This window comes from Bombyx mandarina, chromosome 26, assembly GCF_030267445.1.
Source record: "Bombyx mandarina strain Sakado chromosome 26, ASM3026744v2".
Taxonomy (NCBI): domain Eukaryota; kingdom Metazoa; phylum Arthropoda; class Insecta; order Lepidoptera; family Bombycidae; genus Bombyx; species Bombyx mandarina.
Genome location: NC_143232.1, coordinates 4,684,812 through 4,973,169, shown reverse-complemented (window position 1 = coordinate 4,973,169; position 288,358 = coordinate 4,684,812). Strand labels below are relative to the sequence as shown.

The 288,358-nt window shown below is 38.5% G+C and overlaps 5 protein-coding genes and 1 non-coding gene across 9 annotated transcripts; 4 read left to right on the top strand and 2 right to left on the bottom strand.

Annotated features, from left to right (window-relative positions):
• Positions 1-16,104: 16,104 nt before the first annotated feature.
• On the bottom strand, positions 16,105-28,260 carry LOC149499785 (uncharacterized). The gene is made up of 2 exons (XM_089738739.1): positions 24,707-28,260; positions 16,105-16,185 (listed from the first exon to the last, which is right to left on the bottom strand). Exons 1-2 carry the CDS (start codon positions 27,116-27,118, stop codon positions 16,105-16,107), a joined length of 2,493 nt encoding a protein of 830 aa, XP_089594865.1. The 5' UTR covers positions 27,119-28,260.
• A 56,196-nt stretch (positions 28,261-84,456) lies between these two features.
• On the top strand, positions 84,457-214,686 carry Oamb (Octopamine receptor in mushroom bodies). Of its 4 annotated transcripts, none has more exons than XM_028181217.2 (11): positions 84,457-84,800; positions 125,674-125,755; positions 182,494-182,703; positions 195,075-195,217; positions 205,186-205,422; positions 206,353-206,563; positions 208,127-208,280; positions 209,140-209,416; positions 209,875-210,092; positions 211,414-211,575; positions 212,478-214,686. In XM_028181217.2, the coding sequence occupies exons 3-11, from the start codon at positions 182,586-182,588 to the stop codon at positions 212,479-212,481; spliced, it is 1,524 nt and encodes a 507-aa protein (XP_028037018.2). In that variant the 5' UTR covers positions 84,457-84,800; positions 125,674-125,755; positions 182,494-182,585; the 3' UTR covers positions 212,482-214,686. The 4 variants fall into 4 exon arrangements, with proteins under 4 accessions (XP_028037018.2, XP_028037016.2, XP_028037017.2 ...); XM_028181215.2 differs by having other exon boundaries at positions 208,115-208,280; XM_028181216.2 differs by lacking the exon at positions 125,674-125,755 and having other exon boundaries at positions 208,115-208,280.
• A 620-nt stretch (positions 214,687-215,306) lies between these two features.
• LOC149499784 (N-acetyl-D-glucosamine kinase-like) lies at positions 215,307-224,297 on the top strand. Its single transcript, XM_089738753.1, has 3 exons — positions 215,307-215,329; positions 222,038-222,221; positions 224,127-224,297. The coding sequence occupies exons 1-3, from the start codon at positions 215,307-215,309 to the stop codon at positions 224,295-224,297; spliced, it is 378 nt and encodes a 125-aa protein (XP_089594879.1).
• Positions 224,298-230,514: 6,217 nt separating this feature from the next.
• On the top strand, positions 230,515-252,316 carry HtrA2 (HTRA2-related serine protease). Its single transcript, XM_089738874.1, is given in 12 exon segments — positions 230,515-230,620; positions 230,886-231,062; positions 231,961-232,172; positions 232,806-233,019; positions 244,715-245,016; positions 245,723-245,854; positions 246,913-247,009; positions 247,690-247,740; positions 247,743-247,856; positions 249,626-249,726; positions 250,793-250,857; positions 252,011-252,316. Coding segments are annotated over 12 exon segments (1,737 nt in total). The 3' UTR covers positions 252,177-252,316.
• On the top strand, positions 235,956-238,122 carry LOC114244297 (uncharacterized). Its single transcript, XM_089738873.1, has 4 exons — positions 235,956-236,106; positions 236,221-236,478; positions 236,566-236,893; positions 237,801-238,122. The coding sequence occupies exons 1-4, from the start codon at positions 236,092-236,094 to the stop codon at positions 238,034-238,036; spliced, it is 837 nt and encodes a 278-aa protein (XP_089594999.1). The 5' UTR covers positions 235,956-236,091; the 3' UTR covers positions 238,037-238,122.
• Positions 252,317-255,364: 3,048 nt separating the features above from the next.
• Positions 255,365-255,437, bottom strand: TRNAV-CAC (transfer RNA valine (anticodon CAC)). Its single transcript has one exon. It is a non-coding gene; the product is annotated as a tRNA-Val (tRNA).
• Positions 255,438-288,358: the final 32,921 nt, after the last annotated feature.

Sequence of the window (288,358 nt, the reverse complement as noted above, 5' to 3'; positions counted from 1 at the left end):
ATCGATATTTTTTTTCGAATTTTTTGAGTAGGCACTATTTTATACTGAACTTAATACTGGATTTCAGTCCTATTGATAGTCAGTGTGCTTAGTGCGAGACTTTTAACGTTTTCGATAGAGTAAAAGTTAACTTAAATTTGTATGGAGTTGGAACTTTTGTCTACGTTTGCCGCTAGGGGCGCTGTTCCAACTGCATACAAATTTGAGCGAACTTTTACGGTATCGAGAGCGTAAAAAAACTCACACTAAGCACACTGACCCTAGTAGAGGTTAGTTTAGTTGGATGCTAAATAATGCTGCTTATAACGCAGATAGAAAGTTAAACACTATGTATGTATATTCCAGGCACGGGTCATGGAGGTTAGGAGGTTTTGTTCAAATTCAATATATTTATGCATTGGAGATTAGCATGGAGCATGGATTAGCATGGAGGTTAGAAGGTTTTGTTCAAATTCAATATATTGATGCATTATCTTGTCAGCTACGTCGTGATAGGTGTTCACACCGTTCACTGATTTAATGCGCATCTACACTCTGTAAAGTTAAAAAAACGTTAAAACTTCGCACGCCCAAGTTCCCGCAAATAAATCCCCCTAAAGTTTGTCATGAACTCTCGGAATAGAGAACGAAAAATACTCGTGTGGCGTTGCAATTCCCACCGGGATCCAGACATCGGCCTCGGCTCGTGTTTTAAAATGATTCTGCTTATTACATACTCCGTATTTTCTCGCTGTTGTTTTTCAAGAAAAGTCAATATATTAATTGAAGCAGTTTCTTATTAACCGCCTACAAAAAAATGAGGAGGTTATCAGTTCAACTGTATTTTTTATCTATATTATTTCAGAACTTCTTACTGGTGCTAGGACCTCTTGTGAGTCCGCGCGGGTAGGTACCACCACCCTGCCTATTTCTGCCGTGAAGCAGTAATGCGTTTCGGTTTGAAGGGTAGGGCAGCCGTTGGCATACTTGAGACCTTAGAACTTATATCTCAAGGTGGGTGGCGCATTTACTTTGTAGATGTCTATGGGTTCCAGTAACCACTTAACATCAGGTGGGCTGTGAGCTCGTCCACACACCTAGGCAATAAAAAAACAAAAAAAAAAAAACGAAAAGTCATGATACCAGGAAACAACAAAAATAATGTCACATTCATTCGTTACGCACGCACAACTAAGATTCAAACTAAGTTCCTAATTAAGCTTTGTATGAAAGCACTTATCAACAAAGTTTCGACAATGTACCCTTCATTAAATCACTACACTGTGTGAGCTTGCGAACATCGTGTTAAAGGTAAACCTTATCCATATTTAACTGGGATCCTGATTTGAATAGATAGATCGGAATAAAATAGATTACAGAAAGTAGTACACGTAGAATTGTGAGGATTGCTTTTAACGAATCAATAGAGTTTTTCATTGACAGAAGCTAAGTGTCATTCCGGATCCTCCCGATCCACTAACGGTGCTTTTAGGTACAAGCACCGGTCATCGATCTCACCGAACCCGTCGCTTGCGATGAAGGGTTCGGCGAGTAAATTAACCCTTTGTCTATGGGTCTCATAACCTACAGACAAAGCTCACCTCTCGCCGGATCTTCTCAGTGGGTCGCAGTAAAGCACTGCTCTTGCTAGGGCTATTGTTAGCAACGTCCACAGGTTAGAGCCCCGGGAGCTCATCTACTCGCTTCGTGAATCTAGTATGACCCCTCGAGGTCACTAGGAGAATAGGCAGGAAAAAAGAAAAATAAAGTTTTCATACTTAATTTTTGTGATGCTTATTAGCTCCGGAACGAATTCATCTTCTCTGTATTTATTCGACGTTGAGACAAACTTCATTACCATTCATTCATAAAATACATTTGAAACCACTAGCCTATATATTTCTCATGAAAATATATATTTACCAACCTACCTGCTGTATCGAGGGGTACTTATGCTCGAATTTTTGCGAAATATATAAAATCGCCTAGCGAAAGTCTCTTAAAATTTATTGTAAAGAAAGATATTTAATAACGCAGGAGTTGAGGAATTCAATCTAGAGCTTAATGGGGGTGGATGCTTAAAGGCTGGAACGGTGTGAAAATTATCTTTTGAAACACATCATTAGTTGTCTAGGTGTACAAGATGAAAAAACATTGTTCGAAAGAAAGTATGTTCATTTTCACATTTTTATTTATATAAGTTTTTCATTATTTATAAATCAAATTAAAAGTTCAAGCTGGGGTTATCGAAAATTAATAATAACATGATACAATAAAAAGTTCTCTTTAGGTTCGTTAATGCGAACAGAGATACTAGATTGAATTGAAAGAAATATATAAATAAAAGTGACACCTGTGACAGAGAAGCTGAGAAGTGCGCGTTGGGATGGTATGGACATGTGATGAGACGAGATGAAAATGAGGTTGGTAAGAAAATGTTAACTATGACCGTGGAAGGATGTAGAGGAAGAGGTAGACCTAAGAAGAAATGGATGGATTGCGTGAAAGACTATATGGGTAAGAGGGGAGTGAGCGAAGAAATGGTACATGATAGAAGAGTATGGAAGGAGAAAACATGTTGTGCCGACCCCAGGTAACTGGGAGAAGGGCAGGATAATAATGATGAATGATGATATATTAAAATTAAAATTTAATTAAAAACTTAAATTTTATTAAATTTTTTGATGCGCGATAATACAGATAGTCCTTAATAAACGCACCGCACAGTACACGGTCGGGTTACGATTATTAATCAAAGTTATACAAAAGTTTGACAACTCAACGAAACTAACGCTCATAATAATAATTATTATTCGTTTGGTCAATTAATTAGAAATTTAATTGAATATGCAATTTAGAAAAGGGCACATGTCGCATATTTTGTCAAATACGTTTTTTCATAATAATATATATGTAGTTTTGAGGCTTACCTACACCTATTTTATAATAATTCCAGTAATTTTTAATTGCTAATTAACACTAAAATATATCTCAAAAGTTAATATTTTAAATTTTACACTGCTTTAGAAAATAATAAGTTTTTTTCATTTCCTGAACATTTTACATTTTCAGAGATGTGCCCTTTTTGAAATTGCATATTCAACTAGTACATTATTTTATTAGCAAACTAATGATCATAACGAAAATATCACTTAAGAAACACTTATCAGTCTAATAATATTGCAGTTCATTGGACTTTCAAAATCTAATTTGGTCTATAGTAATTTTATTGAAAATGTAATTTAGAATTGGCTGTTTTTTTTTAATGATCATAATAATATGATAATAGAAATTATCATCAAGCAAATTATTACTTGGGTGAATTTAAAAGTGAAACGATTGAGTTTTATTAATTTGATCCGAAGAAAATTTTAATGTGTTTGAGTTAGTTCTTTAAGTGCTTTCGTTATAAACAATTTTTATTTGGATTTTCAAAAACTAGACTTAGATTTTTTACTGAAAACTGACTTATTAAGAAGCAAAATAAAACAAACTACATATTATGATTGTGATCGTGAATTTTAACCTGAATATATTCCGGAAAGCTTCACAAAGTGTGTTTTGTGACATGCTCACACACAATAATATTGTGTAATAATAGAAGAATAACTTAATAATAATAATAAAAATAAATGAATTGCAAAACATTAACACAGATATGTAATTTAACAGATATGTATAATACATAATAAATAAAAAATAGTGTAAGAAAAAATGATTTTATTGTAAAAAAGCATGTTGTAAAATTTATTAAAACTTATTTTCTATTTTTTAGTTGGATTTTCTATAAAGCTCATTTTGTTAGTTTTTTTAAACTATTATTTATTTTTCATCTTTTAGTCGAATTTTAATATTTAAAAAAAATATTGAATTGTTATCAGTCCTTAATAAGATACCAAATTTCGAGTTAATCCGACGTTTTGAAGGGAGTCAAAATCATGTTCAAAGATTCCGTTACATACTAACAACATACATACGTCTGAAGCTAATAAAAGCGTATTAAAAACGCTCCCAATCAAGATAAAACTCTTTTAATAAGCAATGTTTTGATCTGTCTTGTCATTTTATAATCGCACGGCATGAGCCCCCGCTTATAATATCATATATCATAGCCGCACCTAATCACTTAACTTCCTTCCCTCGGGCGCTATTTCAAGTGTACCCTTCAATGAAACAGCTAAACAAACTTGTTAATTGAATCATCAATATAGGTGGCGCTAGATTAAGAAGTTTCTTGAATAATTAACGCCAGATCGTGTTCTACTGATAACGACATATTCTGAATTTTAGTTTCCTGAAGTTTAGTTAGTTTAGTTATAATTGTTGTCAAAATTCTGCCGGATTACAACTTACAACTGTATTAAGCACTTAGAACACTTAAACTCTCAATTCGCTTCTTTCGCTTCGCTTCAGGTGATCCGTTAGCTGTTTCGCTTCGAATAGTTCCGAGTACTAACTGACTGCGATGACTGCCATCTCTGCAACGCTTTTATAGCCGATACCACATCCCTAGAATTATCGAGAATATTCCACACATCTCTAGTATTGTGTTTCCGTTATTTGACAATAGATGGCGTTGTATTTCTCGAGCGTTCTAGGGACGATGAATGGCGTTAACATAATGATGGGAAAAATTAAAATTTTAAAAGAATTTAATTTTGTAAGACAGAAAAATGTGATACAATTTTCTGTCTTATTTAAAAGTTGAAATACGAAAGCTATATTGTCATGCTACTTTTGAACCTGAAACAGGGTTAATTGTAAAGAAAAATCCTTGAAACGCAATTTTTTTTTTCTTGCTTAGGTGGTTGTACGAGCTCACAGTACATCTGGTGTTAAGTGGTTACTGGAGCCCATAGACATCTACAGCGTAAATGCGCCAACCACCTTGAGATATAAGTTCTAAGGTCTTAAGTATAGTTACAACGGCTGTCCTACCCTTCAAACCGAAGCGCATTACTGCTTCACGGCAGAAATAGGCAGGGTAGTGGTACCCACCCGCGCGGATTCACAAGAGGTCCTACCACCAGTAAGTAATACTTAAGTAATACTAAATTATAAATAATTAAAGTAAAATTATTAAAATATTTAAAATAAATTAAAGTAATACTCTGACGGAGCGACACGGCGAAACGTTATCCATATCATCATAGATCATGAATCAAACTAAAATGTAAAATCGAAATCGCAATCCCTTTAAAAGCCTTTCGATTCAACTCATCGTTTTTTGTTCTATACAATCGAACGTGCACGAATAACTGATGTAATTGTATTGAAATAATACGATCCTTCATTTTTCGTGACAAAAGGTTCAATATCTTTCCCAACAATGGACAAAAGCTTATTACTTTTCATCAGTGTCCGAGCTCATCTATAGTCTATAAGGATTCTGCCATGTTATAATCCTATCATAATGAAATCACATCATTTCGATTACCATCAGTTTCTTTGTGTAAATAATGATGTATTATTTAGAGCTTTGACATGACTAAAACTGCAGACTCTTTCCCTTTTTATTCCTTCGCCCGTTTTAGGCCTTCAGCTTATTTCAAGATCAGGTACTTTTCATTAGCAACACTTAAATACGTATACGTGTGTAAAATCGAAAACTCGACTTTATGAAACGGTGTATAATAAGCCAGCCGAGGCATGCACAGTCATCTTGACCATTTCTGCCGCGAAGCAGTTTAAATGCTGGAACTAAAATGAACGGATACTTGTATGAAACGAGACACTTAAACTTTATGAAACGTCGTATAATAAGGCAGCCGCATGGACGAGATAGCGAGAGCCTCGGTAGCGTATTGCTAAGGTCATGCCAACGGAAAGGACTCCCCACAGGATACTCCAGGCAAATCTGCAAAGGCAGAAATTGGCAACTACCGAGCTGATGTTGGAGGCTACTAAACGGCAAGCAATCGCTGCTCTTCTGCAAGAGCCGTATGTGGGTGGCAATAAAAGTATGAGTGGTGTCCGGGGCGTAAGGGTCTTCCAGAATACCAGGATCGAGGAGGGCACTGTAAAAGCGGCAATAGCCGTCTTTGACGCTAATATTAGCGTTATACAGTACCCAGAACTCACCACCAATAACATCGTGGTGGTGGGGATTCGTACTGGTACCTGGGAAATCACGCTGGCATCGCTCTACGTCGAGCCGGACAAGCCTATAGAACCCTTTCTCGACCACCTAAGGAAGGTAGGAAAAGCCACCAACATCATCATCGGTGGCGATGTCAATGCCAGGAGTGTCTGGTGGGGAGGACCATCGACCAACAGCAGGGGCGAAGCGTTGCTGGGGGCCCTCGACGAGCTCGGTCTCCATGTCCTCAACCAAGGCGAAATTCCCACATTCGACGTAATCCGAGGGGAGCGACACCTGACGAGCTATGTCGATATCACGGCATGCTCATCGGATGTACTCGGCCTGGTGGACGATTGGCGAGTGCTGGAAGACCTGACGAGTTCCGACCATAATGGTATAGAGTTCAAAATTAATTTACACAAGTCCAAAGGACATACAGTACACAGAACCACACGCATATACAACACGAAAAAGGCAAATTGGGCCCAGTTTCGTGTGAAACTGGGCGAATTACTGCTGAGCACTACACTGAACAGGGACGCAATAAATAATATTAACACTATACAGGAAATTGAACAAATCACAGTAACATACACTAACACTATTACAAACGCCTGTACACACACAATACCACAAAAGAAAAATTTGGAGAAATTTTCTGTGCCATGGTGGTCGGAGGAGCTCGCCGGGTTGAAACGGCGTGTTGTCACCAGAAAGAGGAGGATCCGATGTGCCGCACTGGTCCGGAGGCCGAGGGTGGTGCAAGAGTACCTGGAGGAACGGGCAAAATACCGGGCTGCGATAAAAGAGGCCCAGATCGCAAGCTGGAAGGGGTTCTGCGAGAGGCAGGACCGCGAAGGCATGTGGGAGGGGATTTATCGGGTGATAGGCAGGGTTTCGAGACGGGAGCAAGACATACCCATGGAGCGGGAAGGGATAGTGCTGGACGCGGATAGTTCAGCCACGTACTTGGCTGAAACGTTTTATCCGGAGGACCTTACCGATTTGGACGATCCCGGGCATGGCGAGACGAGGAGGCGAGCCGCTGAACTAGATAGCGACAGTGGCGGCGCTCGAGACCCCCCGTTCACCATGCACGAGCTCGACAGATCGGTGAGGTCCTTCAACCCCAAGAAGGCTCCAGGCGCCGATGGATTGACCGCCGACATTTGTAAGGAAGCGGTCAACAGTGATCCCGAGCTGTTCCTGGCGCTCGTAAACAAGTGCCTCGAGCTCCGTTACTTCCCGAAGGTGTGGAAGGCGGCCACGGTCATCATACTCAGAAAACCTGGCAAGAACAACTACGCCACCCCCAAAGCGCACAGACCGATTGGCCTTTTGCCTGTGCTGGGGAAGGTATATGAGAAGATGATAGTGGCACGTCTAAAGTACCATATTTTGCCGAGCATGAGCGCTCACCAATATGGCTTTATGCCACAGAGGAGCACCGAAGACGCCCTATATACCCTGTTGGAACGCATTAGAGAAAAGCTTCTTGACAAGAAACTGATCCTAATGGTCTCGCTGGATATAGAGGGGGCCTTCGACAGCGCCTGGTGGCCGGCCATAAAGGTGAGGCTCGTCGAGGAGTCGTGCCCGGTTGGTATACGGGGAGTAATGAATAGTTATATGAGCGACAGGACGGTTGGAGTCCGCTACATGGGCGCCGAGCATCTGAGAGCCACGGGAAAAGGATGCGTCCAGGGCTCCATAGGAGGCCCTATCCTGTGGAACCTCTTGCTCGATCCTCTGCTTAAGGGACTCAGTACCAGAGGGGACTACGTCCAGGCGTTTGCTGACGACGTTGTCCTCCTCTTCGACGGGGATACAGCGATGGACGTTCAGAGACGTGCCAATGCCGCCCTCGAGTATGTTCGGGCGTGGGGTGTCATGAACAAGCTGAAATTCGCTCCGCACAAAACCTGTGCGATGGTAATCACGCGGAAGCTGAAGCATGACACCCCGCGCCTGAGCATGGGCGGGGTAGACATTGGCATGTCTAAGGAGGTACTGTTGTTAGGGCTCACCATCGACCATAAACTTACATTTAACACCCATGTTGCCAATGTTTGCGCTAAAGCCGCAAACCTATACAAAAGGCTAACCAGGGCAGCCAAAGTTGGCTGGGGTCTGCACCCCGAAGTTATCAAGACCATATACATCGCAGTGGTTGAACCCGTGATCCTGTATGCCTCGAGCGCGTGGGCGCCGGCCGCAAACAAACTGGGAGTGCGGAAGCGCCTCAACGCGGTCCAGCGTAGCTTCGCACAGAAGCTCTGTCGAGCCTACCGAACGGTATCCCTGAACTCAGCACTGGTGCTGGCAGGGGTGCTCCCCCTTGACCTACGCGTACGCGAGATGGCCTCGCTATACGTGGCCAAGAGGGGGGCGCATCTGCCGGTGCTGGGAGACAGGGATATCGAGCGGGTGGCATCGGCACTGGAGAGGCCTCATCCAGCGGAACAAGTTGGGATGGAGCTACGAAGCCTGGTAGACGAGGAGCAATACCTCGAACATCGAGGATATGAGGTGCGTATATTTACGGACGGGAGCAAGATTGAGGGCAAGGTCGGGGCCGCGCTATCCATCTGGACTGGCGAGGCCGAAGCCAAAACCCTCAAACTTGCTCTCTCGCCCCACTGTACCGTCTACCAGGCAGAGCTCTTGGCCCTTTGTGAAGCTGCAAATGAGATCAGCCGGCGAAAAGAGAACGTTTTCGCCATCTTCAGCGACTCCATGGCGGCCCTTCAGACAGTGGCTGACCCGGATTCCCTTCACATCCTTGCGGTCCGGATGAGGGGCGCTCTTAGTCACTGCAAAACGCAGGGCAAGAGCGTCTCCTTGTTTTGGATTAAGGCTCACGCGGGACTTGAGGGGAATGAGAGGGCCGATGCCCTGGCTAAAGCGGCCGCCCTGAGGTTGAAGAAGAAACCCAACTATGACCGGTGTCCGGTCTCATTCGCGAAGCGTGTAATCCGCATGGACACGCTCGCCGAATGGGATCGGAGGTACAGCGCCGAACAAACGGCCTCAGTCACCAAGCTGTACTTCCCAATCGCGTCCGAGGCATACAGGATAATCAGAAAGATCGAAATGACCAAGGAGGTAGCACAGGCCTTCACAGGGCATGGTGGGTTCTCCGAGTACTTGGCCAGGTTCAAGTGCAAGGAGAGCCCAGCATGCATCTGTGACCCTTACGTCGACGAGTCAGTGGCCCACGTGCTTCTGGAGTGTCCAGTCTTTGGCTCAGCACGATTCGACTTGGAGGTCGAACTGGGCCAAAGACTCCATGCGCGAGAACTCCCCAATTTAATGAATAAAACCTGTGCGAGGAACTTGTTCCTAAAATATGCTATAAAAATTATAAAGGAGGTTAATAAAAGAAATAGAACATAAGAAATTTTTATAACATATAATATTTAACATATTATTACTGTTGTAAATAACCTAGTTTAAGTAAATAGGATTAAGTGTACATGTACTAGGTTGAAGGTAGAATAAGGAAATGTAAATAATTATAGAAATAAAGAGTCCCAACAGCCCTACTCCCCTCCCCTCCTTTTAGTAACCGCAGCTAGGAATGCAAAGTATGAATGGAATGAATGAAAGTACGAGAGGAATAAATGCGAGAACTGGTATGATAAAGAGGCTCGGAATGAATGCGTGACCTAGTTTTTAAGCCCCTTATGGGCAGGAGTATAAACTATAATTAAAATTAAAACAAAACAAAAAATGTAAACATGAATCTCTGGCTTTGTTGTTTGCTAGAGGTACGGAAAAAAAAAAAAAAAAAAAAAAAAAAAAAAAAAAAAAAAAAAAAAAAAAAAAAAAAAAAAAAAAAAAAAAATAAGGCAGCCGAGGCATGTACCGTAATCTTGACCATTTTTGCCGCGAAGTAGTTTGAAGGCTGGATCTAGAATGAACAGATACTTGTATGAAACGAGACACTTAAACTTTATGAAACGTCCTATAATAAGGCAGCCGAGGCATGTACAGTAATCTTGACCATTTTTGCCGCGAAGTAGTTTGAAGGCTGGATCTAGAATGAACAGATACTTGTATGAAACGAGACACTTAAACTTTATGAAACGTCGTATAATAAGGCAGCCGAGGCATGTACAGTAATCTTGACCATTTTTGCCGCGAAGTAGTTTGAAGGCTGGATCTAGAATGAACAGATACTTGTATGAAACGAGACACTTAAACTTTATGAAACAGCGTATAATAAGCCAGCCGAGGCATGCACAGTAATCTTGACCATTTCTGCCGCAAAGCAGTTTAAATATTGGGACAGATAGCGGCGTTCATTGTATCATATTTTGCGCTATAAAAAAAAAATTAAGAGATTATCAAGTTTGCTTCAGTTGAGACTTTGTACAGTTTGTTCGTATTCAGGAATGGTTGTCGTCATAGCACAGATTAAAGACGAACAATAGGTACGCGCATGTGATTAGCTTCCGTGATAGGGGAAATATGTAACCGTATATAGTGGTACTGCCAAGCGCAGTGTAGGACGGCCACCTACCAGATGGATCGATGACCTAGTCGCGATAATCACGAGGTCACGTTAGATGGAGGTGGCAACGGACCGGCCGTACTGGAGATCGATTGGACAGACCTATGTTCAGCAGTGGACAGATATAACTTGAGATGAAGATATTTATGGTGATGATAGACGTGGTCGCTCACAATGGGCCTTAGAATGGGCCTTGAGAAGGCTCAAGGTCACCCAAAGAGCAATGGAGAGGGCTATTCTCTTAATTTCCCTGCGAGATCAAATCAGAAATGAGGAGATTCGCAGGAAAACCATGGTAACCGACATAGCCCAAAGGATTGCGACGTTGATGTGGCAGTGAGCAGGACACATTGCTCGTAGAACGGATGGCCGTTGGGGCCAGAAAGTTATTGAGTGGCTACCGCGTACCGGAAGACGTAGCATGGGTAGGCCTCCCACAAGATGGACCGACGATCTATTGAGGTTCGCAGGGATCCGCTGAATGCAGACAGCGCAGGACCGGTCTTTGTGGCGAGGCTTGGCTTGGGGGAGGCCTATGTCTAGCAGTGGACGTTTGTGGGCTGATAAGAAGCAGAAGATGATAATGATGATATTGATGATTCGCGTAGATAGCTTGTGCCGGATATGTGTGTGACCAACCTCCCTATTCCTGCCCAGATGCGATTAAGAATGCGATCGTGATTGATTGTCCGACAGTTGATTCACAAGGCAATCGGAACTTCGATCTCATATCTCAAGTTGGCAGCATTAAAGCATTTATGAGCATGTCTATTGGCCGGCTATTGCTAAGTTTCAGACAGGCCAGAACCACTTTGTGAGATATAAAGTAAGCTTCCGCCATAAGGAATCGGTCGGCAAGTAATAGAATCAGTGTTGGCCTTATTTTTTTCCTCCTACCTATTTGCTGGTAGCCTAAGGGGCTATTTCAGCTTTCCGCGGACGGGTACGTGAGTTCACGGGATCAATCTAAGGAAATTTGCTGATACTAGCACTATCAAGAGCAGTGCTTTGCAGAGTCTACCACTTGATCGGAATCGCGACCCACTGAGAAACACGATATGCCATGTCTGTGGGTGGTCTTGTTAGTAACGACAGTCAAGGACAATAAGGAAGGTAGCAGTATGAAAAAATTGTAAGAAATAAACATGCAAGTTTGTGGCAGTCACAGAACACAAGATATTTGACAGATGCCTGGATCTCGCTTACGAAATTTACAAGATTAGCTTGCATATATACAAGTTCCGAACTACAACATTTGAACCGTCGATCTATCGAGCAATATCACCTGTTCGGTGGAAGATCTTCCTTTCGTCTTAAACCCACAAGTTCTATGGTTCGTGTTAATAGCAATCAATTTCCTTTACAAATTGAAAGCACCAGCCATGTACTATGAGGCGTGATATGACGTAAGTGTTTCTTTCAGTGAAATCTCTATCGTTATGTTCTCTTTCAGGCTCATTTATCCGGGAACCATGACTCACTTGGTGACGCAGTAATTAGTGTCCTCGATTGTTGGGCCAAGAGTAGTGGGTTCGGTTTCGCACACCAAGAGAACGCATTCCTGTGATGAGCAGTTTGTTTTATTCTTCCTCTCAGTGTTTAATATTTATTTATGTATGTGTTTGAACGTATATAAGCAGGTCTTTGGTTCCCATGGTACAAAAAAAATACAGGGAATCCCCGGCTATTTTCATTAAAAATACGAAAGTAACTTAATAATAGCTTAGCCTATATCTCTTTGTTTAATCGATGTGGAGCCAACAAAAACGATTAATCTGAGGGTTTGGTGTCGCAGAAGCGTTTTTGTAATGTAATTTAAATATTTAAAAAGGCACTTGGCGTATCATTTGAACATCCGTTTTCCTCGAATAATCTGCAATAGTCCAATTATCGTCATGCATCAGAATAAACTACAATAGACCGTTTTTTCTTCAGACGAGATTTCAAGAAAGTTCTCAAAAGCTTGGATGCGACATTGGAAAGTCGTCACAATTTAAAGTCGTCGTGAACTTAAACGATAAAACGTCCGGTGTATTTTCATCAAGCGATGCGATTGTAAATAAAATAAAAATATCAATTATTCTAGTAAAATACGCACATGACACGAATTTCTTCCACGATGAAGGACTTCCATCACGTAATAAAATGCAAACCCGCAAAAAAATTAATTTGCGTAATTCCGAGTAGGGCACCGGTGACCTACACGGCAGTCAAAGAGTTAAGTTTTATTTTTGTGCAATTAAAAATTTCTATTTTTATTTGTCCTGAACGTTGAAATAAATAATTGTGAACTGAAAACACTTTAATTCGAACAATAAAGTACTTGTGAACTTTAAAGAAATAAAAAAATATATATATTACATTAATCGCTGCTATGAAGCCTCAAGTTCAGTTCATGCCAACACGGAAGCGCAGATAACAAAGGCGTATACGCTGCACTAGGGCCGATAGTAATGCAAAACGGACGTCCATTGTGAGACAAACTCGAGATGTTACTGATTTGTATGCTAATGCACTTGAATAGGCTGGTATTCTAGATGCTAAAATCAATTTTGGAGGGTAGTCATTTAGTGTAATAACGGAGATCGATGTGTGTATATATCAAAGGGTGAAAGGTTAATTGGTTTAAGTAACATTTCGCTTAATAAGTGACATTTGTCTTTGTAATTAAAGGTTGGGGGTTGGTGCTTCCCGCTTCCTTAGGTTTAACCCGCGATTCCCTACAAGTGACCCCTGGGTGGTGCTAAACGGGAGTCGAAAACATAACCGGTGGTAGGACCTAGTCCGACTGGCTGGCGACCACCCTCCAACTAGAGTTCGCCGCCAAATAGCCTAGCTGTGTTCCGGCGTGTGGGTTGGAGAGCCAGGTCTATTCCTTCCCTTTCCCCTTCCTTGCTGGGGGTGAGTCTTGGTGGCGCCTGGAACATGCGGAGCAGATGTGAGCTCACGGGGCGTGATTGTTTGACGGGGGTATAGGGAGACCCAGTGAAACGGTATCCGCTGCCGCCCGTCGGTCAGAAGGGGCCCTGAACCCAGTGTCTCTACTAAACTCCGCCCCGGGAAGCTGTCCCGCCAACCGGTAAAATATGCTTTCATGGCATATCTGTTATACCGATGATTTTTTTAAAGACCATAGACCAAAATCACCATATAAATATTTATGTAAAAATCTATGTGCTGTGTTTTAAAAAAATATCCTTGAAACGCATTTTTATTTTTTTATTGCTTAGGTGGTTGTACGAGCTCACAGTACATCTGGTGTTAAGTGGTTACTGGAGCCCATAGACATCTACAGCGTAAATGCGCCAACCACCTTGAGATATAAGTTCTAAGGTCTCAAGTATATTTACAACGGCTGCCCCACCCTTCAAACCGAAACGCATTACTGCTTCACGGCAGAAATAGGCAGGGTGGTGATACCTACCCGTACGGACTCACAAGAGGTTCTACCACCACTAAATAGATCGAAAATCGAATTATAAATATGATACCATAACAATAGAAGTTCGGTTTTTTCTTTTCCAAACATCATCGGAAACGTGGCGAGACAAGCGTGAAGAAAGGCAGTATCTTGAGTGCGTTTCAGGGTTTGTTCGGCTTCATAAATCGTGGGACGCGTTAAATGTTCCGGAAGGATCGGAACTTGCCGGTGTAGGCGGGAAGTAGCGATCTATAGCGTTGCAGACGAACGATTAACTTTTACTAAAACATGTATGAACACGAGAAATGATGACAATTATTTTTTTCCTGCCTATGCTGATAGCCTTGAGAGGCTATTTCAGCTTCGCCCTAACATGTGTAGGTGAGTTCACGGGGCTCAAAATGGAGTGCTGCTAACACTGACCCTAGCAAGAGCAGTGCTTCGCAGAATCTACCACCGGATCGGAAACGCAACCCACTGAGAAGATATGATGAAAAAAGTGACTTATCACCTATTTCTATAAGCTACTAGCTGCACCCGTCCACTTCGCTGGGCATTTAAAATTAACATTATTATTTCTCACTCCCACAAAGAGACTTATCATTAACGCCTCTGCAACTGGTGTACGGAGTCCAACACTCATATTAATATTAGCCTATCCATTAAGTACATGTACTTTCTACATGGATACCAAGTTTCAAGTCAATCGGATGCATGGTTCAGTAGTTATAACGGAACCTCCGTAAAAAAACACTGTAGTCTTATATATTAGTATTATTTAGTACTACCGACCCGCCCTCGCTTCGCTTCGGAAACATTAAATTTTATTATTGATATTTGAGTCCCGCGATGCTACCCGCAGTTATTGTCGTACCGCGAGAGACGCCGCAGGGCGAAGTTAATCTAAAAAAAAAGTAAGGACCTATCAGTGAAAGTCTCGTCAAAATCAGTCCAGCCGTTCCAGAGATTAGCCGGAACAAACAGACAGATAGACAGACTGGCAAAAATTGTAAAAAATGTTATTTTGATGTATGTACCGTATATAATAATATATTCATATGCATGTAGTAAAAAGCGGTTATTTCAATATTACAAACAGACACTCAAATTTTATTTATATGCATAGATGTATAGATAGATTGTTTCCTAGAGATTTGTTTCAAACGTGGCACGTTTGTTCTTAACACAATTTTCTGTGAAAGTGGTTTGTGTACCGAAACTTGAGGTAGTCGAAATCCTAAACCTATAAAAGTTTTCGTCGATTTCAAATCGCTAGTTTGCCCGTTCACACTTATGTACTTAAGATATAAAAGGTTTCTACAAATCATGCTACGCTAAGTGAGCGCCGAAGGGCGTTGAAGGAACAGGAATCAGCTACGGAAACGAATGTATGAGCGACGTTACACTCCGATGTAGCTTGCCAATCAACTTGTTTAAGAGAGGAATGACTGATCACTGAAGTTAAACAAACAGATTTTGTTTTTGGTTCAACGAATCGATATGCAGTTACATTTTGATAATTCTCACTTCAATTTACAAGTTAATCGTTCGCATTTGCAGTGTATAGTGTAGTTAAAATAATTAAATTTGGGAGGGTAGTTATGTCTTTTAAATCATATTTTTTCCTAACGCATTACTGCTTCACGGCAGAAATAGGTAGGGTGGTGGTACCTACCCATGCGGACTCACGCTAGGTCCTACCACCAGTAATTACGCAAATTATAATTTTGCAGGTTTGATTTTTATTACACGATGTTATTCCTTCACCGTGGAAATCAATCGTGAACATTTGTTGAGTACGTATTTCATTAGAACAATTGATACTCGCCTGCGGGGAGTTGCTTTTGTTATTAATATGTTTTTTTTTTCCATTCAAACCAGTAACAACTTAGAAACCTTATTTTTTATTACTGGTGGCCCGGAGGCGATTCCAAATTCGTCAGGACAGGTGGGCGAGCAGAGACTCAGCCAGGAGGGGTGGAAACATTCTAATGAGGATATCAGATGCGCCCCGTCGCTTCATTTGCTATTAAATTTGAATTTTGTGAGAATAACGCACACTGTATTTATTATCATATGCAGACACATAGCAAATGGGTTTTACTATTACTCGATGTTTAGATCACTTAGTAGATAAACCCAAAACAACACATCGTTGAATTTATTGTACAGGCGTGCCCAGCGTTGCTGGAATTATGTTATTTACCAAGCCAATAGTATTTTATATAGTAATAAGTATATAATGATCTCTATTGTAAAATTGTATCAAATTTTTGCGTCCTTGAGTAAGAAGCATTTTATTTATTTAATATGTTTGTACACACAGCTGTTAGAAGAAACACGGCAATAAGGATACAGAGTACAAGGGCACTCACTACTTATTTCATGTTGAAATCTCTTCCAGTAGGCCCGCAATAGGTAAGAAGAATTAGGAACACAAACCTATACTGCATACAGTAAGCATTACATATATTATAATAATATATACATATTACAAGATACAAAACAATATATATATATATATATACATACATATTATTATATACATATATAGGTATATACACATACAATATACTTACTTTATATTATAATACATTATACAAATATATATACTTTATTTAATATGGTAAGGATAAATAGTGTTCTTTAACAGATTTCTTGAGCGCTGCTATGGTTTTGCACGCTCGTATGCACGTATGTATTTTAATTGATTAACTTTCACGTTTGTATGGATGAATATTAAATCATTATAAATTAATATTTTCATTTTAGCCGTCAGTTTAAATCATGTCTCATATTAATTAAGTGTAACAGTTGAACAATGTTCTCTTATTCACTCTTGACTCTTGGAAATTGAGTTTAATAATTGATGGAACAATTTCTTGTTTAAATGTCACTGAATTCCAGACTTGGTTCTTTTTGGAACTTTTATTCCCCTACTTAACCGCTGGTAGTCTAACGGGCTATTCCAACTATGTTCGGACGGGTATTAGAGCTCAACCTGAGTGAGTTTGCTAACACTAGCCCTAGTAAGAGGAGGAGAGGAATGCTTTGCAGAATCTACCACCGGATTGCCAAAAAATTTGGGAACTAAATTTTTGATATGTTTATATTTGTATGTTATCCTATAACCATTTTTAATATCGCTAATACGATGCGAATAAACAGCGTAATATAAAACAAACAAAGCAATATAAACACGGACGCGCTAATTACTCAAACAGTGCACAATGCAGCAATCTGTCGGTGACGACGTGTTGTCTCGACGCAAATACGGGACAGACTCTGATGAATACGTACGACGAATACTCACTGAGAAATTAATATTTCAAACCGAAGCGTATTGCTTAACGACAATTATCCCGTTATTACGGATAATCCCAATCCATTAAGGGTGCATTTAGGTACCACAAGGACCGGTCACCGTCCTTGTCGAACCCATCGCTTGCGACGAAAGGCTCGACGAGTGAGTTAACCCATAGATACAGCCCACTGAGTTTCTAGCCGGATCTTCTCAGTGGGTCGCGTTTTGATCCGGTGGTAGATTCTGGGAAGCACTGCTCTTGCTAGGGCCAGTGTTAGCAACACTCCCGGTTTGAGCCCCGCGAGCTCACCTATACGTTAGGGCGAAGCTGAAATAGCCTCCTCAAGGCTATCAGCATAGGTAGGAAAACCGGGAAAAAAACAACAACATTTGGACCGTCGGTCTACCGAGCAATTACACCCAACCGCTCGACCGAAGATTTTACTTTTGTCGTTACCCCCAAAACGACTATTACTTTTTATTTCATTTTCCTTTATCTATTAAATTTATTGTATGTATATATTTTCTACTAGCGGCCCGATCCGGCTCCGCTCGGGTCTTTAACAAAAATTTCAAAGACGTTGTTTTATTTAAAAAAATAAAAGAACATTTATTGCGGCATAACTATAATAGTTAGACATATGCTGTCGCGATACTTTTAATTTAAATAATAGTGTGTTCTATCTACAAAGTCGTAGTACATTATTTTATTCTATCATCAATAGTTTTCGTAGGGCACGCAATGTAAATAATATTTTAGGTAATTTTTTTACATCTTGGGCTACATTATTAGAGCTATAGTAAGGATCCCAAATTTTTTTCAAAAAAGATTATAGCCTATGTCACTCGGGAATAGTGTAGCTTCCAAACATTGAAAGAATTTTTCAAATCGGTTCAGTAGTTTCGGAGCCTATTCAATACAAACTAACAAACAAATCTTTCCTCTTTATGATATTGGTATAGAAGTATAGATAGCAATGTATTGCTAATAGTATGTATACCGCAACATACCTGCTATATTTTTATTTTTTCCAGGATTTCTGTAAATTAAACGGTTGTCTGGAAGAGATCGCTTTTAACGATAAAACCGCCTATTGGACAAATGTATCTGATTGTTGGCTGTTTTTGAATGTAAATTGTGCGTTGGTGTGCAATAAAGTGTATTCTCTCTCTCTCTCTCTCTCTCTCTCTCCCCCCCTCTCTCTCTCTCTCTCTAAATTTATTCGAATGTACAATTTGAGAATGAAACTAGAACAAACTCGTCAAAACGACAAACATGTTGGATCGGATGTGAAGGTTACTCTTCGGTGACAAATGTTCGTTGTTGCCAATCATTTGAATCTCATATAGATACAGGAAAACGGGGAGAAAATCCTTTTTTGTATCGCACATTGAATGGGCGCGCACTGTAAATTCAAATGAGGTCACGTCTTTTGCCCTATAGGCTAAGATCAGGAATGATAAGGGCGTTCAATTATATCACAACTCTACAAAAAAAAAATCGTTTTTTTTTTTTTTCCTACCTTTGCTGATAGCCTTGAGAGACTATTTCAGCTTCACCCTAACGTTTGTAGGTGAGCTCGCGGGGCTCAACCGGAGAGTTGCTAACACTGACCCTAGCAAGAGCAGTGCTTCGCAGAATCTACCACCGGATCGGAAACGCGACCCACTGAGAAGATCCGGCGAGAAACTCAGTGGGCTGTGTCTATGGGTTAGTTCGCTCGTCGAGCCCTTCGTCGCAAGCGACGGGTTCGACGAGGACGGTGACCGGTGCTTGTGGTGCCTAAAAGCACCGTTAATGGATCAGGAGGATCCGTAATGACGTGCTTTGGGCGACGTCGACGGTTTACCATTCGGTCTACTGGGTCGGGTATGTAATTTCCAGCGGCTACGATGAGAGGGTTCTCATGTCGTGCCGCCTTCTCAAAATGGCGCAAAAAATTCGTTCTTTGTCCTGACGTTTATATTAGGTTTTTCTGGTTAATTATTCAAAAAAAAAAAACGAAAATAAAATACCTTTTTTTGTATAAAGTTTGCTTTTGTGATAGTTTTAGTAATAATACTCATTTTTCAATATTTTTTAAAATTTTAATTAATTTTTATATTTTCAAAAAAACCGCTCTATGAGAATGGAGTGTTTACGTTTACACAGAGACCACTACCACTAGATGGCACTCGAGTCATAAACAACGATCAGGCGTTTTGTACAAGCCCAGAAAAACTTTAAAAGTCACGAAAGTGTAAATACGATGCTGATGCATTTTGTTTCATATGTGGTCAATTTATTAACGTTCAAAAGCCATGCCATGTATTTTTTTTCGTCTAATTACGATCTAAAATATAACGAATAAAATAAAAAATTTATGCTTTGCAATCAAAGTAAAATTTGGTGTTGACCCGTGCTATGTTTGCGAATCTAATTCATACCAGGGGAAAATACTAACGAATTTTTTTTCTTATTCTTACTTAATGACCAAATTCAATTTTATTCGGCAGCGGCTTGGAGTTAAGGCACTAGCAATAAGTAGTAAGAACCCATTAATCGTTAACCCTGTTGAATGATAATGTAGGATGTCTTAAACAACTCGTAAAATTTACAATAGTGAATTCAATAACATCGTTTATTAAAATGTAAATAAAAGATGTGTGGTGATAAAAATATTAATTTTAAGTTCTATTCGAGGAGTTATAAAGGAAATAATTATTCGGGTATACATTTTTTATTATGATTGTTTTATTGATATAAAAAAATCTACTTTACAAAGTTATCAACTTTATTTTATTCACAATGATTTATGAAAAATATATAATAATGCACAAATAAAACATCGATTTATATGAATAATAATAATTAAGCCTAATTATGTTCTATCATAGAAAGCCGTAATCACGTAGACTATACATTAGACACTGTATAGCCATCATACTAAGACTATACATAAATAATAAAAATCTTACGTTACGGACATTTTTTCCCCGTCAGGGTAACCCTCTGCATCGTCCCATAAGAAATCTATAGATAATTGCACCGTTCTTTTCGTTTGTAAATTAATTATTTGGATATTTTTTTCTAGAAACAATTTACTTCCATAATTACAGCTCCTAAACTACAACGTTATTTCGAACTGTTTGATGTGATCCGTGACAGAGGTGCTGCTCAAGTAAAAGAGGCTTTATGTCTACGTAGAGTAAAGCGAATTTCCCAGAAACGTACGCTATTTACTTTAGAAGTTAAATTATCTCGAGGCTGTAATTCACAATCTTTTTCCGTCTTGTACTGAGGGATAACTTTGAATTTTTGCCAATAAAAAGTTGCGCCACTAAGTTCGCAATGTAGAGATTTATATTTTTACTTTCCGAATAAAAATGTTTGTTTACTTTGATGGTGGAAAAATATGTTTTATTTTTAACAAACAACCTGTTGATGTGCCCTGAGATAATTACAATATTTTTGTATGAGCGTGTTGATATGTTGTGCTATTTATATTGATATTATTAATATATTATATACCACCGAAATAGGTGTAGCAGTAAATTCGGTGTTGCAGGTAAAATTACCATAGTTACTTGAAGTCACAAATTTGTTCATAATAGACCGGACTTTGATTGACTCGAGGAAAGTCATAGTAAAATTACTTTCACGACTAAATCTCACATTTATTTATTGTTAATAAATTATTTCTCAAGATACGAAATACAGTTTCCGACCACTATGAAAGGCATTTTTAATTATGCTTAGAGCTTGAAATCGACCAAAATAGTATATATATTTTTTTAATTTTTTTCTCCTACCTATGCTGATAGCCTTGAGAGGCTATTTCAGCTTCAGCGTAACGTGTAGGTGAGCTCACAGGGCTCAAGCCGGAGTGTTGCTAACACTGGCCCTAGCAAGAACAGTGCTTCGCAGAATCTACCACCGGATCGGAAACGCGACCCACTGACAAGATCCGGCGAGAAACTCAGTGGGCTGTGTCTATGGGTTAACCAAAGTACTATAGATGATTCATATTCGGTATAGCGAGGGGTACGTAGAAACATTTTGCGTATTGTCTAGCCACAATTAGAATAGATTATTAATAGGTAGGTTAATGTAATTGTTCAATGTATTATATTGTGAATATATATATATTTTTTCCTTACATTATTCGTTAGATTAGTTTTTGTTATTGTGTTGTTTTGTCATAATTGTAAGGAACGTTGTTATACAAATTCAGCACTGTATGTCTTGTTTTGTCGTGCGCACATAACCTATGTTGCAAGCCAGATTTTGTTTCTTTTTTTTTTGTGTTTTTTATGTATCTTTAGCATGTGATGTGTATTGTGAGCCTAATAAAATAAATTGTCTCGTATGGACATTTGGAATTTAATTTATGTAAAATTAAACTCTGGATTTGTGATTGATTGTTTTATTTTTATGCGACGTGCTTGCGTGCCTGAGTGCAATGGCGAAGTGGTTCTATAATCTATGAAATTTTTGAAATACGGATGACACAAACGTCGGCGCGAACATCCTCCCCCTCGTTGAAAGGTCAGCTTTCAACCTTGAAGATCTTGCGCTGAAGGCAGGGGACAAATACGTATTAGGGGCCGCCGAACGCAGCCTCGTGTTGTTGATATGTCTGCCACTCGAGAAATTCCGTCTGGGCCCGGGAATAGGCGTAGAACTCTTCCGAGACGCCAAGCCATAGGCGGCACGTGATCTTCTTGAAGAAGGACAAGATCACCCACATCTAGCTGGACAGCGTTGGTGCGCCATTTCGTTCGTTGCTGAAGTTCGCTGATATATTCCTTTTGCCAGCGTTGCCAGAAGTGCTGGCGAAGCTGCTCAACTCGAGCGTAACGTTGTAGCGTGTTTTGATTGTGATCTTGCAGAGCAGGCGATGGCAGGGCAGTCAGTGGTCTTCCGATAAGAAAGTGCCCTGGGGAAAGGGAGAGCAGGTCGTCAGGGGAACATGATAGCGGACACAGGGGACGACTATTGAGTATAGCTTCCACCTGCGCAAACAAAGTAGAAATCTCTTCAAATGTTAAATGCGCGTTGCCTATAACGCGCTTAATATGGTGTTTAGCAGATTTTACTCCGGCCTCCCAGATGCCGCCGAAGTGAGGAGCATAAGTAGGGGAAAAAATGAATTTAATGGTTTCTTGTGTTGCAAAATCAAATAGAGGTTGCTTGTTATTTTGTAAAAAAGTACTTAGCTCTCTTGCTGCTGCTACAAAATTACGTCCATTATCGCAGTATATTTCTATTGGTTTACCTCGACGTGAGATAAACCTTCTCAAGGTCATTATAAATGCGTCCTTGGATAGATCGCTGACCGCTTCCAGATGCAGGCATTTATAACGTAAGCAGACGAACACACACAAATAACATTTAATTAATTTAGCACCGCGCCCTTTGCGATTGAGTATGAGAAACGGGCCGGCAAAGTCTAGACCCACAGACAGAAACGGAAAGTCAGGGTTTATACGCGGAGCTGGAAGATCGCCCATTTTCGGGATTAATGTCTTACCCTGAATTCGCCTGCACCGAACACACCTATAGACTGTGTGTCGAGCCAGACGCCTACCATTAAGGGGCCATACGTATTCTCTTACCGTGGCAAGCAGTAGTTGGGGACCGGCATGCATGTTACGTATGTGTTCGTGCTCAAATATGAGCTTGGTTAAATGATGCGATGAGTCAAGGAGTATTGGATGTTTCTTGTCGTAAGAATAATTCGATGCATTGATCCTACCACCGACCCGTATTAAATTATTTTTGTCTATGAATGGGGACAGAGGTAAAATTTTTGATTTTGGATTTAATATTTTATTTGTGCGTAGTGAATTGTATTCTGCAGTGAATGATTGTTTTTGCGCTATTTTGCAAAGGTGAGTAAATGAATTGTTTATTTCTTCAATTGATAAACAGCCGGTTAATTTGTTTTTGGGATTTTTTGAATTGTAAATGAACCTATTTATGTATCCCAACGTACCCTTTAATTTATTTATTTTAGAGTAATTTTCGATTTTTATTACAGGCTCTAGGATGGCAGCCGGACCAGCGTATATGTTTGGTAAGTGTTTGGTTTTAATATTTTGTTTTATTTCAGGTAGCTCTTCGTGAAGTTTAGTGGGATTCAAGACTGGCCAATGCGTTTCGTCATGACCAAGGTAAGCAGCACCTGACCACCATAAACTCATGTTTTGAAGTTTATTTGCGTTAACACCGCGGGATATTAAATCAGCAGGGTTCATATCGGTAGGTACGTATCTCCAGGATGATGATTTTGATGTTTCTAGTATTTCAACTACTCTGTTGGCGACGAATGTCTTGAGCTTAGCGGGATTGCTATTCAGCCACCCTAGCACTACGCTTGAGTCGCACCAGAATATAGAACGAGATGGTACGTATCGTATAGAATCGAGTACACTCTTGCATAACTTAGCCGCTAATAAAGCTGCGCATAGCTCTAGCCTTGGAATGGTCACAGGTTTTAGTGGAGCTACTTTAGATTTCGAGCATAATAAGTTTACGGTAGCTACATTATTGCAATCTATAGATTTCATATAAATACATGCCCCGTAGGCCCTTTGTGATGCGTCACTGAACGAATGCACTTCGATTGCGATAGGTGAGTCACAAAGCACCCTCCTTGGGATTTGTATTTCTGATATAAATTTTAAATTATTAATAAAATCGTACCATTCAGTTTTAACATCATGGGGAACAGGTTGATCCCAATCGAGCTTGAGGATCCACAGTTCTTGTAAAATCATTTTAGGCTTAATAATGCATGGACTTAAAATACCTAAAGGATCAAATATTTTGAATGCGTCAGACATGATCGTTCTCTTTGTTACGGTGTTTGTATTGTGTGGAAATTTTATTGGAAAATGTATGCAGTCACTAGAAGGACTCCACCCGATTCCAAGAGTGCTCGAAGACTCACTCAACGCAAGATTTTCTTGAACGGCAATAAATTAATTGTCAAAAATAAAAGGTAAGTTCGATTTGTATTTACGAAGTTTGAAGCACGCTGAATTAAGAGCTTGTGATATTGCGGTTTGAATATAACGTAGTGTGAGCTCATCATCTGAACCAGTTATGAGATCGTCGACAAAAAAGTCTCTTTGTATAATTGTCTTAATAGTTTCGTCAGTACATTCCTCACCCACCTGCCACAGACAGCGCGTACTTAGATAACTAGCACTTGCGGTTCCGTAAGTGAGAGTATTCAGGCGCAGAGTCTCGATAGGCATAGACTCATCTTCTCTCCATAGTATTAGTTGGAGATCACGATCGTCTTCGTGAACTAATACCTGGCGATACATTTTCTCTATATCGCCGGTCAATAGATATCTGTATTGTCGTGCTCTTATCAATATGGAGAAAAGAGAATCCTGAATACTTGGACCTACCTGAAGTATGTCGTTAACGGAAAATCCGGATGCGGTGACAGCTGACCCATCAAAAACAACACGAATTTTTGAGCTTTCGCTACTGTCCTTGAATACGGCGTGATGACATAAAAAGTATGATAGTGGCGGTATTAGAGTATTAGATTTAGATAGGTGACCTAAGCCGGCATATTCACGGAGGAACTCTGTATATTGTGACTTTAACTTACAATTTCTACGGAACCTTTTCTCTAGATTAAGAAAACGTTTTTTTGCTGTGTTGTATGAGTCACCCAGACAGTCCGGGGACTCAAGCATAGGTAATCTGACACAAAATCGACCTGATTCTAATCTGGTGGTGTTTTCTACAAAATGATCTTCTGCAGCCTTATCCTCTATGCTTATTTTTTTGTTTTGGGGCAGATCTTCTATCTCCCAAAATTTAGATAACATTTCATGAATGTTTGTTGTATTAGATGGGTTATATACTGCAGCATGATTGCAATGTATAATAGAATGATGTGTGGTTAAATGATGTTTGGATGGATGATGTTTGGACGAATTATGTTTGAATGAATGATGAATAAATGTATTGTTGTTTTGTGATATGTTGTTTATGTTGCCACCGACCAACCAACCAAATTTAGAATTAATTAACTTAACATTACTAGGGCCTATGGAACGTTTTTCGTTACCCAAAATATCCCAAAATATATCTGATCCAATCAACAGGTCGATTGGACCAGGTTGGTGGAAAGAAGGATCGGCTAGTTTAATATTATTAGGTATATTTAAATGTTTGATGTTGATAGGAGTGTTAGGTAATATACCCGTTAACTGGTCGAGGACAAATAGAGAAAGTGTCACACTAAATTGATTTCGTAGTGACGATATTTGCGCAGTACAACTTTCTTTAATTGTATCCGCTGATTTATTGCTGATTCCGATTACATTTAGTATATCAATGGATCTAGATTTAAGTGATAACCTTTGCATTAAAGATTTAGTGATAAACGAATATTGACTTCCACAGTCTAAAAAGGCACGTACAGTAGAATTTTCTTTAGTGTTTGGATTGGATACTTCGATTAATGCTGTGGATAGTAGCACATCATTAGAGTCGTAGCCGCACACAGCGGAGCTACTTACGACCGCAGTATTAGACTGGTGGAGAAGTGTATTGTGTCGCTTATTACATTCGCGACAGCTGCTTAATCGACAGTCAGTCACTGAATGGCCAGCTCTCAAACAATTAACACATAATTTTAAATTCTCAACCTCAGACCATCTTTCCTTTATGTTTTTTGATATAAATATGGGACAATTATAGATTCGATGGTTCTCTTTACAAATAATGCAAGAAGATGAATAATTTTGAGTGGTGCTGGTAAACGATTTCACATGGATTGGTTTATTATTATTAGTAGGGGCTGGGTGACGCGAGGTATTTAGTAATGTCTTGGTAGGGTTATCAAATTTGTTTCTATTTAAAGCCTCGAGAACGTCAGCACGATCGACCAAAAACTTAAAGAATTGTTGTAAAGTAGGTACATCGTCGATGTTATTACGCGTCTCCTCCCACTTCGTTAGCGTCGTATTATCTAGCTTGGAAGACAGCATGAAGATAATAAGCATATCCCAATGATCAGTCGGCTGTTCCAAGCTAGATAGCGCCCGCAAATTTTTGGTTACATGATCCACCAAGAAACGTAGTGACCTTTCCGATTCGCGAGTAATGGACTGAATATTGAATAGTGATTTAAGGTGTTGGTTAATAAGTAATCGTTTATTATTGTATCGCGCACAAAGTAGTTCCCAGGCCTCTGCATAGTTCGCCGAGGACACTTCGAGATTAGAAATTATGCGCGCTGCGTCGCCCTCCAAATATGAAATTAAATAATGGAACTTGTGTATGTTCGTTATATGTTCGTTTTTATGCACTAGGTTTACAAAAGTATCATGAAATTCCAACCAGTGAAAATAGGACCCATTGAATTTAGAAATTTGGATTTGCGGTAATTTTACACCAACATTGTAATGATCGAGACTACACTGAGCTTCCTGGAAGATAGATTTGCGTCTGTCTTCATCTTTAATCGAATTTTGTTGATCGATAATATTTTTTGCTGTGACAATGTTTGTTATAATCTCCTGCTCAATGTTGTCTCTTTCATCGATTTCGAAGTCAAGATTATTAGAATTTAAGACCTCGATTTCACTTTGCAACGCATCAAACCTTGTTGAAAGTCCCTCAAATCTGCCAAGTTTAAGTGATAATTCAGTTAGCTCAACATTTGATAATGTTGACTGCAAAGTCAGCTTGTCGAGATAGTTTTTAAACTTGGTTATTTGACCCTTAATTGAGCTACGTTTAGTCGTGAGCTCTTTTAACGATCCGCGGATGGAACCATGCTTTTCCCCGTCTGAAGGCATTTTGAATTATAAAACAATGTAAACTAGTTAATATTTACAAATCTTAGAGAAATTCAACAAGTCTAACGCATAAATTTGAATATTGCAAAATATAGGTAAGAAACCAATAGAATGTAAATAAATAAGTTATATTATCTCACGCTCCTCACTGCGTCGGCATACCAGTTGGCGTGCGAACAGCTGACGGCACTGATAACGCGCGATATGGCTCGTCAGTCGTACCGATGCTGCGACGTGACGAGGCTACGCGCTGTAGGCACGGCGCAACGCAAACTCCTGGAAACGTTCGGCAGTACGACTTATGCAAGGAACAAATAGGATCACAAATATACGGGAACCTGATTTAGAGCGTGTAGATGAAATGAATCGTATTATTATGTAGGCAATGAATATTCAGTTAAATACTTATTTAATATTTAGATGATTGCGCAACGAAAAACAACGACAAGACGTATTTAAATATTCGTAACTATTGACTCGTTAAATGATTAATAGGTTATTTAATTGATATACGAGTGGTAGGTGCGAATAATATAACATTAACCAAAAACAGCAAACTCAAAAATAATAGGTAAAGATGATTTAGGTAATTAAATGTTTAGTTTACGCAGGTGGAAAGCTATGACGAAGTGTTCGAACTGTATTTATGATTTGAATTAGGAATATAAAATTAGGAATATAAAATTTACGATATTGGATGTGTGGGTAGGTCAAGGAAGGGCACTTAACTCTCGAGACGCTGAGCGCTGAGCTGCGGTGTCGCTTGAATGCTTGAATGTTTGATTGATGCTTCACGAACCGGGGCCGGCTAGGTCCAGGCTGATGCTGCCAATCTTGACTCCCAAAATGTTCTTCGCGAAGAACTTGTGGATTGGTACGCGTCGTCTCGTTTTTGAAGAAGATGCGCGTTTTTTGGTTTGGTTTTTTGAATTGCAAGAAGTTGTCCTGTCACGGTCGCCAAATTATGTCTCGTATGGACATTTGGAATTTAATTTATGTAAAATTAAACTCTGGATTTGTGATTGATTGTTTTATTTTTATGCGACGTGCTTGCGTGCCTGAGTGCAATGGCGAAGTGGTTCTATAATCTATGAAATTTTTGAAATACGGATGACACAAACGTCGGCGCGAACATAAATAAATAAAAGAACTTTAATTTGAAACCCGGATTGTTCCAGCTTCCACTGTAACTTGTTTCTCGCGAGAATTGATCTGCGAAAACCGACTTTGTAGACTGGATAATAAATCAGAAGTTAACGTTTGCCCTTTTAGAAATTTGCTTTGTTTTTTTTAAGCTATTGCATAGCTTTTATTGCGGGGTTTGAGCGCGGCGACCGAATCAAGAAATTCCGTAACGAAAATAAAACCTAACACCTCCACTCCGCCTACTACGTAGCTCGGTTTTAACACATTCACACGTTGCGCTTGTATAGTGTTTGTGAATAAGCTCGCGGCGTGACGTCACACTGCATGCGCATGATGAAAAATCTGCCCATCTCTCTCTCGCGCGGTCTAGCTTATGAGTGTGAAGGGGACAGTTAAGGTTTTGCTTTTATTAATGTTTACAAATATAGCGTGGTCTTATTTTATTATTGTTTTAATATAAAATTATTATTATCTAATTAAATTGCATAAGTTCATAAAATATTGCATAGCATTGCATAGCAGCTTTACCGTGGCAGTCACCGAGTGCCATTTGCTTTTTTCTTTCTAAAATTTCAATAAGTGCTGACGTCACGCGGACTTAAAAGGCAAGGTTTAACTTGCAACAATAAAACGGAAGTCTATGCATGAAGATTTGTTGTCGTCTGTTTATCGACCTACGGTCATTATTTATATAATGCTTATTACATAGAATACTCTCAGATGATTGACAATGTAAGGAACTATCGATCGCAAATTGTTCGTGAATCGCTTCCTTATTACTAATACGGGTGGCTTCAGTATTACGAGTATACAGTCACACGTCTATTGCTTGTTTACTGTTAGCAGCGCGTTCTGTGGCGTTGCCCGTTTTATTGCACAAGTGACACGCCGGTCGTAAACACGTTGTGAATTTATTGTTTTACTTGTCTCCTGTGAAGCGGAATTGGCTTTTCATTTGGTTCAAACGTGTTAAACGACAGGATGTTATCGATTTATGCGAACTAACAATTGGATTTGGAGATGTGCATGTTTGTTGGTGCACGCGTGTGGATCGTATTTTGATGAATAAATTAAAGCTAGGAATATATTAATATAATGTTATGGAATGTTCTAAAAATGGTTGAACAATAAAAGAAATACTTAATTGGGTTTTCTGTACTATATTAAGGAAACAACATTGAAAGCCTTTATTTTCCGTTTTAAGTAATTATTTTACACAGCATTATTGAATTAAATAAAACTAAACTTCTCTTTTTTTGTCATTAACAGAAAGTTTATTTATTTATTTATTTATTTATTAAGTTGCACCAACAAAGTGATCATCAATACAAAACATTGACAAATTGACAAAAGTTCATGGCTGATGTCACCTCAATTATAGGTGCAATCGACAGTGCATTAACATCAAAAATAAAAAAAATATACAGCTAAGATTTGAATACATTTCATTCATTGCTTATGATTAATTTAATTGGGAGATGATCCGCGACAGATTTTTCCTGTAAGTAGTGAGACAATCAGAAAAAACATCTATTTCACTTAAAATAAGTTCAGCGCAATCGGACGACTCCGAAGGAACATTGACGGAGACCGCGCTACCGTGGACATTATTGTAGTCCCAAAGGATTCTGTTTAAGGGAGAGTAAGCACCTAAATTCGAACGAGCGGGCTTTCTTATAAACGGTTTATATTTCTTCGTTCTTGGTAGGTACTTAGGGGCTGATATTTTTATCTGGGTTAATAGATTAGGCGTGTCGGTTATTCCATGAATTAATTTGTACAGAAATATACCCCCCATTAGTTTTCTCCGGTTTAGAAGAGAGTCTAAATTAAAGTGGCAAAGTCTATCTTCATAGCTGGGTAACTTCCTACCCAGATTGTAGTTGTAAGACAAGTACCATAGAAACCGTTTCTGGACACTTTCCAATCGTTTCTTGTATATTTCATAGTAAGGATTCCACACAATGCAGCAATATTCCAAGGTACTGCGTACGAGAGCATTATAAATTGTGATCTTAGTGTGTGGTTTTTTGAAATCTTTGCAATTGCGAAATATAAATCCCAATGTTTTAAAGCTCTTTCTGGTAATATTCTGAATATGTGTGCTGAATTGCAGCTTACTATCAATGGTCACACCCAGATCCCTAATAGAGTCTACCTCAGATAGTGGTGCACCATTAATATGATACGTTCGGGAAAATGAGCGTCTTTTTCTAGTAAAACGAATTACATAGCATTTACTGATATTCAGACTCATGCCATTCGCACTGCACCAGCCAAACAAACTGTCCAAATCCCTCTGCAATAATTCAGAGTCAAGAGATGAGTTTACTTTCCTGAAGAATTTTAAGTCGTCGGCGAACATATAGAACTTTGTGCTACGAAAACACGAGCCAATGTCGTTGATGAATGCATTAAAAAGTAGAGGACCCAAATGAGAGCCTTGGGGAACCCCAGACAAAACTGGGAAGGACATCGACGAGTGACCCCCCGCAACAACCGTGGACGATCTGTTCGTTAAATATGATTGAAGCCAATGCAAAAGTGTACCAGCAATCCCGTACGATGACAGCTTCGACAGCAGTAAATTGTGGTTAACTCTGTCGAAGGCCTTACTAAAGTCTGTGTATATAGTGTCTAATGAATCTCCATGGTCAACACCTTGAGTCAAGTCCTCGACAAAAGACAACAAGTTCGTAGTTGTGGATCTTGCCTTAATGAACCCATGCTGCTCCGTAGCAAAAATCTGTCTAAAATGCCAAGACAAAACGGGATACAACACCATTTCGAAAACTTTAGCAAAAACCGTTAGAATGGAGATAGGCCTATAGTTCTTCACCATGCCGGTGTCACCACTCTTAAATAGCGGCAAAATCAGTGATTGTTTCCAAGCCAAAGGGAATACACCAGAGCTCAGAGATTTATTAAAAATAATTGAAAGTGGTGAGCTTAATGCGTAAGCACACCTGGAAACAAATATAGACGGTAAACCATCTGAGCCCGCTCCCTTGTTTACATCAAGTCTTTTTAAAACCCTGTAAATCTGAGACTTGGTGACAGAAATGCATGTCAAGAAATTCATATTTGAAGACTCAACAGACTCATTAAAGCTGTGTATGCTGGTCGTATTATAGACTGAGGAGAAATGGGCAGCAAAAAGATTACAGATACTAGATCCATTCGTTGCTGTAGTGTCGTCAAGAGACATTTCGCCGGGCAGTGTAATTTTTCCACTTCTTTTATACTTTACAAAGGACCAAATTAACTTAGGGTTAGATGCTAAAGACGACTCCAGATTCTCCAAGTATCTGGTATAATTTAGATGTAATAACTTAGAACAGCGTTTCCTGAGCAACACAAAGGTTAATTCGTCGCGGGGATTACCGAATTTCCGAAATCTCAACCTATACTTAAAATTTTCTTTAAGCGTTCTAATTAGTATGCTTGAAAACCAGATGGGGCTATGATTGTTGCGTGGTACAAATTTAGGAACGTGCCGCTTTACTAACACTCTTAGGTAGGAATAAAATACTGCGACCATATCATCAACCGTAGCACAGGCCGTCAATTCATCCTCCCATGGGATAGCACTTAAGTCGCTAACAATTTTGTTATAGTCTGCTTTGTAAAAGTGTAATTTAGAAGAGCATATTGGCAGTAAGGACTCAGAGCACTCAAGAGTAACACAGAACTGTAGTGGAGGATGAAGAGGATCAATAACCGAGAGTGGATCTGGGCACGCTTCAAGCTCTGAAATAGTTATGGTACTTAGTATAAGATCCAATATTTTACCTCGAGAATTCAAGCAGGAATTGTACTGACCCAAGTTGTTGAGTGACATGAAATCAATGAGCTCATTGTACAGTAAACTATTTGTAGTTTCACATGAAAGGCTAGACGTATGCATTTTTATCCAATTTATGCCGCTCATATTAAAGTCCCCCACTATAAGGGTCTCGCCGCTGTGATCATCCAATGTACGATTGGAGTTATTAATGAAACATTCTAGTATATGAAATTGAGCAGGTGGAGGTAGGTAAACAGCGCAGATGTATAAGTATTTCAATCTGTTCTTAGTATCACGCAACTCAAGCTTGACCCAGAGATCCTCACAATCCGATTCGCGATCGAACAAGCGAAACGATCTGAAACGCGTAGACACTGCAATTAACGTGCCCCCTCCCTCCTTGGTGCTGTGGAACCCCCGACTTTCTCGATCTCTCCTGTACAGTATATAGCGATCGTCAAAGAGTTCGTTATCCATAATACCACTGTTCAGCCAGGTCTCCGTCAATATTACCACATCGAAACCACAACAGACCACATTCCCAAAAAACTCAACTGTCTTTGTTCTTAAGCCTCTAACGTTTTGGTAATACACGTTAAGATTATGAAGAGCGCCCTATAGTAATGGTATGGCAAGTGTAGCAAGCTTATGACAAATTATTCAACAAATCGATATTCTTAACGTGGAGATATTTACTTTCGTCATTTTTGCGCATGTAGATGCGTCCATCTCGCACCCACACGTACCTGTAGTTCAGTTCTTTTGCCTTGGTGCGGGCTGCGGCATGAAGTGCCTTATTTTCAGGACTTAGGTGCTCAGCAACGTAGATTGCAGTTTTCTTATTTCCACCGATACCTAGGTGACTAGTATTCAGTTTGTCATTCTGGTTGCTTTTGTTGAAGTTCAGTCAATCTAGATTAGAAAAATCTTTTTTTTTAACTAAAAAGTTTCAAAGGCTTCTTTACTTAATATTATATTACGTCATCGTGATGAATTACATACAGATTGTTTTTATTCAGTATTCTTTACGAGTCGTCAATATAATTAAAACTACTATTTTATAATATTTCGGAAGTTTTGAATGCCAGGGAGAGGACGTCGGGTGTAAGAGTGCAGGGGAGTCGTTTAGTGGGTGGGCCCTAAACACCTTGGGCCCGCGGTCTGCTCACAACACCATGCAGATCGTAGAGTCTTACGTACCCCGCGCGCCCCTTTTGCGCGGGGACCTCGTAGGAGGTTCGGCGCTCTACCAGAAAAAAAAAGGGACAAGACAGCTGTACCAAAAAAAAATTGAAAATCACACGGGACAGGCAATTAAATCCAAAATGTATGCCACCGATAAATGCTCGCTATCGTAACACTAAGCATTAAAATATAAATATTTCGTAATATCGACAAAACAGCGTTTCCCGACCCTATGTTTCTTTATGTTCAACTATAACTCTGAAATAGTGCAAAATGTGGCTTTTTACTTTGTCCATTTTAGTGTACAAGCCATTGTCGTTAACAGGTTGTAAAGAAGTGCACCGGAAGTAACACAGAAGCTGTCACATATTTACGTGCTGAGTGTTTGCGCAGTGACTTGATGAATAGTGACATCATTATGTGAAAAGTCAAGGCTTGTAATAAACAAAGTCAAAAGCATATCACGTCAGTTTGTATAAGCATTTCTTTTATATATTTTATTTAGTCTGATGATGATTGTGTTTTTTGAGTTCTATTTTTTTTTGGAACGAAGTTCCTTATGGGATGATGCGGAGGGGTACCCTAACCGGGAAAAACGTCCGTAACGTAAGATTTTTATTATTTATGTATAGTCTTAGTATGATGGCTATACAATGTCTAATGTATAGTCTAGGTGATGACGGTTATTATTATTATTCCTATAAATAGCTGTTTCTTTGTATATTATTATTATATATTTTTTATAAATTATTGTGAATAAAATAAAGTTGATAACTTTGTAAAGTAGTTTTTATTTTATTTTTATCAATAAGAAAATCATAATAAAAAATGTATACCCGAATAATTATTTTCTTTATACCTCGAATAGAACTTAAAATTAGTATTTTTATAATAAGGAATTTCGTTTACCAGTGAATTGTAGCAGCATTCTTCTAAGCACTAGATCAGGCTACTGGCATCGCCATTTAACATTTACCGGTACATGGGGGCCACCTGGCACAAATCAATGCTCTCTTTACGTTTTTTGTGTCAAAAATGTCAGCCCTTCCTGAAGCCTTTGGCAAACAAAACGGAATTCTGTTCTAAAGAAGTTACGCAAAATTTTGCGCGTGCCCGGGAAGCCTAATTGCGAAATTAAATTTTCAATTCATTACAACGAAAAGCGTGTGCTTGTAATTCCATTTTCTTCAGCCAATTGACTTCCATTCAGTCGTGACACATTAGGATCATAATTGATCTGATAATATCCTCTTTCTTTTTCGTTTCTTTCCAAAGTATTTCCCTCGTAAGTAAGATTATCTTTTGAGCCCAGATAAACCGTTGTCATAAATAAAACTTTGAGAATCTGGTCACTACTTTTGAAAGTATTTTGCTTGTTTTTTTTTCTACTTTTCAGCAGTTTAAATATCTTATAGATTTTCTTTATGTGGTTCTATTAAAAGCTTTTAACATGTTTTCGGTTTCCTACCAACGAAGTAATACAAATCTTACGGAAAATTTAAGTAATTATGTTTGATTTGCGTGAGTCATAAGAAATGTTTAAGACTACATTTAGGGTTTGGATTTCAAGTTTATTATTTTTGACGTTTCTAATAATTTACCGTGTCCGTGGTCATGACATTTAAGACAGATGCGTAATAAAATTAAAATTATAAATGTGGTTTCAATTTTTTTTGTTTAATAAATTTATTATGAATGTGTTTTATGCATCTAAATACCCTAGTAAAAATCCCGTAGTAAAATATCATTTTTTTATTATTGTTTTTTTTTTCTTGATAAAAGCACGTTATTAGTAGGTGTTCAGGGATGAATTAAATGATGAATGAGCCACGGAGTAGAATAAAAATGGAAGCTACAAAAATGCCTTTCAGTTCGAAGATATGCAAATATTTTATAACATATAGTTGATTCTTTGATTTTATTTTCTAAAGCAGGTGATGGAATTTTCCTTGCACTCTCTCACCCGATGTCCCATTTCCGACCGGGGTCAGAGCCCGGCTGAAGTAGGGGGGTTCCCGTGGCCAATATTACAACTAAACTCGTGGCGTTATCCCGAGGACAGTAGGGGTAGGGTCCTAAAAAAATCCTTGGGACCTAGGTCTGTTCTCAACATCTGAAAACCTTCAAGTTTAACATTGCCTGGGTGTCCCCTAAGCGCGGACACCTCGTAAGAGGTTAGGCCCCTGCCCGAAAAAAAAGGTGATGAAATTCGCATTATGACATTATTGGGTTCCAGTAACCATGAGTAGCACAAGGTTGCCAATGAGTCATTTTACGCTATTAAAAAACGGACCGTATGCATATAGATATATTATTATTATGTTTCCAATAATTCTTTTACAAAGCCTCGTTCGAATTCAGGTCATATGAGGTGTGTAACAATTTATGAATTTTTCAGATCCAGACCAAAAACTAAATAATGCAAAGCGTATCGTGATTTGGAGATGATTCAACCTTTGCACCTGGTATTAGCATATAGAGGTCAAGGATTTGATAATAAAATCTTGTAAAGATCCCAATTTTATGCATACCCTCGACAAGACCTATGGTTTAGTTTCTTACCGATTCCCGGAAAATTATATTTTTATTTCCTTCAAAAATGGTTATTATTTGAACCAACTCAGTTTCTTGCTTGATCTACTCAGTGGTTCGAAATTCCGGCCCAGCTATAGATTCCACGAAGCACTGTTCTTGCTAGGGCTAGTGTTAGCAAATTCTCTCAGTTTGAGCATATGAGCTCACCTACCCGTCCGCGCAAAGCTGGAATAGCCCCTTAGGCTTTCTTTGGCCTTATAGGTAGGGAAAAAAGTTATGTACATTTTAAAGACCTCGTAGGTTAAAAGACTGCTCCACATTGATGTATGTTCGGCTTTAACCCTTAAGATTTTACGAGATAATAATATAATCCGCGTTTTTTCCAATTTAACAACCATTTCTGGTAAAGTAGACTAAAAGTAGACTTAGAGTTTTGGACTAACCGACTACAATGCTTATTGGCTAAATGATGTCAACACATATTATCATCGAATAACGCGAAGAAATCACATTCGGTAGCGACTCAGCTTCATGTCGCCCACTATAGCAGAAATGTGACGCCTCTATCGTGAAATGACATTTAGCTTGTTTTTACGACTTCCGGAGATAAATCATAGGCATGTTCTTTCTCAGATATACGTTCGTATATTTAGATGATTTACTTATCTACTAGTTTTTATTGTTTACTTATTTATTGTTTTAGCGTTTCAATTCGCAGTTTTCTGGCTTGTTCGCATGTTATATTATTTCATTCTTATACTGAGGCTTTTTAGTTTGTCCCATTTTTTAAATTTTATATTTAAAGTTTATAATTTTAATACCAAGTCTTCTTCTTCTTCTTGTTTTTATCCAACATTATGTGCCGTCGGCGCAGCATGTCTTCTTAACAAGTTTTCATTGAGATTTGGCATGAGCTTTGCGACTGGTTTCCTCTGCCTGATGTTACTCTTCTTGCCTTATATCTTCAGTGTACTCAATTGCAACATGCTATAAGAAGTGAGTCTTTTTTGTGTTTATTTTACTTCATCCGTTTTTGGATAGATACAAATTATTACATTTTATTCCACTACTTAATTTTATAATTAATGATATTAATACTATGATTGTAATTGTAATGAAATTCAAAGCTGAATTTCCTGCTCATTTATCAGTATCAGTACTAGACGTACGAGGCCTCTAGGTAGATCTAATAAGATCAATGTTAACGAAAACATAAGTTAAGGGGCTTTTCAGTAGCAGAAAATTAAAAAAAAAATTATGTCTTCAGAATGTTCGAAGGACGGAAAGTTTTTTTTTAAAAGAGAACGTTGGACTCAAAGCACGTTTGTGTGAGACCATTATGTACTACGTCTGCTTAGCGTCTACGGGTTGGTCTAGTTACATTAATGACAGTATATTCAGCCATATTTTGAGCAACAAAATAAATAAACGGATTTTTCTGCTTTTTTATAAAAGTTCATTCAGTTTGGCTTTTTTTTCCTGAGCGAATGCCAACCGATCCACATACCGGAGTCCAACGTAACCGCTTCGATATAGGACTTTTTAATGAAGTCGTCGTGGCCTAAAGAATAAGATGTCCGGTGCATTTATATCAGGAGAGGCAACTGTGCCAGTGTACAAATCCCGTAGGAAGGTAACAATTTTCTAGTGAAATATGTATTTAACAATATTCACAATTGACTTCTACGGTGAAGTAATAGCATCGTGTAATAAAAATCAAACTTGCAAAAATTATAATTTGCGTAATTACTGATGGTGGGACGTCTTGTGAGTCCGCATGGGTAGTTACCACAACATCACCTATTTCTGTCGTGAAGCAGTAATGCGTTTCGGTTTAAATGTCTATGGGCTCCAGTTACCACTTAACACCAGGTGGGCTGTGAGCTCTCCATCCATCTAACCAATAAATAAAAAATATATTAACTAATTTTACCTTATACGGATGCTCCTTAACGTATTAACTATCAGTCGTTCTTAGGTAGGTACACATTTTAAATCAATTGACATAGCCTATAAAAAAAGATACCAGAAACGCATGCATTAACGCGAATACCATAAGAACTTAGAGAGAGATGCGCTTCACCGCACCATCTACATGAATCTTTCCGTTTTCTACATCACTACACACATCCTTTAAATAGAAAGCACTTTGCATTGAAAAAAATAGATCTAACATTAACATTCTGATGAGAAAGAAATAATGAAAGCTATGATTACAATGTGAATTTTTATATTGATGAACAGATATTAGGAGACAACAGGTATCACTTTCTTTTCATGATATTCCTGTTTCTCTCTCTCCTTCTCATGTTTCCGGGTGCAATGCGGCGAGAGCTCCCTTGGACGGCCACAAAACACATGTTTTCTTTTTTCTTTTGCTTGGACGCACAAGACGTCATACCACCAGTAAAAAGTATATAAAAAGTATAAGGCAACTGAATCACCAAAGTTTTTGCTTCATTTCTGGTGTTTGAGCCTATCATGAACCTATATGGTTAAGACTTCCATTGTGCGTTTCCGTCTATGTCTATACCTATATACAGGGTGTCCCAGAAAGAATGGATAATCCTGAAACACCTCATAGTAGAGCTATTGGGGATTCAAAATAAATAAATAAAAATAGAAAATTCTCAGGTAGTACCCAAAATACGTATTTTTAAAAAAAGTTGATATTTTCCAAGTATGAAAAATATCAACGCAAGCAGCTTAACTTAAGCAGTAGCTGTGCGTTTCTGGAATATACAACAGCTACAAAGAAATGAAATCCATAGGCTTTTCGGTGTTGACGGACGCTGGTATACGAGCATATGAACCACCTGGTGGTGAGTGGTTACCTTCGCCCATGGACATCAGCAACGCCAGGGGTAAGGCCAAGCCCCTGCCAACCATTAAGTACTCTCCACAAGTTCGCGTTTCATTTTCGTGTTAAGTGGTTTAGAGTCCATAGACAGCACGAATGCCTCAATCCGTCGTCTGTGTGATGTGAGGTCTAATTTTCACATCAGCCAACTACAGAAAAACGAAACTAAGATAGATAAGATACATAGTTAAAGCCAATGAATAAATCAAGATCATCTTTATGGTTCTCGAGAAAATAAACATAGTACATAAAAGATTACGGATTCGAAATAAGCAGATTAAATATCACAACGCTTCGCTTTCTCAAATCAAATTTCGTTCGAACAAAAGGCTTTTAACTCGAAAAATGTGCGGAGATTTTCTCCTAAAAAAATATATAATATGTATATATATCGAAGAAGCCATTTCTGTCGGCCCAGTCCCCGGCGGCCATCTCTCAGACAGTAAAATCATTATTGAAAACTTTTTCCAACGTGACGTCACATCATTGAGATTTCGCCATTCAACTTATCTCCATTTGGAGGCATTTTACTTTATCGCCACTGATCGTGAACGAGCCGAGCAGATATTTGATAAATGCTTTCGGTTTGAAGGGTAGGGTAGCCGTTGTAACTATAGTGAGACCTTAGAACTTATATCTCAAGGTGGGTGGCGCATTTACGTTGTAGATGTCTATAGGTTCCAGTAACCACTTAACACCAGGTGGGCTGTGAGCTAGTTCATCCATCAAAGCAATCAAAAAATTAAAATGGAATCGTAAATGCTGCATGCGAAGCTTAATTTAGTTGGTCATTAGGGTTCGTTGTGTGGTTGTCATTAAGCGGTTACCGGAATCCATTTGCGTCACAACATAAATGGCCCCAGTCACCTAAATGTCAAATTCGATTCGTTCCAAAACCAGTCTCCAAACTAGAATACTCCACGACTTAGACGACCAGTCTCCAAGCTAGGATACCTTATTTTTTTTATGATTTATTTCAATTCCATCAAAAAGCGCGTTACGGGCGTACCTACATCAAAACAACGCAAGCGGCTTACGGGATATGGGGAAATAATGTTTCCCTTCAAAGAAAAACTTCCTCCTTTATCGGTTTGCATTGAATCTAGTGAAGGTTGTTTCACTAAATATACAGGCTGTTGTTGATGCGTTACATGATTGCACTAGATTAACACTAAAACAAATTATAATGCTAAATATTTTAAATCCATAATAATAGGTGATATTATGTTGCATAAGTGATGGCACTAAATACAATAATAAGTGATAATATGTGATACGTGATGGCACTAAATATAAATTCAATTAAAACATATAGATTAAAACTAAACCAAAAAGTATGGTTTGATAGAAAACCGAATTAAACATTTGTTAAATATGTTTAATACATAATATTCTTTTAACCCGCTTATTCTAGTTAGGAAATAAAATGAAAATAGTAATGTCTTGGAAATATTTCTTTAAATATATATACATACATATATAGATACCGGTCAAGCTAAAAGAAGCGTGTTAAGATCAGAAGCAATTATTGATACCAAGTCACAAAAGTCCTTTGTCAAAAACAAGTCAATGGACCTGTTTGTGATAAAACAATAGATTGCTGTTTGATATCGACGAAGCAGGACCTTAAAAACAATGTTTTTTGAGGTTCGATTTTAATGGATCGCGAGAACACGAGGTCGTTGTACCCTTTTAGCTAAAGGTTTGTAATAAAATGAAGACTTCTGATACCCTTTTGCGAGAACGTAATCAAGATCTGTTTTACCTGAAATGAAGAACCCTATACAGTGTGCCTATTGCTGCTACAAAGAGCACAAGAAAAACGTATTTTTCTGAAAACGAAATTTTGTACTGAAATGTTTGTGAAATGTACTGAATTATTTTGTATTTCTTTTTTTTTTTTTGTTTAGTTGGGTGGACGAGCTCACAACCCACCTGGTGTTAAGTGGTTACTGGAGCCCATAGATATCTACAACGTAAATGCGCCATCCACCTTGAGATATAAGTTCTAAGGTCTCAGGTACAGTTACAACGGCTGCCCCAGCCTTCAAACCGAAACGCATTACTGCTTCACGGCAGAAATTCTTCATTCATTTAAATTCTTCATCCTGCAGGCAGATACTAATTTCTAAAACGCACATTCTTTTACGCGTTTTTCGTTAAGGTCCTTAACTGAATAATGAAGGAAAAGCAACGTGTAATAAAAATTAGGCTCACTGTTTATGATTTATAACAGTTGATAGGGCGGTTAGGTATCGACGTCTAGCCTATTTCTGCCGCAAAAAAAATCGTTCCAATTTTAAGTTTGGAACAGTCCTTATACATACATTACATTTAAGGCTTCAGAGTCATGTCTCAAGCTGGATAACGGTTTTCATATTTTCTTGTCTATGGTATCCGGTAGCCATTTAATACCAAGTGGGCCATAAACTTAAATTATATTCCAATATCTTAATACCAATAACCTTTAACACTGCTACTTAAGGAGTTCACAGCTCTAACTAATCGTCAACTGTTTGAATCTACAAAAAAAATTCATTACATATTTATATAAATGAATACTCAATATTACTGGTGGTAGGACCTCTTATTTATTTATTTATGTACACACAGAAAAGAAGACATAGTACAGAGTAATAGGAAAATTATGTACAAAGGCACTGCTTATTTCTTTAAGAAGTCTCTTCCAGCAGACCTGTGAGAGGATTATGAGAATAATAATTAAAAGTGATGAGTGTGTGTAGTACAGCTAAAATAACAAATACAACATGACAATTATAGTAATGCACATACACATAGCAAATATTGTTGAGTGAGTCTCTTGTGAGTCTGTGGTAAATAGATTAATCGGATCTTATGACTTTTTGGCGGGAACGCGAGGAGTGAAGTTGTGTGATTTGTTTTATTTTGTCTATTTAGTGTTTCTTCAGGTTTAAATGTGTAATAATGGTGGTTTATTAACTGTTTAATATCTGTGAAAGTGCACAAATGTGGGAAAATGAAACAAAGCTGCTGGACGTAACTTCTCGGGTTCCTCCAAAAAGTCCACTGAAAAAATCTCAGTAAATGACCACCATTTTACTGCGATTATATTTCATCCCATATCATCTCATTTCATTAAATTTCATCCCAGTTGATTAATGTCTCAAATTAATCATCTTCATTTCATTTCACTCCATATTATCATTTTTCATAAAATTAAGAAAATAAAGTAAAATAAGACATGACTTAAAGGTCTTAGTTACCAGGTCATAAAATCTCTTAAAAAAATAAATAATCGGATCTTATGAATAGACGAAACAAACGCTGCGATCGCAACACACACTTTAATCTTTGTTAAAATTTCCTTTTTCTTTTTCATCTCCTTTAATTTTTCTTTTTTGGTTTTTTCTTCTTTTTCGAAAACCTCAGCTCATTTGTCAAAAATTGAAAGAACGAAATCGAATCAAGACCAATAACAGTCCGTCTTGTAATCATCCGATCGAAGCGTATATCCATCTTGAAAACGAAATACGAAAAATGATGGAGGCAGTCCCGTCTACCGATTCGGTCGTTGCCTTGAAAAGGTATGAAGCACCTAAGGCACCCCGCTCACGTCCGAATGAGGGCCCAATCAAATTACATAGAACTGACTCGATTTGGCTTCAATTTTGGTGTAATGTGGAAGTAAAAGCGATAAGTTATAACCTACGTTAATAGCATTTGTGACACCCGATCAGTGTCCGCTGGCAGATTGGACGTGTCTAAGGTTAAACATTGCTATAGTGTTGGAGTAAATAAAAATGTTATTATATTTATGGATTTGACCACTGGTGGTAGGACCTCTTGTGAGTCCGCGCGGGTACATACCACCGTCCTGCCTATTTCTGCCGTGAAGCAGTAATGCGTTTTGGTTTGAAGGGTAGGGCAGCCGTTGTAACTATACTGATACCTTAGAACTTATATCTCAATGTGGATGGCGCATTTTACGTTGTAGATGTCTATGGGCTCCAGTAACCACTTAACACCAAGTGGGCTGTGAGCTCGCCCACCCATCTAAGCAAAAAAAAAAAGATTGGTCTTCCAGTAGATATAGTAGGGTGATAGTCTAGAAAAGAAAAGAAACCAACATTTCTTTTTAAGCGTACCTAGTTCAAAAGACATTGGATTGTCAACAAACATAGCTATGTTATTATTTAAAGTGAAACTCAATTGATCTAGCAGTCACCCCGAGATGCGGCTTTGGAAACGCTTTTTTCTTCTTCCCAATCGTGTCACTCTTGATAAAGTGATGGTGATCGTCATGTAGTGTTGGAGAGGGTAGACTTGACGCATCTCACGATGTCCCGTCAGCCCGGGGCGAAATTTGAAAAAATATTAAGAAATTTGAGAGGATTTCTCCGATTATCTCGGTTTGCAAACACGAAATGATTTAAATTGCTTAATTTTGTGTTAAGTAAAATTACTTGAATTACCGAAGGCACATTAAAAGTTGACACGAAAGGTTTTTTGCTGCTAAATGGGAAATCAGTGTTATATAGCCCCTTACCATTTTTATATTAATTGAGGACCTTCCACAAACAAGGTTCGAGGAGAATCCTCAAGAAAACTGGTGGTTTTCTGCACCCCTGTCATATGTGATGTTCACGAGCAACATTGACTAATTACCTTCAGACCGAGTGTTCGTCTGCCTATAAAGAGAATAAAAAGAGTGATAAAAAATGCTCGTTATTATTTCTTTATAAATTAATATTCTAGGAACGTTAGCTAAGCTTTATCATAATGAATTAGATGTGGTTTATTTACTACTCTTAGTATTTGCCGCAATTATTCGGTTTCTATTCTTATTCATTACTTTGTCTGGAAAGTTCTTCAGAATTCTAGAATGACTGTAAATTACAAAACTAATTGAAAGAAGTATTCATTTTTAAAAAACGAAATTGAAATAAACCGGCGTATTTTTTTTTTTTTTTTATTGCTTAGATGGGTGGACGAGCTCACAGCCCACCTGATATTAAATGGTTACTGGAGCCCATAGACATCTACGACGTAAATGCGCCACCCACCTTGAGATATAAGTTCTAAGGTCTCAGTATAGTTACAACGGCTGCCCCACCCTTCAAACAGAAACACATTACTGCTTCACGGCAGAAATAGGCGGGGTGGTGGTACCTACCCGTGCGGACTCACAAGAGGTCCTACCACCAGTAAATATATTACTTTACTGTGTATATGTTTTGGGCTCTACACTACATTTACTTAAGTAAAATTAGTTAAAGTTAACTGGTTCCTTAAAGTTGAAATTGTTGATTAACTATTATAGCTCCAACGCATGTAAACAATTTTTTAAGACGATATTCAAAGAACATTCATGAATAAATAAACTACCCACACTTTTCTGCTATAAATACGAGTGGCCATAATACAATGATAATACTCGTAATGAAGGGAAGCGTAGTTGACGTCATCACTTTAAAAAACAATATGGCGCCAGTCGCCCCGTCATATACTTTTATGGCAAAGACTATATTTGACGTACACTTTACCAAACGACTCTCAAGATTCATCAATCATTTTTGGCAAATACTGAAATTGAAATTATCTCTTAAAACTTAAACCAACCGTTAATGTTTTAACGATAACTGGCAGACAAACCAACGTGCCTAAGTTAAATAAACCAGCGTGTTACGTAACAACGAAAGGTTTCTCGAGTAATTTTTTTTTTTTCGTAAAAAGATCAAGACAGCGTTATTCTCTGTAATTTCTTTGATAGTTCTTTTTTTTGTTTGTTACGACTTTATCATTTAATTTTGGTTTGTCGGTTAAGTTTGGTTTTTACGGCACACGATTCGGATAATTTCGTTGGCATCTATCGAATCTCTAAGCGAAAAGAAGATAGAATCTCTAATACCTAGGCGGCACTGAAAATTTCGGGAATTAACGAAGTGACACAACATTACTATTTAAAAATGTATTTATTGCTTTTCGAAGTATTCTCCGCGAAATTTGACACATTTTTCCATACGATGGAACCAATCATTGAAGCAACCATTCCATTCGGAAGTTGGGGTCTCCAAAATGGCTGTTTTGTAGGCGTCCACAGCTTCTTCAGGTGATGAAAATCTCTGTCCACGCAATTTATTCTTTATTTTAGGGAAAGTATAGAAATCATTAGGGCTTAGGTCGGGGCTGTACGGCGGATGGTCTAATAATTCTATGTTTTCTTGCTCTAAAAACTCCTTTGTTCTGTGCGCGGTGTGAGAAATCGCATTGTCGTGATGGAGGATGATGCGGCGGTTGCAGTTCTCTTTACGGAGTTCAGAAACGACCTGTGGCAAACAAATGCTAGCATACCATTCTGCATTAACCGTTCTTTGTCCCTCAAGAGGAATAGTCGTAACATGGCCGGTTTTGGAGACAAACGTGGCCACTATTTTTTTGCAACACTCCGTGAACGAACAATTTTTGTTGGCTTTAACTCATTTTCGAACACCCAAACTCGTGACTGGTTTTTTGTTTCGGGTTCGTACGCGTATATCCAGGATTCGTCACCTGATACAATGTTGTATACAGCATTTGAGGATCCTGCGTGGAATCTTTCGAGAGTTCTGACGCACCAAGTAACGCGAGCCGCTTTTTGCTCTTCAGAGAGCGAATGCGGTATCCATCGGGAAAACAACTTTTTTACACCTAATTGTTCATTGTTATTGTTCATGCAAGATTATTTGCACGGACGACCTTGACGGGGATCATCACTGAGCTTGACACGTCCACGTTGAAACTCAGCAAACCAGCGATAAATTGTGGTTTTGGATGGGGCTTCATCACCAAATGCAGAAATCATCCGGTCAACACACTGTTTTTGTGTTAAACCACTTCGAAAGTCATAATAAATCATCGCTCTTGAATTTTCTCGAGTCAATTCCATTTTCTCAACCACTAAACAAGTTTGATAAAACCTCGTGACAAGACCGAGAATCTTTTTTTGAATAAATAAATGGTATTCGATTTTTAAAACCAAAGAGTTTTCAATTAAAAAGATTTTAATATGACAGGAACAGTGGAAATATTCCATTCCCGATACTTTTAGTGCAGCCCTCGTATACTTATTTTCCTATCAGACACAACAATCTCAACTGCCTGTTAGTGGTTGTGAGTTGCGAGGCAACAATATAGGGTCTTGTCTATTTTTGTCTCGATACAAACATCAATACAGAATTAAAAACCGAGAAGCTTTTCTTCCAAAGCATCTTCAGTTTTTAGTACCATGCCTAAGACTAGGTAGATGTATCAAAATCTTGTATTAATTTTTATTTATTTGTAACTATCCCCGTATTAGGTTACAAAAAATTACAATACATTAATTGGAATCTTGTAAGTGAGTTAGGGATATTATAGGCGGTTACTGGCAATATAAATAATAATTAAAACAAGATAAAAATAATGATACCTCAAACTAAAACACGCTATTTATTATGGTATACCGAAACCACGGTATCCATAGGGCCTTGGTTGCAACTTACTACTAGGCGAGCTGTGAGCTTGTCCGTCAACGTTATATTTATAATGATTTTTCTAAAACAATAATATCATAAACACAGAGATGTATGGATACCTACAGAACGTGTTTATAAAAAGCAGCGCTAAAATAAGGCAACCGGGTTTCTTTGGGCAGTTAAAACAGTCCCATAACAATGTTCGCCGCCAACATACATACTCATGGTACAGTCTGTGCGAAAAATGTTCAGTTAAAACTTAGTTTTATAGGCGAAAAATCAAACATTTGAAAATTAGTAAAATAATTTTTAACTTGGCTTTTATTCCAAAGATGACTGTTTAAGAGATGAATAGTGTGTCTATGTCGTTCCTTCGTGTAGAGATACGTGTAGATAGATACAACCCTGCGTCATGATAATTGCCTTATCGTTGCCGCCGCTGACTACTCCTCGAATTCTAATCACGCAGGAGCCAGTCACCGTCGACGCTCTAAACATGTCCTTACAGATCCATCAGTTCCAATAACCTTTGCATTAGACGCCTTCAGCTCTAACACTAGGAGCAGGCTTAGGGACCCCGGTAACCGTGCAACCTAACCCATACATAATATGATAAGCCCGCTGAGTTTCTAGCGGGATCTTCGGGAGGTAGATTCTGCGAAACACTGCTCTTGGTTGGATTTGTGAGTTCACTTACCCGTCCGCGTGTAGCTAGTATAGCCCTTAGGCCATCAGCGAATGGGTAGGGAATAAAAGAGAGTGTTCGGGGTTTGATCCCGACAAAAAAGTTGCGACTCAGTGGGGGTGAGTATTAGAAGCCCAGTCTATATTGCCTTCGCTAATTCTTAAGGTACATGCGGGGCAGACATCAATATTTATACACATGATCAAAAGAATCACTAAATTTTATACGTTAAAGTTTTCGTTATATAATCCAAAACTGGATTCGGGATTAACGGCTGATATTTGCGGTTACAAATTCCGTGCCTGTTCATTTTAATGTTTCATCCGATTTAAATAAACATTTCAGTTCACTAAAAATACGCTGAAATCATTTTGAATATCGTGGCTACTACTGCATTGAAATTTTATATTTTGTATTTGTTGAGGTTTATGGTACTAAATATTTGACAATATTTACTAAAAGGAGTTACCGTCCTATTCTGCCAAAGTACGATTGTTATTCGTTTGAGAGAAATCAACGCGCGAACACATCAGTCAATTAAAAAAAACGGATACTCAGAATTGAGAATTTGCTTGTTCTTGTTCTTGTTTTTTTTTATTGCTTAGATGGGTTGAAGAGCTCACAGTCCACCTGGTGTTAAGTGGTTACTGGAGCCCATAGATATCCCGACGTAAATGCACCACCGACCTTGAGATATAAGTTCTAAGGTCTTCAAGTATAGTTACAACGGTTGCCCCACCCTTCAAACCGAAACGAATTACTGCTTCACGGCAGAAATAGGCAGGGTGGTGGTACCCACCCGCGCGGACTCACAAGAGGTCCTACCACCAGTAATTACGCAAATTATAATTTTGCGGGTTATTTCACGACGTTATTCCTTCACCGTGGAAGTCAATCGTGAACATTTGTTGAGTACGTATTTCATTAGAAAAATTGGTACCCGCCTTAGATTCGAACACCGGCGCATCGCTCAACTTACTCATCGCTTACTTCCTATTTATCAGGAAGGATACAAACAGTAGATGTGAAAGGTAATAGATCTTCAGGCACCTTGTTGAAAATGGGTGTACCTCAGGGTTCCATTTTGGGTCCTTTTTTATTTCTAATATATATAAACGATTTACCTAGTTTTATTGAGTCCCGACACGAGGTCGTATTATTCGCAGATGATACATCTTTATTATTTAAAATTAAACGACAATTACAAGTCTATGACGAAGTGAATGATGCGATTTCGTGTATGGTTCATTGGTTCCGTATCAATAATCTATTATTGAATAGTAAGAAAACTAAATGTATTAAATTTACTTTAAAATGTATTAAACCATCTTTAAATGTGAGACAAGTGGATAGTGATGTAATTGTTTCTGAGGAATCATTGGAGCTTGTTGAGTCAACCGTATTTCTTGGTATAACAGTGGACTCCAAACTGCAATGGGGACCTCATATTCATAAATTGGCGAGTAAGCTCAGCTCTGCAGCATACGCAGTAAAAAAAATTCGAATGTTAACAAACGCGGACACGGCTCGTTTAGTTTACTTTAGTTACTTCCACAGTGTCATGTCCTATGGCATTTTGCTATGGGGCAATGCGGCCGATGTAGAAATGATATTTATTCTGCAGAAAAGAGCTATACGTGCTATTTATAACATGCACTCAAGGGAATCCCTGAGGGAGAAATTTAAAGAAATTAAAGTTCTCACTATGCCATCCCAGTACATTTTTGAAAATTTGATGTATGTTCGTAAACATATTGAGGAGTTTCCTAAACAGTCGGACATACATAATAGAAATACTAGGAACAAACACAAGCTTGTTGTGCCGATGAGTAGGTTACATAAGATACGAAATTCATTCGGGTGTTTGTCTGTGCCCCTGTACAACAAAATCCCACAAGATGTTCAGAACCTACATATACATAGGTTTAAGAAAACTATTAAAGAACATCTGTGCAATAAAGCTTACTATAAAGTCAATGATTATCTAGAAGATTGCACAAAGTGGGAATGAGTTGCTCGCTCCGGGCATTTCAATATCGTAGTAATTGTTACGTTATAATACTCATTGTAAAAAATTCATATTTAAAAAAATAATAATCTAATATTAAAAAATAAATAAATAATAATTTCATATTAAAAAAAAAAAAAAAAAGACATGCCCGCTGAGTTTCTTGCCAATTCTTCTCAGAACGGAGGCTAGTTCTTGTGAATTGGCGGTAGTTCTTTTGACGTTCAACAAGTATGTACTTTCATTTATGTTGAATAAAATTTTTTTGATTTGATTTGATAACACGAATGCACCGGACGTCTTATCCTTTAGGCCACGACGACTTAATTTCATGCTCATTTAAATAAGGCTCATAAAATCAAAGGATGGATTCGTGCTTTATTAAGTTTATTGTAATATTACATTAAATCTAAATATAACTATTGTTTGTACTAAAATACTCATGTTGTCTGAAAATAAAGGCAATAACCTAATATTATACAAAATATACATCCGTTATTGCTATTTTTTTGTGAAGATTCAAATGATTTCTGAGCAGAATAAGGATTTGGGTTGTGTGTTTAGGTTGACTCTGATGGATTATTGTATCGGAGAGTTCCTCAAAGGTTTCGGTTGAAGATTTTTGTAACTTTTCCAGGTATTCGGTGTGATTTTACACGTGGAATCCTTAGGAAGTTCTCAACAGGGTATAAATGTCAATCACCTTTTCCGGATAATAATTGTATCTACTGAATTACTGTGCTTTTAATTTAATATATTTTAATATTCTCACGGATCGTTTGGAACCTCTGGGTCTGCGGAGGGACTTTGGTTCCCTCTGTATTTTGTATCGTATGTTCCATGGGGAGTGCTCTGAGGAATTGTTCGAGATGATACCGTCATCTCGTTTTTACCATCGCACCGCCTGCCACCGGAGTAGAGTTCATCCATACTGCCTGGAGCCAATGCGGTCATCCACAGTGCGTTTCCAGAGGTCTTTTTGGCCACGTACCATCCGGCTATGGAATGAGCTCCCCTGCACGGTGTTTCTCGAGCGCTATGACATGTCCTTCTTCAAACGAGGCTTGTGGAGAGTATTAAGCGGTAGGCAGCGGCTTGGCTCTGCCTCTGGCATTGCTGAAGTCCATGGGCGACGGTAGCCACTCACCACCAGGCGGGCCGTGCGCTCGTCTGCCTACAAAGGCAATAAAAAAAATCAATGTATACAGTATCTTAAACACTGTACACAGTATCACCCTTCAGGCAGTAAAGGGTGCCCTTTACTGACTGTAGGGTGAACTGTGAGCTCGCACCCACAGGTGCCTATTTAGAGCGCGAAATAGTCATATTTACTAATATTGTTGTGTTGTTAAGGTCGAAATTTGAATGAATTAATGTGTATGCAAAAATAATAAAATAAAAATACTTTTAGGAAAAATAATGTGAAGCTTTTCGTTTCGCCTGTACTTGGGCTTGTGAGCGACACAAAGTCGTCGGTCGTACATTCACAAGCTAAATCTAGCTCACGGCGCATCACTACACATTTAACTCGTCATATTCATGCAGACCTAGTTGTTTTCATTTTGATTTTTTAAATAAATGAAGCCGAGAAACTCACTAAATATTTCATGATGTTTTTTTATATACATTTTTTCTCGAAACAGAACCTTAATGTAACCTTACTGGTGCTAGGACCTCCTTGTGAGTCCGCGCGGGTAGGTACCACCACCACCAGTAGGTAATGTATGAGAGAATTGTTCCCCTTTAAAGGATCTAAAAAAAAGTCCGCGACAGCATATGTCTATATGTTAAGGTTGGCTCACTATAACGTTTTTTATGCTACCAAATTTGTTCTAAAATAAAGCATTATTTGTGAACTATTCCACGCAGACGAAGTCGCGGGCAAAAGCTAGTATTAAATATTGTTAAAATCACATTTTAGCTATTCGAGTCCTGAATTCTTTGACGGTCATGTAGGTCACCGGTACCTTTTTTTTTTTATTGCGTAGATGTGTGGACGCGCTCACAGCCCACCTGGTGTTAAGTGGTTACTGGAGCCCATAGACATCTACAACGTAGACGCGCCACCCACCTTGAGATACAAGTTCTAAAGTCTCAGTATAGTTACAACGGCTGCCCCACCCTTCAAACCGAAACGCATTACTGCTTCACGGTAGAAATAGGCAGGTCGGTGGTACTTATCCGCGCGGACTCATAAGTGGTCCTGCCACCAGTAATTACGCAAATTATAATTTTGCGGGTTTGATTTTTATTACACGATGTTATTCCTTCACCGTGGAAGTCAATCGTGTAAATTTGTCGAGTACGTATTTCATTAGAAAAATTGGTACCCCCCTGCGGGATTCGAACACCATTGCATCGCTTCAACACGAATGCATCGGACGTCTTATCATTTAGGCCACGACGACTACCTTACGTGGCGCACTGAAGTAATTATATCTGTCGGTGCAACGTCACCATTTCGTTAACTAAGATCAGTTAAAGTTAACTGTTTTCATAATATTACGCATGTAAACAGCTACCTAAGACGGTATTCAAGAGAATTCATAACCAAGATACCCCCACTATTCTACTACCTATACTAGTGACTATTGTCGCACAAAACATTCCGACTCGAACAGCCGAAGGGTGTGGAGCTCTCTGTTGTTATTGTTGGTCGTACACCTAAAATTCAATACAAGGAATTGTTTGGTAAAGTAAGTTTTAATTACTGTCACTATCGAAAGCAATGGCAATGATGAAGATAATAACGTCCAGTTTTTCAAAACACCATGGAACAGGCCAATCCATCACATCGATTTCTGTTACTAAGCGTCTGGTTTTCCTGATCTTGCCTTACCATAGGCACCTTGAAATTTGAGAGCTACTACTCGTTTACTTAAATATTTTACTTTAAATTCCTACGCTGTTATTCCGTTTCGATCCACACGAAAGGTGCAATTTCTGTAACGATCTATCGCAGCGACGAATGCAAATATTCGACGGATATTGGGCGCGCTTCGGGATTGAGCTGCGCGACTACTAACTCACTTTGACAACGGATTGGCTTCAAAACATTTTCTTTGTTACATTCTGTGAGATTTTCGATATTTTTTACTTTCTAACATACACGTGTACGTATGTAGATATATATAGTACGAATGTTAGATTGACTATAACGAAGGAGTGTTGGCGAAAATATAGATTAATGTCTTAATGTATGAAAAAAAAACCATTCATAGAAACACATTGTTAAAAATAATCACATTTCATTATTCTTTGGAAATCGTGAGTTATATGTTTAGCTACTTAGTTTGAAAAAGTATGTCGACTGTGTCACATGTGTCTGTTATTTGTCAAAAAAATAAGAATGAAAAAATCGAATTAAAACAAATTAATGTGCGATAATTGGCTGATGTTAAGCGATCTACGGAAACTATAGAAATTTTAGTATGAATACCTCAGCATATGTTGGGAAATTAGATCGAAGTCTCAATTGCATTGGAGTAATAGTTTTCATTTCTCACATGAACAGAAAAAGCTATGGAGATTGTGCGGATTCATAAATCTGGTTCTAATCCGGCTTGAAGGACCAAAAATTATATCGATTTTCCTTACTCACTGTGACCTGTTTCACGATAGATTGATTACACTGGTAAGTTGATAATTAATACAAATATTGATAACTATTATAGAGGATTAATTGTCATACCTGACAGATTTCCTGTAATGGAATATTCGCGCTTAATTTTGTTAATACATTTGAGTGTTGCAATTATCTCGTATAATGAGATAATTGTAATCCATGATACGCCTCACTACCAGTTATTACAATGTTCGTATTGAGTATAGCGAGAAGGCTGATGTTGCATACTCATACTTCGGGTTATAGCCGTACAGACTATTTTACAGCAGCATAAGGCATTTTAGCATTGGCTCTTTATTTGCATTTGAAAATCCCTCAATCCCACAAACAAGAGACATTTATTCATTCAAACCGTTGTTTATTACAAAATTGAATAATAAAAGCGAAATATATCGCAAAGGCGTACGTTTCATTATGAACATGCTTTTGACAGGTGACAAATAAAAGGAAATTTATCGGCCAGTTGTCATTCTCAAACACGGTGTGGTTTATTCGTTTTTTTTTTTTTTTTCATTTTGATTTAATTATATAATGTTTTGAAATATACAGATGAGTTAGTGAAAAATACTGTTACTGGTGGTAGAACCTCTTGTGAGTCTGCATGTGATAAAAAAGAGATCCTCTGGTCTGCAGTTTATTTCGATTCAATCATATGTATTTTTGCTGGAAACACTGGCCTTGAAATAGGGAACTAGAACGTAGGAAACATTAAGAACAATTTCGAGGATACATTAAATGTATCCAAACGATTCTGTAGATATAGGTTTTTGAACGACCCCCGCGTCATGAATTATTGATGTCCATTCAATACTCCATCCGACAATTGAATTAAATAGCTTCTGAAGTCTGCTGAGAGTAAAAATAAAGCTAAATTACTTTCTATCACTGAGTATTCGTGGCCATGAATAGAGAAAAGACAGGAGAGGAGATAAAGGGGTTTTCTGTTGTGATGACAAAAAACGTATAAGATATCTTCATTGAGTTATTCTTCGGTGGCCATTGATTTAATTTTCTAGTGCGGTTATAAAAAGAATATTTTTTTTATTGCTTAGATGGGTGGACGAGCTCACAGCCCACCTGATGTTAAGTGGTTACTGGAGCCCATAGACATCTACAACGTAAATGCGCCACCCACATCGAGATATAAGTTCTAAGGTCTCAGCATAGTTACAACGGCTGCCCCACCCTTCAAACCGAAACGCATTGCCGCTTCACGGCGGAAATAGGCGGGGGTGGTGGTACCTACCCGTGCGGACTCCCAAGAGGTCCTACCACCAGTGATTACGCAAATTATAATTTTGCGGGTTTGATTTTTATTACACGATGTTATTCCTTCACCGTGGAAGTCAATCGTGAACATTTGTTGAGTACGTATTTCATTAGAAAAATTGGTATCCGCCTGCGGGATTCGAACACCGGTGCATTGCTTCATACGAATGCATCGGACGTCTTATCCTTTAGGCCACGACGACTTCAATTATACACACATATTCTCTTATTCGAAAAATGATATGTAGGATAATAAGCTGCACTTGATTTATTAATTACTAGACTGTAATGAATCGGAACGAAATTAAATGAAACGAAATGACACGTCATAAAGCCTTAGTAAAATAATGATAATTTACTGAGATTTCAGTGGGCTCTTTGGTAAATAAAACCCTAGAAATCACGTCCAGTTTTATTTCCCACAATTTTACACATTCACATATGCTAAGCTTTTATTAAACCATCATTATTACAATTAAACAATTCACACATCTTCACTCTTCGCGTTTTCGAGAAAAAGCCCCCAAATAGATTGATTTGTGTAATATCTTCACAAGCCACCGTCTGCCTTTCTTTAATATTTTTTGTTAAGGTCTTAATGCCTTGGATTGACAAGCAAGGGTAAGAATTAGTGGTTAGGTTGTATTAGAAAATAAATGATTAAAAAATAATAATAAATATTTACTAACAATCACGCCACGTTAACTGGTCCCGTGATAAGTTCGTTAAGAACTTGTGTTACAGGTACCAGATAACGGATATAAATGTAAGATTTTTATTATACACATACATATATTTAATACACATCCATAACCCTGGAAAAGACGTTTATATTTATCATACAAATATCTTCCCTTGGCTGGATTCGAACCCGCGACCCCTTGTGTAGTGACCATGTCACTTACCACTACACCAGACGGCCGTTAAGACCATAAGATAATAAGACCATACTTACCTCTCTTGAATTTCCTTATCCTTCCCCAATTATTCCTACTTCAAATTATTAAAGAGTAGTAGATTTATTTACGATTAAAAATTATACGAAGCCCTTCAAACAGACAATGATCGAAAAGGCTCGAAAGACATAACAAAAAATAAAATCCTGTCTAGGCGACCACGGACATGACCCTCAGCAGTGGGGAAACCACGCGAGGAGGGATATGTATTTCTAGTTACTAAGGTCCTAGCTGTTTATGCGGCGAAGTATTCATGTTTCGGCTTGAAAGGTGAGACAGCTTTAATCCAGCAGGCGGGTACCAATTTTTCTAATGAAATACGTACTCAACAAATGTTCACAATTGACTTCCACGGTGAAGGAATAACATCGTGTAATAAAAGTGAAACCCGCAAAATTATAATTTGCGTAATTACTGGTGGTAGGACCTCTTGTGAGTCCGCGCGGGTGGGTACCACCACCCTGCCTATTTCTGCCGTGAAGCAGTAATGCGTTTCGGTTTGAAGGGTGGGGCAGCCGTTATAACTATACTTGAGACCTTAGAACTTGTATTTCAAGGTGGGTGGCGCATTTACGTTGCAGATGTCTATTGGCTCCAGTAACTATTTAACACCAGGTGGGCTGTGAGCTCGTCCACCCATCTAAGCAATAAAAAAAAATAAAAAATAAAAAATCCTGAGAATTACGCTTCAATTCTCAATATTAGTGGAGGCATACACTTTATGATATCCATATTATTTTTGGTAACGATCCTACCATATGCACCTTCTTTATTCTTTATTGTACACACAGTTAATATTACAGTAATTGCGATAAGATATAAAAAATGGCGAGCTTAACTCAACAATTGAGTTTTCTACCAGCTAACCGTTCTTAACGAAGGAAAGCTTTAAATGAGTGGGTAGAAGAATACAATCTAATCAATTTATAATTAACAATCTAAACAAGAACAATAATAAAAATAAAATAAAAATAAATCACTAATACATAATAATAATATATTAGACTACATATATACATACACACATAAATTAGCGTAAACATATACATACACGTACATATATAATGAAATACATAAAATGCTTATGCTTATAAGCTTGTCTCGTGACAAACAACGCTATAAAAAATTACAAATGTATGTCAGATGCGAAACGAGAGAGACTTACAATAGTTTGTTGGACCCCATCCCTATTAGAAAACTCGTAATCAACAAAAAAACAAAAAAAAAAAACTTTACCAACGATTAGGCAGAAACACGGCTCAACTTATTTTATAACTCGTAATGACATGAACCCTTAAAGCGATATCTGAATCGACAAAAACTCCGTTCAAGTTGCCTTGTTACTGGTAGTTCTGTAGGGAAGTTACCCCATTTCCTGGTTTTATGGCCCTTTGTTATTCCTCTACACTGTTAATGTACCTGTCTACAATGTTTTGTGCTGCGTTTGTAGAATGAAATTCTTCATCCAAGCTTACAGTACAGATAGAATATTTTTAAGTCATCGTGGCCTAACGGATAAGACGCATTCGTGTTAAGCGATGCACCGATGTTCGAATCTCAGGCGGGTACCAATTTTTCTAATGTAATACGTACTCAACAAATGTTCACGATTGATTTCCACGGTGAAGGAATAACATCGTGTAATAAAAATGAAACCCGCAAAATTATAATTTGCGTAATTACTGGTGGTAGGACCTCTTATGAGTCCGCGCGTGTTGGGTACCACCACCCTGCCTATTTCTGCCGTGAAGCAGTAATGTGTTTCGGCTTGAAGAGTGGGGCAGCCGTTGTAACTATACTGAGACCTTAGAACTTATATCTCAAGGTGGGTGGCGCATTTGTGTTGTAAATGTCTATAGGCTCCAATAACCACTTAACACCAGGTGGGCTGGGAGCTCGTCAACCCATCTAAGTAAAAAAAAAAAACTCTCGCGAAGCAGTTGTATGGTGGGGCAGCCGTTGTACTGTACTTAACAACTGAGACTTTAGCACTCACGACTGAAAGAGGGAAGAATGTTATTGGTGTTTATCACCACCACTTAAAATGAGATGAGTTGAACGTGAGGATAGTACACATAAAACAATCGTCCTAAAAAAAAAACTAGAGGCCTTTTATTTACAAAGTTACTCCACTTTGTATATTTTACTATACGAACATGAGATTTATTATGTAATTTTACGAACAAGATCGGTCAGATTACACACGTTTTTGCTTCATCGAATCGCGCTTCCACTCGTCGCCAATGAGAACAATATTGGACATGCCACAGGCAAACCCACACGGGAGATTGCTTCAGGTTTCAGAATTGTAGTTAAAAAATATTGTACATAGGTCCTTTTAGATACAAGCGACGCAATCGACAAATTTGGAGTGCACATTTATTTGGCCTTAATAAAGAAACAAGTGTGATAATATTCAACTGATTTGATTGATTCGGTGTTGCAGTACTTAACGGTTCTGACTGTTGTGCCAAGGGCCGGGTTTGATTCTTACATCGGCCAAAAATAGTTTTATGAACAGGTTTGTCTGCTCTTTGTCTAGGTATTTATTATCTATATTTAAACTTATATAAGTAGGTTAAGCGGTCTGTGGTACCCATAACAGAGGAAGTCTTAAATTGGGGCCGAATGGCGGTACGCGATTTGTGCCCATTTATTTACACTCTAATAAATAAAAATGAAGGGTAAATGGCCGTAATCAAAAATCTAATAACACATAATATCCTTCGTGTGACATGTTGTTAATTAGGGCGCATTATCGTTATGTAGATTTTTGATTTTGATACAAGTTTCGAGTCTATTAAGTTGCATTCATTAAAAAACAATGCAAACACAGCACAGTGGTATTGCATGTTTTTATTGTGTTCCTCAGGGAAATATACAGTTTAATATATTTTTCCCTTTTCCTTTTGGAATGTTACCGTATCCCAAAAGTTTCCTTTCTGCTGGGACTTAAATAAATATTTTGAGCCTCATCGTAATGGACAAAACGTAGTTTCTGAGATCGAAAAAAGAAATCGGCAGTTGAGCCGCTTTCAGACTACGCTATAATATTGTTAAACCGGTAAGAGTAACGCCATCTATCGCGGAATAGCCGAACGAATATCGAAGGATCTAGTAGCATCTAGAAAGCTCGAGAAGTACAACGCCATCTATTGTCAGACAGCGGAAACACACATTACTCGACTTAAGTGGAATATTCTCGATAATTCTAGGGATGTGGTATCGACTATTAAAGCGTTGCAGAGATGGCACGCAGTCAGTAATCGGAAACACTCGAAGCGAAACAGCGAACGGATCACTTGAAGCGAAGCGGAAGAAGCGAATTGAGAATTTTAAAGTGTTTGTGAAGAAGTGTTAGTGCTAATACAGCTTTAATTTGTACTTCAGATTTTTTTTTGCTTATCCCGAACCCCCATCGCATTACAATATAATAGCATATAGTATATAGCTCATAGCACAACAGCATCGCACACCATACATTGTTATGGACACGTTCGCACTGAACTGTACTATATATGAGTCGTCTATTATCAAAGGTGGCAATCTGTGCATTTGGACAAAAAAAAATTATTGATATGTCAATACAGATTGATTTGAATATAATCGTCTCCTTCAAAGAATACGGTTCAAAACCTGCATTAAATAAAGGTTAATAGTTAACCTGTTATTTATCTAAGATGTCGTTCCGAAGAGTTTTGTGACTACCAATGGAATACAAAGTCAATAATTCGTTTTTCTGATTTACCAATCATTGTCCAAAAGTCAGATTGCCGGCTTTGATAATAGTCGACTCATATTATTGGCTAAGTATAGGCTGCTATACTATATAGCACTATAGTATACGGTAGTCCGAAAGCAGCTACATAAGGACCGCTGATAGAAGTGAAAACTTGTAACTTATAGAATTTTAGTATAAAAAAATTAAAATTGACACACTTTATATTTGATATTTGGTATTGCTTAATATTTGATATTGATTTGGAAGTACGCTAAACCTAAATTCGTTCCAAATAATATAATTCAATTTTTTACATTTCTACATTCTTGATGGGTAACTATATAAGTATATTATGTTCTTTTAATTTTAATTCGTAATTTCTTTATACATTCTGTTCTTTGTAATGACTCGAGCGCGCTTCAGACGTATATTTCACATAGAAAAAGATTTGACAAAATTATGTGTTATCAATTTTTTTTTTTATTTTAAAGTTTTGAATACACTTATATATATATATATAACGTCTGGCGTAATGTTGGCCGTAGCTTATATGAACCGCAGTCAGTTTTCGCTCACCTCACAGCCGGGCGAGTGCCAATATCGGGCCAACATGTGATTGGTTCTCACTTCAATACATAGCAGTATTTTGTCCACAAATCAAAGGTTTGCTCGTCACGGCAATCCTGTTCTATAGTCTCTCGTCTTATTACGTTGAGTTCGAGTTTTACCAACACAAATACGTCTCATGCCAATTAGATCGTGTCTAAGCTCCCGTCTGCCTTTATTCAAGCAAAATGTAGATAGCGTGTCTTAAGAGTTCCATTAGTGTTAGGCACATACACTCACTCTTGTACCAGCATACATAATAATATTAAACAGGATTGATTCTCTTTTCTGGAAATATTTTATAATTTTAAATTCTTTGTAACTGAAAATTAATATCGTTATGAAAACCAATTCCTAGAATTAAGATGTTTATTATTCATTCCAGAGGGAGACCAAAATGCGAATGAAAACAAGTTTCTCAATACATTGAGCATACATCATCGTTTGGAACCTCTGGGTCTGCGGAGGGACTTCGGTTCCCTCTGTATTTTGTACCGTATGTTCCATGGGGAGTGCTCTGAGGAATTGTTCGAGATGATACCAACGTCTCGTTTTTACCATCGCACCGCCCGCCACCGGAGTAGAGTTCATCCATACTACCTGGAGCCACTGCGGTCATCCACAGTGCATTTCCAGAGATCTTTTTTGCCACGTACCATCCGGCTATGGAATGAGCTCCCCTCCACGGTGTTTCCCGAGCGCTATGACATGTCCTTCTTCAAACGAGGCTTGTGGAGAGTATTAAGCGGTAGGCAGCGGCTTGGCTCTGCCCCTGGCATTGCTGAAGTCCATGGGCAACGGTAACCACTCACCATCAGGTGGGCCGTATGCTCGTCTGCCAAAAAGGAAAAAAAAAAAAAAAAAACATACATTGCAGTAAATTTTAATATTCTTTGCTCTTACTAAACTAAGTACGGTATAAATCGAATTTCATGTCAATTTTTATTGTTTATGACATAGAATTGGAGGGAAATCAAATCGTAAAATGCCGTAGGAGGCCATATCAACATAAATTGTCTTTTTATTAGCAACCCCTTTTATTACGTAAATACCCTAAAATTTTCTTAGTAAATCGCGTACCAAATTATAGGCACTTCAGACTTTTATTTAAATACACATTTGTATTAAGGACATATTTCTGTTGTGTATTTAAGTCATGTTTGTTTTAGGTAAAATCGCAACTTGTATTCAATTTTTTTTTAATTGTTATTTTACGCATTGTTACGCATTGTGTTTTTCTCATTGTAAAAATTAATATTTAAAAAAAAAAATTAATATAAAAAAATAATCTAATATTTAAAAAAAAAAGACATGCCCGCTGAGTTTCTTGCCAATTCTTCTCAGGACGGAGGCTAGTTTTTGTGAATTGGCGGTAGTTCTTTTGACGTTCAACAAGTATGTATAAAAAAAAAATTGGTTTTGATTTTAATTTTGATTTGATACGGATTGGCCATTTTAGTCATGGGTGACGATGTCGCCCCATGATTCTACTTGCAGTATCACAAGCTTACCCATTACAAGCCAGCTGATCGGGCCTGTCTCGAGGTCAGGTCAGTTGTGTGGTGTGGTGCTCCGATTTTCGGCCGAGCGCGGTATTCTACAGGGGTCAATTCTTGGCTCTCTCTTGTTGAAGATTGGCTTGGACGTCCTACGAAGCGTCATTTCCTCCCACTCCCACGCGTTGTGTGCTATGCGGACGACACTTTACCTGTAGCCCGGGAGCAGAGCTGGCGCGAGTCTGTCTGTCTGTTCACGCAGGCTTAGCGTTCGTTGCCGGTAAGATACGAAGGGCCTCGAGATACCAGGTCCTACCGTTTCACCGGGTCGGACGGTTTGAAACAGTGATACGCTACTACTACGTGGGAATGGTGCGGGACCCTTGTATGGTTTAGCGGCATGACATGCAATAATGTCTCTTCGGGCGTTTCATCTTCCGATTGAAACACGTGCTCTTGGCTCACGGCTGCTTCGATCGTTAACTGTGCCTCGTCGAAGGAACCGAAATGGTTAACTGACCATGGTGGTTGTGGCGATGATACAATCGAGCACATCTGAGCCTTTGCTCGATCACCTGTCCTGGTGAAACTGGAAAGGCCTCCGGGCCAATAGTAATCATTTAATCCTAAAAATCGATATCGAAATTCAACAACAATAACATTCGGATTGTCGGTCTACTGAGCAATTTCACACGCTCGAAGGAAGATCTTCCGTTTGCCGATTCTTCAAAATCACCCGGCGATTTGTCCTTTGAAAAATGCATTTTACTTTTATATAATATGTCATATACATACGTAAAACTATTTTATTTATACACTGGCACGTGCCGAACCGGAAGTTTCGTGTTTGCGAAGCGTGTTCGATATTGGTTTTAATGGTAACCACTCTTTATTTCCTTGTGCAGATATTTGGGTTGGATATAGATGTATCGAACGAATGTCTACTTTATTTAGTTAATAACAAACACAGATAACAGTGGTGGTAGAACCTCTTATGTATCAGCACGGGTAGGTACCACCACCCCACCTATTTCTGCCGTGAAGCAGTAATGCGTTTCGGTTTGAAGGGTGGGGCAGCCGCTGTAACTATACTGAGACCTTAGAACTGATATCTCAAGGTAGGTGGGGCATTTACGTTGTAGATGTCTATGGGCTCCAGTAACCACTTAGCAACAGGTGGGCTGTGAGCTCGTCCACCCATCTAAGCAATAAATAAATACCAGGGGCAGAGCCAAGCCGCTGCCTACCGTTTAATACTCTCCACAAGCCTCGTTTGGAAAAAGACATGTCATAGCACTCAGGAAACACCGTGGAGGGGAGCTCATTCCAAAGCCAAGTGGTGCGTGGCAAAAAAAAACTCTAGAAACGCACTGTGGATGAACGCAGTGGCTCCAAGTCGTATGGATGAACTCTACTCCGATGGCGGGCGGTGCGATGATAAAAACGAGATCATGGTATCATCTCAAACAGTTCCTCAGTTCACACTTCCACTTAGGATGACAATATTACAATATGTCTTTCTTTGATTTTTTTTCCACAGGAGAAAATCGCCGGAGCCCCACCCGCGCGGCAGGTGGGGTATGTGGGAGTTGAACCTCACTAAAAACTCCTGCTGCTTACAGCCGGCGCCCTACCCCGGACCGGGCCGGAGCCCAGTCGGGGCTATTGAGACGGCGGGAAAGGGTTGACGCAGAGCACATTACATCCATCCCGCCGTCCCATCATTTTTATTTTACTTCACATTTCCTTTGCAAGGTCTCCTAAGCCAAGCCGCATCTCTAAATAAAGTTTCCTATATCACTCAATATGCTACAAATTATTACGCCCTAAGTCTAATCTGCTAAGCCGTTCGGAACACGAACGAAACACTCAAGTTAATCAGAGTTGTTTGTCATGAGGTGAGCAAACAGTGGTTTGCGAAGACGCACACATATAAGGGATGAAATGTAGTTTCCTTGAGAATTCCCTCAATGTTTGGGGAATGTACAGTGAATTATTACAATGTCGGAACTGACGATTGATAAATCGTGACGCTGAAGAAGCTTTTGTTGTTTTGGCGGAGATACCTGCTTTGATATGATAGTCCTTACAATTGCTGTTGTAAGTCACACTTTCGTTGATTGTATAACTGTGATTAGGTTGAGTTTGTAGACACCAGGAAATCCCCTTTAAGATTAAAGGACGGAGTCTAAATTGCATTTTATAGTGGTATTCAAACTTGATCCATAACTGGACCTAATGGAGTACATTTTCATAACAAGCCTATCGCAAACATAATACTAAACCGACGTCATTACAAGTCAGATGATTTTATAGGATAGCAGTTGCTTAAAATGTTATGTGCTTTGACTTTTTGACAGTGACAACAGATCAAGCAGTGACAGTTGACAGCTGACAGCTGATGCTGTAGCCGAAATTCTGACACAACTCCGGGCGCTAGTGTGCATTACGTGTGAGGCTTTCAGCGTAATCAGACGGAATCGTGCCTTTTCATTGCGTGATCGGTAAAAGGTTGCAGAGAGAAAATACTAATTGAACCGGGTTAATTATAATTACTACTTTATTTCGAACAGTTGATGGTCCCATAGTGTTATTATGTGGGGAAAAAAAAAACTCTTTTTTCCATCGATTCACATAAAATTATAAAAATAAATATTGGTTAATTACCCCAGCAGATGATGATTAAAATAATAATATAACAGTGCTTTGATTACGCAATGCTGCCGAAGTTGCCGAAATTTCTCTCAAGATAATGTCTGAGATTGGAAACTATTTCTGTACACTGTTTGTTAGAATAAATTATCATAAATCAGAAATATTAATCATTTTTTGAGAATCAATTTAAATTTCGTTAACAGAAGCGGAAATGAAAAAAATGAATATTCTCTTCAATGAACATCGGTCAGACTCTGTAAATTATTTTCCATAACGTTCCGTTCATGTATATTTACATCATAATAATATATAATAATATCATTAATAGTGCCCTATGATCTGCAAGCGAAGTAAGTTGTCCCTTCGTAACAAGGTGACCCTCTACAAAATTTGTCGACACGTTAAGTCGCGACTTATGCAAGTGTAGTGTTCATTCACGCGGCCCGCATGCATATAAACTCTCTCCAGGTTATCCGATCCCGTTTCTGCAGAGTAGCCGTCGGAGCACCGTGGTACGTGAGGAGTGTTGATCTTCACGACGATCTAATTTCAGAACCGATACATAAGTATTTGAAGGCAGCATCAGAACGCTACTTTGGTAAAGGGGCGCGACACTAAAATCCTCTTGTTGTGGCCGCCGCTAAATACGACCTTGGCGATGGGGCATAGCAAAGCCGCCGTCACCTCAAACATGTCTTGCTGGATCCACCGATCCGCTCTCGGTGCTTTTAAGCTCCGCAAGCCCGGTCACCGTCCTCGTTGAACTCGTCGCTTACCACGAGGAGTTCGACGAGCGAAACAACCCACACATATACAGCACACTGATTTTATCGCCGGATCTTCTTAGTTAGTCGCGATTCCTCCACGATCCGGTGATACATTCAGCAATTTTTTTTTTTTTTATTGTTTAGTTGGGTGGACGAGCTCACAGCTCATCTGGTGTTAAGTGGTCACTGGAGCCCATAGACATCTACAACATAAATGCGCCACCCACCTTGAGATATAAGTTCTTAGGTCTCAAGTATAGTTACAACGGCTGCCTCACCCTTCAAACCGAAACGCATTACTGCTTCACGGCAGAAATAGGCAGGGTGATGGTACCTACCGTGCGGACTCCAAGCACTGCTCTTGGTAGGGCTAGTGTTAGAAAATTGTCTTAGGTTAATTCACTATCTATCAAGGCTATCCTCGACTTCCGTGAGTGCACAATCTAGCACAAGGAGGCGGCGGGGTGACTGAGGCAAAGCTCCCCTCACTACGCAGAAATACGCCACCGCCGAGCAGGAGGTCGGAACCGGCGCTCCATCTGTAACCCGGCCCCCAAAGAGCTACCTACGGCTTCACCCGCTTTGGGCGAGGAGGGGCCCAGGCGTAGGTTGGCGTGCTCGGTACGCTAGCCAGTTATAGGAAGGGCCAGGCCAGCCAGGTTGAGCGCCGCGTTCCCCCGACCGCTCCGGGGAAAGGTGCAGCGCGGCGCCATCAAGGTGGGATCCCGGACCACTTATCGAGGGAATCGATGGTCGTGTCGCCGGCAGCCGCCGATCCGGCATCTGGGGGACGGCGGGATGGATGTAATATGCTCTGGGTTAACACCGTTCCGCCATCTCAAAACAAAAAGCTTTTTGTCCGCAGCTTTTCTGCGCGGAATACACTAATATCACGTACTGAAAAGCACAATAAAATATAACCTTTCTTTTTACCAGGTATCAGGCTTTTTCCACGGCGAAATTCGGTAAATTAAATATGTTTAGTGGTTTGGGCATGAAAATATTGCGTACAGACAAGGTTGTTTTCGTGTTAATATTTAATTTGCTAAGAGTTTCTTTGTCATGTTAATTTTTCATAATTTTTTTTGCTAGACAAGTGAACAATCTTGGTGTTAAGTGGCTACCAGAGCCCATGGTCATCAACAATGTAAACACCACCACCCACCTCAGCCAAGTTTTCTATCTCTCAATTCTATACTAAAACGGAAACCCCTTCAAATTACAGCGCATTACTGCTTCGCGGCAGAAATAGGCAGGGTCACGGTAGGTTCTCGTTGAAGCTCATAAGACGACAAAAATAAATAAAAAACAAAAAGTAATTAGGCAAAGTAATAATTATTTTTCAAAAAGTAATTAGGCACAATTTTCATTACAATGTCATTCGGGTGAACTTTTCTTAAGGACGTAATTCATCAGAAAAATTGATACCTTGGAACCCCACACGGCATTGGTCGATATAAGTACCTTGGAACCCCACACGGCATTAGTCAATATGAGTACATTACCTTGAAACCCCACACGGCATCAGTCGATATGAGTATATCGACATAGACATATTCTTGGGCTTGCGGTCTGCTCCCAGTACCCAGGATCTGCTGATCGTCAAGTCCCACATACCACGCGCACCCCCTAGCCACGGGGACCTCGTAGGAGTTCAGCCCCCGGCAAGAAAAATTAATAAGTAACAGTATAGAAGTAAATACATGCAAGTATTTACTTTAGATCCTCTTCTTACCCTTAGAATACATTTTTCCAAACAGGACGTATCCACAATAGACGTCACCATATTCTATCTTTAAAATCACAAATCATCTCAGAATATTGTTGAATATATCAAACAAAGTTGTGACATAGTTAGTCACTCTAGCTCAATTTTGAGTTGCAAATTATGTTATACAAACCACCGAATCGCAGACTGTGTTCGTATTTGTGCTTGTTATCTCTTGAACCGCTGATGCCCATGTAAGTCGTTCTAATTACCCGCAGACTAGCGTTTGTGTCACGTGATTCTAGCTATATTATAGTTAGTAATATTATTACTATTACTATTATATTATAGTAATATTATTTTAAGTTACTTATATTATATTAAGTTGAAGTCAAGTTCGGTTTGAAGGGTGGGGCAGCCGTTGTAACTATAGTGAGACCTTAGAACTTATGTCTCAAGGTGGGTGGCGCACTTACGTTGTAAATGTCTATGGGCTCTAGTTACCGCTTAACACCAGGTGGGCTGTGAGCTCGTCCACCCGTCTAAGCAATAAAAAAAAAAGTCTTACTTATTTTATGTTGAATTCGTCGTGCCCTAAAGGATAAGACGTCCGGTGCATACGTGTTAAGCGATGCACCGGTGTTCGAATCCCAGGCGGGTACCAATTTTTCTAATGAAATACGTACTCAACGAATGTTCACGATTGACTTCCACGGTGAAGGAATAACATCGTGTAATAAAAATCAAATCCTCAAAATTATAATTTGCGTAATATCTGGTGGTAGGACCTCTTGTGAGTCTGCGCGGGTAGGTACCTCCTCCTTGCGTCGTATTCCTCATTGCTGAGGGTCGTGACCACCCTTTTGTATCACCTTCACCACCACCCTGCCTATTTCTGCCGTGAAGCAGTAATGCGTTTCGGTTTGAAGAATGGGGCAGCCGTTGTAAAACTATACTTGAGACCTTAGAACTTATATCTCAAGGTGGGTGGCGCATTTACGTTGTAGATGTCTATGGGCTCCAGTAACCACTTAACACCAGGTGGGCTGTGAGCTCGTCCACCCTTCCATGCAATAAAAAAAAAAGTTACCAAGAAATTTGGTTATTTGAATAGTGAATAAATCCTTTTCGAATCAAACAAATGAAAATTATAAAATCGTAAAAGAAAAATAGAATTCATTTTTTAAGTGCGAATACTTTTCGGTTTATTGAGAGCGCAATGTATATTTACAATAAGCAATTAAACATGTTACATTGCGTGCCAATGATTTTCAAAATTGGAACGTTTCTGATTGTAATTCTTTATATTCGGTGTATTTCTTTCACTGTTTTCTCAGCTAAGTTTAAGAGAGATGGTCTTTTTATTGGCTGAATGCATAAACCATCTTAGTATTATATATGTGGTATTACAAAATCTCAGAGATACTACAGTATGAACGTGGGGGTGGTGAGATGGGCGGGTAGTCACGAGGTTTCATGAATAGTGTTTTAATATTGAACGGTTGTCCCACTCTTCAAACGGAACGCCCAGTGGGTTTGAGCTAAAAATAGGCAGGATGGCTCACAACTCCCCTTATCCGTGATCCGTTTGGTGGTCGTCGTGGCCTAACGGATAAGACGTCCGGTGCATTCATGTTGAAGCGATGCACCGGTGTTCTAATCCCGCAGGCGGGTACCAATTTTTCTAATGAAATACGTACTCAACAAATGTTCACGATTGACTTCCACGGTGAAGGAATAACATCGTGTAATAAAAATGAAACCCGCAAAATTATAATTTGCGTAATTACTGGTGGTAGGACCTCTTGTGAGTCCGCACGGGTAGGTACCACCGCCCCGCCTATTTCTGCCGTGAAGCAGTAATGCGTTTCGGTTTGAAGGGTGGGGCAGCCGTTGTGACTATACTGAGACCTTAGAACTATATCTCAAGGTGTGTGGCGCATTTACGTTGTAGATGTCTATGGGCTCCAGTAACTACTTAACATCAGGTGGGCTGTGAGCTCATCCACACAGCTATGCAATAAAATAAAAAAAAAAAGATCACAGAACCAAGGTAGGCAAACTGGTCTACAGCCTCGTATTCTGCCAGAAGGTGGATGAGAAGCGATCTACGACTAGCAGCTTGGTCTTGCTTTTGTTAATTGCTAGTCCCATGTGGAACTTCAAAGAATGGAACATGGGATATTTAAAGAATGTCGCTACCCATTCAAAGAACGTTGCTTCTTAAGTACCTTCTACAACTTCTAAATCAGGAGAAGGAATGGTATTTTTCTAGCTTGTTAGCTGATTACCACTTAATATAGAAGTTTTACTTCAAAATTTAGAAACGTTCAATTTCAGCTAAATAAATCCGCAGAATGATTTGATCACAGGAGTAAAAGTTACAACACATAAACTTGCTTCGCAGTTATTGAGTGCAATATAATGTTACTGAACAAGAAATTTTGCGGCTATTAATAAGCAACTAATAGATGTTTGAAGTTTCAAAACTTTCATGAATTTCAACGGAATCTAATTGAAAATTTACACAGCTTAAGTGGTACAGTTTAGTTTGTCGATTGGCTAGCCTTGTACTTTTAAGATTAATGGTGGAAGAGAATACAGAATCTGTTACACGTCCTTACGGATCCATCAGATCTAATAACTCCTGCATTAGATACCTTCAGCTCTAACACTAGGAGCAGGCTTAGGGATCCCGGTAACCGTACTCATCGAACTCGGCAAAGAGTTCAACGTGCAACCTAACCCATGCATCAGCTCGCTGAGTTTCTCGCCGGATCTTCTCAGCGGGTCGCGATTCCGATTCGGTAGTAGATTCATTCGCGAAGCAGCCACTCTTGAGCTGTTAGGTCTTCTTCGGAGGCGCTTGGGCAGCTGTTAGCAAATCCTGGCTGAGCCTAGCTCGCCCTCCTGTCTTAGTAAAACTGGAAAGGTTTCCGGGCCACCAGTAATAATTCAATCATTAAAAAAAAAGGATCTGCTATGTACATACATATGTCAATTTTAGTTTTTACATTACGTTACTTGTAAACGATTTGATTCCATCGTCTATGATGCTTGCCGAGCAGCCGAAGATCGGGTGAGATGGCATAGCATATCATGCGGACGAAAGTAGTTGATGGAAGTGGTCATGATCCTCAGACGCGTGAAGCACTATTGGAACAAGATAAGTTATTCCACTATTAGACAAGAAACAAACATGAAAATATTGAAGACGCTTGCAAAGGAATGTCTTAGAATATATATTTAAGCTGTCGACGCCGCGACGGCTAGACTAAATGAAAAATAGCTCTATTTTTGTGAGCATACTCTAGTCAGCGTGGCTGTGTCTCTATATATTTGATTCGTCTATCTACTCTGCTGATGTTAGTTATTTACGCAGTAAGCTCCTGAATTCATTATGGTTTTCATGAGAATGATCATAAATGCAATGAATGACCACAACCCTGCCGTTCATGTTAAAAAATCGAAATACTAACTAAAGAATTCGTATCTAAAGAAGTCGAAATCGATCTCGAAGAAGTCTATGTTTGATGTGTGTGGTTAATGAAGAAAAACCTAACTCCAATAGGGAATATTCGGGCTACCACCTACCACCAAAATAGATAAATAAAACTGTCAGTTCTCGAGATACAATTTTTACTGGTGTTAGGACCTCTTGTGAGTCCGCGCGGGTAGGTACCACCACCCTGCCTATTTCTGCCGGGAAGCAGTAATGCGTTTCGGTTTGAAGGGTGGGGCGGCCGTTGTAAAGTTAAAACTGAGACTTAGAACTTGTATTTCAAGGTGGGTGTCGCATTTACGTTGTAGGTGTCTATGGACTCCAGTAACCACTTAACACCAGGTGGGCTATGAGCTCGTCCACCCATGTAAGCAACAAATAAAAAAATTAAAAGACAAAAAAATAAGATATTTATATACACTGTATATTTCATTGCTGTTTTATTTCACATGAACATGACAGAAGCTTGCTGTATACACGCCCAACGAAGGATTCCGAGATTTTGTTTTTTAAAATCTACACTGTGGAATCCACAATTGGTCAGTCGTACTAACGCTAAAACTCGAAAGGCTATTTATAAAACATGTGTCATGTACATTGAGGTATCAATTTTTTTATTGCGTAAATAGGTGGTCTTCTCTCTCGGCATGCTGTAGTCATTACCGAGCATCAGATTTCACAACGTGAATGCAACCACCCAGGTTGAGGCTTGAGGTCGAAGCTACCGTTATGTAACCGTTGTCCTATATTTCAAATGAGAGGATTATTTAAAAAAAATATCTGACGTAAAATAAGTTGAATGACATAATTATCTAAAAAAATATCTGACGAAAAATAAGCTATTATGAAAAATTATAGTATTGAATATAATGGAATTATTGTTTATACTAAATAAAGCAGTCTTCTATTCCTACCTAGAGAAGTGGTTTGGTCATTTTCGCATGTTTTCAAAATTACTATTGGGACTCGTACGGGTTGGAGGATCATTTTGCCTATTTCGGTCACGTAGGATTCGTACTGACGAACGAATGGTTATATAGTCATATATTAAGTAATTGAGACCTCAATCTGGTACCTCAAGGCTGACTTTATTGTGTACGGGCTCCAGTAACCTCGCAATTACTGAAACACAAAAGTCGTAACGCGTTATTACTATTCTTAGAATACAAAACGTTTGCTAGTAAGGAAGTGTGTTGAAATGCGTCTGAACCACGTCATTTCGGATCCTCCTGATCCACTAACGGTGCTTTTAGGTACCCCAACCACCGGTTATCGTTCTCGTCGAACCCGTCGCTTACGACGAAGGGCTCGGCAGTAAATTAACCCACAGACACAGCCCACTGAGTTTCTTGCCGGATCTTCTCAGTGGGTCGCGTTTCCGATCCGGTGGTAGATTCTGCGAAGCACGGCTCTTGCTAGGATTTGTGTTAGCAACACCGTCAGGTTTGAGCCCCCTGTGCTCATCTACTAGCCCGGCGACGCTGACATGGTCTACCTAGACCATCAGCTTAGGTAAGAAAAAAAAGCGTCTGAACAAAATAAATTATTGTTACCTAGCTAATCTCTCATACAAGCCATTCAGGTATAACTAGCAATGTATTCGAAACAAATCGTCATTCTAAAAGTCTCTAGTTCTGTCGGTAATATTGAAAAACATGTTTTAAATGTACACAGTTTTTTGCTTTTCAACGTTCCATTAATTATTGTGATAACTTCATATTATGTTCATCAACAAGTGAATTTTCATTCGTTAGATTATATGAGTGGGAAAATCTGATATGCCGAAATTAATTCGGAGTGATGTTCAAAATTGTTTTGTTTTGAGTCTTGAAAGTTTTTTGTTCTGAACACGTAAACAACTTTACAACCCACCTGTAGACGAAGTGAAAGTACCATCATCTTACTCACTTTGGACTACATACCTTGCTGCTCCATCAGAAATATACCAGATGATGCTGGTGGCTATAATAGCTCGTGCAGGTCTACAGTATGCCGTACCACAACTAATCTTAAAGGTTTGAAAGAGGTAATGACTGTCAGTGTCAATGTTTTGGCACATCTGGCGTTAGGCGTTGCCTATGGATTAAAGTACTCTCTACTCAAGAGAACTCAAGGGATACCATGGAGATGAATTCCAGAGCTATGAAAAAAATGATTTCTGAAAATGTATTGTAGTAAGAGTAGTACGTATGACTGGTTAAATGACATGACATGAGTGTGGCGGTAGCCATCGTACAATGCAAGATATCTGACAGATGCCTGAATCTCGCTTACGACATTTTCAAGATAAGCTTGCATATATACAAGTTCCGAACAACAACATTCGGGCCGTCGGTCTACCGAGCAATATCACCCGCTCGGTGGAAGATATTTTCTTTCGTCGTAAACATCCTCAAAATGAGGCATGATCTCGAATAGTTTCTCACAAGAACTCTCTGAAAAACACAAACTAAAACTAACTTTGTTAAATTCATTTATTTCAAAGTTAATATGCTTTAATTGTTTTTATCTTAACTAAAGACATAAATAGATAGTTGAGGCCCTAGTACATTTAAACGACTTTCAAAGCTAGTGAGTTCTTTCATCTTGAAATGAATTGAAAATTATAACATTCATACAGCTTCGTCTGGGTTCATACAAAAACGAAAGGGAATTGAAATCAAAGATCCCTATAAAACATTAACAGCAAATCATTCACTGAAGCGTTTGAGACGTAAAGAACAATTCCCACTCAGATTTTCCCGTATCGCGAGATTAAAAAGTAATAAAGAAATTCTTACTTAAGAACAAAAACGTTTAGGAATTGATGTCGCAATTTCCACTACATTAAGATTTCGGGGGTAGTTAATGGCAAAACGTTGTTACGCACTGGACGTCGAAATTTCTAGAGGAACGTTCCCGAACAAATATTGTTTTTAATACGCTTTTATTAGCTTCAGACATATGTATGTTTGTAACGGAATCTTTGAACATGATTTTGACTCCCTTCAAAACGTCGGATTAACTCGAAATTTTGTATACTTATTAAGGACCGATGACAATTCAATATTAAAATATAAATAAAAAATAAATTGAACAAATTCAAATTCAGCTAAAAAATGAAAAATAAATAATAGTTTAAAAAAACTAACAAAATACGTTTTTATAGAAAATCCAACTAAAAAATAAAAAATTAAAATTAATAAATTTGAATTAAAAATAGTGTAAGAAAAAGTGATTTTATTGTAAAAAAGCGTGGGATGCTTTTCAGAATATTAACAAAATGACCCTTCTACCGATATCTGTTCATGAAATATTTATAACTACTGATACCATGCACCCCATCTTTTTTTTACAATAAAATCACTTTTTCTTACACTATTTTTAATTCAAAATTATTAAAATTTATTTTTTATTTTTTAGTTTGATTTTCTGTAAAAGCGTCTTCTGTTAGTTTTTTTTAAACTATTATTTGTTTTTATTGGTGACGTTTTGAATTGGATACGTTTCCTGATAAAAAAAGCGTTCAAGTCAGCTCGCGGTTTTTTTTGTTGCATATTGGAACAATAGCGTTACGCCGGTAAGAGTAACGCCATCTATCGCAGAATAGTCGAACAAATATCGAAGGACCTAAAAGCACCTAGAGCGCTCGAGAAGTCAAACGCCATCTATTGTCAGATAGCGGAAACTACTACTAGAGATGTGTGGAATATTCTCGATAATACTAGGGATGAGGTATCGGCTATAAAGGCGTTGTAGAGATGGCACGCAGTCAATCAGTAATCGGAACTATTCGAAGCGAAACAGCGAACGGATCACCTGAAGCGAAGCGGAATAAGCGAATTGAGAGTTTTAAAGTGTTTGTTGAATGTTTTTAGTGTTCTAAGTGTTGAATACAGTTTTTAGTTGTACTTTGCTGAAATTTTATTTATCCCGAATCCTCAGCGCGTAACAATAGCAATGTGGGGTGTGTACCGGCAGACCAGTGGCAATAGTAGGACTGGTTTTATATTTTAAAAAATCGATATGGACTATGCCGTTTCATAAGTGGTCAAAGCCCTTGGAAGCTTTTGTCACAATAGCCCATGGAATCCGGGTCGCAAGGTAAATACAAAAATTTGCTTATAAACATATCTTTATAACGATTGGTAAATAAAAAAAAAATCACACGATATAAAGAAAGCTTTGATTTGATACTTGTCTGTTTGTTTAATTTACAAGAACGGTATAGAATAGATATTGAAGATAATAATCTTGTGAAAAATATAGGGTACTTAGGGTATATGCGTTAGTGGAATTGGAAATACAGAGTGAAAGTCAGGGCTATTCCTACGTTTCACTGGCTGAATGGAACTCTAGTGCGGGCAGGACGATATAAAAGGAGATTAGGGCAGTATTTCAGCAAGTCTGGTGAAAAATGTAGGGTTATGAGTTCGACCTTATCGCCATGTCCAACAGTTAGGGTCACACCACAAAACTAGTGCGGTTTCGTAATTTATGAACAGACAAGACATGCCGCGCGGATTCTGCCACAATAATTTTTGTCATTTAAATATAAAGGAACACGTTGGATTTTCCTGTGGTATATAAACTAACATTCCAATTATATAGGTAGATTAGTTGGTAGCATATGAGTTCGGTTTTGCCTGGGTGATGCTACTAATTATAGTAAAAAAGGTATCTTATTTGACAACTGGTAATACAATCCGAAAAGTTGAAGCTTATGAGTGATCGGCTAGCGATGTATTGCGTTTTAGGATGGTGCCACCTGGGCGATCAGAAAAGACCGGACTTTGTCCGTTTTAAGCCCTATATTTTCGCGCACCCTCTTGACTAGGGCATCTCGCAGGATATTCAGACTTAGGCCAAAACAAAAAGTATCTTAGGCTGCATTGTTAAAGCTACTGTGCTAGTTGTACGCTGTCGAACATTCCTACCATTCTTACATTCCATCTTACCATCTTAGATTCTTAGCCATACACGTTTCACGTTCAATAGATTCACATTGAATTCTAAACCAAACTATTTGTATAAATTATTTTTCTGGTGGTAGGACCTCTTGTGAGTCCGCACGGGTAGGTACCACCGCCCCGCCTAATTCTGCCGTGAAGCAGTAATGCGTTTCGGTTTGAAGGGTAGGGCAGCCGTTGTAACTATACTGAGACCTTAGAACTTATAATTCAAGGTGGGTGGCGCATTTACGTTGTAGATGTCTATGGGCTCCAGCCACCACTTAACAACCAGGTGGGCTGTGAGCTCGTCCACCCATCTAAGCAATAAAAAAAAGAATCAGACATACTAAAAATCCTTTAAAGTTAGCAGAAAGAATTCAACAGGACCATCTCAAGTAATTTTGGAGAAGAAAAATTTTTCAACTCACCAAAAAAAAAAACATAGTATTTTTCTGATAAACGTCTTATTTTTTCCCGCAGAATATCATTCATTATGTTAGCGTTGAAGCGTACATCCCTATCAGTTAGAGCGGTATCTGACAGTGACATGGTTTTTGTCGGACTATGTTTGAGCGAGTATCCCTGAATAAAGTGATACGATATATCAGTCTTACCGTCCATCTAGCCTTGTGTATAATATTACTTGTAAAAATATCTGCCCAACTTATACTAAAATAGTACAGAAAAATATTTTCGTAATTAAAATGATGGTTTAACCATGGGTTTTTATTGTGAATTGCGAATACTGTGCAGACCCCGAAAACTATAAAATATTCGGAACCAAAGAAATAATAAAATAAAAATAAAAGCCGAAATTAAACCGTAAAACCGTTTTGATTGTGTCTACCACTGGCGAAAATCGAAGATAATAATAAAACTATTTACGATTCGAGAAATTACCGACTAAATAATAATAATAATTAAAAATATTGAGAATATTGAGGATTTTTGGATGATATGTCCGGATGGTGGGAATATTATATTTCAAAAAACACTTACATGTATTGACTCTTTTTCACCATGACAAGTTGGCGAGCACTGGGTCAGTTAGGAGGGATGGGATTAGCTGACGACTGTTCAAACACCCCTAGATTTAACAGCTCAAGAGCAGCCCCTACGCGAATGCATCTATATCGGATCGAAACTGCAACCTTTTGAGAAGATCCGACAAGAAACACATCCAGCTGATTTGGGCTTAGCTTCAAGTAGATCTTTCAGGATACTCGCTCCTAGTGTTAGAGCTGAAGCTTTCTAGTAAAAGTGTCTTCTAATGGGCGTCTTTCATTTATTTATTGTATAGCTGGGTGGACAAGCTCACAGCCCACCCGGTGTTAAGTGGTTACCGGAGCCCATAGACATCTACAACGTAAATGCCGCCACCCACCTTGAGATATGAGTTCTAAGGTCTCAGTATAGTTACAACGGCTGCCCCACCCTTCAAACCGAAACGAATTACGGCAGGAACAGGCAAGGTGGTGGTACCTACCCGTGCGGACTCACAAGAGGTCCTACCACCAGGCCCATTTGATCCAATAAACAAATATATATCTTCTAATGATAGTCCAAAATATGCTTAAATTAAATCCTTCCAGTAAAAAATAGCCAATGGAGAGAGCCTCTATCTATTTTCCATTTAAATGAAACTCGGTAAATATGTAAATTTCATTTATAGATCGTAAAAAGCATGAATAAAAATCAGCCTCCAAGTAACGTTCCTAATCTACGGAGTGCTTCGATTTCCAAAGAAAAAGAAGCGTTGACGAACAAAATAAATTGGTAAAGGTGTCTCGTTGGGACGCTGTCTATATTTTGACTGGCTAATGCTTTTTGTAATTGCGTCTTAAGATCCCGTGGGAGATAAGCACGAAAAAAAAAAAGATTTCAATCGGTTATTTTTATTAGACTTTCAACATAATGCACAAAAAAAATGTAGCTTATAAATTGGGACCCCCAGTGTTCATATCTCCGATATCTTCTACTTACACTTAACCTCGTAAAGTAAGCTCATCAGTCAAAAATGTAACTGCTTCTGCTGCATAGATTTCATATGAGTTTTACGACCGGCTATCATCAATAATTCTTCTTAGGTTATATTTCCATTCATCCATTGTACCTTACCATAAGGAAGAACTTTCTCTGTTTCTTCTTTTGGTGTTTTTTTACTACGGCTATTATTGGTTATATAATTTGCACTTTATTGTCATCAAAATCTTTCGGTATTTTTATAGTGCAGCTAAAAATGCAATTGCAATTTACCAAAACTAGTCTCAAGCCTACGATTTACGCATAGCTGTTTGCTTTGAATGAATTTGAATTTTTAACCTCATCCTTCAATATTCATATTCGTTCAGATTACATTAATGTTATAAGACCTTTAATAAAACTGGGCTTTTTACCTACCATACGTAAGGGCTCGGCTTAATTTGCCTTAAGAGGCGGCTGTAACGGGATTTACAGGTTTTTAAGGCGCCTTTAAAGCCCTTTGTACAGGTTTACGGCTGATCGTTTTATGTTCGTCGCGGGACCTGTAGCTGTTCTTCCGGTCTTAAGTGCAATTTTAAGACCTGCTCTCGGTTTTCCATGTTTCTCGGTGACGATGATCTAGTTGTGATTTTATCGATATCGATATAAATAGTAAAATGTAAATGGTAGGTTGGATAACTCACAGCCAGCGTAAGTTCTAAGTACATTTAAACATTTAACGTACATTAAACTGCCGTCTGGTGTAGTGGTAAGTGACATGGTCACTACACAAGGGGGTTGCGGGTTCGAATCCCGCCAAGTGAAGATATTTGTATGATAAATATAAATGTCTTTTCCAGGGTTATCGATGTATATTAAATATTAAATATATGTACGTGTATAATAAAAATCTTACATTTATTTCCGTTATCTGGTAGCTGTAACACAAGTTCTTTACGAACTTAGTACGGGACCAGTTAACGTGGCGTGATTGTTAATAAATATTTATTTATTTATTATTTATTTAAAGTATATAACTGGTATTTTTTTATTGCCCTTGTAGGGATAGAGGTCCCAAACGATGGTCGGACCATATAGCGGAGGAACTGGGGGTACCTGTCAGCGACGCGCTCCACCAAGCTACAAAACGGGATCGATGGAGACAAGTGGTTGACGGAATCGGACGGAGTCACAATCCTCAGCAGTGAGGGACCGATCGAAGAGAGAGAGAGAGAGAGAGAGAGAGAGAGAGAGAGAGAGAGAGAGAGAGAGTAGGCAGACAAGCATATTTGCACGAAACGAGCATCTGATGGTGAGTGGTTACCGTCGCTTATGGGCTTCAGCAATGCCAGGGGCAAGACCAAGCCGCTGCCTACCGTTTTGAATCCGTTTTAGGTACGTTGTGCGCACGGAGTGGTGAAAGATTTGCATAAAGATGACTGGTTCATTCGAAGTTCATAATTCAAAATCTATGTAAGATGGAATACTTACGTAGTCAATTTAAATTTATATCAGTGTTAAGCCTAACTGGATTTTTCGCTTTCAAATAATTCTTTTTTTTTGTCTTAATCTACTACGTGGGGTCGGCGCAACATGTGCTCTTATTCTATTCATGCCTATCATACATCATCTCTGCATTCATACCCTTCTGTCGCGTATCTTGCCTGTCTGTTTGTCGTCGTCGTGGCCTACAGGATAAGACGTCCGGAGCATTCGTATCTAGCGATGCACCAGTGTTCGAATCTCGCAGGCGGGTACCAATTTTTCTAATGAAATACGTACTTAACAAATGTTCACGATTGACTTCCACGGTGAAGGAATAACACCGTCAAACCCGCAAAATTATAATTTTGCATAAATACTGGTGATAGGACCTCTTGTCAGTCCACACGAGTAGGTACCACCAGCCTGCCTATTTCTGGCGTGAAACATTAATGCATTTCAGTTGTAGAGGTCTATGGGCTCCAGTAATCACTTAACACCTGGGCAGGTGGGCTGTGAGCTCGTCCACCCATCTAAGCAATTAAAAAAATAATCCCACTTTCTTTTCTGGTCTTTTTGGTTATATAAGATCATCAAACAAGAGCGATTCTGATAAAAATCCATTACCTCTTTGAGTTGCCTTGCAATACTGTTTCGCTCAAGCCCAAACCAAATTAATGTGCTTAATGAATCGCGACTTTCGAAAACCTTCATACAAAGATGCTTCAATTTCGAAACACACATTACCGGAGCGATGATTTTATTCCCTACACGCAAAATTAATTCGCGGCGTAATTTGTAACGCTTTATAGGAAATTTCCATCAAAGAAACGCCCGAAAAGGAAATTATAAAATAAAGTGAAAGCTCCGTTCGAAAAAGCTTCCGATGCGAACAGAGCTTCAACGCCTACGGAGTCCTTTGTAAGGACCCGATGTAAATACAGTATAGAAATTGTTCTCGATTGATTTTCAATGTCGTTAATCAATCGATAGGGACACAGTTGTTTGAACGAAGTCAGTATTTTATTTTAACGATACAGTATTCTGAATGTGGTCGATATTAAATGTATTGTTTTTTTATCATCGTCAGCTACTGCTACTTTTATTTTACTAAATAACTACTTTTTACTAAATAAACTATGCAGGGGTAACAGGGAAATTATTGTAAAACAAAAACTAAATTTATGGTTTAATCTTAAGTTGCAATATAAGTTGCAGCAATAATAAAAAAAATTTGCATACCTCTGAGAAATAAATTTTTTTTAAAGGTATATAACCTCAAGTCCATAAAAAAAGATAATAGATTTATCGTAATTATGTGTATTTCATGATACTTCCCTCTATTTATTATAAAAAATACAGCTAAGATAAATACTCTGCCTCTATTATAACTCTCTCAAAATTACATTCAAAATTTCACTACGCGCATTTTTGCCTCTCCTGTAAAATTTTACTTTAGGCTCTTAATGTTGTATGCCTCTGATGTACAGAAATGTTTGATCCTACCATATTCAATTGTCGACGATTAATACTGTTACGCGCTGGGGTTCTGAATAAATAAAACTTCCACCGAAGTACATATTAAAACTCTATTTAAAACTTAGAGCACTTACGAGTGCTAGCGGCTGGTGCTAACGTCTGTTGCTAGTTCCTGGTCCTAGCTGCTGTGCTAGCAGCTGGTGCTAGCTGCTGGTGCTAGCGGCTGGAGCTAGTTCCTGGTGCTAGCGGCTGGTGCAAGTTGCTGGTGCTAGCGGCTGGAGCTAGCCGCTGGTGCTACAAGCCAGTGCTAGCAGCTGGTGCTAGCTGCTGGTGCTAGCGGCTGGTGATAGTTCCTGGTGCTAGCGGCTGGATCTAGGGTTGGTGTTAGTTCCTGGTGCTATCGGCTGGAGCTAGCGGCTGGTGCTAGTTGCTGGAGCTAGCAGCTGGTCCTAGCTGCTAGTGCTAACGGCTGGTGCTAGTTCCTGGAGCTAGTGGCTGGTGCTAGCGGCTGGTGATAACGGCTGGTGCTAGTTCCTGGTCCTAGCTGCTGGCGCTAGCGGCTGGTGCTAACGGCTGGTGTTAGTTTCTGGTGCTAGCGGCTGGAGCTAGCGGCTGGAGTTAGCGGCTGGTGCCAGAAGCTGTGCTAGCAGCTGGTGCCAGCGGCTGGTGTTAGTTGCTGGAGCTAGCAGCTGGTCCTAGCTGCTGGTGCTAGCGGCTGGTGTTAGTTCCTGGTGCTAGCGGCTAGAGCTAGCGGCTGGTGCCAGAAGCTGGTGCTAGCTGCTGGTGCTAGCGGCTGGTGCTAACGGCTGGTGTTAGTTCCTGGTGCTAGCGGCTAGAGCTAGCGGCTGGTGCCAGAAGCTGGTGCTAGTTGCTGGTGCTAGCAGCTGGTCCTAGCGGCTGGAGCTAGCCGCTAGTGCCAGCAGATGGTGCTAGCTGCTGGTGCTAGCGGCTGGATCTAGCGGCTGGTGTTAGTTCCTGGTGCTAGCGGCTGGAGCTAGCGGCTGGTGCCAGAAGCTGGTGCTATGTACGATGTGCTGGTGCTGGGGTTATGTATAGTCATGTTGGCATTTACTGGCGTAGTATCGTCAACGTCATTTTCGGCACATAAGCCTGTGCTTAAGAGAAAGAGAGATAGAGAAAAGTGACAGAGAGAGAGAGAAAGAGAGAGAGGGAAAGAGAGAGAGAGAGAGGAAAAGAGAGAGAGGTAAAAAGAGAGAATACAAAGTGTATTGCGCGATAATTTCAGCGAAGCACGGTAAGGTTTCTGTGTTTGTATCTATACTAAAATATATCGTTGTCGACATAATATCGAAACACTCTTAATACAGATACACTAAGATAAATAATTGCTAAGCTCCGGAAAGGAATCTCTGAGAACACTCAATTAAATTAACTGGACCCGTATATTGTATTGGTACCGTCGCGTTTCTATTACTTAGCAATCGAAAGCTATTTTAAATGGAAAATCAACGACTTTAGAATTTAAATCATCCAGAAAGGGCTTTTAGGATCATTGTAATTTGAAATAATGGTACGTGTTTGTTTGATGTTAGAAGTAATAGCACTTTGGTGTCATTGACCGAATCACGCTACGCAAAATTATGACAGGGAAGTTTTATTTTACGTTAATAAGAAAGCGGTTTACAATTAAGTCTTTCAGCTTAGCAATTAATTTGCTTTTAACGTGTTTTTTATTCGCTATATTGTATTTACGTTCTGATGCGGTAACTTTTTCTTATTCTCTCTAAGGTATGTGCTACCAGTTTTCGTTAGTTCACGGTGCACAATGTTTCCCCAAAAATACCTCCGTGAAGCACGTGCTATGATTGCCAAAAAACTTGTGAAGTCGTCGTGGCCTAAAGGATAAGACGTCCGGTGCATACGTGTTGAGCGATGCCCCGGTGTTCAAATCTCAGGCGGGTACCAATTTTTCTAATGAAATACGTACTCAACAAATGTTCACGATTGACTTCCACGGTGAAGGAATAACATTGTGTAATAAAAATCAAACCCGAAAAATTATAATTTGCGTAATTACTGGTAGTAGGACCTCTTGTGAGTCCGCGCGTGTAGGTAGGTACCACCACCCTGCCTATTTCTGCCGTGAAGCAGTAATGCGTTTCGGTTTGAAGGGTGGGGCAGCCGTTGTAACTTTACTTGAGACTTTAGAAATTATATCTCAAGTTGGGTGGCGCATTTACGTTGTAGATGTCTATGGACTCCAGTAACCACTTAACACCAGGTGGGCTGTTAGCTCGTCCGCCCGTCTGAGCAATAAAAAAAAACATTCTTATAATTTTTAAATTTGATGGACAAGTCAAACAATCAGTACAACGGCTATAAATAAGAATACAGACCGGATCCGGATATTCTTTGTTGATCAACAAATCGAAACGTCATCGGCGTATCCTATCGAGATACAGTTCATTAAGCAATATAAACAAATTGATTTTCGTTAACAATAACATCGTTGGGCGGATTAATCTGCGATGAAAACGTTGTTTGCGGAGTTCGATTTCACGTTGTCATGGAAACGGTAAGGTAAAATTACGCCTTTGGTAATTTTGTTCAGCAAAGCTCAATTTTGCAGGCAGACTGATTTATAGAGCGAAGCAAGAGGCTGATCTCATGTTGAAAATACTATGTCTGAGAAAGCATTGTGGACGAACATAGCTGTTCCAAATACTAAAAATATAGTGAGCCGGTGGCGAGTTATGCGATAGTGGAAATGAAATCACGACATCATCTCAAACAGTGCCTCGGCTCATATGGAGGGTAGGGTAAAGACATAGCGTTTTAATTTATTTTTATTGCTGAGATGGTTTGACTAACTCACAGCCCACCTGGTGTTGAGTGGTTACTGGAACCCATAGACATCTACAACGTAATTGCGCCATCCACCTTGAGATATAAGTTCTAAAGTCTCAGTATTGTTACAACAGTTGCCCCACTCTTCAAACTGAAACGCATTACTGCTTCACGGCAGAAATAGGCAGGGCGGTAGTACCTACACGTGCGGATTCACAAGAGGTCCTACCACCAGTAAGGGTCGTGTGGTCAGGATTCTTGACAAAGCAAACAGAACTTATACAGAATCAAATGGACATCGGTACTTAGCAGAAGTACTTCCGATATGGCATAAGCTTATACTTTTGAGGGTATTCTAAGTTAATTTGATATCGAACATCACTTGAAATATTAATGCCAATAGTTGCAGTGACACTCTTTAGAAATTATTGGGATGAAACAACAATATCCTTTTCCAGTGGAAGCGTTCATTGTGCCAAATGAAACTCAAATTAAGAGACAAGTTCCAGAGAGTTCTTCGCTTCAGACACATCTTCTGATTACTTCTGCTGAACAATACTCAGTGAGTGTTAATTACGTATTCTCCATTACAACTCCATTAGAATGTACTTGTGTGGAATCATGTTTTTCAAAATGACATACAAAATCATGGGGTAAAATCAGATCCCGGAGTATCAGCCATTAACGACGACTATAACCCTCCCCCAAAAACAAACACGTAAATTAATTTTGAAATTTATCGGTAAAAATCAATTTGATCCAGATAACAAATTATGAAAACATAAACATAAAAAGTTGATATACAGGCAACCCTGCTAAGGTTCTAGTGCTTTACGTATGAAAGAACATTTATAGCTTAACTATCATATCCGATCCAGGACAGAGCAATGCAAAGCCGCCGTTGCCCAAAGCATGACTTATCGGATATCCCTAGATACTTTGTAGTTTTAGTCATTTACGTTTTTATTATTTCACTTTTTCGTTATTCATAGTTGCATAAAAACAGATTTAATTACGTCAATGACTCGTGAAAGCCGTAGTAAGTGCTATAATATTCACTTTTTAATTTTAATTTACTTAATTACATAACGTATTTTCAGACAAGGTTAATTTTAAACTTAAATTTAAAGAAAAGAAAAATAAAATCATTACATGAACCAAACTTGCTTGTTTACAAAAAATGTTGTCTCGAATTTATGTTAACATCCAAAAAAATAAGATTTTTTAACAAGATTAGTTCCGTGACAATCTAACCAGATTGCGCCAGTATTTAATTTTCCTTTAAAATATTCATGAGACATGGGATTGTTTTTGCTTTATCTTTCCATCATCAAGTCAATATGCCATAAACAGGTTTTTTTTTAAAAGTTACCGGATCCAATCTTGACGGATCGCCAATCGTGATGGTCGACGGTTCCATTAATCAGACCCTTGGATTAAGTCCTGCTTTATATATCATCAAGGCTATATTCTAATACAAATACAACAGGATATTCGGTGTTTTTTTACCTTTTTTATGGACCAGATGTCTGACAAACATCTGCTTATTTCGCGAAAATCCAACGAGTTATATGTATTATTGCTGAATTACAAATTCGCTCGGCCAAAATCGCGAGATAACTCTAATATAATACTGAAATCCTAATTATTTCTTAAAGTTTCACGGCGTGTTTCTTTTCATGAATCGCAAAGGGTTTATTGAAATTGAGTACTTATTTATCAGATATCATAATATGATAAATTTAATCGGTGAAAAAACTAAAGAAATCCGGGCTTGGAAAAAGTTGGCGTCATTAAAAGGTCAAGACAATCGCAGCCAAAAAGCTGTGAAGTTCTGTTAGAAAAGAAAGTTTCACTTATCCAAATAAAGAAACTATCACAAGCAGCTTAGCAAATGTCCTTATATTGTAAAAGCTCTTTATTCGCGGGGTATACGTTCCGTAAATATGCCGCTAATGCGGAAACTATGAATATGAAAAAGCGCCTTTACAAAGGATATTCCGTTGGATACCTTCATATTGGAATGATTTTTAACAATGTGCATGTCCTGATGTATCGATTAGATCCGCGAATAAAGAAATGTTTAGGAATTGGGTCGTCTTTTTTAATACGCGAATAAAGAAAACACGCATGAAGGAAGTGCGAATAAGGAGATTTTACTGTTTAGTATACTTTTTATTTTATTCATTTTCTTACGTAAATGCCGCCGCTTATGTTTAGCGCGAGTGCTAAGTCTTAGTTCTATAGTACAACGGCTAATCCGCCCTTAAAACCGAAACACATAACATCACACAACCAAATCTATACTAATTTATAAATCTACAGTAGTTTTTTCGGATGTTCCGTTATAACTACTGAACTAAGCATCCGATTGACTTGAAACTTGGCATCCATATAGAAAATACATGTACTTAATGGATAGCCTAATATTTATATAAGTGTTGGACTCCCTAATAATAATGACAATAAATAATAATGTTAATTTTAAATGCTCAGCGAAGCGGCCGAGTACGGCTAGTCAGCTATAATTTAAATTCTAAGGAACACAAGAAAAACCGTGCAGCTCTCGCGTACGAGTGATTGATGTGCCCGAATTGAAAATGCAGGTGAAACAGCGAAGACTAAAAATAAGTGTTCGAATGTATATCTTCGCGCATGCGTGCAATATGTTACAAGTTTAGTGGCGGCAAGTCTGTTGAGCGAATGACTTGTGTCGCTCCAAAGGGCTACTACACACGCGACCGAAACTTTTAAATTTACGAAATCATAAATTCAGTTTTATTAATACTTGTAATAGTTCTGATAATTTTCATTTTAACAAAAAAAGTTTTAAGATCTGCTGCAATTTGAATTAAGAAGCTGCTTAGGAAGTGAAAATATCAAATTGGATTTGTTTAGTTGAAAATTAGAAAAATCAATAACAAAAGTGATTGTTTAGATAGTTTCGATAATTGGTTATTGATTAACTTACCGTGTTAGTAAGTGATTGACGATTTTTAGCTATTTCCTGTCGCGAGAAGGAAGACTCTTTAAGGTATGTAATTCCTGCCATCTTTGTGTTGTGTCTTAACCATTTATATTCCTATTTAACTTTACTCATATTTGAAGTTAGCTTATTTTTCTCGTTTCCGAAAAAATAGTTCCAACTCTAGCGCATTAATATTAAATGGGCATAAAATTTTGGGAATCTACATATTTGGGAAATATTTCTTGGGTACCTTAGAAAATAATTTTAAAGTTATAAAAGTGTGAGAAGAGTTTATTACACTCTTCCAATTAAAATTATATGGAACATGTTTTATTATTTATGACTCCATTGAATTATTCTTTAAAAGAAGAGGCACTTCTGGTATTGTAAACCCAGTAAAATCTTAAGCAAAGACATAATTGACATAATTGGTTCACTTGCGGACTAAATAATAATAATAATAATGGCTGGTTTGAAGTAAGTATCAGTTGAATGGAAAATTTTGAAATGTATTCAACTGATAATTATTTTTAATAGATGTATCATTTTTAATTGATTGGTTTTGTTAATTTTAAGTATGTTTCAATGATACTATGTACACATATGGACTTGTTCTCCTCTGAAATAAAATGAATCATTCATTCATTCATTCATAACTGACACGAAGTTTGATATCAATAAACTAAATAAATACTATATATACTCTATGTATTTCCGATGTCTATGGGGAGTTTTAAACCAGTTTTCGATGGGACGACCGGAAAATCAGTTGCCTCTGTGGATTAAAAAAAAACCTTAAAATCGAAACTGACTTGCATTAAAAAAATTTTCTACGCTTCTAACAAATAATGTACTCGCTTTGTTTTATATAAAACTGTAACGTGCTACATTTGAAATTAAGTTTCATTTCCATTATTTCATTGACTATCTCTAAAGTAGCTAAATTATATAGGATGTTCATGATGTATTGCAATTAAAATTTAAGCGTGAAAAGGCCATTCTTGCGGATAGCTTGGAGGTCATCCTGGGTCATCGTGATAATAAAACAGCTCTGCCTACTACTACTTCAAGCTTTTTGTGTTATCACATAACAAGCAAAACACATTTTTTTATGACCTCGTGATATCACATATGTTAATAAGTACAGAAAGAAAAAAACTTATAATAAAAGTTCCCGATTAGAGTCTACAAAAATATTATATTTTCTAAGATAGCTATTACAACACGAGAGAGGTTATTATACAAAAACAGTCGGAGTTTTTGAAAAAAGGACTCTGAGAAAAATACTGAATATGTAAATTGTAAAGTATTATAGGATCCTAATTTTACAATATTTAATGACAGTATTTTACAAATTAGATTTTTTTTTTACTGCTTAGATGGGTGGGTGGGTAGATGGGAGCCCATAGACATCTACAACGTAAATGTGCCACCCACTTTGAGATATAAGTTCTAAGGTCTCAGTATAGTTACAACGGCTGTCCCGCCCTTCAACAGCGGAACGCAATGCTGCTTCACGGCAGAAATAGGCAGGGTGGTACCTACCCGTGCGGACTCAAAGAGGTCCTACCACCAGTAACTACCTAACTAATGTTTTAAGATTTATATAGTATATATACATATTTATATTGGTTTGCATGTAAAGCCACTATTGAAAACCTTCTTTTAATCGGGGTTAAAGTATGAAATTGCCGTTTTATTGTAATAGGTACTTCGAATTGACATATAACTTTAATGGTTTGATATTTTTGAGTGAAACTTTTTCAAATGGTACCTATTTTTTTTTTATTGCTTAAATGGATGGACGAGCTCACAGCCCACCTCATGTTAAGTGGTTACTGGAGCCCATAGACATCTACAACGTAAAAGCGCCACCTACCTCGAGATATAAGTTCTAAGGTCTCAGTATAGTTAAGACGGCTACCCCACCCTTCGAACCGATACGCATTACTGCTTCACGGCGGAAATAGGCGGGGTGGTGGTACCTACCCGTGCGGACTCACAAGAGGTCCTACCACCAGTGATTACGCAAATTATAATTTTGCGGGTTTCATTTTTATTACACGATGTTATTCCTTCACCGTGGAAGTCAATCGTGAACATTTGTGGTGAGGTTCTACTTTTAAAAAAATGTGCAACATTCGATTATGAATTCGGGCTTCCAGGTGGCTCGTTCTTCAAATCAAAATTTCCATCACGAAAGCGTTTAAACCAAAATCGCACGGCGCGTTCATTAGCATTCCCCTGTCCAAACGCAACATTGATATCGCGAGCTGTTTCTGCAGCGTTGGTTCCGCGTACACATCGGGTATTATGAGCTGCAATATTAAACATTAAGGAAGCGTTTCTAAAATAAATATAAGACTTTATGTAATAGTAGTCGATAGTAAGCTTTGATTACCCGATGGTAAGTGATAACTACTCTTTATAGACACTACTTTTTTTTTCTTTTTTTTTTGTTGCCCTTGTAGGCAGACGAGCATACGTCCCACCTGATGGTGAGTGGTTACCGTCGCCCATGGACTTCAGCAATGCCAGGGGCAGAGCCAAGCCGCTGCCTACCGCTTAATACTCTCCACAAGCCTCGTTTGAAGAAGGACGTGTCATAGCGCTCGGGAAACACCGTGCAGGGGAGCTCATTCCATAGCCGGATGGTACGTGGCAGAAAAGACCTCTGGAAAAGCACTGTGGATGACCGCAATGGCTCCAGGTAGTATGGATGAACTCTACTCCGGCGACGGGCGGTGCGATGGTAAAAACGAGATGCCGGTATCATCTCGAATAATTCCTCAGAGCATGTGAGCAACATATGTGATAATATCACGAAACTTATCTAATACTCGCCCTTCGCCACGGATAGTGCCCAAATTCGATTTTAAAATGTAACCATCTTTTCATTCTTAAATAATTAACATAGCAATAGCCTTGCTTTACGATTCCACTAATAAATTATTCAGTTTAATTACAGCATCGAGGCTTGTTACAGAGAATTGAACGGTTTTTTTTTCTTTCACATATTAATAAAGGTAATCTGACTCCAAACCAGGACTAGGATTGTTACTGGTGGTAGGACCTCTTGTGAGTCCGCACGGGTAGGTACCACCGCCCCGCTTATTTCTGCCGTGAAGCAGTAATGCGTTTCGGTTTGAAGGGTGGGGCAGAACTTATACCTCAAGGTGTGTGGCGCATTTACGTTGTAGATATCTATGGGTTCCAGTAACCACTTAACACCAGGTGGGCTGTGAGCTCGTCCACACATCTAGGCAATAAAAAAAAAAACTCGGAAACTGCCGCGGTAAAGCTATTGCATAGCATTTTTTATATACAATATTTTTTAATTTAATTTACAAATTTGAATATTTACATATAACAAACACGGATGAAAAGAGCAAATGACTCTTCATTACTCGAATATTGCTTGATGTAGTAAACTGATGACTCTCGGACCAGTGTGCTTAGTGCGAGTTTTTTAACGGTCTCGATAGCGTAAAAGTTAGCTCATGTTTGTATGGAACGGGATCGTTTGTCTACGTTTGCCGCTAGGGGCGCTGTTCCGACTGCATACAAAATCGGGTTAACTTTTACGCTATCGAGAACGTTAAAAAAAACTCGCACTAAGCACACAGAAGTCAGGAGCGTTAACTAGTGCACCACCGAATCAGTTTACCAACACGGTAAATAGCACTAAATCACGTAATTATTAAATAATTTGACATGTATCATGACTATATTTTAACTGCTTTCTTTCTTAGTTGTTCAATGACCAGTCTTAAGCCAGCTGGTGGATTTTTTTTCATACCTATTCGCTGGTAGCTTAAGAGGCTATTTTCCAACTACGATCGGACTGGTAGGTGAGCTCACGGGCTCAATCTGTAAGAATTTGAAGTCGTCGTGGCCTAAAGGATAAGATCTCCGGTGCATTCGTATCTAGCGATGCAACGGTGTTTGAATTCCGCGGGCGGGTACCAATTTTTCTAATGAAATACGTACTCAAAAAATATTCACGATTGACTTCCACGGTGAAGGAATAACATCGTGTAATAAAAATCAAACCCGCAAAATTATAATTTGCGTAATTACGGGTGGTAGGACCTCCTGTGAGTCCGTACGGGTAGGTACCACCGCGCCGCCTATTTCCGCCGTGAAGCAGTAATGGGTTTTGGTTCGAAGGGTGGGGTAGCCGTTGTAACTATACTGAGACCTCAGAACTTATATCTCAAGGTGGGTGGCGCGTTTACGTTGTAGATGTCTATGGGCTCCAGTAACCACTTAACATCAGGTGGGCTGTGAGCTCGTCCATCCATCTAAGCAATAAAAAAAATAGAAAAAGAATTGTCGTAATTAAGAAAAAATTGTGTTAATGTCCATGGCTGTTGATTGGAACATAAGTACTTAATGTATTTGAGTTGGATGTTTTGTATTTCAAGATACTACTTGCGTTTGTATACAAATAAATTAGATAAGAAATTAACGTAATTCTCAGAACGTAATGTTTATTTAGCGTATGTTGGGGCTTCGCACGGGTTGGGATTTTTGCGTAGCGAACCAGTCTTGCATTTAGGCTTGAAGCGTATGACATTCGTTAAGAAGTACATACATTATAATACAATTGAAGTTCGATCTTATCGTTCAGAGCGCAAGGCGGAAACCACATTGTGTTTTTATAGATTTTAACGTAACCACTTAAAACCAGCTAGGACTCTCGTTTGACCAGCTAGTAGAAGAAAAACAACAAAAAAAGAACAAAATGTGTGCAATTCACACGTGGTAGAAGTGAAACCTTCCAAAATTAAAATACAATTATCCTAAACGTCTTAAGTATATGTAAAATTTTGTCATTAGTAAATAATTGTAAGGTAGCGCCCTCTGTGAATTGATATTTTAATTTCACGTATAATCCTAAATTAAAATTCACTACAAGAGCTTTCATACACACGTTAGTATTAAAAAATTTCACAGATGGCGCTGTATTAAATAGTATGTATATTTCTGTCTCATTCTTTGCTGGCTTCATCCTACACATTTTTGTATTTGTGTCTCTTACCTGTCGTTTTTTCCGTTGCATCCGCTTTGAAATCACAACGATTCTAAAGAAGTTTTCACTTCAAAAATCGCAGATATTTCTTGAGGTATTACCGATCTGAAACCTTAATTAATTAACTAATTAAATTCTATAGTATAAATACGAAGTATGTACTTGAAAGTTTCGCTCTGTGAACACAAACGTTAGTAGTACTTTTACTAATTCATTGTAAATCCGTAGTGATTCTGAAAAAAGGTTTACATGTTATACGTGAATAATTCATAGACCTGAATAGCTGTGTTGAACGGAAAGGGCCTTTCTTGTAAACTTGCCCTGTTTAATATAGTTTTATTTTATTAAAAAGCGGACACCTCGTACTTTACTGGTGGTAGGACCTCTTGTGAGTCCGCACGGGTAGGTACCACCACCCTACCTATTTCTGCCGTGAAGCTGTAGTGCGTTTCGGTTTGAAGGGTAGGGCAGCCGTTCTATACTTGAGACCTTAGAACTTATATCTCAGAATGGGTGGCGCATTTACGTTGTAGATGTCTATGGGCTCCAGTAACCACTTAACACCAGGTGGGCTGTGAGCTTGTCCACCCATCTAAGCAATAAAAAAAACCCTTCTCTCTGACTGTTGAACGCACGTCTGTCGGATGTTGATGGTACTATGATAGAAACTTTCCCCAAAGTTGCTACAACAGCTCTTACCATGTGTCATCACAATCGTAACGCGTGACTGGAGTCGACCGTAAATTAGTTATTTATTCTTCTTCTTGCTTCGGTTTTCTCAATACTGAAGGTCGTGACCACCTCCTCGCAACAAGAGTTTATTGCGGACCATTCCACGCCATTTGCCTCTATCTGCCGCCGAGTGTAGAGCATCGTGAACTATGGTGTCGAGGGTAGTGCGGTTCTGGGTGTCGGGCCTCTACCTCGTGGTCTTCTTCCGTTAACCTTGCCAGTCACAATAAGATTCTCTAAGCTGCCGTGATCCTTTCTTGCAATGTGACCAAAGTATTCCATAACTCGACGTAGGCAGATGGTAGAAAGCCTCGTCTTTATCTGGAGTTCTTGGAAAGTAGAAAAAAATAATGTAATGATGTTAAAATAATGTAATAATGAATTTCGTCATTTTGTTTATCCTGTGGACCCTGTTCAGGATATTAGAGCGAAGTTATAAAATTAGTGTATCGTCCGGGACTCGTGTGTAAATTTTCAATTTAATAATGTCTTGAGGCGCTAAGGAACTTCTTCCTAATATTACGAAGTGTTGAATGTCGAATAGTTGTTGAATCGAATGTTGAATAGTTGAAGTCGTCGTGCCCTAAAGGATAAGACGTTCGGTGCATTCGTATCTACCTATGCACCGGTGTTCGAATCCCGCGAGCGGGTACCAATTTTTCTAATGAAATACGTACTTAACAAATGTTCACGATTGACTTCCACGGCGATGGAATAACATCGTGTAATAAAAACCAAACCCGCAAAATTATAATTTACGTAATTACGGGTGGTAGGACCTCCTGTGAGTCCGTACGGGTTAGTGCCACCTCCCTGCCTATTTCTGCCGTGAAGCAGTACTTAATGCGTTTCGGTTTGAAGGGTGGGGTAGCCGTTGTAACCAGGTTAACAATTACTCTTGTACCTTCGGTCGTATGTTCATCGATTTTTTTGTTATAGCTTAGTTGGGTGGACGAGTTCACAGCCCACCTGGTGTTAAGTGATTACCGGAGCCCATAGAGATCAAAAACGTAAATGCTATTAAAGTTATAGTGTATGTATACCCTAAAGTACTATTATAGTGTATCTATGACTTTTCTTGTCTAGCTTTCTCTGGTCTGCTCTGCTAATAAAGATGGTCCTCAATTTATAATGCTACTTATAAATTTAAATATAATGTTATAATGGTTATATTATATACTAGCTGACCCTGCAGTCATCGTAGTGCCTCAATTGATAAATAAAAGACACCTCAAGGGAACAGACACATCAAAGGAAAAACAAAATTGTTTGTTTTTATATAATTCCGAGTTTTTTTTATATTTTCTCACCTTTTAAACCTTCCCTGGACTTCCACGAATAATTCAAGACCATAATTAGCCAAATCGGTCTAGCCGTTCTCGAGTTTTAGCGAGACTAACGAACAGCAATTCATTTTTATATATAGAGATAGATAAGATAGATTATTATAATATAATATTATAATGTGATGTTATATAATGTTAAAGTTAAATATAATGTTACATTTTAAATCCTCAAAAAATGTCGCCACCCACCTTGAGAGATGAGTTCTAAAATATCAGTTTTTACAGTACAACGGCTGCCCCACCCTTCAAATCGAAACACAGCATACATTCATTCCACTTATTGCAAAATGTATTGTCTTTTACAACGTAACAATTACATTTTTACGTATATCGTGCATGCAACATGAAAAAGGAATTCAATTTGTTCGTTTTCTTGTCTTAAGTAATTTACTTCACAAATTAAAACCCAATACCGCTCTAAAAGTAAAAGTGACTAATTTAATTCTACGAATCGCGGCCATAACAGAAACCTCATCAAAAACAAAAGATTAACATATTTGAAAATGCATACCTTATAATTGTAAGCGCTCTTATCACATTAGTGTTAGGTCGTTTATCGAATGAACATTGTTTAGATAAAGCGCGGGGCAAGTGAAATGTGGTCAGTAAATGTTTTGTTTTAGGGTTGCTTTATGCCGTAGCTGGGTGTTACCGGTTTAATAGTCGTTTAAGGGAAATATAATCTAATAGGTACATTTTTTTTTAAATCGTCTTACAAATGGGTCGTGATTACATCATTGGCCAATAAATCGTATGATTTGACTAACATTAATGTAATTTTAGCTTGCAATATATTTTTGGCTGTTCACGTCGCTATCAAGACCGTCAGTGTCACAATGTGATTATTATTAATATGTGTATTGAACACTGCCTCGCCTAAGAAGACGGCAGGACACACTCCGTCGCGGTGGGCAACAATCGGCCGGAGCGTTAGGGACTATTGGGTGAGAAACCAGTGCACTATACGGGCATTGTCCAGCAAGGCTGCTTTTTGCATTTGGGCCACCACCGACTTTTTCTTGAGACCAAGCCTCTCAAGATGTTTTGAGAGGCCTTTAGGGACCAAACCATTCACCGATACAACTACCGGGATTATTTCTGTAGATACCACCCTCCACATGTCGGTCACCTCGCGCGCCAGGTCCAGATATTTGGTCTTTTTATCTGACTCGGCGCGCACAAGGTTATTATTATTATTATTCAACGAATTTAGATAAGCAGTTGAAGTAAAGACTTGATCAAGTTATCGACCATTGTTCTTTGAAATTGAATGTCATATTATGAGAAAATGTAAATCTTATTATTACCCTACTCCGTTCTTTTTTAATTGTTAATTAATACCTCTACGGAATCAAATTAAAGTGGCTGATGACATACAGTTCACCCTTCATTGGTTTGCCACCGGCTATTAACAATGTCAACAATTTACGAACAGTCTAGGAATTCCGATGAAAATCATGCTAACAAAACAGATATATATCAATAAAAATTTTACAGCTAAATTTTTGGAGAACAATAAAATGATAATAGAATTATTATGTGTGAGTGAGCCGTCAAAATAATGGTATTCTATCAGGAATTGTTTAACATAATGTAAGCATAATATGCCTTCGAATGGCCTTTATGATTGACTAGTTCAATATCTGCGGAATTGATTTCTTATACAGTAATGTCGGGATGGCGTGTTATTTGTTTTGCTTGGCTCCGATTTTCCAATACCTCGTCGTTCTCAAACGAATAGCGTAGCATAGAAATGAAAACGGAGCTCTTTTTATTGTCGATAGTTCTTTCGTATACATTTTTTTCATTATTATTAAAATGCAAGACCTCGATTTGTAAACGTCGATGATATATTTGTGGGAATGTGCTGCTTTATTCTTACTAAGTTTTTTTCATTTTTGATTATTTGCTGGTAAACTTTTTCTTTCTTTATCGTAACACTCTTGTCAGAGCGGTCGTGGTCGTCATTCAGGTTCTTCTCTCGGTTTGTGGTGAGCCTAGTACACTCATGCAAACAACCGCCAACTGCCTACTTTACTTGATCGGTCCATCGCATGGGCAACTTTCCACGTAGTCTGGTGCCCTATATTTGGTCCTAAACTACATGATCTCTATGGAGTTTAGCCCACTGACTTTCTAGCCGGATCTTCTCAGTGGGTCTCGTTTCCGAACCGGTGGTAGATTCTGCGAAGCACTGCTCTTGGTAGGGCCAGTGTTAGCAACACTCCAGTTTGGGCCCCGTGAGCTCAGCTACACGTTAAGGTGAAGCTGAAATAGCCTCTCAAGGCTATCAGCATAGGCAGGAAAAAAATGGAGTGATTTCCTCGCTTAAGCTAAACTTCTTCTTCTTCTCAGTCGTGTCACTCTTGACAGAGTGGTCGTGATCGTCATATAGTGTTGGAAGGGGCAGACTTGATGCGTCTCACGATGTCGCGCCATCTCTCCTAGCTAAGCTAAACTAAGCCAATCTAATTAAGATAGTGGAAATTACTGTTTAAAATTTCAATGAATCGAAAACAATTCGCCAGTGTTGATGATTCTCTGTTGATAGCGAGGAGGAATACTACAGCTGCATATAAAGTATGATACAATTATTAGTGTAATTAAAATAGTACCACCATTCGTGTTTGTTCATTAAATACTTTATTGTATACATTATTTACTTTACTATATATACATTACGTATGCCTTATATGATTGCGACCTCATGTATAACGCATGATAGCGTGACTAACGGTGCATTTTATAAATGCACAAATAACGTTTCTCGTATAGCTCACCGCAAAGGTTCTCTAAGAAAAGAAAAAGCGTTCCATAAGAAGTGAAAAGGTCGCCTCAAAATTTTTTTTTTTTTTTATTGCTTATTAGTGTGGACGAGCTCCTAGCCCACCTGGTTTTTAGTGGTTACTGGAGCCCATAGACATCTACAACGTAAATGCGCCACACACCTTGAGATATAGTTCTAAGTTCTCAGTATAGTCAGAGTCCGCGGTCGAATCTTTTTAGGAATGAGGTCATTTAGTAACGGGGCGTGGACAACGACTGATTTGCGCCACTAAGCCTAGATTACGTGATTCTCTAATTAGCGGTATCTGCTTCGTCAGGCCAGTCGAGTAATATTGAAGGCGGCTTTTTGTCGACCGGTTTGTTTATTAAATTCGTTATGGAAATCTTTTTCGGGATTTTAATGAAAATTTGTATTTATATCCTTAATTCCATTAATATTATAAATGCGAAAGTAGCTCTGTCCATCTGTATTTCTGTTTGGCGCTTTTTTTTCCTACCTAAGCTGATGTTCTAGAGATACCATTTCAGCGTAACCTTAACTAGTAGGTGTGCTCACAGGGCTCAAACTTGACGATGTTGCTAGCACGAACCCTAGCAAGAGCCGTGCTTCGTAGAATCTACGAACGGATCGGAAACGCGACCCACTGAGAGGATCCGGTGAGAAACTCAGTGGGCTGTGTCTATGGGTTAATTTACTCGCCGAGCCCTTCGTCGCAAGCGACGGATTCGACGAGAACGATGACTGGAGTCTATCGCGCTTTCACGACAAAGCTACTTAATCGATTTGAATGAAATTTGGTACACAGATTGTCTAGAGTCTGACAAAGGATATTTATTTATTTATTACACTTCATATAAAATTTACATTGGCGGACTTAATGCCTAAGGCATTCTCTACCAGTCAACCAAAGGTAGTGCAGAGTAAATACTGGTATGGTGATATAGGCTATGTAATGCGATAGGTTCAAGTAAGAACGAAAAAAATCTGCCATCTGCGAGCTATTTTTACGTGCGCCGCAAAAACCATTAGAGGTACACGTATAGAATGTAAAATGGAAATGTTTATCTCAAATAGACGTACGAAGAAGCACGTGACAGCATATATCTATTTTTTATTTGTAAGCCATTATCGCCAAAATAGTGAACCATTAATGTATAAGTAGAAGAGGAAAGATTAGATTTTTTGTTTGGTCGGTGACAATCTCGAAAGACTTCTCATCACCGGCAAAGTGGAAGGAAAGAGGCCTAGGGGGCGTAGTCCCATGCGCTGGTCCGATCAGATTAAAACGACTTTGGAATCCAGCATCAATGTCGCTATCCACTGCGCGGAGGACAGAAGTGAATGGAGGAACATCCTAACAAAAGTGCTCAGTAAAGGTCACGACCCTCAGAGCTGAGGAATACGACGTACGGAGAAGGAGGAGGAGGTTTTTTATTGTATTTTTTACTGCGAGAAACACATTTGTATAAAATAATATTCAATACGATAAATAAATTACAATTCCCAAAGCGAAGCGAGGGCAGCTCGTTAGTATATATTTTATAAGGGCGCACGTTGTAATCGATCTGCGTATTTCAGAAGCAAATATAATATATAGATGTATAATTTTTTTTGGCTTCTACAACTTAAAGAGCTCACGGTCCGTCCGGTGTTAAGTTAGCAGAGCTCATAGATATCGATAACCTAAATGCCACGACCTACTGTGTTACATGAGTTTTAAGTCTCAGTTTTAGAGTATAGCGGTGGGCCTGGCTATCAATTCGGAACTCATTACTGCTGTGCAGAAATAGGCAGGATTGTAATGCCTACCCGTGTGTGTTCACAACATCCACATTAAGCCCATATCAATTCGTTTGAAAATTATTAAGCTTATACCTTATATAATTGAGCTTAGCAGCGGGCACTTGGAAGGAAAAAATTGAAATGAATATTAATAAACTTAGTATGTGTTAGGCTTTTAATTTAATAACCTAGATTATAAGTAATTCTTACTAACAAAACGTTATGATTTTTTTTTTGTTTTTAATCTGAAATAATATTAATAATTTTTTTTTTTTTCTACTTTAACACCTGCGATCAGTCACCAAGACTATAATCAGGTGAGTTGTGATTTAACAATTGGTTTGGAGTGGCAGAGCCAATGCTCCGTCTCGCCTTAGTAGGGTAGCACGTCGGCTCTCTTGAGTCTTCTAATCGGATTTGGCTGCAATAGTAAGCTGGACAACGGGTTTGGGTGAACTTTCAAGCGGTTCTTATAGTTGGCTGAGTATCGTTTAACTTCATCCAAGACGGTTGGTAATAAATAAATAATACCAAGATTTTTACTAACAAAAAAAAAACCGTAATTCAATCGCCAAATCATAATCACGCCACGTTCATCTTATCTAAGCTAAAACGGAATGATAACATTTAATTGCACAGCGTAAATAACATTTTCCACATATTATAGTCATAATTAATTTGTGTTATTGCACATCTTATCAACTGAGGTTAGGGTTGTCGACCTAAATGTCATCTGCATTGCAATCGAACAGGATTATTTACCGACGCATCATTTCTAGGTTTCTTTTCGCTTTGCCGTCGTCAGTTCCCGGATCGGTTTGCCGATTTCTCTCTTAATATTTCCTTTTACGTATATATTTCTACAGGAAATGAATTTAGAGTAGAGCTGAGTATAAGCTTTATTATTGAATAAAATAAACAAAAAGTACGATAGACGGTCTTATCGCTAAGAGCGATCTCTTCCAGACGACTATCAGGTCGGACAATAATCATTTCAGAAAAGAAATTAATCGCAGCGTAGATTTAAATTATAAAAAAGAATAACATATGAATATCAATACCAATAATACAATGATAATAATACTACTTTACACATAAAAAATTCAGTGACAGAAATATGTATATACACATATTATGTAAGAAGCATCCTTATTTATTGAAAAATTATACGTCGGCGCAGTACTGCTGTTAGCTTGACTAAGAGTAGTTAAAGTTGATTGTTTTTGTAGTGTTAAAACGATGGGTTAATTGTTAAGCTGGGTACTCACCTGGCTGTGAAGCACGTAACGTAACAGATACTGTATCAACCTGCAAGTGGGTACGGCTGGTCCACGGTCTACAGCGTATCTAGCTACGAGTTGCCACGAGCACACTGCGAGCCGCCTTTGTGTTCGCAGTGATACCGCCACTCAGCGGGTCACTGCGAACTTGCTGCGCTCCTTCCGCGAGCGGCTCGCAGCGGGCTCGTGCCTACGTACTCACTGGATACTGTATCTGTTACGTTACGTGCTACACGGCTAGGTGAGTACCCAGCTTTATAAGTCTAACGCATGTAAACAATCATTTAAGACGGTACTCAAGAGAATTCATGAACAAAATCGCACTGTTCTACTATAAATACGAGTGGCTATTGTTGCACCACACATTTTAATAATCCTTTTCTATCTTATCTTATCTTATACTGCATATCCTAGGTTATCATTTGCGATATTAAATAGTGTTTTTAAAACAGACCATTGTTTCATAAGCTAAATGAATAAACCTTCCACAAAGCCCGCGCGTATAAGTGCAAAATTTTTATGAAACACACACCCGAATCTATACATATAAATAAAATTAGAGTGTCTGTTTGTAGTATTGAAATAACCGCTTTTTACTACATGCATATGAATACATATTATACGGTACATACACCAAAATAACATTTTTTACAATTTTTGTCTGTCTGTCTGTCTGTCTGTCTGTTCCGGCTAATCTCTGGAACGGCTGGACCGATTTTGATGAGACTTTCACTAATAGGTAGCTGATGATATAATGAGTAACTTAGGCTACTTTTTTTAGACTAGCTTCGCCCTGCGGCGTCACCCGCAGTTATTGTCGTACCGCGCGCAGCATGGCGGGCTTCGCCTATCAATAATAAAATTTAATGTTTCCGAAGCGAAGCGAGGGCGGGTCGCTAACCGAAAATATTATTCCTTCATTTTTCGAGGAAGCTGAGAATTATAAATGAACCTTCAAGAAACTCATTCGCGAAACGTAGTTTGGCTCAAATTAATGAAAGTAATCAGACGTCAAACCTCGATCTAATTTACATGTTGATAGAGCTACGAAAACTCCTACTTAGCAGATTGTGATCCGTGTCAACGCACCGTCAAATTGAGTTTTGTATCTAAACTTTACTGGAACGTAAATTATAATAAATTGCGCTATATGATAGAAGCGATGGAGTGATATCAGTATATTATATTACTATTACTTATTGTTGGTAGGACGTATTGAGTCCGCACGGATAGGTACCACTAGCCTGCTTATTTCTGCCGTGAAGCAGTAATGCGTTTCGGTTTGAAGGGCGGGGCAGCCGTTGTAACTATACTGAGACCTTTGAAGTTATATCTCAAGGTGGGTGGCGCATTTACGTTGTAGATTTTCATGGGATACAGTAACCACTGAGGACTAGGTAGCCTGTAAGCTAGATGGGTGGACTCACCCATCTAAGCAATAACAAAATAAAAAATAAAAAAATTGTCCATCACCATGAAAACTGTAAAGTGTATGTAAGATTAATAATAATAATATAATGACCGTAAATACCGTAAAAGTAGTTTTATTAATACTACTATGCCGCGCTTTATTACCACTACTACTATTACCACTACTACCACTACTACTACTGCCGCGCTCCATTTATAAAAGAATTTTACCAAAAACTCTTGCATCTCGCTCATGATTGATTTGTCAGCGAGAAAAGTGAAAGCAAATGAAAAAAAAAACATATCTTAGCTTAGCATCTCATATATCAAATGGAGTAGATATTCCACAATTTCGTTATGAAACTTAAATCAGCGTGAAGTTACGATTTATGTTATCAAATAACTTGATAACCAAGTTAGGATCGAGGCTCTCAAACATTTCAGGCATAACGACTTCGGTGAAGATTTCTCTAGATAAAACTATATCGATAGGTGCATTCTGGGATGTGAAAATTCCAATATAGACTGAAATTTTCATATCTTCGTTTTAATTTTGAATGATGACTAGATATAATCAGGGTTTCTTCGCTTCAAGGCTTATGACATGTAATGCTTTAAATGAGGTTAGAAAAAACGTCTAAGTGATGTCCTGTCATTGATGATGTCCATGAGTACCCGTAATAAGCAGATTGATAAAAAAAAATGTAACCAATCAAAACACGGACTATTTGACGGGAACGCGAGGTATTGAAGTTGTGTGTTTTGTTTTATTTTGTCTATTTAGTGTTTCTGCAGGTTTAAATGTCTAATAATGGTGGCTTATTAACTGTTTAATATCTGTGAGAGTGCACAAATGTGGGAAAATGAAACAAAGCCACTGGACGTAACTTCTCTGGATTCTCCAAAAAGTCCACTGAAAAAATCTCAGTAAATGACCACCATTTTACTGATATTATTTTTCATCCCATATCATCTCATCTCATTTCATATGATTTCATTTCATAATATCATATTTCATATAAAAAAAAAAAAAAAATGTTAGGCTGTATAGTATGTACCTTTGCCTTTCCAATTGGTTAAATAAAACTACTACTACTAATCAAAACCCAAGAATTTGTAATAGTTTGGTATTTTTTAAGATTGTATTGCTAATATGTGTGGACGAGCTGACGACTTATTTGATGTTAAGTGATCACCGTAGCCCGTAGACATCATGTACGAGCTCTTAGTCTCAGTTTCTATAGTATAACGGCTGCCCTATCATTCAGAAATGGGCAGAGCTATGGTATCTACCCGTGCGGGCTCAAAATACGCCTTATCACCAGTTATGATTATTTTAGAGTTCTCCTATTCTTTTTTTAAAATGTTATCGTATTAGAGAATTATTCTTATTCATAGTTCACTTGTGGCCTTTTTGTTTTCTAAGCACAGGTTGACTAAAAACTAAAGAAACATATCAAAATATTGCTATCACGGATATCCAAAAGAAATTCTTTAATATTAAAAAAAAATGATATTTTCCATAATTTCCACGGGTAATGAGAGTAATTAATAGTAGATGTTATTTTTAAATTATCAATACTTAATATCATCGTCTTCTAATATAATTATTTGTCTGTATATCTTAATACGAAGAGAAATATTCAACTTGGTACGTTCAAATCATATACACTGACACACACATAAGTTTTATTTATATGACGGAAACAGGAAGTATTTGGATGCGAGTGAGCTGATGAACGCGTAATGATTAAATTTAAAAAGAGGATATGATCAGATTCTGTTCAGAGAAATTTGTATTTCTCTGAATTTGTTTTGTTTATTTCTATGCGTGACGCGCCGTGCCTGATCTATAAGACAAAAACGGAAAAAGAATAAATTTTTCCGCGTAATTTCTGCTGTGCCGTCACGTGTTCTGATTTGGAGGGTGGGGCCACCCATTACCGCAGTACAAAGGAGACTTCGTCCTAAACACGTCATTATGGATCCTCCCCATCCATTAACGGTGCTTTTAGGTACCACAAGCACCGTTCGCCACCCTCGTCGAACCCGTCGCCTGCGACAAAGGGCTCGGCTACTGAATTAACCCACAGACACAGCCCACTGAGTTTCTCGCCGGATTTTCTCAGTGGGTCGCGTTTCCGTGGTAGATTCTGCGAAGCACTGCTCTTACTAGGGTTTGTGTTAGCAACGTCGTCAGGTTTGAGCCCCGTGAGCTTACCTGCTTGTTAGGTTACGCTGACACAGCCTCTCAAGCCTATCAGCTTAGGTAGGAAAAAAAAGTCGTCAATACTTCTTGGCACACTTGACGCGTTATACGATGTCCTGCCATTATTCCGACGTCGTCCGTAGTCGTCAATACAATGCTAACAGTAAACGCGAGACCAAAACGTAAAACTAATTTAAATTAAAATTAATTTCATTACAAATAATGATCATTAAACCTTATTTTTTCATTTAAAATCGATTTTCTGTTATCAGCTGGCCAGCATGTAACACGAATTGCTTTTTTCAAGTCAAAGAAACAAAAGTAAGGTTAATGCCCATTAAATTTCCTTAAACAAGCATTGCTCTTACTAGGGCCAGTGTTAGCAACACACCCGGTTTGAGCCCCGTGAGCTATCCTACACGTTAAGGACAAGCTGATATATCCTCACAAGGATTAGGAGACACTATTAGCATAGGTAGGTAAAAAAAACCTCAACCTCACCTCTGAAAGGAGTGCGCTCGAATTATAAGTAGGACGTAAAAATGGGCGACCGATAAAAAAAGGTGACGTCACTAATGCCACACCTAGTCCAAAGAGTATCTCAATACTATATTCGAAATAGAATTTGCCCCGAAAAAATTTAATGCATGTTTTGCTTGAACGATTTTTTATCGCCTTACAAAATGGTTCTCTTCATAAAATTTATTAAAATAGATCGAGTGCTGCTGTACGATGAACAAAGGGACATGACTACATTCCTTAGTCTTAGAAGGGTTTGTAAGAGTTTTCTAAATATTGAAGAATTACAAACAAAAATAACGTGAAAAAAAGTACCATATTCTTGATTGTTTTCTTTTTTGGAACGAAGTTCCTTATGGGACGATGCGGAGAGGTACCTTAACCGAGAAAAAACGTCCGTAACGTAAGATTTTTATTAGTAATGCACACAGTGTACGACTTAACTTTGTAATAACGTACAAAAAATAACAATTTTTTTATCATTCATTGGCTACGATCTCAGAGCGTTCGTTTGCGCAATACACTAACTCTTACGCAAACAACCGTGAATGAAGTGTATCACAATAAGTTCGCACGTTACCGAATGACCGTGGGTTGTTGCGAAACCTCCAGTTTTATTTTCTTTATACCTCGAATAGAACTTAAAATGAATATTTTTATAATAAGGAACTTCGTTCTTATCCGGTGTCCCACGACACCACACATCTTTTTATACCAAAAACTTACTAAGGGTACATAGTCGAATCGAGAATCTCTTTTTATTTTGAAGTCGGTTAATAGACAATAAAATCAGAACTTTAAAAAAGGTAGTTCGAGCGACCGAATGTAAAATTGAATGTAAACACAGCTTGGATTATCTTGTATTTATTTTGTTTCGCAATCTCGTCCGACGATCCCTGGCACGTGCTACTCATGTTTGTTACAACACGAAATTATTAATATTTTTATTTCTTTTGGAACGAAGTTCCTTATCGCGCGTTGTGAAAGGGGGCTAGACGGAAAAAATTCTTACGAAAAGTTGTCACGACACTTTTTAGATCCGTCATTCTGACCAATCAACGTGTAGGCACTTATCGCGTGACATTGCTCGTATCCGATTGGTCCGCGTAATGAGTACAGTTTCTCGAGATAGCGTTTCAACAATAGTAATTTAGTTCATAGTATTGTTTTTTTCTTCTTCATAATGCCGTAATTTATTATTATAACTTAAAAAAAAAATTACAATTCCTTCACTAATTAATCGAAAGGAACTTCGTTCCATCCGGGTGTCCCTTGACACCTCTGAAGTTTTTTTTAATAGTAATCGAAATCAGGACAAATACATTGACAGCTCATGTCATAAATCAATAATCTATATTAAGTTTTGTCTTTGGAAATGTCTTGAAATTAAAAGGAAGATCGGTTGTCACACAGAAGAAATCAGTATCTATATATTAATAGGTGAAGCAAAAACTTTGAACCCCGTTTTTACGAAAATTGCGCGGCCGGAGAAGTATAATATTTCCCACACTTATAGAGAATATAGAGAAGGAGTGCACAATGCTTATATTTTTTTACAGTTGACCATAAAAAATATATTAAATCAATAAATAAAACATTACACACAGCGACACACATTGAGACACACACGCATATACCTATACTCTTTTGTTTATTGCCTATAGTCTGCGGTAAATTAAGAATAGATAGATAGTATTGTTTTCCTTTAATATTATTTTTCTATAGTGTAGTATTGGCGAAATCGGTGATTATAAGAATATTAATTAGTCTCTGACAATAGAAACATAATAATGTTCAAACTTATAATTTCAATTAATTATAGTCGAATTTCGACTACTGCGGCTCCACTATTATTATTAAAATGACGTGTCCAGCAGTTTTAAATCGCTCAAGACATATAATTCAAAAGGATTAGAACATGTTGCATTTAACCAGGATGAAGAGTTACTTGTGTCACTCTCTGGTCTCTAAATGACAAGTCGATTTGTAGACCGACGGTAATTAATTTGCTAAGTAAAGTCGACCAGATTGTCGTATTTATTACAGCGGATATAACCGGCGTTGCCCGGGTCATGTCATTTACTAAGATCGACACATACACAGAGCTTATAGCCTGAATTAAGAAAATTTCATGTTTGTTAATCTTTATTATCTTTGCGCGAAATATTACTGAAATTCATACGAAAATTATTGCGTGATTGCGTAACATACAAACATTCATATTTATCATATTATTACTAATACGCTCGTGGTCCGGTTTTGCTTTGGTCAGAAGAATACATCGTTTATCTTATATTAAGTGGTCAACGGATCTACAGAGATATCACAGTGCCACCACCGGTAAATGCCACCACCTACTTTGAGGAAGGATCTCAAAATCCTGTTGGTTGTCGACGATCGCTTCGACGACCCGTCGGTCGGGCGTCCTTGTGGTGCCGCCGCGAGTCTGGTTGTAGTGCTGACCGAGAGAACCCCCCTAATTTGATCGGGTTTTGACCTCGGGCGGAGATCGAACGCCGCGTGAGAGAGTGCAGGCGAGTTGTTTGGTGCGGTAGTGCCCTAAAAATCTCCTCGGGCCCGCGGTTTGCTTCCAACATCCACAGACCGTCTAATCCCACATACCTCGTGTGCCCCTTAAGCACGGATACCCCGAAGGAGGTTCCGCGCCCTGGCTGAAAAAAAAAAGATCCCAAAGTCCCAATTGAAGCACTTAATTGATTCGCAGCATACAACAATTCCTGATCCGGCCCACACAGGAGCCACTCACTGTGGGCGTCATGTCCTAGACACGCCCTTACGGATACATCAGATCCGCTCACATTATTCATAGACACTAGTAGCCCTAATGCTGGTATCACACAGGTCAACGTACTTGTCAAACTCATCGAAGAACTCAACGTGAAATCTAACACATAACATCAGCCCGCTGAGTTTCTCGTCGGATTTTCTCAGCGGGTCGGGATTCTGAGGTGTAATTGCTCTGAAATATTATTGTTCGGAACTTGTTTATACATAATAATAATATACCTATGTATGTAAGCTTATCTTAAAAAGATCGTTAGCGAGATTCAGGCATCAATCTAATATCTTGTGTTCCGTGATAGAAACCGTCACAGATGCATTCGTAAAATTCTCAATTAATCTAAATAATAATTTAAAAATAATATTATAAATAACAAATAGGTATTAGCTTGCAAGAATGTATTCGTAAAACGACTTTTTTTCAGAATTTTCTGTCCCTTGCAAACCGTCCGCGGCCTAAAATCACTTAACATGCATTACTGTGTATGCATGTGCTGCATATGCGCATATATTTACATGGTAAATCATGAGGCCGCTGCCTTTTTGCACAGACGTGTATTAAGTAATCACAAGTTTGACCCCCAAGTTTTTGTTATTGCGAAAGCATGTGTAGCATCTCTCCCAGTGTTCAGATATTACATCTATTCATCGCTGTATATAATATTTTAGCCGCTACTGGCTGATAGGGTTTATTCTTAAAAATAGTCTGGAGGAGAATATTGTGTCATTTTCATGTATTTCGAAGCGTTACTGGTGATAGGGCGTGTTGTGAGTCCGCACGGGTAGGTACCACCACTCTGCATATTTCTGCCGTGAAGCAGTAATGACTGACTAAGAGTGACTAAGTAAAAATCGTGATTTAGAACTCATGTCTCACGTTCTAAGGGCTCCGGGGACCACCTCGTCCACCTATAATAGTAAATAAAAAGTTATTGTAGTTTTGCATATTATTATGTTGTGTCACATGCCACACAAGCCACAACTTATCTGTTTCTACCGTTTTCCCTATCTCTATATTAAATACTAGCGGCCAGCTTCGGCTCCGCTCGGGTCTTTAACAAAAATTTCAACGATATTTGACGTTGTTTTATTTTTTTAAATGAAAAAACACTTATTGCGGCACAACTATAATAGTTAGACATATGCTGTCCCGACATTTTTTGTAAATTATAATGAGGTCTACAAAGTCTTGGTACATTATTTTATTCTATCATCAATAGTTTTCGCAGGGCACGCGATGTAAAGACTATTTTAGGTAATTTTTTTACACCTTGGGTTACATTATTGGGGTTTTAGTAAGGATCCCTATTTTTTTTCAAAAAAGATAATTGTCTACTATGTCACTCGGGAATAGTGTAGCTTCCAAACAGTGAAATAATTTTTGAAATCGGTTCAGTAATTTCGGAGCCTATTCAATACAAACAAACAAACAAATCTTTCCTCTTTATTATATTAGTATAGATATCTAAATTGTAATATATTTGACATACGTAGAATATTGGATAATGATACAATGATAGCAAGTTACACTTAAGTAATGCTTTCTGAATTATTTTACCTCGATACCTCTCTGGTCGAAGATATCTTTGGTTAAACATACTAAACGTCTTGCGAAAACCATTCCAGACATTTTTATGTAGCTATTGTAGTGTTTTATATAAAACACTCTTTTACATTTGTACCGTGTTAAGCTTTTGTTCATACTCGTAGTGCGTAAAAAAATAAAATATTGTGTTTCAGAAGATTACAAATTCGATTTGAAGCTGTCCATTGGCTCACTGAAATTATACTTTCCGAACACGTGGGAACAAAAATTCTGGAGAAGCTTAGCAGTGTTCATGAATAATAAATTATACAATTGGTATTTTGTGGGTTAATTAATGACGAAAATAAAATAAAATCACATTTCAAAAGAAACTTAAGTACCTATTCACTCATTGTTAATAGGTAGTTTGTTAAGACAAATAAATCTTTTTTTTTATTGCTTAGATGGGTGAACGAGCTCACAGCCCACCTGGTGTTAAGTGGTTACCGGAGCCCATAGACATCTACAACGTAAATGCGCCACCCACCTTGAGATATAAGTTCTAGATCTCAGTATAGTTACAACGGCTGCCTTACCCTTCAGACCGAAACGCATTACTGCTTCACGGCAGAAATAGGCAGGGCGGTGTTACCTACCAGCGCGGATTCACAAGAGGTTCTACCACCAGTAATTACGCAAATTATAATTTTGCGGGTTTGATTTCTATTACACGATGTTATTCCTTCGCCGTGGAAGCCAATCGTAAGCATTTGTTGAGTACGTATTTCATTAGAAAAATGGGTACCCGCCTGAGATTCGAACACCGATGCATCGCTCAACACGTATGCACCGGACGTCTTATCCTTTAAGCCACGACGACTTGAAATATAAACCTTATCGATCTTATTCAAAATAAAACACGTAACAGCGGTATAAGCCATTGTTAGTTTTTACGTCTTTTAATCCGATCAAACGTGTCATAAACTTCTTAACGATTGCTCGTATTAATGTAATAGTAGCCATTTAAAGACTTTAAGACTCGAAGACTTTCTAGGTTAATTATTAGAAAATGTCGTTAATACTATATTTACTATATTTCTATACTCTAAATAGAAATTTACACATTTATCAACTTTGATAATGTAAAAATTAGCAATGGCTGATAGTTACGCTCAAAAATTACTTAACGTTCATTGATGGCGTCGTCGTAGTCTAAAGGATAAAACGTCCGGTGCATTCGTGTTGAACGAGTGAGTTCGGTTACCAATTTTTCTAATGAAATACGCACTCAACAAAGTGCTCACGATTGACTTCCACGGTGAAGGAATAAAAATCAAACTCGCAAAATTATAATTTGCGTAATTACTAATGGTAGGACCTCTTGTGAGTCCGCACGGGTAGGTACCACCACCCCGCCTATTTCTGCCGTGAAGCAGTAATGCGTTTCGGCTTGAAGGGTGGGGCAGCCGTTGTATCTATTCTGAGACTTTAGAACTTATATCTCAAGGTGGGTAGCGCATTTACGTTGTAGATGTCTATGGGCTCCACTAGCCACTGAACAGCAGGTGGGCTGTGAGCTCGTCCACCCATCTAAGCAATAAAAACAGATATAGTGGTGTCTACGGTGTGGCTACGCGTCGCCATGTATAAACGAGTGATTTTTAATATTTATATTTTATTTTTCAATATGCCACATGAATTTCCTGTAGTAAATTATCCTTTTACGCATCTATGCCGTTACATATCCGGCGGCCTTGCCGTGATGGTTAATCTTTTTTGATGTTCGTTTTATGTACTACATGCTTTTTTCTGAATCCGTCTCTGCTTTGACGGGTGGCAATACACTTCTATATACCCCTGAATCAACCACCGGATTTGACTTATTATCTGGCCACTAACTCCCCTGTTACGACCGTGTGATTAATTTTTGCGGCATCTCACTTAAGGGAGTTTCCATGTCTTTGATCACGTTTTTACTGATGCAGCCGGTGTGTAAAAGTCATTAGAGCTCGCATGACTTCAGCCTTATTTGTGTCAAGGTGAGGGGCATCCATGTTTTAATCTAATCTCTTTGGTCTCCACTAATCATTTCACGACAGGTTTCTGAAAGCACGTTCATAATTTTTTAAAGGAAGACAATTTGTCGGAAAATTTCTGATCAGACGAAGTGTCTTTCGCTTTTGGTTCTGTAAGTTTTTAGTCTATTGCTACACTGAAATCCGAACTGTTGAAATTTTAAATGTTTCGGCATAATCAAATAATCGATAACTATAAATAAATCGGGCATATTTCAGTTGGAATATTCTTTCGCATCGTCTTTATAAAGTATTATATGACAAGTTTTTGTAAATATTACAAAAGGCATTTCCTTTTAACAAATTCGGAAGTATCGATGAAATATTCAGATTATTCAAATAATTTGATGGCTTTATTCTAAATTTACTGCTGTTTTTAGAGCTTGTCTTGATTTTGATCGACGTAATCGATCGTGTCGTGATTTCTATGAGGCTATTCCAGATACGCCCAGATCGGTAGGTGAGGTCATGGGTTAAGCCTGAGAGAATTTGCTAACACTAGCCATAGCAAGATATATGGTACGCAGTATCCACCACCAGATCGAAATCGCGACCCACTGAGAATATTCGGCAAGAAACTCTCTATGGATTAGTTCACTTGTCGAACTCTTCGTTTCATGAAATGTAAAAGTTAAAATGCGGTCACTTTCTACTCGTAATAGTAAATATTTTGATAATTGATGATGCATTTGTAAGCTTGAGGGTAGACATTATTTTGTTAAACACCAAGTAAAAGGAGGTCACTTTTTGATTCCTGATTTAATCAACAATATGATAACTTAATTCACCTTCACTTATCCAATCTTTAACCAGTACGTACAACAGTCACTGAATCACACAACGTAACAACGTAGTAAGTGCACCGGGCAAACGCAGTCGAACGAATGTTCATTTCAAGGCACGTTCAGCCTTTTTATACTAGCCGGCGCAGCTGGCTTATGAGTCACTTCTGTTGCAGCTGTTGTTTACGAGTGGAACGACACGGCCGGCGCACCTTGCTTGTGTGAGTCACTCCTATTGCACGTGCTATATCACATAAATATCGTTAACGCCGTCACGGCCATACTGACGTGCGCTCGTCCTCGTGCGCGCATTCTTATGGTATCTCTGTGAACAACAAACGTGTTCGTTCATCCTGACATTAACGGATGCAACTTAAAACGTGGTCTATGATATTAACAATCTAGTAGGGTTCGGTTCGCATAATTCTTCAGAAAATCCTATACTGGCTATAAATAACCTTCAGACTGCTTACATACCTGGGCCAGTTCATTTAAAACTCTTCAGGTATGTAAGTATGCCCCTTTCAACTTAGACCGGAATTGTTATCCCTTCAGTTTTTCGAACTGGACCGGATAATGCTAGACCGAATCGCAATCCCTGTAGCTAATTGTTGTGGCTAATCTGGATGAAAATCCCTATAGCCAAGCCATTGGACCGGACAGACCCTTCAATGACTTCACACTTTCTTTTTTTTTTTTTTTTTTTCTTTTTTTTTTTTGCTAGTCCGGATTAACATCTCTCTAGCCACATACAATTCTCTTTTTTTTTCTTCTTTTTTTTTTAATCTGCGTGTACGGTAGCGTTTGTTAAAACATTTCTTAAACCAGAACATTTATACGGAATTTCTTCAGAAATAGTGCGAGACCGACCATCGTTTTCTACATTTCCAACACCTGCACCTGAGGTGCCTGAGCTTACAGACATTGTATCACTACCCACAGACTATGTTTGCTGTATCGCTATTTGCGGACAAAATGTCGCTTCTATTGTCAGTGATAGAGTCGTCATCATTAAGATCAGTTTCATGAACAAGATTAATTAACCCATCTGTGTACGCCGTCACGTCATCGTCACTATAATTTTCAGAAATTTCTAGTAGGCCTGACGGGCCTCGAGGTATTTCACGTAAGTTTTCATGGGGAAATTTGTACACGCTATTAGAACTATTTACATGTCTCAATTTATACCTATCGTTTTCCATAACTGCAGTAATGTTGAAGGGACCTTTACATTTTCGGTCAACTTACGAAAACAAAATCCCCAGCGGAAAAAAGTTTGACTTTAGCTTTGCCTCGACTAAACCAAGGGATTATCACTCTGTTGAAACTTTAGATATTTCAAGTGAACTACCCTGAACGGTAAACATCTATTCTATTGGAGTAAACCCTGTTACTTGACAACGTGTACTATTAAGGGCGAGTTGAATATCCCCTAACTGCTCTTGCCATGATTGGTCCGAGTTACTTTCAGATCAAAGAGTGACTTGTTCATGAAACCTCTTACCATTGAATAAATTACTATGGCTTTGTTTTATAAGACTACATTCTGACCCTCAATGGAACATAAAGGGGAAGCCAAAACCACTTATCTGTAACACACTGAAGCTCTGGAACACACGTTGACGTCTCTGGTTGCACCTGGAGCAGTGTCGTTTTTCTTCTTGTAGCGCATGGAACACCCAGAAGCTACATGACTCGCATCACCGCACACGTAACAGCTGACTTGCAGGCGAGAGCCGGGCGCCCACGGATGAGGAGGTTGTTCAGGTTTTGCTCACAGTCTCCTACGAGGCGGCGCGCCCTAGCGCAAGTGCAGCCGGAGCACGGGGGCTCCAATATCGGCAGTCCGTGCTGGAGGCGTGGTCTCGTCGTTTGGCAGACCCGTCGGCCGGCCTCCGTACCGTCGAGGCGATCTGCCCGGTTCTCGCGGACTGGGTGGGCCGCGACCGCGGAAGTCTCACCTCCGGCTACACGATGTTACTCCCACACTGAGGAAGCCAACCGCGAACACTTGTCAAGCACGCACAAGCACGCACTTCACCGGAAAAACCTGCATCCGCCAGCGGAACCCGAACACCGCCGCATCGCCAGACACGAACGCACCGGACGTCTTATCTTACAGGTCACGACGACTTCAGATGTGTCAATTTTTCTTCCCCACGGAAACTTGCTTGCTTTCTTGTTTGCTTGCTTGCTTGCTGGAGCCCGAAGTCATCGAACGTGTAGTGTTATTGGTATTGAATCGAGTAGATTCTAAAATTTCAGCGACAATTCACAGTCTCATGTCCTGGTTTACTGTACTAGTGCCATGTAACTCTAGCAGTAGTCGTTGGCTTAAAAACGATTCGTGTCGGAACTACCCACTCGTCATGACAGATCCATTATTGCGATCGAAGTTTCACTTGAGATTTGCACTTGCCTTAATTTCTTGCTTGTTACGTGTTGTATTTCCGTTAGTAAATGCCATGTGATAAAGTCGACAGTCAAACTGGGCAACATGAGCCAGAACGTAAGATGTGACGATTTCTTCGTGGCTCAGATCTTCCATCGAGGTAACAGAGACGTTATTACACGACTTACGTATGCTGCATTCACGCTCTTGTGGCGTACCACTACTAGTACTGCATCATGTTTTTTTTTTGCTGTACTTCGAACATGTTCAAACACGTCACGCCAGTGAGAGTAGAGTCCTGATCCCACTTCTGATGTAAGCTTGAGGGTAGACATTATTTTGTTAAACACCAAGTAAAAGGAGGTCACTTTTTGATTCCTGATTTAATCAACAATATGATAACTTAATTCACTTTCACTTATCCAATCTTTAACCAGTACGTACAACAGTCACTGAATCACACAACGTAACAACGTAGTAAGTGCACCGGGCAAACGCAGTCGAACGAATGTTCATTTCAAGGCACGTTCCGCCTTTTTATACTAGCCGGCGCAGCTGGCTTATGAGTCACTTCTGTTGCAGCTGTTGTTTACGAGTGGAACGACACGGCCGGCGCACCTTGCTTGTGTGAGTCACTCCTATTGCACGTGCTATATCACATAAATATCGTTAACGCCGTCACATTCATAAACCGTTATGAATGCATCATCAATGAGTGACGTGAGTTCTTCGGACTAAGTTTCATATTGAGACAAGACAGCACAAAATGCTAATAAAGTACATCGACTTTCTACCCTTTAAAATGGAATACATGATTTCTTAGTTCCAGAAATAGATAAGAGCTTAAGGAATCAATCCCTACAAGACCACAACAGATTCTACTGGCGTAACTCAAGATAGGGATTAAGTAAAACTTCAGTATGTAGGATTCGTAGAACTCAAGGCCGCAAACGTGTATCTTAAGATAATATCTGAGCAATTTAAATTATCAAGACTCAATAACCCTAAATGTTGAGGAAATTATAAAGATGTCCTATCAGTGCAAAGGAATTTTGATTCAGATTAAAGATAATATTTTTTTATGGATGGTGAGGGTTTTGTTGAATTGTTTGGGATGAATTGGCGTCGCTTTATTAATCTACCATTCGCCACCAAACCTCATACCTACCTGGAACTGCATTACTCATTTCTTTTCGCAATTGTTTTTTAGGGATTGTTTTTACCAAGCGTCGTTCTTTAAATGAGATTGTAATAGAACCTTCGGATATGGACAGCATTGTGAGTGTGCCCTCGTGTGCTTTCGTCCATGAACAAAAAAACGAAACGCTAATTGCCAATTGGGGACACACACCATTTTAGAAAGCTGCTGAATTCCATATTCGGTTTTGGTATCATTAGTTTAAGGATTTATAGATCGTAAACTAAACAATGGACAATTAGGGTCATGCAATTTGTATATTCAGTTTACTGTCCTTACAATGTACTCTGATTGGCTTTATATGATCTTTTAGTATCGCCGAGGAATGTGAACATGGAGGCGGAATTAAGTGTATTACTCGGTTATGACACAACTGGGAAGCTTATTAAAAAGCTTTAGTAATTAAAATTTCTATTGCCAGTAGTCACGGAAATATGGTGTTGTTGGAAACTTTGGACAAATGTAGTAAATTTACGAGATTACTATTAGGCACGGCGTGTTAGGAGTCAGCGAAGTATGATCCAGCTTAAAGACATCTGTGGCAATTACTCTAATGCTCCACATGCGGCCTCATGTTTGAGAACGGGTGACTTTCAGGTGTGTTTCAAAAGGACTCTTGGCCGTTGAACATTAACCCGACAAATGAAAGCCTCTGGGTCTGCGGAGGGACTTCGGTTCCCTCTGTATTTTATACCGTATGTTCCATGGGGAGTGCTGTGAGGAATTGTTCGAGATGATACCAGCATCTCGTTTTTACCATCGCACCGCCCGCCACCGGAGTAGAGTTCATCCATACTACCTGGAGCCACTGCGGTCATCCACAGTGCGTTTCCAAAGATCTTTTTTGCCACGTACCATCCGGCTATGGAATGAGCTCCCCTCCACTGTGTTTCCCGAGCGCTATGACATGTCCTTCTTCAAACGAGGCTTGTGGAGAGTATTAAGCCGTAGGCAGCGGCTTGGCTCTGCCCCTGCATTGCTGAAGTCCATGGGCGACGGTAACCACTCACCATGAGGTGGGCCGTATGCCTACAAAGGGAATAAAAAAAAAAAAGTGACTCATGTATGTTCACGATAACTCATCTTTGGTCAACCGAAAGCAAGGAGCTAATATGATCAATAGTATGGTAGTAAGAGACCGTATTGGACTTTAGAATTTTGTTAAGGATACTAAAATTGCTTGTGTATTTTCTATGTTAGTAAGTCGAATAGGTACTAAAATTGTATTTATCTTCTATCTCACATAGCCAAAACGAAACAAAAGTATTGTAATTTCGACTAAACGACCACGCCATATTTTAATCATCAAAATAGCACTCAAATTTTCCACGGACGGCTATCGGACAAGAATATCTTGTATGGCAGCAATAAAAACATTTAATGGTAGGGGTTTTTTTGCCGAAATTAACCTGGTAACTTATCACAGGGATCATTAAGCCGTCAGCTAAGAAATTATGAACGCCTGAATCCACACCATGGATGAAAGGAAAGGTTTTGTTGAGATTCATTTTCCTCTTTGATAACGGTGCTATTCAAATGGCATTTTGGGCCTAGGAGATAATTTAAATCGTTTTATGAATTTCGTTCGAGGAATAATTGAGTTGCTTATTTGTTTGTAATGATATTTTGGGGTGAATGTCTTCCAGTCAGCGGCCAGTATTACTCGGCAAACCGACTGCTTAAATGTTCGGAACTTATAAATAACAATAGTGGTCGCCCGGTAGTCGAAATTCGACTATAATTAATTGAAATTACAAGTTTGTACACTATTATGATTCTATTGTCAAAGACTATTATACTTCTATAATCACAGATATCGCCAAGACTACACTTTAGACAAACATTAATAAAGACAAACAATATTTAATCTATTCTCAATTTGACCACAGAATTTATGCAATAAGAAAAGTTTGACAATAAACAATATGCATGCATATAATATTGCTAAGCAATATGCAAAATGATATGCATGGGTGTGTGTGTCAATACATACATGTGTAATGTTTTTTTTTTAAATGATTTCATATATTTTTTAATGTATAATTAAAAAAAAAACATTCTGCACTCCTTCTCTATATTCTCTATAAGTGTGAGAAATTTCATACTCCTCCGTCCGCGCAATTTTCGTAAAGAGGGGTACAAAGTTTTTGCTTCACGTATTAATATATTTTATGTTGAACCTTCGAACATCTCTCATTGATTTATTCAGAGGGCTTTAGAAGTCTAGCTTCAAACGAACGAAAATCAGAAAAGATTACAAAAATTTATAAACAATTAAATTAAAATTAAAATTGTAATTAAAACTAAAAAAAATTTTAAACTTTAAAAACATAAACAAAAATTACAAAAAAAAATTTATATTTACGTTTCACGAATCTGCACAGCTCACGAAGGCTTGAGTTCTTATCAGTTAATTTTCCAATATACCCGATTCCTGTCAAATACATAACAAGCACAGCGAACAAAGGTAAGCGCTTTGAACTCGACGATAATGTAGATTTATCCTACGTAGTATTAGAAAACGTTGAATTAATTAACTAATGGATTTTGGTATTTGCGGTATCCGTGAAAAACCTCAATTCTTTGATGTCTTAGTGTTTATCGTTAAAATACAATTGTTTACAATTCATATTATAACATTTTAATCAAATACACATCTTGCAAACGACATGTCACATCTCATTTATTCGCTTTTCTGAACTTTTTGATGTTATTTATTTATTCCATATTGGAAGAGTTTTTTTAACCACAGTTTGACTACCCCTGATACTAATTAATAATCTAGGACTCTAGGCTATTAATTTTAATTGGCTATGGTAGATGAAAAGCTATCTATTGCCCGTTGCTCAAATCTTCAATCCTTGTTTAAGGTATGACTTGTCAACGTAGTATCACGTATTCTCTACGTTAAAGCAGTCGATGACAATAGTTAAGCTATCAAATGTTTCTTTACGACATTTTTACGTAAACACATAGGGGAAAAGGTTCGTTTCAAAGACTTTTCGTAGTATAAATCGTTATTAAATGCATTAAAAATTTCATATACACAATTTCATATACTCATGTCTATAATATAATAATACAGTCACATTATCGAGCTTGTAGACATCGAACACCTCAAGACTAGACACTACCGGTAAAAATGCGACTGTGCATCGAATCTGGGAGTTAACAATTTTTATATTATGGAAATACGTACATTTACAAATGAGTTCCAAATTCAATAAAACATTTTTTTTATTTTTTTTTTTTTATTGCCTTTGTAGGCAGACGGGCATACGGCCCACCTGATGGTGAGTGGTTACCGTCGCCCATGGACTTCAGCAATGCAAGGGGCAGAGCCAAGCCGCTGCCTACCGCTTAATACTCTCCACAAGCCTCGTTTGAAGAAGGACATGTCATAGCGCTCGGGAAACACCGTGGAGGGGAGCTCATTCCATAGCCGGATGGTATAGCCGGATGGTACGTGGCAATGGTACGTGTAGTATGATAAAAAAAAAAACGTTTAGCTTACTTGCAAAATCATTACACTTAGCGTTTTACGAGTCCACACACATCAGAATTCTACAGATTGGTCGCGGCATCTATGTTGTGATGATGCACTCTAAATGATACGATAGTCGAACAGTTTAGGTTATAGCGGGACTCGTCCAGCGGATATTCGTTTTAGACACGAAAATACATACCGAAGAACTAAAGAAAGAAAGAAAGAAATCATTTATTCACTAAGCATAGGTAGTGAAAATGAGTCATTTTTTGACATGCGAATTTTAGTGCAGTGCAAGATATTATGATATTAATATATAATTTACCATTAATTCATCCATAATTCAACTAATAATTAAAAAATCCATTTATTTTCAATGTCGTCCCTAAGAAAATCATTTATGTGATAATAATTCTCACTAATAAGATTAAAGCACACTTAAACCTTGAATATCAAAATTTTTAACCAAAGATAGTAGAGATCACGGCATACTAGATTGTCGGGGCGATCGAAGAATTTTACAAAATATGTATCTTACTAATATTATTATATAAACGCGAAAGTTTGTAAGAATGTATGTTTGTTACACTTTCACGGAAAAATTACTGGATGGATTTTGATGAAACTTTTATATAACTTACACATCAGAATAACACATAGGCTATAATTTATAAAGATATGGTGTGAGTTATCCAAAATATAACGATAAGAGTCAAGTAAGAAGGAAAAAATCTGCCATTTGCGAACTAATCTGTCGTACGCCGCAAAAGACTTTTGAGTTACACGTATATAATGTAAAATGGAAATGTTTATCTTAAATAAAAGGCTGTGACAGCATATTTCTATCATTTATTTGTAAGCGTTATCGCCAAAATAGTGAGTCGTGAATATGAGAATAAGAATTATTAATTTTTTTCTTTGTTACTATCAGGACCAGATTTGTATAAAAGAACTGGTGGTACGACCTCTTGTGAGCCCGCGCAGGTAGGTACCACCGCCCTGCCTATTTCTGCCGTGAAGCAGTAATGCGTTTCGGTTTGAAGGGTGGGGCAGCCGTTGTAACTATACTGAGATCTAAGAACTTATATCTTAAGGTGGGTGGCGCATTTACGTTGTAGATGTCTATGGGTTTCAGTAACCACTTAACACCAGGTGGGCTGTGAGCTCGTCCACCCATATAAGCAATAAAAAAAAAACTCAATAAGATGAATAATAACTTACAGTTCCCGAAGCGAAGCGAAGGCGGGTCGCAAGTATATTATATATTTTAAGCTGATATTTACGTAATATAATAATATCATTCTATTCAGATTTGAACATCTATAAGATTTTCTAAATCGAATATATCTTACGTAAACGGAAATACTGGCTACCGAAGGAGCGATTGCTCTTTTACAATTGGACGATCACGGTTCCATATTGTTTGGTCGATAGTTATGCTCCAGTACCGAATTTAAATTTACTTGTAATGTCTATTACTTAAGATTTTTGTTTTTGTTTTTACGTTAATAAAAAAATTAAAAGTAGCTTCATCAGACATAGTGAATCAGACGGTGGTCAGCTTAATATTCAAATGTCGACAGATGATAACATCTTAGAGGTCCGCGATGACCACGAAAATCTTAAAGTATTGGAAATGTTGGAAATAACATAAGAAATAACATAATTAAAAAAACATGAGATTAAACCGTAAAGGTGGTTTGAGTCTTGATTTAAGTCTACTAGTTGCAAAAACCGATCAAAATTCCGTAAAAGTAATTTTAATTATATGGAAAACAATACAATACCTTAAATACTTAGTCTGGCCATAAATACTGTTACAAAGGAAAACAAAAAAATTTCTATGCCAAATAACATTTATTACTTTTACAGTGTGTTAGTTTATTAAATAAATATAAAACAATTTAAAGTATAAAAAGCTTGTTCGAAGTGGTCTCCATTGGCTGCAATACAGTCCTTTAAACGTTGAGGCCAGTTATCAATAGAAGCAATTTCAAAATTTTTCACTGCCAATCGTACTGATTGTTTTAGGGACTCCAAATTATCATGGCGTTTAGAGCAAGCCGTATTCTCTAAAACTGACCATAAATCATAATCCAGCGGATTAAGATTGGGACTAGACGACGGCCAGTCTTCAGCTCTGATGAAGTCCGAAACGTTCGTTTCCAACCAAGACTGCGTAGACCGAGCTTTATGACCTGGCGCCGAGTCTTGCTGGAAGGACCATTCTTGATTATTGAAGATGGTTCCTTCTCAAGAATGGTATCTTGATACCCTTGTGCCGCTGTTTTGATACCTTTTTCACAAAAGTGTGGCCCAGTCACTCTTTCGTAGGTAATACCCCACCAAACCCTCACTGAAGTCGGATAGTGCCTACGTTGCACTCTGTCGACTAATTGGAAAGCTTCCTTAGACCTTTGAGCAATAATACGGTCATTTTGTTTGTTAAAATGTTGCTCAATTGTAAAAAAATTCTCATCCGTAAACAAAATTTTTCTATGACCTCCCTTTGCGTACCGCCTCAGTAGTTGTTTCGATTTTACCACCCTATTCTCTTTTAAATTATCAGTTAAGAAATGACCAGTACGTCTCTTATAGGCTGCAAGTCCTAAGTCATCTTTTAAAATACGCGACATGGTTTTAGGTGCTATCTTCATCTCCCGAGATAAAATATTTTGCTTTCGGACAGGATTTCTTCGAATTCTTTCCCTTACTGCTTTGACCACCTTTTTCGTACGAACACTACGTGGACGGCCAGATCTTTTTCTGTCACAAACAGAGGAGATCTCATTGCACCTATTAATAGCCCGGTACACAAACATTTTACTAATACCAAGCGTATGGAGAGTTTTAAAAATTGCATTTGGTTTCATCCATACCTACTTTGTGTAATGCAATCGCAGCGATTTAGTTCTCTTTATCACCCCACTCCATTTTAATATCGCAAAATATTATACAATGTATTGGCGCCAAAATGAGAAAACTCAATGAGCAATCATATAAAAATGATAGATTTCAAATTCAAATGTAATATTTTGTTTATTTTTAATGGTAACAGTATTTATGGCCAGACTAAGTATATTATATTTATTGCTTAGATGGGTGGTAATAAAAAGGTTTTAAAATACATAAATAAATTTTGACGAATGAACTTAGGAGACCGCATTGTATTCTTAATTACCTAGCAGCGTAGTAGATCATGAATACTGAATGACTTGAGTGAAACCTTGACCTGACTTGTTCGAGTAAAAAGTTAATCGGAAACATTATGCGTTGAAATTAACTGAGATTTTCCTCGAGATCATTTCGAGGGATCCTCGTAGTGAGTAACTTTAAAAATCTCTATGACACTAAGTGATTGTTTCATTTTTTTTATTTTTTAATAAATACATATTTACTAACAATCATGCCACGTTAACTGGTTCCGTACTAAACTCGTAAAGAGCTTGTGTTGCAGGTACCAGATAACGGAAATAAAAGTAATTTTTTTACAATACACATACATATTAGTATATTTAATATACATACATAACCCTGGAAATGACATTTTATATTTATCACACAAATATAATTGAAAATGAAAGAATGAAAATATTTCAAATGGCTAATGAGTAGTCCAAACCCAAAATATTATTTTAGATTCCTTTGATTTATCATTTGTAAACAAAACAGCCATAAATAATAAGCGGCTATTCTAGTTGATCGAATAAAACATGTACACGTCCAGATAAATTCCCCAGTAAGCTGATACTTTGGCCGGCGCCTCCGAGTCTGGGAGTATTGAAACTTCAGCAATAACAATAGGCCGTGATCGGCAGTTATTTGTTTACTTGCGTATTTTTTTACTTGGACTGGATGAGCGAGCAAGTTTCTTCACACTCATTCTGGTTGTGTGGGGTCGGTCTAAAATAGCATCGCCTCATCTCTTCTCAAGGGTTTCTTAAAAAGCAACAAACGGGTGTTCTCTGACTATTATACTCTTCTTCTTCAACCCGTAACCACCCAATGCTCAGTGTAGGTATTTTCAAATGCACTCCATTCTTTTCGGTCTCTTGCCTTTGGTATTCATACCATACTAACTATTTTTACCAGCAGGGATAGGATGCGCAATACCCAAACTTGCAGAACTGAACTGGTTTGACTGATATAGCCAAAGTGATCGCTCGGAGAAAGTGGAATCGGGTCGGCCACATATGCCGTCGCACTGACAATCAGTGAGCTAAATAAGCACTGGAGTAGAGACTTCGTACTAGATGTCATGACATGGGTAGACAGCCAATGGGGTGGATCGAAGACCTGGTCAAAATATTGCGTGCGTGCATATTGCAGCCCCTTTACCCCTTTACGGTACCCTTATGTACCACAATTGTGTTTTGAAGCAGTCATTCATTCCAATTTAAAGGGTGAGACTTGTGCCTCCAATTACCATTAGGTCTCACAACGAAACCCTTCTTAATTACGGTCATTTAGCCTGTATTATTTATTCTAATGCTTATGAGCGGTAGCTTGTTGAGACTTCAATGGATTTTTTGTAAGAACCCGACAAGCCATGTGCAGCGGGTATTTTTCATTTCCTAAAAGCTGTGTGATTTCTCGAATACCAAAAGTTGCATAATTCGAAAGTAATTACATTTTGGAAATCTAAAAATAAATTTTATTAAGTTTGAATTAAAAATAGTGTAAGAAAAAATGATTTTATTGTAGAAAAAAAGTGGGGTGCATGGTATCAATAGAATTAATATTTTGATAATATCCTGAAAAGCACCCCACTACAATAAAATTATTTATTGTTACACTATTTTTAATTCTAATTTATTTTCTATTTTTTAGTTGGATTTTCTATAAAAGCGTATTTTTTTAGTTTTTTTAAACTATTATTTATTTTTCATTTTTTAGTTGAATTTCAATTTATTAATTTTTTTTTAATATAGAATTGTTGTCGGTCCTTAATAAGTACACCAAATTTTGAGTTAATCCGACGTTTTGAAGGGTGTCAAAATTATATTCAAAGATTCCGTTACAAACATACATACATACGTCTGAAGCTAATAAAAGCGTATTAATAAAATTAGACAGCAGAACATTCTTCACATCTTTCAGAGTCCAGTCTGAATTGGCACTAAGATGCGGTCGCTCACTACGGATCACATCAGCTTCAAATGTAGCTCAAACAAGAGAGTTAAGTTAAACAACAACAAAATACAAATTTATTTCCAAATCATTGAACAGACTTGTTTCGTAGATGCAGACCCAGGCGGAACTATCGCAGACTTGTACGTATTGCAGCTAAATTGGATTAGGCAAGTTTGTTTCGACTTTGGATTGTTAGTGCCTGTACTCTTGCTGCAATTCCAGACAGAATATGTATCTAAACTTGGTCGGATGTGATTTATTCATGTACATAAATAGAAAACAACAATTTCAAGCTTTCATTCCCTTAAGAAATATGTTACCGACGAAGCCGCGTGGCAAGTGCGAGAATATTGTTATTAATATCATGAGTGTATGATAGAATGCCACAATGATAAATATTAAACACGTTCATCAAACTAAAGTAATATAAATATAAGGCTACTACAATAATATTCTAACACGTAGGTGTATTTTTATTGCTTTAAACTAGTTATATTTTTTCTAGTGGTAGGACCTCTTGTGGGCCGCGCGGGTAGCTACCACCACCCTGCCTATTTCTGCCGTGAAGCAGTAACGCGTTTCGGTTTGAAGGGTGGGGCAGCCGTTGTAACTATACTTGAGACCTTAGAACTTATATCTCGAGGTGGGTGGCGCATTTACGTTGTAGATGTCTATGGGCTCCAGTAACCACTTAACACCAGGTGGGCTGTGAGCTCGTCCACCCATCTCAGCATTAAAAAAAAACCATTAAAAAAAAACTGGTTGTATGTTCTCAACCTCTTGAGTCCGCGCGGGTGGGTACCACCACCCTGCCTATTTCTGCCGTGAAGCAGTAATGCGTTTCGGTTTGAAGGGTGGGGCAGCCGTTGTAACTATACTTGAGACCTTAGAACTTATATCTCAAGGTGGGTGGCGCATTTACGTCGTAAATGTCTATGGGCTCCAGTAAACTCTTAACACCAGGTGGGCTGTGAGCTCGTCCACCCATTGCAGCATTTAAAAAAAACAATTAAAAAAACTGGTTGTATGTTCTCAACGTGGAGGACAGAAGTGAGGATGAACATCTGAATGTATTAAAAAGTTTCCGCTTACAGGAAGCCATATAAATGGCACCCTACTAGCAAGTGGGGAGATTTATAAAACAGCGCGATAAACTATTAGAGTAGGATATTAAATTAAGAAGGACATTAACGATTTTAACGTAAGTAGTATTTAAAGGTCATCCAGATAACGATAGGAACTCAGTTTGGGTGAGGCTGTTCTAAGTCGAAAACAATTACGTTACGACAGTGGTGCCTTGGTCATCCATGGCAACAAAAGCATTCGATATATCGGAAGCTATAAATGAAATAGTATAATAAACGTGCGATTAAATCGTAACAGTAGCAAATCCAGTTGTAACGGTAGATAATTCGTGATATAAGATTGATTAATGAATGTTTTCAATAGGCAATAAATGCAACTGATAAACGAGCTGTTTGGCAAACGCTAGTGGTACGATGCCAAATCCGAAACGTATCTCAAGCGATATTAATGCACATAGCCTAAAACGCCAGAAAATTGTTTTAAACAGAACACTTTTGTGGTATTTTTTTAACAATTTTAGTCGTAATGTTTCAAGGCTATATCCCGGCCCGTCGACCAAGGGAATCGGTGGTCGTGTTGCCAGCGGCCGCCGGTACGGCGTCTGGGGGACGGCGGGATGGATGTAACATGCTCTGCGTCAACCCTGTCCCGCCGTCTCAATAGCCCCGACTGGGCTCCGGCCCGGTCCGGCGTAGGGCCCGGTCCGGCCGGCTGTAAGCACCAGGAGTTTTTAGTGAGGTTCAACTTCCCACATACCCCACCCGCCGTGTGGGCTGGGATCCGGTGATTATCTCCTGTGAAAAAAAAGGCTTCTTCTGGAGACTCTTGGGTAGCTTTTAGCAAATCTTTCCTTCATAGCTAAGCTTTCACCCTCTTTCACCCTCATGGCTTAGCTGAAAAGACCCATGGGTCATTTAAAATAAAATTAGCAGACTCACAACCCATCTAGTGTTACCTAGTGTTACTTGAGTTCTGTTTTCGGAGCCCAAACATCTCTCTGTTATTGTACAATATCTTATCCATTCATCAAGTTAGACGCAGCAGAAGACTATGGCACGTGTGGACTCATAATGTGCCAATAAAATCAACTTTAACATAATGTTACAAGGCTAGCTTTTGTGGCAAACAAATGAACCTTGAAAATTCTCTGCGCGCGATCGAATTAAGCGGGGCTGTCTTATTTTTTGTCTCAGCCTCTAATAATATTAGGCGAATTTATTTACGGGCTCCATAAGGCACTCGGGGATAATTCTTTGTGTATCCTTGACTTTTGTTAGGTATTTTTGTTCTCTGTCGTTGCTTGTTTAATATTCGCCGTTAAAGCGGTACATTGACAATATGAGGTTCATTATTTTACAAGCTGAAATCCAAATCGAATTTTCTTAAGCGGCTATTAAAGCCAAATAGGTGATCATGATAACGTGACACATACCTTGGACTGTGTGCTCGAATTTTCAATTCATAATTGCATTAAGATAATAAAAATAACTAGAGGTCCCTGCGTAGTCGAAATTCGACTATAATTAATTAGAATTGTAAGTTTGTACACTATTATGAATTTATTTTATACTTCTATAATCACAAATTTCGCCAAGACTACACTATAAAAAATATTAACAAAGACAAACAATATTTAATCTATTCTCAATTTGACAACAGACGTCAAGAACAAAAGTTTGACAATAAATAGTATGCATGCGTGTGTGCGTCAAATACATGGTATGTAGTGTGTGTAATGTTTTCTTTATTGATTTAATGTATCTTTTATGCATTATTAAAAAAAAAATATTAGCATTGTGCACTTCTTCTCTATATTCTCTATAAGTGTGGAAAATTTCATACTCCCCCGTCCGCGCAATTTTCGTAAAAAGGGATACAAAGTTTTTGCTTCACGTATTAATATATAGATTTGATTTTAATGTGTCTCCCGTTGATTAGTATTTCATTGTCAATAGATAACCCAACTGAGTTACCTATTAGCATCTGGCGCTATGTTTGCATCTACCAACACACACAATACCACACATACGCATACACTCACCCATACAAAAACACACACACACATACACATAGCCATCGAAACGCGAATGTTGTCATCCAATTTGGGACAAGAAGTCAAGAGACAAGAACATGTATTTTACAGCATATTTAGATACTAACCTATGCGGAATTAAAGTAACAACTGTCTTTTTGCGTGTTCAAAGAATCGTGAACAATTGGATTAATCCTCAAATCATCTACTGTATATACAAATCGTTATGTCTTTGGCTTTAAATATGGCTTCCTATCGGGCAGGATGAAAGTTGCCCTCGAAGCTTACACGGTTAATTAACTTCGGGAAAGGGAGGACATAATACATAGTCATAAGTACTGGTGTTAACATTCTTAAAGACTGTTTATAATTTGATGTTTCTTTTTTATTGCTTAGATGGGTGGATGGCTCACAGCCCACCTAGTGTTAAGTGGTTGCTGGAGCCCATAGACATCTACAACGTAAATGCGCCACCCACCTTGAGATATAAGTTATAAGGTCTCAGTATAGTTACAACGGCTGCCCCACCCTTCAAGCTGAAACGCATTACTGCTTCACGGGAAAAATAGGCAGGGTGGTGGCACCTACCCTTGCAAGAGGTCGTACCACCAGTAATTACGCTAATTATAATTTTGCGGGTTTCATTTTTATTACACGATGCTATTCCTTTACCGTGGAAGTCAATCATGAACATTAAATTAAAAGAAATGTCTGACTGACGGACTCGGTGGAGCAGTAGTTAGCGGCCCTAACTGTTACATCGAGGGTCGTGAGTTCGATTCCCACATCGGGAAAACATTGTGTGATAGACAAGTCTGTTTACTCTTTGTCTGGATGTTTATTATCTGCATACGTACATATTTAAAAATATATAAGTATCAATCTCTGGTACCCATAACACAGGGAATCATAAATTAGGGCCAGATGACCGTGGGTATATTGTTCACAGTTATTATTAGCATTATTAATCTTATTAAAATGAAAGGCAGAATCGCTAAGTTGTGACGAAAACTTAGAACTCTTATGATGCTCAATATATCCGTCTAGGCTTTGACAGTTATAATTGGACTTCTTAGTGTAAAAATTACATTATCTTCGACTTTATATTATGGTAACAATTGCACTGCACGTGTTGGATTTTCAGTCCTTCCTACACTCTTCATTCAGTTCCTCCTAAGTTTTAAGGCTAGTCCTAGTGTTTCCTAGTCCTAGGGTTTCGCTTGCTAGAGGAAAATCTTTGGTAGTTTCAAAATGTAAGGCTTCAGAGGCAAAAACCTGAACTCATAAAGCGTTTTTTTTTTACGTATCATATTTTCTTTATTACAGAATCCTCAACGTCTCTCTACGGTGTGAATAAATTAAGAAAATCTCGACAAACAATAAGGATTCCTTTGTAAATGAGATTAAAGTGAGTACTTTTCGTTTTATTAATTTCGATAAGGTTATATTTCTTAAGATAAGGTTCTTTCTTCTATCTAAAATCCAGGAATCGACAAATTAAATGGACAAATCAGATTCATCAGACAATAACGGCCGTCTGGTGTAGTGGTAAGTGACATGGTCAGTACACAAGGGGGTCGCGGGTTCGAATCCCGCCAAGGGGAGATATTTGTATGATAAATATAAATGTCTTTTCCAGGGTTATAGATGTATATTCAAATATTAAATATATGTATAGTAAAAATCTTACATTTATTTCTGTTATCTGGTACCTGTAATACAAGTTCTTTGCGAACTTAGCGCGGGAACAGTAAACGTGGCGAGTTTAAAAAAAAAAAAAATTAAAAGTATAAATCGGATTTGTCCATTTAATTTCATCTCTTGTATTATTATGAGTAATTATGAAAAATGCAGAATGAATTTTTTGTGCTTAAAATTTAGCATTTCAACAAACAATTTCTTCCATTTATATTGGTAGGTGAGAGGTATATATACGCTTTAAGCTCATCAGATATTTTGGACACATTCTGCACAGGCAACAAATTAGATATTCGCAATTTAGAATAATATTGTCATATTTTATGCAATGCGCACTACCACGATACACATTTAACGCGCAGAAATTCGTGTTTACCTAGTAAACAAACATTACGAAGCGTTGAAACTACCACTTATCGATTATTAATAGACCATCGATATATTCATATCGATTCATTTGGAGATGTACAAAAGCAAAATAATGGATTCTCCTTCGAAATAGAATAAAGCGTTATCGAGCGGTTAACCAAAGATTAGGCGTGCCAAGAGCTCTGGGCATTACGCCAGGTTTTTCATTAGGACTAGGGGTATTGGCAGCGAATTGATTTGCGTATTTCGAAAAAATGTGGATTCCCAAAAAAAAAATGCGTTTGTTCTTTTTTTTATTGCTTAGATGGGTGGCCGAGCTCACAGCTCACCTGGTGTTAAGTGGTTACTGGAGCCCATGGACATCTACAACGTAAATGCGCCACCCACTTTGAGATATAAGTTCTAAGGCCTCAGTATAGTTACAACGGCTGCCCCGCCCTTCAAACCGAAACACATTACTGCTTCACAGCGGAAATAGGCAGGGCGGTGGTACCTACCCGTGCGGACTCACAAGAGGTCCTATCGCCAGTAATTATCAAAATTATTGTCATCGACTGCTTTAACATTGACACGTTGACATGTCATATTTTAGACAAGGATTGAGGAATACAACGATGGGCAATGGATAGCTTAAATTATTAATCGATTACTCACAAGAGATCCTATCACCAGTAAAAAAGTGTTCCACCAGTGTTCGTCGAATCACTGAAGCCTTTCAGTCCATTTTCAAAATTCAAGGTCGACTGGCACTGTAAATAATGGTTCAACTCAGACATTATAACTTACATAATCAATATTCCGGTATTGTCTACTTAATAGACAGATGTGCTATCGGCCCACTTAATGTCTATATTTATCGTAGTTCATAGACATCGGAATTGTGAGGGGTACAACCGCTACCACTTTTTTAATGCTAGCGAGGGTGGACGAGCTCACGGCATGAGACATGATTTTTAAGTCTCCATTTTACAATACGACTGCCCCATCAATCAAACCAAAACGAGCTTTACTTTGGGCCAGGTTAGTCAGATTGTCTTCAACTCCGCTTCCATAGTGCGCCATTAGGGCTGCTTAGGACAGCCTATTTCGAATTGCTCTGGGATGTCCATTCCACGGCTTACATTGGGATGTACGAGTATATGAGCTCTTTCCTGAGAGTAGGGCCTATTCATGTCCATTTGTAAGGCACAATCTGCTTTTGCACTACTAGCAGTAATTACGCTAATAATTTTTCCTGGTTTGATTTTTATTACAATAATCTAACGGCGAATACTCTCTTCAAATCTAGTTTTAAGAAAAATATATCATAGCGCTCAGACATCAGCGTGCAGTTCGTTCCAGAGCTCAATAGTAGCATGATAGCATGACAAATATTATGACTTGAAATGCATAGTGAACGTCAGCGAGTGACACGTACGAATGAACAAACAAATATCTTGCCTATTTTTGTTGCGAGTCAGCAAAGCGTATGAGTTCGAAAGTCCTACTTATCCAAAAATATCCTACTGATGTTTTGACCTCATATCTCAAAGTTGATTCACGTTTTAGGGCGTCGACGATTGCGCGTTACATTAAGAGTTCGGTGTGATTTTCTGCCCAACTCATCATAATTCTCCTGCCCTCCTCCTGCTCCTTCCAGTCACCTGGGGTCGGCGCAACATATTTTCTCCTTCCATACTCCTCCATCATATACCATTACACTTATCGTCTTTCACGCAATCCATTCATTTCTTCCTAGGTCTATATAGTCTATATTCTTCCACATTCATAGTTAACACTCTCTTACATCTCATCATGTCTCATCACATGTCCATACCATCCTAAACGCGCATTTCTCAGTTTCTCTGTCACAGGTGCCGCTTTCGGACTTCCTCAAACATATTCATTCCGTATTCTTCATTCCATTCTCGTTAGTCCACACATTCATCGCAACATTCACATCTCTGCCGCATCCAATCGCCTTTCATCCTGATTTTCTTCCCAACTAAATGAAACAAAACCGTGACGTGCTCTTTTGCCCAACAACAAAAGTAAAAAAAAAAATGACCCTGTAAGATCAGATTAGCAGTTAGAAAGTAACGTACCTCAACAAAATGAAATATCTAAATACATTAATGTAATGTAGCCTTATAGGAAATCTGTTGACACAAAGCCTCTATCGGGTCCCATCCGATCACTCAACTAAAACCTTTATAGAGGACGTAAAGAGGTTCATGGTAAATTGATCTGGTTAATATATTTTTATCTTTATATAATACCAGCATAATCGCATTACCACAAATACGCGACTTACTTATTTATTATACAATGTACGTGTTTTAAATTGCTAAAGTCTGTCTGGTGTTAATTAGATATTGGACCAATGAAATTTATATTAAAAGGTCGACGTTAGAATAACATTGGAACAACGGTAATTCGATCAGTTTGAGTGAATTCAAAGATAATATATAATTTTCTAGTACAAATCCGATCAAAGTAATAATTTGTATGCATTTGAAGTTAAAGTCTAGACTCTGTTTAACGATTTTTCTACCCTGCAGTGAATAGTCGCTATTAAGCCAATTCTCTGGATTGTAGGGTATACGAGAAAAAAAAAAAAAACAGATTAGAGTCTATAAAACTACCTCATCCATCATCCAAGGATGTTCAACTGAACAATAAACCTAATATTATCCAGCCGTAACTCTTCGAAATGTTCTCCGCGTATGGCGCATAGTATTTATACTAGACCGTGCAAGCTATCGGAAACTCGTAAAAAGATGTAGCATAACATTTCAACCTTGCAAAAACCACGTCCTCTCGGTCCTAAAGTAAGCTTTAGACTATAATTAGATAAACAGCCCTATTTTTTCGAACAATTTTTGTCGATTATTGATAAGGAAAGTCTACGCGTATCCTTATTTTTTTTAATTGAAAATATTCTCTTTGCTTGCCATTACTAAAAGTCAGCATTCAAATCTTCAAGCCGATTCTTGTTCAACCTTGAACAGCTATTTTCCAAACTTACTGCCAGTCCCTTTTCTGATATTTCGGTGCCATTTCATTCCCCTCTAAAGATTGGTAACTATCTTGCCCATGAAGATCGCTTTTAACAATTGCTCTAAAATTATAGATGTTGAAATAATCAAGACAATCTTTAGAGGTGGAACTATGTGATGGATCGAGACAAGGAGAAAAAGTAATTAGAAAATAACGCAAAAGATTCTCAGGGTTGAGGTGTCCGGTAACTAATAAATTCTAAATATCAAAATACAAGTGTTGAATTAAAACTCAAACACAAGCTCGGTAAAATATGGCGGACTATTTAATTTGTGCTCAGTGATTTTTGTAGTCAGAAATAGCTCAACAATCTAATTATAGTTAATAACATTAACTTCGAAACAATTTCCATAACAGATGTTCTATTTCAATATTAATTTGCAATTTAGGCATTGGCTAACCTACGTTTTGACTGAAATGAAATTATCATAAATAATTTTGGTAGTGCGTTTTGAATTTGTAGGTATTCTGTATACGAATATGTTTATTTGGATCATTGGCATCGGATCATTATATAATGTATTCGTTGTTAACAGCCATAATTATCTTATTTTAAAAGTTCTAAAAGGTGGTAGGACCAGGTGGTCTCACTGGTGGTAGGACCTCTTGGGAGTCCGCACGGGTAGGTACCACCACCCCGCCTATTTCCACCGTGAAGCAGTAATGCGTTTCGGTTCGAAGGGAGGGGTAGCCGTTATAACTATACTGAGACCTTAGAACTTATATGTCGAGGTGGGTGGCGCATTTACGTCGTAGATGGCTCCAGTAACCACTTAACATCAGGCTGTGAGCTCGTCCATCCATCTAAGCAATAAAAAAGAAAAAGGTGTTTCAGTAAAATTTCAAGAGACAGAGAGTGTTTCACGAAAAGTAATTGAATCTTGAAGACATTCACAGTTCATCTTCATAATCATGCTAAAGGAATTTAATTAAGCGAGTCATAAATTGTGATAATCGGTCGATTCGGAGTACAATGCCATTTTTTCATGCAATTCGGGTATTTTGCAAGTGAACAAGTAAGCTGACAATAAAAATGCGGATAACACTACTGCTGGTCATCATCATCATTATCCTGCCCTTCTCCCAGTCACCTGGGGTCGGCGTACCATATTTTCCCCCTCCATATTCCTCTATCACATACCATTTCTTCGCTTACTCCCCTCTTACACATATCGTCTTTCACACAATCTATCTATTTCTTCTTAGGTCTACCTCTTCCTCTATATCCTTCCACATTCATAACACTAATAACACTACTGCTGGTAGGAGAGATAATTTAAACTGAACGATAAATAAGCCTAGTGTATCTGTTATGGCATGACCTCTGGCTTTGAATTCGGTAAAGTAATCTAAATTCGTGTAAATATATAAGATGCGATACTATTGTGATTCGTTTCACGATAACGAAATTGAATAAGCTCCACAAAAAAATAAACCTGATTAGATTCGAAGAGGAATAATCAATGCTGTATTAAATAGATAGATAGATCAGAAGCTGTTTAATAATAATATGATCGTGGCATATATTGGCCCTTTCAAATGTAATCCACTTAAGTGATGTCGAATAATCCTGTGATCATTATTAGCGATGTTGTCAGATGGGCGATTGATAACCAATGCCACTTTAGGATCACCGTACACTAAAGCTTTTTTGATTTTCAAAATTAACTTACCAACCTGTATAATTGGATTATGTTCATAGAACACCCTAATTTTTATTGGCTATCTGATTATGCTTCAATGACATATTATGCCTCAGCTGTTTTGCTATCTCCGTCTTTTACATAATCTGTTTCGCATCTATCCATTTTGACCTGAGGCAGCAAATATGACACATTGTATTTCATTCAATATTCAATAATTTTATATAATTATTGGTGTACGAACGAGTAAGATAGACAGTGGAACTTGGATGTTATATTATTTAAAAGTGTTTATTTTTCATGAATTTTAAAACAACATTTGAAATGTTAGTTGCGCCCCTTTTTCCCTCTAACTATTCGCTGATAACCTAAGGGACTCTTGAAGCAACACTTGGACACGTATGTGAGCTCACGGGTTCAACCTGAGAGATTTACTAACATGAGCCCTAGAAAGAACTTTGCTTAAATCTACTACCAAATCGGAATCGAGACCCTTTGAGAAGATCCGCCGAGTAATTCAGTGGATTAGTTTGGCCCACCAGATTAACGTAGAGTTAGATAGGGACTAGTTAAATAGGGACACTAAATTAGCTTATTGAAGTTAACATTGAAAGGGACTGATTAGTATTTATAGTAGTTACTAATAGGTTAAGTGTATTCAAACCCTAAAAAATTAACAGATTGAATTTAATTCGGTCCACATTCTGTAATGAAGTTGATGAGTTGATTGGCACGAAATGCTATTTGTATCTGTCAATGTGCATTATTTACTTTACGAGTTGTGGCCGACAATGTTTTCTGCGGTCATACTAATAATTCGCGACCATTACTGACGCTTTGGGTTCTGATTATTGAAAATCACTAAGTGGCTCGATGGTATTGACGTATTTCTTATCATCTTTTCTGAAATCTGGCAACAGTTTAATAATAAAAAAACCCTTCGTTAAGATTTCAATTTTGACGGAAACATCATATTCAGACCCGCTGGTACAGTCAAAGTAACTGGCGATCAGACATACGAGACAGTCAATGGACAGAAATTGATAGAATCGATTTTGAAGAAATTTGGTATGGAAATAGTTTGATATCTGTGAAAGAATATTGGCTACCGTTCATCCTACTACCGAGTACGGATACGCCCACGCGATTTAAAGTATTGACCACGTGAGCGGACTGTGGGCGGGAAGCTAGTAATGAATACGTACTGAACATGAAATCTGGCGTACACTTGTGAACAAAAGAATGGAACAAACCAAATTAAAATGTGAGTTTGAAAAATTAAGTTCTAATATATTTTATTGAATATTTCGGAGTGCCTAATTCTATAAATATCTTATTAGATACGAAATCGTTCAGATCGATCCGAAACATATCATAATGAGAGGCTTTCTCGTTGGAACTCAAAAGCGTTTCATTTTAATGAAATCGTAAATGCTACCACAGTAATTAGCATACAATACACTATATTTATGTATGATACTTAATGACGATACGATATCGATTAAGTGTTAGTAATGGTCTCGAACACGAAAATGTCAGAGCTCATTAGTAGAGTGATGCGGCGTATTTCAGACAACTATAGAGATTGTGGTGGCAGTAATTAGACAATTAATAAGTTTTTTTTTTGTTGATTGACGTTTAGAGCCGTTGTAGTACGTTGTTGAACGTGATTCGCGACAGGAATGCGCAGGATTGTAATACCTACCCATACTAATAACTATAGAAATAGTTTTTGGAGGAAACGATAAAAGAAAGATCTTCTAACGAGCGAGCTAAGTTAGTCGGTAGACCGATGGTAGGGATCTTATTGTTCGGAACTTGGATATATGTAAACTTATCTGGAAAATGTATTTAGCGCGATTCGGGGATCTGGGATTAAATATCTTCCTTTCTATATAATAGATACCGCTAATTTAGTTTGATTCGGATGCTTAGTGAATTTGCTATCAAATCAACCAAGCATTAGGTTTTATCGAGCCTGATGGACGATCTGCCTTATTTGACATCCGAAAAATCTCACTCGTTTATGTTAATGTTACTTCATTTGTTACGCATCCTTTACGCACATCTGTTAGTTCTACGTAACAATATATAACACCTACTAAAATATGCAATAAAATTATTGTTTACTGGTGTTAGGGTAGGTACCACCGTCTTGCCTATTTCTACCGACAACAGTAATGTGTTTTTAAAGTAGTTGTACTGTAAAAATAAGGTTTTAGAGCTCATATCTCAAGTTGTTTTTTTTCTTCCTATCTAAGCTGATAGCCTTGAGAGGCTATTTCAGTGGAACCTTAACTAGTAGGTGAGTTCACGGGGCTCAAACTTGACGACGTTGCTAACACGAACCCTAGCAAGAGCCGTGCTTCGCAGAATCTACCACCGGATCGGAAACGCGACCCACTGAGAAGATCCGGCGAGAAACTCAGTGGGCTGTGTCTGAGGGTTAATTTACTCGTCGAGCCCTTCGTCGCAAGCGACAGGTTCGACGACAACGGTGACCGGATAAGTTGGGTGGCGGCAGTTACGTTTTTGATGTTAATTGGCACCGGTAACTACTTATCACCTAAAGGGCCGTGAGCTTCTCCATTCAATCCATCCAATAAATAAATAATAAATACAGTATATAGTTTTGAAGTCGTCGTGGCCTAAAGGATAAGACGTCCGGTGCATTCGTATATAGATAGCGATGCACCGGTGTTCGAATCTCGCAGGCGGGTACAAATTTTTCTAATGAAATAAAATACGTACTTAACAAATGTTCACGATTGACTTCCACGATGAAGAAATAACATCGTGTAATAAAGTCAAACCCGCAAAATTATAATTTGCGTAATTACTGGTGGTAGGACGTCTTGTGGGTCCGCACGGGTAGGTACCACCACCCTACCTATTTCTGTCGTGAAGCAGTAAGTAATGCGTTTCAGTTTGAAGGGTAGGGCAGCCGTTGTAATTATTCTGAGACCTTATAATTTATTTACATTCAAGATGTCTATGGGCTCCAGTAACTACTTTTTTTTATTGCTTAGATGAGTGGATGAGCTCACAGCCCACCTGGTGTTAAGTGGTTACTGGAGCCCATAGACATTCACAGCGTAAATGCGCCACCCACCTTGAGATACAAGTTCTAAGGTCTCAAGTATAGTTACAACGGCTGCCCCTGCGCGGACTCACAAGAGGTGCTACCACCAGTAAGAAGCCCACTTAGCACCAGGTGGGCTGTGAGCTCGTCCATCCATCTAAGCCATAAAAAAGTAGGTTTTTTTTGTAAGTCCAGCGTTTTAGCAGCGAAGGTATTTTTAATTTGTTGTGTAAATGTCTCTTGCGGTTAGGTCACATCACGAAATTGATTTCCGCGAACAGACTATCGGAGTCAGGTGTGTACAATGGATTTGTATAATGTTTCGATATAATTAAGTAAGGGGCGGGTCGCAGTACGAGATATTGTTTACATTTCACCCGAGCTTACACCCGTGGATATTCAGTGTTAAGATTCTGAAGGCGATTTTGTTTTTTCAGTTTCTGTTTACGACTTATCAATGATACGTAGTAATTAATGTTTTAAGAAATTTCTTCTCTTCATTTCTGCTCCAATCCGTCTCTTCAACCCGTCTCTCTCTTCTTCAACAGAAGACAAGAAGACAAGAATCTCTTCTTCAACCCGTGTCCACCCAATGCTGAGTATAGGTTTTTTTCTAATGCACCCAATTTTTTTCGGTCTCTTGCTTTTCTCATCCAATCCCTACCAACCATTTTGACCAGGTCATCGATCCGCATCGTTGGCTATGAAAACAGTCAATTTCCAATCAAATTGACAGATATATCGAGTGCTAAAACGACCTCAATGTAACAACGTCCGTGTCTCGCGTCTAAAAAGTGTCGTCCTGAGTCTCTGCCTACCCTACAATTATCCCGTCCCGCGATATGACGTCACTAAGTTAAGGCCTTTTTTTCAATCAGGTGGCTGAACCTACTCTTCACGCGTGGTATGTCAGGCTTGACAGTCTGCAGATGTTAGGAACAGATCGCGAGGATAGGGCCCTACACACCAAAGGACTCCTCTTGCATTCTCTCACCCGACGTCCAATCGAGTCAAAACGAGTCAGAACCCATGCAATGTAGAGGGGGTTCCCACGGTCAACACTACAACCAGACTCGCGGCGCCACCGTTACGACACCCGATCAATTGGTCGTCGAGGCGATAGTTAGGCAGGTCGCCCCAGGCGGTACTAGTGTTCCGGAATACCCCACTGAACGAGAACCAGCCTGCCAAGTTGAAGCGCGATATACCACCAACCGATGGCTTTTACACAGCAGTTCAGGATGCTAGATTGCAGATAAATTAGAAGCCTGGGATCAATGACGGAACTTCATTTATGAACAATTGAATTGTTGGTCGATCGCATGACTACTGTATGCGGTCTATAGTAGTAGTATACTAGTAAATAATATAGAATTACTATAAGCATTCTCGTCGAGTTTCGCTATTACGAGATTACGTACCATCAATGTAGTCAAAGTCATGTCATCATACTGATGGTAGGACCACTTGTGAGTCCGCGCACGGGTAGGTACCACCACCCCGCCTATTTTTGCCGTGAAGCAGTAATGCGTATCGGTTTGAAAGGTGGGGCAGCCGCTGTAACTATATTTGAGACCTTAGAACTTATATCTCAAGGTGGGTGGCGCATTCACGTCGTAGATGTCTATGGGCTCCAGTAACCATCTAACACCAGGTGGGCTGTGAGCTCGTCCACCCATCTAACAAATAAATAAAAAAAACATAATGTAGAAATGGCACCACTTCCGACACAGTTCAACCTCGTATTTCAAGGTGGGTAGCGATGCTTACTTTATGATCTCGATACGCATCAATGATTATTTAACACCTGGAGGGTTGTGAAATCCTAATTGACTATTTACTACACAGTACCCTGAGTAAGCAGAGTCATAAATAAAAAGGTTTTTTTTTTCAAATCAATATTGCATATTATGAATTAATATAAATAAAGATTTAGCCGTCTCGGATCCAAAGATGATTTTCCGAGTTTCGATTTTATGATTTTTTTTATATATATTTTTTCCGAACCACCCGACCTTCCATTAAAGGGTTCAGTTAAAAAAGGTCATGTTTTATTAGACCTCTGGCTCGGGTTAAGCTTTTCTTTTATAAGGATTAATATTTTATCCCGTGCAATCCCTATGAAAGGTCTGTTCTGGTCGGAACAACGAGACGGACTCAGACGGACTAGGGGCTTAACAAAATTAGGTTTTGTTTTATTCAAATTCAGAGGTTTCACATATTCAGGTTTTCTGGACAATTACTTAGGAATTCTATTCCATTTTCGAATTGGATAAACTGTTAATATTAAATCTGGTCTTATGGCAAGGTTTGGTGGCATGCAACCTCTTTGACAGAACATACAACCTACAAGGACTGGACATAAACTAAGAGACTTGACAGGTGGTAGGACCTCTTGTGAGTCCGTGCGGGTAGGTACCACTACCCTGCCTATTTCTGCCGTGAAGCAGTAATGCGTTTCGGTTTGAAGGGTGGGGCAGCCGTTGTAACTATACTGATACCTTAGAATTTGTATCTCAAGGTGGGTAGCGCATTTTACGTTGTAGATGTCTATGGGCTCCAGTAACCATTTAACACCAGGTGGGCTGTGAGCTCGTCCACACATCTAAGCGATTAAAAAAAAAATATACGCACAAAAACGCGCGCAAAAAACTTTTTTGTTTTCTAATCTGAGCCTTATTGTAATCGTGCTAGCGTTTTTAGATTCACGGACTTCACTTTTCGCCATATTCAGAGACAGTCCCAACGCTATACATTACAAAGTTTTAGATAAACATATGTGGGTCACTGGGGATAATGGGGGTAATTAGATTAGCGCATTTACATTGTAGATGTCTATGGGCTCCAGTAACCACTTAACATCAGGTGGGCTCGTCCGCAAATCTAAGCAATAAAAATAAAAAGTCATGTCTGATCTCCGGTTACTGGTTAACAACAGATGGGCCGTGAAGGATTTACCCACAGAAGCAATTAAAATATTAGAAGGTACGCACATAGGTGACATTTGAGTATCTCCTGCTGTGTCCAGCTACTCCTTCTACATCAGCTAGCGGCAATGATATGCTGCCTACTTTCACAGCTAACTTTTAAATTCATTAGCCTCTTCTTTTTCTCTAAATAATATTTTTCTCTAAATAATCGGTGTTTCCGAGCGCTATGACATGTCCTTCTTCAAACGAGGCTTGTGGAGAGTATTAAACGGTAGGCAGCGGCTTGGCTCTGCCTCTGGCATTGCTGATGTCCATGGGCGACGGTAACCACTCATCATCAAGTGGGCCGTACGCTCGTCTGCCCATTCGGCAATAAAAAAAGACGTGTGGCACTCGGGGACTGCCGCGGTAAAGCTATTGCAAAGCATTTTTTACTTATGCAATTACAATTAGACAATAATAATTTAATATTAAAACAATAATAAAAATAACACCACGCTATATTTAGAAACATTAAAAAAAGCAAAACATTAACTGTCCCCTTCACACTCATAAGCTAGACCGCGTGAGAGAGAGATGGGCAGACTTTTCATATTGCTCATGCAGTGCGACGTCACGCCGCGCGCTTATTTACAAACACTACACCAGCGTAACGCGTGAATGTGTTGAACGCGAGCTACATAGTAGGCGTAGTGGGGGTGTCAGGTTATTTTCGTTACGGAATTTCTTGATTCAGTCACCGCGCTCAAGGCCCGCGACAGAAGCTATGCAATAGCTTAAAAAAAATGATTGGGACATTTTTTTATAACGAATTGTTTTAAATTTTCGCGATTACTTCAATAACAAAAACTATCATGAAACTAGTTCCTGTTTACGGCATTTTGTGTTTCTGCTGCATAGGAAGGGAGAATAAGCTCACAGAGCATCTGATGCTAAGCGGTTATTGGGGCCCATAGACGTCATCACGCAAAAGCTACCGGCCACCTCGAGACTCGAGGTCTATAGTTTTATTCGATTTTTATTACACGATGTAATTCCTTCCTTGTATAAGCCAGTCGTAAACATGATTTAAAGGCGTATTTCATTGGAAAAATCAGTACCCGCTTGCGGGATTTGAACATCGGCATTGTCGCATCCCTTGATAGTAATACACCGGACATCTTATCCTTTAGGGCACGCCGACTTGTAAATGTAATTAACACAGTCCACTGAGTTTCACGCCGGATTTTCTCGGTGGGTCGCAATTCCGATACGGTGGTAGATTCTGTGAAGCACTGCTCTTGCTAGGACTAGTGTTAGCAAATTATCTCAGGTTGAGCCTGAGAGTTCACCTACCCGTCCAAGCTGAAATATCCTCTTAAGCTACCAGTGAATAGGTAGGATCTAAAAAAATCTGTAATTAGTCCGAAATATTCCACTACATATTCTGTAAAGCTGGTTGGCAACTACTCTAGAACCTTCCAATGCGACGCTGAAAGCCTTTTTTCATTTTCAACTAGTGAAACCGACGCTCAACTGTGACCATGGCCAACTATGTGCGTGCCATTGTTACGCATATGTTGATAGTTTTTTGAAAAAACCTTTTATGATGATAACTGTACCAAGTGTGAAGGCACATAAATACGAAACATACAAACATTAAACTCATAGTTTGCTTATTATCGGCGGAATCCCTTGGATGTAGGCTCTGTAGGACCGGACATTGTGGCAAATCTTGGCTATATCCAGCAATGGACATCAGTGGACTGATGATAATGATGACGACGGGTTGAAGATGTCTCACTTGGAATGAAGTGGTCACCAGCCAATAGATACCACAAGTTGAAGTGTCAAAAGTTAAAGTAGGTACAGCCCTAAATCAGTATTACTTCGCTGCAGAATCATATGTGGGTATGAGGAACCTATAAAAGCTCAATTCAAAAGATTTAACAAACTAAATTTTCATTTTATATTAGATTTATTGATGACTTCTGGGATTTCCCAATTTATTTTTCTTTGAACAAAATTCCTCGAAACGACAGTATTAGATAAATTACAAAACAATTTTCTACCAATTTTTCCATTAGTCAAAGCCATTAAAAATCGTCTATTATTCAGCAGAATGGACCCTAAAACAATGCTCCAAGTGTCTTATTACCGTAACAAGGCAAGTAACGAGGGTCTGCCCTTCAGTTAAGGTTGCACGACCAGCGAAACAAGAGCTACAGACCGCGTCAAAACTATGACCTTTGGTTTTCCAAAGCCCAAATTTAAATTTTTAAATTAACTTTTAAATTGGCGTTTAATGGAGTCGATTTTTTGGATAAGTAAAGAAAGACGACACTCGTCGTCAAGTTTGATGTCCATGCACTCTTCCATCACAGAAATACATCAGTGGAGGTTGCTAAGTGAATGTGACGAAATTACCTACAATGAAGTACTACGGGTCATTAAGAAGTCAGATACCAATATCAATATAATGGACCGTCAAGGAGTATTCAGATCTTGATTGGAAACTTATAATTATTCCTTTTCATTGAAAACTGATTTTGAGAGAAACTTCGATTAATCATTCAAACACAACAATGGGATCAATCACCTCGAGATAAAAAAACCTTTTAAAGAAAAAAAAGTACATATTTTTTCAAAATTAAAATTAAATATATATTTTTTAAGTTGGTTAAAAGTATAAATAATATAAATCTCACAACTGCACCGTTCTATATGAGATAACTGTCAATATTTTAAATCGCTATTCATGTAGCTTACGATGTAATCCAAACAGAACCCTGAAAATTAATATCACGTCAAGTGCATCAATAAATATAATTCGATATTCCCAGCTTTTGAGTGAGTGCGGAGCTCATTAAAAATTTCGATAGTGCTGTATGTAATCTTTGAGAGATAAGTACGATCATCCGGAATGAAGTTAAAAGTTGCTAAAAAAGTAGGGTTTACTTTACAATACAAAATGTTTATCCTTCTAAATCTTGTAATAACATCTATGATGTAGTATTTCCTCTACAGTACTTTTTCTGATGTGCACTGTCATAATCTTAAATATATAAAAGAAAGTCGTGTTAGTTAGACTATTTATAACTCAAGAACGGCTAAACTGATTTGGCTGGAAATTGGTGGGGAGGTAGCTTAGAACCAGGAGAAGGACATAGGATACTTTTTATCACGTTCTCGTGGGACGTGACGTAAAACGTGTTATATATAACAAAATGAAACTAATATGGAATAACAGAACGCAACTGACAGCTAAACGTCTATGGTTAAGTCTATAAGAGAATTTTGAAGTTGACCGGTTGATGTGTTTGTGTCGAGTTTCTGTTGGCTTATTGTGCCGAGATAGGTAATCATTAAGAAAGCCATGCCGGGACAAATATAAAATTGCCCTTGATAAAATAAAAAATCTGCTCATTTATTGGATCTAAGGCGAAACAAAGTTCGCCGGGTCACCTAGTTCTTCATAAATGCTTGTTTTTCTGTGTCTATTTCCCACACACGAATCTATAAAGAGAGAAAAAAAGCCTAAAAAATTTTATAATAGCACAGGGCTTATTACTTTAGTGTGAGCTCGTCCTAAACGCAGACTCAGTAGAAACTGTCAACGAAGTATCATCTTAATAAGTCGCAGAAGGTGTGATGTTATCTGAAAGCTCAGAAATAAAGTTTTTATGATTTCTTTTTTAGCGTCCAAACGGGTAGTTTTAAAAAAAATGTAAAAAATTGGAAACGCCGAGAAGGAAACTAAATAAAAGGTAAATAAATATGAAAATGCTCGGAATTAAATAAAAATAACAATTTTGTTTTTCCTTTGATGTCCGGACGGATTCCTTTTGTTTGTTTTAAGTTTATTTTATACTAGCGACCCGCCCTCGCTTCGCTTCGGAAACATTAAAACACACATGAAACAAAAAAAAAAAAAAAATAAAAAAAAAAAAAAAGTAGCCTATGTTCATCAGGGACAATGTCGGCTTCTAATGGAAAAAGAATTTTTCAAATCGGTCCAGTAGTTTCGGAGCCTATTCGAAACAAACAAACAAACAAATCTTTCCTCTTTATAATATTAGTATAGACAAAAGTTTATGTCTTTTATCTATTGATTGAGGCACTACGAAGTCTGCCGGGTCAGCAAGTATTTAATAAATAAAGAAGCAATTTTTATACTATACAAGCTGATTCTAGGGTAAATATGAAGCAGATTTGAGATAAAGAAATATGTGGCAGTATCATTATCGTCGATAACAGATATCGATATGACGGCCGATCCATCATTTAGGGTGAGAAATTGTATTATTGTGTTAATAACAATCTAGAAAGCACTTCGCACGAAACGTTATTATTTAGAAGAAGAAAAAAAAATCATTGACAATATTCATGTTATTGTGGAATCAAATTAGATATAATATAACTCCGGTCACCAAATTTAGGGTTCCATTTGGCTATTTAATAATGTAACAAACACTAACTAATTCCTTTATCATTTTGTGTGCGTAAGGGTTAACCAGCTTAACCAGTTATATTTTTTTTTTTATACTAGAACTAGCTTTTGCCCGCGACTCCATCCGCGTGGAATAGTTACTTTGGCATAACGCTATATTTTACCCCCCACTTCATTTGCGTAGAAAGTGAAGATATTTTTGAATTATAGAATGTTAAGGAGCTATTAAAACCCCATTTTGAAACATTATTTATTGGTACTCTACTTGTATTGGTCTTACCGTGATGTTATATAGCTTATAGCCTTCCTCAATAAATGGGCTATCTAATATTGAAATAATTTTTCAAATCGGACTAGTAGTTCCTGAGATTAGCGCGTTCAAACAAAGAAACTCTTCAACTTTATAATGTTATTATAGATTTTTTATATAAAACTTTAGAATTCAATACTTAGAATTCTATCGTCTTCCTACCTAATTACCAAGGATAAGTTAGCCTGAATTACATGGTAAACTATATTCCATTGATCCAACAGAACTGCTCTGGTCATGTCCTCAATCATAATTAACTCATTGGTATCTAATCAGTGACTATGACGTAATACAGAACCCCTTAAAGCGCGGTGCGTCAATTGATTTGACGCCACGCTCACTTCAACTTCAAAGCCACGGACTATTCCAGAGCAATCGATATGAAATTGCGATGCACCTACGGTATCATAGATAAATTGCATGATTCTTTGCAACTTTTTTTCTTATTTCCCAGACAGTCGAATCAGCTCAGTTCATGCGATGTTTTTTTTTAAGCTATTGCAAAGCTTCTATCGCGGGCCTTGAGCGCGGCGACTGAATCAAGAAATTCCGTAATGAAAATAACCTGACACCCCTACTACGCCTACTATGTAGCTCGCGTTCAACACATTCACACGCTGCGCTGGTGTAGTGTTTGTGAATAAGCGCGCGGCGTGACGTCGCACTGCATGAGGATCATAAAAAGTCTGCCCATCTCTCTCTCACGCGGTCTAGCTTATGAGTGTGAAGGGGACAGTTAATGTTTTGCTTTTGTTAATGTTTATAAATATAGCGTGGTCTTATTTTTATTATTTTTTTAATATTAAATTATTATTGTCTAATTATAATTGCATAAGTTGATAAAAAATGCTTTGCAATAGCTTTACCGCGGCAGTCCCCGAGTGCCACACGTCTTTTTATCTTTATTTAAGGAGATTATTCACCTAGTAAATATGTCACTTCACTGTGCAACAACGGAGAGTAACAAAATAATTATATAAAAAATAAAAGATACTGTTATCATCTCTGAAGGCCCACCAACACTATTTTATAAAGTGACTTAGCCATTTCGGATTCCGGAAAGGCTAATACGTAATTTACACCTCCAACTTGTCGAAAATCTATATATTTTGCAAAGAATTGTTGTCTTCAGGCGATGTTAATAAGAGGCCTCTTCCGACTCCTGACTAACTGACTCCATATAATAATATATATAAATAGTTGGATATAACGAATACGAAAGTGTCTTAACTGGTTCGTGATTTGACATACAAACAGATAAAACGACTGATAATTTATAGAGTGTATATAGTAGCATAGTTTATAGAGTGGCATAAAACAATCATTCTTATGAAAAAAAATGCATCCTAGTTATTTTTTTTTTTATGAATTACGTATTCAACGCACGTGATATCATGGGGCACGCTTAGGCATGGGACAAGCTGTGTGTAGCCCCAATAACATATACTAGACAAGAACCAAGTATGGTCTAAATTTTTTTTTTAATTGCTTAGATGAGTAGATGAGCTCACAGCCCACCTGGTGTTAAGTGGTTACTGGAGCCCATAGACATCTACAACGTAAATGCGCCACCCACCTTGAGATATAAGTTCTAAGGTCTCATGTTTTAGTTACAACGGCTACCCCACCCTTCAAACCGAAAGGCATTACTGCTTCACGGCAGAAATAGGCAGGGCGGTAGTACCCACCCGCGCGGACTCACAAGAGGTCCTACCACCAGTAATTACGCAAATTATAATTTTGCGGGTTTGATTTTTACTACACGATGTTATTCCTTCACCGTGGAAGTTAATCGTGAACATTTGTTGAGTACGTATTTCATTACAAAAATTGGTACCCGCCTGAGATTCGAACACCGGTGCATCGCTCAGCACGAATGCATCGGACGTCTTATCCGTTAGGCCACGACGACTTCATCTGATATTGAAAACTAGCGATCCTTGACAAAGAAAATGACTGACTCCAACCGAAAATTAAACCCAAGGTTGGATGATGCCGAATTCGGGTTTGATAAGTACTAGACTAAAAAGGCTGCGTGTAGCTTGTTTTAATTAAAAAATAAACATTATAAAAAAAGCCCTTGAATATTTTTCAAGAAAACATTTAAGATGTGATCATAGTGCTTTCCGTATTAAAACCCAATTTCAGGATTGGATTTAAGTAATTCACAATTTTTTATTGCTCTGGTGGGCGACGAGCATACAGCCTACCTGACGGTGAGTAGTTACCGTCACCCGTGGACTTCAGCAATGCCAGGGGCTGAGCCAAGCCGCTGCCTACCGTTAAGTACTCTCCACAAGCCTCGTTTGAAGAAGGACATGTCATAGCGCAATATTTAATTATGAGCTCATAATTATTTTATTGTGCATACAAATACGATCATGGTTTTTATTAAATGACATTATGTCGAACGTTCTACACACATGCTTGAAATATCGATGTGCTTAGAATCGGGTGCACTATTTGCGATCAGATCAAACGTTTGATTTCAAGTAGGGCCTTTTAATCAATCAGTCTGTCGTCTAGATCAGTTCAATTTCATATGCCTACTAAGTAATTTCAAAACGAGGATTATTTTAGTGATGTTTAGTGATGCAGGTAGACATAATATCTCAGGACTCATCTGAAGATGTGCGGTTACGGCAGTCTTAATACAGGCCAACATGAGAGTAACTATACTTGAGACCTTAGAACTTATATCTCAAGGTGGGTGGCGCATTTACGTTGTAGATGTCTATGGGCTCCAGTAATCACTTAACATCAGGTGGGATGTGAGTTCGTCCACTTATCTAACCAATAAAAAAAATAAAAAACAGAACATGAAGATCTCCTTTTTACTGGTGGTAGGACCTCTTGTGAGTCGGCGCGGGTAGGTACCACCGCCTTACCTATTTCTGCCGTGAAGCAGTAATGCGTTTCGGTCTGAAGGCTAGGGCAGCTGTTGTGACAGTACCTTAGAACTTATATCTCTAGGTGGCGCATTTACGCTTCAGTAACCACTTAGCACCAGGTGGGCTGTGAGCTCGTCCACCCATCCAAGCAATAAAAAAAAACTCCTGTCTTATAACGTGAAATAGAAGCCTTAAGACGTATTGTAATCATTACTATGCCTCTTTTTTTGGCCAAAAAAAAAAAACAAATGATTCTCTGCAAAAATAATAGAGACTAAGAAAATTAGCCAATCCTGTTTCCTACAAAAATCCTAGTCTTCATTAGTAACACGTCTTGGAAGTTGTTCGTGAACAAATACTAGAAGCTCTCTTAGAATTTCCTTCCACTTATGTAAATGTCTACATTGAAAAAAAAAACATGCCTTATCCCTAGTGGTAGGACGTCTCGTGAGTCCGCACGGGTAAGTACCACCAATCCGCGTTCAAGCAAACGTTCACTCTTACAATATTACTATGAACGCTATTATTTTGTAGTTGAAGTTAAGTTACTTATAATAATACTAATTCCATTAGAAGTTTCAAAACATTAGATAAAATTATTAGATCATACTTACACATACATATTTTTACTGGTGGTAGGACCTCTTGTGAGTCCGCACGGGTAGGTACCACCACCCTGCCTATTTCTGCCGTGAGGCAATAACGCATTTCGGTTTGAAGGGTGGGGCAGCCGTTGTACTATTAAAGACCTTAGAACTCTTTACTTAAGGTGGGTCGTGGCATTTACGTCTATGGTCTCCGGTGAGCACTTAACACCAGGTGGGCCGTGAGTTCGTCCACCGATGTAAGCAAAAAAACCCACTTATTTAAGAAACCATTTTGATTTGACTTTAAAGGTTTGGTCTATTTTAATACACCTATTTTAATAGTAGGTATTGGTATTTATGAAATTTGTTTATATAATTTAAAATTTATTTATATTTCTTGAATTTATCTATGTGAACACGAAGAGATCCCTTTTAGCAAAAATACCACCTATTATTATATGTCTTATGTAAATTGTACCTAGTCTATATATAGACTAAATTTCAATGTAAATTATGTTATGGTGTGCGATAATTTTTAATTTATCTCCCCGTTTCTCTGTTTAAGTGAAAATTATATTAATAAGATACACTTCAATCTCAGACCTGAATGTGGCGGGATTCTGATTGTGACTTCATTTAACACCAGACAAGTAGTCAGCACGTACAATCATAAACGGAATAAAACAATAAAAAAGCCACCATCTGTCTCAAACCACATTTGAAGAAGGTCAGAGTTCAGTTATAACTCGGGCTATAAACACGCTTGACAGACATGTGTATAGGCGGGACTTAGGCTCGGCGAGAAACAACAAAAAAAAAAAAATCTTCACACCAAACTCCGGCAAAGCCAATCAGCTAAAATAACATCATAACTTGAATTTAATTAACGCCGCCCGGCAAAGCGTTCCCAATGAAAAGAATAAATTAATGCCGTTCCGTAATAACACTCGAACGATGAAAATAATGAATAATATCTTTTCAGGCAAATGAAATATTCTTGAAGGCTCTTCAGTTTTAATAACAGCCGCTTCTGCCACAGGTTGGCGTTAAAGACGTTGAACAGTGAAGGCTATGATAGGTCTTAAAGATATTTTAAAAGATTAACTCGCCGTGGGCCTTGTCGTAAAGACGCTCGGAGTTCTACACTTGTAAGTCCTGAAGGCAAAAATCAAACCGGCAAAATTATAATTTGCGTAATTACTGGTGGTAGGACCTTTTGTGAGTCTGCGCGGGTAGGTACCACCACCCTACCTATTTCTGCCGTGAAGCAGTAATGCGTTTCGGTTTGAAGGGCGGGGCAGCCGTTGTAACTATACTGAGACCTTAGAACTTATAGCTCAAGGTGGGTGGCGCATTTACGTTGCAGATGTCTATGGGCTTCAGTAACCACTTAACACCATGTGGGCTGTGAGCTCATCCACCCATCCATGACAAGTTAGCCGTCGTTAGAATTCAGGCAATTTCATCGTCTTTTCGTGTAGTGGCCGCTGAGAAACATTCCTAAACAGTAAATATATAAGAAGTTAATACGTCATTTACGAAATGTGATTTAAAAAATTACGGGAGGTGATTTAATGCATTATTTGTCAGTCTACTTTCTAAAATTTTCTGTTTTCATCTTTCTTATTATACTTAGTCAGGCCATAAATACTGTTACAAAGGAAAACAAAAAAATTTCTATGGCAAATAACATTTATTACTTTTACAGTGTGCTATACATAAATATAAAACAATTTAAAGTATAAAAAGCTTATTCGAAGTGGTCTCCATTGGCTGCAATACAGTCCTTTAAACGTTGAATCCAGTTATCAATAGAAGCACGCACTCTTTCCATGGGAAAAATTTTCACTGCCAATTATACGGATTTTTTTAGGGACTCCAAATTATCATGACGTTTAGAGCAAGCCGTACTCTCTAAAACTGATCATAAATCATAATCCAGCGGATTAAGATTGGGACTAGACGACGGCCAGTCTTCAGCTCTGATGAAGTCCGAAACGTTCGTTTCCAACCAAGACTGCGTAGACCGAGCTTTATGACCTGGCGCCGAGTCTTGCTGGAAGGACCATTCTTGATTATTGAACATGGTGTTGTTAAGGAGCTTCACTACCTTCTCAAGAATGGTATCTTGTTACACTTGTGCCGATGTTTTGATACCTTTTTCAGAAAAGTATGGCTCAGTGACTCCTTTATAGCTAATACCCCACCAAACCATCACTGAAGTCGGATAGTGTCCACGTTGCACTCTGCCGACTAATTAGGAAGCTTCCTTAAAGCTTTGAGCATAAATACGGTCATTTATTTTGTTAAAATGTTGCTCAATTGTAAAAAAATTCTCATCTGTAAACAAAATTTCTCTATGACCTCCCTTTGCGTACCGCTTTAGTAGTTGTTTCGATTTTACCACCCTATTCTCTTTTAAATTATCAGTTAAGAAATGACCAGTACGTCTCTTATAGGCTGCAAGTCCTAAGTCATCTTTTAAAATACGCGACATAGTTCTAGGTGCTATCTTCATCTCCCGAGATAAAATCTTTTGCTTTCGGACAGGATTTCTTCGAATTCTTTCCCTTACTGCTTTGACCACCTTTTTCGTACGAACACTACGTGGACGGCCAGATCTTTTTCTGTCACAAACAGAGGAGGTCTCATTGCACCTATTGATAGCCCGGTACACAAACATTTTACTAATACCAAGCGTATGGAGAGTTTTAAAAATTGCATTTGGCTCCATACCTACTTTGTGTAATGCAATCACAGCGATTCGGTTCTCTTTATCACCCCACTCCATTTTAATATCGCAAAATATTGTACAATGTATTGGCGCCAAAATGAGAAAACTCAATGAGCAATCATATAAAAATGACCGATTCCAAATTCAAATGTAATATTTTGTTTATTTTTAATTGTAACAGTATTTATGGCCAGACTAAGTAATATATCTTTTGCTATGACACTAAGGTGTAAGCTCGCATGTTAATACTAAAGAGCATTTTGCAATATTAAAGAACACAATATTTGTTTTATAGTGCATTTGGCAACCCTAAATATTCGGCGAATGTTAGACAAATGCTTTCGATATAGCCCAAGTTACTCATTATTCCAGCCACACGCTAATGTGTATTAGGTTCCTCCGTCGAACATATAATTACTGTTAGCTTCGACTGGAAACCGGGCTTTAACTTTCGTCGGATGAAATTAATTGATTACCACCAGAATTAATTCAGTATTATCAGGGAGACTCGTTTTAAATTCAAATAAATTTATCCAGTTAGAAGACAGGTGATTTATTACGTTTAGAAATTTCGGGCGTTTTAGCGCTGTTCAAATTTATCGTGTACCGTTAGAGCCAAACGACGCGAATGTTGTGCTGTGCGTTAGAAAGAAGCTGTTGTTAACGCAACACAATGGAGGGTAGTTTTAAGTTAAAATAAAAATGATCTCTGTTAACCCGTTTGATCAATGTGTTTCGAGAAATAGGAAAGGGCTCGGTTGTAGTGGAAGGTTTATGGAGATAGAATGATCTTGAATAGTTCCTCAGATTTACCCATCATGGTATGAAGACCAGTTCCTCGGAATATTCGACTAGACCCAGACCCTGAAGCAAAGAGAGCTTATCGCTTCTTATTAATATAGGCGAAGATCTTTTTTTTTAAATATTATTTTTATTGCTTACATGTGTGGACGAGCATACATCCCACTTGGTGTTAAGTTGTTGTTTTTTTTTACTGCTTAGATGGGTGGACGAGCTCACAGCCCGTCTGGTGTTAAATGGTTAATGGAGCCTGTAGCGGGCTTAGCTTGGTCAGTCTGTGTCGAGTCGTCGCACAATAAACAGGTTGCAAACTGTCGTGTCTTATTAATAATTATCACCCTGCATAATACCACACACGCTCTATATAAGCACAGACTCAACAGAGCCCATAGACATCCACAACGTAAATGCGCCACCCACCTTGAGATATAAGTTCTAAGGTCTCAAGTATAGTTACAACGGCTGCCCCGCCCTTCAAACCGAAATAGGCAGGGTGGTGGTACCGACCCGTGCGGACTCACAAGAGGTCCTACCTGGTAGGTACCAGTAAAATGAGCCGTGCTTGCATAGTGATGTTTGGTTGAAAATGATGATTACTGCATATGTTGGTCGCACGCCGTCACTGGGTCGTATCGCTTCTGTAAAGTATATGTAGAAATCTGTTTCCTTTAATTATTATTTATAATCATATTATGACACCTAATAAAAGTCTTGAATACACGTTCTACTGTGTTTTGGTTAACGCCCCAATACTTCCGGTCAACGAATATATTTAAAAGTATCCAATTTCATAGAAAAACAATTGAATCTAAATAAATTTTATAAAGGCAATATGAAATGCTTGGAGAAAATATACGTAGCATAAAAATACTAGGAGCAAGCGCAGTGAAGGGTCTCTAGAGTGAGCGTATTGTGTCCCAAGTGACTCTTGCTACCCTCGCGGGCATTGTGTGTACATAGTACATCGTCGCGGCAAGTGGTCGTCCTAATTACTGCTCTAAATTACACACAATATTAAACTAATGTCTTTAAAACTACATATACTTTCGCAGACGACTCCCCGGGACCTCTCAGTATTTCTTGACCACGACAGCTACTTTCGAAACGTGGTGGTACGTTTTTGCTGGTGGTAGGACCTCTTGTGAGACCGCGCGGATAGGTACCACCACCCTGCCTATTTATGCCGTGAAGCAGTAATGCGTTTCGGCTTAAAGGGTGGGGCAGTCGTTGTGACTATACTGAGACGTTAGAACTCATATCTCAAGGTGGGTGGCGGCATTTACGTTGTAGATGTCTGTGGGCTCCGGTAACTACTTAACACCCATATACGCAATAATAAAAAAATAAAAAGTGGTAAATAATTCGAGTATAAGGACATTAAAAAAACACTGATTTTGTTAAGAGAGTTTTAACTATGAACGTGGAACACTTTAGAGGAAGAGGTAGATCTAAGAAAAAATTGATGGATTACGCGAAAGACGATATGTGTAAGAGGGGAGTGAGCGAAGAAATGGTATATGATAGAGGAGTATGGAATGAGAAAACATGTTGCGCCGACCCTAGGTGACTGGGAGAAGGGCAGGAAAATTATGATGATAAATGATGAATAAAAAAACGCGAAATTAAACCGTAAAACTTCTTTCGAAGCTTAACGATCTGCCATTTATTGTTAACATCCAAATTATTTTCCTAGTTTTTATAAATCAGTTCGTGAATTTTTGTTTTAGCAATCATGCTCCTCAAGCTAATTGATCGTCCGTGAGCGAGCTTCATTGCGATTCGTTCGCGAGAATATCAATTCCCGGGAGATGTTCGTAAGTTAATTACAAACGGGAGATAGATAACCAGTTGTACCGGGTATGTCAGAGATACGTCACATCGTATATATTTCACGAAGGATATTTTATTCCAGATTGTATAAGAGAGTTGTTTGATGTCTGAAGGGAATGAAAGCTAACGTTCCATTATTTCATTATCACGCTATTTTTGGAATACTCCTCAGGAATCGAATTTATTTGACAGAAAGTAAAATTGAGTGCTGAAAATAAAAGCTTTGTATTTCTTCAAATAGAAAAGTAGACATATCAAATAACACAGAAACATATATATGTATAGTGTATTTAATTGTCATTATACATCCGGTGTCTAATTTAATTAAATGGATAATGGAACCTTGTGTTCTATTTCATATTAATTTAGTGAACCAAAAATTGATGGTAGTGGTTTAATTATGTTATCTGAGTAATACACAATAATATAATAAAATAATTAGAAAAATTGGTACTCGCCTGCGGGATTCGAACACCGTTGCATCGCTAGATACGAATGCACCGGACGCCTTATCCTTTAGACCACGACGACTTCGAACGTTCACGCCATCGTCAACATCAGCTCCTGATGTATTGTATTTGAATTAATTAAAATTAAGGAGCGGACTATCCGCTGGGGGCCGTGATTGACTGAGATGCTTCACGACTTACCTTTCAGGATTACATCCGGCTGAATTTTAACGACTAAAGACTAACGACTAAATTAACGGCCGTCTGGTGTAGTGGTAAGTGACATGGTCACTACACAAGGGGGTCGCGGGTTCGAATCCCGCCAAGGGGATATGTATGTGTATAATAAAAATCTTACATTTATTTCCGTTATCTGGTACCTGTAACACAAGTTCTTTATGAACTTATCACGGGACCAGTTAACGTGGCGTGATTGTTAGTAAATATATTATATATATAAAGAGCTTCATATAACAGTTCGTCTTCACGTTCTGCAAGTAGCAATATTAAAATATTTTAACAGTTATGTTAACTGGTGGTGGTACGTCTTGTGAGTCCGCATGGGTAGGTCCCGTCGCCCTGCCCTATTTCTGCCGTAAAGCAGTAATGCGTTTCGGTTTTGAAGAATGAAGCAGCTTTTGTACTGTGAAAACTAAGACCTTAGAACTCATATCTCAAGGTAGGTGGCGGCATTTACGTTGTTGATGTCTATGGGCTCCGGTAACCACTTAACACCAGGCAGGCCGTGAGATCGTCCACTCATCTAAACAACAACAAAAATAGTTAATACAGTCCCAAATATTGTTAATAAATATGTATAATATGTTCCCTTAAGTGTTCCATTAATTATATTTAAATGGCAACCTGGATTATTTTTGAGTGACATGATCGAGTTGAGTTGATTCAAATATAAATCTTGAAAACAGACAATAATTGTTTTAATTTAGCTGTTTAGTAGTGAAAAATACGTGACTAAGGCATGATAGTGATGACTTCCACAAACAAGGAACAATATTATATACAATAATGTAATGTATTTGCTAGTTGCAGAGCATATTATAAGCCCACACGGCGAGCCACCTTCGTCTCACCTATATTAGTGACAAAGGCGTGATATAACAAAACTGACTTCGAGCCTAATTTAGGAGCAAAATCCATGATGCGATAACGAAGGGTTTCGATTGGTTGATGAATTCAAAAAGAGCCTCGCCTTAGTTTCGAGAATTTCTTTCTTCAATTTTACTGATTAATCATTTGAATAAATAATATTTTAAAGAAACTAACAAAAAAGTCCAAATAAAAAATTTAATTAAAAATAGTGTAAGAAAAAATAATGTTATTGTAAAAAATGGTATCAGTAGTTATAAATAATTTATGAACAGATATGAGTAGAGGGGTTATTTTGATAATATCCTGAAAAGCAAGCAACCCACGCTTTTTCCTTACACTATTTTTAATTCAAATTTATTAAAATTTATTATCTATTTTTAGTTGTATTTTCTATAAAAACGTATTTTGTTAGGTTTTTTAAACTATTTTTATTTTTTAGTTGAATTTCAATAAAAAAAAAAAATTCATATATATTTTTTTATTTGGATTTTCATCGTTTCTTAATAAATATACCAAATTTCGAGTTAATCCGACGTTTTGAAGTGGGTTAAAATCATGTTCAAAGATTCCGTTACAAACATACATACGTCAGAATCTAATAAAAGCGTATTAAAAAGCCTCGCCTTAGTTTCGAGAATTTCTTACTTCAATTTTACTGATTAATCGTGCGAAAATCAAAGGGATTTTGTAACAATCTTGCATTGAATGCAAAGCGTGCGATGAAGGCAATTACAGCTGTACAGCGAAGGCCGGGCTGAATCGATAAGACAGGCAGCTGTGTACATAAACTGAATTATGCATTCATCTTTTACTACCCAATGGAAAGCCAATCTCCTGGCCAATTTGCTAAATTATTAATGAAATACCGATGTTATGGGCCTTAATAGTAGGATTTAAGTGGTGTAATTTTTTTATTTATTTTCGTGATATATACTCTCCACCTTTTTTATTACTTAGATGTGTGGACGAGCCCACCTGGTGTTAAGTGGCAACTGGAGCCCATAGACATCTACAACGTAAATGCGCCACCCACCTTGATATATAAGTTCTAAGGTCTCAAGTATAGTTACAACGGCTGCCCCACCCTTCAAACCAAAACGCGTTACTACTTCACGGCAGAAATAGGCAGGGTGGTGGTACCTATCCGCGCGTACTCACAAGAGGGCCTACCACCAGTACAGAAGAAAATAAAATAAAATAAAATACACTTGTTGAAAACTTATTTCCGAACGAAGATTGTGATTGTCGACCAATTGAGACGGGTTCGTTTTCAATTTGAATCATCATCATCAGACTATAGCAGCTTACTGCACGACATATCCCTCTACGATTGTTCGCCACTGATAACGATAATCGGCTTCTCTCATCCAGCTCTAGAGTTGGTAATACCTATTCAGATTCGGAAGCAAATCTTTTTATTTTAATAGTCACTATCTGGTAGAAGGACCCCATTAAAGTTCACTTGCACTTTCTTTTTCGTGAAGAACGCAATGTGAACTAGTGTAATTGCCTTGATGGCTTAAACTCGCGTTTGGATGTTTTTTTTAATTTGTTGGTAAGATGAATTGGCCCACTTGGTGTTAAATGGTTACTGGAGCCCATAGACATGAGCAAAGTAAATGCCGCCAATCACCTTAAAACAAGGGTTCTAAGGTCTCAGTTTTAACAGTACAATGGCTGTCCCATTCCTCAAACCGAAACGCGTTACTGCTTCACGGCAGAAATAGGGTAGGGTGGTGAGACCTACCTGTGCGGACTCACTAGACGTCCCACCACCAGTTAACATATTACAATATTTTAATATTGCAACTTGCAAAACGTGAAGACGAACTGTTATATGAAGCTCTAACGACTAACGTTAAAATTCAGCCGGATGTAATCCTAAAAGGTAAGTCGTGAAGCATAGCAGTCAATCAAGGTCCCAGCGGTTAGTCCGTTCCATACCAATCACCCTAACACAAGGGTTCTAAGGTGTCAGTTTTAACAGTACAATGGCTGTCTCATCCTTCAAACCGAAACGCATTACTGCTTCACGGCAAAAATAAGCAGGGTGGTACCCACTCGTGCGGACTCACAATACAATAGATACAATAGACAAGACGTTTTAACACCAGTAGACAAGACGTTCTACCACCAGTAGACAGGACGTTCTACCACCAGTAGACAGGACGTTCTACCACCAGTAGACAGGACGTTCTACCACCAGTAGATTTATATTTCACCATTTATATTTCATTACATGTATCATGGTGAATCACAGCATACAGAATACTTGAGCCGCCTTATTTTAATAAAGACAATACGAGTCAAGGGCTTGGTAACTTATCGATCGAGTAGTTTAAGAGCTCCTCAAGTTTGTCCAATAGAATATATTACATCGTGTTCTGGGCAAGACGAAGTTTTATGAGAGCGTTTTGTGAATTAACCTTTGGTCCTGGGTGTCTCTTGGTATTTGGAATCCGTAAGACATACCGTATCTTAAAATATAGCGTATTGTTCTCTTAAGGCAGATCATATTATTATAGTCATCGTCGACGCCCTAGACACGCCCTTATCAGCCCTTTCCAGATTCAGCCCTTATCAGGTAGGAACACTTGTGATAAGACTTAGAGTTTTAGAGAGATACTTGTATTGTGTTAAAGATATGTAATTGTATTGTGACTTGTAGATTCTTTTCTGTCGTACAATAAGAACAAATGAGAAAATACGACAAGATTAAATATATACGTAGCTGTGATATTATAGGAGATAGTTAACACTGATGCTATTATACATTACGAACCTTTATTAAGAACTTTTAGAATTTGTTTATTTATATAAAAATAATAATAGTTTAATTTATATTAACGTCATATAGTGAATAAAATCCAGCACCACATCTCAAAAGCATCCACGCGTTTGCGATCAGCCGCTTTAAGGGTCCAGGTCTCCGCTCCGTATAGAAAAATGGAAAAGACCAGAGTTTTATCTTTGTTTTCTGGCTAATGTTACGGTCCTTCCAGATTTTACCGAGTTGGGTCATGGCTCCCTTTTCCATTCCAATACGCCGTCGTACTTCAGGTTCGCTGGATCCAGTATTGTTAATGTTGGAGCCTAGGTAAATAAAGTTGTCAACAAGCTCAAGGTTTATTATAATATTATAATATTAGTGTACTATAGTCAATTAACAATAAATAATAAAGTGGCACATTCTCCTTCTCATTCGTTTTATTACACTTAAACGACAAACGTGTGAATTTATAAACTCTAGCAGAAGTCTTCAAAGTTATCACAAACTTATTTACCGATTATTTTAATTTTAATAATAAAATTTATGATAACCACATCACACAAAGCCTCAAAAGTAGGATTCCTTGAACTGTATGAATCAGGGACTGTAATATATAGGTATTAAACATCAGACAAAAAGCAAACAAATCTGTTCATCACACAAGTGTTTGGCCAAACCTACAAACCTGGGCCCAGCAGTTAGAAACGCTAACAATTGCACCATCGAGTCAGCTATAGCAAAAATATCTATAAAATGACTTACCGTTGGTACTAGTAAATTTTTGTAGTATTGTTGATAAAGCAGCGAATTAATCTAAATTTTAAAGCCTATATAGTCTCCAAATATTTGCTCGTTCATCAGTGTTGGCAAAAAGTGAATCCGTCGACCGATTTAAGAATGACACAGCAAAAAACCTCCCCTTAAATTCCTCACCTAATTAATGATTTGAAACAATGCTGAGATCACAGTACAAAGTTTCAATGAAAGCGAACAAGGCTGGCGAAGTACAAAGTGATTTATCGAACGGGTAATTTAATACCGAGTTGGAGAATACGCGGGCCCTTTGATATCCTTTACATGTGAGTGACCCAAAAAGTGTTGGCTCCGGCGTGAACGATTAGCGATTTGATATAATTTTGTGCACATTTCGGATAAGCTGCTCTTGAAACCGTTATATACGTATGTATGCTTATTGGTTCTAATAAACAGAATTATCGTACTCATCGAGATTTAATATAGGGATTAAGGCGTTGGATAGAAAAGTAGTTGCATCTGTAAACTACGCTCCCATCGGACAGTCAGTAATACACGAACTGCACTAATTTACTTCATTCTGTACCGATTTATTTACCATTCCATTTTAACAAATATTTAGATGTGTGCTCACTACAAGCCTTCCACGATTTTTTACCCCACTACCACCATTGCTCCTACCAGCAATGTGCCACATTTCTTCTTCTTCTCAATCGGGTCACTCTTCACAGAGTGGTCGTGGTCGTCATGTAGTGTTGGCAGACTTGATACGTCTCACGATGCCCCGCCATATCACTCTGCTCGAGGCCATGCTACTGCATTTAGGGGACCTCCCACTATAGTTTTAATTTGGTCAGTTCACCGAGTCGGTGACCTCCCGCGCGGTCTTGTATCATCAACCCTTCTCTGTACAATGAGGCGTTCTATGTACTAGGCATCTCGTCGCGAAACGTGTTCGAAGAAATCCACCACTCGAGACAGGACCATAGCAAACATTGCCACATGGCAATCCGAAAATTGTCTTAATTTTATATTGTACATAATTATTTTACTACAAAGAGTACACACCTTGTGACTCGACAAATACCAGAATTTTCGATTTCTCTTAACTAAAAATATATGCAAATATGAACGAAAATCGTAGATCCTGTTTTTTTGAAGACATATTTTAATGAAGAGACGATGATGACCACCAAATTCCGGAAAACAACCGCGAAAAACACGCTTCAAACGGAAAATATAAATCGGCTTATCCGCAATGAATTGTTTCCTTACGCTTGTAGTGTAGTATCTTTTTTGAGCATTATCTGCCTAGATTTATGACCGGTCGGTGTAAAATAGGGCCCACTGAATTTAAGTACTAGGGTGGGGTCGCTACTCCGCGTGCCCAGTGCAAATAAATTGCAAATGTAACATTCAATTTTGACACTCCATAACCTCACTCGTGGTCCCTAGTATTCCAAACCACGGCTGGGTAACGCTTCCAACCTACCGCTTATTTATTTACTGTACTATGATTTATTTATAACCCACCGTTTTGTTTTCTTTGTAAGTCCCTTGTGCTTTGAAGATCATTGATAGAAAAAATCCTTCTAAGAACAGCCTCCATTGTGGAAGCGGACAATAAGAATCGTTTATGCTAAGTGCCGAAGGATCACGCACGGTGTTGGATGTGAGATGTTTTAGTTAGATTTAGTTGGCTGATTGACGAGAGTTTTTGTGGACAAGCACGCAAGATCGCAGGCCATCTTTTTTTTTTATTGCTTTTGTGGGTGGACGAGCTCACAGCCCACCTAGTGTTAAGTGGTTACTGGAGCCTATAGACATCTACGACGTAAATGCGCCACCCACCTTGAGATATAAGTTCTAAGGTCTCACAGTTACAACGGCTGCCCCACTCTTCAAACCAAAACGCAATACTGCTCCACGGCAGAAATAGGCAGGGTGGTGGCACCTACCCGCGCGGACTCACAAGAGGTCCTACCACCAGTAAAAAGCTCTTTAGCCAGCAGTAAGCACTAGCTATCTTCACCTTCAGAACGTGTGACTGGTTTTACTAATAATAATTGTTTAGGAGGAAAACAGTGGTGTACGAAAAATTAATGTTTTATTATTTTTTTACAGTTTGTATTTTAAATAACGGTTATTACAATGCACGAGTACAGACCTGTTCACCGTAGGATTGTAGCAAGTCAAGTGAGTGGGAAGTGGTGCTCTCTTGTGACCTCTTGTGAGTCCGCACGGGTAGGTTCGAAGGTCTCGAAGTCGTCGTGGCCTAAAGGATAAGACGTCCGGTGCATTCGTGTTGAGCGACGTACCGGTGTTGGAATCCCACAGGCGGGTACCAATTTTTCTAATGAAATACGTACTCTACAACTGTTCACGATTGACTTCCACGGTGAAAAATCAAACCCGCAAAATTATGATTTGCGTAATTACTGGTGGTAGGACCTCTGGTGAGTCCGCACGTGTAGGTACCACCACCCCGCCTATTTCTGCCGTGAAGCAGTAACGCGTTTCGGTTTGAAGGGTGGGACAGCCATTGTAACCTAAGCTCTTCCACCCATCTAAGCAATAAAAAAAGGCAACCGTTGTACTGCTAAAGCCGAGACCTTAGATCTTATATCTCAAGGTGGGTAGCGCATTTACGTTGTAAATGTCTATGGGTTTCAGTAACCACTTACTATTGCTACTATACTAATACTGCTATTTATACTAACCAGTACTAATAACAACCCCATATTGGCCTGTTTATGTTTTGACATGTTCCGACATTACAGCGACGTTTTGTTGACATCGTTCCAACATTGCGTTGACTTCTGTTGACATTGATAATGGGTAGACAACGGCTATATTAAAAGAACTCGCTCCTCTTATTTATTAGAATTACTTAGTCAAACTAATGTTACTTAAGATACGTGTACCAACACTCCCCTCCATCGTACATCAAGAGATTGAAACTCCCGACACGAGTTGAAGTAATTTCCGTTATCCGCACATTCCGTTGGATAGCGCGGATCCCGGAGACATTTCATTTCGCATGTGATAACTCACCAAGTGACGTTGGAGATTCAACACAATCTTAATATTCGCGGAACGACCTAGCTTAACGAATGAAACTATTTTGTAGTCGTGTTCATTTTAATGACGCATTAACCGCTCCGATAATTCAATTGAATGACGTAGCTTTGGAATGCGCAATAATTGTGTTCGTCTATATCTATACTTCTATACTAATATATAAATCTACAGTGGTTTTTACGGATGTTCCGTTATAACTACTGAACCGTACATCCGATTGACTTGAAACTTGATATTCATGCAGAAAATACATGTACTTAATAGATAAGCTAATGTTTATATGAGTGTTGGACTTCCTAATAATAATCCATACTAATATATAATAATAATCCATATCCATACTAATATATAAATCTACAGTGGTTTTTACGGATGTTCCGTTATAACTACTAAACCGTGTATCCGATTGACTTGAAACTTGGTATCCATGTAGAAAATACATGTACTTAATGGATAGGCTAATACTTACATGAGTGTTCGACTCCCTAATAATAATGAAAACAAATAATAATGTTAATTTTAAATGCCCAGCAAAGCGGGCGAGTACGGCTAGTACTATAATAAATATGCTTCAATTCGCGACAAATCGTCACGCGGTTTCAGTAATATTGAATCCAAATTGCAATGACCCGTACGATATACTGCTTCGAGATAATGTCGGTTCTTTCTGTGTTTAAAACAAAGTAAATGTCAGAAGTATTTTTCTAGAATAATCACAGTTGTCAGCAGCTACCGCAATTTTCAAATTGTCTGCGAATAAGACCATAACCGTCTGGGATTACTGCTACGAAAACTGCAAAGTATTTAAGCGGCGGGAATAAGAAATGAAAATTAACAAAGCGGTAGAAAACTGTAAAAGTTTTATAATTTTTTTTTATTGCTTAAGTGGGTGGGCGAGCTCACGACCCACCTGGTGTTAAGGGGTCACCGGAGTCCGTAGACACCTATGACGTAAATGCCGTCACCTACCTCGAGTCATAAGTTCTAAGTCTCAGTTTTAACAGTACAACGGCTGCTCTACCCTTTTTTTTATTGCTTCGATGGGTGGACGAGCTCACAGCCCACCTGGTGTTAAGTGATTACTGCAACCCATAGACACCTACGACGTAAATGCCGCCACCTACCTCGAGTCATAAGTTCTAAGTTTCAGTTTTAGCAGTACAACGGCTGCCCTAACCTTCAAGCCGAAACGCAGTACTGCTTCACGGTAGAAATAGGTAGGGTGGTGGTACCTACCCGTGCGAATTCAAGATGTCTTACCACCAATAAAAGTAGTTCTAATAACGTCAAAGAATCACGAGGATTGAAGAAAATTATGAGTACAACTCCAAGACTTTTACGCCAGGGCTACCTTTATTAAAGTATACATATTGTTCAAAGTGGATCATTATTAAATCATAGGTCGTTGATTTTCATATTGAAAATTAACAAGGTGTAGTTTATTGAAATATTTATAAAATAGTAATTATACAAAATCTCATTTAGTCGCGAAAATGTAATTTAAGTTCATTTTAATGTATGTACCCGGAATGCTGTCAGTAAATCAATGCGTACAAATTATTTTATTCTGTACATAAAATTTCTTTCTTTCTGAATGCTCTGAGGTATTATTAATGATGATCGATCATATATATTTAAATTTTTACAATCATTGTAATGACTCCGCTTAAATTGTGTAGAGCTAACCGACTATCATTATTTAACTGTGGCTGCTGTAAAAAAATGCCTTCAAAATTAATTGCCAGGAAAATATTCGGTCCCATAATTCATGAAACAGAATTTTCGGCGTGAAGTGGGTTCATAATTATTATTATAAGGACTTTTTTTTATAATTTCAGCGTATGGTGAACGCTTCTCCGCTTCTGTCGAATTTATGGCCTTTTGAATGTGTAAAAAGGAAAATTCAACCGAAAAACCTTGAAAATTATTCAAGTTATATTCGTAGTAAGATGAATGAAGAAAATCGTTTCGCCCAGCTCATTACGAAAATTTTATAGAAGATAGCGACCCACTCCGGCTCCGCTCGGGTCTTTTAGAAAAACTTCAACGATATTTGACGTTGTTTTATTTTTTTAAATAAAAGAACACTTACTCCGTCATAACTGTAATAGTTAGACATATACTATCGCGACACTTTTTGTAAATAATAATGTGTTCTACAAAGTCGTAGTACATTATTTTATCTTATCATCAATAGTTTTTGCAGGGCACGCGATGTAAAGAATATTTTAGGTAATTTTTTTTTTTCGCCGTGGGTTGCATTATTGGAGTTTTAGTAAAGATTATTGCCTATGTCACTCGAGAATAGTGTAGCTTCCAAACAGTGAAAGAATTTTTCAAATCGATTCAGTGGGTACGGAGCCTATTCAATACAAACAAACAAAGAAATCTTTCCTCTTTATAATATTAGAATAGATAATTAATTCTGTTTAATTATTTTGATTAATGAGATATTTTGTTATGATTGATAAGTGTGAAATCAAGTAAAGTTGATAATAGGGTCAGTTTTTGGACTATAACAATCACTTCAGGTTTAAAGTGGCTAGTAATTGACCTCAATAAACTCAAAGATAATTACGACAAAATCTTGCACACACAAGTTTTGGAAATGAATGACCGACCTAATAAGTCGGTCGCCTAATGATTTTCCTTGTATAATTGGCACAATAAGAAGTTCCCAATACGTTTTCCAAAGAAAATTGAATAAACACAACTAGTAAACACGTGTAGTGATGTGACGTACTGATAGAGGTCGCATTCATCCAAGCGGTGAGTCTATTAGCATTGGGTTAATTGGAAAGCCGGCCATTGCACAGAGGCAGCTGAGATTTGTTTTGTACAAACGCAAAATATGGTTTAATAACAATGCGGGTGAAAACGAAAGAGAAAAGATTTCTGTTGATAATTTTAAACGAAGTGCACAAATACTATGAAACAATGCCAAGGTCTAATATAATGTAATTATAGTGTCTAAAATCATATCAAACCTTCTTTGTTTGCGATTCCATATTATAGTCATTTTAAAAAGTCGGCGTGGCCTAAAGGATGAGGCTGTTGAGCGATGCACCGGTGTTCGAATCTCAGGCGGGTACCAATTTTTTTAATGAAATACGTACTCAACAAATGTTCACGATTGACTTCCACGGTGAATGAATAACGTCGTGTAATAAAAATCAAACCCAAAAAATTATAATTTGCGTAATTACTGGTGGCAGGACCTCGTGTGAGTCCGCGCGGGTAAGTACCACCGCCCTGCCTATTTCTACCTGGAAGCAGTAATGGGTTTCGGTTTGAAGGGTGGGGCAGCCGTTGTAACTATACTGAGACCTTAGAACTTATATCTCGAGGTGGGTGGCGCATTAATGTTGTAGATGTCTATGGGCTCCAGTAACCGCTTAACACCAGGTGGAATGCGAGCTCGTCGACCCATCTAAGCAATAAAAAAAAATTAGAACAGTAATATTTGTTTATAAAATGTATTTGTTAATAAAAAATGAACTCGAAAAGTCCTATGCGTGCACTTTATTGAATGCCAACGTTATCGGTCTACTCTGAAAACGAAGTAATCACACTGAATGTGTAAATATTAATTCTCATGTTATTTAAACGAGAATAAAACGGTAAAATTTTGATAGTCCCTTACAAAATTCGTAATTAAATTGGGTTTTATATATTTCAACAACAAATTTTCGAAGTAAAATCAAAACGAATGTAATTAACATGGTAATACGAGGTATTTCAATTAAGATATTACTTTGAATGAATAGTTTTTTTCTCCATTTCCGCGAAAACATAACTCCGTCACTCAATTTTAGTAAATTGCATGAATTTGATTCCAATGTCAAAAAAAAAACCTAACACTGACTTCTTCAATAGCTACTTTATATGTCGCGGGCTTGAGTTCTGCGGTCACACACCATGTTATTATAGATCTTCCGTTCTTTCTAGAGGACTTAGGTCTCATTAACCTGCGACTTTTGCCGTGATACAGACTTTTTATTATTGCTTAGATGAGTGGACGAGCTCACAGCCCACCTGGTGCTAACTGGTTACTGGAGCCCATAGACATCTACAACGTAAATGCGCCACTCACCTTGAGATATAAGTTCTAAGATTGCTTAGATGGATGGACGAGCTCACAGCCCACCTGGTGTTAACTAGTTACTGGAGCGCATAGACAACTTCAACGTAAATGCGCCACTCACCTTGAGATATAAGTTCTAAGGTCTCAGTATAGTTACAACGGCTGCCCCGCCCTTCAAACCGAAACGCATTACTGCTTCACGGCAGAAATAGGCAGGGTGGTGGTACCTACCCGCGCAAACTCACAAGAGGTCCTACCACCAGTAATCAAGACTTCCGATTTAGTTTGGAAAATACTAATACTTAAGGCCAATATCTACCGTGACGCAACGCAATGCATTAATTAGCAATGCCTACTTAATACCAAACATAAAAAAAAAACATTAAGCACAAACATTTTTCAGATAAAAAGGAACTAATATTATTTTAACGGTAAGCTGATGAAACACCCACAGCATTGTGTGGGCGTGTAATGGTATTGTGTGTCGGAAAGAAACATTAGAAATGCCGAGTCAGAGTTCATAAGTAAATCAATTTTTGAATAGCAATCTACTTTGTTGACAAACTAGTGGTTCATTCGGATTGTGTTCGTCGAATCGATGAGCTTCCAATATACAAAATGGGAATTACAATTTGAAAAGACATTTATACTATGACAGATTTAGTAGTATACCGAGAAACAGCTTCACCATGTTAAGTATTTTCCATTGATAGACTTTAGGCGCGATCTAACGAGACAAAAAAAAACTAAAGCTAAAATTACTCGTAGTTATAAGAGGCTTACAAGTAAAGACTTGTAATAAATACCGCCAAAGCATTACCATTGAGGTACTAGCCATGGTTCCGGTAAATCTGTTAACAATCTAACGGAAGGAATGCAAAAGAGCAATCTAGGGGGGGATCGGATGCATGGGCGAAGAGTGCAGAAGAATCGTTTAGTGGGTAAACATCCTTGGTCCCGCGGTCTCGCAGTCGCAGACCAATCCCACATACCCCTCGCGCCCACTGGGAGCGGGGGCCTCGTGGAAGGTTCAGTCCTCGGCCCGAAAAAAAAAGTCGCGGTTAGTGCTTCACGGCCGAACTACGCAGTGTGGTGGCACCTATCCCTACGTGCTTACAAGACGACCTATCACCAAGTAATTATGAAAATTAATATTTGTGTGTAAGAATTTTCGTACACGTCATACGTGAACATATTGTATTAAGTACGTATAGTAAAATTGGTACCTGCATGCGGCATTTGAGCATCGGCATCGTCATATCGCTTGATACGAGCTACCAGGGGTCTTATCTTTTAGATCACACTGCGTACTACAGGAGAAAAAAAACATAGGTTCTTTGAATGTGTCTTTATATAACTACGCATGGTTTTGCGTTATTGCTGCATATTGTAGACCCACAAAGGTATATAACACCATTCTGCCCATTCCACCACGAAACGCCTGTTTATGCCAAATGCGTTTCGGTTTGGAAATTGGAAAAGTCGCCATGTAATAAAATTGAGACTTTGACCTAATATCTCTAAGTGGGTGGTGGTATTCACACTGTAATTATTTATGGGTTTCTATCTCTTTTAGTATGTCGAGCGCGGACTGTATTTTGTGCTAGCTTCAGTAAAACTTGATTCAGAACGAAGGATTTTTAATCCTCTTGATATACAATAAAAATACATGCAAATGTTTCTGTGCTCTGTCTAATTTCTATTCTGGACTAGCCAAGTTTTACTGGCTAAGTTTTATTGGCTGGTTATACTCGTTATTTTCTAATAAATTTCTGGTCGTATATCAGATTTTTTTGTGCAACTGCTACGTCTTGTGTTGCCATACTGGTATTTACATTCTGTATAAATTATGGTATATACATTAACGTATTATGTTTAAGATTGCTTTAGACCATTTAGCACCAGATGCTCTCATTTAGCACCAAATGCGCTTTGAGGTCGTTTATCCACATCGTGCCATAGAAAAAGTAGGCCTGTTGATGGAATCATTCACGTATTCATAGCAAAAATGTCACGATCGAAAAAAAACGTTAAATAAATATTGGAAGTATGAAAGCAAATATATCGAGACGGTCTGGAGTATGCGTTTGACACAAATTGACAAAGTATACAGACCCCTTCGTTTTGTATTTCCAGCGTCACCAAAAACGTCTTTGAAGTACATAAATATAATATTTTTCGAGGTGTTTCGAGATGTCTCGCAAATTTATTGGTATTTTTTAGAACAATTTAGAAGATGCTGTTTATTGGTCGCTTTGTAAGTAATAAGTTGACTTTCTTTTTAATGGTAGGTACTGTTAGTTTCCTAAATTTCAAATAAAAGAAGATGAACTGAGACTTCGTCAATGGGTCTCATCGTGGCTAGCGACGTTGAGATTGTGATGTTTAAGGACAGCAGATGCTTAATGTGCTAATTCGTCCATCGAATGTTACAGAATATGGCATGGTCTTTTTTGCTTAGATGGGTAGACGATTTCTCACATAGTTAACGGAACCCATCGGCATCAACAAGTTAAAGTTGAAGTCGTCGTGGCCTAAAGGATAAGACGTCCGGTGCATTCGTGTTGAGCGATGCACCGGTGTTCGAATCCCAGGCGGGCATAAATTTTCTAATGAAATACGTACTCAACAAATGTTCGCGATTGACTTCCCCGGTGAAGGAATAACACCGTGTAATAAAAATCAAACTCGCAAAATTATAATTTGCGTAATTACTGGTGGTAGGACCTCTTGTGAGTCCGCGCAGGTAGGTACCACCACCCTGCCTATTTCTGCCGTGAAGCAGTAATGCGTTTCGGTATGAAGGACTATACTCTAGAACTATACTCAGACCTTAGAACTTATATCTCAAGGTGGGTGGCGCATTTACGTCGTAGATGTCTATGGGCTCCAGTAACCACTTAACACCAGGTGGGCTGTGAGCTCGTTCACCCATCCAAACAATAAAATAAATAAAAAATCCACCAACAACTTAAGACGCCAGCTTAAAGGATCAGTTTTTGTAGTATATCAGCTGGTTCACCCTTCAAACGCTATACTGCTTCATGGCAGGGTGGTGGTGGTACGTACCGTAGTGCGAGTTAACAAGACACCCTACCACCAGTAATTTATAGTTGCTACCTATGGTTTCTAGTTTTAGTTTCAAAGTGTTAATTAAGGCTAAATAAATTTGCTTGGACAAACTGAGCCGTACTAGATTAAGCTTAAGAAGATTACCGTCCCTTTCACAGCGACTACTACATTTTGCTTATCTCACCTTCGAAGTATTGTCCTTTGAGTTATTTCAATTGTGTCTTCATAAATCTGATAAGTATCTCTTGGAACCCGAAATATAAAGCAGGGACTAACTACTTTTAGAAAAAAAATCGCTTGGTTTTTTTGGCTCTTTCCAGAAATTCCGACCAGCTATAATTTTTATGTCAGTTATTAAAAGAAATCTTATACTATGAATAGTGTAAAAAATACACAAAATATGTATATACAGAGATACACATTAAAAACATATTGAGGGGTAAAAGGCTAGATGGTTTAAACAATATTTTTGGAACTCCACAGGAGAGCCATTCGAAGTTTAAAATTCGGAAAAAATAATTAAAAAAAACTTTTTCAGCTATTTCAGTTTGGTAAACTTAATTAAAGTTCAATTAAAAACATCGAATCTTTGATACTAATACCAAATAAAACACACCTTTAATCACAAATATATATCTGGATATAGAATACGAAATTTTTATAATTTAAATCATGCATAACCACCCAATCTTGTTTCTCTAACCAGAGCTTAATGTAAATAACTGTATTCAATTTTGTGAAAGTTGTTGGCATGTTTCGAGCGGAAGGACTCCGGAAGCTATTTCAAGGTAGAATACAATAACTAGTGATCATCTTTAATGTAGCAACGCCCAAACAGATTACACGGTACTAATTCGCAATACTGCTTCGACCATACTTCGGCAATCACTCAATGATGTACCGAAAAGTTGGTATCTATTCATATAATCCACTTAGATTGTGCTAACCGAATCTGATATTGTTGAAAGTAACAACTCTGAACGTTTTCTATGTTAATGTGCTATTTTACTACCAAGCCAATATTGGTATAAGGGTTTTTAAATGTGATCGATTTTTAGAGGGTAAACTCCGAAACAAGTTGAAGCATTGTAAAATAAAATGGTACGTGTTTTATCATTTATTAGCTGTAGCCGTCCGCTTCGCTGGGCATTTAAAATTAACATTATTATTTATTGTCATTATTATTAGGGAGTCCAACTCTCATGTAAATATTAGCTTATCCATTAAGTACATGTATTTTCTACACGGATACCAAGATTCAAGTCAATCGGATGCATGGTTCAGTAGTTCTAACGGAATATCCGTAAAAACCACTGTAGATTTATATATTAGTATAGATTTACCATTATTCCTAATAATAATATCAATAATCATTTATCCTCGGAATATAAAATGGAATAGTAGTCAAACCATAAGCCAATAATCTCATGCCACTCAAAGACCCTAGACCTAACCCGGCTGGAATGCAGATCAACAAATAAAAGAGCGTCTGGTCTGATTCGTTTGAAGCCACAGAGAGCGGACACAGGCCAGTCGGCGACAGTCGGATTAGGAAATAATGCTCCGAGATCAGTAGGATTATTTCATCAACCTAGGATTTTTACTGACTTGTGCTGATGAAAAAGGAAGATTATACACACACGTTGGCAATGGAATATTTTATGGCAATATCCGTGATAGCATACTGTCTGGAACCGCTGCGTTCATCGACTGTGCAATTTTTAAGCTATTGCATAGATTTTATCGCGGGCTTTGAGCGCGGCGACCGAATCAAAAAATTCCGTAACGAAAACAACCTGACACCTCTCCGCCTACCATGTAGCTCGCGTTCAACACATTCACACGTTGCGCTTGTGTAGTTTTTGTGAATAAGCGCGCGGCGTGACGTCGCACTGCATGCGCATCATGAAAAGTCTGCCCATTTCTCTCTCGCGCGGTCTAGCTTATGAGTGTGAAGGGAACAGTTCATGTTTTGCTTTAGTTAATGTTTATAAATATAGCGCGGTCTTATTTTATTATTGTTTTAATATTAAATTATTATTGTCTAATTATAATCGCATAAGTTGATAAAAAATGCTATGCAATAGCTTTACGGTGACAGTCCCCAAGTGCCACACGTGTTTTTTTTTAATTCCCCTTTAAGGTAGATGAGCACACGGCCCACCAGATGGTGAGTGGTTACCGTCGCCCATGGACTTCAGCAATGCTAGGGACAGAGCCAAGCCGCTGCCTACCGCTTAATACTCTCCACAAGCCTCAAAGATTCCAAACATCTTTTCTTCCTTCCACTGAGAAGAACCGGATAGAAATTAAGTTCTAACTCTTTTTCTAAACTTAAACGTACATCCTACAAAAAAATAAAAAAAATATAAGACGATCAGTAAATCTTTATATACATATATTTCGTCTGTGCGTGTGTTTGTCACTGAATTCCTCCTAAACGGCTGGACCGATTTAAATGAATTTTTGGTATGCGTTTAGGTGGCATCCTGGATGGTTTAGATTCACAAATCAACCCGGCAGATGGCTCGGCAATGGGTATCTACGTTATTTATCTGTATTGCAACTAAGCGGTTGGATAGACTTGAATGATTTTTGTGTAGGCATTCATTCATTCATTTCATTCATTTTACATATATTTTTTTTAATGTTTTTTATTGCTTAGATGGATGGGCGAGCTCACAGCCCACCTGGTGTTAAGTGGTTACTGGAGCCCATAGACATCTACAACGTAAATGCACCACCCACCTCGAGATATAAGTTCTAAGATCTCAGTATAGTTACAACGACTACCCCACCTTCGAACCGAAACGCATTACTGCTTTACGGCGGAAATAGGCGGGGTGGTGGTACCTACCCGTGCGGACTCCCAAGAGGTCCTACCACCAGTGATTACGCAAGTTATAATTTTGCGGGTTTGATTTTTATTACACGATGTTATTCCTTCACCGTGGAAGTCAATCATGAACATTTGTTGAGTACGTATTTCATTAGAAAAATTGATACCCGCCTGCGGGATTCGAACACCGGTACATCGCTCAACACGAATGCACCGGACGTCTTATCCGTTAGGCCGCGACGACTTCTAAATTCTTCTTATTTCTTCTTATTTATCTATACTGGAACTAAACGGCTGGATAGACTTGAATGATTTTTGTGTAGGCATTCATTCATTCATTTCATTCATTTTACATATATATTTTTTAATGTTTTTTATTGCTTAGATGGATGGGCGAGCTCACAACCCACCTGGTGTTAAGTGGTTACTGGAGCCCATAGACATCTACAACGTAAATGCACCACCCACCTCGAGATATAAGTTCTAAGATCTCAGTATAGTTACAACGACTACCCCACCTTCGAACCGAAACGCATTACTGCTTTACGGCGGAAATAGGCGGGGTGGTGGTACCTACCCGTGCAGACTCCCAAGAGGTCCTACCACCAGTGATTACGCAAGTTATAATTTTGCGGGTTTGATTTTTATTACACGATGTTATTCCTTCACCGTGGAAGTCAATCATGAACATTTGTTGAGTACGTATTTCATTAGAAAAATTGATACCCGCCTGCGGGATTCGAACACCGGTACATCGCTCAACACGAATGCACCGGACGTCTTATCCGTTAGGCCGCGACGACTTCTAAATTCTTCTTATTTATCTATACTGGAACTAAACGGCTGGATAGACTTGAATGATTTTTGTGTAGGCATTCATTCATTCATTTCATTCATTTTACATATATTTTTTTTAATGTTTTTTATTGCTTAGATGGATGGGCGAGCTCACAGCCCACCTGGTGTTAAGTGGTTACTGGAGCCCATAGACATCTACAACGTAAATGCACCACCCACCTCGAGATATAAGTTCTAAGATCTCAGTATAGCTACAACGACTACCCCACCTTCGAACCGAAACGCATTACTGCTTTACGGCGGAAATAGGCGGGGTGGTGGTACCTACCCGTGCGGACTCCCAAGAGGTCCTACCACCAGTGATTACGCAAGTTATAATTTTGCGGGTTTGATTTTTATTACACGATGTTATTCCTTCACCGTGGAAGTCAATCATGAACATTTGTTGAGTACGTATTTCATTAGAAAAATTGATACCCGCCTGCGGGATTCGAACACCGGTACATCGCTCAACACGAATGCACCGGACGTCTTATCCGTTAGGCCTCGACGACTTCTAAATTCTTCTTATTTCTTCTTATTTATCTATACTGGAACTAAACGGCTGGATAGACTTGAATGATTTTTGTGTAGGCATTCATTAATTCATTCATTCATTTCATTCATTTTGTATATGCAGGACAACGCTAGGTCTGTCGGGAACGCTAGTTGTCGTATAAATAATAAAACTTTAATACCTTACATACAATAGATACCTTATTCAAAAACGTGTATGTATGGATGTAAAAATATGTATGTGTAAGTATGATTAAATAGTTTTATCTAATATTTTGAAACTTCTAATGAAATTAATATTACTATAGAATTTGTAACTTAGCTTCCACTACAAAATAATATCATTCATTGTAATATTGTAAGAGTGAAAGTTGGATTGAACGAATTTGTATGATATTTCACATAAAATAGATTATAATGTGGATAGGATACTTTCATAGTAGTAAATAACAAAATCCAAGCAACACCAGATAAAGGTGCAATAATGAATACGACAGTGTGTTCATTGTTTCGGGATTATACGTAGCAACAGAACGACGGGTAGTTTATGAACAAAATTGTGAAACAAACAACTTTTTATCCCGGGAATACGCAGAAAATTCATTCTTTCACCATTACATATTTAACATTCATAAAACTGTGGGTTATTTTTTTTTTTAATTGATTTTATGACCTGGTAACTAAGACCTTTAAGTCATGTCTTATTTTAATTTATATTCTTATTTTTATGAAAAATGATAATATGGAGTGAAATGAAATGAAAATGATTAATTTGAGACGTTAATCAACTGGGATGAAATTAAATGAAATGAGATGATATGGAATGAAATATAATCTTAGTAAAATGGTGGTAAGATTTTTTCAGTGGACTTTTTGGAGGATCCCGAGAAGTTGCGTCCAGCGGCTTTGTTTCATTTTCCCACATTTGTGCACTTTCACAGATATTAAACAGTTAATAAACCACCGTTATTACACATTTAAACCTGAAGAAACACTAAATAGATAAAATAAAACAAATCACACAACTTCACTCCTCGGGTTCCCGCCAAAAAGTCCCAACTGTGAGTTATAGCATCTAGTGTTGCTATAAAAATAGAACCGAAAGAGTTCATAAATATGTCAGGGCAACGGGAGGCCGGGCTGTAATTATTGTTTCCTGAAGTAATCAGCACAAGAATCCATGATGGGCTTGAAACTTCAAGAAGCGTTGAAATGTGTAGACTGTAGACTTGACTTTTGACAATTTTAAATATACATACAGTTTTGCTTAAGCAATCAGGGATTATAATAATAATTAGTGATTTAGAGTCGATGGGTTTGTGAATGTCTTGAAGATCGCCCGCCATGACAGACACAAGTCAAATCGGTGTTACCCGCTCTCAATTAGAATTACCATTTACATGAATTTACGAAAAAGATTAAACGTTACCAAAATAAAATAATAATATAGCAAGGATAAAAAAAATTATAACTCCCAAAATTATATTTTAAATTGGCCTCGTTCCGTTAAATATATAATTACTGGTATGGTATGGTTTTAAAGAACGGTGCAGTTGTAATACTGTATTATTCTACATTGCTATTCTAATTTTATATAATACTTGCTGAGTCCCGCGATGTTACCCGCGGTTATTGTCGTACCGCGGGTGACGCCGCAGGGCGAAGCTATTCCAAAAAAGTAACCTAAGTTACTCCTTATATAATCAGATACCTATCAGTGAACGTCCCGTCAAAATCGGTCCAGCCGTTCCAGAGATTAGCCGGAACAAACAGACAGACAAAAATTGTAAAAAATATTATTTTGGTGTATGTACCGTATATATATATTCATATTCATGTAGTAAAAGGCGGTTATTTCAATATTACAAACAGACACTCCAATTTTATTTTTATGTGTAGATTACATGTATATTTTTTATTTATTTTTATGTTGATGTAATGACATATTTTGTTTTTTTTTTTTACGCCAGGATCATTATAGTTGTTTTTCCTTTGTATTCAATATTATTCTACGTTGGAGAACAGAAATGAAAACTAGAAGGAATGGTCGATCGGTTCGATCTTCCACAGTTGCTGGCGGAAGATCAGAACCGCAGTGCCAATTGAGTCGCTACTTACCTTAGCTTATAGCACAGTACTTAACAGCTTAGGTCGCGGGCATGATCTCCCCGTCAAGAATAATAAAAAGGAAAACAATACAACTAATCTAAAAGTAATTTTTATTTCATTACAATAATTACCAATACTTATGTCTATAAATGTTCAATCTCATCTTATACGATTACTAATAAATATAAGATCGAGATAAGTCGATTGTTAACTAATAAACAGATTAGGGAAAGTCTATTTTTCCTAATATATATTTAAGGTTTTATGTAATCAATCATTTGTATAATTATTTTTGTTATCCTGTTATCGTTTATCTAAATTAATTAATATAATTATTTTCTTTTTTCTTTCGGTAAGCAACCCTCGATTAATTTCCTTTAGATTAATCCTGTTGATAGTTGTATGGAAGATATCGATTTTAACGAGAAGATAGCATTTAGATTGACAATATCTTGACGGCATTATTTATGTCCGATTAATGACGTTTCAAAAAGAATGGAAGAGAAAAATTAGCTGTGCCGACCCCACCTAGAGGCGGAGAAAAAGAAGAAGAAGATTAATGAGGTTTCAAAATAATAAATGCGAAAATCGTTCTGTTTATGATTATTAATACGCTTTTATTAGCTTCAGACGTATGTATAGGTATGTTAGTATGTATGTAACGAAATCTTTGAACATGATTTTGACCCCCTTCAAAACGTCGGATTAACTCGAAATTTGGCATACTATTAGGGACCGATGACAATTCAATGAATATTTTAAAAAAATATTGAAAAAAATTGAAATTCTACTTAAATTGAATAATAAAGAATAGTTTAAACTAAAACTAAAAAAATACGCTTTTATAGAAAATCCAACTAAAAAATAGAAAATAAATTTTAATAAATTTGAGTTAAAAATAGTATAAGAAAAAATGATTTTATTGTAAAAGCGCGGGGTGCTTTTCAGGATATTATCAAAATAACCCTTCTACTCATATCCGTTCATAAAATATTTATAACTACTGATACCATGCACCCCATGCTTTTTTTACAATAAAATATTTTTTTTCTTACACTCTTTTTAATTCAAATTTATTTTCTATTTTTTAGTTGGATTTTCTATAAAAGCGTATTTTGTTAGTTATTTTAAACTATTATTTTTAATCTAAGATGCATGGAGAGCGTAAGACGGGTTTTGCGTCTTACGTTCAGCCATCACTGAAGCCTTTAGCTGTCTCATAATCTCAATGCAGCTGCTGTGTACTACAGCTGAAAATTTCTCCTCATCACATAATGAACCTTTGATACCAAGACTAATTCATTCAACCGACTATAGCTGTAATAAAAAAAACGGCTCTCGTCTCGCCGTTTACGATTTTGACGCAGTTCGGTATGGAAGCAGTCTGAACCTGAAGTCTGAAGAAGTCTTAACTTTACAGGTGGTAGGATCTCTTGTGAGTCCGCGCGGGTGGGTACCACCACCCCGCCTATTTCTGCCGTGAAGCAGTAATGCGTTTCGGTTTGAGGGTGGGGCAGCCGTTGTAATTATACCTGAGACCTTAGAACTTATATCTCAAGATGTCTGGCGCATTTACCTCGTAGATGTCTATGGGCTCCAGTAACCACTATACACCAGGTGGGCTGTAAGCTCGTCCACCCATCTAAGCAATAAAAAAACCTGGAAAATGACATACTTAAGTTACCTTTCATTTCACTTTTGAGCACGGGTCCCTGCCCACGCGGTATAGTGTAGTCTATGTGGGCGGAGCGATAGGCGGAAAGATAATTACGTATAAAATTACCAGGTTTTATTTTTATGTCAGAATGTTGGCTCTATAAAGGCAACTTTCTTAGCAATATTTTTAGCTATTTCAACGATCACTATAACACGAATAACTATATAAGTTTGCGAGATTACCGTATTGATTCATAAGATAATCTAATTTTCCATTAATTGTAACGTAAACTTCACTTACCATCGAAAACTCTTGAGTAATTAAAACGAAACAGACTATTAAATATTGGTAAACCAATGTATAATTCGTCCATTGTGTTTTAGGGATTTATCTAGCAATTAATTGTTATAAATCCGAGGCAATGGCCCGGACTGGGCACAGTTATGTGTGATTAGAAAGCCAAACAAAAGCCTCTGCCCAGAGGGTTAATTAGCGAGCTGAACACTTGGCCTACAAGGGACTTGGTGCAAGTTAAAAGCGAAACGATTTTTTGAATAATCACAATTTATTTGATTTTTAAACTTAGTTCAGTTACAATTATTAATTTTTATTTGTCATTTTTTACTGGTGCTAGGGCCTCTTGTGAGTCCGCACGGGCGAGTACCACCACCCTGCCTATTTCTGCCGTAAAGCAGTAATACGTTTCGGTTTGGGCAGCCATTGTAACTATACTGAGACCTTAGAACTTAAATGTCAAGGTGGGTGGCGCATTTACCTTGTAGATATCTAAGGGCTCCAGTAATTACATAACACCAGGTGGGCTGTGAGTACGTTCACCCACCAAAGCAATAAAAAAAAATTGACGTTTTGTTGGTTCTGGGCAGATGAATTCAGGGTTTATTTGATTAAGGATCAGCCGGAGCCGGACACAACTTGAATGCAACCTTGAGTCGGAAAGTGAGACAACTCAAATATATCAACAGTCTTACTTTGCACAATAGAATGAATACTGTTGAAATAGGTAGATCGGTAGCATTTACGTACGAGCTCACAACGGAATATCACCACTTTTTTGGGAGGGGTACTTTTCTTTAGGATCGAGTAGTGTCGATGCTGATCAACTGGATGAGGATTGTTAAAGCTAGACAACAATGGAAGATGTTAGAGGAAGCCTATGCCTTATTCTTTTTTTTTTTTTTTTTTTTTTTTTTTTTTTTTTTTTTTTTTTTTTTTCCTACCTAAGCTGATAGCCTTGATAGGCTATGTCAGCGTAACCCTAACTTTAGTAGGTGAGCTCACGGGGCTCAAACCTGACGATGTTGCTAACACGAACCCTAGCAAGAGTCGTGCTTCGCAGAATCTACCACCGGATCGGAAACGCGACCCACTGAGAAGATCCGGCGAGAAACTCAGTGGGCTGTGTCTGAGAGTTAATTTACTCGTCGAGCCCTTCGTCGCAAGCGACGGGTTCGACGAGAACGGTGACCGGTGCTTGAAGTACCTAGAAGCACCGTTAGTGGATCGGGAGGATCCGAGATGACGTGTTTTGGGCGACGTCGACTGCTTTCCATTCTGTCCGCAGGATCGGGAATGTAGTTACCGGCGGCCACGATGAGAGGGTTCTCGTGTCGTGCCGCTTTATCGAAGTGGCGCATCGACGCCGACTGCATATACTTACTGGTGGACTCTAAGTCCAGGTCGTCATGGAGGTCGACGTTCCTGACGAACCACGGGGCTCCGACGGCTATCCTGCAAAAACAGGATTGAATAATTTGGAATGACTTTAAGTGAGTGCGGGCCGCGTGAGCGAACACTACACTTGCATAGGTCATGACGGGGCGTATGCAAGTTTTGTAGAGTGTCACCTTATTTCTAAGGGACATTTTACTTCGCCTACATATCATCGGGTAGAGACGTCCTAGAATGAAGGCGGTACGATCGCGTACCGTCTTGATGTGGGGGCGGAATGTCATCCTACTGTCGAGGGTGACGCCTAAGTATTTGACCTTCGGGGCCCACGGTATGGGCTGGTCGAACATCAAGCCTATGCCAATAGCTACACTGAACTGAAGAACATTCTATGAAATATACCAAAATTAAATCAACAGTCCTAAAAGTACAGGATAAAGGGCTCATTGAGTACCGATGTTATTGTTTCATCGACAAAATTCATGGACACGTATAAATTACGTAGCTGTTTTTAAATAATAAATTTTCTGTCTATATTCGCCGAAATTGGATTGGCGCTATTACAAATGTCGTGATCATTGGCGCAGACAAATCTGTCTACCTTCTTAGTCTGTTTTTAGTGCTACCACTGGATCTCGATGGGTCACTCCGACTATACACAGGGTATCAACAGGTTTTTCTGAATACTTTTAAACAGCCAGTAATCATTAAATCTGAAAATCGCGGTAGGAACCCGTTAAATAATAGTGTTTGTAATTGATTGACTAGTATGAAATAAATACGCCTTATTTTTTTTTTTGAATGAGCATGAAAGATATTCACTTTTATGTGAATTTTATTACAATTGTAGTTAGTTCAATAGAGAATAATGATAATGCTATTTAAGGTTTTTTTTGTCAATCACAACTTTTCTTAATTATTGTTTTAAATAATGCACGAAAACATAAAACATATTTCTTTTATAATTTGCACCAACCCGTGAAAGACCAAGGCACACACGTATTTATTTGCAGAGTAAATTTTAAATTTGGTCTCAGAAATGCTAGAATATACAAAAGTAATCGTTAGGTAACTAATTAATTTATTTTACAAAATATGCCTTTTGACGCAGTACTTATGACTTTCGCCACCTTAAAGAGGGTATCTGAAGGCACACATGATCATCTGGCCCTAAATTTAGATTCTTCTACTCATATATGTTCATAAAATATTTATAACTACTGATACCAAGCTTTTTTTTACAGTAAAATCATTTTTTCTTACACTATTTTTAAATCAAATTTATTAATTTTTTTTTTCTATTTTTTAGTTAGATTTTCTATAAAAGCGTATTATGTTAGTTTTTTTCAAGCCCCAGTGCGGTCAGAGCGCGGAGGGCCCAATCTGGGCGGTCTGTGCTGGAATAATGCGGCTGGCCGAAACTTCGGCTGGTCGTAAGACCGTAGAGGCGATTCTTCCAGTTCTTGTGGACTGGATGAATCGTGACAGAGGATGCCTCACTTTCCGGCTCACGCAGGTGCTCACTGGACATGATTGCTTCGGTGAGTTCTTGCACCGGATCGGAGCCGAGCCGACGGCAGAGTGCCACTATTGTGGTTGCGACTTGGACACGGCAGAGCATACGCTCGTTGCCTGCCCCGCATGGGAGGGGTGGCGTCGTGTCCTCGTCGCAAAAATAGGAAACGACTTGTCGTTGCCGAGTGTTGTAGCATTGATGCTCGGCGACGACGAGTCGTGGAAGGCGATGCTCGACTTCTGCGAGTGCACCATCTCTCAGAAGGAGGCAGCGAAGCGCGTGAGAGACGCACAAGCCCGCCGCCGTCGAGTGGGGGCCAGAAAGGCGGATCTCGCCCAAGCCCTGGCCCTCTAAGTGTTTCGGGTCCCCTACACACGTCGGTCTGGGGACCTGCGAAGGGGGCCTAAGAAGACGACTTGCAAGCTGCTCTGCATGCGTTTTATGCAAGAGCATCGGGGTGATGGAAGGCCGGCTATCCTCGACCCACGCTGGTTCTGACCCAGCGGGGTATTCCGTAGGATAACCCATTCTAACCGGCGCCATCTAGGCGGGCTCTGGATAGCCTGCCGGTCCGGCGTCCCAAGAGGGAGGGTGATGGAAGAGATGTGCTCCGCACTAAACGCTTCACTTTCCTCCCTTTGCCTTTTCATGAGTTCTGTCTCATGCGAGGTTCGGACGCGGGTTGTTGAGCGACAGGAAGTTTGACATGCCCCGCCCTTTATAACCAGGGGAGGGCGGAAGTCCGGGGATTTCTTCCTGACCAACCAAAAAAAATAGTTCAAAGATTCAAAGATTCCGTTACATGCATACGTCTGAAGCTAATAAAAGCGTATTAAAATACTTACCGATGCATCACGCTATTCTTCTGACGGTAACTACTTACGAAGAAGCGGTACTGGCGGTCGACATTCAAGCAACAGAACAGGTACGGGAAAATAGGTTTGTGGCATGATTTCTGTACGTGGGGAGACAAGAAAGACAACGTACCAAGCCACGTGAGCTCAATTTGTTCGGCTACCAGCAATTCTGCAAAATTTCATTTTGTCACGCAATGCTCTGTCATAACATGATGAATCACTCGTGAACTCAGTACTGAAAAAATGCAGCTTTAGAATCATGTTTTTTTTATTGCTTAGATGGGTGGAATAGCTCAAGGCCCACCTGGTGTTGAGTGGGATCCTATACATATCAACTTCAGATGTAATTTTAACGCAAATTTCCAACTTTTTGCCTAATAATGTGGCGCGGGTCTGTGTTTTTCGTCTCCTGTTTCCGATTTTCTCTAATCCAAATTTTGTGCCAAAATTTTGCAATGTTCCGTCTCTAGAAATTCAGTTCAAAAGTTCATATGAACCTAAGCCTCTTGGTATTACGAATACTTAAAAGCTTTAATTAAAAAAACACCGAAAACCGTCTTGAAAGTACATAAAATAATTTTCTTATAACATTTTTTCATTGCTTCAGGCATTGTTTGTTCTAATGTTAATGAGTACTGAAGTTATTTTCATAACATAAAGTAAAAATAAGGTCTGTACTAAAATAAAGTTTTCTTTCGACTGTCGTGTGCTGAATTAGTTTCATGTTATTCTAATTATATATTTTGCGTCAATATTTGCAATCGTTCAGCAGATTGTCCATTTTATTTTCTATCTTACCTCGACATCTTGGTATGAATATGTGGTGGGTAGCCATCATAGAACGCAAGATATTTGACAGATGCCTGAATCTCGCTAACGACATTTTTAAGACAAGCTTGCATATATACAAGTTCCGAACAACAACATTTGGACCATCGGTCTACCGAGCAAATATCACCCGCTCGGTGGAAGATCTTTCCTTTCGTCGTTCAGCCTCCCACAAATATAGCTGCCTAATTTGAAACCTAAGGTTCTAGTCTCCATAGCGTTGTCTAGACAAATATTTGGTTTGCTGAAAAAATAAGCAAGATTGTGATACCAGAGTCGTGCTTATAAAATGTCCTACTATCAGTACTTAAATAAAAACTAGTAGGTAATTTAAGCGTATTTTTTTGTTGCTAAAAATGGTTTCTCTAATAGCTATTACGTACCAAAGTCCGTAATTTTCACAACGCCGAACATCGCAGCCGATTTTCAGTAATGAGATTGGAGTTCGCATGGCTGCTTTTCTGCAGAAATTGGAAGCATACAAATAGCTGAAGAAAATTTTTGTTATGAATTTTTTTCTAAATTTAAAAACTTTAAATAGCTCTCCTGTAGAATTCGTCGTGGCCTAAAGGATAAGACGTCCGGTGCATTCGTATCGAGCGATGTACCGGTGTTCGAATCTCGCTGGCGGGTACCAATTTTTCTAATGAAATACGTACTCCACAAATGTTCACGATTGACTTCCACGGTGAAGGAATAACATCGTGCAATAAAAACCAAACCCGCAAAATTATAATTTGCGTAATTACTGGTGGTAGGACCTCTAGTGAGTCCGGACGGGTAGGTACCACCACCACCGCCCACCTATTTCTGCCGTGAAGCAGTAATGCGTTTCGGTTTGAAGGGTGGGGCGGCCGTTGTGACTATACTGAGACCTTACAACTATATCTCAAGGTGTGTGGCGCATTTACGTTGTAGATGTCTATGGGCTCCAGTAACCACTTAACACCAGGTGGGCTGTGAGCTCGTCCACACATCTAAGCAATAAAAAAAAAAAGGAATTGAAAAAATGTCTCTTAAGCCATTTGACTCCTGTAGAATTGCAAAAATATCTCTTAAACCATTTGTCAACTTGTCTCTTTAGCCTTTCGCACCTCGATATGCTGTGTTATAGATCAAAATTAAAAACAACAACCCACGTATAACCCTCGACACAGTTTCAAGCATGAACCGTGTACTATTATAAATGTCAGTAAGCAATCATTAGCTGCTAAAAATAGACCACATCGATTGCTGCGATTTGATTCTGTGCTCCTGTCAATTCGCGAAACGAAACTCCTCGGAATTTTCAAATGAAATTGAATCTTAGAGACCGTAGTGGAATGTTTTATTAAAAGGGACCTTTGATGCTAAAATAGAAATAGGAAAACCAAATGAGAAATACGTTTTTAATGACATTGCTTGAGATAGAGCGATACAGCGAATCAAAGTCCTTGGTCTTCTTAAGCATTTGCTGTGGAAGCACATCGTCCTTATTTTTAAAGCACAAACTCTGTTATTTATCTGATTTATTAATTCGTTAGCCCTTCATGGAACGAGCTATATTTAAGATAGGGATCTTTAGTAGGGCGTGCTGCAAATCTGACCGTGGAAAATTAATCAAAAGCTCTGCTTTAAAGCAGTTCCAATGTAGTAGGTTTTATTTATATTATTATTTTTTAAGATAAGATAAGATTTTTCAAACCGAACATATTCTCAGCTGATCAATTACGTGCACGTTGTGAAAGTGGCTGCTTCAGTGCAATGTTATTCCTGACCATTATTGGTTTATGTTATTCGTATCTTAGCACTGGTTTTTGTAACTTTTTTTTTGCTTAGATGGGTGGACGAGCTTACGATCTACCTGGTGTTAAGTGGTTACCGGATCCCATAAATATATACAACGTAAATGCCCACCTGGAGATATAAGTTCTATGGTCTCAGTTTTTACGGCACAACGGCTGCTCCACTCTTCAAGCCGAAAAGCATTACTGCTTCACGTCAGAAATAGGCAAGGTGGTGGTACCTAGCCGTGCAGACTCACAAAACGTCCTACTACCAATATGTTTGATAGGACAACGAGCATTCATTGTTTATTAGAATAACTAATTAATATCCGATGGACTGCTCTAGCACATATAAACACGCTTTAAAACCAGAGGCGGACGTCTCTATTCTATTTGATATTCGCAGTTCCATCTTTCAAATTGAAACACTAAAACTAGTCCGAAACAGAAATAGGTATGACGGTTGTATTTTATAACCTAATAAATATAAAATAATTGGGGTTTCGGAGACATAATTAAACCTATATTTACGGTTGATGATTTTAGACGACGATTGTCGCTTATCTAATACTAACTTTTAGTTAGGGTACCTTTATCGCGAAGACGAATGAGTCAAACAAACTGCCTGACCTCAAGACACTATCAGTTCGTTCTGTGTGAAATGAAACTTAAAAGTCTAGTAATAATTTTATAAAAAAACATAGCATAGCTTGCTGCATGTAAAGAATTCAATACGCCGGAAATAATATAATATAATATATGTCGGCATAACATCTCTTTTTAATTAACTAAAAATAGTTCACATGAACTGTTTAATTAATTTTACGCACGTCAAACTGTATAAGACGGTATTCAAGTGAATTCATGACTAAGTTACCCCCACTTTCTACTGTAAATTCGTTGACTATGGTCGCACAAAACATTCCGACTCGAGCAGACGACAGAGGTGGAGCTCTCTGTTTTTATCGCTGTACACTTAGAATGCAATAAATGGAATTCATTGGAAAAGTCAGTCCTAATTACCCTCACTATGGAAGGCAATGATAATGATGAAGAGAATGGCGTCAGTCACGCTGACGTCATCACATTAAAAATACCATAGAATCAGCCTCCTCCGTCATATAAATTTAGCTATAATACAGGCTCCGAATATGTTTTTGTCCCATTCGGTGTCGAGGCCCTGGGTCCGTGGGGTCTTAGCACTATAAATAAGGCATTTTAACGAAATAGCAAAAAGGTTAGACGACATCACAGGAGACCGAAGAGCTGGGAGCTACCTTGGACAAAGAATTAGTCTAGCTATTCAAAGAGGGAAAGCTACCAGAACCTAGCCTAAAGGGATTCCTTTTAATAATAATATATTTTAGTTTGTTGCAAATGATGCGACAAAAAAAATCAGCAGCGTAACGACAAGTTCTTTTATTTGTGCGGGAAGCGAGTGTAGAAATGGCTGGCGAGGCTTGTTTTATTGACACTATCCCTCCTTCGTTGGCTTTGGCTAGTGGCAGTGGCGGAAGGGGGCGTGTTAACATGGGTTGGCGGCATGGCTGGCAGCAGGGTATGGCAGCCCAGGAATTGGGAGAAGAGGAAGACCCCTGTCTTCTTCTTCTCCCTGTTCTTCTCTGGAGGCGCCGGAGTCCGACATAACCCGGTCTCTTACCCCCCTCGACCGGGTATCCGTAAATGGATTCCCCAGCGTTAAAAAAAAGGGTATGGCAGCTGACGTCACGTCCGTTACAAGTTATTACATTATTATTCTTTTTTTTAAGGTTTTTAGTTTTAGTTCATTGTTAGTGTTTATATCTAAAGCAATGTAATTTACTGTAGTTATAAATATAAAATAAAAGTTTGAATGTCCGTTTTGTTTCAGGGTGCTGGTGCAAAATGTGTCTGGTGCGGTGACTCGTAGCGGGCGATGCGACGCGCGGCGAGACGCGCGCTGCGGCGGGCGAGGCGCGTAATATGCGCTCGCTGAACGAGTCGGCCTGTGAGGCGTTGCTCGAGGACGTGCGCTGGGACGAGCCCACCAGCCTCGTGAGCCTCGCCGTGCTCGCGCTCATCGACGTACTCGTGATCGCCGGTGAGTCTTCGAACAGAAGTATGTCGTTTAAGAAAAAATTGTGCACGTGCAACTCGGTGCACATGGAAGAAGTTAAACTTCTTTTGCGATGTGTAGTATTGTGGTTTTCTTTATTTTTTCATCCTTGTCTCTTGTAATAGGGAATTCTGTGTATAAAAGAAATGATCTCTTCACCATTTATCATATTTAAACAAATTTGTAGTAAAATATTTTTTTTAAATCCTTCATTAAAAATCACTACATAGTATAAAACAAAGTCGCTTTCTCTGTCCCTATATCTGTCTGTCTCTATGTATGCTTAAATCTTTAAAACTACGCAACGGATTTTGATGCAATTTTTTTTAATAGATAGAGTGATTAAAGAGGAAGATTTATATGTATAATAACATGCATTAAATAGTGGAGAAATCAATAATAAATTAGTTTCCGAAGCGAAGCGGAGCGGGTCGCTAGTAAAATATAAGATAGTTATTAAGCTACTATCGTCTACACAAGCAGTGAGAAATTAATAACAAGCCATCTAGTGGCTGACGCCCGTAAATAGAATGTGTATAAAAGAAATTTCCCTGTCAAAGTCGAGTGGTTCGCGAGACGCTCTGTCTATTTTCTCATCTCGCTCGTCCTAAATTGTATCTCTTCCCTGTAGCCGTAACGAATATGTCGCGAGTTAAATTTTACTCTCAACGCGCTTAAAGAAGTTGCACTTCAAAAATGCTTTAAATCAATTAGTGTGAAAAATTTTTTTGGTTAAGATTCCAGTTTTCGATAAATTATTTTAAAAAGTTTTAACATTTATATCACACGTTCTAAATCTATCACAATGTAATATTTTATTCGAAAAGTTCGGATCACAGTTATCATAATCTATGCTTTTAATATTCAGATATATTTTTTTACGTTGTTATTTATACCTTAGCTCAATGATTATATTATATTTGAGATAGGCAGGATAGTGACATCTATTTATGCGAAGATACAAAAATTAGTAAGTTCACTGCTTCCTATTCAGGATTGAACCAACATATAACTTCGGCCACTTCGTTATTGTAACTATAGCGCTTAATTTGATTTCCTCTAAGTGATACTACGAGACTACGGCGTAACACGTGCTACGGAGCTACGGGGCTACGCCTCTACACTAATGTAATTGCAGCTCTATATTACTGCAGCTTAAATTTCACTAAGTGCAAGTTTTGAATTCGGCATTAGTGTTCGCGTTTTATATTAAATATTCGGTGTTCATTTAAGGGTACTTTTAAGGACAATTTTATCTTCTTAGTTGAACAAAGGAGCTTAAAGTGTGGGGCTACCTGAAGCTCACGCTATGACTTAATGCCTCTGCTCATGTTAGATAATTAATGCAGTACTAATGTACGGATAAGTAGAAAGAAGTAATATTAAGAAGGAAGTTTCAGCCCATTGTTAATATTTCGAAGTCTTGCGCTCTGATTTCAATGATAGAGTATCATACACAGCAATTAAGTCTACATCCGTCTCAAGACGTTCTAACGGTAATATATTACTAATTGGTGTAATTAATTAAAACAACTTTTACGATTTCATCTCGCATTGTTATTGTCCTTATAATATTTCCTAATTTTCAGATACTTTTTTATGGTTGCGAAAGACTATGGTGTCATCAGTCGAGATTTGAATGTTTTGCCAAATACCCTCAACATTTCGAAAAAAATACTTCTAGACTATTATGTTTAATTTCACACAGAACAAACTAATCGTATTTTGAGTTCTGGCGGTTTGTTACACTCTGGTATTCGTCTTCAGGACAAGAAGGTCCAAGGTGTTATATATAATGACAATAAAAAACGGGAGATTAAATCGTAAAACTGGTTTTTTACTGTATATACGTCTCGCGCAAAACCGTAAAAAATAATATATCTTGCACTATTACGTCTTATGTGACGATCGCGTGATTCATACAAAATATATTACGTACGTTCACGAAAGAAGTCTGTGATATATATTTAAATATATTAGATATTTAATTCATGGCACATGAATGCGTTCTATAACGCTCAACTAACAGAATATTAATAAATAAAAACATTTTATTTTTATTTTTTATCGCCTTTGTAGGCAGAGGAGAATACGGTCCGCCTGATGGTAAGTTGTTACCGTCGCTCATGGACATCAGCAATACCGGGGGCATAGCCAATTCGCTGCATACCATTATCAAAACTAACTTTAGGAATAAACTGAGAAATCATTTTCATGTAGGCAAAGATTCTGAAATACGAATCTATTCTAAAATAGAACAATGAATCATTTTCACGTCCATAAAAATATTCGAAAATTATAATCCATTCAGATATGAAAATACCGAATGGAAATCGGATATTCAGGTATTTTACTTTGTAAATATTTTCCGTAAAAACATTCCAAATCTTATAACACCTTTAGCATCGTAGATAAGCCGTTTTGCTCTGGAAATTATCTGACACGGTATCGATGCTCCGTGTTGTGTCCGTATTGTGTTGTTACATTTTTTTTGAGAAATACTTAAATTTATGCTTTTTTTTTATTGCTTAGATGGATGGATGAGCTCACAGCCCACCTGGTGTTAAGCGGTTACTGGAGCCCATAGACATCTACAACGTAAATGCGCCATCCACCTTGAGATGTAAGTCCTAAGGTCTCAGTATAGTTTCAACGGCTACCCCACCCTTCGAACCGAAACGCATTACTGCTTTACGGCGGAAATAGGCGGGGTGGTGGTAACTACCCGTGCGGACTCACAAGAGGTCCTACCACCAGTGATTACGCAAATTATAATTTTGCGGGTTTGGTTTTTATTACACGGTGCTATTCCTTCGCCGTGCAAGTCAATCGTGAACATTTGTTGAGTACGTATTTCATTAGAAAAATTGGTACCCACCTGCGGGATTCGAATACCGGTGCATTCATACCGGACGTCTTATCCTTTAGGCCACGACGACTTCAAAAGACCTTAACCTGAAATATATTAATTACCGGTAGCTGAATCCGCACGGATTGGTATGAAAGCTCGTAGCTGGGTGAAGATGACGTGTGACCTTGCGTGCTTGTTCACACAAAACTCTCGTGAATCTACTAAATCTTACTATAATATCACACAGCCAAGATCATACGTGATTCTTCAGCAATTTATATAAATGTTACTTATTGTCCGCTTCCACAATGGAGGCTGTTCTTAGAGGGTTTTTTTATCAAGGATCTTCAACGCACAAGGGACTTACAAAGAAAACATAACGGTGGGTAATAAATAAATCACAGTATACGCGTATACGCTGGAGAGATTTCGCCTTAGAAAAAATGTTCTACTGAATGTTTCGAATCATTTTTAAGTCGATTGAATGATGTATACAAAAAAATTCTGATTTGTTTTTTTTATTTCTTAGATGGGCGGACGAGCTCCCAGCCCACCTGCTGTTAAGTGGTTACTGGAGCCTATAGAGATCTATAACGTAAATGCACCACCCACCTTGAGATATAAGTTCTAAGGTCTTAGTATAGTTACAACGGCTACCCCACCCTTCAAACCGAAACGCATTACTGCTTCACGGCAGAAATAGGCAGGGCGGTGGTACCTATCCGTGCGGACTCACACGAGGTCCTACCACCGCTAAAAAATTATTCGAATAACTGTATTTATTAATGAATCAAATATCGTCAGAGCAGTTTATCTATAGCCAGTTTTCAAAGATAATTTTTACTACGTATCACGGAATAATTTCCTCGTTTTGTTCATTCTGGAACGCTGTACGCATGTTCACTTTCAATAATCGTTTAAAAGAAAGCTTCTCAGTAGAAAATGGCAGTACCAATAGATTGACCCCACGTATACCTGTCATCGACAGCAATGAAAAAAACAACATAAAGAACTTGCTAATTGCAGCATTTCTATAACTATACTAGCGACCCGCCCTCGCTTCGCTTCGGAAACATTAAAACACACATGAAACCAAAAAAAATAAATAAAAAATAAAATAAAAAAAGTAGCCTATGTTCATCAGGGACAATGTCGGCTTCTAATGGAAAAAGAATTTTTCAAATCGGTCCAGTAGTTTCGGAGCCTATTCGAAACAAACAAACAAACAAATCTTTCCTCTTTATAATATTAGTATAGATAGTGCCTATGTTCATAGTCATGGGACGGCCGGATGGATGTAATGTGCTCTGCGTCAACCCTGTCTCGCCGTCTTAATGGCCCCGACTAGGCTCTGGCCCGGTCCGAGGTAGGGCGCCGGCTGTGAGCGGCAGGAGTTTTTAGTGAGGCTCAACTCCCACATACCTCAACTGCCGCGCGGGTGGGGATCCGGCGATTTTCTCCTATGAAAAAAAAAACAAAAAAATGTTCTTGGTCATAATTTCGTATTTTGAGCCTGTATGTGATGTGGATATATTATCTGATATGCCCCGAATACATCAACACGTCTAGAGCAGTTGAAATTCGAAACATTTATTTCAACTTAAATGACATCAAAACATTTTGTTTCCAAAAAAAGATAAACAGCACTTTTTTATTATTATTGCTTAGCTGTGTGGACGAGCTCACAGCCCACCTGGTGTTAAGTGGTTACTGGAGCCCATAGACATCTACAACGTAAATGCGCCACACACCTTGAGATATAGTTCTAAGGTCTCAGTATAGTCACAACGGCTGCCCCACCCTTCAAACCGAAACGCATTACTGCTTCACGGCAGAAATAGGCAGAGCGGTGGTACCTACCCGTGCGGACTCACAAGAGGTCCTACCACCAGTAATTACGCAAATTATAATTTTGCGGGTTTCATTTTTATTACACGATGTTATTCCTTCACCGTGGAAGTCAATCGTGAACATTTGTTGAGTACGTATTTCATTAGAAAAATTGGTACCCGCCTGCGGGATTCGAACACCGGTGCATCGCTACAACACGAATGCACCGGACGTCTTATCCGTTAGGCCACGACGACCACAAACCACTTCGAGAAATTAGCAGTATTTGAATAATAAAGATTTTTTTTGAAGCGAATCTTATCAGTATAATTTACATTACTATTAATTTTTTTTGTTGCTTAGATGGGTGGACGAGCTCACAGCCCACCTGTTGTTAAGTGACATTTACAACGTAAATACGCCACCCACCTTGACATATAAGTTCTAAGATCTCAAGTATAGTTACAACGGCTACCCCACCCTTCAAATCGAAACGCATTACTGCTTCACGGCAGAAATATGCCGGGTGGTGGTACCTACCCGTGCGGACTCACAAGAGGTCCTACCACCAGTTACATAATATAATATTGCAAGACTTAAAAATATCGCAAGATCTTTTCCGATATTAGTGTATCTACAATCAAGAAGCTCATCTGATAATACTTAACTTAACAATCAAACAAATAACGCAACGCCCGCTTTGTAGAGCGTCCAACAGAAGACGGTCGTTCTCGTTTCTAACGAAGAACTTCCATAACTCTTGACAACTTTTATTTGGATTTGTCAAACTTTCTTATCGATCACGCGAGCTGTCCGCTTCGAATTGAGTACCCTTATTAGTTAACGTGTGCGGGGAAGCCAGAGAGATTCAGGGCAACTATCGTCTATTACTTTCATTGCTTCTGTCCAGAAAAATGAATAAACAACTCTCAGGGTAGTTTTATTTCTATCGCTGTGATAATTATTCTATGTGATACAGAATTCTCTTTTAATATTCATCATCGGAAAATAGTTTATTTAATTGCAATAATCTGCAGTATATTTCCAAAATGATTTTTGTTACGCACTATCTGAAATGAGTCTACTGGTAGTAGGACCTCTTCTGAGTCCGCACGGGTAGGTACCACCACCTTGCCGTGAAGCAGTAATGCGTTTCGGTTTGAAGGGTGGGGCAGCCATTGTAACTATACTGAGACTAGTAACTCGTATCTCAAGGTGGATGACGGCATTTACATTGTAGATGTCTATGGGCTCCGGTAACCACTTAAGATCAGGTGATCCGTGAGCTCGTCCACCCATCCAAGCACTAAAAAAAAACCCCTCAGTGGTTCCTCAGCGCCATGGTTTATAATTATTCTGGTTCTTCTGGTAATAATTCTGAAGGTGAGACGCCCTCGCAGTTCACCCAGTCCGCGAGGACCGCCGCAATGGTCTGAAGACCGGCAGACGGCTTCGTTAAGCGCTGTGACCGTGCCTTCAGGGTGGACTGCCGAGATTGGAGCCTCCACGATCTAATTGCTCTTTCGCCGGGACTTGGCTTCCCCTGTCGCGGAGTTGGCATTGCTATCCATAATTGGTGGTGAGTCCACCTTTAGGTCCCAGAAAGGCATCCTGGTGAGAACTCACGCCGCCTCGAAGCAGAAAATAAAGGTGAACCTACCCTTTAAATTCCATACTGGTTCGCAAATGTATAGAAGGACAACACGGTGTAGACTCAAAATTTCCCTTCACAACAAATCTTACGACATAAGCAAAAAAGTCATGACGTTTTGAAAGCAACATTTATTACAATAAGTAAGAAGTTTTCCGCACAAAAACCTAACTTACCTCTCAAATTATTATAATATTTAATCCAAATCCATCTTGATTCGACAACAATGAAAAAAATAACAAAAGAGCCCTCGGCCAATAAAATCCCCTGCCAATATTTAACAAGGGTCCTATTCATGGTCCGAACTCCTTATTTATTCGGAAGTTTTTCAATATTTTTCCAGAGTTGTCAACGGCAGCTGCCTTTGCTTTACTTTTAGCGAAGCAGCCGACTTCGGTCTTTGAACTTGTGGAAGAAATTGACGTATTCTGAGGTGTATTTGATTCTGCGGACATGAGATGACAGTTGACAATAAATTTAAGGAAACTTTAGGTATTATAATAGATTTTTGAAACCGCATATATTAAGACTAAGTTAAGAGTGGCGTTTTTAAAACCACTTAGAAGTTGTACGATGAGGTTTTCGCTTATAACCAGTAAGATGCTTATTAGAAAATCGGACTTTAGAGATTCTTGGATCACCAATCGGTATATCATCTATCTAATCTTTAAGAATCACCTTTCTCCTGCAAAAACGGTTATCTCAAAGACCTGTTAAAATATAACCTAGCATTTTTGTAAAACTTTAAGATTTACTAATAATGGCCTCTCAACAAAAGAAAACACTCACGGGAAAACAACACTTCGGGAGATCCCCACCCAAGCGACTATTTCAAAAATCTTCCCGACCCAAAACTTTGCTAAGCAAAAATTCAAACCTTAACAACTTTCCCATTACATCGGAAAACTAAGCGGACACGTCTGCGTTAAAAGTTTATCACGTATACTGGGTATCGATTAAAATCACCTACGTTCTTGTTAACTCTCACAAAAAACACTCGAAAGAGTTCGGGGCCTATGTGCTTAGAATAATTCAACGCACGAGTTTCTCTTTTCAGTACGTAGTCTATTTTATAGTATCCTTGGAGCACGTCGGAAATTGTGCTGAATTGTACTATACAGGATGGCTTAGAATCGAAACGACGCAAAGTGTAAAGAATTGGGTTTTCAAATTTCGTGACATTCGACAATGTCTTCAAAATATAAATATGTTTATATGTAAAAGGTATGATGTAAATATTTTTACTAGATGCAGCCGTCGTTTCTGTTTATGACGATTGCTGATAATCTTGCTTGCATGCTGACTTCTGGTCGGTTGGCATCAGCTATTCATGATATAATAATATCTAGTCTAAAGTCGACTGGTGCAAATGAACCACTCCTAAGAACCTCAAAAAACTTTTTTTTTTTTTTTTTTTTGTCAGGAGGAAATCGCCAGACTTCCGCCCTCCCCTGGGGATGGAAGGCGGGGCATGTCGGAGTCGAACTGACTAAAACCTCCTGTCGCTCAACAACCCGCGTCCGAACCTCGCATGAGACAGAACCCATGAAAAGGCAAAGGGGGGAAAGTGAAGCGTTTAGTGCGGAGCACATCTCTCCCATCACCCTCCCCCTCGGGACGCCGGACCGGCGGTCGTCGGCGCCACGACCACCAGCCCTCTCGGTCGGCAGGCTATCCGGAGCCCGCCTACATGGCGCCGGTTAGAATGGTCTATCCTACGGAATACCCCGCTGGGTCAGAATAATAAATAATAATTAACCTCAATAAACTAGTAGACCTAAAGTTTTTCTTCTTTTTTTAGTATTGCTTCGATGGGTGATCGCATGATCCATCTAATTTTTAATGTTTATTGGGGCCGTAAGCAAATATCGCCACTCACCTTGGAACATGAAGTCCAATTTCCTTTGAATAACGGCTGTACCTTAATTCGAACCGAAACTCATGACTGCTTCGAAATGATACCTGAGAGGAGTACGGGCTTATACTAGCACCAATAACTATGCAAGTAATCTTCATTCGCTGATCTAAATATTGTTACGCGCTGGGGTTCGGGATAAATAAAAGTTCTACCGGAGTACAACTTAAAACTGTATTCAACACTTAGAACACTTAAAACACTCATCAAAACACTTTAAAACTCTCAGTTCTCTCAAAAACGTCTGCCTACAAAGGCAATAAAAAAAAAAAAAAAAAAAGTTCGTTTCTTCCGCTTCGCTTCGAGTAGTTCCGATTACCAACTGACTGCGTTCCATCTCTGCAACGCGTTTATAGCCGATACCAAATCCCTAGAATTATCGAGAATATTCCACACATTTCTAGTATTGTGCTTCCGCAATCTGACAATAGATGGCTTTGTACTTCTCGAGCTTTCTAGATACTAATAGATCGTTCGATATTCGTTCGATTATTTGGCGATAGATAGCGTTACTCTTATCGGCGTAACAATATAATACCTTCTGATTAGTTCATAGTTCATGAACGATAATTTAAAAAACACTAGTGGATAAAGAAGTTCCCTGTGAGACTTAGTTAGATTCTGTTGTATACGTGGTTTGAAGGCTGTAGAGTCTTAGTCCGTTCAAATCTGGAATATGTCACCTACTCTCCTCAGCCCATAAGTACGAAAGCCCGGCGATTTCCTTCTTACCTAAATAATGAATTTTCGAATGCTCTTAATTATCATGTTTCACCAGTCGCATCTCAATTGGCTATAAATAAATTATTCACGCTTTTCTTTGTTTTATATGAATACAGAAAGAACATTTATTTATTAAACACATTGTGCACAAGCCCAGGATTGTTCATTAGCGGGAACCTACAAAGATACCGTACAAGGAGGAGCTTCATAAAAACAAAACAAAAGCAGGCAATTAAGTCCCGAATAAGAATACACGAGACGCGGAATTAACTTGTGTTAATGTAATAAATGTGTGCAGAAAATGTCTCACCAAAAAATATGTTTTTCCTAATTCCATTCTAGGCTGGTAATAAAAAGGCGATTATAATTTATATGTATTTATTAGTGATCGCCCAGTGGTCGAAATTGGACCATAATTAATTTAAATTGTAAGTTTGAATGTTATTAAGGTATTGTTAAAGACCATAATTATACTTCTATAATCAAAAACTTCGCCAAAACTACACTATATAAAAGTAATATTAAGGGCAAACAATATTAATCTATTCTCAATTAGACGACAGATTAACAATAAACAAGAGTATATATGCGTGTGTGTGTGTCAAATACATGGTAGTGTTTGTAATGTTTTACTTATTGATTTAATGTATTAATACATGGATTATTTACAAAACGCCCTCACGGCTTATCTATTGTTAACTGGGCTTGGTCAGCCATGAGGTCAGCAAATTCGAGCTTTAACTTGGGATAAATAACCACAGTTACTGCTCGAGGTGAATGACGGGCTCGCGGTTCTCCTGGTGTTAAGCGTTTATCGAAGCCTATAAGCATCCTTATTGTGGCAGTCATTCTACCTACGTAACCTCTTAGGATAATACTAATATTATAAAGAGGAAAGATTTGTTTGTTTGTTTGTTTCGAATAGGCTCCGAAACTACTGGACCGATTTGAAAAATTCTTTTTCCATTAGAAGCGGACATTGTCCCTGATGAACATAGGCTACTTTTTTTTTTTTTTTTTTTATTTATTTTTTTTGGTTTCATGTGTGTTTTAATGTTTCCGAAGCGAAGCGAGGGCGGGTCGCTAGTAGGATAATATATATTGAGATCTATCTGCGGGATTTGAGCATATGCATCGTCGCATCGCTCGATATGATTAAACCGACCCTCTTATGCTCTATGCCACGACGACTTCAAGGTATATATGAACCTAGTTGAGCGCCTTGTGGTGCAGAGCATGATAGAGGTTACAAGACTGCGCGGCAGATCACCGTTACGATGGACCTACCAAATAAAAACAGCTCTAAACGGTCTCGTCAACTTTTTTTTCCTGCCTATGCTGATAGCCTTGAGAGGCTATGTCAGCGTTGCCCGACGAGTAGGTGAGCTCACGGGGCTCAAATCTGGCGAAGTTGCTAAGACTGCAAGCAAGCCTAGCAAGAGCAGTGCTTCGCAGAATCTACCACCGGATCGGAAACGCGTCCCACTGAGAAGATCCGGCGAGAAACTCAGTGGGCTATGTCTGTGGGTTAATTTACTCGCCGAGTCCTTCGTCGCAAGCGAAGGATTCGACGAGAACGATGACTGGGTTTCTCGTCAACGAGTGCACAAGAAGGGTCGCGGTACGCAAGGAATGGTGACGTCTGGTGAGACGCACCACCACCCGAAATGATGACCACGATCACTCTGCCAAGAGCTCATACGACTTAGAAGAAGAAGAATTATCCTACTGCAAATCGTTTTCTGTATGATTTCGAAAATACCCTTGAAATTTTTCATAAAATCATTCAAAAACCACTTCACTATTTTTATACAATCGAACATAAAAGGACCAATACAAAAAAAAGCGTTGATTGTTCCCGCAGTCAAAATATTGGAAATACTAAAAAATAAAAAATAAAAAAAAGACGTCGTATTCAAAACGTGGAAAAAATTCGGTTTGAATCGCAATAAACCCGTTAACGAGTTCGGGTCGATGCGAGCCCCGGCGACAATTATAATGGTTATATTTTTATTGTGACCAATTTTACCGGAAATTCGGAATATTTTCAACGATTGCAAAGGAAGGGAGCCCTTGAGCATCGCTCAAAATAAATCGCGACTTGTTCAATGTGAGAGCTCTAAATAACAGAACAGATACTTAATAATTTGTTTGTATAGGCGTTAGGTTATGTTGTATTTTAGTGGATTTTAAAAGAACCACTCCTGCCCTTCTGCCAGTCACTTGGGATAGGCGCAACATGTTTTTTCCTTCCATACTCCTCTATCATATAGCATTTCTTCTCTCATTCCCCTCTTACACATATCGTCTTCCACGCAATCCATCCAGTTTTTCTTAAGTCTACCTCTTCCTCTTCTTCGTATAATTTCTTTTAAATTCCAATTTAAATAAGCACAGTTTCCTTTTTTTAAGAGAGCTCCTGGACCCATCCCGCAACAGTACCGCTATTGAACTATACAACTATATAATTAAGACATAGACCTCTTTTTTTTCCGTGCAGGGTAAAGAAACCCCGACGAGGTATCCACGTCTAGAGGGCACGTGTGTCAGAGTTCTCGTAACCGCTTGACCTGGTGTCAAGACGGTAAAATCGTTCAACTATAAAGGTGCACTAAATTCATGTTCCGAATCCTACTCTTAGAGAACTGTCCCAGTCATCGTTCTCGTCGAACCCGTCGCTTGCGACGAAGGGCTCGGCGAGTAAATTAACCCACAGCAGCCCACTGAGTTTCGTGCCGGATCTTCTCAGTGGGTCACGTTTTCGATCCGGTGGTAAATTCTGCGAAGCACGGCTCTTTCGTAAGGTTTTTGTTAGCAACATCGTCAGGTTTGAACCCCGTGAGCTCACCTACTAGCCCGGTGACGCTGACATGGTTTCTCTAGACCATCAGTTTAGGTAGGAAAAAAAGAGAAACGTCGAGTGGCTATTCGCTGTATCGTTAAAAAAATGGTAGACACATAGTCAGGGAGTCATGGTACAGGGAGTCGCTATTGCTGCCCTATACTGAAGCACTGGAATGAAGTCCATATTGGCTCAAGACCAGCCATAGTCAATGTAAAATAAATAAAACTGCTTTTTTAAGATTTTGTATTACTAGCACTTGATATAGAAATAATTTCTGAAATAAAATTTATTATTATTATAGTGTCATCATCCACTATAGAAAACATTCACAGCTGACTTCTAAACTGTTTTTTTTTTTATTGCCCTTGTAGGCAGACGAGCATACGGCCCGTCTGATGGTGAGTGGTTACCGTCGGCAATGGACTTCAGCAATGCCAGGGGCAGAGCCAAGCCGCTGCCTGCCGTTAAGTACTCCCCACAAGCCTCGTTTGAAGACGGACAAGTCATAATTGCTGGTATATTGCTTACGTTTCATTTCCAGGTAACTGTCTCGTTATCGCCGCTGTGCTCTGCTCGTCGAAGCTACGCAGCGTCACGAATCTGTTTATCGTGTCGCTAGCCGTCGCCGACTTACTGGTGGGAGTCGCTGTACTGCCGTTCTCTGCGACGCGGGAAGTATTTGAGGTGAGATTTGAATATTCATGCTGCGTGCGTCAAATATAATCGTCCATATGTAACTTTGTATATATGTGTGTTATATACTTATATATGCTTTTGCCATCAATAATTGATTCATGAATGAGAGTCGGCATAGACGGCAAAGTTACGGAGTCTAGCTATTGTGGATCTCTTAAAATAGTATTTGTTCTAAAATCATTGCGAGGGACTCAGGTATATTCGAATTGTGTGGCGCGACCATACGAAAATCTCTACTAATGTTATAAAGAGGAAATATTTGTTTGTTTGTTTGTATTGAACAGGCTACGAAACTACTAAACCGATTTGAAAAATTCATTCACTGTTTGGCAGCTACACTATTCCCGAGTGACATAGGCTATAATTTTTTTTTAAAAATGTTAAGGATCCTTACTAAAACTCCAATAATGTAACCCAAGGTGTAAAATAATTACCTAAAATATTCTTTACATCGCATGCTATGCGAAAACTATTGACGATAGAATAAAATAATGTACTACGACTTTGTGGAACACATTATTATTTACAAAAAGTGTCGCGACAGCATCTGTCTAACTATTATAGTTATGCCTCAATAAGTGTTCTTTTATTTTTTTAAATAAAACAACGTCGTTGATATTTTTATTAAAGACCCGAGCGGAGCCGGAGCGGGCCGCTAGTATAAAATATAGTGAAACGTACCATTTATTTAAGTAAAAACGTATCTAAGACATTCTCACGAATAATATCCATGATTAACATATCGACGCTTGAAAGGCAAACGTGACTAAGCGACAATGCGTGAACTTTACAGTAGACTAATTTAAAGTTGAAGTAGGTACCTGAAAACAAAATTTATTTTAACGAATCTAGATGTAGTAGAATCTAGCTAGTAGCTGTAGGATTGAAATGATTTTAATAGACCTAGAAATTATTTTTTTTTTTGCGCATCGAATATGGTTATTGCCTATCATTTATGTACAAAGCAGTTATTGTCGCTTAGTCACGTTTGCCTTTCAAGCGTCGATCTAGACTATCGAATGTATACTATTGTATGATTCAGAATTCGCAAAACACAAACACATTAACAGTAGTAAGTAAAATAATTTTCTTTAAGCAATTATTAATGGTATTGTTTGTGAAAAATCTACGGATGCATTATAACTGCTTCCTTCCGAGTCTTATGCGATGTTTTTTTTTATTTAAAAGAGGACATTGTCTCTACAATCCCGTTTTTGCAGGTTAGCCGTCGGGGCTTTTTTTTATTGCTTAGATGGGTGGACGAGCTCACAGCCCACCTGGTGTTAAGTGATTACTAGAGCCCATAGACATCTATAACGTAAATGCCGCCACCCACCTTGGGATATGAGTTTTAAGGTCTCACTTTTACAGTACAAAGGCTGTCCCGCCCTTTAAGCCGAAACGCATTACTGCTTTATCCGTGCGGACTCACAAGACGTGCTACCACCAGTAAGTAACATCACTATGCACCAGAGTCTTGCCTATTTCTGAAATAGAATAGGCAGTCCAGTTTGATAATTCCCAATTTATAAGTAATATTGAGACTCCGACCTCAAAGTGGACCCCACACACGCACGTGTGCAATGCGCCACCCGCTGAGTTTCTCGCCGGATCTTCACAGCGGGTCACGATTCCGCTCCGGTAGTAGATTCGTTCGCGAAGCAGCTGCCCTTGAGCTGTTAGGTCTCCTTCGAAGGCGCTCGGGCAGCTGTTAGCAAATCCCACCCCTCCTGGCTGAGCCCTTGCGGGCCCACCTGTCCTGGTGAAGCTGGAGAGACCTCTAGGCCACCACTAATCCCTCGTACATAAAAAAGGACATAGTCTAAAAAAAATTGACCTACAAAAAAAGTCACTCATTAAATAATCCCATTAGTTTCTTGATGTTTGCAATGGATTACCTACGCTACGTTACATCATATACTAACAGCGGACGAGAGACCAGAGCTGAAAGCAATCGACTGCGAAAAATAGTTTGACGTGGTGCAAGTCATAAGAGAATATGTACTAAAAAACTAAAATTTATCTTTTATTTATTTTTTTATTTATTGTATAGATGTATGGACGAGCTCACGGGCCAACTGGTGTGGAGTGGTTACCGGATCCCATAGACACCTACAACGTAAATACTGCCACACACCTTGAGATATGAGTTCTAAGGTCTCACTTTTAACAGTACAACGGCTGCCCCGCCTTTAAAACCGATACTTTCGCCTGATATGTGCGAACGGGTCGTGTTCGCGGCTATGTTGATAGCTTGTAGTGTTATTATTGACCTTAGAAAATATTTCTAGAATAATAGTTCGCACAGCGCACAACAGATGGCGCACGTATTGTTACAATAAATCAGTCTATTTAACGTATTCAGCGACAGTGATGGCCAGACGTGTTCATAATGAAAATTTAAATTGGTACATAAAATGTTTTGCACCACACAATCTCAATCTATTTTCCGAGTAAAAAAAAAACTATCATTTCAGTGGATACGGGGACAGCGTATACGGCTTGTAGGCTAATCATCACTTGAACCTTATGTCAAGGGTGTTATGACCGATCTATTTTTGAGTTTGACTTAGACGTGTTGACGGGCACTTGTGACTTTTGAAATTTGAGTGATTACATACCGATCTTCTGAATTGAATTTAACCGCATTTGCATTTTGTAATATAGTCCATAGTTATTTTTTTATTGCATAGATGGGTAGAAGAGCTCACAGCCCATCTGGTGTTAAGTGGTTATTGGAGCCCATAGACATCTACAACGTAAATGCCGCCACCCACCTTGAGATATGAGCTTTTTTAAGGTCTTCGTATAGTTACAACGGCTGCCCCACCCTACAAACCGAAACGCATTACTGCTTCACGGCAGAAATAGGCAGGGTAGTGGTACCTACCCGTGCGGACTCATAAGAGGTCCTCCCACCAGTAATTACGCAAATTATAATTTTTCGGGTTTTATTTTTATTACACGATGTTGTTATTCCTTCACCGTGGAAGTCAATCGTGAATATTTGTTGAGTACGTATTTCATTAGAAAAATTCGTACCTACCCGCCTAGGATTCGAACACCGGTGCATCGCTCAACATGAATGCACCGGACGTCCTATCCTTTAGGCCACGACGACTAGACAAAGCTAAACGGTATATCACACTGCTGGTCTCAATGGATGTACTTTAAAAAGCACTGGCCAAATAATATAGAGTACTTACTGCCTTAGGGCTTGGATTCCCAGCTGAGATCTTATGTTAATAATGCCCATCTGCCACTGACGTTAGTAAAACATATCCACATTATTCTCTTTCCGGCTTGCGAAACGGTCACCTTACGCCTTACGTGTCAACTATTAGTATACAAAAATAATTCCTAGCTGATTGACTATATCATCATTGACTTTTAAATAAAGCCTTGAATCAATACAGAATATTTATTAGTAGAGAAGGTGTATTGCTAGTCAGTAAATAAGACTTTGATTTATTGTTCTTTTCAAGATAATAATCCGATATTAGTGTTGTGGAGTGCGTGACTTTATTTGGAACTATAGAGTAATGTGCAACAGTAGGTTCTGTCAAATGATAATTCTTTTTTTTTTATAAACCGAACAAGTGTGATATCCACACGATATTACACACGCTTTCTTAGTATAGAATTATTCTAGTTTTATTATTATATCTGAATATTGATATGTAAAATTTTGGCATACAATTTTTGATCATAATAAAGCTTTATTTAATTCCATGCATAGTACAAATTAAACACGATAACAATTGATAACTTATTAGCCTATAATTCAACGCTATGACATGTCCTTCTTCAAACGAGGCTTGCGGAGAGTACTTTATGGTAGGCAGCGGCTTGGCTCTGCCCCTGGCATTGCTGAGTTCCATGAGCGACGGTGACCACTTACCATCAGGTGAGCCATATGCTCGTCTGCCTACAAAGGCAATAAAAAAAAATATTATTACACTTAGATGAATTTGGTTTCTAATTATAAATTCTATTTTGTAATTTGTTTAATTATTATTTGTTTTAATTACCCCATTACCTAATTATTTAATGTATGTACCCCGTTCGGGTAAAAGCCTCCCCCAAACATTCGCATCCAACCGTTACTTAACAGTAGTTAACAGTACCAAATTTTAGTTTACTACCACTGGTTCTCGATGAACTGTGGCGCGCAATCAAAATCGAATTAAAACAGCCCAGTGGCAGAATCAATGCTTTTGACACGATACCACTGACAGGGAAAATTGTTTTGACCCAAAACATTATTGAACGAAACTAGCGCATTGATTACATAGTTTCTGTTCGAAGTCTATGCCGGGTGAAAGTTTACGATCACGAATGAATTCCGACACGCAATTTATTCGTGTACATTATATTTACGGTCGACAAAGGATGAGTTTTCTTTCAGCTCTTTTATCGGTGCGTTGCTGAAGGGATATTTTGTCTTCGTCTGACGTTAGTGTTCGGCCATATGTCTAAGTGTGACAGACGTCAGTATGACAAAGCTATGACTTGAGCACTTTAATTAGATTCAGTAGATTAGGGGATAAGCTACAGGTGGTTGTTTTAGTGGGGAAGCGAAACGCCTTTTTTGGTGAAACTTCGTAAAACTAACATTGAGTAGGTACCACCGGTATACTAGTATTACTGGTGGTAGGACCTCTTGTGAGTCCGCGCGGGTAGGTACCATTACCCTGCGTATTTCTGCCGTGAAGCATTAATGCGTTTCAGTTTGAATGGCAGGGCAGCCGTTGTACTATACTGAGACCTTAGAACTCATATCTCAAGGTGAGTGGCGGCATTTACGTTGTAAATGTCTATGGGCTCCGGTAACACTAAACGCCAGGTTGGGAGTGAACTCGGCTACCCAAAAAAAAAAAAACAATAAGTTTACTTGGTACAGAGAAACATGCCTTTGCCCTTATCATTGCTAGCGTCTATAAGTGACGGTAAGTAATTACCATCAGAAGAGTAAGGTGTTAACCTGCCAACGACGATCAAAAATTAAACCAACAAAATCGTAACTTAGTCAATTTAGATTCGAGATGAGGAAGCCGAGATCAAATTTCCTACAACATACTAACTCCGGAAGCAAGTGAGGGTTATATTTAACCCTACTCATGCTGACACGTTATTTCCTTAAAATGGCTTCACAGCGGACGAGACTACTACACTCATTGGAACTATTATAGACATGAGCTGACTATATTTATTATGTCTATGCCCTAAAGGTGTAGACGCCAATCACGTAAAGTAATTGTTCCATTTTTTCTTATCGAAAGGCGAAGGAATCACACCACAGAGCCTCATCTTTTATCTTAAATGATGTAAGATGCAGCAGGATCAAATTGATAAAACTATTATTTCACAATAGGTATATTAATCGGATGATAGCATCCTTTTAAACTGTTCCAATAGTAGGAACGTAGATGCATATAGATTTGAAGGTATTATAGTTTGACAAAAGAACTTGAAGTGATGGCGGGATAGTCTGGTATATTGCTTGAATCTGGTTTATCATTAATAGTCTCTGAATATTGTATGTCGGGCAATTTAAAAGTATACGATCCAGCCATCACGTATAATAGTGTGGCGTTAAATAAAATTGGGGTAGCAAACATTTTTAATTCGTACGCATTAAACAGAGGATAAAAAGAATAATTGAAATTGTAATCTATTATTATTTTAGTAACCGTAAAACGAACGATATTAAAATCGTATATCATTTAAATTAATGAGAAATTTTCGGGTGTACCAGATGCGACCAGAAGCTATGTTGAATTTAATTAATTTTATAATTAAATTGAGAACGGGAAGATTTATAAACAGCGGCATCTTTTGGGTAACTGGTTAATTTAACTTATTTCGGGAAAAAACAGACAAACATTAAATTATTAGACGATTAACGTAATAAATTGGTGGTAGGACCTCTTGTGAGTCCGCGCGGGTAGGTACCACCGCCCTGCCTATTTCTGCCGTGAAGCAGTAATGCGTTTCGGTTTGAAGGGTGGGGCAGCCGTTGTAACTATACTTGAGACCTTAGAACTTATCTCAAGGTGGGTGGCGCATTTACGTCGTAGATGTCTCTGGGCTCCAGTAACCACTTAACACCAGGTGGGCTGTGAGCTGGTCCACCCACCTAATAATAAAATAAAAAATTTAGACTGTGAGCTTTCTCGTATTATGCACAACGGGAATGCAGTCGCCCATTTTGAAATTTGAGACTGTTTTTTTTATTCCTACCTATGCTGATAGCTTTGAGAGGCTATTTCAGTTTCGCCTTGACGTGTAGGTGAGCTCACGGGGCTCAAACCGGGAGTGTTGCTAGCACTGACCTTAGCAGGAGCAGTGCTTCGCAAAATCTAGTACCGGATCGGAAACGTGACCCACTGAGAATATCCGGCGAGTAACTCAGTGGGCTGTGTCTATGTGAGCTCACCTATCCGTCCGGGTGTAGCTGGAATACCTTTTAGGCTACCAGCGAATAGGCAGAGAGAAAAAAAAACAGTATAATGCGCGAAATTAATCCGTAACCGAAGTTTTAATCACAGAGTACGGCCGTCTGGTGTAGTGGTAAGTGACATGGTCACTACACAAGGGGGTCGCGGGTTCGAATCCCGCCAAGGGAAGATATTTGTATGATAAATATAAATGTCTTTTCCAGGGTTATGGATGTATATTAAATATATGTATGTGTATAATAAAAATCTTACATTTATATCCGTTATCTAGTACCTGTAACACAAGTTCTTTACGAACTTATCACGGGACCAGTTAACATGGCGTGATTGTTAGTAAAAATATAAAAATATAAAAAAAATATAAATATTAAGCCACATTGCACGGTAAGTCAGAGTAAAACAGTTTTTTTTTTTTTTTAGAGTAGCATTGCTGATTAGCGAGCTACAGAGAATCAAAATGTTAATTATTCTGTTTAATTACTCATGTTTAACTTTCTGGAAAAGTTCATCTATACTAATATATAAATCTACAGTGGTTTTTACGGATGCTCCGTTATAGCTACTGAACCGTGCATCCGATTGACTTGAAACTTGGTATCCATGTAGAAAACATGTATTTAATAGAAAGGCTAATATTTATATGAGTCTGGGGCTCCCTAATAATAATGAAAATAAATAATAATGTTAATTTTAAATGCCCAGCGGAGCGGGCGGTTACGGCTAGTATAATAATAAAATTATTAAGTTATTCAATATGTAAAGTCAAAAACTACCGTCATAACTGACTTTTTACCCTTTGGAACAAACTCTCTTCTGCCGTATTTATTAAGCGCTAAAATCAATCTTCCTTTAAAAGACGTTTAGATACAAAATTTACTGAGGCATTACCGCTATCCGTAGGTGAAAAAAAATTACCAAAGTAAAAAATATAAGTCAATATGAACTAAATTTGAACATGAAAAAAATAACATGCGTATAATAAATATTATGTACCCTTATTATTATTCTATACTAATATTATAAAGCTGAAGAGTTTGTTTGTTTGAACGCGCTAATCTCAGGAACTACTGGTCCGATTTGAATTATTATTTTAGTGTTAGATAGCCCATTTATCGAGGAATGCTATAGACTATATAACATCACGCTAAGATCAATGCAGGCGGAGCACCAATAAAGAATGTTTCAAAACTGGGGTTTTTTCCCTTTTGAGAGCTTCCACTGCGTGCGCTGCGGAAACGGTTAGTTTCGCTAAAGTAATGTATGAGATAATTGTTCCCCTTTAAAAGATCTAAAAAAAAGTCTGCGACAGCATATGCCCATATGTTAAGGTTGGCTCCCTATAACGCTTTTTATGCTAACCAAATTTGGAATAAAATAAAGCATTATTTGTGAACTATTCCACGCGGACCAAGTTGCGGGCAAAAGCTAGTATCTCTATAATATTCAGCCGCAAGCCGACCGGTCATTTTAATACGCAAATTCATATTTATTCTAAAATAGAGAGTAAAGAATTTAAGCAAAGGGAAACGCGAACTGCATTTGAATGCGGAATTAACTTTAAAAGGTTGTCATTAAAATTTTGAACGTATTAAAAACATTTCCCATTTTTCAATTTTGACCCTTTCTCCGTAGACTAAAAGAACTGTTTTCGTGTGTGAAAGTTCAACCCTTTATTGACATCTTCTGCCTTGAGGATTTTAAGGGGCTTCATTAATGAAAATAATGGCGTGCAACGGAACGCCAAAACGCCTGTGTACAGCAAATTTTATGAAACGTAAAATGTTTACGGGTGTTTTTTAATTTCCTAGAAAACTACGGTTTCTTTGAACGCATTAATGCGTTTTTAATGGGTTTTTAAGCGTCGCTCGTCAGCGACAATGCAAACGATTGTTTCATGCCGTCTGTTGTTTGATACGGAAACTGTTTTTTTTTTTTTTTTTAACTTCCTCGTTTTCTGCAATTTTTAATTGAAATTTTGCTAGCAAACCCTTTTCGCGGCGTTTTTACTAGAGAAAAATCTGTTCGGGTGGAGTTTTGTTATTTGTTTTTGATCTCCCTGTTGATACCATGATTATCAGCTCACAATTGTCCAGCACTAGACATGGGTCTTTCCCAATTTATACCACTTGGTTCGGTATGCGACGGCTCTTTATCCGCTTTTTTTTCCTTCCTAGCCTTGAGAGGCTATTTCAGCGTAACCCTAACTAGTAGGTGAGCTCACGGGGCTAAAACCTGACGACATTGCTAACACGAACCCTAGCAACAGCCGTGCTTCGCAGAATCTACCACCGGATCGGAAACGCGACCCACTTTTTTTTTTATTGCTTAGATGGGTGGACGAGCTTCAGCCCACCTGGTGTTAAGTGGTTATTGGAGCCCATAGACATCTATATCGAAAACGCGCCACTCACCTTGAGATATAAGTTCTAAGATCTCAGTATAGTTACAACGGGTGCCTTACCCTTCAGACCGAAACGCAATACTGCTTCACGGCAGAAATAGGCGAGGTAGCAGCAGCAGCAAGCAGGGCGGTGGTACCTACCCGCGCGGACTCATAAGAGGTCCTACCACCAACAAAAACTGAGAAGATCCGGCGAGAAACCCTGTGGGCTGTGTCTGTGGGTTAATTTACTCGTCAAGCCCTTCGTCACAAGCGACGTTTATCCGTTGCTTGCCGCCCACTCTTCGCAAATCATCGCTTCAGCTGTCCAAGGGTGTTCCAAATTTGGCATGTTTGCCGATGCGCGGTCTTCACCCAAAAAACCGTCTGCGGCAGCTGCATTGTCGGTTCTACTGATAATATAAGCACTTTAAATTCTGCTCATAGCCTAGAATCTTAAGGCGAAGGCCGTTAAATAGAAATAAAAAGAAGAGCCAGGTTATACTATTTAATTTGTTCAATAACATAGCGCCTTAATATATTTTACTACCTAAACTATAAAGAAGCAGTGAGAGTACTTAAAAGCTACTAAAAGGGGACGTAATATGTCCGTTAGCATCGCTAGAGAACATTATTTACTTTCCAAATTTTATTTTATCATATAAAAGTTTATGTGTTTATTTTCTCTATAACGAGCTGGACCAATTTCGATGAAATTTTTAGGAAATCTAAAGATTGGCCCAGCGGGTGGTGTTTGTGAATTTTGATAGCTATCGGATTAAAATTCAAATCAAAGATCCACCAGTAAAGCGGTCCGGATTCGACTAGTAACATTTTAAAGAAAATAATGTCTGCAGTTTTTTTTTGTTTGTTGCTTAGGTGAGTGGATGAGCTCACAGCCCACCTGGAGCCCATAGACATCTACAACGTAAATGCGCCACCCACCTTGAGATATAAGTTCTAAGGTCTTAGTATAGTTACAATGGCTGTCCCACCCTTCAAATCGAAACGCATCACTGCTTCACGGTGGAAATAGGCGAAGCGGTGATACCTACCCGCGCGGACTCACAAGAGCTCCTACCACCAGTAAAGATTAAGTTAATTTCTGTCTTCAGGTCTGGATCTTCGGCGACGTGTGGTGCTCAGTATGGCTAGCCGTGGACGTGTGGATGTGCACCGCCTCTATTCTCAATCTCTGCGCAATATCCCTGGACCGATACGTGGCTGTCACCCGTCCTGTCAGCTACCCGAGCATCATGAGCAGGAAGCGGGCTAAAGCATTAATAGCCGGTCTATGGGTGCTCTCTTTCGTAATTTGTTTCCCGCCACTGGTAGGATGGAAGGATAAAAGGGTGAGAGTTTTTTGTTATTTTCTATTTTAATAAACAAAATTCTTTGTATGTTAACCACTGCCACCGGCCTGCCTCTTGTTATAGTACCTACCGATAATCATTACCCATGGACCTTTGGTAAGACATAATCATCTAATTTCGGCCTCATTATCTTTGTCGCACACCGTTATATTTGTCATCCATGTGGTTTTTGTCGGGCGTTGTCCAAGTGCGGTAGTGAGGCCTCCTAATTGCTGTTGAGTTGATAGGTCTCCTACGGAGGCGCTCGGGCAGTTGTTAGCAAATCCCACCGCTCCTGGCTGAGCCTTTGCTCGCCCACCTGTCCTGGTGAAACTGGAAAGGCCACCGGGTTACCAGTAATCTTTCAATCATATAAAAAAAGGGCTCCTATTAGATACCGCACTGCTAGTGTTTCGTCCGACAGAGATAACGTACTACGAAGCCGATATTAGCCGATTGCCTCTTTCTAAAAGTCGATGTGAAATATATATTGACGTATGCTGTAAGTAGTTGGGGGAACTTACATATATCAGAGCATGGATGCCACCAACTACTTTGCATTGTAAAGTCGGAGACTCAAGTGTATTTGATAAATTCAATAAAAGCGGATAGTGGTACAGCCTACTGAGTTTCTCGCCGGATCTTCTCAATGGGTCGGAATTCCGATCCGGTGGTAGATTCTGCGAAGCACTGCTCTTGCTAGGGCTAATGTTGGCAAATTCGCCAGGATAGAGCCCTGTAAGCTCACCTAGTGAATTTGACCTAGTGATGAAGTATGACTTCTCAAAGTCACTCGAATATCTAGGAAAAAAAAGCTTAACCGTACCTATAATACGTCCTATCCTCATTAACTTAGTTACGGATTAGACTGTGTATTTTATAATGAGGTCTTAAAGAGCATTCCTCATAACCCTATTCGTTCGTTCATAGGATGATGACGGAACCCATAAAGAAGGCTGGGCTCCCAATCCTCCGTGCCAGTGGACCTGCGAGTTGACCAATGATGCTGGGTACGTTGTCTATTCAGCTTTGGGCTCCTTCTACATCCCGATGTTCGTGATGCTATTCTTCTATTGGAGGATCTACAAAGCTGCCGTTAGAACCACCAAGGCAATTAATCAAGGCTTTAGAACTACTAAAGGTGAGAATTTTTTTTAGATTGGTTTGTATGAGAATTTCGATATGTAGAGTATTAAGAAGTATTTCTGTAGGCTGTACTATAAAAAATCTCTCATCTAAATGTTGTTGTTAATTTTTTTTATTGCTTAGATGGTTGGACGAGCTCACAGCCCACCTGGTGTTAAGTGGTTACTGGAGCCCATAGACATCTACAACGTAAATACGCCACCCACTTTGAGACAAAAGTTCTAAGGTCTCAGTACAGTTACAACGGCTGCCCTGCCCTTCAAACCGAAACGCATTACTGCTTCACGGCGGAAATAGGCAGGGTGGTGGCACCTACCCGCGTGGACTAACAAGAGGTCCTACCACCAGTGTTTAATCGAATATAAGAACTAACGGCTCTACATTAAATGCTCAAAGGGGAATATACACATCGCAATACCGAAACCTTAATTGTATTATATAATGACTATCACCCTTTTTATTGCTTAGGGATATGGAAGGGCTGACGACTTACCTGTTGTTAATAGTTACCGGTTACCACAGATAACAACGTAAATACCGCCACCCACATTAGGATATGAGCTCTGAAACACAGCTTCAGTGTACTTATTGCGAGTGTTTTAATATTATTATAGCGTTTGCCTAAGTTAATGCCTAAAGCAAAGTCTACGTTTGCCGCTAGGGGCGCTGTTCCAACTGCATACAAATTTGAGTTAACTTTTACGCTATCGAGAACGTTCAAAACTCGCACTAAGCACACTTACCTAAACGCAGGATTACTTCGCTTCAGAATGAGAAGCCGCGAATATTATACTAGTCTACTGTGATCCATAATCTGGAGTTCCTGATGGTACAATGCATCTAATGTAATTTTTCTTCTTGTCCTTATACCACATTATGAGGATAGCATAGTATCTCATCTTGTCATGCTGAATAGGAATTTGGAATGACTTTTACGACGAGCTGACGTCATTCTTCGTTGGGTTATCCACTTGGTGCAATTTGACCTGATCGTGACTCATCATCAGGTGAAATTGCATACTGCTCCAGTTTAGCCGTTAAAAAAGATGTGTGGTGTCGTGGGACACCGGATAGAAACGAAGTTCCTTATTAAAAAAATATTAATTTTAAGTTCTATTCGAGGTATAAAGAAAATAAAACAGGAGGTTTCGCAACAACCCACGGTCATTCGGTAACGTGCGAACTTATTGTGGTGCACATCATTCACGGTTGTTTGCATAAGAATTAGTATATTGCGCAAACGAACGCTTTGAGATCGTGATCAATGAATGATAAAAAATATGTTATTTTTTGTACGTTATTACAAAGTTAAGTCGTACACTGTGTGCATTACTAATAAAAATTTTACGTTACGGACGTTTTTTCCCGGTTAGAGTACCCCTCCGCATCGTTCCATAAGGAGCTTCGTTCCAAAAATAAAATTGAAATTTCTACAGCATATCTCAAGGCTGTATTCACGTTACAGTTTCTATGGGCTTGCAATTCTTAAGGTGCACCATAAATATCTCATTCTGGTTCGTTTCAATTAGCACAATAGCCTATTTAGCTTACTTCTCAGGTAGAGGGCTGGGCAGTCGTTTCGATGACAATCGTCTCACGCTGCGAATACATCGCGGCAGAGGATCCAATCGTCCTCACGGCTCACCTCTGTCAACTGCCTCGAATCACTCCACAAGCACGTCGCTGAGCGCCTCTCCAGAACGACTTAGAAGGTAATATCACATATTTATTACCACAATTTTGATGTCGTCGTGGCCTAAAGGATAAGGCGTCCGGTGCATTCGTATCTACCGATGCAACAGTGTTCGAATCCCGCAGGCGGGTATCAATTTTTCTAATGAAATACGTACTCAACAAATGTTCACGATTGACTTCCACGGTGAAGGAATGACATCGTGTAATAAAAATCAAACCAGTAAAATTATAAATTGCGTAATTACTGGTGGTAGGGCTTCTTGTGAGTCCACACGGGTAGGTACCACCACCCCACCTATTTCAGCCGTGAAGCAGTAATGCGTTTCGATTTGAAGGGCGGGGCAGCCGTTGTAACTATACTGAGACCTTTGAACATAAATCTCAAGGTGGGTGGCGCATTTACGTGGTAGATGTTTATGGGCTCCAGTAACCGTTTAACACAAGATGGGCTATGAGCTCGTCCACCCATCTAAGCAATAAAAATAAAAACGTACCGTTACCGCTGTAACTAGATCACTCGCCTAGACATACCTCACGGTATCGACAATTTTCCGCGAATATTTTTTACTACTCATATAATTCTTTACATTTATTTGAAGTACTGTGATTCTATGAAAATATATTTCGTTTATATTAATTTATGCATTTGCCACCTTAATTATTATTTTTACGTATTATTATTAATCAGACTTCGGAGAGTACGCAAAATAATAAAAAAAACAAAATGAACATTGATAATGTAATAATACTGAAACATTATCCACGAAAATTCTTGTTACAATTATCAAAATAGTCCCGAATGTCAAACGGCCCATACAATTACCAAAATAGTCCCGAATGTCAAACGGCTGATAAACCGTTTTAGTTACATTACAGGCACTCAAGCGCTCGCCGGGCCCACGAGAAAGTCAAAATATCCGTCTCTTATCCGTCAACGGAACAAATCTGTCCGGCCCACGAGAATTCTCGGTCGCCCAGCCGATCTCCAAGTCCTTCTCTGTATGCGGTTCATTACGAGAGAGACGGAAGGGAACTGACTGAGAGCAGACTCAGGGTCAGACCTTCGCATCATTTACATCCCGGACCTTTGTACGATGATTATGACGACAAGCCACGAACTCGACGCATGGGGAAGAGGAATATCAAAGCACAGGTAAATTATGATTGACTGTTGTTTTTTCTAATTAAAATTAAACGCAAAATTGATTGTGGGTAATTAGCATAATACTCAAAAGTCGACGTATAGCAAGTTTATTGTCTTTGACCATGAAAACTGTGTTACTCGTATTATAATGACAATTGATTCATTTTTTCTGGTGGCAGGACCTTTTGTGAGTCCGCATGGGTAGGTACCAACACCCTACCTGTTTTTGCCGTGAAGCAGTAATGCGTTTCGGTTTGAAGGGCGGGGCAGCCGTTGTAACTATACTTAGAAATCGTATCTCAATGAGGGTAGCGGCATTTACGTTGTAGTTGTCTATAGGCTCCAGTCCACTCATATAGGCAATAAAAAAATTTTGAAAATGCGGGATCAAACCGCAAAAGTAAGCTCAATTACTTCTAAGATTTGCGAAAGCCGAAGAAGATACGAAATTTTCTTCGTTTTTTCAGGTGAAGCGCTTTAAGATGGAGACCAAGGCAGCAAAAACCCTGGGCATCATAGTCGGAGGCTTCGTGTTCTGCTGGCTGCCATTTTTCAGCGTCTACGTGGTCCGGGCGTTCTGTGGCGAATGCGTTACTCCCATAGTCTTCTCCGTACTATTCTGGCTGGGATACTGCAACTCGGCTATCAATCCACTTATTTATGCCCTGTTCTCCAAAGATTTTCGGTAAAATTTTCAACGTTTATTTATTTTTATTGCCCTAGTAGGCAAATGGGCGTACGGCCCACCTGTTGGTGAATGGTTACCGTCGCCCATGGACTTCAGCAATGCCAGGGGCCGAGCCAAGCTGCGGCCTATCATTAAGTACTTTCCACCAGCCTCGTTTGAAGAAGGATATGTCATAGCGCTCGGAAACAGCGTGGAAGGGAGCTCATTGCAAAGCCAGATGGTATGTGGCAAAAAATATATCTGGAAACGCAATGTCGATGAACGCAGTGGCTCCAGATAGTATGGATCAGAAAATTAATTTTTTTTTCGTATAAGTTTAACCGATAAGGAAATTGAACGACAATTTGGAAACTAAAGTTACGCCAAGACGCGCTCGGATGAGTATTTCACTAAATATAGCAGCACAGTCGAGTCTTGGAACTTTGTCGAGTCCTCCAAAGGGCTTTTCACTGTTACAATTATTGGTAACGTGTTGTTTTTAGAATTTTGTGATATCGGGTCCTCACGATCCACTCTGGGATTTTAGACACTCCAAGCACTCTTCAAAGAGCTCGACATGTAACATAGCCTACAACAGAAAACCAACTGAATTCCTCGCCGGATCTTCTTAGTGGATCACGATTCCGATCCATTGGTAGATTCAGCAAAACGTTGCTCTTGGCTCTTGCTAGGGCTAGTGTTAGCAAGTTCTCTTATGCTCAGCCCTGTGAACTAGTCAAGCAAATCGTGCGTAACTGAAACATACCCCCGAGGCTACCAGCTTTTATGTAGAAAACAAAAAGATATAGCTACAATATTGTTCCTTGAAATTTATTAATATTAACAAATTTTTGGAAGTCGTCGTGGCCTAATGGTCGTGGATGAGACGTCCGGTGCATTCGTGTCGAGCGATGCACCGGTGTTCCAATCCCGTAGGCGGCTAGTAATTTTTCCAATGAAATACGTACTTAACAAATGATACGATTGACTTTCACGGTGAAGGAATAACATCGTGTAATAAAAATCAAACCCTCAAAATTATAGTTTGCATAATTACTGGTGGTAGAAGTTCTTGTGAGTCTGCACGAATAGGTACCATGATTTTTCCTATTTCTGCATTTACGTTGTAGATGTCTATGGGCTCCAGTAACCACTTAACACCAGGTGGGTTGTGAGCTCGTCCACCTAACTATGCAATAAACTTAAAAAACACTGATTCTAACAGATCAACACGCATTTTCTATTATATCTTCTGCAAATATGGATTTACCCACGACGCGCTTAAGGTTCACCCAAATATGTGATAAAAATATAAGCGCCTATTTCGATTCGTCCGCAGATTCGCGTTCAAACGTATTATCTGCAAGTGCTTCTGCGGTGGGGGCGGGGCACGCCGGGAGTCCGACGAAGGCTCCGCGAGGCGTCCCAACCACAGACCAGTGCACTCACATTCTTTGGAGGAGCAGGAACCTAGTCAGACTACTCTAACTGCGGCAGAAAGGTGCCAGGGTTTTTATTGTCGCCTGTTTTTAAATAGTAACAAGTAAACCGAAAAAGTGCCTGAACAACTTGAGACTTTTACTGGTGGTAGGACCTCTTGAGAGTCCACCCCGCCTATTTCAGCCGTGAAGCAGTAATGCGTTTCGGTTAGAAGGGCAGGGCAGCCGTTGTAACTATACTGAGACCTTAGAAATTATATCTCAAGGTAGGTGGCGCGTTTACGCTGTAGATGTCTATGGACTCCGGTAACCACTTAACCACACTTTTATTACTGTTGATTAGGCACTTGGTACCTTATGACGTCATTTTGTTGTAAACATAGACGCTTACGTAAAATTCATTCACGTTCATGAATTTTTATTGCCTATTAGTTTATTTTTTGTTACATTTTATTTAAAATTTATACTGGCGGACTTAATGCCTAAGGCATTCTCTACCAGTCAACTAAAGGTAGTGCAGGGTAAAAGTGGTAGGTGCAATGAAATTTATATTAAATTACAAATAAATACACAAATATATACAGGTACATACCATACATGAGCAATTTATTTATAATAAACTACCTGACCTGGCAGACTTCATAGTGCCTCAATCGATAAATAAAAGACCTAAATTTTGTATAAAATAAACTTAAAACAAACAAAAGGAATCCGTCCGAAATTGTTATTTTTATTTAATTCCGAGCATTTTCATATTTATCTACCTTTTAAACCTTCTCTGGACTTCCACAAATAATTCAAGACCAAATTTAGCCAAATCGGTCCATCCGTTCTCGAGTTTTAGCGAGACTAACGAACAGCAATTCATTTTTACATGTATAGATAAATAGGGAATAGTTTTTTATAATAAATATAATTACAGTATGTAGCAGCTCAATTCAAATCAATTTTATAATTTCCTCAGGTGACGTCAAACCATGCGACGGCAACACCCGCAGTTCCAATCAACCGTCGCATGTGTGTGAAAAAAAAAGCTGTTATAACGCTAGCTACAATTACTTAGCAAAAAGCAAAAAAATATAGCAACTACTTAAACTACATGAAAAATAATTAACATCATCTTTAATGAATGTATATCTAAAGGTTTATTGTAAATGTTTTCTATTAAATATGTTTAAAATTGTAAGTAATGTATATAAATAGCTTTATTAAAAATTGATATTGTATTTTAAAGTTTTTGAAAGATGATTTAAAAAAAAAGACTGTCAGATTTATGTACCTAATGTTATTGTGTGTTTTCTTAATTTAAACATATTTGGCTCGTATACTTTAATGTAATATAGGATTGTACTACATTTATGATTATTTGGTTGAACTCATAAAAGCATTGCTCCCGACGTTTAATGTTTTGTAATGAATATTGTATATCTTCCGTATCCAAAACAGTTGGTTTTGTTTTGGGATATTGAGTTGTTTTTTGTATTCTGTCCTTGTGTTATATACTTGATTATAAATTGTGAGTTCTGTTTACTATCTTCCAATTATTAAACTTAAATCAAGATTTTTTTTGCATAGTTTGATATTTGTGAATAAAAAATTACTAGGGATGTAAAACAAATGTATTATCTATGTATCTGTTGCACTTTGTTTTCTAGTCACTGTTTCCGAAGGTATTTTATTAAAAAGCCTCGAAATCCTAATTAAAATCTTGCCTTTCAACAAATCCAGAATTTTTTTTGTTACTTTAACAACTATTCCTCCTCAATGTAGTGATACCAAAAACCGGCGAATGAGATGAGAACACCTCTATTTATTGTAAAACAATTTCACACGCTTTGATCCTGTACTACATGGCGAGAAACCAGTCTTGCTGCCAAGGCGAATCGAAGCTTCACCCACGCCCGTCGTATACCTATCAAATTCAGGACTAATTACGTTCGGGTCATGAAGCGGTTGTTCTTTAAGACACGCACGTATAATATTCAGCTTTTATGCAACTATAGAACCACATTACTTTCTCTTACATGCTTTTATCAACGATCCGAAAACTAGCAAAAAGTATTTTTGGAATACACACTCAATTTTGATATGGTCTTACAATGCATCTTATCAACTAGGAATAAATAATAATTGACGATGAACCACTTTTACTTAGAAACTAGGAAGCACACGGTTAGTATAATTATATTTCTGACCTTGAAATGATAATGTCAGCTTACTTAGAGCCCTTTAAAGCTTAAAAGGTCGATTGCTTTTATTAAAGTACACGCACGCATAGCGATTCATAAGTTAAAAGTGAAAAGTCCGATTTTTCTTAATATTATTATTACGAAAAATAGCATTTCAGTTTCTTCAAACCGTCGATGCCATTTAACACGTTTAAATTGAGATCTAAGAAGGAAGGAAATCTACAAATAACCTTTATGATTTGTTTGCAATATCTATTGGTGGAAGCAAACCCCTTTTAGAAAAAAGTACGAGTAACCAATCCAAATTGTGAAGGTATCATCTGTGTTGATGTTGAATTATTTAAAGTATCTTTTCACCTTGGTTGTAAATCTGGTTGCTCACCACGTAGCGCAAGCTAAATGCACTTGATTAATCATTGGTCTAAGTTTGCCATTGAGAGCAGTGTGCTTAGTGCGAGTTTCTTAACATTCTCGATAGCGTAAAAGTTAAACCAATTTTATATGCAGTTGGAACAGCGCCCCTAGTGGCAAACGATCCCATTCCATACAAATATGAGCTAACTTTTACGCTATCAAGAACGTTAAAAAACTCGCACTAAGCACACTGAGCTCAATATAATATATTGCGTTCACTTATTGATTGTTTAGAATCAATTTTAATTTTTTTATTCCATACATGCCATAATTACTAGTCGTTTTTTATTTACTGAAAAAGCTATCTATAAAACCACTAAAAGACGAACGAACGAACTTAATTGAGGCAAAAATACAGTTAAACGGAAAGTTGGAAGATTTGCTTCAGCAGCCGTTTAACATACAAGATATGAATTACTATAATATTCATAATGATCTCAATTGCGTTCCTCGGATAAATGAAGAAATTGATGTTTTAATAGAATATATTAGATTAATGTTGTATTACTGTGTGAAAATTTGAAGTATTATTGTAATGTTATATATGTAAATAAATATCATGTTACAAAAGTGACTTCTTTAATTCCATTTCTAAAAGTTCATTACATAATTGTTTTATAAACTAATAAAAAAGAGCCCCTAAATATTACTTATGTGGATTTACGAACAATACTACAATGAAATCGGTTTCTGACGGAATGGGATAATAATGACTAAGCCACAGGCAGGGCTTAGATCGGAAGTTTGTGTTTTACTGATCATAGTTTTTCACTAACCGAATTGGCTAAATAAAATAACAAGCTACACTAAGACAAATAATTACTTAATATCTAAGTAAATATCATTTCATTATGGTAATTAAACTAGCATGCTAAACATTGTTTTAACGTTGTTGCTTTTAACTGCTATTTTCTATGTTACGTTCTCAACCCTATTCAATCGAAAACGTCAATGAACTTCTGTTCGGATGTTGTTCGCGCCGTTCGGGTTAGTTCGTATTACTTCGTGTCGTTCATCGTTAAATTTTTTATTCAGTTTGGCGATCGCTGCCGTGAGGAGTGTTATTGTTTTTTGAAATAAAACGTCCGTAAACATTTTTCTAGTTTAGTATATATATTAATACCTAAATTATTGTAATTAAGATCACAACCTGTTTTCGGCTTAGTCAAGTTTATTTCTAATTATCAACAATGTTTTTCGGTGGAGTAGAGGGGTAAGTTTAGTTTTATTAAAAACGCACTATTGTTGAAAATAGAAAGGCGTGCCTTGAGCCTAGATTTTGAAGCGGTTCAATTACCTTTCCTAGATCCTCAAGCAGTCGATCGGGGTATCGAAAATGTCAATGGTGTTTGAATAAAATTTCATTTTAATTAGTATTAATTTAAACCATGTTATATATAAAATCCAAGTTTTAATAATACACAAGACGTAATTTAAAATTATTATATTATACAATATAAGTGAAAATACGCATGTAATCTAGTATTAGGGAAACTAAACAAAACAAACCATATGTTGATAAAACAGAAATGACTTTTCAACCAATCGGAGCGGTTCATACAAGCGGCTCGACTCGCCACACCGACAGTTTAAGGACAGTCAAAAACCCATTTTAACAAGCAGTCATACAGTGCAATTTTGATTGAATTAAGTTTGGAATTCGTGGTATGTGACACGATCGTGTCGACCTTGAAATTAGGTATTGCTTTTGTAATGAATTTGTAAATAAAAGTTCCACATTTCGAACGATTTATGAACTAGTAGAAATATATTTGAAGCTTAGTGAGATTTGGTACAAAGTATTTTTATTTTTATTTTGCCGTCATGACTTACGCGAGTGTGGTGTTCGCTCACGCGGCCCGCACACACATAGACACCCTCCAATCCCTACAATCCCGCTTTTGCAGGTTAGCTGTCGGGGCTCCGTGGTTCGTGAGGAACGTTGACCTACACGACGACCTGGGCCTCGAATCAATTCGGAAATACATGAAGTCAGCGTCGGAACGATACTTCGATAAGGCTATGCGTCATGATAATCGCCTTATCGTTGCCGCCGCTGACTACTCCCCGAATCCTGATCATGCAGGAGCCAGTCACCGTCGACGCCCTAGACACGTCCTTACGGATCCATCAGATCCAATAACCTTTGCATTAGATGCCTTCAGCTCTAATTCTAGGGGCAGGCTTAGGGACCCCGGTAACCGTACTCGTCGAACTCGACAAAGAGGTCGACGTGCAACCTAACCCATGCATCAGCCCGCTGAGTTTCTCGCCGGATCTTCTCAGCGGATCGCGATTCCGATCCGGTAGTAGATTCATGCGCGAAACAATTGCTCTTGAGTTGTTAGGTCTCCTTCGGAGGCGCTCGGGCAGTTGTTAGCAAATCCCACCCCTCTTGGCTGAGCCTTTGCTCGCCCACCTGTCCTGGTGAAACTGGAAAGGCCTTCGGGCCACCAGTAACCTTTCAATCATAAAAAAAAAAAAAAAAAAAAAAAAAAAAAAAAAAAAAAAAAAAAAAAAAAAAAAAAAAAAAAAAAAAAAAAAATATTTTGTCAAATGTGTCAAAGTTATTAAATATTATACGAAAAAAAAGTATGTAGGTATATGGAATAGGTTTAATACTTTAGGCCTTTTTGGCGGGAATGCGAACAAATAAGTCGGGTGAATGTTGTTTTTTATATTATTAATTTTGTGATTCTTCAAGTTCGTGTAATAATGTTGGGTTATAAATAGGATATAAAATAAGCGTTGTGAAACTGCACGAGTGTGGGAAAATGAAACAAACTTTGTTTGATTCATATTTTGATAAAATCCGGTCTGTTTCATTAGGTTAATGCTCATTCAAATTTATAAAAATATAATTAACCGAAGACGTTGTCATAAACTCAATGCTGACGCCAATGGCATCCGAAGCCAATTGCCATACGGAAAAAAGAAGAAAATGATGCAGTCGCTTTGAATCAACTTTTATTAATTTAAAAATAGGTTATCAGATTACTTAATTAAACAGCTTAAAAACGACTTAACATAATTTTGTTATCTTGAAATGTTTATGGATCTTTTTTAGGTTTTTAGGGTATAAAAATAATAAAAAAAGCCTATAGATACTCATTTGAAGACCTAGAGAGGTAGGTAAAGATTAACTTAAACTTTAAATGAAGACCCGTATTTTTAATATCACCTAAAGAATTCGTACACACTTTGCAAGTGCAATTAATTTCATCCCACTCAAGGTGTAAGCCGTATTTAATTTATATAATGTTGACACTAAGAACAGACCAGAATAAACGGAAATTAACTTCTTTTTTTGTGGAAACGGTATCAAAATATATTATGTTCTTACTTTTTCAAGGATGTTCAGTATCAACGCGACAGAGTGGCAGCTGATGTCACCAGCTATCAGTCTGCGGGTGATAGGAATCAAGGGAAATAACCTTTAATCAGTAATGCAAACCGGTTGTCCTACATTATGACTTTTGTTATGCGACTAACGATCGCTTATAAACGATTAATATATTTAATAAAATTTACGCAAAAAAATTTACTGCTAAATATTTTTATTTATTTTTATTGCTTAGACGGGTGGACGACCTCACCAGCCTACCTGGTGTGTTACTGAAGCCCATAGAAATCTAGAACGTAAATGCGCCACTCACCTTGAGATATAATTTCTAAGGTCTCAGTATAGTTACAACGGCTGCCACACCCTTCAAACCGAAACGCATTACTGCTTCACGGCAGAAATAAGTAGGGTGGTGGTACCCACCCGTGCGGACTTACAAGAGGTCCTACCAGTAAAAAATTCACCAGTTCAATGAAGAATTGATATTTTAATTTAATTTTTTTAATTGCTTATTGTGGGTAGTTCAGTCCAAGTAGAACTCATTGTGAGGTAGTGAGGTTCTCCTCATTTCTATCGCTAAGCTGTCATGCGTGCCAATTTCAGTGGTGGGAAAACCGTTCTATAAGACAATTAGCATTGAGCTAACTTCCTGTACGATCAGGATTCAGGATAGGATTACTTTAAATTGTTTGTTTGTCGTATCACTCTTGTCAGAGCGGTCGCGGTCGTCATTTAGTATCATTGCTGTGGGCAGATGCTATGCGTCTCACGAGCAATCGCCATTACTCCTGGCTTGTGATGATCCTGGTACACTCGTGCAAACAACCGCCAACTGCTGACTTGACTTATCGGTCCATAGTATGGCCAACCTTCCTCATGGTCTGGTGCCTTCTACTTTGCCCTGAACGGCAAGGCGCTTTATGGAGATATTTCTTCGCTTGGAGATATGCCCAAAAAATGATAATATGCACCTATGCACAAGCGCCGAAAGACGTTGCTTTATGCAGAGTTCTTGAAGAATGGAGATGTTTGTGCGAAGTTCTGTGGTCACTTTAATTAACATTATAAAAAAAAAAAACGATTATCAGGAAATCCGAAAATAAAACCAAACACAAAGCGAGTTGTTATTGTTTGTGGCTTATCGACATTGTTACCGAACCGATAAGGCGAACTTGACCTTTGACGAAATTGTATTAGAATATCGACAAATAACGGATAGCTATTATCTGGTCCGCGCGTAGTTGGATTATCCCTTTAGGCTACCAACGATTAGGCAGGTAGAAAAAAAACTGTTGTTTAAAAATATTATGCTTTTGATAATTTGAGTTATATTTAGTTACTAGCGACCCGCCCTCGCTTCGCTTCGGAAACATTAAAACACACAAAAAACCAAAAAAAAAAAAAAAAGTAGCCTATGTTCATCAGGGACAATGTCGGCTTCTAATGGAAAAATAATTTTTCAAATCGGTCCAGTAGTTTCGGAGCCTATTCGAAACAAACAAACAAACAAACAAATCTTTCCTCTTTATAATATTAGTATAGATTGAGACGAATGGGCCTGTGGTTGAGTAATGCACCGCATGGCCGTAAAAACTGTTATTAAAAAAAAAGAACATTTTGAATTTGGAATTTGACATTCTCACGTGTTTTCTCATTTACGCGCCATTCTTTTTATTTTCGAATAGAATTAAATACTTAGATACGAAAGAACTAAATACATAATTATTGTATTGGTTAGATAGGTGCACGAGCTCGTTACCTACCTGGTGTTAAGTGGTTACCGGAGTCCAATTATTATTATTAACAATAACGTAAATGCAACTACCCAGTTCGAAACATCAATTCTATACCTCGGTTTTATAGTACGGTCGCGGTTGTAACTATACTGAGACCTTAGAACTCATGTCTCAAGGTGGGTGGCGGCATTTACGTTGTAGATGTCCATGGGCTCCAATAACCACTTAACACCAGATGGGCTGTGAGCTCGTCCACCCATTTATGCAATTAAAAAAAACTAAGTTACTTCCTACAACATTGGTAACGTATTGTGTTAAAACTTTTTATGTATCCGCTTATAAATCTATATATTAATACGTGAAGCAAAAACTTTGTATCCCTTTTTACGAAAATTGCGCGGACGGAGGAGTATAAAATTTTCCACACTTATAGAGAATATAGAGAAGAAGTGCACAATGCTAATATTTTCTTAAAATAATGCATAAAAGATACATTCAATTAATAAAGAAAACATTACACACACTACTATGTATTTGAAACACACACACACGCATACAAAATATTTGTTTATTGTCAAACTTTTGTTATTCCTTAAAGTCTGTAATCAAATTGACAATAGATTAATATTGTTTGTCTTTAATTATTATTTGTCGATAGTGTAGTCTTGGCGAAATCTGTGATTATAGAATAGTCTTTGACAATATAACCTTAATAATGTTCAAACTTATAATTTCAATTAATTATAGTCTAATTTCGACTACTGGGGGAACACTAGTTTGTTTTAAAATGTAAACGTGAATATTAGCACGCGAAATGCAACCTTGTAACGGTATTCGTGACAAAAGACATTAAAACAATAAAATGGCTTATCTGCAGTGGTGTTAGCGGAAAACACTGAAATGTTATAAACGACTAAAACGATAAGTACTATGTAGGTCTTACTATCTGCAGTTTATGGCCAAGCACTTTTAAATACGTCTCTGAAGCATTGGAACTAATTTGGACCCTATTCGTGCGGAGATTAGGTTTCTTTTTCCTGAGCGAGTTTCCTTCACTGAGTGAGTAGGTGATGAGCTCACGGGGCTTTAACCTGATGGATTTTCTAACACTAATCCTAGCAAGAGCAGTGTTCCGCAGAATCTACCACCGGATGGGAAACGCGACCCACTGAGAATATCCGGCGAGAAACTCAGTGGGCTGTGTCTGAGGGTTAATTTACTCGCCGAGCCCTGAATCGCAAGCGAAGGGTTCGACGAAAACAGTGACCGGTGGAGATTAGGTGCATTCATCATTAGTCATATCGAAATCTAAATTGATGTCCTCTATTCCGTTTGGTTTAATAAAACAGTTGATTGCTTCACATAAACTTGATTTTGATTCCGTCTCTATTAAAGCAAAGTAAATTAAATATACGTCTTCCGTCTTCCGAGTTACATCTACGTCTGGCTACCGTTGCGTTCAGTAACTACCCTCATTCCTCCTCTCGTTTAAAAGAAAACTATATGTCAAATATTCGTTCGCTGTCTTTCTTACCTTCGAAATCAACATCTCCTATCTCTCTCACTCAGTCATGCCCTAAGTATATCTGTCATTCATCCATACATTTTGTTCCTATATTAATATACATTGAAAAAAGATCTAAGCTATTAAATAAATCATTCTCAAATTCACTAACAGCTATCTCATTTTTCAAATCAGAACGTAAGATTGTACATTTCGTTTCCATGGTCCATTTTTTAGTTTTTATTTCTTAGGTACTGAGTATAGTATGAAAAAAAAGTTATTCCAACACAGAACGTTCGATCAGGTACGTTCTGTTTACCGTTCAGATAACGAACACAGATTACATTTTATTGCCTTTTTAATATAATATAACATTACTTATCTGATACTTGTAAATGACCAGACTTATACCACGATTACACGCACTTTTATTTAAGTATAGATAGATGACTATACAACAGATTACGCGGGGCTCAAAATCGTTTCCTTATTTTTTATATTATTGGACGACTGAGGGAGAAGCACGGGTCACTTGGTTACTGATATTACGATGTAAAAGTACCCGTCTTCCGGTTATCGTTCTCGTCGAACCCGTCCCTTGCGACGAAGGGCTCGGCGAGTAAACTAACTCACAGACACATCCCAGTGAGTTTCTCGCCGGATCTTCTCAGTAGGTCGCGTTTCCGATCCGGTGGTAGATTCTGCGGAACACTGTTCTTGCTAGGGTCAGTGGTAGCAACTTCGCCAGGTTTGAGCCCCGTGAGCTCACCTACTCATTCGGTAATGCTGATATATCTTCTCAAGGCTTTCCACATAGGTAGGAACAAAAAACCGTCTTAAAACGTGAGTTTCGATTGTACTGAATAACGACTCAAAAACGTTACGATAGAATGGGCAGAATATTAGTGCTTATTCCTGCATTAAACAATAAACCTACCAGTAGAATTCGTTGGGAGATCCTAGTGCTTAGGTAATGTAGTATATTTTGGCTACTTATTTTTATACTAGCCTTTACCCGCGGCTTCGTCCGCGTGGAATAGTTACTTTAGCATAACGCTAAATTTTACCCCCACTTCATTTACGTAGAAAGTGAAGTTATTTTTGAATTATAGAATGTTAAGGAGCTATTTAAAGCCCTATTTTGAAACATTCTTTATTGGTGCTCCACTTGTATTGGTCTTACCTTGATGTTATATAGCCTTCCTCAACAAAAGGGCTATCCAACACTGAAAGAATTTTTCAAATCGGAAAAGTAGTTCCTGAGATTAGCGCGTTCAAACAAACTGCTTAGCTTTATATTATTAAATAATAATTTTTATATAAACTTTCTTCCCACAGAGGAGCAACTCACTCGAACCTTGTGATATGCGACGAAACTGGACGGGTTGTTGGGAGAGCTAAAGGTCTCGGCACGAACCATTGGACTCTTGGAATAGACGGATGTGCCAATAGGATCATAAGCATGCTGCACGAGGCCAAAGAAGACGCAGGGATCCCCAAAGATCAAGCTCTAGATTCTTTGGTAAGCTCAAAAGTGAACTGTGTGACCTAGATTTAGACGTACCAAAACATATATCTGGAGTATAACTATAAAATGAGCAAATTTTAGCTATCTAATCGAAGTGAATCACACCAACTGCGCAGTAAATTCAGTCGAATGGACTCGTACATACTTTAATGTATCTTGTCTGAATTTGCCGATACACATATATAGGGGGTGGGGGGGTGTAAGGCTATTTCGTTTAAGCGATCTTTGTAATTAAAGGTACTTTTTATTTGGTATTAGCATCAACAGTTCGATGTTTTTAATTGATCTTCAATTAAGTTTACTCCATTGAAATAACTGAAGAACTTTTTTATTGTTAAGATACTTTTTTCAAATAGCCGAAAATGTTTTTTTGTTATGATATTTGTTTCCCAATTTTAAACTTTAGATCAGGGGTTCCCAAACTTATTTTACCTACTGCCCACTTTGAGAAGTTTTTTAGCGCCCCCATTTTTTCACCTACTTAAAAAATCACTATAGCGAGAGCTGCTCAGTCGGTGTCTAAGAGTCCTCTTAGTTGAAATTACAAATCGCCTCCCAAGCCTCTACGCAATTCCCTAATTTTGTTCTGGGTCTTTTACCGCCCCCCATTAGGCCTGCAGCGCTCACAAGGGGGCGTTATCGCCCACTTTGGGATAGGCTGCTTTAGATGACTCTTCTGTAATGTTGCACCTTTCGATATAATAAAAATAATATCAACATTACAAATTATGGGAGCCAAGAGCTGTTTTTCAACTAGCGACAGTGTTGAATTTAAAACATTAGGATTTTATATGTGTATATAATGGAAGCTTTGAACATCATTTTCACCGATTCCAAGAAGTTCAAATGACTTGAAAATTTGCCCTCGCATCACAGATCGATAACAATACAATATGTTTGTGAATTTTCTCTTGTAATCCTGACGGATATCAGTAGGGTACTAAAGCTTAAATTAGTTTTTAATTCGATTTGCTATTAGCGTTTTTGTGTTAAAACTAAATAATAATTATAATATATAATAGACGCGGCGCACTGAAGTAATTACGTCGATTTCTGTCTTCAACCTTCTTACTGAGACGCCGGAATATCTAGAAGACTAGGCAAGACGAAATCGAAGATCTATTTCTGAGAGACCTAAAAGTCTAAAATATACATTAAAAACAAAAGAAGGTAAAGAGTTGGGCATTCCAGGCGCTCAGTAACAGAAAACGGCTTAATTACTTCACTGCGTCACGGAGGGCCCTGATGACCTACATAGCAGTTAACGTGTTAAATATATTTGGTAACCGTGTTACACTCAAAACACGAAGCAACCCCGGTAACCGTAATCGTCGAACTCGACAAAGAGGTCGACGTGCAATCTAACCTATGCATCAACCCGCTGAGTTTCTCGCCGGATCTTCTCAGCGGTATCGGGTAGTAGATTCATTCACGAAGCAATGCCTCTTGAGTTGTTACATCTCCTTCGGAGGCGCTCGGGTAGTTGTTAGCAAACCCACCCCTCCTGGCTGAGCATTTGCTCGCCCACCTGTCCTGGTGAAACTGGAAAGGCCTTCGGGCCACCAGTAATCTTTCAATCATAAAAATTTTACTGGTGGTAGGACCTCTTGTGAGTCCGCACGGGTAGGTACCACCGCCCCGCCTATTTCTTCCGTGAAGCTGTAATACGTTTCGGTTTGAAGGGTGGGGCAGCCGTTGAAACTATACTGAGACTTTAGAACTTATATCTCAAGGTGTGTGGCGCATTTACGTTGTAGATTTGTAGATGTCTATGGGCTCCAGTAACCACTTGACACCAGGTGGGCTGTGAGCTCGTCCACACATCTAAGCAATAAAAAAAAACACGATGCAAATTGCTCCCTTTCTAATTAAACGTATAAAATTTACTTTATTCTTCAGGGTTTGACGTTATCAGGCTGTGAACAAGAAAGCAGCAATGCCGAATTAGTGGCCAGGGTCAAAGACTTAGATCCGATGTGTGCAAAAGCGGTGTATGCGGCGTCCGACACGGCTGGGTCCCTTTTCACTGGAGCACCGGACGGAGGCATGGTTCTTATTGCTGGTGAGTGATCAATTGAATGTCTTAAAGTAGTCGTGGCCTAAAGCCTTCGAATCCCGCAAACAGGTACCAATTTTTCAAATGAAAAACTTCATCTATTTAGATATATTGTGTATAATGTGTGTGCATATATAAACTAGCGGCCGGCTCCGCCCGGGTCTTTAATAAAAATTTCAACATCGTTGTTTTATTTTAAAAAGTAAAAGAACACTTATTGCGGCGTAACTATAATAGTTAGACATATGCAAGTCGTAGAGCATTATTTTATTCTACCATCAATAGTTTATAGTAATATTTTAGGTATTTTTACACCTTGGGTTACATTATTGTGGAGTGGAGTAAGGAACCCTAATAAAAAAAATATATAGTCTATGTCATTCGGGAATAGTGTGCTTCCAAACAGTGAAATAATTTTTCAAATCGGTTAAGTAGTTTCGGAGCCTATTTAATACAAACAAACAAACAAATCTTTCCTCTTTATAATATTAGTATAGATTAGTATAGAAGTATAGATAATATCAGTATAGATATATGCCAATCGATAGGTACACCACGTTGTAATTCGTTTCCAAACAATTCTTGTCCACTTGATAGCCATCTGGAAGAGACCGCTTTTAGCGATAAGACCGCCAGTTCTACTTTGTTTTTGTTTTTAATATTTCGCTTTGTTTTTTTTTATGTTCACTACTGACTTCCGCGATGTAAGGTATGCGACATAGTGTAATAAAAATTGAAACCCATAAATATTATAATTTGTGTAATTGCTGGTGGGCAGGGCGTCCTCTGATCCCGCAGTGGGAGGTACAAACCTCCTCATTTCCACCGTGAATGAATTATACGTTACAGTTTGAAGGGTGGGGCAGGCGTTGTACTGTAAAACTAGAACACAGACCTCATTTTTGTAAGTTAGCCTTGAGCTACTTCAGTCGTTTAAGCAATTAAAAAACATACGGAATGCTTAGGGCTCAAAGAATCGAACCCTTAAAAGTTTATTAAACTACAGACCCGGTGCTTTAGACGGTCAAGAGAATTTGAAGATTGATGTTACTAAAACAACTCAATGGATCCAAGAAACTAAGTATGTCTATGTTCTTACGAATGTATAGTAATAACTTAAAATTCTTTATTTTGCGAACTTCGCGACATCTACAACGTAAATGCGCCACCCACTCGAGATATGAGTTCTAAGGTCTCAAGTATAGTTGCGACGACTGCCCCACCCTTCAAACCGAAACGCATTACTGCTTCACGGTAGAAATTGGCAGGGTGGTGGTACCTACCCGTGCGGACTCACAAGAAGTCCTACCACCAGTAAGATCGTGATGCAGCACGTGCTTTTTGGTTATTGAAAGAATACCATCGGTCTTTTGAAGTATATAAATTATATAGCATATCCTATCCTCCAAACCTTCAAAGGTTGATATCTAGTCTTCTTCACGCCCAAGCAGACATTTTAGAATATACTATAATATATCCCATCTTTCAAAGGTTGGTGCCTACTCTTTATAACGCCCAACCAGACTGTAGAATGGTGCATGAATACAATTGACAAGGCTACGAGTTCATGCTGTCGTATGGATATGACCTTATGACATAACGCGTCTGTGCATTATACCCAATAAAAAGATGTCAAATGAATCTCGAGATTTATGTTGAGAACTGAATTGTTATTCGCATCAATACGCGGAACGCTATTAAACTTGATTGAGATTAAAACGACCTTGTATGAATTGGAATGACATTTGGAAACGGCAATGTTAATTTAGTTATTGAGTGAATTAATTATGCTTATTAAAAACGAAAAGGAGACGTTTATAATTATTGCTTAGACCGGTCACCGTGGCCTGATGCTGATGCCAGATCCCATAGACCAGAACACGGGTTCATCGTGTCATGAGGTCTAAGTCTGAGTTATATTTTTTTTATTGCCCTTGTAGGCAGACGAGCATACGGCCCACCTGATGGTGAGTGGTTACCGTCGCCCATGGACTTCAGCAATGCCAGGGGCAGAGCCAAGCCGGTGCCTACCGTCACAGCGTGTATTCTAAGAGCTGCTCCATCCTTCAAACCAGAATGCATTTTTGCTTCGCGATGGAAACAGTCAGGCTCCTGGTATCTACCCATTTTATAGATGTATAAAATCAAAAAAAGCGTTAAGTAAGTAATTATTGCACCTTTGTTTCTCAAAGAATCTATTGAGTTACTGATGACTTTTCAAAAGTCAATAACTAAAGAGGAAATGTAATTAATGCAATCAATACTTTTCGTGTCAACACGTCATTTCGGATCCTCCCGATCCACTAACGGCGCTTTTAGGTACTTCAAGCACCGGTCACCGTTCTCGTCGAACCCGTCGCTTGCGACGAAGGACTAGACGAGTAAATTAACCCTCAGACACAGCTCACTGAGTTTCGCGCCGGATCTTCTCAGTGGGTCGCGTTTCCGATCCGGTGGTAGATTCTGCGAAGCACGGCTCTTGATAGGGTTCGTGTTAGCAACGTCGTCAGGTTTGAGCCCCGTGAGCTCACCTACTAGTTAAGGTTACGCTGGAATAGCCTCTCAAGGCAACCAGCTTAGGTAGGAAAAAAAAAGAAAAAAGAAAAAAACGTGTCTGTGATTACGATCGTGTTTCAATCAATAAGCGAGAGTATTCTTGTATAAACAATATGCTATTAGTTGTTGTTTAATCATGCAAACAACGCAATGTAAAGAAAGCTCTACATCGCCGCGTCGTGTCAAGAAATGAGAGCATTAGTTCATATTTATGTTTCGATAACCTATCGAGCGACGGCTTTATTGCTGGAAAAAACAAGTGATTCAATAAAACACGCTCGGCGTTTATTGTATTAGGGTTTTGTTAAGACGAGGTTTTATGGTTTGACGTGACGTTTTTCACTGGTGGTAGGATCTCTTGTGAGTTCGCGCGGATAGGTACCACCACCCTGCCCGTTTCTGCCGTGAAGCAGTAACGCGTTTCGGTTTGAAGGGTGGGGCAGCCGTTGTAACTATACTTGAGACCTTAGAACTTATATCTCAAGGTGGGTGGCGGCACATTTACGTTGTAGATGTCTATGTCTGACTTTTATTGCTTAGATGGTTGAACGAGCTCACAGCCCACCTGGTGTTAGGTGGTTACTGGAGCCCATAGATATCTACAACGTAAATGCGCCACCCACCTTGAGATATAATTTCTAAGGTCTCACGTATAGTTACAACGGCTGCCCCACCCTTCAAACCGAAACGCATTACTTCTTCACGGCAGAAATAAGCGGGGTAGTGGTACCTACCCACGCGGACTCACAAGAGGACCTACCACCCGTAAATACACCACCACCCATCGCAGTCTTACCTTACGAACATAGTGATGCACGTTACTGGCATTAGTGATGGGGATTGTCATTAGAAAAAAATAAAAATCGCTTAAGTAAAAATATCACGATAAACAAAGAGCTTGCTTTATTTGTTATAAATCCAGTTTTACTTCCAGTTTATTTCACGGACAAACGACATTGCTGTTAAAATTATGTTTTACCGAATGTAAGAAACACACCTTTTTATATCAATAAGGACGAAGACTGGTTTTTTATCTATACTAATACTAATCTCTATATATAAAAATGAATTGCTATTCATTAGTCTCGCTAAAACTCGAGAACGGCTGGACAGATTTGGCTAATTTTGGCCTCGAATTATTCGTGGAAGTCCAGAGAAGGCTTAAAAGGTAGATAAATATGAAAATTCTCGGAATTAAATAAAGTTTAGGTCTTTAATTTATCGATTGAGGCACTACGAAGTCTGCCGGGTCAGCTAGTAATATATAAATCTACAGTGGTTTTTACGGATGTTCCGTTATAACTACTGAACCATGCATCCGATTGACTTGAAACTTGGTATCGATGTAGAAAATACATGTACTTAATGGATATGCTAATATTTATATAAGTGTTGAACTCCTTACACCAGTTGCGGGGGTGTTAATGATGAGAATCTTTGGGGGGTGAGAAATAATGATGTTAATTTTAAATGCCCAGCGAAGCGGACGGGTATAGCTAGTTTATTTATATAAACGTCTAGATTGTTTTGCAATGCGAACTTTGTGTGTAAGAATGCATGTGTGAAGTCACGTCAATCAGTTAAGAAATATGCGTACATAAAAACTTTAGCAGGTGCTTTAACGAAAAAATTTCGTCTGTCAATCTATAGAATATTACAGCTATGGTCTTATTAATGAGTTATTGAAGCTTTGTAAGCCTACAATAAGAAATAGGGATGAATTTATAGTCAAATCAAATTAAATCAAAACATTTTTATTCAACATAAATGAAAGTACATACTTGTTGAACGTCAAAAAGAACTACCGCCAATTCACAAGAACTAGCCTCCGTCCTGAGAAGAACTGGCAAGAAACTCAGCGGGCATGTCTTTTTTTTTTATATTAGTTTTTAGTGTATAGTAAGGTAACATTTTTATGTCCCGTATATCGATGGAGTTGTCGGTTTTGCTGGTGGTAAGACGTTTTGTCAATCCGCACGGGTAGGTACCACCACCCTGCCCATATTTCTGCCGTGAAGTATTAATGCGTTTCGGTTTGAAGGGTGGGGCAGCCGTTATACTGTAAAAACTGTGATCTTAGAACGCATATATCAAGATAGGCGGCGGCATTTACGTTGTATATGTTTATGAGCTCCAGTAACCACTTAACACCAAGTGGGCCGTGAAATAGTCCACTAATCTAAGCAATAAAAAAAGCCTAAAGAATAAGATGCCCGGTGCTTTTTTATTGAGCGATTCGACTATGCCGGTGTTCAAATTCCGCGGGCAGATGCTAATTTTTCTAATGCAATATGTACTTAACAAATGCTCACGGATGACTTCCAAGATGATGGAATACCGTTGTGTAATAAAATCCAAACCCGCAAAATTTGTAACATGCGTATTTATTAAGCACTTGAGATATAAATAAACCATAAGTTTCTCCGGTGACCACTTAAAACCAGGTGAAAAAAAAACCTTACATCAAATCTCGAAACGCCTTAACACTCCTATTTCATATATTTGAAGTAATATAATTTTAGAATATCGTTGTTTTTTACATAGAACTTAGAAGACATTAGAGAGGTCTTGCATGCAGCGTTTGAATCAAACAAAGTGAGTTCATTGCACTCGGTACTTTCACAAAATAGGTACTATCCGCACGCACTAAGCTGTGTACAGCGTTGTGGTTTTCCTATGATTCACATACAACGATTGTAACAGAATATATTTTTGTAAAGAGCTTTAAACCAACGGGACTTTCCCGTCCTAAAACAATTGTGATATTAAGATATTTGCCGTGATGGGGAAACTTCTGTCAGATCTTGATTCTATTGGTCCCCGTGAAGTATATTATTTGAGATGCAGGTATTAAGCTTGTCTGTTGTCTGTGTCCATAATACACGTCCGGGCCTAACTAAATTAGCCCCTTAGGCTAACAGTGAATAGGTAGGAGGAAAAGAGTTCATAATTATTGTAAGGTATCATCTAGCATAATAATAATATGTAATGCTAGATCCGAAACACGACGTATCGTCAACGCAAAACCCTCGCTCTGTGAAAGATTTTCTCGGTATTTGATGGGACAATCACAAAATATTTCCTATATTAGATATTTCTCAATTGACCTCACAGAATTTCGTACTAATTGAATGTACCTAAACCCCATGCTGAACTTTGTGAATGGTAAAAAAACGGGACTAGTATGTTGTAATAATTATATCTATTGTCATTTGGAATTATGTAAGGATTCTAATGGTATCTCATAACCTGTTCACTTTTATGGTGGAATAAACTCCCAAAGTGAACCTAAAAATATAACACTTATTTTTTGGATAGTTGTGTAAAATGGCCCAAGCTTCAAGTGTATGTCTCGTAGCTAATGGCCACTTTTAAAGACCTACTGATGACTTTTTTCAGCATTGCTCCGTACGCTTTAAAAAAAACTCAGCTGAACGCCAACCGTTACGTATGACAAGATTTGAGAGCAAAATCTAGAGTGAGACACCATAGATGACACACAGCCTTTACCGATATATTTCCGTATACATTGTGAATGGTCTTTAGTTTGACTTTAAAACATATTAGGGTCGCCAGAATTTATGAAATTTTCGATAAAAATTTACTAAAAAAATTGTGATTGTGTGTCTAATTGTTTTTTATAATTTAATAAATATTTTTTATAACCGGTTTTTAATGGTTTCTTCTTCAGGTACCGGTTCGAATGCACTATTACGTACGTCGGATGGAGAACAACATAATTGCGGTGGCTGGGGACATTTGCTCGGCGACGAAGGTGGAGGTAAGCTATTCGTTGGCACGCTTTTTTATTGCTTATTCTGTCGTTATTTTTTACTACAACCCTAATAAAATAAAATAAATAATAATAATAAGAGATTTTTTCAGTGGACTTTTTAGAGGATCCCGGGAAGTGATATCCTGCGGCTTTGTTTCATTTTCCCACATTGAGCCATAAGGTTTTAGTTTCAATTGTACAGTAAAAAGTGGAAATAGTGGACTTATAGTGTTGTGAATTATGGTTCAAATCCTACAATTCCTTTTCACAGCTTACTGGATAGCGCATAAAGCCGTGAAATCGGTGATAGATGACGTCGATGGTCTCCGTATCTCTCCATATCCAACGCACAACGTATGGGAAGTGATCAGGGAACATTTCGATGCTGACACCAGAGCGGATCTGCTTCCACACGCCTATAAGAACTTTAATAAATCGCAATTTGCGGGTATGTGAAAGATTTTTCCTTATTTTTTTGCATTACCAGATTTGGCAACTTTGGGCCAGTCTTGGCCCATCAAGGCTCATCTTGTCCTTTAGTGGTTACCGGGGCCAATAGTTACATGAAGTGAATTACGCCGGGCATTTTGAAGAATGAAGATTGAAGTCTTAGTGGTCTTAGTAGAATAACTGGAATAGCGTCATAGAATACCTCGAGCACTGATCACCGTCCTCGTCGAACCCGTCGCTTGCGATGAAGGGCTCGGCAAGTAAATTAATCCATAGACACAGCCCACCGACTTTGTCGCTGGATCTTCTCAGTGGGTCGCGTTTCCAATCCGATGATAGATTCTGCGAAGCACTGCTCTTGCTAGGGTTAGTGTTTGCAATGTCGTTGGCTCCGGTCACCGTTCTCATCGAACCCGTCGCTTGCGACGAAGGGCTCGACGAGTAAATTAACCCATAGACATAGCCCACTGAGTTTCTCGGCGGTTCTTCTCAGTGGGTCGCGTTTAAAATCCGGTTGTAGATTCTGCGAAGCAGTCCTCTTGCTAGGGTTAATGTTTGCAACGTCGTCGGGTTAGAGTCCCGTGAGCTCACCTACTAGTTCTGTGAATCTAGTATAACAGATATAGAATAATAGAACAGGTAGGAAGAAAAAAGATGTCACAGAATAGCTTTTGTACAATTCGAAACGAAATATTAAATAATTAAATTACGCTAATACCAACATGCTATTTAATTAAAACGTTTATAACATGACAACCTACTGGGTCCCTTGTAACACTCTTCTGCTTATTTCCATTATTCAAATTCATCTGAGACTAATACTTAACTAATAAGTCTTGAGCCCGTAATTTCAGCATATTAGCGTTTACAGTGCTTTTGTTTGATGACGTCTCCAGGTTTAACGGTAAAGCTATCGGCATTGGCATACAAAGGTGACGAGCTATCGAGGCATATCTTCGCCGAAGCTGGCGGTGCGTTAGCGGCTCACGTCGTTGCGCTGGCGAGACGGAGCACCGCCAAAAGACTGAGAGTCGTCTGCGTTGGTTCGGTGTGGAACAGCTGGGACGTGTTGAAACCGGGAATGCTAAATGAGCTTAACGCTAAAAAGGTAATTTGTAACGGCAACGAAAATCAACAAAAACGATGCTATGATTTTTTTTATTGCTTAGATGGGTAGACGAGCTCACAGCCCACCTGGTGTTAAGTGGTTACTGAAACCCATCTACAACGTAAATGCGCCACCCACCTTGAGATATAAGTTCTAAGGTCTCAAGTATAGATGCAACGGCTGCCTCACCCTTCAAACCGAAACGCATTACTACTTTACGGCAGAAATAGGCAGGGTGGTGGTACCTACCCACGCGGACTCACAAGAGGTCCTACCACAAGTAATTACGCATATTATAATTTTGCGGGTTTGATTTTTATTACACGATGTTATTCCTTCACCGTGGAAATCAATCCTGAACATTTCTTGAGTACGTATTTCATTAGAAAAATTGGTACCCGCCTGGGATGAACACTGGTGCATCGCTCAACACGAATGCACCGGACGTCTTATCTTTTAAGCCACGACGACTTCAAATGTTCGTCTAACGAAAACGAAAATCAATAACAGCGACACTATGAATAAAAAGCTTATCGTTATGAATAAATAGCTTATCGTTATGAATAAATAGCGTATCGTTATAAATAAATAGCAGATCGTTATAAAATAATAACGTTACATGTTACGTTATAGGTGAAGTGCGAATTGGAATTGGTACGCTTAAAAGTATCGAGCGCAATGGGAGCGGCCTGGTTGGCGGCTAACAAAATAAACTACGACCTACCGAGAGACGACGAGGCCTTCTGTCAAGTATTCCACAAGTACCGGCCAGATGCAGTTAACGGTGATGCGAAGGTCAAACACAACGGTCAAGTTAATGGGAATTTAAACGGTGTCGAAAACTGCGGTATAACGTTAAGTCTCTTGTAAATTTTCGTTGCGGCGTTGCACGCACACGAATAAGCTAGTTAACATTTCTATGAGTAAATGATTTATATGTGTGAATGTGTGCATGTGCCCGGTTAATTGAATGGTGTATTAGGTCTGGACCAAACATTCGTTTGCTAGCCGGAGAAAGATAGGGTACTTGGCTGCAATCTAGGTTTCCTATGTACGCCTAAAATTCAAATAACAGATAAAATCATACATACCCAGCTCAGACTGCCGAGATGAGCTCTAGCACGGGTGATGTTGTTGGCTGGACCTTTTAGGCCTATGTTTAGTACCCGTTCGCATATGTTTTTTTGTATCACTCGAAATCTAACCTTTCTATTATTGGAAGAGTCCAAACATGGCGTATGACTTTCGTACGTATCTTTCGGCCTACAAACGTCCTTTGTTGAACATAAGCCTTCCCCACGCACGACTGTGTAATAGCAGAATTGTGGAATTCAATTCAAAACCCTTTAACCTATGTTTTTAAAAACGTCCTTGTAAATAGTAATGAGCGTGTGCGTACATCATGACCGAATAGGTAGGAGGTACCTTTGAAAATGAAACAAGATTTTCTATGTAATTTATGTGGTATCAAAGGGCGGTAATCTAATTAATTATTTATAGAGAAACCTTATGTTGTATGTTCGCGATATTGAATATATACACTTATCACTATCACAGCTAAGCTAAAGAAAATGCGAAAGTAACATATTGTGGCGAATTATAATATCTTATTTAAATCTGTTTTGTACAGTACGTTAAAATTATGATTTAATAAGGACTTAATTACTGGGACCAACCAATTTAGTGTCTATGAAGTTTGTTGAGGTTTTCGCGGCCTAGATGTAGTTTTGTAATGGTGCAAACTTTTGAGCATTCGAAATAAGATTCAGTTATAATTATTTTTTTCAAACCTATTGTTACTAAGAACAATTGCAAGAAATGTATCTATATAGTTTATAAAGAAAATATGCTTGGGTATGTTACAAAAAAAAAAGTGCCAAAATATTTTAATTTAGCTCCATTTTAAGCCATTCAAACCGATAGAAACTATTTCATTCGATATAGTGAACATTATGTGTGGTATTTAGGAAATAATGAGAAAACGATTGTGAGTTATTTTATTGATCTGATTAATTGTGGATGACAGATCTGAGAAGTTTTTGTCTATACTAATATTATAAAGAGGAAAGATTTGTTTGTTTGTTTGTTTCGAATAGGCTCCGAAACTACTGGACCGATTTGAAAAATTCTTTTTCCATTAGAAGCTGACATTGTCCCTAATGAAAAAGGCTACTTTTTTTAAAAAAAAATTTTTTTTTTTTGTTTCATATGTGTTTTAATGTTTCCGAAGCAAAGCGAGGGCGGGTCGCTAGTATAAAATATTCTTAAGGCATATGTATGCCTGTTATGTAAAGGTTAGTTTCATATTTAGGGATGGTCTACAACTAAAATTTGCTTAGAAACACGTTCCGGACAATTGTTTTTTAGTCACACCTAACGTGAACATGTGACCTATGACGTTTGTCAGTCGGTGTTCAAGAGCGTAGTATGTGGTGCTAACTGATACCGCATTGTTAGTGTTTCGTGCGACAGTGATGACGCCGAAGTTAGCCGACTGTCTTTTCCAAAGGTCGATGTGCAATATTTATCGGCAGGTACTGTAATCATTATGCATATACATTAATAAAATTTTAATTGTCTATAGTAAGGCTATATGGAAATATTATAATTGTGGGTCTCGTCACAAGGTACCCCGACTGTGATGTGCTCCTCCAGTTACCATTTAACACCAGGTAGATAGTGAGCGTGTCAATTGTAATTTTACGAACAAAAATACATTTAGGGGCTGACCTTAGGATAATCTTTAATATAATATTGTGAATAAGAGTTTAGAATAGTTCCTGATTACATAAATGATAAGACTTATTATAATACACAAACATTTTAAATGTTAAATTTATTATCTGTAATTGAAAATAATTTTGTCTATACAAAAATCTTAAGGTTTTACTATGGTGTCTTATTTATCCTTATTTAATATAATATCCAAAACGTAATTTGTAAATAATGAAATAAAAATTATTACAGTTTAATTTCTCGTTTAATTAATAATTTAATTTAATTAATAATAAGCTTACTGTACCGTGAGAAACAAATATACGTATAGACTAAACAAGATAAAGTTGTAAATACAAGATCGCAATCTTACGAACGGGCCAACCAATAATGTATACGGCTAATTTATATGCTGTCGAAGTGCGAGTGACAGGCGTACCAGCGAAATATCTCTATAACCCACTAAAAAAAAGACCTTGTCAAGAACTTCCGTAATTTCTACACTTGAAAGAATCTCTAAAGCTGCACTAGTAGGTTCTAATCAAATCCGGCTAGGCAGCGTAATGCGCGTTAGCCCGGTAAATGTACACTAGGGTCGTAAGTCTACTGGTATTCTTCACCTCTCTTAGCAACACGATGGAGCCGGCCGACACTTGCACGATAAATCCGTGGATCGCTAAGACATTCATCTTTTAATTTTACAATTTCCAACGATTTGAATAATTTACACTTTTCATAGTTAATTAACGCCCGAAACCAATAACATATCTGCAATCCGAGATTGAAAGCAATCTAGATATGTTAATAGCCATGGATCGATCTTCGATCCGAGTCCCAATAACTAATCTCTACAGCTGCAATCCTTTTTTAACAACGGATAGCCGACGATCCTTTCCCTCTTAACCATTCCGTCTTACGCCGAACTTTAATATTCATTATGGTATGTTCATTTATTTGAAGTCCCAAATATACCATTAAATTTTTTCTATAACTATTTGGATTTAATTATTTATAAAATTGCTACTATAATACACCATATTTGACGTCTAAAAATGTTATAGCTTCTTAGTTTAGACGTTCATGGACGAATAATTTTGTACAGTGAGTAACGGAACGTTACGAAAACAGCCATTGGCATTTAAACAAAAATACGAAAAGTTAGTTTGTATGTACTGTGTTTCTTGTGTTTAATTTTCATTTTGCAATGGATTCTGAAGTGGTAAGTAATTTTGTGACATAAATTACATATGTAAAGTACAATCTAGTGATGAATTGTCCTTTCCCACGCATTGTTTAATGTAGTTAAAAAATACAATAACCTTTTCACTTTTAGGTAAGAGGCAAACCTCTGTCTAAAGATGAAACGAAAGCGTTAATAGAATTGATAGAGAATAGCAGAATAATAACCACCAAGACAACCAACGCCACCAACAACAGCTTAAAAAAAAAAGAGTGGCATTGTATAGCGGAGCGATTTAACGCAAACACAGCTACTTGTCGTCGTACACCGCAACAACTAAGGTTGAAGTGGGAAAATTTAAAGAAGAACTGTCGCAAATACAATACCAAGATAAGGATGAATCGCATTAAGGTTAGTTTGAATCATTATATCACTTACTGCTGTTTCCTTGGACATGACATTTATAAGTGATTAAACAATATTCAATTTCTTTTCCAGACTGGTGGTGGCGTTGCTGAATATATACCTCCAGACGAAATATTGGACAGAGTGGGTTCATTATTAGGAAGCACAGTCAGTGGATTCATAGTGCCATTTGGGGGTGATAGGGAACCAGAAATGTTACTTGCTGGTTGTAGTGACTGTGCTAATATTGACTCCTCTTGTGAAGATGCCAGGGTTTTAAATGTGGAAATTAAAAATAATTCAACCCCACCAGTGTCTTTGGCCAAATCTGTTGTGTTGGACTGTGAGTTGAATGACAATAGTGAGGTTGTGTTGGCTCCAGACGAACCTCACCATGTCACATTTACTACACCTAGAAGAGGTAAAAATAATTTTTAATGTTGTAAAGTATGTATGTGTTTTTAGTGCTCTATGTACATATTATGTGCATTCACTAATACTCATTGTTAAACAAATTGAAAATAAACAGTTTGAGGCCATATGAAGCCTATAAAATCAAAGGCAGCTAAATCCAAGTTTGTCAAATGTTCAGGTAAACTACAAAAATCGGCCCTAAACAAGTAATTACGGATCCTACCGATCCATCAAAGTACTGCTCTTGTTAGGGCCAGCGTTAGCAACACTTCCGGCTTGAGAATCTGAAATAACTTTGTTCGGATAGCTACGATATTCTTTATTTTAAAGCAGATTTATAAAGAATGAGAATATTACTAATAATCTGAATTTCAAATGATAAAACTTCGTTTATTAGTACTTAATACAGGGTAAAAACATTTTTTTGAACTGAATTTGTTAGAGATTTAGCTGCGTTTGTTATAACATGAAAACACTAAGGCGTGTCCAACTAACTAAACAAGATAGCGCCATTGTTAATCCATTTTACGACATTAAGGCGTTTAGCTAGCTGCCTTTGATTTTATAGGCCTCATATGTGAGTCGTCTATTATCAAAGGCGGCAATCTGTACATTTGGACAAAAAATTTTTATTGATATGTCAATACAGATTTATTTGAATATAATCGTCTCCTTCAAAGAATACGGTTCAAAACCTGCATTAAATAAAGGTTAATAGTTAACCTGTTATTTATCTAAGATGTCGTTCCGAAGAGTTTTGTGACTGCCAATGGAATACAAAGTCAATAATTCGTTTTTCTGATTTACCAATCATTGTCCAAAAGTCAGATTGCCGCCTTTGATAATAGACGACTCATGTGTAAAAACCTATTGTTGAACAACAATTCTCAATAAACATTCATATTTAATTCCAGAGAAAAAAAAAAGGAATCGCGATGAAGGAAGATCTGCAAGGAATGTTGCAATAGCTGAGTATTACACAGAAAAGAAAAAAAATTTGAAAAGCAACTTGCTACAAAACAAGTTAAAAAACAAGAACATTAAATTAGAAAATAAAAAATTAAACTTAGAGATAGAAAAATTAAAATTAGAAAATCAAAAATTAAAATTAGAAAATCAAAAATTAAACATAGAGTTAGAAGAAAATTAAGATAAGAAGATAAAAAAATTATGTTAAGATAGTAAATTTAAAGTTCGAAATATTAAATAAATAACTGTAAAAAATATAAAAACTAATTGTAAGCATCTTTTCATTTAAAATTACATCATCATCATCAACCTTTCAGTACTCACTGCTGGGCATAGACCTCACCCTTTATTCAAGTGGATATCAGTGCGATGTCCACTGAACTCTATCAATCAGAAAAATATGGAAGTTTAACATTGAATAGTTTTTTATTACAAAGATAAATAAAACATAATTCAGATACAGATTCATAATTATTTAATATACATATTACACAAATGAAATTTTAAGATTATGAATTTTATTAGTTCTCTTCTGAATTAAAAAAATTATTTATAAGATCAGTTCTTCCACTGATATCTTGCATATCCATATTTTGAGAGCCATCTTCAACATTATTGTCTCCACCCAGTATCTCAACTTCTGGAGGTACTTCCTCAAGGCTGTGATTCCTGCAGATGTTGTGTAATACAGCAGTGGCTATTATCACTGACTGAATTACTGGCTGTGACAAACGGAGTGTTAGTGCTAACACAGGGAAGCGACGTTTCCAGACTCCAAATGTGCTGTACAAAAAAAGAATAGACTATGATCCAAGAATAAAAAAGTAATCTATGTATGTAAAAGTATTCTTCAATTATTACCGTTCAATGGTGTTCCTAGTTTTTATATGTGCTTGATTGTATCTCAGCTCAGCTTCTATCACTGGATTCAAAACAGGAGTCAGCAAGTAAGGTCTGTTGGGGTAGGCACTATCTCCAAGTAACCAATGGTTACCAAACTGACCTGCATCACATTGAGCTGCAAAAAATATTGCATAAAATTATTCATCTGCAAAAAGTAATGATATTGTGGTTTATTCAAACTATAAAATAGTTCACCTCTCAGAACCGAATTGTTAAAAATAGTTGCATCATGTGCAGAACCTGGCCAACGAGCTACAACATTCATTAGTCTCAAATCAGCATCACATACAGCTTGGATGTTATAGGAGAAGTAACCTTTCCTATTCCTAAATTCTTCTCCAACTAAGCGGCCTGTAATATGTGTAAAATGAAAATGATTTAAACTTATTTCACAAAAATTAACATCAATTAAATAGGATGTTAGTTTTACTTTGAACTTACATGGAGATTGTATGCGAATATGTGTACAATCAATTGTTCCAAGAACCCGAGGAAATCCAGCAATTCTGTAAAATTTCTCCGCTCCTCCTTGTTGCACATGTATATACTTATCATACAATCTAGCAATGCATATTGATATGTCTCTCACAATTCTGCCTGCTGTCGATTTCGACACACCAACAAAGTCGGCTATGGAGATGAGCATGGTACCCAATGCATAGAATCGTAACGTCAATAAGAGTTGATGTATTGGAGAAACTCCATGATTCCTGAAAGTTTATAACGAAAGTTTATTGCCGTGTAGATTCAGGTACATGCATAAACCTTGTGTATTATTGAGAAGGTATATACTAACCTTGATGAAGTCACGCGGATAAAAGGTATTATTTCATTTAAAAGCTGATTGACTGCAGGTTTAGATAACCTAAACCTAAAGGTGAACTCGGCATCATCGAGACTCTGCATGTAATTGATTCTTCGGATTTTTCGAGAAGCACGACGTCCCCGAAAGCCGTCGTCGTGAAGAACAATATCATCACTATCGCTATCAGAAGCACTATTATCCCAATCCGATAATTGGCCTAAACCCTCTAGATCACTGTCACTATCACTTGTAACTAATGAAAATGCCATTTTTCTTAGTTTTAAATTAAAAAAAACACAAAATATAAATACTTGAAAATTGTAATCGATCCTAATCTGAGCAATTCCTTGGATCGCAAAAACAGATTGTTCGCCCGATCGAAACAAACGTCAAAATGGAAAGATCGTTTATTAACACACCCTAACTGTCATTTACGTACAGAGGGCAATCCGCAATCTGGGATCGGTCCTCCCAAAGATTGAACATGTTGTAAGATTGCAATCTCGATCTATGGATTGGTTATTGGCACACTTTTAACGAAAAAAGGATTGCGTTTCCAATCTTAGATGGCTAAAAAGGGATTGAGATAGCTTATTAATTTCGGGCGTATGTCTAAGATTCGCTAAGACTAAAAGAAAAATGAATATCTGTTTCCTAAGCATCTCCGATGATCCAAAGGTTCAAATCCCGGTCTAGAAACAATACGAAAGTTGAGAAAGTTTCGGACGTGGTAATACTTTTAATTATAATATATTTATTATTGATGACGTACGACCTTCTAGTCTACCTAAATTTAGGTGGATATTTTTATAACTCATGGACATCGCCAACACCAAAGGCACACAAATCTACTACTAAGGAATGGTAGGGTAATACCCGGTCATTAAATCAAATCAAATCAAATCAAATCAAAAAAATTTTTATTCAACATAAATGAAAGTACATACTTGTTGAACGTCAAAAGAACTACCGCCAATTCACAAGAATTAGCCTCCGTCCTGAGAAGGTGAATGAAGTTAGCCCCTCAAAAAAATTTTTTTTTCTTATTTTATGCTTATTTTCTATTAATTCGTTTGTTCATTATTTGTTCATGATTGTTCACTGTTAATAATTGTTTGTTCTACAGTTATTTATTTAAAAAATATATTTAAAAATATACCTACAAGTTAGCCCCTCTAATGCAATTTTTAATATTTTTTCATCCTTAATGACTCGTAAATATTCATTTTCGATTGTTCTTATATAAAACACGTTTGTTCTCTTACCTATGTGAACTCCCTATCTTTTTTATACCTTCATAACGATAAGTAGGAGGATGGAAAAAATGTATTTGGTCTAACTTAACGCCAATGCACATTATTTCATTTATTTATTTTTTAATTTTTTTAATTAAACTGTATACCAATTAATTGCTCCTTCAGGATTTATATTTGTTTTTTTTTTCTCGATTAACACCGCGTAGAAAGTTTAGGCATTATAGTTGACGCATGCGCAGTACACATATTTTGCATACATTTATTCAACTAATAAAAATAGTAAATTAAACAAAAAACGAGTAATTTCGAAAGAGAACAAACGTGTTTTATATAAGAACAATCGAAAATGAATATTTACGAGTCATTAAGGATGAAAAAATATTAAAAATTGCATTAGAGGGGCTAACTTGTAGGTATATTTTTAAATATTTTTTTAAAATAAATAAATGCAGAACAAACAATTATTAACAGTGAACAATCATAAACAAATGATGAACAAACGAATTAATAGAAAATAAGTACAAAATAAGAAAAAAAAAATTTTTTGACGGGCTAACTTCATTCACCTGTCCTAAGAAGAATTGGCAAGAAACTCAGCGGGCATGTTTTTTTTTTTTTTAATAAGCATTTATTATTTATTATTTTATTAATATTACATTTTTTTTTAAATATGAGTTTTTTACAATGAGTATTATAACGTAACAATTACTACAATATTGAAATGCCCGGAGCGAGCAACTCATTCCCACTTTGTGCAATCTTCTAGATAATCATTGACTTTATAGTAAGCTTTATTGCACAGATGTTCTTTAACAGTTTTCTTAAACCTATGTATATGTAGGTTCTGAACATCTTGTGGGATTTTGTTGTACAGGCGCACAGACAAACACCCGAATGAATTTCGTATCTTATGTAACCTACTCATCGGCACAACAAGCTTGTGTTTGTTCCTAGTATTTCTATTATGTATGTCCGACTTTTTAGGAAACTCCTCAATATGTTTACGAACATACATCAAATTTTCAAAAATGTACTGGGATGGCATAGTGAGAACTTTAATTTCTTTAAATTTCTCCCTCAGGGATTCCCTTGAGTGCATGTTATAAATAGCGCGTATAGCTCTTTTCTGCAGAATAAATATCGTTTCTACATCGGCCGCATTGCCCCATAGCAAAATGCCACCTATGGCATTTTGCTATGGGGCTATGGGCATGACACTTCCACAGTGTCATGTCCTAACATGACACTGTGGAAGTAACTAAAGTAAACTAAACGAGCCGTGTCCGCGTTTGTTAACATTCTAATTTTTTTTACTGCGTATGCTGCAGAGCTGAGCTTACTCGCCAATTTATGAATATGAGGTCCCCATTGCAGTTTGGAGTCCACTGTTATACCAAGAAATACGGTTGACTCAACAAGCTCCAATGATTCCTCAGAAACAATTACATCACTATCCACTTGTCTCACATTTAAAGATGGTCTAATACATTTTAAAGTAAATTTAATACATTTAGTTTTCTTACTATTCAATAATAGGTTATTGATACGGAACCAATGAACCACACACGAAATCGCATCATTCACTTCGTCATAGACTTGTAATTGTCGTTTAATTTTAAATAATAAAGATGTATCATCTGCGAATAATACGACCTCGTGTCGGGACTCAATAAAACTAGGTAAATCGTTTATATATATTAGAAATAAAAAAGGACCCAAAATGGAACCCTGAGGTACACCCATTTTCAACAAGGTACCTGAAGATCTATTACCTTTCACATCTACTGTTTGTATCCGTCCTGATAAATAGGAAGTAATAAGTTCCAATGCACCATCCCTAATACCATAGTGATGTAGTTTCCTCACCAATGTTTCATGTTCAACACAGTCAAATGCTTTGGATAAGTCACAGAAAATTCCAAGACAATCGTGTGATTCCTCCCAAGATTTAAAAATATTTTTGACTAGATAAGCACCTGCATCAGTTGTAGAGCGACCCCTGGTAAACCCGAATTGTTTATTATGAAGCAGGTTATTTGAATTAAAATGTTCTAAAAGTTGTGTCAAAATTATTTTTTCAAAGATTTTACTCAACGTAGGGAGTACTGAAATAGGTCTATAGTTAGAGGGGTCATCAGTACTACCAGATTTAAAAAGAGGAATCACTTTACTATGTTTCATTAAGTCAGGAAATACACCACACCTAATACAATCATTAAAAATGCTAACAAGATGAGAAGCAATAATGTCTATTACAGACTTCAAAATCTTTACTGATATTCCCCACAAGTCAGCTGTATTTTTTACATTAAGGCTATTAAAACTTTTTATAATATTGCTTGAATTAATTTTCTTAAATTTAAAAATTTCATTACATTTGTTGACATGTTTATGCAATAATATTTCAGCTGCTGTGGGGGATGAATTTAGAGAAGTGGTAGTTGAAACTGGAATGTCAGAGAAAAACTTTTCAAAAGCATTAGCCACATCTTCATGACTGGTTACCAATTTATCATCTATTTTTAATGAGAATTCTTGGTGGCTATTTCTGACTTTTCCACTTTCTCTACCAATGATGTTCCAAGTCATCTTTATCTTGTCAGGGGCATTTTTTATTAAATCACTTAAATGTAAAGATTTTGCCGCTATACAAACTTTTCTAAATACTTTTGAATAGTTCCTGACATATTGATGAAATGTTTCATCATTATTATAGGCTTTTTCAGAGTACAGATCATATAACTTTTTTCTACTTTTGTACACTCCGGTGGTGGCCCACTCGCTGAACATTGTTTTGTTTTTTAATGTTACAGTTTTAGGAATAAATACATCAGCAAAGACCAAATTAATTTTCTCAAACATATTCTGGTATGACAAATTTGGGTTATGGTTATAAATAATTTCTGAATGTTCTTGCTTAATATTATTTCTAAACTTCTCAATTCGTTTTTTATTAATAGGAACAATCACAAGAGTATTTTTATCTATAGAATTGATATTAGATTCAAAAGACACAAATTGTCCACTATGATCTGATGTTAACTGATTAATAATTTTTTTGTTAATCGGTGTTACATTTGTAAATATGTTATCTAAACATGTTGCCGATGTGGTCGTTGTCCTAGTAGGCTCTAAAAATAAGTTTGGGAGGTTATATGACTTTAACAGTGTTCTGAATCTAATAGTGGTATTTGTGTTTTCTAAAAGATTAATATTAAAATCACCACATACAAAAATTTGTTTATTAGAAACAGAAAGCTTCAGCAATACATTTTCCAAAATATTTTCAAAAGAATCATATAACGCATCAGGAGGTCTGTAGACGCAGACAACAATGAGGTGCTCAAGCTCAACACAGGAAATTTCAATAATTCTCTCAACAGAGAGGGCCACTACATCCTTTCGTTCCTTACATTTCAAACATTTACTAACGAGAATCAGTTTATAATTATATTAATCATTTTAATGTGTCTCTTGGAAGAGTAATTACAGGCATAGCAGGGCTAAAATTGAAACCAAGAACTTAAATATCGGTTGACATAATTCTTAACGAACCTAAACTGCTTAGCAGTATATTTCTAGATAAAAGTAGTAACGCTTAAATGGAAAATATTATGCGCTAAAAATAACCACGAAAATTTTAACGTTATAAGTTGAGCAGTACTACTCTTTAGCTGTCAATGCACTGCAGCTGTCGCTTGTCAAAGACACAGACGAAATGTCAAGTGCGGAAAGCAAAAACAATCAACAATGAATTTAAGGCTTTTCCGTATTTTTAAAACAAATACTATATCCAAAATAAACTACAGATGTACTAGTCGTGTTGTGCCAATACTAAATAACTACAAAAGTAACAGTGATGACAATCAAAGCTCTTACTTTAGATGCATTTTAGGAGCCACTATAGGGTTTATAGGTTATTTTAGTTTACGTGAAAAAGTAACAGCTGCTACAATTGTAAATGATTTGAAAGGACGAAGGGAGAAATATAATTTTATTGCTGACGTTGTGGCAGTTTCGGCGGCGTCTGTTGTGTATATAGAAATAGTAGACGGACGAAGAATAGATGCGTTTACCGGTAAAAAATTAAAGATATCCAATGGCTCGGGATTCATCATTAAGGAAGACGGGCTGATATTAACTAACGCTCATGTTGTAGTCAATAAGCCTAATGCAATCGTCAAAGTTAGATTAACTGTAAGTATTTGTTGCGACATCTTCAATTCAATAAACAATTTCTATTGGCATATGTAACCATAATAAATGGATAAGAACTACACGATCATTAATGATACCCGAGAACCTTATGAATCTTATTTTATTTGTAGACAGACCATGCAAACTATGTGATGGTCTGTGGTCAATGTTGTTCAGGGATGCCAGCAACGGCTGGAACACTGCCAAGGCTCTGATTACTTGGCTTTATGATGGTGTGACTTCTATGACGAACAATACTGTGTAATTTAACCTGTAAAATAGTCAGTTACTCAAAGTATAATTGAGACTGCTTAACAGACATTGATGTTGATTTGCTCTGGTAACTACTTCATATTTAATATTAAGTGAGTAAGTAGGCTAGCTTCTTTACAAATTAACAGGAATTAAAAAGATGATAAAGTTACCAATTCCTTGATGCAACCCTTACTTGGATAAGGTAGGAAATGCTTTGCGGTAGAGCCTTAAAAATATTCTTAAGGCCACAGTCTGCTCCCAACATCTACAGATCATCAAGTTCCATATACCCAGCAAGCCCTCTAGACACGGGGACGTCGTAGGAGGTTAGGCCCTTTGCTTGAAAAAAAGGTAGGAAATGCTTTATACCAATTAGGTTTTGTTTACATGCAAATAAAACAAATTGTTAGTGTCTCTGCAATTATTAAATTTGTTGATTGGTAAATTTCAGGATGGATCAACACACGAAGCCCTCATAGAACACTATGACCTACAATCAGATCTAGCAACACTTCGTATACCAGTTAAAGGACTACCAACAATGAAACTTGGTACTTCTGCTGATCTCAAGCCTGGCGAGTGGGTTTGTATTTGTTATGTACTGTGTGATGTAATAATATAATAACTAAAAACTATATAATAATTGAGAAAGTTAACCTATATTAAGGCAGTATAAATATAGTAAAAACAGTAAAAAAATAAATAATACAGTATATATAAATACAGTAAACATATATAATAATAAAATACATAATATATAAATAGAGTAAAAATATCTTGCACTACTACTGGCATATTCTTTTCAATCCGAATGATGTAATAAAATTGTATTGGGACCTTCTTGCTGTTTCTTCAAACTTCTGTGGGCTCGGTGGAAGATCTTACCTTTCGTCGTAATTTCCACAGGGGTATAATTATCACAGAACTTCTTTCATTAAGCCCAAGAAAAGGGAAGAGATGGGTGGTGCAATTCTAAGCCGACATGATTTTCTTCAGATTTCACAAGTCATAGACATTATTGAAACTACCATTACTGCTTAAGCTCACTATTTTTATATCATTTTATTATTTCCAACATTTATTTCCAACAGCCACAGAGGTTGTTATTCTCCTACTAAACTCGCATAATATTTCATTAAACTTAATTTAATTAGCACAATATTCAAATGTCGTGACCACGAAAACTGTAAAATCTTTGAGACGTGGAATATATAATGTAATGGTAATAAAGAAAGCGAAATTGAACCGTAAATGTATTTTTAACTAGCCGACCCGGCAGACTTCGTAGTGCCTCCATCGATAAATAAAATACCTAAACTTTTGTATGAAATATACTAAAAACAAACAAAAAAAATCCGTCCGACGGGAGACACTTCAAAGGAAAAACAAAATTGTTATTTTTATTTCATTCCTAGCATTTTCATATTTATTTACCATTTAAAACTTCCCTGGACTTCCACAAATAATTCAAGACCAAAATTTGCCAAATCGGTCCAGCCGTTCTCGAGTTTTAGCGAGACTAACGAACGGCAATTCATTTTTATATAGATATATAGATAGGTAGAAGATGTATTTTTAATTACCTACGAAATGATAAAACCAAAGGGTCAAGTGTCATATAGCTACAACTTATTATTACAGGTGGTGGCTATAGGAAGTCCCCTTGATTTGAGCAACACAGTCACAGCTGGTGTGGTGAGTTCTACTCAGAGAGCTGGAAGCGAACTTGGCTTACAAGGTCAGAGTGCTGCACATTTCTTTTTCAGGTTTTTTTGGTATTTTATTTTTCCTTCCTGACGAGTAACAACACTGTCTACCTGGACATTAACTGGTTATCAGAGACCGAATTCCGGAGACCAGATTCCGAATCGTTTTTTTATGAAACTTTGTATAATATAAAACGACAATTTCGTCGAAAATGAGAACATGCACTATAATCTGTTAATCTGCAAACTAGGTTTATGGAGATTACGTTTACGTGACGAGAATCGGCAGCCGGCAGAATTACTTTTGGCATTATTGGCATTTCTACGCAATGGTGACCACTGGCCATCAGGTGGTCCATATACGAATTCCCAACTACAGTTCATAAACTAAAACAAAGCAAATGTTGAGTGACATATTATTATAATTTTGAAACGCTAGAAATTTAAAACGCTAATGTGGCTTTTTTATCGCTCAAGCTGGGTAGACAAATTTACGGCCCACCCGGTGCTAAGTGATTACCGGAGCCTATGGACATCAAAAACGTCGCCACCCACCTTGAGACATGAGGTCTACATCTCGGTTTTACAGAACAACAGCTGTGCCGCCCTTCAAACCGAAACGCATTACTGCTTCACGACAGAAATAGACAGGGTTGTGGTACCGTGTGAGCTCACCAGACGCCCTACCACCAGTATTTCTTTCGTTTTTCAGACAGAAATATAGTCTACATACAAACAGATGCTCCGATTACATTCGGTAATAGCGGGGACCTCTTGTCAATCTTGACGGCGAAGCTATAGGCATTAACAGCATGAAAGTCACCTACGGAATATCGTTTGCCATACCCATAGATTATGTAAAGGAATTCTTGGCTAAACGTATGTATTTTAAACTGTTTATTTTTTATCTATATATTAATACGTGAAGCTAAAACTTTGTATCCCTTTTTACAAAAATTGCGCGGACGGAGGAGTATGAAATTTTCCACACTTAGAGAATATAGAGAAGAAGTGCACAATGCTAATATGTTTTTAAAATAATGCATAAAAGATACATTAAATCAATAAAGAAAACATTACACACCCTACATACCATGTATTTGACGCACACACGCATGCTTACTATTTATTTATTGTCAAACTTTTGTTCTTGACGTCTGTGGTCAAATTGAGAATAGATTAAATATTGTTTGTTTTTATTAAAAAAATTTATAGTGTAGCCTTGGCAAAATTTGTGATTATAGAAGTATAAAACACAATCATAATAGTGTACAAACTTAATAAACAATTCCAATTAATTATAGTCGAATTTCGACTATTTATTGGGTACCAACATGTTATACATCAGCACAGAACATTACAGGTATCATATACATTGATTTCACACTAAATGCTAACACAGTTACAGGTACCGACTGCATGCATTGATAAAAAAAGCGGTGCGTTGTATAAAAAAACAAAAACTATAAATAACATTACATTAAAATCTTACTTAATTACACATTTACTACCAAATACGTCCAAATCCGTACCAAATCTATTACTTAATTGAAAAACCTCATTGAGCAAGGTTGTAGACTTCTCGTCTATTATTATGTTTTGTAGCTAACCATAGACAATGAATATGAATGATGAATGTCGTTACACCTAAACTTCTTGTAGGCTACATTGAGTATCAATGAATATATCGTCGTTGGAAATTTAAAATCTCCTATGTGACAATTTTGGACCAAAATGATGTTTTCATGTATTATGAAAGTTATTTTGAATACCTATACTCAGCAAAAACTCCCATGTGCATATCTCAATATTTCACTTTATTACGGATTGCTTTTCAAAGTATCCTATGTGCTTAAAAAATATTTGCATATTCTTTTTTCAGGTGGTAGTATTATTAGATTTTCTCGAAAAGTACATTATACACATAGGAGATTTCAAATTTGCAATGACGATATTATATTGATAAATGCTTTCCATGGGTTAGACTCTTGAATCATGGAAACGGACCGGTCTCTACTCACTGCCTGGCTGCCTCTATGTTATTGTGAGGTTTATTGGGTGATGACGGAGGAGGTGTGTGTGTTGTTGATTGTCCGTTGTGCGCCCTTTTTCGGACACCTCATCGGAGCCGTCAATAAAACATTACTTATAATTACATGTTTATTCGCGTCAGCGACTGTCAGCGTCTGTTGCTCATTACTATATATCAAGCAGCTAAGCGGGGCGGGGTATCATTCCCGTACATTATAATTCATTCAGGAAGCCCATTAGTCCAGCCTAATATCAATGTATTTATTTAGCTTGAGAGTTTGCAACTTTATCCCGCTGCAAAATGACACAGCCTAAAATCTACTGTCGCCCGTAAAGATTTTAATAACATGAAATAAATTTTTAATTGATGACTAAATGCTCCAAACTTACTAACAGTTACGTACCCACATCACTCTACTAATCTAGAAAACGATTAGGTAATATCACGACTTAATTCATTTCGATCATCCACTCTCTACTAGATGGCGTTATTGTGCCAATCCCTAGTTTCACTAATCGTCTACAGATGTCTCTAGACCTTAAAAGACAATAGACCTTAAAAGTTGTACTCATGAATGTTTGACCCCTTTGAATACTGACTTTAAATCGATTTGTAGATAAAACCAAGTCTCCTCAAGTCTCGAAGCGTTACCTCGGCATCACCATGCTCTCATTAACGCCGTCCATACTCATGGAGTTGAAGATGAGAAATCCCGAGGTAAATATTGTTTATTTTCTATGATATCCATTCAGAGCGAAACGCATTATTCGCATCTTAAATAACCATGTTTATGTTTGACATCATGTCTAGGACGGAGGTACTCGATGTCAAAAGAGCCCAATAGCCATTCAATACCAGGTGATTTCAGAGACTTTACACAGCTATACAAAAGCTACTCTTTTTTTTCCTACCTAAGCTGATAGCCTTGAGAGGCCTTGAGTGTCTCATCGTAGCCCTAGCGTGTAGGTGAGCTCTCGGGGCTCAAACCAGGAGGCGTTGCTAACACTGGCCCTAGCAAGAGCAGTGCTTGGTAGAATCTACCACCGAATCGGAAACGCGACCCACTGAGAAGATCCGGCGAGAAACTCAGTGGGCTGTGTCTATAGGTTAATTTGCTCGTCGAGCCCTTCGTCGCAAGCGACGGGTTCGGCGAGGACGGTGACCAGTGCTTGAGGTACCTACCTAAAAGCACCGTTAATGGATCAGGAGGATCCGTAATGACGTGCTTAGGGCGACGTCGACTGTTTACCATTCTGTCCACAGGATCGGGTATGTAATTTGTGGCGGCTACGACAAAAGGGTTTTCGTCTCGTGCCGCCTTTTAAAAGTGGCGCAATGATGCCGACTGTAAATACTTACTGACTGAGCTCCAGGTCATCATGGAAGAAGCATCTGCGAAGTCTGTTTGTCATAGAAGTTGGTCGTTTTACTGCCCATACCAAGATGTATTGCTGCTGTGACTTTAAAAATCTGATGACCTTCGAATCCTTGAGTGATTGTTACTGACTGACACGGTGGTGCGGTAGTTGGCGGCCCTGACTGTTGCACCAAGGGTCGTGGGTTCGATTCCCACATCGCGCACACATTTTGTTATGAATAGATTTGTTTGCTCTTTGTCTGGGTGTTCATTATCTATATATGTATAAATTTAAACATATGTTTGTCAGTATTTGGTACTTAAAACACAGAGAACCCTAAATTGGGGTTGGATGACCGTGCGTCATTTGTTTGTGCATTATTATTATTATTTAAAGAAAAAACATATGAAAAATTTCTTTTGTAGATGCCAACCGATATTCAACACGGTATCCTTGTATGGAAGGTCATAATTGGATCTCCGGCTTTCAAGTAAGTACTGCTTGCTCTACGTCATAGTAATGGCGTTCAAAGCTTGAGAGTGCGAACCGGTCGTGGCATAATGGCTCGTGGCCAAGGTTCGAATCCAGGTGTACTGTAAAGTCCGCGCGGGTAGGTACCACCACCCTGCCTATTTCTGCCGTGAAGCAGTAATGCGTTTCGGTTTGAATGGTGGGGCAGCCGTTGTAACTATACTTAGACCTTAGAACTTATATTTTCTCAAGGTAGATGGCGGCATTTACGTTGTAGATGTCTATGGGCTCCAGTGACCGCTTAACATCAGGTGGGCCGTGAGTTCGTCCACCCACCTAAGCAATAAAAAAAAAGGTGTGAGTGATTTTTGTATTGACATGTATTGACTATTGACTCCTTATTGGGAAGTTCACGGCTTTAGTGCTTATGAAGTAAGAAAAGTAAATGCCGCTGCTAGCTTTATAGACCTCAAGCCTCACTTATGACAGCATGTCCAGCCTCTTATAGGGTCATATGCCTATTAAACCTGATAGACCTCAAGCCTCACGTATGAGAGCATGTCCAGCATTCTATAGGAGTATAATACCTATTGGTTCATTTTCGTTGTTTTTCACTGTTTATAGTGAAATTATTGTCGTAACTATTTTTAAATAAATACTAAAGCACTCATTTAAAGCTTTCCTTCGTTAAGAACGGTTAGCTGGTAGAAAACTCAATTGTTGAGTTAAGCTCGCCATTTTTTATATCTTACGCAATTATTGTAATATTAACTGTGTGTACAATAAAGAATAAAGAATAAAGAACTAAATGTTTGAATCGAAATTAAGATAATTTAATCAAAATCTATCCAATATTTTTTGGGTGCACTAACGGTAGACCTCTATCGTGTTATTTATACAGATTTGTCCAATCACTGATACAATATCCTGCCTATTTCTCATCCGTTGGAAGGAGTCATCCGTTGGGCTTAAAGGGCGGGACAGTCGGACCTCATGTCTCAAGGTCACTGACGGGCTTGCTCGTCATGCGACATAAAGGCCTCACGTTGCCGCGTTAACTCTTCAAAGGACTTGGCTAATAGAGAGCAGTGGTTCATATCCACTTTGAGACCGGGGTAGCTACCGGCGCGAGCTCACCAGATCAATGATGAGTGTGTGATGTGATCTTTCAGCGGGGGCCTACAACCAGGCGACATTGTAGTCAAAATAAACGGAAAACCTGTTCACAATACAACCGACATATACAACATTCTAGAAAGTACGACGGGGAGTTTGAAGATTGACGCCGTCAGAGGGCGCCAGCAGATAAACCTGACCATTGTTCCAGAGATACACTGATATAGTCTTCGACGTGGTTTTTTTTGAGCGAGCATACGGCTCACTTGATGATGAGTGGTTGCCGTCGTTCATGGAAGACAGTAACGTCAAGGGCAGAGCCAAGCCACTGCCTACTTAATAATCACAGTAATCTTTCATATAACGCGGTGCTCTTTAAGCGATTTCAGCCCGCCATATTTATAATTAATTTCGCGTATCTTTGCACGTTGTGACAATTGTGTTGTTATAAAATTAAATTAATTCATTAAATTTTTGTTCTTAGTTTTTGAACTATATTGTATTATAATTGTATATATATAATAATATATTGCATTTGTACATAACGCGTTATACAGCAGCAAGGTCATACAAGCGCGTTATGCGAGAGTACTACTCGTACTACAACGTGTTTTGCTATAACGCGGAATTAATCTACCGCGTCATAGGGAGTGTTACAGTACTCCCTGCTAATCTAGTCTGAAGAAAGGCATGTCATAGCGCTAATAAAATTTAGACAAAAGTTTATTTTATTATGACAAATTGACGTTAAAACAACCTTTATATGTAAATTATTGGTTTTGTTATTCATGCCTCTATGATATATGTATATAGATATGTATTTTTGTATATATATATATATATATTTATTCAAGCTTACCAGCGAAGCTTGTAGTAATAAATGCCTACATCTAATCAGGTGTTTGTTTATTAACCATAAAATATGGATACGTGAACGCCTGGAAATGGCGCTAAATCACTTTTATTGACCACACCAAGCTTTAATGGGTTTTTTTTCAATGTCTGATAATTACGCGATATGAAAAAGTGATGCACAATTTTAAGTGGAATACTGGAATGTCGTTATTTGTTAAATGTACCGCTTACAAAACGCGGTCGAATGTTATTTGAACGATTGTGACGTCATTTGGGGTCATAACAAGGAAATGTATAATCTGTGCTAAAAGACAGCGACTCTTCAACTATGACATAATATTTAATGCGAACACTATGTTTTGTTTCAAGTTGTAGATGTTTTTAACTCCGATTCTTTTTTTTTTTTTTAATATTTATTTAAAATAATTGTTTGTGAAGCGTTTTTAAATAAAAATATTGAAATTGTTTTATTTACATTTGTTTTTCCTTGAAATTAGCTGTGTATTTGTTTTTAATTTTAGACCGAAAGATTCTGTAGAACTAAATAGCTAACTGTTTGTTAAATATTCGTGGATAACGACATTATACATCAGCATTTAGCGGGTTCGGCTAAATGGCTATTTGGTTTAAGAAACATTTTTGCAACTTTACAGGAGAGCCATTTAAAGTTTAAAATCTGGAAAAAATATCATGACAAATAATCTTCTTCAACTATTTGAATAGAGTAAACCTAATTGAAGTTTAATTAAAAACATCAAACTGTTGATGGTAATCACTACATAGTATAAAACAAAGTCGCTTTCTCTGTCCCTATATCTGTCTGTCTCTATGTATGCTTAAATCTTTAAAACTACGCAACGGATTTTGATGCGGTTCTTTTTAATAGATAGAGTGATTGAAGAGGAAGGTTTATATGTATAATGATATCCATTAAATAGTGGAGAAATCAATAATAAATTACAGTTTCCGAAGCGAAGCGAGGGCGGGTCGCTAGTATCAAAACAACGCACCTTTAATTACAAAGACAAAGGCCGCGTATTAAGCGAAATGAAGCGAACTAAATATTTTAAATTTCAACCCTCGATTTGATGAGTTCTCGATATTCCGTTGTGTTTCAAGCGCCATAACGGGTATACTGTATCTTTCAATTGCAAATCGGGATGAGAACCAGCTAGATAATAGTGTGTGTTGTGTGTGTGTGTGTGTGTGTGTGTGTGCGTGCGTGTGCGTGTGTGTGTGCGCGTGCGCGATAAAAATATTGACTCAAATATATATTTTTTGGAAATGTCGAACATCTTACAACAAACTTACACACAAAGGCGATGCGAATAATTAAAAACGGCCTATAGACATATTGCTTAAAGTTACGAATAAACGTCTAAAATATAATATAAAGCTTAATGACTTCAATAACTTGTGCTTAAAATAGTGACGGATAAATAATGATAATATTATGTAGTCATTGAAAAATTAAATATTGTCTTTTGGAAACGAAAATAAAGTTGAATATTTGTGATCTGGTGATAGGACCTCTTGTGGGTCCGCGCGGGTAGGTATCACCGCCCTGCCTATTTCTATCGTGAAGCAGTAATGCGTTTCGGTTTGAAGGGTGGGGCAGCCGTTGTAACTATACTCGAGACCTTAGAACTTATATCTCAAGGTGGGTGGCGCATTTACGTTGTAGATGTATAGTTGTACGTATAGTTGAGCTCTCTGGGCTCAAACCAGGAGGCGTTGCTAACACTGGTCCTAGCAAGATCAGTGTTTCGCAGAATCTACCACCAGATCGGAAACGCGACCCGCTGAGAAGATCCGGCGAGAAACTCAGTGGATCAGCGAAGCACCAACCTTGCCAGGCTATTGTTACTAAATTTTCTCAAGCTTAGTTCCGTGGGCTCGTCTCGGTGAAGCTAGCATAACACCTCGAGGTTAATAACACAAGGTAAATCATGATGTTTTTTCTCCTACCTACGCCGAAAGTTCGGTTTTCCTCCCGCTGTACAGGGAAGAAAGTGTAACTTTTCCTCCCTGGGTACTGACAAGTGCGCATGCGCTTTAGTGTCTACGTCTGCTCTCACGCACCTAAAATTCTCCGCCATTGTTGTGCTCGGGTAATTTGCAATATTGTGTTTAGTGTAAAACTGAAATAAACAAAAGGCAATAAAAGTTAATAGTGAAGTATTAAACAAAGATGAGTTTATCAGACAGTTCTTATTTAATTAGTATAGTAGTAGTCTATTTAAAAATAAAAAAACAGTTAAATTGTTTTTTACAAGTATATGGGGGGACTACGTCCCCCCTTCACCCCTAAACCCCACCGGGGCTTCGCCCCCGGACCCCGGCACGGTACTCCACGAACTTTCGGCCTGGTAGGAGAAAAAATAGTATATGCACCGCAGGAATAAAGTAGGATATCTTATCCCGCGTGAGTGGCAACTTTACACCCGGGAGGAAATGTTCTACTTTTCTCTCTTGGTGCACAATGTACTATTGTACACACCTCTGGGATAGAAAAGGATAACAGGGAAACGTGTAAATGTTAGTAAAAAAAGGATTGTTTCCGCCCGGGATCGAACCGGGGACCTTGTGCGTGTGAAGCACACGTGATAACCACTACACTACGGAAACTTATAGTTGACTTGTGAATTTAGTGTTCCAATACAACTTCATCTGCTATCATTTTTATACGATACAAAATAAAAGCATCACTTTCGATTGAAATAAAAATTATCGTCAAACTGAAGCTGACTTAAACATAGCTGAAGCCACGAAATAAAATGCTTCGTTCGTTCGGACATTGAAAGAAACTTCGAAGACCCTGGTATAATAAGAAACCTACCAAGGTTCGAATCAGGGATCGAATTTCGATCGATATTCCCAGAATATTATTTAATTTAACAAAATAATCAGATCAGATGTGTGGACGAGCTGACGGCTCACCCGGCAGTGAGTGGTTATCGAAGCCCTTAGATATCAACACCGTAAATACCACCACTCTTCTTGAGACATAGTTGTGAAAATTCTGACTCCGGGCGGAGATCGAATGTCAGGTGAGAGAGTGCAAAGGAAGCCGTTTCCTGGGTAGGTCCCTAAAACCTCCTTAGAACCGTGGTCTGCTCCAAACTTAAGCAGACCGTCAAGTCTAGGAGAGTCTAGTCAATTCGCGCCTAGGAGACACATACTCCATGTGCAGGGACGTCTTAAACTAGGCTGGGACCCTTGGGCACACAAGAATTTGAGGCTCTTTTGGAAAGTAAAAAAAACAAATTATAATAACATTTTTTACTGAATATGTATGACCATTTATTATAGGTAATCAAATACAGTATGATATAATAATTTTTTTTTTTTTTTTTTTATGATTGAAGGATTACTGGTGGCCCGGAGGCCTTTCCAGTTTCACCAGGACAGGTGGGCGAGCAAAGGCTCAGCCAGGAGGGGTGGGATTTGCTAACAGCTACCCGAGCGCCTCCGAAGGAGACCTAACAACTCAAGAGTAGCTGCTTCGCGAATGAATCTACTACCGGATCGGAATCGCGACCCGCTGAGAAGATCCGGCGAGAAACTCAGCGAGCTGATTCATGGGTTAGGTTGCACGGCGAACTCTTTGTCGAGTTCGACGAGTACGGTTACCGAGGTCCCTAAGCCTGCTCCTAGAGCTGAAGGCGTCTAGTGCAAAGGTTATTGGATCTGAGGGATCCGTAAGGACGTGTCTAGGGCGTCGACGGTGACTGGCTCCTGCATGATCAGGATTCGGGGAGTAGTCAGCGGCGGCTATGATAAAGCGATTATCATGACGCATAGCCTTATCGAAGTACCGTTCCGACGCTGACTTCATGTATTTCTGGATAGATTCGAGGCCCAGGTCGTCGTGTAGGTCAACGTTCCTCACGAACCACGGAGCTCCGACGGCTAACCTGCAAAAGCGGGATTGTAGAGATTGAAGGGTGTCTATGTGTGTGCGGGCCGCGTGAGCGAACACCACACTCGCGTAAGTCATGACGGGCCTTATGCAAGTTTTGTAAAGTGTCACCTTGTTCCGAAGGGACATTTTACTCCGCTTACAGATAATGGTGTAGAGTCTACCGAGAATAAACGCGGCACGGTCACGGACTGATTTTATATGCGGGCGGAATGTCATCGATGCATCCAGGGTAACGCCCAGGTACTTGACCTTCCTGGCCCAGGGTATGGATTGACTAAAGAGAGTAATCGGGGGTGTGAGATTCCTCCTCCTAATACGGGAGGAAATCCGTGTGGAGCTTCCCCTTTGAAATAGCACCGCAGTACTTTTCGCTGGGTTGATGTCTATGCGCCATTTTCGGAACCACTGTCCTAGGGCTAGGGCTGCGCTCTGAAGCTTCTTCGCGATTAGGGACTTGTTTCTACTGGAAAAGTAAACAGTCGTGTCGTCGGCGAATAAAGCTAAATGGGTCGGCGGCGACCGGGGAATATCGTTAACGAATAAGCTAAATAGGAGGGGTGAGAGGACAGAGCCTTGCGGGACTCCAGCTGTGAGAGGTCGTGGGGAGGAGCGGGTTCCCTCGACTCGATATCGAAAAGAGCGGTTCGACAAGAAGTCCCGTATGATGAGCACGAGACTATCCGGCACGCCCATGTTGAATAGTTTGAAAATCAAACCGTTGTGCCAGACTTTGTCGAACGCTTTTGCGACGTCGAAGAAGAGAGCTCCCGTGTATAACGGTTTTGGTCGATTAAGCCCCACAAGAATGTGCTCCGTGAGGCGGTGCACCTGTTGAACGCATGAGGGATTTGTACGGAATCCGAATTGTTCATCGATGAGAATGCCCTTGGATGAGACGAAGTCTCTGAGGCGTTTGTAGAGCAGACGCTCATACAGTTTGCCTAGAGACATGAGGAGGCTAATCGGGCGGTAGCTCGTCGGATGATTTTTTGGTTTACCGGGTTTATGTATGCCGATAACGTCCGCTTCTTTCCACACCGCGGGAAAGATACAGTTCGCCATAGCGGCATTGAAAATAGATGCCAACATCACGATGAGTTGGACGGGTAGAAGTTTAATAACGCGGTTGGATATACCGTCGGAACCGGGAGCCTTGCGAGGACGTAGGTCTTTGATCAAGTCTTTAACTTCCATCGGGGTGACGGGTGGTAACGCGTCCGAGGGTGGCAAGGAGACTCTGCGTTCTACCTCACTGTCTACAAATTCTACATGAACAGGGTCCACGGATTGAGTGCTGGGCGTGCGCTGGGTTTGCAATGTATCGGCCAGCAGCTCTGCTTTTTCATCATCATCGAACGCCGCGAGTCGGCCTGAGGGGCCTACGAGGGGGGGCATAGTTACTACCGTATCCGATTTGAGAGTACGAGCTAAGCGGTAGTAAGACCTTTGAGAGGGCGCGAGTCTTTCTAAGAAATCAGACCATCTGACATCTCGGACTTCGGCGATGCGAGACTTTACGTCGCGTTGTAGGGCACGCATTCGAATTCGATTTTCCGCGGTAAGATACCTGTCGTAGGCGCGTATCGAGGCGTTCTTAGCTCTTAGGAGTTCCCTAATATCGTCGGACAATTTGAAGCGGTGAAGGAAGTCCTCCGCTACAACTTGTTTCGATGACCTATCTAATGTCGAGGTGATGTGTGACGTTAAGATGTCTATGGCTTCAGCGGTATCCTGAGGAGACGGGGTAGAGTCCGGGCTAAACGGTAGCGATGGTGGATCAGATTCAGCCAGGCTGATGCCCAGCGTGTGCCAATCCACCACAGTCCTCGTGACGGGAACGGAATCGGGAGCGCGACCGAGCTTCATAACGACGGGACGGTGGTCTGAATCTAACTCTGAAACTACTTCGATCGAGTGTAAGCGCAGAGTTACGTTTTTTAATAACGCTATGTCGAGTATATCCGGGCGATGCGCGATATTTAGCGGGTAGTGAGTCGGGGTTAACGGAGCGACGATATCGAAGGCGAGATCATCGACTAACGCGTCAAGCCGCCTGCCATTCGGGGTTGTGGTGTGTGAGTTCCATCTGATGTGTTTACAATTTAGGTCGCCCGCCAGAATGACAGAGCTCCCCATGCCGAGCAGCGCCTCGATATCACTGCTTAGAACGGTCTTATCCGGTGGAAGATAAACGGACGCGATAACGATCGGCGCGTGTCCCGTCAGTGAGATTCGGCACACTGATGCTTCGATATTAGCAAGCGCGGGAGGATCGAGCGGGACGCAATGCAGGGCTCTTCTATAGTAAATGACGGTACCACCACCACGAGCAGAGAGCCTGTCGTTCCTGACCATGTTATAGTTCGCGATTTTAGGGTCACGGCGCGCGGGCTTAAGTAGGGTCTCCTGCACTAAAAATATATCAATTTGATGGTCACGCAAAAAGTCAGAAACCTGATCACGTTGATTTGCGAGACCGTAAGCGTTAAAAAATCCTATCGTTACGGATAGGGGCTTTATTCTACTAATATACGCCATTGATTACCGGCGGAGTGAGGGGAGGACGTACGTATTTAATGACGCGTATACGTCGGCGTATTCTTGCACAACGGCGATAAAGTGTTGTGCAGTGGAGGCAGCGCGAATGGAGTCGCCCAAAGCGTTAACGCGCTCAAAGTTGATCGACTGAAAGAAGTCGATCGCTAAAGCGAGATTGTCGGACGCGGTCGGAGGGCAAGTCGCGGGAGAGGGACGAGTCGCGGGGGCGGGACGAATCGCGGAGGAGGGAGTTGTAGCCGTGTTCGTGTACGGCAGCGGTTTCGCCCAGGCCGAGACACTGGGCACCGGCGCCGGAACGAACGCTGGCTTAGCCTGCGACACAGAGGGTGCCGAGGCTTTGATGTCTGGGCCGGAAGCTCGGACATCATACATTAGTTAAATGCCTCTGTGCTAGTAAGAGCATGCTACAATCCAAGTGTGCGTTCTTATGATATTATTTCGTCGTTTAAGCGCCAGTCTTTTAAAAGCTCGTCGTGGCCTAACGGATAGGACGTCCGGTGCATTCGTGTTGAGCGATGCGCCGGTGTTCAAATCTCAGGCGGGTACCAATTTTTCTAATGAAATACGTACTCAACAAATGTTCACGATTGACTTCCACGGTGAAGGAATAACATCGTGTAATAAAAATGAAACCCGCAAAATTATAATTTGCGTAATTACTGGTGGTAGGACCTCTTGTGAGTCCGCGCGGGTGGGTACCACCACCCTGCCTATTTCTGCCGTGAAGCAGTAATGCGTTTCGGTTTGAAGGGTGGGGCAGCCGTTGTAACTATACTTGAGACCTTAGAACTTATATCTCAAGGTGGGTGGCGCATTTACGTCGTAAATGTCTATGGGCTCCAGTAACCACTTAACACCAGGTGGGCTGTGAAGCTCGTCCACTTATATAGCAATAAAAAAAAAGCTCTGATGCTTATATACTATGAGAGCTTTTTTATTGCTTAATTGAGTGGCCGAGTTGACAGCCCGCCTGATTTTAAGTGGTTACCGAATACTCGAATACCTATACCTATACTTATAATATACCTTGAGACATGAGTTCTAACTTTCAGTTTTTTAAAATAGAATGACTTCAAACTGAAATGCATTACTGCTTCACGGCAGAAATAAGCAAGGCGGTGGTACCTAACCGCGCGAGTTCACAACACGCCCTACCGCCAGTAATTACGCATTTTTTTTTTTTTCGCGTCTGATTTTTATTACGCGACTTTATTTGTTTCTCGTGGAAGTCATTCGTGAACATAAGTACGTATTTCGTCAGAAAAATTGATACTCGTTAGCGGGATTCGAAAACTTAGACAGTTGCATCGTTCGATACGAATGCACTGGACATCTTATCCTTTAAGCCACGACAAAATCAAGCTGAAGTTATGTGGCTATATATACCTAGTCAGGTCATAAATTCTGTCACATGTTTAATGTAAAATAATCGAAACAAGTTTATTCATTATGTAACCATTCATATACCAAAATGAACTTAACAAAACATAGATTCTTATGACACTAAAGTTTATTCAAAATGACCTCCGTGTTTTGAATACAGGCCTTCAATCTGCGCGGCCAGACGTCTATCGCAGCACGAACGAGGTCCATGTCAATATCGGCGGCTGCCGTAATCAAAGATGTCTTGAGTGACTCCAAATTGGGATGAGGCTTTGAGCACGCCTTTTCCTCCAAGTGTTGCCATATCTTGTAATCTAACGGATTCAAATCTGGACTGGAGGAGGGCCAGTCTTCGTGCCGGATGAAGTCGATTTCACGCGCCGCCAGCCAGTCTTGTGTGCTCTTCGCTCTATGAGCTGGCACCGAATCTTATTGGAATACCCAGTGCCTGTTATTGAACATGGTATGAGAAACAGGTTCTACAAGGTTCGTTAGGACTGTATTTTGATACACAACTGCATTCGTTTTTACACCTTTCTCACAAAAATGTACCTCTGTTAAGCCCCAATAAGAAACTCCCAACCATACCATGAGCGAGGATGGAAAATGACCTCGTTGGACACGCGGAATACGGTTGCTCGCTTCTTCACTACTGTGTGCGTACACCTTATCATTTTGTTTGTTGTAGCTCTCTTCTACGGTAAAAATTGTTTCATCCGAAAAAAGAATTTCCCGATATTTTTTTCCCGCGTACCGCTCAACAAAGCGCGGCATCTCTTCAGTCTCAGGTCCATTAGACGAGCATTCAAACGATGTCCTGTTTTTCTTCGATATGCCCGAAGCCCTAAGTCTTCATTTAACACCCTTTTCACCGTGGTTCTGCTTAACCCCATCTGAAGGGCCAACAGTTTCTGTTTACGTTTGGGATTTCTTTGAATTCGCACCTTCACAGCTTTTATCACTGCTGGAGTCCTAACAGACCGAGGGCGACCACTTCTTGACCTGTCATCTACACTAGAGTCTTCATTGTATCGTTTGATGGTACGATAAATGAATCTATTTGGTTATATTCAAAATTTTCAGTATGTTAAAAATTTGAATTGGCGCGTAACCGCAACGATGCAACGCAATAACTGCAACACGGTCTTCTTTAAACTTCCACTCCATATTTAAAAATGAGTAAAAATTCTAAAAGTATACATTTTTATTTTCATGAACAATTCGAAATTCGAATTCAATAAACTTTTTTGTGGCCAGCATTCTAAAAGAAAAGTTTTTACTGTGTGACAATACTTATGACCTGACTATGTATAATATAATATAATATAATAATATTATAAAGAGGAAAGATTTGTTTGTTTGTTTGTTTCGAATAGGCTCCGAAACTACTGGACTGATTTGAAAAATTCTTTTTCCATTAGAAGCCGACATTGTCCCTGATGAACATAGGCTACTTTTTTTAATTTTTTTTTTTATTTTTTTTTTTTTGGTTTCATGTGTGTTTTAATGTTTCCGAAGCGAAGCGAGGGCGGGTCGCTAGTGTGGCTATAAGTCGGCTATACTATCGCACGGGTAGGTACCACCACCCTGCTTATTTCTGCTGTGAAGCAGTAATACGTTTCGGTTTGAAGGGTGGGGCAGCCGTTGTAACTATACTGAGACCTTAGAACTCATACCTAAAGGTAGGTGGCGGCATTTATGTTGTAGATGTCTATGGGCTCCAGTAACCACTTAACACCATGTATGCTGTGAGCTCGTCCAACTACCTAAGCAATAAAAAAAAGTTATAGTGCTCATGAAACATCCTGGAGAGAGGTTCCTTTCAAAGGTCTTTTAGACGACGCTTGCAGCTGAAAGCAAGTATTGTACTTTTTGACGAAGCATGTTGCTGATAACTCTATTTCTGTAATCTGACGAAGCGTGTTGCGGATAATAATATTATGTAGGTATGTCTTTTAGGTTATCAAACTACCTTGCATTTTGATTTATATAAGTTCAAAGTAGACAATTAGTAAGCATATAGTAGTTAGTCTGAGAAGAGTCCCGGATGTTATTCAAATCAAATCAAATCAAATAAAAAAAAGTTTTCTTCAACATAAATGAAAGTACATACTTGTTGAACGTCAAAAGAACTACCGCCAATTCACAAGAATTAGCCTCCGTCCTGAGAAGAATTGGCAAGAAACTCAGCGGGCATGTCTTTTTTTTTTTAAATATTAGATTTTTTTATTTTATTTTAAATATTAGTATTTTTTAAATATTCATTTTTACAATAAGTAATTATAACATAAAAATTATTACAATATTGAAATGCCCGGAGCGAGCAACTCATTGCCACTTTGTGCAATCTTCTAGATAATCATTGACTTTATAGTAAGCTTTATTGCACAGATGTTCTTTAATAGTTTTCTTAAACCTATGTGTATGTAGGTTCTGAACATCTTGTGTGATTTTGTTGTACAGGCGCACAGACAAACACCCGAATGAATTTCGTATCTTATGTAACCTACTCATCGGCACAACAAGCTTGTGTTTGTTCCTAGTATTTCTATTATGTATGTCCGACATTTTAGGAAACTCCTCAATATGTTTACGAACATACATCAAATTTTCAAAGATGTACTGGGATGGCATAGTGAGAACTTTAATTTCTTTAAATTTTTCCCTCAGGGATTCCCTTGAGTGCATGTTATAAATAGCACGTATAGCTCTTTTCTGCAGAATAAATATCATTTCTACATCGGCCGCATTGCCCCATAGCAAAATGCCATAGGACATGACACTGTGGAAGTAACTAAAGTAAACTAAACGAGCCGTGTCCGCATTTGTTAACATTCTAATTTTTTTTACTGCGTATGCTGCAGAGCTAACCTTACTCGCCAATTTATGAATATGAGGTCCCCACTGCAGCTTGGAGTCCACTGTTATACCAAGAAATACGGTTGACTCAACAAGCTCCAATGATTCCCAGAAACAATTACATTACTATCTACTTGTCTCACATTTAAAGATGGTTTAATACATTTTAAAGTAAATTTAATACATTTCGTTTTCTTACTATTCAATAATAGGTTATTGATACGGAACCAATGAACCACACACGAAATCGCATCATTCACTTCGTCATAGACTTGTAATTGTCGTTTAATTTTAAATAATAAAGATGTATCATCTCGAATAATACGACCTCGTGTCGGGACTCAATAAAACTAGGCAAATCGTTTATATATATTAGAAACATAAAAGGACCCAAAATGGAACCCTGAGGTAAACCCATTTTCAACGTGGTGCCTGAAGATCTATTTCCTTTCACATCTACTGTTTGTATCCTTCCTGATAAATAGGAAGTAATAAGTTCCAATGCACCATCCCTAATACCATAGTGATGTAGTTTCCTCACCAATGTTTCATGTTCAACACAGTCAAATGCTTTGGATAAGTCGCAGAAAATTCCAAGACAATCATGCGATTCCTCCCAAGATTGAAAGATATTTTTGATTAGATAAGCACCCGCATCAGTTGTAGAGCGACCCCTTGTAAACCCGAATTGTTTATTGACTTTGTTAGATACGTTTTAGTATTTTGGGTCTAGCTGCTTTTCCGACCCCTAAGACTTAGAACGAAAATCCTAATCTACCGCTTCATATATGACAAAACATTCTAGATTAGTCTAAAATCGATTGACCTAAATTCTTCTAAGAGCCTTGCATAGTAAATTGGTTCGATATTCGTTCAACTGTGAAGTAACTTAATTGCAGTTAGTGGCGAGCTAAACGACCGTGTGATAGCCAGTTAAGTTAAACGCTTAGAAGATTTTGTGGTTACCCGTTAAAGTCTGGTTAGTTTTATTGGCGACTAGCGACCCGCCCGCGCTTCGCTTCGGAAACATTAAATTTTATTATTGATAGCTGAGTCCCGCGGTTATTGTCGTATGGCGGGAGACGCCGCGGGGCGAAACTAGTCTAAAAAAAGTAGCCTAAGTTATTCCTTATATCATCAGCTACCTATCAGTGAAAGTCTCGTCAAAATCGGTCCAGCCGCTCCAGAGATTAGCCGGAACAAACAGACAGACAGACAGACGGACAGACAGACAAACAAAAATTGTAAAAAAATGTTATTTTGGTGTATGTACCGTATATATATTCATATGCATGTAATAAAAAGCGGTTATTTCAATATTACAAACAGACACTCCAATTTTATTTATATGAATAGATTTACAAATCACAACGCTATTGCTAATAGAACAAATCGAGTTTTAATTGAAGTTTTAATATTTAACTTTATTGCTTAGATGGGTGGACGAGCTCAATGTATTTTCTTTAATAATGTATTATTAAACTACACCGCAACATACCTGCTATATCTTTATCTGTCCAGAATTTCGGGTAATTAAACGGATGCCTGGAAGAGATCGCCTTTAGCGTTAATGCCGCCTATTGTACGAACGTATCTGCTTGTTGACTGTTTTCTGATGTTAATTGTGTTTTGGTGTGCAATAAAGTATATTCTCTCTCTCTCACAGCCTACCCGGTGTTAAGTGGTTACTGGAGCCCATAGACATCTACAACGTAAATGGGCCATCCACCTTGAGATATAAGTTCTAAGATCTCAGTATAGTTACAACGGCTGCCCTATACCATTCAAACCGAAACGCATTACTGCTTCACGGCAAAAATAGCCAAGTTTTTTTTATCACGTAAACGATTGATATCCGTGGGCGGTGAGTTCATCCTTCTATATATTAAAAGCTAAAATATAAATAAGACTATTTACTTACGGTATTACTTAAGCTCGTATATCCATTCAAGTAGTTTTCTCTCGAAATTTATTGATCCGTCATTCCTAATGCTAGTGCAAAAAAATCATAGCACGTAAATGGGCCAGCCACCTTGAGATATAAGTTCTAAGATCTCAGTATAGTTACAACGGCAGCCCTATACCATTCAAACCGAAACGCATTACTGCTTCACGGCAGAAATAGGCAGGGCTAGTTATAGCTGTACTGAATCGGAATGTATTGCGTTGTAAATACCTGAGTGGTTTGTGGTGACAATTTATAGTAATTTCAGTCTGTCACAGGTGATAATAATAATAGTAGGAGTCGTGATTTCTAAGCTCTAACATTTATTGGACTGATGGGTGAACGAGCTCATGGTCCATCAAGTATTAGGTGTCAATGTGGCATTAAAAAAATATTTAATCAGACAGAGGATACTTCTATAGACCAGGGCCCTGAACTGCGATATTTTAAGACAAATATTTTTTTGTATGGAAACTAGCGACATGTTGTAGCAGATACCCCTAAAATTATACGCTGTTAAAGTTAAGGCAATTAATTATTGTATAACTAAACACAGAAATTTAAAAAAAAAATTATAATAAATCATACAAATCTTTATTTGTTGTAGAAAATTTACAAAATCCTTTATTGAAAATAAAATATAGGATAGGTAATATGTTACTGCTATCTACAAAAGCAATGAGAAACTAATCGAAACGAAGCCATCTAGTGGCCGACGCCCGTAAACATTTTTGTTGAGTGCTTGAGTTGCATAACTATAACTAATTTCTGTGTATTATCTATGCTGGAGACTACTACTTGTGAAGAGTATTAAACGGTAGACAGTGGCTTGGCTCTGCCCCTGGCATTGCTGACGTCCATGGGCGACGGTAACTACTTACCATGAGGTGGGCCGTATGCTCTCCTGCCTGCAAGACCAATAAATTTTTTTTTAAGTAATAATTGCACACCAAAGTAGGCAATTCGTAAAGATATCCACTAAAAAAATGAGATTCCAAAAGTAATTATGAAAATTAAACAAATAATCTAGTCTAATAATCTAATAGATATTAATTAAAAAATTACCACGTCTGACTTCATTTTAAAACTGATGACTTATGTTGTATAATTGGGACACTATACTTCTATTGAATAGTAGTACTACGGATCACTATAGAATCGATAACATTAAACTAAATTTTTTTCAGAATTAGATCCAATACAGATACCAGATCCAGCCTGGGTCACCGAACTCAAGGATAAGATAAAGAAATTAATTACATTGCACGGCTATGAAAACGCCAAAGATCATATAAAGCAACTGGTAAAAGGTAATCAAAGAACTTTACTGGTGGTAGGACCTCTTGTGAGTCCGCGCGGGTGGGTACCACCACCCTGCCTATTTCTGCCGTGAAGCAGTAAAGCGTTTCGGTTTGAAGGGTGGGGTAGCCGTTGTAACTATAGCTACTTGAGACCTTAGAACTTATATCTCAAGGTGGATGGCGCATTTACGTCGTAGATGTCTATGGGCTCCAGTAACCACTTAACACCAGGTGGGCTGTGGGCTCGTCTAACCATCTAGCACTAAAAAAAAAAAACTTGCTTATCAAAATCGACATATCAAATAATTTCTAGAATGAAAGAACTAGGTTTGTTTGATAATCGAAAATCGACCATAACCGCTGATACTTGAAAATCAGATTCATTTTCCTTTTGTTTTGTTTTGCCAATTTGAAAGAGACCTCATGTCTCAAGGTATTCACGTCATCATACGGTTGCAGGAGCCATTTAACACAAGGTGAGCGATAAGCTCATTCACTAAGGTTATTTTAGTTCATGCAATAAAAATAGTTGTGTTATAAATTAATGGAAGATAATTAAAACGGTTCATGAAATAGAATGATACTAATTATATCAATTACTAAAAATTATATCAAATACTATTATTCTGTTTCGTGATTTTAGGTTAGTTGAAGTACTTATAAAAATGTTTTTTCAGATACGGAAAACAATTCCGACATGCGCGACAAATATTTGTATGTAAAAGGTTTGTTATTACATAAATATTTTTAAATTAAATAAAAATAAATCTAATTGGTTTATTGGTATTTTAGATGCGACCATTTTCGAATAAATCTATTTAAATAATTGATTTTCAAAAACTAAAAATCACATACATATGGATCAATATAAAACGGTTTCGATTTGAAATACATATATCGGATCTATGACTCTGACATAGAAAACTATTTTTAAATCAATCAAAATATTCCAGTCTCCGATGATGGTGAGTAACTATTGTTATTTTTTCCGATTTACAATGCCGAGAATGTATGAACATTCTATCAATCTATCAAGATCATGTTATTACGGGCATCCTTGCCTAAGTCGGCTAATATTATGTAGTATAGTTTCAAATTGCCATTAAAATGTGTGCGTTTGACCAGCTATCGGTCAGAACAGAGCTTCCTCTTATGCTTTATGCCATCCCTTTTATTTGTACTGATACAACCTTATATTACTACTTTCTGTATTATAGACACGTATATTTATACGGTAAAGAGCAAGCTCCAAGTCACTTGTCGCATTTGTATAATGAAACCCCAGTCGTTAATAAAGTTGTACATATTTGAATTAAATAAAAATCTTACGTTACGGACGTTTTTTTTTTCCGGTTAGGGTACCCCTCCGCATCGTCCCATAAGGAACTTCGTTCCAAAACTTTTTTGAATTTGAACTGAAGACGGCATCTTGAAATCTGGTAAAGGTGGACAAACGAGCATCTTTTGTTAGGCAGTTGTCAGGAGCAGTGGATAGGCTTTCAGATTTTGTTTCATTAAATTCTTGGATGTCATGGAAACCACAACCTAGAAAGTTCTACCCGTCTTCGACGTAAGCGAAGCAGAGTTCGTCCATTCTATTTGGAACCGCTGCGTTCATCGACAGTACACACGTTTCCGTAGATATTTTTTCCACGGACAATTCGGCTCTGGAATGAACTATCCTCCACATTGCTTCCTTGTCATGACATGTCTTTTTCAAAAGAGGCTTGCAGATACCACTCAGCAACGGTACGCAGCGACTTGGCTGTGCCTCTGGCATTGCTGACATCCATGATTGACGATAACCACCCACGTCAGATGGACCCTATGTTTGTCTACCTTTTTTTTATTTATTGCTTAGATGGGTGGGCGAGCTCACAGCCCACCTGGTGTTAAGTGGTTATCGGAGCCCATAGACGTGTACAACGTAAATGTTGCCATCCACCTTGAGATATGGGTTCGAAGATCTCAGTATCGTTACAACGGCTGCCCCGCCCTTCAAACTGAAACGCATTACTTACTGCTTCACAGCAAAAATAGGCGGGGTGGAGGTACCTACCCGTGCGGACTCACAAGAGGTCCTACCACCAGTAGGTATCATTCCAGGGTCGGATATTGGTGAAAGTGATGTCTGAAAACAAACTGTGAATAGCCGCAGTGGTGGCAGGTAATATACATGAAGTTGCCTCGAAAGTCAAGGATTTATTTAAAGCTTTAGATGGTCCTCTGATCTGTTTTTTGTTGCACGCACAGACACAGTGCCAATCAAAATGCCTTCGTAGTTCCAGAGGTTCCTAACGAGCTGTGTTCTAAAGCGAAAGCTTTAATACTTGAACGTTTTCTAGCTTAGATGGTGGCTTCAGTGTAACAACCGGCCATCTTAGATTAAGATGACTTGATAAATTCTTTGCATTTAAAGGTTCATCGAAAATTCAATTACATTATAAGAGTTCTTCATCAACTGGAACCAGTAAGTATGTTACTCAAATTAAATATTATTTTTGAGATCATTTCCTTATAGATGCAGATATACAGTATTATACATGCTAATATTTCCTTAACTCAGCAGTTGCAGTGTCTTCTCCACTATTACCATCTGTTTCCCAAATCAATCCTCCCTCGCCCCGTTTTCCCCCTAATCTAACAGATATAAACATTTGACAACAGCTGACTTACAGCTTCAGAGCTATCAAGATTTTGTTAACCTCAACATTTGTTAGGAAAGGGGTTTTATGTATATTAAAATATGTTAAATTATTAGCTGTTTAATTTGACTAGATGAGTCTTCGTGACAAAAGGATCTCAGGTTTTTGATAGACACAAAGCTTCTTCACCACCCACCTTGAGATATAAGTTCTAAGATCTCAGTATAGTTACAACGGCTGCCCCACCCTTCAAACCGAAATGCATTACTGCTTCACGGCAGAAATAAGCAGGGCGGTGGTGCCTATCCGCGCAGACTCATAAGAGGTCCTACCACTAGTAAGCCTTATTTACCATAAATGGAAAGAAGCTGAGTGAAGTCAAGTAAGTAAGCGAATTTTGACAAATCACATAGATCATAGATAAGACATATTATTTTAAATAAGGGAACATAGATGGCCATTATCAGTACTGTCAATATGATGTTGCCAAACAGCAGACTTGTGTCAGTTTGTGAATAGTCTGATTTTTTGTTTTTCAGTACCGTGTCGTCGTGGCCTAAAGGATAAGACGTCCGGTACATTCGTATCTAGCGATGCACCAGTGTTCGAATCCCAGGCGGGTACCAATTTTTCTAATCAAATACGTACTCAACAAATGAATGTTCACGATAGACTTCCACGGTGAAGCAATAACATGGCGTAATAAAAATCAAACCCGCAAAATTATAATTTGCGTAATTACTGGTGGTAGGACCTCTTGTGAGTCCGCGCGAGTAGGTACCACCGCCCCGCCTATTTCTGCCGTGAAGCAATAATGCGTTTCGGTTTGAAGGGTAGGGTAGGCGTTATAACTATACTGAGAACTTGTACTTATATCTCAAGAAGGGTGGCGCATTTACTTTGTAGACGTCTATGAGCTCCAGTAACCACTTAACACCAGGTGGGCTGTGAGCTCGTCCAACCATCTAAGCAATAAAAAAATAATAAAATAAACTACGGAGATTTAATATTATATTTTAAATTGAAATCTGATCCTAGCTCCACCGCCACTTTTGTCAAGTAAACCACCAACTTGGTTACCAGAATTGAACAGTTTCGTCAAAGAACTAATCAAGAAATATAATGCTGCTGATATAGATGACATATTAAAACATGTTGTTCATAGTGAGTGTTGAGATCTTTATGAAAGAAACTACAACAATTATAATTATTAAGAGTAGAGTTTACTTTTTATTGCTCCAGCTCGACAGACAAGTTTACGACCTTTCTGGCGTTAAGTGGTAACCGGAGTCCATTGACGTCGCAGAAATAGGCACCTAACTAAAAATATATATTTTTTTATTTTTTATTGCGTAGATGGGTGGACGAGCTCACAGCCCACCTGATGTTAAGTGGTTACTGGAGCCCATAGACATCTACAACGTAGACGCGCCACCCTCCTTGAGATACAAGTTCTAAAATCTCAGTATAGTTACAACGGCTACCCCACCCTTCAAACCGAAACGCATTACTGCTTCACGGCAGAAATAAGCAGGGCGGTGGTACCTATCCGCGCGGACTCACAAGAGGTCCTACCACCAGTAATTACGCAAATTATAATTTTGCGGGTTTGATTTTTATTACACGATGTTATTCCTTCACCGTGGAAGTCAATCGTGAACATTTGTTGAGTACATATTTCATTAGAAAAATTGGTACCCGCCTGCGGGATTCGAACACCGGTGCATCGCTTCAACACGAATGCACCGGACGTCTTATCCTTTAGGCCACGACGACGACAAAATGCTACAATGCAATATGCTACTACAAGTACCTACTACAAGCACAGAGTTAGCCACTATAGACTTTCGCGACACTTATTTAACAATAGTGTATGCGTACTGGTGGTAGGACCTCTTGTGAGTCCGCACGGGTAGGTACTACGGCCCTGCTTAATTCTGCCGCGAAACAGTAATGCGTTTCGGTCTGAAGGGTGGGGCAGCCGTTGTAACTACACTGAGACCTTAGAGCTCATATGTCAAGGTGGGTGGCGGCAATTACGTTGTAGTTGTCTATGGGCTTCAGTAATTACTAAGACCAAGTGGGCTGTGAGCTCGTCCACCTATCTAAGCAATAAAAATAAATATTTAACGTTAATAATTTAATAATATTTAGTATGAATTATATTAAATAATAATTTTGTCATTTATATTAAATGAATGCTAATAACACTTTTTTTTACGAGTATACATCCGCGAAAGTTCACCTGCGGCTATATTCAGACTCGCCAAGATACGTCGGTCGTATTGTAATGAGCGATTTAGTGGGCAACTTCATTTCTGTTAATTTTGTGTCACGGTGCGCGCGCATCGTAAAATTTCACTCTCATCATTTTTCATAACGCGCCTAAAGAAGTATAACTTCAATATAACTTCAAAAAGTGTAATTTCAACATTACTAAGTTAATACAGACATTTTAAATGTTTTCTTTAAAGGTCTGAACAAACGCGAGAAAGTTCATATTTACGATATAGACTGTAAGTTTTCTAAATTTATGTATATGTGAATTTTTTTTATTAAAAACTAGCGACCCGCCCTCGCTTCGCTTCGGAAACATTAAAACACACATGAAACCAAAAAAAAAAAAATTTAAAAAAAATTTAAAAAAAGTAGCCTATGTTCATCAGGGACAATGTCGGCTTCTAATGGAAAAAGAATTTTTCAAATCGGTCCAGTAGTTTCGGAGCCTATTCGAAACAAACAAACAAACAAATCTTTCCTCTTTATAATATTAGTATAGATATAGATATAGACTACGTATATGTATTTCAAAATTGTTTTTTTTTTTTTTCAGTCGATAAAAACGGTATGAGCTAAGTATTTTAATTCATCTATTCTCCACTGATTTAAATGAACAAATTCCGCTTTTCTAGTAATATTATTGTTACTAGTAGTCCCTCTGTAGTCGAAATTCGACTATAATTGAATTTATAAGGTTGGACATTATTATGGTTCTATTGTCAAAGACTATTATATTCCTGTAATCGCAGATTTCGCCAAGACTACACTATAATATTAAAGACAAACAATATTAATCTATTCTCAATTTGACCACAAACTTTTAACAATAACAAAAGCTTCACAATAAACACAGAGTATACGTATGTATATGTGTGTCGTGTCAAATATATGCTAGTGTGTGTAATGTTTTCTTTGTAGATTTAATGATTTTTTTATGCAAAAAAAAATACTATTAGCATCCTGCACTCCTTCTCTATATTCTCTAAGCGTCTGAAAAATTTCATACTCCTCCGTCCGTGCAATTTTCGTAAAAAGGGGTACAAAGTTTCTCCCTCACCTATTAATATATAGATTATTATTAGTTCAAGATTTCGATTAATTTTATGTATTACTTTTTATTGTGTTTCTCTTAAGGACCTTTTGTAACAAGAACCTCAATAAATTAGTTCTCAAATAAGGCGGTGAATTTTTGGACTTCGCCATACTTAAATATAGATTTTTAGAGCACTTGTCCGAAGAAATCCACCACTCGAGTGGTGGACACGTTTTGCAACTGGCTGACGGTACAAGACCGCGCTTCTTCTTTGTCGCTTCCTCATTACTGAGGATCGTGACCACCTTGGTCCAGTTTCTGCACCAGCTTCCTCCAACGTTGCCTGCATTCGGCCTGCTTAATGGCGCCCGGGACGCTGGTGTTTGTGGCCTCCTTGACAATGTCCGTCCACCTGGTTGGCGATCTTCCTCGACTTCTTTTTCCTTCCACGTGACCTACAACTATTAGTTTTTCCAAGTTGTCAGGATTTAGGCGGGCCACGTCATGCTCTGTAAATAAGACCGCGCGGGAGGTCGCAATTGCAGTGGATCAACCAAATCAAAACTACACTGGGAGATTACAGAGGTTCCCTAAATTAGTGCAGTTGGTTGGCATCGAGCAGAGAGAGGTGACGGGACATCGTGAGACGAGTCAGATCTGATCCGTCCAACACTACGTCACTCTGACGACCACTTTGTCAAGAGTGAAACGATTGAAAAGAAGAGAAGCCCTTAGTTTTGTCATTAATAAAAATGTTTTTCTTTTATCAAACAGGAGAGGTATACATCTACTATGATCAATGGAATTCATCGACAATATTACCAAGTACATATTCTATAATTTTATTCAAGTTCTTTACACTTACCAGAGGATTATCTAAATCGATTTAAATTATGAGGCAATATAATTTTGATGTGTCGAACATTCTGTTAGCTTGTTCCGGTAAATGACAAGACTGTTTTGCGATTTTCATGATAATAATATTTTTGTTAAAATTTTAATATATATATTGGCAAACTGGCTGTATACTTTACAGCTCATATATTAATAAAAAGAAAAATATTGAGATAAGCATTAAAACAAATATGTGTCGAACTCCCATTTGGCCGTTGAGAAATTTGATAACATAATTGATTTCCTTTAAAACAAACTATGGTATATATAATTAAAACGAATTTAACGGCTTAATCTAGATATTTCTATTGTCATTATATTGTTTCCGACGCTTATAATATAATGGTGGCAGGACCTATTGCGAGTCCGCGCGGGTAGGTAACACCAACTTGCCTAATTCTGCCGTGAAGCAGTAATGCATTTCGGTTTGAAGGGTGGGGCAGCCGTTGTAACTATACTGAGACCTTAGAACTTATATCTCAAGGTGGGTGGCGCATTTACGTTGTAGATGTCTATGGCCTCCAATTAACACCAGGTGGGCTGTGAGTTCGTCCATCCATCTAAGCAATAAAAAAAAAGTAATATATAGTTTTCTGAAACTCTAGATTAAGCCGTAAAAGTAGATTTTAACTTTGTCTACGTCATCTGAAAACCTAAGAAGCCAGCCTGTTAGAACAGGTCAGGTCGCGACCAGCTTATTGGCACCACAACGAGTGTCAGCGCCAAAAATCCTAATCCTATCACAAGGCTTTAACGCAAGAACGATATGGCCGACGATCCTCAGTGGGGAAACAGCATCCCGAACCGGAGTTATAAAAAATTAATTAAAAGGTTCTGTGATGGTTTAGTCGATTAAAAAAATTATAAAATAAAATTCGCTGACATGTATCTATCATCATTTTAGAAATCCGCTATAAAGGCATCAACAAAAGGACAACGAAATCAGTGAGAGGTGAGTTTTCAACATTTCTATATAGCAGTTTTTAACTTAAAACTAGTCAAATCCGTTGTCCTTTGCTGACCGATCTTTGATTAGTATTTGATCCAATCGCAGCAAAAAATGCAAAGGGTCTTGTCCCACTAGGGCAATTCAAAGAACTCCTGAAAAATTCATTTTGAAATCTGTCCAGCCCTTTGGAGTCTATAGGGAACATACATACTCAAGATTTTCCCAAAGCCGTCTGTGATTCTATGTTGAAACGTCATCACCGCTTTTCTTATTGATAAGGTTGATTTCAAGAAAGCATCGAAATAATATACTTCATTGGAAATTTATTTCTTCACAAATACAATTTGTTACATCCAAACATTCAGAAGGATCGAAAAAGTATGTTTAAAATTGTCAAGCGACCGATTCCCATATTTGGTAAAACCTTATTCTCCCTCGCATCGATATTTAAAGTGGGATGAAAAATACCTTGAAATAACCTTCATAGGTCTTCGAAAATGATATTAATGCCTACTCTCTCCAGACCTCCAGAATTATGGACGAAGCAACTGCATTTGCAGTACAGCTTATTGTCATAGCTATTGTCACATCACAAATTATCAAAGGCTTATATCGGAATGATGGTAACTCTGAAACATATGATTGCTTTGCAACTGATAGGACGTTTTCGAACGAAGAACTATTACCGAGAACACAGGTAGTAAGTATATATATCGAAAAAAATATGACGATATTTTAGATGTATACCAAAGAACCAAAGCCAGTGCTTATATGAAAATTATTATAATATTTTTGTTTCTAGCAAATCGCTACAAGAAGATAGATAAAAAGATGACGAAGTTAGCGGAAGGTGAATTTTTGTATTATTCTAGTTCACTTCTTTGGATTTTATATAAGAATTATTATCATATTATTAGGATAGAATAGATAGAATTATTATATTATACATTTTAATACAGGTATAAAGACCGTATAGTCTATTGAATGTTAAATAAACATAAATGTGTTTTTTATTGCCTAGACAGGTAGGATAGGACGATTTTATGGTCTATTTGGTGCTAAGTGGTTACCGGAGCCCATAGACATTAAAAAGGTAAAGACGGCCATTTCCCTTGACACACAGCTTCTGAGTATCAGTTTTATAGTACAACAGCTGCCCCTACGCTTCGAAGCAAATCTCATTACGGCTTCACGGCAGGAATAGACATAGAGATAGAGTGGGGTACCTACCTGTGGGAGCTCACAAGATATAATAACTACCACGGATATTGATTTGTCGGATAAAACTTCTCATTTAGGTCTCAACAATACAATAGCGACTGCACGAATACCTACTCATCTAAGCAAAAAAGTATGATATTTGTGGTCCGTTTCTATGTCGTTGTTACTGGTGGTAGGACCTCTTGGGAGTCCGCACGGGTAGGTACCACCACCCCGCCTATTTCTGCCGTGATGCAGTAATGCGTTTCGGTTTGAAGGGTGGGGCAGCCGTTGTAACTATACTGAGACATTAGAACTTATATCTCAAGGTGGGTGGCGCATTTACGTTGTAGATGTCTATGGGCTCCAGTAACCATTTAACACCAGGTGGGCTGTGAGCTCGTCCACCCATCTAAGCAATAAAAAAAAACATACATCCCACCTGTTTTGTAAATATAAGAATACTAAGGAAATATGCTTCGAAAATCTTAAAGATATAGTTGGGGCCAGCGGACGAAGAACTCTAAACAAACAAAAAACTGAGCTCACCTTTCCTTTGACCGAGTTTTGTCTCTGACGATGTTCTGACGCGGGCAGCTCAATAACTGGTTTTAACCGGTTCAACTCCAAGCCCAGCGTGTTGATGGAGGCACGGAGATTTCTTCTAGCTTAAGACCGGAACTCGAATAAATAACAAGGTAGTATAGATTTTCCTATTCAACAAGCAGATTCGTTGAGCGAGTCGCGGGAGTCTTCACAGAAAACGGATTCCGACGCAGAGCTTCCCGTAACTTCTATTTATTGATAACTAGCGACCAGCCCTCGCTTCGCTTTGGATACTGTAATTTATTATTGAGTTCTCCACTATTTAATGGATGTCATCATACATAATATAAACCTTCCTCTTCAATCACTCTATCTATTAAAAAAAACCGCATCAAAATCCGTTGCGTAGTTTTAAAGATTTAAGCGTATATAGGGACAGATATAGGGACAGAGAAAGCGACTTTGTTTTATACCATGTTAATAATTAATAATAAATATTTACCTCAAACGTGAGTATTTTATTTATTAAACAAAAAAACCTCCAGTGTCTGTCTAGCACGATCAGTAACGACGAACATATTACAGACGTGTTCAAATGTCAGATAGAGAGAGAGAGAGAGAGAGAGAGAATACACTTTATTGCACACCAACACAATTTACATTCAAAGAAACAGTCAAAAAGCACATACATTTGTACAATAGGCGGTCTTATCGCTAAAAGCGATCTATTCCAGACAACCGTTTAATTTACAGAGATTTTGTAAAATATAAAAATATAGCAGGTATGTTGCGGTGTACCATAGACAATACATTATTATAGAAAATATATACATATAATAAACAGATTTATATCGTTTACATATAATATATACCAATATACATACTTACATACAATACATACTAATATACTTACACACACATAATAAATCAACAGTATGGAAATGATAAATGATAATGATGCAACAAACAGCACTAAGCAGATAAGTAGTGTTCCTTCACCATTATTTTAAAACAATTTAAAGTTGGAGCACTTCTCACTGTATCCGGCAGAGCATTCCACAATCGAAACGCCTGGACAGTGAATGAATTGTCAAGTGAAGGTGAAGTCTTACCTATTCCTGAAATAGAATAGGCATTCCAGTTTGATACATCCTAATTTATACGTGAAAAGTAATATTGAGATTCCGACCTCAAGGTAGGCCCTCCACACGCATGTGTATGGTATCTATAGACTTTTTTTTTATTTCCCTTGTAGGCAGACGAGCATACGGCCCACCTGATGGTGACTGGTTACCGTCACCGATGGACTTCAGCAATGCCAGGGGCAGAGCCAAGCCGCTGCCTACCGTAAAAGGAACTACTTCAAATCCTTCATACCGTGAGCTCGTTACTAGTGTAAATTTAAAAAAGGGTGCGTGTACTTATGTACGCGCGTAAGAAGTTATACTTTATTTTTATTAAATTTTTTTATTTTTTTTATTATTTAAATTTTAATCAATTTGAAAAAAAATCGATTAAACATCATCCTCAAACACGCATATGGACCTCCCTTTTCTTGACATCGTATAAATTCGGTAATTCTCGGTAACTTACGGTTCGGAAAGTTCACCTGCGGCTATATTCAGACTCGCCAAGTTACGTCGGTCGTATTGTAATGAGCAATTTAGTGGGCAACTTCATTCTGTTAATTTTGTGTCACGGTGCGCGCGCATCGTAACATTTCACTCTCATCAATTTTTCATAACGCGCCTAAAGAAGTATAACTTCAAAAATATATGGCCTAGCTGTTTCATCTTATACGTGATTGTATTTAGATGTTAATAGTAGTGCATTTATTGTGTCGGCTACGTCACGTGTCGGACGCGCTGCATGTTGACAGATATGAATGGTTCCTCCGTTGATGTGTTCATTTACCCGGCGTGATTGCAATCCCGTATGAAATTGCATGCCTTACACGATGCAACACATTCCTATTATGTTTTTGTTCGGATCAAGCGTCCATTTTTTTAAATGGATTATTCCAGATCTTTTGTCCATAAATGAGTCGACTATTATCAAAGCCGGCAATGTGACTTTCGGACAATTATTGGTAAATCAGAAAAATGAATTATTGACTTTGTATTCCATTGGCAGTCACAAAACTCTTCTGAACGACATCTTAGATAAATAAACGGTTAAGTATTAACCTTTATTTAATGCAGGTTTTGAACCGTATTCTTTGAAGGAGACGATTATATTCAAATCAATCTGTATTGACATATCAATAACATTTTTTTGTCAAAATGCACAGATTGCCATCTTTGATAATAGACGACTCAAATAAGAGTTAAAAATTTGTTGTTACTAGTTACAGTTTCAATAGTTCTGTAGCCAATTTCAGTGTAATCCTATGTTACAAGCAGACGTGGGTAGATTCTAAATTATCTAACTTTATGATTATTATACGGATTTTAAAATGCGCTTTTTGAAGAATATACAGCGTATTTTAATAATAGATTTTTAATTAATTTCTTTCTCATTATAACACGAATAAAGTTCTTTTTTCCCTAAAAATAGTCATACGCTCCGTTGGGAACTTCGCTTCGACTCTGCTTCTTTGGAATTAGTGATTATTGGAAACCGAGAAATTAGTTTGTAATAGTGATTTATTCTTTCACTTCAACAATACCGTAATATTGACAACAAGTCCTAAGCACACAATCGTTCTAGAAGATTTTGACAGCCGCTGTCAAAAGTAACTTTTTAAAATCATTATTTTGTTGCCACCGTTGTAATGTTATGTACAGGTATCGAAAATGTAGCATTTCGAAATAGCAAAATTTTGTGTTTAGGTAAGACCTAATACGTAATTTCCTGTACTACCTACGTGTGTGTATCTGAATGGTGTTGACGACATGACATCTTTTCAATAGCCACTGGGTACACTTGAGGCTCATAAAATTGGTTCCATTTAATTAAATTTTAACGATGGTTCGTAATGTTACGCCGGTAAGACCATCTATCGCCCAATAGTCGAACGAATATCGAAGGATCTAGTACTATCTAGAATGCTTGAGAAGTACAACGCCATCTGTTGTCAAATTGCGGAATCACACAATACTAGAATTGTGTGGAATATTCTCGATATTTCTAGGGATGTGGTATCGGCTAGTAAAGCGTTGCAGAGATGGCATTCATTGAGTAATCGGAACTATTCGAAGAGAAACAGCGAACGGATCAGCTAAAGCGAAGCGGAAGAAGCGAACTGAGAATTTAAAAAGTGTTTGTGAAGAGTTTTAAGTGTTGAATACAGTGTTAAGTTGTAATTCGGTAGAATTTTATTTATCCCGAACCCCAGCGCGTAACAGTAATGTGTAGTTTGGCTTTGTCGACCTTAGTTGGCGTATCAGTCGAATGGAGTGCCTAACCGATTTTAACATTAACTTGAATGTCACCTATCATATTATAAACTACCATGTCTCATGTCTCATGTCATTCATGTCTCATGTGTCACACCTGATTCGTGTTTCGAGGTGGGTGACAGAATTTACGTTGTTGATGTCTATGGGCTCCAGTAACCACTTAATACCATATAGGCCATCAACTTGTCCACCCGTCTAAAAATAAATATATTATTATATTAATATCGAAGGTTAAAAAGCTATTTGGGGTAAGCGAAATTTTTGGTACTTTACAGGAGAGCCATTTAAAGGTTAAAGTTTAGTAAAAATACCAAAACAAAAAAAAAAAAAAACAGCCGTTTGAATGGGGTCAATTTAATTGAAATTCAATTGAAAAAATCGTATTGTTGATGCTAATTCAAATAAAAAGGAGCTCTAATTACATAGAGAAATGTCGCGTATCCTGCGAAATGTCGTCTAAACCAAAAAGTCTTTCATCGTTCGATGTAGTAAAAAAATAAAATAAAATACCACTCATAATTTTTTCAAGTGTAAAATGTCAATAGAAAACGCCGACAGCGGCAGTTCTAAAAATGTTTACGTTGAAATGACGTCACTTTACACGTTCGTACAATAGTGGAACAGTTTACAAATGCAACGTTTCATATTTCATTATTGTTTAGTAATACAATAAATGACTTAGACATATTGCGGCTTAAAGTATTTACTAGTTACTTTTATTGGTGGTAGGACCTCTTGTGAGTCCGCACGGGTGGGTGCCACCACCCCGCCTGTTTCTACCGCGAAGCGGTAATGCGTTTCGGTTTGAAGGGTGGGGCAGCCGTTGTAACTATTGAGAGAGAGAGAGAGAGAGGGCGAGAGAGAGAGAGAGAGAGAGAGTATTCTTTATTGTACACTAAAAAACAAATAAACAGTGCGATACATTAAACACAAAAAAGTACAATTGGCGGTCTTATCGCTAAGAGCGATCTCTTCCAGACAACCATCAGGTGGACAAGAATAATTTGGAAACTAACTACGCGCGGTGTACCAATCCAGTGAAATACATATACTTATACTGAGACTTTAGAACATATATCTCAAGGTGGGTGGCGCATTTAGGCTTAAAATATTTATTACCTAGACCGAGAGACTGGTTTCAAGGTAGTGGGTATTGTACCCATGTGCCTACTTTTCCGTTAGTTTTGAGACGGCCTACCTAACAGTGACCAACCATAGATGCTAAGCTAAGCCACTACCTAAAACTCAGAATTATTTTTCGACTTCGTTTGAAGAAGGAAATTTAATAGCGCTTAAAAGCTACCGTAGGGGAAATTCGTTCCAGACGCGAATGAAAATTTACTAAAAATATCTCTGTAAATGGTCTAGATTGAGGAACTCTCCTCGAGTGGATCATGGTGAAACCAAAGTGGAAGTGATAAGATGATTTCAAACAGATAACTCCAAATGAATGGGAGTAAATATCTCGAAGGTAGGGATCATGTTGTTTTTGGTGACATTGTACACAAAAAATAATAAATGCACAAATAGAACCTAAAAATACAGAATTTACCGCTAAAATGCTCTTTACTAGACAATCGTTGAGTGAAAAATAATTAAGCGAGAGAGAAGTAGGATGCTATGCATTTGAATATAACTAGTCAGGTCATAAGTATTGTCACACAGTAAAAACTTTTCTTTTAGAATGCTGGCCACAAAAAAGTTTATTGAATTCGAATTTCGAATTGTTCATGAAAATAAAAATGTATACTTTTAGAATTTTACTCATTTTTAAATATGGAGTGGACGCTTAAAGAAGACCGTGTTGCAGTTATTACGTTGCATCGTTACGGTTATGCGCCAAAGCAAATTTTTAACATACTGAAAAATTTGAATATAACCAAAAGATTCGTTTATCGTACCATCAAACGATACAATGAAGACTCTAGTGTAGATGACAGGTCAAGAAGTGGTCGCCCTCGGTCTGTTAGGACTCCAGCAGTGATAAAAGCTGTGTAGGCGCGAATTCAAAGAAATCCCAAACGTAAGCAGAAACTGTTGGCCCTTCAGATGGGGCTAAGCAGAACCACGGTGAAAAGGGTGTTAAATGAAGACTTAGGGCTTCGGGCATATCGAAGAAAAACAGGACATCGTTTGCATGCTCGTCTAATGGACCTGAGACTGAAGAGATGCCGCGCTTTGTTGAAGCGGTACGCGGGAAAAAAATATCAGGAAATTCTTTTTTCGGATGAAAAAATTTTTACCGTAGAAGAGAGCTACAACAAACAAAATGATAAGGTGTACGCACACAGTAGTGAAGAAGCGAGCAACCGTATTCCGCGTGTCCAACGAGGTCATTTTCCATCCTTGCTCATGGTATGGTTAGGGGTTTCTTATTGGAGCTTAACAGAGGTACATTTTTGTGAGAAAGGTGTAAAAACGAATGCAGTTGTGTATCAAAATACAGTCCTGACGAACCTTGTGGAACCTGTTTCTCATACCATGTTCAATAACAGGCACTGGGTATTCCAACAAGATTCGGCGCCAGCTCATAGACCGAAGAGCACACAAGACTGGCTGGCGGCGCGTGAAATCGACTTCATCCGGCACGAAGACTGGCCCTCCTCCAGTCCAGATTTGAATCCGTTAGATTACAAGATATGGCAACACTTGGAGGAAAAGGCGTGCTCAAAGCCTCATCCCAATTTGGAGTCACTCAAGACATCCTTGATTAAGGCAGCCGCCGATATTGACATGGACCTCGTTCGTGCTGCGATAGACGACTGGCCACGCAGATTGAAGGCCTGTATTCAAAATCACGGAGGTCATTTTGAATAAACTTTAGTGTCATAAGAATCTATGTTTTGTTAAATTCATTTTGGTATATGAATGGTTACATTGTCATAATGAATAAACTTGTTTCAATTATTTTACATTAAACATGTGACAGAATTTATGACCTGACTAGGTATATTTTTTCTTTTCTTAGATGGGTGGACGAGGTCACAGCCCACCTGGTGTTAAGCAGTTACTGGAGCCCATAGACATCTAACGTCTCAGTATAGTTACCAACGGGTGCCCTATACCCTTCAAAACGAAACGCATTACTGCTTCACGGTAGAAATAGACAAGGTGGTGGTAGCTACCAGTGCGGACTTATAAGAGGTCCTACCACCAGTAACCAGTAACCACTATATATGTACTAGTACATAAATGAATACGAGTAAGAACATAATTAAAAAAATAAATGAACATACAAACTACTACATTTTCCCAAATACTACATAATTGTTGGCAACAAAAACGTATCTGAACAATAGCGACAAAAAAATCTGAATGTTTCTTAAGAACACAATGTAGTTGAGTTCACAATGCGTAATGAGTCCGCGTTATTTCACGCTACGCGAAACGAAATCGTCCAAAGCAACAAGATTTCAATGTTAACGCAGAATCAAGTTAAGATTAATAATTATTGTTGACTAGCTGACCCGGCAGACTTCGCAGTGCCTCAATCGATAAATAAAAGACTTAAACTTTTGTATAAAATAAACTTAAAACAAACAAAAGGAATCCGTCCGACGGGGGACACATCAGAGGAAAAACAAAATTGTTATTTTTATTTAAATCCGAGCTTTTTCATATTTATCGACATATTTTTAAACCTTCTCTGGACTCCCGCAAATAATTCAAGACCAAAATTAGTCAAATGGGTCCAGCCGTTCTCGAGTTTTAGCGAGACTAACGAACAGCAATTCATTTTTATACATATAGATTTATGTATACGCTGTAGATTAAGAGAATAGCTAATTGCATGCCTTGTTAAACCAGTAATGTAAAGCAAATTGACGCTCCCGTTCGCACGAGATCATCGACCTTTGATTATAACTATGTATTACATTGCTGGCAAAAAAGTATATATCGAAAAATGTTCGTATTGTATCGCTATCTGATAAATATAAGGGCCGTACAATACCCACTTGACCTTCCGCAATCACCCTTCATCCATCCCGAAGATAACTTCCGCGTCCGAAAGAAAGTTATAGTCGTAATTACGAACTCCATATTTCAAGTTCGTCTCGAGAGGATCATGAGAATATGAAAACGATTTCTATTTTCATTCCCTTAGAAATAGTCTGTAATTTGCGTTTCGCAATGTGAAGGGATATTCTACATAGGTATATGACGGCGTTAACGATATTTCTGTTTAGCACGTGCAATAGGAGTGACTCACATAAGCCAGGTGCGCCGGCCGTGTCGTTCGACTCGTAAACAACAGGTGCAACAGAAGTGACTCATAAATAAGCCAGCTGCGCCGGCCAGTATAAAAAGGCGGTACGTGCCTCGCAATGAACCACCAGCCGATCGTCATCGCATCCGTTTATCTTCCCCCTGACAAACCCCTCCTGAGCAGTGACCTCGAGACACTGCTCGGCATGGGGGACGCGGTCATCCTGGCAGGCGATCTAAATTGCCACCACACTAGGTGGAACTGCCATCGCACGAATGTGAACGGTAGGCGTCTCGACGCGTTCATAGACGACCTCACATTCGAAATACTCAACCCCCCGACCCCCACGTGCTATCCGTACAACGCCGCGCGTCGTCCGAGCACAATAGATCTGGCACTGCTGAGGAACGTAACTCTGCGCTTACGCTCCATCGAGGCAATGTCAGAACTCGACTCAGACCACCGACCTGTCGTCATGCAGCTCGGTCGCCCAGTCAACCGCGAACCAGATACGAGGACCATGGTGGATTGGAAGAAGCTGGGCACGTGCTTAGCTGACACCGCTCCACCAATCCTCCCTTGCGGCCCGGATTCAACTCCATCCCCCGAGGATACCGTCGAATCCATAAACATCTTCACTGATCACGTCTCGACGGCGATCATAAGATCCTCGAAACAAGTCGATGTGGAGGACTGCTTCCACCGCATCAGACTTTCCCCCGATCTTAGGGACCTCGTTAGAATTAGAAACGCGGCAATCCGGGCCTACGATCGATATCCCACGGATTCAAACCGGACTCGGATGCGTCGCTTACAGCGGGAGGTCAAATCCCGCTTAAGCGACGCCCGAAACGAAAACTGGGATAGTTATTTAGAAGAACTCGCGCCCACTCACCAAGCATACTGGCAACTAGCTAGGACCCTCAAGTCCGAAACTATAGCCACTATGCCGCCTCTCGTACGCCCCTCAGGCCAATCACCGGCTTACGATGACGATGACAAGGCAGAGTTGCTGGCCGATGCACTGCAAGAGCAGTGCACCACCAGCACTCAACACGCGGACCCCGAACACACCGAGTTCGTCGACAGGGAGGTCGAGCGCAGAGCTTCCCTGCCGCCCTCGGACGCGTTACCCCCCATTACCACTTCCGAGGTCAAGGAGGCGATCGATAGCCTACAACCACGGAAAGCTCCCGGCTCCGACGGCATCCGCAACCGCGCGCTTAAACTGTTACCAGCCCAACTCATAACGATGTTGGCCACCATATTAAATGCTGCTATGACGAACTGCATCTTTCCCGCGGCGTGGAAAGAAGCGGACGTTATCGGCATACACAAGCCGGGCAAACCGAAGAACGAAACCGCGAGTTACCGCCCCATCAGTCTCCTCCCGGCGATAGGCAAACTATACGAACGGCTCCTTCGTAAACGCCTCTGGGACTTCGTATCCGCGAATAAAATTCTTATAGACGAGCAGTTTGGATTCCGCGCCAGACACTCGTGCGTCCATCAAGTGCACCGCCTCACGGAGCACATCTTACTAGGGCTGAACAGGCGGAAACCCATTCCGACAGGAGCCCTCTTCTTCGATATAGCGAAGGCGTTCGACAAAGTCTGGCACAACGGTTTGATATACAAACTGTATAACATGGGAGTGCCAGACAGACTCGTGCTCATCATACGAGACTACTTGTCGAACCGTTCGTTCCGATATCGAGTCGAGGGAACGCGTTCCCGGCCCCGTCACGTCACAGCCGGAGTCCCGCAAGGCTCCGCCCTCTCCCCGTTACTATTCAGTTTGTATATCAATGATATACCCCGGTCTCCGGAGACCCATCTGGCGCTCTTCGCCGATGACACCGCCATCTACTACTCGTGTAGGAAGAAGGCGTTGCTTCATCGACGACTTCAGACCGCAGCTACCACCATGGGACAGTGGTTCCGGAAGTGGCGCATCGACATCAACCCCACGAAAAGCACAGCGGTGCTCTTCAAAAGGGGTCGCCCTCCGAACACCACGCTGAGCATCCCTCTCCCGACTAGGCGCGTCAACACCCCCGCCCCCGCCGTTCGCCCAATCACGATGTTCGACCAGCCCATACCGTGGGCCCCGAAGGTCAAATATTTAGGCGTCACCCTCGACAGTAGGATGACATTCCGCCCACACATCAAGACGGTACGCGATCGTGCCGCCTTCATTCTAGGACGTCTCTACCCGATGATATGTAGGCGAAGTAAAATGTCCCTTAGAAATAAGGTGACACTCTACAAAACTTGCATACGCCCCGTCATGACCTATGCAAGTGTAGTGTTCGCTCACGCGGCCCGCATACACTTAAAATCCTTCCAAATCATTCAATCCCGTTTTTGCAGGATAGCCGTCGGAGCCCCGTGGTTCGTCAGGAACGTCGACCTCCATGACGACCTGGACTTAGAGTCCATCAGTAAGTATCTGCAGTCGGCGTCCATGCGCCACTTCGATAAAGCGGCACGACACGAGAACCCCCTCATCGTGGCCGCCGGTAACTACATTCCCGATCCTGCGGACAGAATGGAAAGCAGTCGACGTCGCCCAAAACACGTCATCTCGGATCCTCCCGATCCACTAACGGTGCTTTTAGGTACTTCAAGCACCGGTCACCGTTCTCGTCGAACCCGACGCTTGCGTCGAAGGGCTCGACGAGTAAATTAACTCTCAGACACAGCCCACTGAGTTTCTCGCCGGATCTTCTCAGTGGGTCGCGTTTCCGATCCGGTGGTAGATTCTGCGAAGCACGGCTCTTGCTAGGGTTCGTGTTAGCAACATCATCAGGTTTGAGCCCCGTGAGCTCACCTACTAAAGTTAGGGTTACGCTGACATAGCCTCTCAAGGCTATCAGCTTAGGTAGGAAAAAAAAAAAAAAAAAAAAAAAACGCAATGGACATTCGTTGGACTGCGCTTGCCTGGTGCACTTACTATATCGTTGTTACGTTGTGTGATTCAGTGACTGTTGTACGTACTGGTTAAGGTTGGACAAGTGTTAAAGTGAATTGTTAAGATAACATATTGTTGATTAAATCAGGAATCAAAAAGTGACTTCGTTTTACTTGGTGATCAGCAAGATAATGTCTACCCTCAAGCTTATATATACATAAATTGAAATCGGTATTTTGTTGTTAATATAATGTTTTTTTTAGAATATTGTTAATAATTAAATTTCCTTAAGTGTATACATACATCTCCGTATAATCCAGTTTATTTTAATTATAAGAGAATGTTGGTGTTGATTTAGTAGGTCATTTAATAAACCTCTCCAAAAATATCATCAATACTGTGCAGCATTCGAAGCATCGGAAATAATAATAAATTGACAGTAAAAATGCGAGATTAAAATTACTATTAAAACTATCAATCTTCACGGTTGAGAAAAAGTAGAAATATAATTTGATTTTTTTCTTTGAAGTCGTCGTGGCCTAAGCTATAAGACGTCCGGTGTATTCGTGTTGAGCGATGCACCGGTGTTCGAGTCTCAGGCGGGTACCAATTTTTCTAATGAAATACGTACTCAACAAATGTTCACGATTGACTTCCACGGTGAAGGAATAACATCGTGTAATAAAAATCAAACCCGCAAAATTATAATTTGCGTAATTACTGGTGGTAGGACCTCTTGTGAGTCCACGCGGTTAGGTACCACCACCCTGCCTATTTCTGCCGTGAAGCAGTAATGCGTTTCGGCTTGAAGGGTGGGGCAGCCGTTGTAACTATGCTGAGACTCTTAGAACTTATATCTCAAGGTGGGTGGCGCATTAACGTTGTAGATGTCTATGGGCTCCAGTAACCACTTAACACCAGGTGGGCTGTGAGCTCGTCGACCCATCTAAGCAATAAATAAAAAATAAAAAAAAAAACATTTTAACTGCTCGACAATTTTGAATTAATAAAATATAAGAAATAAAAATAAACTATGCAGTAAAACTTACTATTCATAACCCGGTTTTACCGGTTTTATCTTCAATTTAATATTATTACCTTTTATAGGTACACTTACGACTTTACTATCAATCTATCTCCCCGACTCGAGATCAAAGACTTTCAAATTGAGATAATATCGCTTTATCGCACGGCACCCTAAAGTTTAGGACCTCGGGACCTTATTTGATAAATGATAGGTTCAAGGAGGGAACATCCATAACACCTGTCTATCCTAATACAAGAGTTCGTCCAACTTCGGAGCGCGTGTTATCGTTACAAATCCTGAAGAAGACAGTGGTTTAATAAAAACTAGCGACCCGCCCTCGCTTCGCTTCGGAAGCTGTAATTTATTATTAATTTCTCTACTATTTAATGGATGTTATTATACATAATATTGAAAGGCAAACGTGACTAAGCGACAATGCATGAACTTTACAGTAGGCTAATTTAAAGTTGAAATACCTGAA

Bases quoted from the DNA above. Each gene is read 5' to 3' on its own strand.
- LOC149499785 (XM_089738739.1), bottom strand. From the start codon at position 27,118: ATGCCTTCAGACGGGGAAAAGCATGGTTCCATCCGCGGATCGTTAAAA. The intron at 16,186-24,706 runs GTAGGTCCAAGT...ACATAATTCCAG, and splicing joins CCGTTAACGACATACTTCAG to CAACGCTGGGCACGCCTGTA.
- Oamb (XM_028181216.2), top strand. From the start codon at position 182,586: ATGCGCTCGCTGAACGAGTCGGCCTGTGAGGCGTTGCTCGAGGACGTG. The intron at 209,417-209,874 runs GTAAATTATGAT...TCGTTTTTTCAG, and splicing joins AGAGGAATATCAAAGCACAG to GTGAAGCGCTTTAAGATGGA. The intron at 210,093-211,413 runs GTAAAATTTTCA...ATTCGTCCGCAG, and splicing joins CTGTTCTCCAAAGATTTTCG to ATTCGCGTTCAAACGTATTA.
- LOC149499784 (XM_089738753.1), top strand. From the start codon at position 215,307: ATGTTTTTCGGTGGAGTAGAGGG. The intron at 215,330-222,037 runs GTAAGTTTAGTT...TTCTTCCCACAG, and splicing joins TTTTTCGGTGGAGTAGAGGG to AGGAGCAACTCACTCGAACC. The intron at 222,222-224,126 runs GTAAGCTCAAAA...TTTATTCTTCAG, and splicing joins ATCAAGCTCTAGATTCTTTG to GGTTTGACGTTATCAGGCTG.
- LOC114244297 (XM_089738873.1), top strand. The intron at 236,479-236,565 runs GTTAGTTTGAAT...TTTCTTTTCCAG, and splicing joins TAAGGATGAATCGCATTAAG to ACTGGTGGTGGCGTTGCTGA. The intron at 236,894-237,800 runs GTAAAAATAATT...ATTTAATTCCAG, and splicing joins ATTTACTACACCTAGAAGAG to AGAAAAAAAAAAGGAATCGC.